The sequence below is a fragment of the Leopardus geoffroyi genome, chromosome E1, assembly GCF_018350155.1.
Source record: "Leopardus geoffroyi isolate Oge1 chromosome E1, O.geoffroyi_Oge1_pat1.0, whole genome shotgun sequence".
NCBI classification, from domain to species: domain Eukaryota; kingdom Metazoa; phylum Chordata; class Mammalia; order Carnivora; family Felidae; genus Leopardus; species Leopardus geoffroyi.
In genome coordinates, this window is record NC_059330.1 from 43,717,485 (window position 1) to 43,965,397 (window position 247,913).

At 40.7% G+C, this 247,913-nt stretch overlaps 2 protein-coding genes and 1 pseudogene across 2 annotated transcripts; 1 reads left to right on the forward strand and 2 right to left on the reverse strand.

Moving 5' to 3' along the window:
• Positions 1 to 34,259: 34,259 nt before the first annotated feature.
• Positions 34,260 to 167,003, reverse strand: EFCAB13 (EF-hand calcium binding domain 13). The gene is given in 30 exon segments (XM_045489278.1): positions 34,260 to 34,372; positions 35,753 to 35,825; positions 39,798 to 39,938; positions 43,384 to 43,452; positions 43,787 to 43,930; positions 50,317 to 50,388; positions 54,531 to 54,674; positions 58,077 to 58,148; positions 59,919 to 60,062; positions 64,180 to 64,230; positions 65,752 to 65,901; positions 69,615 to 69,686; positions 70,262 to 70,405; positions 73,438 to 73,509; positions 75,412 to 75,555; positions 93,749 to 93,823; positions 97,725 to 97,868; positions 103,513 to 103,584; positions 104,827 to 104,964; positions 106,986 to 107,480; positions 119,702 to 119,773; positions 126,368 to 126,511; positions 131,751 to 131,825; positions 140,304 to 140,447; positions 142,516 to 142,598; positions 143,388 to 143,518; positions 146,256 to 146,370; positions 155,247 to 155,407; positions 159,181 to 159,290; positions 166,894 to 167,003. Coding segments are annotated over 29 exon segments (3,372 nt in total). The 5' UTR covers positions 159,211 to 159,290; positions 166,894 to 167,003; the 3' UTR covers positions 34,260 to 34,371.
• Positions 91,202 to 91,328, forward strand: LOC123604788 (annotated as a pseudogene).
• A 6,102-nt stretch (positions 167,004 to 173,105) lies between the features above and the next one.
• Positions 173,106 to 228,612, reverse strand: ITGB3 (integrin subunit beta 3). Its single transcript, XM_045489281.1, has 15 exons — positions 228,421 to 228,612; positions 210,792 to 210,877; positions 203,075 to 203,270; positions 201,720 to 201,972; positions 199,992 to 200,154; positions 199,198 to 199,359; positions 196,536 to 196,631; positions 196,022 to 196,111; positions 195,188 to 195,322; positions 193,301 to 193,730; positions 187,090 to 187,312; positions 185,826 to 185,926; positions 183,603 to 183,722; positions 177,560 to 177,726; positions 173,106 to 176,230 (listed from the first exon to the last, which is right to left on the reverse strand). The coding sequence occupies exons 1-15, from the start codon at positions 228,485 to 228,487 to the stop codon at positions 176,165 to 176,167; spliced, it is 2,355 nt and encodes a 784-aa protein (XP_045345237.1). The 5' UTR covers positions 228,488 to 228,612; the 3' UTR covers positions 173,106 to 176,164.
• Between the last annotated feature and the right edge of the window lie 19,301 nt (positions 228,613 to 247,913).

Below are 247,913 nucleotides of genomic sequence, written 5' to 3' on the forward strand. Positions count from 1 at the left end.
AAATAAACAAACAAAGAGAAAAAAAAAGAGTGAGAGAAACTAAGGAACAGACTCTGAAGTACAGAGAACACACCGATGGTTACCAGGAGGCAGATGGGTGGGTGGGTTGGGGGATGAGTGAAGTAGGTAATGAGGATTGAAGAGTACACTTAGCTGATAAGCACTGAGTAATGTATAGAGCTGTTGAATAATGTATAGCTGTCACTAGAATGTACACCTGAAACTAATATAACACCTTATGCTAAATATACTTGAATTTAAAAAACAAATAAAATTTTTTTTAAAAATTCAGTATGTAGAACACAGACATCCAAGCAAACAGGCAACAGACATGAAAGGAGCTTTATAGTAGAGGTATCCAAATAACCAGTAAACATGAATGCTCAACATCATTAATCATTAGGGAAATCCAAAAATAACAGTGGGATACCACAGCATGCTCACCAGAATGGCTACAATGGAGAAGAGAGATAATACCAAGCATTAGCAAGGATGTAAAGCAATTGTTGATGTGTCAAATGGTACAACTGCTTTAGAAAATGGATTGACAATATCTAATCAAGTACACACAATCCCATCTTACAACAAAGAAATTTCATTTCTAGGTGGATGGCCTAGAATTGTGCACATATGTTCACCAAAAGGCATATACAAGAATATTCATAGCAATATGTTCTTCATAACTGCTCCAAACTAGAAATGTCCTGTGATGGTAGACTGGATACATATCTTGTGGTATACTGATGCAGTGGAATATCGCACGGCAATTCAGGTACAACGAGCTAGTCAGAAATCATTTTACCTACTACCGCACATTCTCTAAAGATCTCCTTGGCTATAATTTGACTGTACAATATGCAGCAATGAAAACTAACAAACTGCCGCTACATGCAACAATGTGGACAAATCTCAGAGAATAAGATGTAATACAATGTTACATGAAAGAAGTCAGACATCATGGAACACAGATCAGATGACTGCATTTATACAAATTTCAAAAGCGGGTGAAACTAATCTGTGGTCCTAGAATACAGGATACAGTTACCTCCAGAGAGTCCAGAGGACATGACTGTGAAGTGGTATAGTGGATCTTCTGTATTATTGATAATGTATTTCTTCATCCAGGTGATAGATAAATATGTATGTTCACTTTGTAATAATTCTTAAGCTGGACACATTATACAATGTAGTAATTATGTGTTTCATACTTCAGTAAAATCTTCATCACAGGAAAAAATATAATTTAGTGTAGACTTGGGATCTCATATTTATAGTAATTTCTCACTGACCTGTAATAACTTGTACTGAATCTATCAATGTTTTTAGATCAGTCTTCCCTTTAGCTAAAAAATAAGACATAATGGAGATACAAAGCAGGTTCTTTAAAAAATTATAAAATAAGAAACCAGAAATAAGCTAAATTTCATTATTCCACATCACCATTTGGGCTCACTTGAATTGCTTAATTCTTAGTTTTATGACATTGATTCTATTTTACTTTTTTTATTTTTTTTAATGTTTTAATTTTTCTTTGAGACAGAGAGAGACAGAGTATGAGCAGGGGAGGGGCAAAGAGAGAGGGAGACACAGAATCCAAAGCAGGCTCCAGGTTCTGAGCTGTCAGCACAGAGCCTGACGCAAGGCTCGAACTCACAGACTGTGAGATCATGACCTGAGCTGAAGTCGGACGCTTAACCGACTGAGCCACCCAGGTGCCCCAAGACATTGATTCTATTTTAGTAAGCTGGCCTTTGACCCTTGAACCATAAAGTCTGGCCCATGGAAAAATATGCTTTTACTCAGCTATTTTAGTCCTTATAAACAGGATAGAAAATACCATCCATGCAAGTTAATTCTGTAAAGGCCCTCAATTCTGGTAATGCTATGACTCTTAAGTATGAGTCTCTAGTGAAGAAAAGTCTATTTTCGTCTCTGGTTTATTGCTAATATACTCTGATTCTCCCTGTTGCTCAGAATTGCTGCAAATGATTAAAATGTACTAGAAGTAAGTATTAGTGGCCTGACCAAAGGCAGTTTTTGTTTTCCTTAGGAATCATTCACTTTTTTGCTCATTTACTCTATCATCTCTCACTCAATATTTATAGGGTGCTTACTTATAGGCCAGACACTCTGCTAGGTACTAGATACAGAATAACCTTTTCTATTCTAAGGTCACATTAAAGTGACAAGACAGGCAAATAAGCATACATTTACACAATGTGGCAATTATAATGAGAAATGTATGCAGTTATTGTGGAAACACAGAGAAGAGACATCTAATGGAGCCTGGGTATTTAAAGAACTTACTAGAAAAAGTGCCCTCGACTCTAATAAGCAATGGTGAGGAGTAGGTCAAACAAAGGGGAAGGGGAAACTCTCTGAATAGCGGGGAAAGTATAAACAAAACAAAGATGCGACAAAAAGCATGATATATGTATGCTTGGAATAAAAGTTCAATGTTAGTGAGGGTAAAATACTAGATTGGACAGATAAGGCCAACCTAGATAATGAAAGAACTTGTTTGCCATAAAAAGGACTTGAGACATTCCCAAGTACCTAACTGAAAGCCATTAAAGGATTTTAAATTGGTGCAGAATGTCATCTGATTCGCATCTTATATGGATCACTCTAATGTCTAATATTTTGTGAAAGCCGTTGTAGTAGCTGAAGTCAGGAATGAAAGGACCTAAAATAGGGCAGTGGTAGCAGGGAGTGAGAGAAACTGATGGATTTACATATGGGATTTTTTCCAATGGTTTATTATGAAAATTTGTAAACATATAGCAAAGTTGAAGGAACTGTGCAATAAACACCCATATGCCCACCATCTGATTCTACTATTTAACATTTTACTATACTTGGCTTGTCACATATCCATCCATCTACCCATCTGTGTGCAGTAATTTTTAAATTTAGGTTTATATAAAGGTAAAACTTACAAAATTAGGTGACAGATAATCCAGATAGTGGTTGACAGGAATTGGGGGAATCAAAAATGAATTCCATATATCTAGCTTAGGTGAATAGATGGATAGGGAGAGCACAAATGAGACTGAGAATACAGGACTAGGAGACTGGACAGGAAAATACTGAATTCAGTTCTAAATTCTAAATTCAGTTCAGTTGAGAAAAAGAAGCGTCCCATGGAATATCCAAGTAGAAATGTCTAGCAGGCATTTGGATACACCAGTCTGAAGCTGTATAGAAACACAGATTTACAGTCATAAACATGTAGATGATAGGTTGAACAAAAGACAGTGATGAGATTACCCAGGTAGAGTATGCAAAATGAAAATCAAAAAATGAGAAGATCCAGGTTAGGAGGAAAAAAACACAGAAGCCAAAGGAGAATAATTTCAAGAAGGTGAGAATTACCACCAATACAAAAGACAGTAGAAAGCTCCAATAAAAAGTGAATAATGTCTAATGCAACTAGCAAATGGCAGGTTACTGGTGCCCAGAGAGAACTTTCAGTAGTATTATGGGGCTGTGTCAGAAGAGAGGAATGATGGGGAATGTGGGAAGGGTACACAGTGGGCTTGCATTTATTTCCTTTCCCATCGTTTAACTGTGCTTCCTCAACATTCCCAGATGTGAAAGATGGTCTTGGAATCAATCTAGTCAAGTGCTTGGGGCTCTATATACATTCAGAAAATGGAAGACAGGATTAGTTCTTGTTCTAGAACTACATTTTTCCCTAAGATTTTACATCACAAAATTAATCTGGTTTCAGAATAACTCTTACAAAGACCCTCGAGACCAAATTTTCCTGAAAGACTTTTTATATCTAAAATGAGTCACCATAAAGTGGAAGTTTTCTTTTCATCTCTCCAGAATCTTCTTTGGTGAGTTCAAAGCCCATGTTCCCTAGTATCTTGTCCAGGTCTCTGACAGCTACTGTCTCTCCTCAGGGAAAGAGAAAAAAATATGAAAATTCCTACTAATGCTGAAATGTTCCATATATTTTACCCATTCATTATAGACTTGGCAGAAATATGCAAGATCCATGGAACATGTTTCAGTTTAAGGCAGGGCTTCAATACGGTTAGAATTAAGCTCACTTCTCTTAAACCTTTTTGGAAAAATAACCATATACACCATAAACTTCTAAAGGAACAGAATTACTTTCCAGTGTATAATTTTTATGATAGAAACAGGCAGGGGGCGCCTGGGTGGCTCCGTCAGTTAAGTGTCCGACTTCAGCTCAGGTCATGATCTCACAGTTCCTGGGTTCAAGCCCCACATCTAATTCTGTGCTGACGGCTCAGAGCCTGGAGCCTGCTTCAGATTCTGTCTGTCTGTATCTCTCTCTCTCTCTCTCTTTCTCTCTCTCTCTCTCTCTGCCTCTCCCCCACTCCTGCTCTGTCTCTGTCTCTCAAAAGAAAATAAGTATTAAACATTTTTAAGAAAAATAAATAGGCAGTTCCAGTGAAATGAGAAAATCACCATGGTTGGAGTAAGAACACAAGGGTTGAATATTGTTCTCTACTATTTATTATCTACTGGAACTTAGGTAAATAACCTAACTTTGAGTCCTAGTTTTCTGTTGTATGAAACAAAGATGAGACTATCTCGCAGAGCTTCTGTGAAGATAAAATAACACTTATGAAAAGACCTAGAACTCTGTCAGGTATGTAGCAGACGTTTGATACGTGTTGTTTTAATTTTTTTTTTTTTTTTACGTTTATTTATTTTTTAGAGACAGAGTGAGACAGAGCAAAGCAGGGGAGGGGCAGAGAGCAAAGGAGACACAGAATCTGAAGCAGGCAAGCATTCAGCACAGAGCCCAACGTGGGGCTCGAACCCACGAACAGGGAGATCATGACCTGAGCTGAAGTCGGTCACCTAACCAACTGAGCCACCCAGGCGCCCCGCGTGATACATTTTAATAACTACATCTAAGCCAAAGTAGCATTGGCTTCCTTTTTTTTTTTTTTTTTTTTTTAGCTCTAACTAGATTCATTGCCTGTGCTAACCAAAATCACAGAATAATTACATTCTTATTCTGCATTTCACAATTAACCTGCAGTAATAAATTCTGTCTCTTGTCTTGGAAAATTTGTTAAAATTCATAACAATAAGATCAATATAAAAGCCCCAAAGAAAACAACCTACCAAGATAAAATAATTTCAATTATATTGAATCCATATGTTGGAGAGTATCAGGATTCTTTATCACACGATTAGGAAATAAGACAATAAGTGATACATTGCGAATGGTTTGTTGATTCATCATCAATCTCACCTTGGAAAGGTAAGATTTCACAATGATACAGCTTCCTGTTAGCTAAAGACAAGGCAAAATTCAAATCACAGAGAAAGAGAAGTGGAATTCATGAAACTGCTTAAGTTTCATAAAGAAGCACTTTTCTGATTTGGCTTATACATCTGGAATACCTATCTCCATGATAATATAAAAGCTAGGTCAAAATCTTTTCCCCTTGAAGCAGCTGTGAGTGACATCCTACCATGTTGAAACATGTGGAACAAGTATGACATTGTAAATGTACTCATGTATTTTTCTTCTTCATATTCCTTTTCTTCCATAAAATTTTTCCTATTCAGCCATAGAATTTATATAACTCAGAGGAAAGAGGGTTTTTTTCAAATTTTCAAAAGCTACTTTTTATAAAGCAAACCTGAAAATCTAACATTTCGTTTTACTGTGAACCAGAGGGTTGAAAGGGAAAAAAATTGACACAAGGAAGCTCCCTTTCCTCCTTCTTCCCATATCCTGTTTGGTAAGAAGAGGAGGGGAAAAGTCTGTTAACTACCTGAAGGGAGTGGGTGAGGGGAGGAGAAACAGGTGATGGTGGAGAAACAGTTTCACATCTGAAAGTGGTATCACACTGTATGTTAACTAACTGGAATTTAAACAAAAACTTAAAAAATAGAGTTAACCTAGTTTCTTCCGGTTTAAAATAAAAAGTTCCTTTTTGGTTGACCTAGTTTATTTTGGGAAATTCTCAGTTTTTCAAACCTTTCTGCACTTCCGCTCTGAGAGGCCTCCTCGTAGTATCAGGGAAAGCTTGGGGGTCCTGCTGCCTGTAAAGGAGGGCGGCCAGACCTTGGGTTGCCCTCTGGATTCTCGATAGCCTCTTCAACAAAATCCACATTTCATGAGTCCTGACAGCCCTGACATCTCCTGAGAAACTTGTGGTCTGTGTCGTTGTTGTTTTGTTTTTTAGCAAGGTCAAGGTTCTTTGGTCCTTCCTTCACTAACTTGGTTGGCTAAGCCCTAGCATTCACTGGTGATGAGGTCCTCTGTGTCTCAGTCAAGTATTCTATTAGTCCCCAGGCCATACTGTCTACTCCATAGCCTCTGGAGGGATCACCTCTCCCTTTGACTTGGTGTCCCATGGCAGACCCACTGACCTCCATCTCTGAGAAACCTTCTACATTGCTTACTGGGAGTACGTGGGAAAACTGGATATCCTTCATACCACACAAAGCCAAAGGGGGCAAAGCGGTGGCCTGTTTCCAGCCTTCCCTCTGCCTAAGAACACCATACCGCAATATCTATTCTGGTGAAAATGGCATCTTGTCTGGACACTCAGGGAGGTGGTGACATCCCAGAGTTCCAAATAGGAAGCACGACAAAAGGTCTCCTTGGTTTTTTCTATACCCTCACTCCCATCCCATCAACACATCTAGAGTTTTTCTTCTATCTTACCTCCTATCAGGGTTTGATTAGAAAGAGGGGTTGAGGGTAGAGATGACAGGGATGTGCAGCAGGCAGCAAGAACACTTAAACCTTTTTTTGAGAGAGAGAGAGAGATCTTTATCTCTATTTCTCCCCCCAGTTGCACTTTCTTAAACCATAGATTCATAAATACAGAGAACAAACTGTTGGTTGCCTGAGGAAAGGGGAGTGGGGGGGGGTTGCATGAAATAGGTGAACAGAGTCACAAAGATGAAAAGTACAGCATAGGGAATATAATCAGTAATATCATAATAACGTTGTATGATGACAGATGGTAACGACATTTACCATGGTGAGCAGTTAGTTAAGTAGATAATTATTGAACCGCTACATTGCACACCTGAAACTAGTATAACATTGTATGTCAACTATACTTCAATAATTTAAAAAATATTGCTAAGAATACTCTTGCAAAAATATGTTTTAAAAGCATTACTATCTCAGGTGCGCCTGGGTGGCTCAGTTGGTTAAGTGTCTGACTTCAGCTAAGGTCATGATCTCATGGTTCATGGGTTTGAGCCCTGCATCGGGCTCTGTGCTAACAGCTCAGAGCTTGGATCCTGCTTCTGATTCTGTGTCTCCCCATCTCTCTGCCCCTCCCCCCACCCTTCGCAAATCAATAAAACATTTAAAAAAGTTTAAAGCATTGCTCTCTCAGTTTTATATCAACTTCTTACCTGTAACAGCTTCAGCTTTATTCATTAGTTTATTAGGTTCAACTGTTCCATCAGCTGTAAAATGAGATACAAATTACAGAGATCATAATGAGATTCAATCACATGAAATTCTTAACTGTGAAACAGAGCATAAGAAATCAACAATTTCCCATGATTTTTACAACTGTATTTCTCTCCCCCCCACCCCCACCCATGCCTTCATATTCTTTTCTGTGCTCCACCCCACCAGGTACCTAACCCCACACACCAGTATTTCCATTCAGAATGCTTTTATTACCTGCCCTGGTCTATAAAGTCCACATTAGGACTACTTCACCTCTATTCCCACTTCTCTGCAAACTAGGGGGTCTGGGACATGAGCAGTCATCTCCCCTGTATGATTCTATTTTTACAGACTGATTCATTTAGTCCTGTTTCCTTCACATCCAGTTCCCTGTCGATGTCAGTTAGGCCCTTCCACTTTCATGCTCCCCTTGCCTGTGGAACCCTGTCTGGTCCTAGCTGTGGTTCCCATTGCTCGCTCATCACCCTCCTTGGTCAACCTTGTGACTGTCTCAGGTATGATCATATCACCAAAAGGGGGGAGGCAAGATAAGGGCTTTTTATCACATTTTGATTTTTTTTTAACATTTATTCATTTTTGAGAGACAGAGAGACAGAGCGTGAGAGGGGGAGGGGCAGAGAGAGAGGGAGACACAGAATCCGAAGCAGGCTCCAGGCTCTGAGCTGTCAGCACAGAGCCCGAAGCGGGGCTCAAACTCACCGACCGCCAGGTCATGAACTGAGCTGAAGTCGGACACTAAACCAGCTGAGCCACGCAGGTGCCCTCACATTTTGTAATCATATAAAAATAGTAGATAAATTGCTTAATGGTTAGGTTGTTCCACAACTTTCAACATTTTGATATTTTTTCATCAGATTTGCAAGTTAAAGGATTTGTCAGTGTTTCTTTAAATAACAGTAATGCACATTACCCTATGCATAAAATGTTCTTAGATTTATAAAGTTGAAACTCCTGCCTTTTAATATTGTAAAAAACACAAACAAACTTGTATCTTGTAAATTTTTTCCTGCATTGAGCTATTTAATAGCAGTGTAATACAGCTGTATTTATTCTATGGAAATCCTTTTCTTCAGAAGCTGATTCTTCATCATGTCTTGATTCTGTTTTCAAAGTGCAGAATAGCATTTTAAAAGGAGAAAGGAGGAAAAATTGGAAAAAAAGTTTAAAGAACAGAATGTTGTGTGCCAGGCCTTTCTTGGTGGATTGGACTGGGTATACATGGTAACGGTGGCAGTTTAGGATGCTACCCCGCTCCTAAAGTTCGAGCCCTTCGTCGGGCTCGGTGCTGACAGCTCAGAGCCTGGAGCCTGCTTTGGATTCTGTGTCTCCCTCTCTTTCTGCTCCTTCCCCGCTCATGCTCTGTCTCTCTCTCTCTCTCTGTCTCTCAAAAATAGAAAACATTAAAAAATTTTTTTAAATAATAAAAAGAATATTGTGGGATCTTAATGATGCTTTTTGAATCAGTGATACAGAGGAAAGGTTGCCAAAGTATTCCTAGAAACGTAAGTTTGGGTCTAAAGTACTAACATAGCAAATACATTTCCATCTTTCTTCCACACCTCCCAAATGGAACTTTTGGAAACCATAAAATTTATTCTCAAGGAGGAGAGCCTAAAGCATAACACTTAAGGTAACTTTTCTTTATTTTTATCATTTTCTATGGTTCTTTCTATAAGAATTTTATATCTAAGAAGTTTACATTAATAAAAAGACTTCTCACAACATAGAACCATGTGAACGATGTCTATGTATATGTCCCCTTCAACTGACGGGTGCTTCAGAATCTTACAAAATTCTTTACCTGACATCTCCATCTTCATGTTTCCTAGAAAAGTGTCTAAGTTGCTGTCATCAACCTTACTTCCTAGGAGAAAAATAGAAGCGGTAAAAGCTATGAGAATGGGAAATGCTAATAATTTTCAATTTCAGAAAAATACTTCCTATTATCTTCACATCGCTATACTCCATTTCAGTGTGAAAAGAAGAGTCTTTTGACATGTATTCAGATGCACACTTTCAGTTATTCCATCAGAAATAGAAACATGTTCTTTTGATCATTTTAAAGAGAATATGGCTATAAGCACAGGAACATAACCCAGAATATGGCTATAAGCACAGGAACATTTAACCCATATGATATTAGACAAGAAGTGTTACTGGCTGATGTTGAGGGAACAGTTAGGAGCCAATATGTAAAATGTGGTAGGGGCACCTGGGTGGCTCAGTCGGTTGAGCGTCCGACTTCGGCTCAGGTCATGATCTCACGGTCTGTAAGTTCGAGCCCTGTGTTGGGCTCTGTGCTGACAGCTCAGAGCCTGGAGCCCGCTTCGGATTCTGTGTCTCCCTGTCTCTCTGACCCTCCCCCGTTCATGCTCTGTCTCTCTCTGTCTCAAAAAAATAAATAAGCATTAAAAAAATGTGGTAAATAAAGAGTCATGTAGCCATAGAATGGGGAATCAATTTTCAGCTTGTACTCAGAGGAAAAAGTGATTTCTCTTCCAAAATGATACATTCGGTATTCTCTGCCAGCCAATTCATCAGGAAGATATAACAATCATAAATGCAGATGAGCCAAATTAGAGAGTCTAAAAAGTATATAACAGAACTGACAAAATTTCATGGAGAAATAGAAAATACAACAATCATAATTAGAAATGTGAGCATCAAAAACACATGAGAAAAAGGTAGTAAATAACAAACAAGGCCAACATGGTTAATAGTGCTTAAATATCAAGTTTAGATCTGAAACTTTTTGGAAGCTAAGGCATAAAGGGGAACTCAGGTTACTACCTACACAAAGAAGCACACTGGTCTTTGGAAGAGAGATTTTTTTTTCTGATATTAAATTTCAAGGAGTGCCTGGGTGTCTCAGTCAGTTAAGCATCCAGCTCTTGATTTCAGCTCAGATCAGGATCTCATGGTCAATTGTGGGATGGAGAGCCACATCAGGCTTCACGATGGAGCCTACTTAAGATTCTTTCTCCCTCTCCCTCAGCCCCTCCCCTGCTGGTGAGCACACCTGCCCTGTCTCTCTCTAAAAAATCAATCAATCAATCAATCAATCAATCAATCGTCTAAATTTCAAGACACTTTTCATCACTAAATAATCTAATGGGCAACATCTTCAGAAGATACAGTGACACTCTTGATATGGCTATTTTTAACACCAGTTCCCAAGAGCAGCTGATATATACTATTAGGAAGTTGTCTCAAAAAAGGCATTTCTAGGGATGCCTGGGTGGCTCAATCAATTAAGCATCCGACTCCTGATCTCAGCTCAGGTCTGGATCCTAGGCATTTCTTTTTAAAAAAAAAATTTTTTTTTTCAACGTTTATTTATTTTTGGGACAGAGAGAGACAGAGCATGAATGGGGGAGGGGCAGAGAGAGAGGGAGACACAGAATCAGAAACAGGCTCCAGGCTCTGAGCCATCAGCCCAGAGCCCGACGCGGGGCTCGAACTCACGGACCGCGAGATCGTGACCTGGCTGAAGTCGGACGCTTAACCGACTGCGCCACCCAGGTGCCCCATGGATCCTAGGCATTTCTACAAAACATCTCTTCATAAATATTTTTTTGCTTATCAAAGCTACATATATGTGCTTATCCAAAAGTAGGTGGAAATGGCCAAAGAAGTAAACCTTGAATTTCTGCAACCATAGAGGGCACTTAAAAATGGACAATAAGAAGTGGTTTGAATGTGTGTATAATTTTGGCTTGGTGTCAGAGATATTCTTCTCACTTAAATGTGCAAAATGTGAATCATTCCTTCCTTTTCAGCACCATCGTGGCAAGAAAGGGCAGCCTATCAGAGAATTCAGAGGCCTAAGGTTACAGAAATACTATGCAAACCAAAAGAAGAAAAGGGTCCTTAACATTCTAATTGACAAACATTGTGCTAAAATTAAACTTTGAATTAGTGTATAAAGAGAAACTAGGGGCAAAAACATGGAGCCCATACAAAGAAATAACCGAAGAAAACAACGTTGAAATAACAAAAGAAAAAAAACAAACCTGAAGAAAAATTCTCCTAACAGTAACGAAGATTTTCACTCATTTCTTAAAGAATTATTATTGTAAATCAATATCAGGAACCCACTATTTATCATATTAATATGTCTCACACAATTACACTTGAGTTAAAGTAGAGTAACTTCCAAACAGTGTAATTCTAAGTGCTGGTTTAGTCATTTTAATTAATGTGATTTTTTTTCTTCACAAGGTCCTTAGTGGAAAGATAACTGCAGTCAAGACTCTGGTCTCAGACTAGGCAGAAGAGGTAACTAGAACTCTCTAAAGGGCATGTTCTCATGTGCTACATACACATTTGACATGTGTGGAGTAAAGATACTAGAAAATTATGCCAGTGGTAAATCAGTTTAAGACCATCTCAAAATCTAGCTAGGGTTTTCCCAAGAGATCTATAACCTACATATCATTAGCTATCTCCATTCAACTGAAAATTCTTACTTTCAGGTAGAAATGAAAATCCTGAATTGACTAAATTGCCAATGAACCCTTCTAAATTCACTTTCCCATCTTCTGAAAGAAAAAATGCATGTCAGAGAACAAGGAATATGAACAGAGATTAGCAACTATAATTGCTATACTGAAAAACGTTTGATATTCTATATATTCCATCAAAAAGACTCATGCGTATCATTCAGACACATACCCTCCTACTGTATAGATCCTCCTCTGTATGATGCTACTTAAAATAAGTAGAACCCAAGTGGGTAGTTGGTAGAAAAGAGCTCGGATAATCCATGAAGTGGATAAACCCTTTAAGGATTCTTGAAAAGTTCAAACACATGCATGTCAGCTAAGATAAAGGATACCTAGAAATGCTAAATACCCACCCGTGATAGCCACATTCTTCAGGGATCTTTGAATCGCATCTTGGGGTAATGGAACTCCTATATTTTTCATCATGGAGTCTAGATCATCGGGAGTGACCTCATTTTTCCTAATGGCGGCCAAAGTTTTCAAGGGGCCTTCTTTTTCTATATACAAAAAAATATGCAATATACGAAGTTAAAAAATATGCAATATTCAGTGGGTCCTGAGTGACAATAATTACTACTAGTAGTACTACTACTGCTACTTCTACCACTTATTAAGTATTCAGCTTAGTGCTTGCTAAGTACTATGCTAAGTGCTTTATACACACCATCCCATTTTATCATTTAAAAAAATTTTTAGAATGTTTATTTACTTTTGAGAGAGACAGAGACAGAGTGAGAGTGGGGGAGGGGCTGAGAAAGAAGGAGACGCAGAATCTAAAGCAGGCTCCAGGCCCTGAGCTGTCAGCACAGAGCCCTAGGCGGGGCTTGAACCCACAGACCGCGAGATCATGACCTGAGCTGAAGTCGGATGCTTAACTGACTGAGCCACCCAGGCACCCCTCCACCATCCCATTTTAATACAAAGATTCTGTGAGGTTGTTACCAATATTTCCCTTATTTAACAGATAAGGAAACCTAGCCTTAGAGAGGCTAGTCTGTCTAAGCATACACAGTTATTAAATGTAAAGCCAAGTGTGAAGTGCAGGCTATCTGATTTCATAGAATGTTTAGGCGCTAGGCTGAACAGGGCATTTAAATATTTAATTTGAGATTGAGGAATGATTACATATAAAGGAATCTCAGGACATCCGCTTATACTCATCTCTGGCATATCAGAGGCTGGGAATTCCATTAAAGCTAGGATAACTAAGCATAAAAGTAATTCTAGCAATTCTCTTGCCAAAAATTAGATAACCAGCCATAGTTTGATGTGACTATTCTTAATTTTTTTCATTCAGTGGATACTTGGATATATCCAACACATACATACAAAAAGTCCCCCAAATAATGGAAGGATTAGCACTGCTATCAATACCAAAAAAAGGTAACATTCATTTCTGAAAGTATCATGGTTCAATTGTTCAAGTAAGAAAACAAATTTTAAATGTATTATGATAAACACTATCACAACATAAACATTAATCCTGTAAGAGATTTGCTTATAAACCACATACCAAGGAGAGTTTTATAGATCCCATTCAGAAAACCAGAGATTAAGGACAAAATATTTTGTCAGTTGAAAAAACATACCATTTTGGTCACATCCTAAACACCTACACTCTAGGGAATAATTTCATTTTTGTAGCTACCTAAATTAGGCCTTCTGAATTTTGTTCAGTTTCAATCTTGGGAATTAAAATTTAGAGGAAATTAAGCCATTTCAATTATTCTCAAGAACAAAGGCTCCAAGGAGACCCAGAAGTTCCACAGATATCACAGATATCTCACAGTTGGAGATGTCAATTAAATGAACACATTAAAACCAAATTATATTCAATGCCTCATGGCTAAGGCAGTGGAATAATGAGATGAATACCTCTTACAAAATATGGAGGAAGCTTGTATGTTTCAACATATTCCCACATGTTTCAATAGTTAATCTTCTCATGATAAGATCCCATTTTTATGAACATATAATAGGATAAAAAAAGAAAAGGTAACATTGATTTTTTTTTTTTTAGTATAGCTGACACACAATGTTACATTAGTTCCAGGTATACAATTTAGTAATTTGACAAGTTTATACGTTATGCTCTGTTCACCACAAGTGTAACCACCATCTGTCCCGTTACATCACTATTACAATATCATTGACTGTATTCTTTATGCTGTGCCTTTTATTCCTGTGACTTATTCATTTCATAACTGGAGGACTGTATCTCCCTCTCACCTTCACCCTTTTTGTCCAACCCTCAAGACCCTCCCTTCTGGCAACCATGAAGTTGTTCTCTGTATTTATAGGTCTGATTCTGCTATTTGCTTATTTATTTATTTGTTGTTTGTTTGGCTTTGTTTGTTTGTTTGTTTATTTATTTATTTATAATTCTTCTTCGTATTTTTAAGTGATCTCTACACCCAATTTGGGTCTTGAACTTAAAAGCTTGAGATCAAGAGTCACATGCTCTACCAACTAAGCCAGCTAGGTGCCCTGTTTGGCTTTTTTAGATTCCACTTATAATTTGAATCATATGGCATTCATCTTTCTCTGTCTGATTTATTCCACTTAGCATAATACCCTCTAGGTCCATCTATGTTGTCTCAAATGGCATGATCTCATCCTTTTTATGGTTTCCTTATTCATTCAGCTATTAACACTTAGTTAATCCCTTTTGAGTGATGGAAAAATACTATAAGTTCATAAAATTTAAGTCAAGAAAAGGTCAGGACTAGGATCCCTTACTGATTCATCATCCAAAGTACATTTGTCACATACATGATGTGCTTCAGCATTAGAAAACTGCACAAATGCATATAATCAAAACTAAAGGATTCCACTCAAAATTTTTATTGTTAAAAAATTCTCACTTACTTTGAACTTTTGTAAAATATGGCATTTTCATTAACTGAGTCAGGAAATCTTTTAAGTTCACTTTCCCCTCGTCTGAAAATGAAACATCAAGAAATGAATGGTCTTTCACCCAAAGATACAAATGGATGAGGTCAAAAGATATGCATGCTTACCAAATCTTCAGAACCAAGTTAGTCCTGTTTTCTAACTCTGATTCTGCTAAACACACCTCAGACTATAAAAAGGAACATGATTATGATAACTCTTGCAGTCTTTTTTGTTGTAGAGCCAATGAGTGTTTTATGAACTTTACATATATTTTAACCACTTGGGACCATTGTTTTTTGGTATGTTTCCTCTCTGGTATGACATTCTCTGAATTTTTCAGCATTACAAGTCCTACTACCACTATCTATGTTACGAGGGAAGAAGATATTCCCTACAAGTACCATAAACCAAACCCCAACCGAAATACCTAATGGAGACTATATATATACTTATAAGCAAAGATATATTAGTAAAGGAAGTGTGCATCTTTTGTTTTTTATTAGCCATGTATTTGGAACTGAAGAAGAAGAAAAGTACCCCTTTGCTTTGCATGTAAGTTAAACCTCCCACTGGCAGGATTCCAAAAACACCACTGTAGCCCTTTGAGGACTGTGGGGAAACCAAACTGGTAAGTGTGTGTCACCACACTAAGGCTTGGCCCTGCATTTCAGGGGCTTGAGAGAGCTGCACACCTCCTGTCCAATAAAAACGTATGATTCAAACCTCAGGAGGCAAAGCGATGGGATGAAGACAGGAAGATTATACATCCCTAGGATAATTCAATATGAGAATAATCCAAAGCAAATTCTCACCCAAGCCTAATAGGGAAAATCTAATGTTGTTGAACTCATTGCATTTGATTCCTAATCAATCAGCCCTGTGGGTTTATGAGTGAAAGTAAACACAAGTGTGATATGTAATAAATGACTCAGAAAAGAAATACTTACTATCAAGAGAAATGGATGTAAGCATCTCCTGCAATTCTTCCCCTGACAAATAAATCCCCAAGCCTTTCAGTATAGGTTTTATATCATCAACAACAACTTTTTCATTGGTGACTTTGTTTAACGCCTTTGCAAGTTCATTAACCTCTATCAGGAGAAAATACTTTCAGTTTAGATGCAAATTCTAAACAATTAGCTTAAACTATGATTCAAAAAACTAATATAGATACCTAGCATTTTTTAAGCATTCACCTTAAATACTCTCTTGAGGTACATACACATCTAACTCTCATTGTATACCTACAAAATAGATCACTTATAGGGCAAACTCATAGTAGAAATTAAGCCTTGATATCTGTCTCCTTCTGTCCATCTATCTTTGCCTCTCAAGTTTCTTACATCCTTTCTGTATGTGTCCAGGGATCTCTCTGCTGCCCCTAGTCACTGCCACCTCAAATCTGCCTCTTTCCCGTCCCTTTATTAAATTTAATTTGTCTTATACTGATTCTCTTGTACTTAGAGCTGAGAACCTTGGTATACACAAGTAACAGCTAATTAATCTGCTGATAGAATTGTTATTGTTTTTAATATATGAAATTTATTGTCAAACTGGTTGGCATACAACACCCAGTGCTCATCCCAAAAGATGCCCTCTTCAATACCCATCACCCACCCTCCCCTCCCTCCCACCCCCCATCAACCTAGAATTCTTATTTTTTTAATAATTGGAAACCAATGTTAACAGAAGAGAGAGCTTTGCTTCCCCCTCCGTGTCAGTTTCCTTCTTATTTAATAACAATACTTTAATAGTGGCCTAAGATAGGTAATACAAAAGAATGTCTTAATGATAGTAATTCCTGATGCTGTGAAAGATCCTAGAGAGCTTTTTTTTTAGAGGTTAACTATCCTTCCTATCACTTTAAGTAGTTACGTATTCTGTCTAGGAAAAACCCGTATTTATTCTCTAATAGTATATAATCAATCTGAATTTAGCACTTTGGAATATGGATTTATAACTTCTGACTGTGATGACTGTACTTCCTAGGTACAAAATGTGCTGACACTGCCTTTGTATTCAGGTAAAACTTTTCTGCCTAGAAATAGACACCTAAAAATATGATAGCTATAAGGTAGTTAGTAATTCCATTATGTATTTGGGGAAAGACAAACTCAGCCATATTATAATTTGCAATGTTATAAAGTAGGTATTTTATCATTCAGATTTTGTGCATTCCCAAATCTATCCCACATCTTTCTACTTTATTCCTCACAGACATCTAAGTCATTCTCACATGTTTTCTTTGGGCAGGCTAGTCTCCTCATCTAGAATATACATCTAAATTCTCTCCCCAGTCCAGCAACCAGTTCAAGGTCCATCTGCTCCTTTAGGCTTCCCCAGATTAACATAATTCATTCTGATATACCATGATATATAATAATGACATAATATCAGTATATATAAGATGTATTCTTCTCATTATACTTAAATTCTTGTAGCTTTTATGGCTGGTGCCACATGATCTAGTATACAATCTTCTAAACGTCTTTTTTCTTTAATCTCACCATAACCTCCCTTGTGAGCACAAGATCCTTGTGCTATAATACTTCTACGATCTCTACCATGCATACCAAATAGACTCACTAATTGTTACTTGATTATTCACTAATGTATTTTCTCCTCTGCTCCCTTAATGTTTCCATTCCTCTATCTTATTGTCATGCCTACCTACTATTCTACTTCCCTCCATTCTGTATTACTGAGCTTCTCAAATGAGTAATTTAGTATTTCTTGCCCCTATTTCATCACCCAATCTCTATTTTAAGCCCCCATAGCTCTCTTGGAATGATACTACTTCACATTTGACCACTTTTTATAACTTATGGGGTACTTCTATATTAGTTCTTGTGACAGCCACAAAAAAATCTTATGAAATATATAGGACATGTACTATTATCTATAGTTCAGCACATATATCTGTATTTTATATTTAGATGAAGTGATTTGTCCAAGATCATGAGGAAGAAAACATTAGACTACAGGTCAAACATGCTGATGCAGAGCACAATGCTTCTGCTATTACAAAGAACAGCAAATAACCTCTCAACCTCCTTCTTTGTCAGATCTAATACTCTTAGCCTTCACTGTCCTCTGTACAATTTGGGTAGCTGACTACCTGCCCTCACGTCTTAATTAGCCTCCTTCCTTCCAATTACAGAATTAGTACACGCCATGCCACGTGCTTAATGATTTACATTTTAACGGTGTTTGGTCTTAATACTCTTTAATATCAAGTTTCATTTCATTTAGCAATGTATTTTCAACATTTTCCCTTGTCAGCATATTATTCTAGGGGTATTATTTTTAAATGACCACATAGTATTCCACTGCATCCTATCTTTCTAAACCAAAATTCAGTGGAATCCTGATAATGAACCCTCTTAGAATTTTCTTTCAGAAGAATTGGCCCAATTTACACAAATACGTAGGTAGTGAAAAAAAAAAGCCATTCATTTCACCACATCCTTTCCAACTCCTATTTCCTCCTTATTCTCTTCTTATTCTTCTGGAAGAACTGTAAGATCATGCTGTCAATCATTTCCTCCAATACCTTCCCACAAAAACATCTCTTCAGGAATTATATTACATTTATCAATTAAAGAGAAGTGACTTATGTATGATATGCGACATCTATCCATAAAATGGTAAAATCTTTCTCATTTTACCTTAAGGGGATTAGCATTAACTCAAAGATTGATAAAACAATCAAAGTAATGAAATTGACTAAACAGATTAAGAATCTAGGCTAGAAGGTCTTGGTCATTGCTTTTTCTTCTCTATATTATCTCTGAGATTTATTTCTCCTGATTGTTATCCAGCTGTTACCTCCATGAGGCAATTACATGGCCAAATTACATCTCCAGCTTTTCTCATGTGCCTATTTCTCTGGATAGTCTCTGAGGTACCATCATTGCTACTAACTTGAAATAAATATACTTTCAACTAGATTCATTCCTTCATTAACCTAAGTTGGAACCTATGGTTCTGTTTTCATTTGTTTCTCTCTAAACCCAGACACCACAGTTTTTTCCCCTTTTAGCATATCTCTTTCATTCATTTTTCCTTACTAGTCCGTACTGAGGACCCTATTCAGGTCCTCACCTCCCCAGGCCTGTATTATTTCCAAATTTTTCTAAATACTATTAAATACCACTCTTTCCCTCTCTCAATCCAATCTCCACACTGCAACGGGAGTGACTAAATTGATCATATCACTCTGTTGTTTAAAATCATTTCATTGGGGGCATCTGGGTGGCTCAGTCAGTTAAGCCTCTGACTTCGGTTCAGGTTATAATCTCATGGTCCGCAAGTTCGAGCCCCACATTGGTCTCTGTACTGACAGCTCAGAGCCTGGAGCCTGTTCAGATTGTGCCTGCCTCTCTCTCTGCCCCTCCCCTGCTCACTCTCTCTCTCTCAAAAATAAACATTAAAACAAAAATAAAATAAAAACACTTCATTGGTTTCCATTATATTTTGAATTCGATTCAAATTCCTTACCTTTATTTTCATTAAAGAATCTGAATGATCTGGTCCATGACCATCACTCTAACATCATCTTTTGCCAGTCTCTCCTTTTTTCACTAGACTTCAGCCAGAAAGGCCTTTCAGTTTCTTAAACATATGTGTTATTTCCTACCCTAGAACCATTCACAGCTTCTTCCTCTTGTCTGAAAGACGCTTCTGCCAACTCTTCCAGTAGCTGATTCCTTCTAATCCTGTAGGTTTCAGCCTAAATGTCACATGTCAGAACATGCTTCCCTGGCCATCCTATTTAAATTAAGTCACTGCACCTTAACGCTCTACCTCCTCCTTGTACATTTCCTCCTTAACATTTAGCACAATTTGTAGTTATTTGTTTGCTCATCTGTCTTTCTTCAGTGAATTCTCTGGGGTCAGAGACCAGTATTTACCTGTCTTGGTTACCAACATAGTGTCACTCATTTGCTGACTGAATGGATTAAATAAACGATCTTCCTGCTTCTAGTGGCTCCTTAGTCCAATCCACTGTTAAATCAATCTTTAGAGACAGCTTAGTACCTGACACTCTCTTGCCCAAAGACTATATTGAGACCTGTTTTGAGCAAAACATTTAATATCTTCTCCAATGTAGACCTACCAACTATCTCTCATTCCTTATCTTTCAAATCCTACTTACACCTCTGATCTTTTCTTCCCTTTTAAATCTCTAGGTGTCAGTGTTTTCTGGCTTTCCCTCTACCTATCAAGCAAGATGCTACCCTTCCTTCACAGTTCCTCCATTTTTTTCATAGGAATCTAATCTTCACCTAAACTCTTAAAATAATATGCATCACTAATTTGCCCTTACAGAATACTAGTTATATTTTTATGTCAATGACCTATCTTTTCATCTAGATTTTAAGATTTCTCACGGCCTACTTTATGCCTATTTTTGTGTTCAATATATGTGTGCTGATCACGATAATATTAATCGGTAAGTTATAGCATTAAAGGAATTTTGAAACTGAACCATTAAACTATAATACAGTAAAAGAAATATCTGCACATGGAGTCCAACACTTGCTGTGGGGTCTTAGGTAAGGTACAATTTCCTCGAACTTCACTTTTCTCTTTCTTTATTGTAAGATTTCTACTTAACAGGATAGTCATAAAGAATAGTTAAAAAATAAATTATGTGAGGGGCGTCTGGGTGGCTCAGTCAGTTAAGCGTCCAACTTCGGCTCAGGTTATGATCTCAGGACAATTTGTGAATTTGTGATTTCGAGCTCTGCATCAGGCTCTGTGCTGATAGCTCAGAGCCTGGAGACTGCTTTGGATTCTGTGTCCCTCTCTCTGTCCCTCCTCTGCTCATAGTCTCTGTCCCTCTCAAAATAAATAAATATTTTTTAAAAAAGAATAATTATAAAAAAATAAATTATGTGAAAGTGCTTGGTAAAACATCAAACACTATGCAAAAATATTATTTGCCAACCATTAATGATATTATTTGAAACCAAAGAAAATAAAGTATACCTTTAGAGACTATGAAATAAAATTACGTACTTTTGACCCTAAGATACTTTTAATACTGAAAATAAGAGTTAAAGAAGAGTTTTGGTAAGTTCATAAAACATTAGGCAATTAGCTCATTTTTAAAGTGAGTTAGATATTTTCAAAATTATACTCAAAAGTTAGATAATTCACACAGGGCACCCATCATGTGACGCTGCAAAATGTTTCTTGGTACCACAATTGAAAAGACAAAGATTCAAGTTGGAAGGATCACTGATCCCAATAAGTTAAATATATGAATTTCCATCAGGGGTGCCTGGGTGGCACAGTCAGTTGAGCGTCTGACTTTGGTTCAGGTCATGATCTCACCGTTCGTGAGTTCAAGACCCATGTCGGGCTCTGTGCTGCCAGCTCAGAGCCTGGAGCCTGCTTCGGATTCTGTGTCTCCCTATCTCTCACTGCCCCTCCCCTGCTCATACTCTGCCTCTCTCTCTCTTTCCAAAATAAATAAACAAAAAAATTTTTAAAGAATAAAAATAAATTAAAAAAATAAATTTCCATCAGAATGAGAATTCACATGTTCTCTATGCAACTATAAAAAGGAATGAGAAAGGCCTTTATATTATGATATGAACAAATATCCAAAATATATTACTGTATTAAAAAATCAAGAATACAGAACAATGTACATATCATGCTCTCACGTAAAAAGTGAGGGAGGGATATGTATATATATATATATATATATATATATATATATATATGTATATATATATATATATATATTCATACATATATATACATACATATATTCATATTTTCTCGAATGATCTAAGTACTTCCTGTCTCAAAAATAAATAAAACATTAACAAAAAATTAAAAAAAAAAAAAAGAAACTAGTTACTTATTAGTTAGTTACTGGGGAAAAGGAATAGGAACTGAATAGACCAGGCAAGAAGGAGATTTTCATTGTGTATCTTTAAATACTTTTTTATTTATTTTTACTTAAAAAATTTTTTTTAATGTTTTATTTTTATTTTTGAGACAGAGAGAGACAGAGCATGAGCAGGGGAGGGGTAGAGAGGGAGACACAGAATCCAAAGCAGGCTCCAGGCTCTGAGCTGTCAGCACAGAGCCTGATGCTGGGCTTGAACCCATGAACTATGAGATCATGACCTGAGCCGAAGTTGGACGCTTAACCGACTGAGCCACCCAGGCGCCCCAATACTTTTTTATTTATGATCTGTGTGAATGTATTACCTAATCAAAAACCTTAAATTTATTAAAACATTTTTAGGCTCACGTATTTTTGGCAACCTTGTTAGAAGACATATTATTTGCTTCAATTACAAACTTATAATGTTTCAAACTAGACTTACATGAACACAGGAAGCTCACCTTCATCTGAATACCCAAAATACTGAATGTATACCATTCATTTAATCTTGTAGCATATTAGTTATATGTTGATGTAAGTAGTCCATCACTTTTCAACAACTAGCTAAAAATTTCCTATATTCTGTGTTCAAAACTTCCTAATTATTCTCACCTCTAAAATCTCGAAAACGCTTAATGCTCTTCAGTGCTAAAAGGGCAGTCTTTAGAGAAGTATCTCCCTTTTCTGTGAAGACAAAAACAGAACAAAGAAAAATTAGTAGATTCAAGAAACATAAAGTACTTCCACAGTGAGCTAAATCGGTTCTCTTGCTGCCCCTTAAAGCATCTTATGGTTTTCTAGCTACGTAAACTTTTGTCCTAAATGCAATCTACAGTCTGCCTATTTAAATCCTATTCATGTCAAAACCAGCTCCTAAGTCTAGATTTCTAAAAAGCCTTCTGTTGAACCTAGATGATACCCTCTAACCACTACTCTTTCCCTTTCCTTTCTTTCCCAAACTATTTTCTGGAAAAAAAATGTTCTTATTCATCATAATCATATTGTCATTCACACATCAAACTGGTCTTATCTAGCTTCCACCCTCTCAAAACTGCTTTTACCAAGTTCACCCATTAACTATTTATTGCCAAGTCAATGAATACTTTTTTTTGGTCTTATTTAATACTTTCCTCTTTCATTCCCAAATTAATGAATACTTCTTAATTTGTTGGTCTTATCTAATACTTTCCTCCTTCAAACTCTTTTTTCTCTTTGTTTTGTTGCTATAGCTTTCTTTTGGTTTCTCTCCTACCATTCGTTCTAGTTACTTCCTGTTACGTCCTTTATAAACTATTCTTTCTCCACCATTACTTAAATGTTAGCATTTCAATGTCCTTGGCCCTCTTCTTGTTGCACTCTATAAACCATTCCTGAATTCTCTTGTAACTACAAACTGTATGTTGCTGACTCTCAAGTTTCTATTTCTAGGCTAGACCATTGTCTACTGCACATTTTCAACTCCGTGTCCACTCCATGCCCTCAAACACAATATTTCCTTTTTGTGTGATATATTGAATGTGGTTCAATGAATTCAATGTGTGATATATTGAATGTGATTCAATGAATTCAGTGAATTCAAATGAACTGATGATTTTATTTCCATGCAAATAACAACTCTTTGGGACAGATCAGATACATTTTTTTACTTCCATATTGCCAAATTTTAATTTGATCGGTTCTATATTTATCCCCCTGTGGCAGCTGGACCATTGACAGTAGACAGAAACTTTCCTCATTCCAGTCTATCAAGGAAAATCTGCAGTTAAAAACTTTGATCAGCAGGCATTCAGAGAATGGTAGGTGGCAAATAAAGATCTTAGTTGATTATTCTAATTGCATTTTGTTTTACCTTCATAACTTAAGGAGCTGTAAGAAAAGAGAGGACAACTTTCTGTGTGTGTGTGTGTTTTTTTTTTAATATAATTTATTGTCAAGTTAGCTGACATTCAATGTATACAGTGTACTCTTGGCTTCAGGAGTAGAATCCATGATTCATCGCTTACATACAACAACATACAGTGCTCATCCCAATAAGTGCGCTCCTCAATGCCCATCACCCACTTTCCCCTGATCCCCACCCCCCCATAAATCCTTAGTTTGTTCTGTGTATTTAAGAGTCTCTTATGGCTTGCTTCCCTCTCTGTTTGAAACTATTTTTTCCCTTTCCCTTCCCCTATGATCTCCTGTTAAGCTTCTCAAATTCCACATATGAGTGTACACATATATCTCTCTTTCCTTGACTGACTTATTCCACTTAGCATAATACCCTCCAGTTCCATCCACGTTGTTGCAAATGGCCAGATTTCATTCGTTTTCTTACCGAGTAGTATTCCACTGTATATATAAACCACATCTTCTTTATCCATTCATCAGTTGATGGACATTTGGGCTATTTCCATAATTTGGTTATTGTTGATAGTGCTGCTATAAACATTGGGGTACATTTGCCCCTATGAATCAGCACTCCTGTATCCTTTGGATAAATTCCTAGTAGTGCTATTGCTGGGTCGTAGGGTATTCTGCTTTTAATTTTTTGAGGAACCTCCACACTGTTTTCCAGAGAGGCTGCACCAGTTTGCACTCCCACCAAAAGTGCAAGAGGGCTCCCATTTCTCCACATCCTCACCCACATCTGTTGTTTCCTGAGTTGTTAATTTTAGCCACTCTGACCTGTGTGAGGTGGTATCTCAGTGTGGTTTTGATTTATATTTCCCTGATGATGAGTGATGTTGAGCATCTTTTCATGTGTCTTTTGGCCATCTGGATGTCTTCTTTGGAAAAGTGTCTGTTTGTGTCTTCTGCCTGTTTCTTCACAGGATTATTTGTTTTTCATGTGTTGAGTTTGGTAACTTCTTTATAGATTTTGGATACTAGCCCCTTATCCGATATGTCATTTGCAAATGTCTTCTCCCATTCCATCAGTTGCCTTTCAGTTTTGTTGATTGTTTCCTTTGCTGTACAGAAGCTTTTTATTTTGATGAGGTCCCAATAGTTCATTTTTGCTTTTATTTCCCTTGCTTTTGGAACTCTCATCACTGTTATTTAACAGAGTGTTGGAAGTCCTAGCTTAAGCAATCAGACAGCAAACGAAATAAAAGGCACCCACATTGGCTAAGAAGAAGTCAAACTTTGGCTTTTTGCAGGTGACATGATACACTACATGGAAAACCCAAAAAACTCCACCAAAAAGCTGCTAGAACGGATACATGAATTCAGTAAAGTCACAGGATATAAAATCAATGTACAGAAATTGGTTGCATTTCTATACACCAATAATGAAACAATAGAAAGAGAAAACAAGATATCAATCCCATTTACAATTGCACCAAGAACCATAAAATACCTAGTAATAAACCTAACCAAAGATGTAAAAGATCTATATGCTGAAAACTATAGAAAACTTGTGAAAGAACTTGAAGAAGACACAAAGAAGTGGAAAAACATTCCACGCTCATGGATTGGAAAAACAAATATTGTTAAAATGTCGATATTACCCAAAGCAATCTACACATTCAAGGCAATCCCAATCAAAATTGCACCAGCATTCTTCTCAGAGCTGGGGCAAACAATGTTTCAATTTGTAGGGAACCACACAAGACCCCAAATAGCCAAAGTAATGTTGAACAGGAAAACCAAAGCAGGAGGCATCACAATCCCAGACTTCAGGCTCTACTACAAAGCTGCAATCATCAAGACAGTATGGTATTGGCACAAAAACAGACACATAGACCAATGGAATAGAATATAGAACCTAGAATTGGGCCCCCAAATGTATGGCCAACTAATCTCTGATGAAGCAGGAAAGAGTATCCAATGGAAAAAAGACAGTCTCTTTAGCAAATGGTGCTGGGAGAACTGGACAGTAACATGCAGAAGAATGAAACTGGACCACTCTCTCACACCATACACAAAAATAAACTCAAAGCGGGTGAAAGACCTAAATGTGAGCCAGGAAACCATCAAAACCATAGAGGAGAAAACAGGCAACAACCTGTTTAACCTCAGCTGCAGCAACTTCTTTCTTGACATGGCTCTGAACTTTCTGTGGTTTTGACAGTTGTATTTACATCCTTCTTTAATGAACACTGTACGAAGTTTTCACAGACTCTAAGTATGAATCTAGTTTGAAGTGTCTAGTGTCAATTTGCACAATGGAAATTGTGAGAAAAAAGAACTAGGATAATTGGATGCGCTAGATATATAAAAGTATTGACTAATGCTATTACAAATTATTTGTATCATATTCTCTTATTTATTTTCACCACTTTCTTTACTGGTGTATTACTTTATATTGAAGACAGAAGAGGTAAACACAAAATTTAAATAAAAGAATGAAAAATTAAGATGAGGCAAAATTAGGTCTAAAACAAGCAATAACTGGATTAATTTGCATCTTCTTTTTAAAACAAAATCATTTTATTATAAATCAACCCCCCCCCCAAATCTCAGTTTAAACTGTTATTTTGGGTTTTATAACATATATCTGAAAGGAATTAATTTTCACATATAAATTGGTTAAAAGAATGAGAATTTCTGGGAAATCAGTTTTAATGTAAACCAATGACTATTTGTCTAACAATTCCTTACTTTTTAAACAATTGAAAACAAGAAACTTGAAGATTCATCTAGGGGGAAAACTTTAAAAATGACCACCTACCCAGTGGTAGTGTAGTTCCTATTAATTTTTTTATGTTTTTATTTTATTTCTGAGAGAGAGAGAGAGAGAGGGAGAGAGGAAGGGGCAGAGAGATAGGGAGACACAGAATCTGAAGCAGGCTCCAGGCTCTGAGCTGTCAGCACAGAGCCCGAGTCGGGGCTCGAACTCAAGAATGGTGAGATCATGGTCTGAGCTGAAGTCTGATGCTGAGCCTCCCAGGCACCCCTCCTGTTAAATTTTTTAAAGCAATATGTATATATTGTATATTCAGAAATATGCAAGTACTTATATTTTTCCTGTTAGCTGGAAGAACCTGCAAAATAAATGAGATACTATGATGTAGGTCGAAGTAAGAAGTGGAAACCCAAACAAAAACATATGTTTCTCATTTGATCTTTCCACCTACCTCACATTGTATTATGGCTTTAAATATTTAACCTGTTCTCCCCACAGAATACTTTAAGTTTGCTTACAGTTTAAGTATTCATTTTTCATCAGTAACCAAATGCTCAAAATGTATCCTCTCCTCATAATTTTCATGGAAATTTCTCCAAAATAATATCACTTTTCTCAAACAGTTATAAAGCAAAATTGTCTCAATGATGCTAAACATGGCATGTTATTGAAATGTAAAAGGCTTCCACATCTAACTGAATGAATTAAGAAAAGCTTCAAGGAGGTTACATTTTTACTGACTTGGCGGCATATTTGAAGGTTGACAGAAAGACTCATAAGGAAAATGTATATAAGTGAGTATGATGCATTCTGGAAACTATAAGTAGTTTTTTTAATTTTGGATTTAGTTTAAAATATTCTATTTGTGTCTATTAAGTGTCTTGAAACCTTACAAAAATGTGTCAGAAAGTTTGTGGGCAAAGGTTAACCTTAACAGGTCCAGTAACGGGAACTAGATTTAAAAAGGCCTTGTGCATTTTGTGAAGGAATTTAGATTTATCTATTCTCATTTCAATCTCTTCCCTCCATCATGCCCTTCATCAAACACAATATATCCTAAGCTGAATTCATCTTTGCACTAAAGCCTCCTCCTATATTCCCCAGCTTATTAAAATGCATCACTTGGGTGCCTGGGTGACTCAGTCGGTTAAGTGACCGACTCTTGATCTTGGCTCAAGTCATGATCTGATGGTTCATAAGTTTGAGCCCCACATCAGCTCTGCGCTGAGAGGATGGAGCCTGCTTGGGATTCTCTCTTTCCTTCTCTTTCTGCCCCTAGCCAGCTCACGCTCTTTCTCTCAAAAATAAATCAATACACTTAAAAAAAAAAAAAGACATCACCATGAAATGTCTCCCAAACCAGAAGTCGGTTTATCATTCTCAATTCCTCTCTCTTTTCCTTCCCTAACTTAACCAAACAATGAAGAAGTTCTGCCTCCTAGAACTCATATCTGTTCCCTTCTTCCCATCCCTGGAGCCAATGCCTTAAATCAACACTCATTACTTTTAACCTGAATTCTTGCATGCCTTCTAAAATGTCTCCTTGCTTCCAATCTTGCCCCCCTCTGCTCTTTCTTAACACTGCTATCATAATGCCCATTACAAAGTGCAAAATTAGTCATGTCACTTTTCAAATTTGACTTCTTCAATGACTCCCTAGAGCCTTCAAGATAACATTCAAACTCTGTTGCTCAGAGAACAACAAAGATAAAAACAAAACCCTTCCGGATCTGCTCTTGACTATATGGCCACTTCATTTCTTTCTTTTCCCACTCCTTCCACCACTATGCACCATCAAGTTGATAGTCAAACATCAAACTGAACTGTAAAGCTTGTTAAACACACACACACACACACACACACACACACGCACGCACACACGCACGCACACATACACCTTGGCCATGATTCAGATATTCTGGGTTTTTAACAAATTCCTAGGTAGTTCTGATGTAAATCAGTCTGAGATCCAATGCTGTAAGTCCTACTGGACTACTTAGAGTTCCTTGGCTTCTCCATGAGCTTTGTTCTTCTGTACTTTGTACATACTGAACATTCCTTCCTAACTCCTTTCAGCCCCTTTCCCTGCACCCGCAATTCTTGGCTAGTTCCTATTCATATTTCAAAACTCAACTCCAACACCATCTCCTCCAAACAGCCTCTCTGACTACCCTATCCAACCCTGTGTGGGTTAGGTACCTATTGTATACGATCCCATAACACTCTGTTTACCTCTGTCGTGGTATTTAACAATTGGAATTCGCGTTGTCATCTCGACAGACTGTAAGCTCTTTTATCTTTATATACTTAGTGTCTAGCAAGCAACAGTGCTTAATAAACTTTCATTGAATGAATGAAATAGCTCACCTCTGAACTCTCATACAACTCAGTATCATCACTTGTGGAGGAAAAAACGCAGTCCTCCTCCTGTGTTTCTTCTTTACTCTCACTCTACTGCCACACTTACAGCACTCTGACACCAGATATGTGGGGGGTTTTCTCCCACCAAGCAATTCTCTGCAACACCAACTGAGTGTCATACAATTTAACGCAATTCTGACACTATCTACCTGGAGATGGCATCAGGTCTCACAAGTTAAGGGTTCAGTCCCATGAGACTGTTCCCCCTCCACTGCAGATGCCAACCACAAGTAGTAGGTCCCCAGGTTACCTACAACTTCTGTCCAACTTGGCTATAAATTGGAGGTTCCCATGACTTTCTCTCCCTTGGACTCAATTATTTCCTAAAATAGTTCACAGAACTTAGGGAAACACTTAACATTTATCAGTTTATTAAAGGATATGATAAAATATACAAATGAACAGTCAGATGAAGAGATACATAGGGTCTGGGGGGTCTGGGAGCATCCCAAGCATGGCAGCTCTGTCCCTGTGGAGTTGGGTCAGTTACCTTTCTGGTATGTAGATGTGTTCACCAACCTGGAAACTCCTCAAACCCCATACTATTGGGATTTTATGGAGACCTCCTCACATAGGCATAATCAATGATTCACTCCATTTCCAGACCCTCTCCCTTTTCTGAAGAATGGGGGTGGGGGACAGAGCTGAAAATTCCAAAGTTCCAATCATGGCTTATCCTTATGGTGACCAGGCCCCACCTAGAAACCAGAAGCCTTCCCAGAATCACCTATTAGAACAAAAGATACCCCTAGAGTTCTCATCACTCAGGGATTTGCCAGTGTTTTAGGAGCTCCGTGCCAGGAATGGGGTTGAAGGCCAAATATATATTTCTTATTATAAATCACAACACATCACATCACTATGTCCCTGGCTATTATTCAAGTACTGCCATATACCATTGTAAATTCACTAAACTTTTATCTCTTATATTGTTATATACCCTTTTGTTGTTTACAGCTTGCCTCACCAACTAGACTGAAAGCTTCCTATGAATATTTTATATTTACTCGATTATCTAACACATTACATGACCCCTTACATATAAGAGACACTCAGGATCAGGTCTGTCCCTAGCCATGCAGGCCAGGCACTGCCTAACACTGAAGGGTGCTGTTTACAAGCACCCATAAGTTGTGCTGTACAGCAGCTCCAGTCAATATGATTAATGAAACAATGCTTAAACCCATTTAATAATGGAATAAAGAAAATACTTTTAGGAACTGAATTTAAATGAATAAAAGAACCACATAATAATTGGCAAAATTGGAAAATTATACATTGTTTTCTCTGAAACCTCCTAGGATTCAATCAATCTTCTCCCACAAATGTCTCCTGCAGAGGGGAGAAAGTCCTCCCTCGGTCTCTTCCTGGCTCAGAGAAGTTTCCCTTCAGCACAGCTTTCACAGAGAATGACCTTGCCTTCCCTGAAGATGCTAAAAACATACACACAAATACACTCTGATGGAATCAACACAGGATACTTCACGGGTCGTAAAAAATCTTATTAATCTTATTCAAAGATTTTTCTGTCAAGATAAATCTGTGATCTCAGTAGACACGCTCTCTTAGAGTACTTTTTCCATTAGGATAATAAAGACAAAAATTACTGGGGAGTGATGAATGGAGGATAGGGAAGGGGAATGGAAAATTTGCTATCACTTTATTTGGAAAGTCAACGTAGTTATATATACCATCAACATCAAGCGTTTTCACTAACATCTGGTGTTCTTCAGGCTTTACAGAAACATTGAGGTCATCAAAAGCATCTTTCAAGTCACCAGTCTGAATTCTGTTGCAATTCATCAAGTTGACAGTTTGGAGGGCGGTACATAAATCTGAAAACACAGGGGGATTCTATAGGTCATATATTTCAATTAATATTATCATTATGATTCCAAAATTAATAAGCCAAACATCCCTTTATTCCAAGCATATTTCCCTGAGATGTTCAGTTATTTTTGTCTCAAACTAAAAAAACTACGATGACTCAGTTTTGTTTTTGTTTTTTAACTTAACTGCCTTACCAATGAGTTACACAAATCATCATACACTCAAGGTATCAGCTTCTCAAAAGTTAAAATAGGCCATTGCATCTTTTAGGGAAATGTTTCATTGTATATCCATGAGACAGAATTTGGGGCTTACCTCTGTCTATATGAAATAGCCCAAATTTCAGAGTATAAAAATATTAGTCCTGAATTTTCTTCTGCTTATTTTGCTACTGCTTTCATTTTTTGCATATTCTTCATAACTTTCACTCTATTATTAGAAGTCCGCCAAGGAGTGTGGGAGTATTAAGGTGCCCCATTCCCAGCTCTTATCTAAAACCTCTAGGGATTTTCCCTTCTAAATGGGGTCCTTAGGATTAGAGCCACGCCTCTGTCTGCCTTTTCAATGACTCACACAAATCATGGTACACTCAAGGTCACTGTTTGGATTATAATCTCTAGTTTATCTAAGAGAATATTTAAAAGGAGGCAAAGTACTGGTACTCAAAAGAATTGCAGGAAAGAGTTGTACTATTTAGTAAGACATTATTAGATAAGACATTTTCCAACAAATCCTAATTCATGAGTGCCTTATTTCTCCAATAAATCCCAGCAGGCTTTTTGTAGAAATTACAAACTGATTCTAAAATCCACATGGCAGTGTAAAAGTCCTAGAATAGTCAAAACAACTTTTTTTTTTACATTTTTTTAATGTTTATTTTTGAGAGAGAGAGCGCGCGCGCGCGAGAGAGCAAGCGAGCAAGCAGGGGAGGGGCAGGGAGAGAGGGAGACACAGAATCCGAAGCAGGCTCCAGGCTCTGAGCTGTCAGCACAGAGCCTGACATGGGGCTCAAACCCACGAACCATGAGATCATGACCTGAGCTGAAGTCGGACGTTCAACTGACTGAGCCACCCAGGTGCCCCAGTCAAAACAACTTTTTAAAAGTGGAACAAAGTTAGAGGGCCAATACTACCTGAATGGTTTCAATGTTTATTGCAAAGCAACAGGAGTCAGACAATGTGGTTTGTGTAAAAACTGACAAAGATTAATAGAACAGAAGAGAGAATCCAGGAAATAAATATATATGTATATTTATATGATTTGTTACAAAACTACATAGGAATTTCAGTATAGAAAGTATAGAGAAAATACAATCTTTTCAACAGTGGTGCTGGAACAAATGAAGGTCCATATGCAAAAACAAAACAAAACAAAAAGGAACTCTGATCCATACTTTATTCCACATATAAAGATTAACTCAAAATAGATCACAGAGCTAAAATACAAAACCAGAGGTGCCAGGGTGGCTCAGTCAGTTAAGCAGCCGACTTCAGCTCAGGTCATGATCTCCCGGTGAGTTTGAGCCCCGCCTCAGGCTCTGTGCTGATAGCTCAGAGCCTGGAGTCTTGCTCTGGATTCTGTCGCCCTCTCTCTCTGCCCCTCCCCCACTTGTGCTTTGTCTCTCTCTCTCTCTCTCTCTCTCATTCAAAAATAAAAATATTAAAAAAAAATACTTTTTAATGCAAAACCAAAGTCCATAAAACTTTTAGAAGAAAACATAATAAAACATTTGTAACCTTGGGTGAGGCAAAGATTTCATACATGTGACACCAAAAGCACAATATATAAAAGAAAAAAAAAAACTAATTGACTTCATCAAAATTAAAACTAATGCTCTTCTAAAGACACTTAAGAAAATGGAGACACTCAGAGAAAAATGTGCTCAGTAGAAGACTCGGAGAAAATATTTACTAAGTACATAAAGGAAGTGTATCCAGAATACAAACAGAAATACAAAAAAACCCATCCAACTTAATTTTTTTTTATTTTTTTTTAACGTTTATTTATTTTTGAGACAGAGAGAGACAGAGCATGAACGGGGGAGGGTCAGAGAGAGAAAGGGAGACACAGAATCTGAAACACGCTCCAGGTTCTGAGCTGTCAGCACAGAGCCCGACTCGGGGCTTGAACTCACGAACTGCGAGATCATGACCTGAGCCGAAGTCGGCAGCTTAACCGACTGAGCCACCCAGGCACCCCAAAACCCATCCAACTTTAAAAACGGGCAAAAGATCTGCACAGACACTTTATAAAGAAGATACACAGATGACAAATAAGCACAGGTGAAGATGCTCAACATCATTAATCAGTGAGGAAACACAAAACCACAATGAGATACTACTACACACTTATTAGAATGATTAAAATTAAAAAGACTGACTACACCAAGCACTCCCAAGGATATGGAGGAATTGGACCTCTTCATACACTACTGGTGGAAATGTAAAATGGTGTGGCCACTCTGGAAACCAGTTGGCAGTTTCTTAAAAAGTTAAATATACACCTACCATGTGAACCAGCCAATCTTTGGTAACTACTCAAGAGAAAGGAAAGCATATATTCATACAATGAATTGTACACAACTGTTCATAACAGCTTTATTTATAAGAGCCCCAAACTGGAAATAGCCTAACGAGCCTCACCAGGTAAGTAGATAAACTTCAGTGTATCAGTAAAATGGAGTGCTATGCCAGTAATAAATAAGAATGAACTGCTGATACATGCTACGTGGATGAATCTCAAAATAATTATGCTGAATGAAAGCATCTAGCAAAAAAGAATATACCCATTTTATAAAAGTCTGGTAAATGCCAATGGATCTATACTGGCAAAAAGCAGATCAGTGGTTGCCTACGGATGAGGAAGAGGATGGGAAAAAGGCAGGAGAGATTACAAAGGAGCATGAGGCAGTTTTGCGGGCCAGGGATGTGTTCATTACCTTGATTGTGATGACAGTTTTATAGGTGTGTGCATATGTCAAACTGTGTACTTTCAATTATAAAAATATACAGCTTTTGAATATCATTTATAGCTCACAATACTGTTTAATAATAACAAAAGGCAATGGGAAATATGACCCACCTTCAAATTCAGGAGCTGGCTTATTTGTGTTCAAAGCCTCCAAAATTTGTTTGAGACTTACTTCACTATTTTCTAAAAAGTAAAGTATAAGGATTATAAAATGGCAAGGTGTCAATGTTAATAATCATCATTAAAATAACCATGACAGGGAATGGTGTGTGTGTGTGGGGGGGGGGGGGAGGGACAAATTTTGTTAATGTCTGAAAATTAGCCAGATAAAAACTAATCAATTTAAAATAATTTTACCACGAATCTATTCCCTTAAAACAAGAAAAAATTCTAACCGTATTATTTGTCTTAATTAAATATTGATGTATACATTTTACAAATGTGATGCCAGACAGAGGGTGACTCTTAAAAATATTTCCAAGAGTAAAAAAATATTAATTTTAATTTGTTCTCAGTATGCCTACATTCTCATTATGTTTCTAAGACCTAGTTTATCTAAAACATACATATATAAAACATATCCCAAGCACACAGTAAAACTAGGACTTCAACAGAGATTGTTCTTTTAAAAAGGACTCACCATCAATAGATGCTTGACCCAGAATTTCCTGGAACGTCTTGTTGCTTAATGGAATTCTAGCCTTCCGGAGTTGGGACCTCAGCTCATTTATAGGCATCTTATCATTTCTGATCTTATCAAGAGTTGTAATCTCTTTAAATAAATCTGTAGGCATGTCAAGAATAGAGAACTGATGAGGAAGTTGAGGCAAAGCCCTTTTTTAGACTTAACACCCTAACCTGCACAGAGTAGATGCATTACAAAAGGAATTCTGAGTTAGAGGGCTTTCAAAACATGTCAGTGGGCTTTGTTTTCAGAAGTCACTTAAACAATAAGCAAAATTTAACATACCCCTAGCCAGCTAAAAGTTGAGTTTCTGCAACATTTTTGTAGAAGTTTGCTTTTATTTATTAACTATTTCTCCTCAAAAGTTTTTCTACTACATGCTCCAGTCTTTCATAGACTGTAAAGCATTTCAAGAACAGCTTGATAATAAATAGCTCTTAGAATGAAGTCAAATATCAAAAATAGAACCCAGCTAGTTGGCAAAAGGAAAACTGAAAAATATAAATCTGTTATGCACTGAAAAACAGTCACACCCTATCCTAGGCATTAGAAAGCCTCTCTTTCAGGGCGCCTGGGTGGCGCAGTCGGTTAAGCGCCCGACTTCAGCCAGGTCACGATCTTGCGGTCCGTGAGTTCAAGCCCCGCGTCAGGCTCTGGGCTGATGGCTCAGGGCCTCGAGCCTGTTTCCGATTCTGTGTCTCCCTCTCTCTCTGCCCTTCCCCCATTCATGCTCTGTCTCTCTCTGTCCCAAAAATAAAAATAAAACGTTGAAAAAAAAAATTAAAAAAAAAAAAGAAAGCCTCTCTTTCTTGCTAGCCTACCTACTAGTATTACATGCAGTAAATCCTTTTTTTTTTTTTTGTACTTTTTTTTTAACATTTCACTATAGGTGAGAAAAAGAAGCATATGGAAATTATTGGAGGTGAGAGAAAATTGTATTAGATTCACCAGGGGAGAAAATGTGTACCTTATACTGGAGCATATACTGAGACAAACTATTTTGCTTTAAGAAAGCATATTCTAGGGGCACCTGGGTGGCGCAGTCGGTTAAGCGTCCGACTTCAGCCAGGTCACGATCTCACGGTCCGTGAGTTCGAGCCCCACGTCAGGCTCTGGGCTGATGGCTCAGAGCCTGGAGCCTGTTTCCGGTTCTGTGTCTCCCTCTCTCTCTGCCCCTCCCCCGTTCATGCTCTGTCTCTCTCTGTCCAAAAATAAATAAACGTTGAAAAAAAATTATAAAAAAAAAAAAAAAGCATATTCTAGGAATGTAATTCTAAATAATTCATTACAGTCAAAGCACAGATATCTTATTCCTTAAATATGATAAGGAATAAGAAAACAGATTATAACATCTTGATACAGCAAAGAAAACTTAAGGAATTAAAAATACAGGGGAAAACAAACTATATTTTAGAAAAAGAATACCATTGAATGATCTTAGAAATTTACTTTTAATTTTCATTCTTTTACTATACTTACTAATTGAATGGTGTTGATGGTTTAGGTGAATTAGTGAAAACATCAATTACATCTTTTAAGATCTTTTTACTTTCTGCAAAGTTAAGAAATAAAATGGAATTTAAATAGATTTTAAGCTCATTAAAGCAGGGATCTGGTATTGTTTCAATTTCATTCAGCTTTCAAACATCTGTGACCATAATGCATGGTAAGAAATACACTTAGATCATGAGCATGTGCGTGTGCACACACACACACACACACATACACACACACAAACAGGGAATGCAAGGAAACACAATCTGGGAATTGCAAGGTACAGTTAGGATTCAGACCTCCTCATCCCCTGCCCCGAGGCAGGTCATAAGACACTCATGTGAGAGATGCCCTTGCTATACCCAGAGGGAGGGTGCATCCTTATCTCTGAAGACTGAGGGTTGGAGGGACACCAAGAGGAATCTGAACGAACAGACCTTACTAAGTTTCCGCTGGTTTACCACCCTCAGCTCATATCATTTTGTCCTATCACAGTTTTCTACCACTTTCCACACTTCATCAAAGCTAACACCAAAACATTCAGGTTTAACAACTCCTTATGAATATTCCCCTTTCATGTAAAATTTATATTAAATTTGAATGCTTTTCTCTTGTTGATCTGTCTTTTGTTACAGAGCTCCAGCTGGGAACCTAGAAGGGTAGAAGGAAAAGATTGTTTTCCCACTCCTACAGAAGCCTGCTTCAGGGATCATAGGCTGGTAGCCCACAGACTGAATATAGCTGAGATTCAGTCATGTTCATTGTCCTAGGGAGTGGTGGGGTTTTCTTTCCATTTGAATTTAACTATCTTCATCTAGGACACATCCTCTCAAGTTACCTTACAGTCCACACCCCTTCCTTTTGTCTTATAACCAACTCATTTTATTAATTTTGCATTACGTGCCTGGCTACTGCAGGCATTTGAGTTAGCGGACTCTGCAGAGCCTGATTCAAAAGTTACCCTTCTCTATTGAAGTCTATTGTAATTTATCTAAATAGCAAATATTGGAGCTATGGCACTATACCTCTTGAAGTGGCAGGATAATTTGACCCATCTTTCCTACTCGAAGCAGTTAGCTTGGCCTTAAATATTTCCTCACTCCTGAGATTTTTGTAGACTGAGAGTTTTTGTAGGGACTGTGTTTGCAAAAACCTAGAGTCACTGAAGAAAATATGCCAAATGCCTAAATAGAGAGGAAGAGTTTGTCTGGAGACAGAGACAGAAGGAAAGAGAGGGACAGGGAGGGGTTGAGAGACTAGAGGTTTGATGGGAAAGAGTAAGAATTACCCTGTGGGAGCTTCCCTTTACACAGATGCAGGATTACCACAGGCTCCAACAATAAAGCGTCAGTAGAAACACAATGCAAGGAAGTTTTAAAAGCTCTTCCTCTGTCTCCCACATTATGGTGTGACTTTGGAATGGGAGAGGGTGCCAGTAATCAACCACCCTGCCCCCGGGGTCTGATTTAATTTAATTGAAAGAAAAAAATGATTTCTATTTCTGGTATTTAGTAGCTAGATATCTAGATCAGCCCTCCTACTAAAAACAACTAAAAATTCTAAATAAAATTATTGCTATAAAAAAAATCTTGGGGCGCCTGGGTGGCTCAGTTTGTTAAGCGTCTGACTCCGGCTCAGGTCATGATCTCACAGTCCGTGAGTTCGAGCCCCGCGTCGGGCTCTGTGCCGACAGCTTGGAGCCTGGAGCCTGTTTCAGATTCTGTGTCTCCCTCTCTCTTTCTGACCCTCCCCGACTCATGCTCTGTCTCTCTCTGTCTCAAAAATAAATAAACGTTAAAAAAAAATTTTTTTTTTAAATCTTGAATTCATCAATGTGCTGCCAAGAAAGTAAGAAATTCCCAGACCAAACAACTGACGAAAGGCTGTAATCCAGAAACACAGCGACTGTTTTTACCCAAAGAGTGTTTGCCAAAGACAAAACAAAAACAAAACAAAATTGGATGAATTTTAGTTTGTAGTTTCAAAGGCTCAGACAAAGCCTAAGTTCCTCCCAAAGTGGAGGGGAACGTGGGGTGGTTATCCTCAATTTACAAAAATGTTTCTCTAGATTTCAAGACCCAGAAAAAAATATCAAGAATAAGAAAAAGTTCCTCCTTTATAGATAATTTGACTTTTCTCTCTAGCTACCTTTAAGATTTTCCTTTCTGTTTGGTATGTCACAGTTTCATCATGATAACCCTACGTATGGATTTCCTTTCATCCTATGTGGGATTCACTGGAATTCTTGTATTGGTAGGTTTAGGTCTTTCTCATTCTGGAAAATTCTCAGCTATAGTTCTCCAAATATTTTCTCTGCAACCACTCTGTCTCTTCTCTCCTGTGTGGATATATATCACATCTTTTCATTCTTTCTTTTTCTAGCTTTACTGAGATGTAACATTATATTAGTTGTAACTAATATATAACCTAATCAGATACACATATATATTTCAAACTGATTGCCATAATAAGTAGACCTCTTCATTCTGCCTTCCTTTTAGCTGCTTCTTCTTCTTTTTTTTAATGTTTATTTATTTGGGGGAGAGAGAGAGTAGGAGATGTGCAGAGAGGGAGACAGAGGATCTGAAGAGGGCTCCATGCTTCCAGCAGTGAGCCCAATGCAGGGCTCTAACTCACAAACCACAAGATCATGACCTGAGCAGAAATCTGATGCTCAATCAACTGAGCCACCCCAGCGCCCCTAACCTCTTTCCTATATTCCAACTCTGTCTTTCTATGCTGCATTCTGTATAATTTCTTCAAACTCCTTTGCATTTCATATTTCTCTCTTCACCCATGTTTAATCTGCTAATATTGTTGTCTGCTAACTAATTTTAATTATTATATTTTTAATTTCTTTATGTCCTGTTTCCTTCTTTTCAAATTTTAGTTTCCCTTACATGTTTTCAAATTTATCTTTTTTTAAGAAGAGTACAGAAAGAGTGAAATTAAAAGAATAGAAAATACATATATATCCAAAAATATACTGTATTGCATATTTGCAGGTTGCTCAGAGAGTAAATCTTAAAATTTCTCAACATAAGAAAAAAACCCTTTTTTTTAACTATGCATGGCGACGTGTTAACTAGATCTATCGTTGTGATCATTTCATTCTATATGTGAAATATATATACAAAATGTCACAAAATCAATGGTAGAGAAGAAAATGATACAGATGAAAACATAAATTGAGGAAACAATAAACACACATGATAGAGAGGATCAGAAAGCCAGGAATTAGTTAAGAGTTATTAAAATTGACAAACCACTAGCATAAATGACCTAAAAAGAAAAAAGATGGGGCGCCTGGGTGGCTCAGTCGTCAAGCATCTGACTTCGGCTCAGGTCATAATCTCGTGGTCCATGAGTATGAGCCCCGCGTCAGGCTCTGTGCTGACACCTTAGAGCCTGGAGCCTGCTTCAGACTCTGTGTTCCCTCTCTCTGACCCTCCTCCACTCTCTCTCCCTCAAAAATAAATAAAAACATTTTTAAAAATCTTTAAAAAAGAAGTATCTGATTTTATTTATTTTTTAAAATGTTTGAAAACATCTTTTTAAACATTTTTTAATGGTTATTTATTTATGTTTGAGAGGGAGAGAGAGAGGGAGAGAACAGGGGAAGGGCAGAGAGCAAAGAGAGAGAGAATCCCAGGCAGGCTCTGTCTGTCAGTGCAGAGCACTGTGAGATTGTGATCTCAAACCGTGAGATCATGACCTGAGCCAAAATCAAGAGTTGGACGCTTAACTGACTGAGCTACCCAGGCGCCCCAAGAAGTATCCGATTTTAAAACCTGGATAAAAACAGTACTTGTTTCTACTAGTCTTCTCCAAATAAAGAAGAGTATCCACACACTTTCCAAAAGGGTTACAACAATTCTCAGTAACCAATTTATAAACATAGCGGTCCCATAACAATCTTCCTAAACCTATGGTATTAGTATTCTTAAAAAAAAAAAAAAAAAAAAAAAATGAGCCAGCATGAACACGTAAAGTCTAAACAGGAAAACTGAGAGGTAACTCAAGAACTCACCATCTGTTTCAGAGTTCAGTAACACCTCAGGTTTTTCTTCATTTAAAGGTTTCTCCAGGCCCTCCAACGCAGATAAAAGGTCTTTAACTTCAACTTTCCTATCAAAGACACTATTAACAACATTACATGCATCTTCTATTCCTAAACAGAGACATGACAAAATACAAAGATATCTAGTTGGTCAGTCTATCCAGAGAAGCACATAACAACTTGATTTGGGTGAAATGTATTCATTTTCTAGAATACCCAGTCTTGAGAGATTTTGCCTCTCTGAAATATTCTCCAAACTGAAAGCTCAACAACATTTATAGGTTTACAATGCTTATATCAGAAAACAAGACACACTGAAATAGTTTACCTTACTAGTTCAACGCAGGAAGCTAAACAAAACAACAAAATACCAAAATTATCTCTAAGAAAATAGTGCCATGATGGGGAAACAAAAGGGGACACTTGGGTGGCTCAGTCAGTTAAGTGTCTGACTTTGGCTCAGGTCTTGATCTCACGGTTTGTGAGCTCGAGCCCCACATCAGGCTCTGTGCTGTCAGTGCAGAGCCAGCTTCAGATCTTCTGGCACTCTCTCTCTCTGCCCCTTCCCTACTCATGTTCGCTCACTCTCTCTCTCTCAAAAATAAATAAACAAACATTAAAAAAAGGCAGCCCTTTCTGTCTTTATCTAAACATTTGGAAAGAATGACAGTGTTGTTGATGACATGCCAATAATTTGTTGCTTTACTAACTTAAGTGTTATTCATTTATATCTTTTAATCTCCCTTGTATCCAAGTTACAACTGTCTTCTTTGTTATGTCCTCCCTATTTTTTCCCCTTCATCATACTTCCTAAAGAGTTCTTTATTAGTCTTTTGAAAGAACCAACTTTTGATTATATGGATAAGTGCGTGTTCGTGTGTGTGTGTGTGCACGTGCGTGCGTGTGTGTGTGTGTGTGTGTGTTCTATTTCACTAACTTCAACTTTCCACTTTGTTAGCTCCTGACTAGCACTTTTTAGGGGGATTGTACTGCTCTTTTGTTGTTTATGCTGCTGGTTAGCTCTGTAAGCTGAACGTTTAAGATACATTGTTCTGGAGGCGCCTGGGTGCCTCAGTCGGTTAAGCGTCCCACTCTTCATTTTGGCCCAGGTCATGATCATGTCAGCTGCGCTGACAGCAAGGAGCCTGCTTGGGATTCTGTCTCTCCTTCTCTCTGCTCTCCAACCCCCCCCCCCCATACGCACTCTCTCTGAAAATAAATAAACTTAAAAAAAGATAAATTATTTTTGATATTTCTTGTTTTCTAATAAAAGCATTTAATGCTATAAAATATCCTGTAAGATTGTTTTAGTCACACTCTACACGATTTGATACATAGTGCTTTCACTGTCATCATTTCTAAAATCTTTCAGGTTTCTTTTATTCTTCAACCAAGGAATTACTTACAAGGCAATTTGTTTTCCATCTTAAAAGCAACACTTTTCCTTTCTTTCACAAATAATTTTAATGTCACAACATCATGGTCAGACTATGTGGTCTGAATGACTTCTGATTTTTAGAATTCACTGAAATTTTTATTTGTGGCTTAAATACATCATCTATTTTTGTGGATATTCCATAAGTATTTGAAAAGAATGTGTATGTTTTTAGGATACAGAGTACTCTAATCTGTTTCTGAAGTCAACTTTGTTAATATTGTCACTTCAATCTCAATCTCTTTCTCAATTTCTTTCAATCTGTCTATTTAAATCTCATCTTTCTATTTAGAATTCAGTGTTTACCTGGAAATAGATATAAATATGGTTGTGTTTTATGGGCATTAGTAGAAATCCAACTTATATAAAGCATTCTTTGTTATACACTTACTCCATTTTTTCCTTTCTTCATGGAACCGTATTATTACTGAGGTCTCTCTCTGGTGCAAATGTAAATCTAGTTTACTGTTATGACGTGTATGTATGGACCATATTTTATTCAACCATTTCCCCAATCATGGACTCATAGATTGTTTTCATTTCTTTCCTCCCATAATGTTGCAGGGAGCATCCCTGTACATGTCTCTACAAGAAACTTCTCTGGGCTATTTATCTGAGAATAGAATTATTGGATCATAAGAAATATGCATACTGAATTTGACAAGGACTGCTAGATTGCAATCTGGAATGCTGTACCATTTTACCTACTCACTAGCAATTTGTGAGTATTGCCAACTCTCTTCATACACATATTTAGCTATGTGGGTTTCTCCTCCTGTATACTCCTGTATACTAAGTCTTATATCCTTACTTATTTTTCCAATTGATTTCTTTCTTTCTACTGTTGATTTGCAGAATTTCCTTATATTTGAGATATTAATTTTTTGTTAGTTATCTTGTAATTATCTTCTTCCAGTCTGTTACATGTTTTAGAGTCCTTCATTTACCAGAAATCCTTAATTTTGATGTAATCAAATCCTTTTTTACCCCATGGTTGTGCTTTTGGGGAGTAACATCTTTAAGAAGGCATCCATAACCACAAGGCACAATAGTTTTCTTACATTTTCTTCCATCAGCTTTATAGTTTAATCTTTGAGATCCATTTTAACATTCATTTGATTCTTTGAAGGTTATTTTTGTATATGGTATGACATAGGGATTCTACTTCATTTTCTCTGCATTGTAAGACAATTTTCTCAAATCAGAAGCTAAATAATACATCTTTTCCCCCACTAACTGATGATGTCATTTCTATCACATTCCGAGTTCCCATTAATAGAAGTCTCTACTGGGTTCTATATTGTGATGCACTGGTCTATTTTCACAGGTCTATATTAAAACAGCATTATGCTATGTACTAACATGTGACAAAGCAAGATCTTTATCTTTTTTTTCCCAAAAGGGTCTTAGCTATTCATAGATCTATAATCTTCTATAATGAATATAGAATTAATTTGTCAAGGTTCCCACCAAACTTATCCTGAGATAGTGAGTGGAACTGCATTCCAAGTACAGATTATTTAGAGAGAATCCACTTATTTCAATACTTCTTTTAAAACCCCAGTTTTAGGACCAGAATTCTCAATCTCAATGTCTGTGGTCCAAGGCTGTTTTAGTGTCCCCATGATAGAACTGTGCTGAAATTTCAAAACAAACCGAAAAAAGTTAAGCATTTAGCCAATGTTTTTCACAAGGAGATAGAGAGCAAATGTAAAAAAAAAATATATATGAAGAAATAAACAAGAAAGATAAGAATACAGAGGAGAAAAGTCATTAGATGTGATTTAAAAAATCAAACTTGATTACTTTGATTATAAGATGGATAACCCCATCAGCATTAGTAAGGACAAAAGAAAGAATATAGCAATAAAACACATGACAAGGAAGAAAGAGAGACAACAGAAATTTTTTTTAAATAATTCAAGAATATTACAGTATGAAAAATATGTATCTATGTGTGAAAACCTAGAGTTTACAACATCAACTGAGTTTAAATGAGAAAATGCATAAAAGGGGGGTTTGGTAGAGTATATATAAAGTCTATATACACACATACCTATACATACACAAACCCCCAAAAATGAAGTTCCTGTTCATATGCATTTTGAATTTCATACTTACTGTGGCACTCGATAAATTCATCACTGTTGTTCAATTCTCTGATGAAATCCTTAAAACTCACCACTTCATCTTTTTTTAAAAAAGAAAAAAAAGAAAGAATTTAGATATTATTGTAAAAAGGACCATTCGATGTTATAACACCAGAGCTATAAACACAAAAATAATGGAGAGGACTGGTAATCCTATTGTGACACATGTGATATGCAGAATAGACCTAAAATAAAGCTGTCAGAGATGCACTTTGAACATCAATTCCTCTGATAAAAACCCATAAATTGATAGACAAGAAACAATTTTTAATTTCTCTTTTAAAAGATATATGGCAGTATATTTCCTTTGGCATTTAGAGTGAAACTTCTGAAATACGCAAAATTTGTTATTTTAAATTGAAATAATTACTCACCGTTAGGATTAGTGTTATCCAAAGTCTCCTTTATTTTATCATCTGTTAGATAGATTCCAATGGCATTTAAATTTTGCTGAAGTACAGGAATGTCTTTAAGTTCATTTTTGTAAATGTTGATGTTGTAAAATTGATTTTTATTTCCTGGGAAGAGATAATCACCTTCAGTTAGAAAGGAATTTTCATGTTTCTCCTTTATATTTTAATTTTTTTAATGTTTATTTATTTTTGACAGAGAGAGAGAGAGAAAGAGCATGAGCTGGGGAGGGGCAGAGACAGAGGGAGACACAGAATCTGAAGCAGGCTCCAGGCTCTGAGCTGTCAGCACAGAGCTTGACACGGGGCTCAAACTTACAGACCGCAAGATCATGACCTGAGTTGAAGTCAGACGCTCAACCGACTGAGCCACCCAGGCACCCATCTCCTTTGTATTTAAAAAAAAAGTGGGGAAAAAAATCTCACAAGATATAAAATTATACTTAAGAGAAAAGGCAGTATTTGTATTTATTTATGTACCTAAAATAATTTAAAATAGGTGACAATAGGTACACATAAATGTATAAATATAAGTAAGGAAACTGGGGGAAAGAAACAGAAGAGCAGCAAAAATAAGACAAAAGAGAGCAACAGACAAAGTACATTTCATAAGGTCATATACATTAAATTTTGCAACAATATCAAATGTGTATGCATCTAACAAGAGCCTTCCAAATATAGCAAAAACTTGCAGAATTAAAGGGAGGAATGCATGAACCCATAATCAGAACTGCAGATTTGAAAATCTTGCACTTAGTAATTAATAGAACAACTAGAATAAACATCAGTAAGAATTAAGGGCGCCTGGGTGGCTCAGTCAGTTAAGTGTCTGACTTTGGCTTAGGTCACGATCTCACAGTTCATGAGTTAGAGCCCTGTGTTGGGCTCTGTGCTGACAGCTCAGAGCCTAGAGCCTGGAGCCTGCTTTGGATTCTGTTTCCCTCTCTCTCTGCCCTTCCCCTGCTCGTACTCTCTCTCTCTCTCTCTCTCCCTCTCTCTCTCAAAAATAAATATTAAAACAAAAAAAATTTTAATGTTTAAAAAAAAATCAGAAATTAGAATATCCAACAAAACTAGCAAACATTCTAACCTAATGATATTTATAGAACACTACCCAACAACTACAGAATATACATTCTTTCAAGTGCACATGGAATATTCACCTAGGTAGACCACATGCTAGTCTTTAAACCAAATCTTAATGAATTTAAAAAGAATTTAAATTGTACGAAATAAATTCTCTGACCAAGGTGTATTAAATTAGAAATCAGTAACAAGATCCCTAGCACATGTCCAAATATTTGGAAATTAAATAATATAGTTAATTTTTTTAATGTTTATTTATTTTTGAGAGACAGAGAGAGGCAGAGCGTGGGTGGGAGAGGGGCAGACAGAGAGGGAGACACAGAATCCGAAGCAGGCTCCAGGCTCTGAGCCGTCAGCACAGAGCCCGACACGAGGCTCCAACCCAGGAACCATGAGATCATGACCTGAGCCGAAGTCAGACACTTAACCAACTGAGCCACCCAGGTGCCCCTAAATAGTACATTTCTAAATAACTCATGTTTCAAATGAGATATCACAAGGTAAATTAGAAAATATTTTAAATAAATTTATATATTGTGATAATCAAATCACAACATATAAAATTTTGTGAGATGCTGTGAAAGTGCTCAGAGGGAAATTTGTAGTTTTAAATGCTGGAAAGGTATAAAATCAGTAGTACAAAAAGTAGTGGTATGAAATTCTTTTTTCTTAATGTTTATTTTTGAAAGAGAGAGAGAGCATGAGCATGAGTAGGGGAGGGGCAGAGAGAGATGGAGACACAGAATCCAAGGCAGACTCCAGGCTGGCACGGGGCTTGAACTCACGAGCTGTGAGATCATGACCTGAGCCAAAGTCGGACGCCTAACCGACTAAGTCATGCAGGCACCCCTGAAACTCCTTTTTAAAAAATTCTTTTTTATAGTTGTATAATACTCTACTGTACATAGAAACTAAAGTTTATTCAACTAACCTCCAATGTTTACACATTAAGTATTTTCTTTATTTTGCCATCTCAAATAATTCTGTAATGAATAATCTTATGTATCTATATTTTCACATTGTTGGAGGGTATCTTCAGGGAAAATTCCTAGAAGCAGGATTGCTGGGTCCAAAGGTAAAGGCATATGTAGTTCTGTTAGACATTGCCAAATTCCCTCCATTAGAATGGTAGCATGTTAAATGCCCACCAGCTATAGGTAAACGTCTTTTTCTCTACAACCTAACAGAGTATGCTGTGAAGGTTTTCAATTTTTGCCAATCAAATGGGTGAGAAATTGTATCTCCATTTTAATTTGCATATTTCTTATTATGAGTAAAATCAAACATCTCTTAATATGTTCATAAGCCATTTAAGATCTTTTTTATGATTTATATATCCATGACTTTTGCCCATTTTTCTATTTTTCTTCTGTGATATACATTATAGTTTCTACCATATTGTTATTTGTTCTTTGACTTTACCTATGATATTGTATTAATAGATAAAATTGTTTTTTTTTTAATTTTTTCCAAGATGGATGTCAGAGAGCTTACTGCCTATGTTTTTTCCTAGATTTTTTTTAAACGTTAAAAAAAATTTTTTTAACATTTTTCATTTGTTTTTGCGAGACAGAGAGAGAGAGACAGAGAGAGAGAGAGAGAGAGAGAGAGAGAGAGCATGAGCCGGGGAGGGGAGGAGAGAGAGGGAGACACAGAATCCGAAGCAGGCTCCAGGCTCCGAGCTGTCAGCACAGAGCGCGATGCCCACAGACCGCGAGATCATGAACCTGAGCCAAGCCAGACACTTACCTGAGTCACCCAGGCACCCCTCTTCCAGGAGTTTTATGGTTTCAGGTCTTACAAGTGCAAGTATTTAATCATAGACTAAGATAGGAATCCAGTTTCATTCTTTTGCATGTGGTTGTCTAGTTTTCCCAACACCACTTATTGAAGAGTCTGTCCTTTCCCCACTGTATATTCTTGCCTCGTTTGTCATAAATGAATTGACCGTATATGCAAGGGTTTATTTCTGAGCTCTCTGTTCTGTTCCACTGATGTCTGTTTTTATGCCAATACCATAGAGTTTTGATTACTATACTTTTGTAATAAAGTTTGGAATCAGAAAGTATGATGGCTCCAGCTTTGCTCTTTCTCAAGATTGCTTTGGCTATCAGGGTTTTCTATGGCTCCACACAAATTTTAGGATTGTTTGTTCTAGGTGTGAAAAATGCCATTGGAATTTTGATAGGGATTGCATTGAGCCCGTATATCGCTTTGGGTAGTATGGACATTTTAACATTATTAATTCTTTGACTCCAAAAGCATGGAATATCTTTCCATTCATTTGCATCATCTTCAATTTCTTTCTTCAATGTCTTATAGTTTTCAGTGTACAGGTCTTTCACCTCCTTGGTTAAATTTATTCTTAGGTATTTTATTATTTTCAATGCAATTGTAATGGGATAGTTTTCTTAATTTCTTTCTGATAGTTTATTAGCAAATAGAAATGCAACTGGTTTTTCTATTTGATTTCATATTGTGCAACTTTACTGAATTTGTTTATTAGTTCTAACAGTTTTTTTTAATAGGGCCTTTAGGGTTTTCTACATATAATATTGTGTTATCTGCAAATAGTAACAGTTTTACTTCTTTCTTTCCAATTTGGATGACTTTTGTTTCCTTTTCTTGCCTAATTGTTCTCAGTAGGACTTCCAATACTATGAATACAAGTTGAGTAAAAATAGTGAGAAAAATTACGGCATAGGGAATATAGTCAATAACACTGTAATAACATTTTATTGTGACAGATGATAACTACACTTATCATGGTGAGAAGTGAGCAATACATAGAATTATTGAATCACTATGTTGTATGCCTGAAACTAATATAACATTTTATGTAAACTATATTTTAGTAAACAAAACAAAACAAAAAAACTGGCAAGAATAGGCATCCTTGTCTTGTTCCTGATCTTAGAAGAAAAGCTTTCAGTTTTTCCCCATTGAGCATATATGTGGCCTTTCGTATATGGCCTTCATTAAGCTGAGGTATGTTCCTTCTATACACACTTTGTTGAGAGGTTTTTTTTAATCAGAAATGGATGTTATCTATCATAAATTGATGTTAGGCAGTTTCTATCAATTTAAACATATATCCCAGCAATCCCATTTCTAGGTATTCAACTAGGAGAAATGAAAATATATGTCCACAGAAATACCTGTACATAAATATTTATAGAAGCTTCACTCATAATCACCAAAACCCAGGAAACTTCAATAGTTTATCAATTGGTAAATATACAAACATTACATTCATGTAATGGAATAATACTCATCAATAAAAATAAACACACTGCATGCAAAAAGTTGATGAATGTAAAGTATAATATGCTATGTGAAAGAAGCCAGACTCAAATGAGCTTCGTATGTTATGATTCCATTTACATGACATCCTAGAAAAGGCAAAACTTTAGAGTCAAAGAATAGATCAGGGGTCACCAGGAATGAGGGTTAGCGAAATGGATGGACTACAAAAGGACACAAAGAAACTTCTGTGGTGATACAGTCTATATGCTGTTTAGTAATGGTTACATGACATTATTTTTAAGAATTCAAAAAACGATATACCTAAAAAAAGGTGAATTTTACTACATGCAAGTTATACTGCAATAAATATAAATTTGCTCCTCAAAAATATAGTCAAGAGAGTAGGTGAGAATACATAAAAACAGAAAAGATAGGTATAAAATCCACTTTGCTAGGTTGGTCAAAAGTTCTAAAGTTGTCTTCTTTTCATTTTTCAAATTTTTATTTATTTATTTTTTTCAACGTTTATTTATTTTTTGGACAGAGAGAGACAGAGCATGAACGGGGGAGGGGCAGAGAGAGAGGGAGACACAGAATCGGAAACAGGCTCCAGGCTCTGAGCCATCAGCCCAGAGCCCGACGCGGGGCCCGAACTCACAGACTGCGAGATCGTGACCTGGCTGAAGTCGGACGCTCAACCGACTGCGCCACACAGGCGCCCCTCAAATTTTTTTTTAAATTCTAGTTAGTTAACATATAGTGTACTATTGGTTTCAGTAGAATTTAGTGATTCATCACTTACATATGACACCCAGTGTTCAACGTAACAAATGCCCTCCTTAATACCCATCATCCTTTTAGCCCATCCCCCGCCCATCTCCCTCCATCAACCCTCAGTTTTTTCACTATAGTTATGACTCTTTATATGGTTTGCTTCTCTCTTTCCCCCACCTTCCCCTATGTTCATCCGTTTTGTTTCTTAAATTCCACATGTGTGAAATCATATGGTATTTGTCTTTCTCTGCCTGACTTATCTCGCTTAGCATAATCCAGTCTGGTTCCATCCACATTGTTGCAAATGGCAAGATTTCATTCTTTTGATGGCTGAGTAATATTCCATTACATATACATATACATACACCATAACTTCTTTATTCATTATCAGTCCATGGACATTTGGGTTTTTTCCATAATTTGGCAATTGTTGACAATGCTGCTATAAACATCAGGGTGCATGTGGCCCTTCAAATTAGTATTTGTGTACCTTTTGTGTAAATACCTAGTAGTGAAATTGCTGGGTCATAGGGTAGTTCTATTTTTAACTTTTTGAGGAAACTCCATATTGTCTTCCACAGTGGCTGCACCAATTTGCATTCTAAAAATTATTTTCTCATCGTTTATAATATTCTAATAAATTCAGGTCAGATATACCTAGTGAATAATCTCAGAGAACAGTATATAATCTAATATTTTTTCTAGCACTATCAAAGTAAAACTACCCATAACTTTGAGTTTGGGGTAAACTTAGCAGTCTTTGCCATATAATTCAAACACAAGTTATATAAACTAATACTGTATTGTTTTATCTTTAAAAAAATTTAATGTTTGTTTATTTTTGAGAAAGAGAGAGACAGGGAAACCAAGTGCAAGTGGGGGAGGAGCAGTGAGGGAGGGAGATACAGAATCCGAAGCAGGCTCCAGGCTCTGAGCTGTCAGCACAGACCCTGATGGGGGGCTCCAACTCACAGACCACAAGATCATGACCTGAGCCGAAGTCTGACGCTTAAACAACTGAGCCACCAAGGTGCCCCTATATTGTTTTATCTTTATATTGTTTCTTACTTACCTGTACTTTATCTAATCCTGTGTGTTTTTTAAAAGATTTTGTTTGTTTGTTTGTTTACTATTTTAGGGAGAGAGAGAGAGCACAAGCTGGGGAGAAGGATGAAGGGAGAGAGGAAATCTTAAGCAGGCTTCATACTCAGCGCGAATGGATGCAGGTTGAGCCCATGACCCTGGAATCATGACCTGAGCTGAAGTCAAGAGCCAGTTGCTCAACCAACTGAGTGACGCAGATGCCCCAATCCTGTGTTGTTTTAACATGAAAACCACTGCCTGTCCTTCCACACGGAGCCAGTAGATACATATTAAGTGGAACTCACCTGAGGCTTTAGGCATGTTCAATGTATCACAGAACTTAATAAAAAATTCTTGAAAGGTAATCTTGCCATTTTCTGTAATGCAAAGTAAAATGTAGCTGAAGGAATTACTGCTTCTGAATTAATCTGTCAGCAGTTAATAGTCAAGTTATAACAAAGGTGAAAAGCCCCGGGGGTCAGCCTGTACTGTTCCTTCTTCCTTAACTTCTGCATACATATGATTATCAATTTCTATTCAATTATTTCCAAATACTTCTTAAATATATCACTATATTAGTTAATGCCTATGCTATTACAATAGCATTGCTAAAAATCTATCGCATCAGTCTCATTTCTCTCCATTTATTTTAAACAATGCAGCAAGAGAGGTCTTTCTCTTTAAAAACAAATCTGATTACTCCTCAGAATAAAACCCTTCAGTAGCTCCTACTTGTCCAAAAACTACAAAAGCAAAACAAAACAAACACATGGTGGGCAGGCAAAGAGGCTATAGGCCAATATTCCTTACAAATGTGTTAACATCTAAGTGAAATTCTAGAAAATAGGGTTTAGCAGTATAAGCAGAAACTAAAGTTCTAGATACCTTTAGGACATGCATTTTCACTGAGGGTGATAGGCTTTCAGGAAGGAAAACGGGTTCTTGGAGGGGAAAAAATCTTAGCCATTACAATGGTTTGTGGCCACAGTACATAAACAAATATTTATTTTTGGCATTAAATATTCATAGCGTGTGGGATGGTGAAAAAGACAAAAATGTCTAAAAAGTCTCCTTAGGGGAGTGATATTTTTTTTAAAGGTTAAGAAACACTACTTTTGGGGCGCCTGGGTGGCGCAGTCGGTTAAGCGTCCGACTTCAGCCAGGTCACGATCTCGCGGTCTGTGAGTTCGAGCCCCGCGTCGGGCTCTGGGCTGATGGCTCAGAGCCTGGAGCCTGTTTCCAATTCTGTGTCTCCCTCTCTCTCTGCCCCTCCCCCGTTCATGCTCTGTCTCTCTCTGTCCCAAAAATAAATAAACGTTGAAAAAAAAAATTAAAAAAAATAAAATAATAAAAAAAAGAAACACTACTTTTAGGATAATGGTAACCATCTAAATTTACTCTGGAGAAATCTAAGAAAAAGGCTTAGAAATCCATAGGACCAAAGATGGCATCTTGATGTGGAACTCAGTGCATAGGATTCGGCGGTGAAGGAAAAGAAAGAAGCAGTTAAAGATGAAGTCCCTACCAAACAGTATCAAAATGTCAGAAGGCTCACTACCCCCACCTCCCACCCTCTGCCCCAAAGGTGCCATTAAAGTAAACGGACTTCATTTACTTCAGTAGAAACTGAAGACAGAGCTCCAAACTGAATGTGCCACCCAACACCCTCAACTCTTTCAACAAATCAGGATAGAAATGGATAAAGGAAGATTTGAGATGGGAGCCAACAACTCAGAAAATAGATTGTATAGAAAGACCAAGTCAACTCCAAAATAAAGACTCAAGTAAAGTAAAGGTACACAAGGTAGAATGGATATGACGAACTATAGTAAGGGACATAAAGGATAGACATGAAAAGAACCAAAAGGAAAAAAAAAAAAAAAAAAGGAGAGGGAGAGAGAAAAGGAAGAAAAAAAAACAAACCAATGCAAAAAAAAAAAAAAAAAAAAAAAGTAGAAAAGTTTACAGCAGAAGTGACAGAGCCCAGAAATAAACCCCACATATGCTCAACTAATATTTGACAAGGCAGCCAAGAACATTCAATGGAGAAAGGATGGTCTCTTCAACAAATGGGGTTGGGAAACTGAATAACCACTTGGGATACTCCCCCAAATTACCTCAAAATAAATTAAAGATTTAATTGTAAGATCTGATACTGTAAAGAAAACATAAGGAAACAGCTTTCAGACATTGGTCTTGGCAATGATTTTTTGGACATAACACCAAAAGCACAAACAACAAAAGCAGAAATCAACAAGTAGAACTAGATCCAATGGAAGATTTTTCTTTTTTTTAATGTTTATTTATTTGTGAGAGAGAAAGACACAGAGCATGAGAAGGGGAGGGGCAGAGAGAGAGGGAGACACAGAAACTGAAGCAAGCTCCAAGCTGTCAGCACAGAGCCTGACATGGTGCTTGAACTCAAGAATCATGAGATCGAGACCTGAAGTCGAATGCTTAACTGGCTGTAGTCGGACGCTTAACCAACTGAGCCACCCAGGCACCCCAGAACTACATTCAACTTAAAAACTTTTGTACAGCAAAAGAAACAATCGGCAAAATGAAAAGGCAACCTACAGAATGAGAAAAAATATTTGCAAACCATGTATCTGATAAAGGATTATTATCCAAAATATATAACAAAGAATTCACACAGCTCAATAACAAACAAGCAAATGAACTATTTTAAAAAGGGCAGAGTAATAGAATAGGCATTTTCCCAAAGAAGACATCCAAATGACCAATAGGTGCATGAAAAGGTGGTCAACATCACTAACCATCAGGGAAATGCAAATCTTAACCACAATGAGATATTGCTCAAACCTGTTAGAATGGCTATCATCAAGAAGACCGGAGATAAGGATTTGTGATGATGTGGAGAAAGGGAACCCTCATACACTGTTGGTGGCAATGTAAGTTGGTGCAGCCACTATGGACAATAGTATAGAGATTCCCCTCAAAATTAAAAATAGAACTACAATATGAACCATCAATTCCCCTTATAAGTGTATATTCAAAGGAAACGAAAACAGGATCTTGAAGACATACTCCTGTGTCTATTGCAGCATTATTCACAATAGCTAAAATATGGAAACAATCTAAGTGCTCATCAACAGATGAATAAACAGAGGTAGTGTGAAAATATACAACAGAATATTTTTCAGCCATGAGAAAGAGAGAAATCCTGTCATTTGCAACAAGATGGTAGGATCTTGAAGTCCTTATGCTTAGAGGAGATAAGCCAAAGACAAATGTTGTATATATCACTAATATGTGGAATCTAAAAAAGCCGATCTCATAGAAAGAGAGTAGAATGGTGGTTACCAAGGACTTAGGGGGTGGAGTGAACTGGGGAGATACTGTTAAAAAGTACAAATTTGCAGTTAAAATGAATAAATTCTGGAAATCTAATGCTGTGCTGATCTAATACTGTATTACATAATTGAAAGTTGCTAAGAGACTAGATCTTAAATGTTCTCACCACAAAAAAAGAAATTGTGATAATTACGTGATGTGATAGAGGTGTTAGATAACATTACAGTGATAATTATATTGCAATATATAAATGTATCAAATCAACACATTGGACACCCTAAACTTACATAATGTTATTATATGCCCATTATATCTCAATTTTACAAAAAGGAAAAGAAAAACTCTGTGGAGGTGGAGTGGGGGAAAAAAAAGCTCTAAGTCACTAATATTGAGGATGAAAATGAAGGTATCATTACAGATGAAGCAGAAATCAAAAAAGATAAAAAGCAGATGTCAAGGACAACTTTATCCAATACATTTGAAAAGTCAGATAAAATGGACAAATTCCTATAAAGACACAGCCTGCCAAAATTGACAGGAAAATAGAATATTTTCTTGGTAATACCATACAATTTAAGAAATTAAATCAATAATACAGAATTTTTCCATAAATAAAACTCTAGGCCCATGAGGCTTCACCTGTGAGTTCTGCTTAACATTTGAGGAAGAAAAAATCTCTTACAGAGAATAGGAAAGTAAAGAATATTCCCCAACTCTTTTGAAAACATAGCAAAAATGATATTCAACAATACCAGTCATTAAAATAACGAAGTTATTTTGTACACTTATAAACATCTGCTTCCCTGAGCCAATGCCACAGGCAACACCCCCTGAGGTATTCCTGGATATCAGCATAGTTTACCTTCCAAAGGGTTAACACGTGGCGAAGGGCCTCACGGACTCTGTTGTACTCTGTGCATGGCATTCTGATTGAATACTGCCCGTGCCAGTCAGTTCACAAAGTGACCTCATCTCCCAAGTACCACCACCCACAGGGATAAAGTAGGCCCAGACTCACCCATCTGTTCAGTTTCACAGAGCTGAGGCTTGGCACACTATGGTGGCACTGGTGCTCACCAGTCATCTCACTGCAGCCCCCCCCCCACCCCAGGGTGCCCTCCATTGCTGTATACCCCATCCATACATCTCCCATCCCCACTGGTAGATGATGGCCTTTACAACTAGATGCATTCAGACTACTAACCATGTTCAGGTCCATGTCTTAATACTTCATCAAGTAAAACATTAGCTGCATGAAAGTCATTGTTCATCAATAATGCCTCGAGGTCAGAGACATCAATTAGATCATTCTGGAGAATTTGAACAGTAACGAAGAGTAGCTGTGTAACTGAGAAAAAAAAAAAAAGAGCAAAAACATGCTTCAACAGCAGAAATAAGAGTACATTGTTCACTTTCACTTAATGGGCTTGAGTTATATAAAAGATTTTTACATGAAATTACTAGTAGTTTTAAAAACCATTGTGTATTATAACAGCTCGCAGTTACTGAACACTAAGTGCTGGAGACTCTTCTGAGTACTTCTACTTTACCTATTTAAGTCTATTATTACCTATAATAATTCCAAGATAGGCATTATTATCCCCAGTTTTCAGATGAAGGAATTGAGGTTAGTGAGACTTAAAAAAAAATTTTTTAATGTTTATTTATTTTTGAGAGAGAGAGACAGACAGACAGACAGACAGACCCATGAGCAGGGAAGGGTCAGAGAGAGACAAAGATGCAGAATCTGAAGCAGGCTCCGGGTTCTGAGCTGTCAGCACAGACTCCAACGTGGGGCTCAAACTCACTAACCGCGAAATCATGACCTGAGCTGAAGTTGGGCGCTTAACCAACTGAGCCACCCAGGCGCCCCGAGGTTTGTGAGATTAAGTGATTTACTAAAGAATATACTGGTATTAAGTGGCAGGGCCAGGATTCAAATCCAGACATGATATTTCCAAAGCCCATGCTCTTAACTACTGTGCCTTTCAAATAGACATATATAACTGGTCAGCCATTATGCCTACAGCTACATAATACTTCATATGTGGACCCTGAAATAATTGTGAAGCATTACAAAGAAGTTTACATCAAAACTTTATTGCCTTATTTCACTTAAAGTTATGTTACAGAGACAAAATAAGAAGAAGAAGAAGGTGCTGTTTCTGTAAGTCGTGCTGTTTATATTTATCTTATAGCCCTACAAATCTTGACAGCCTTGGTCACTTTCCAATGCCTTAAAACAGTTGTGGTTGTTGATGCTGTTTAATTTAGTCCACATTTTACTAGTTGTTCTCAGCAGGAGGGTTGGTTTCACATAAGCTACTCCATCATAGTCAGAAGTAGAACCAGGTAACTCAAGCTTTATAGGTAAATTTGATGCCCTGTTCTGGTTGAAAATTACTGTTTAGGTTATTACTTTACTACAAAGCTATAGTGATTAAGACCATGTGGCATAAGAATAAATAAAAATCAATGGAATGGAACTGGGAGTCTAGAAATAAATCCATACATTTCTGATCAATTGATTTTTTACAAGGATGGCAAAACCATTTATTTAAGGGGGAAAAGAATGATCTTGTCAACAATGATGCTGGGGTAACTGGCTATCTGCATGCAAAAGAATTAGAGTGGACTCCCATCTCACACCACATACAAACATTAACTCAAAATGAATCAAAGATTGAAATTAAAAGGCTAAAACTATAAAATTCTTAGAAGAAAACATTAGTATAAATCTTAATGATCTTGGATTATGTTTAGACATGATATCAAAAGAAGTGACAAAAGAAAATATAAACTGGATTTCACCCAATTTAAAAACGTTTGTGCTTCAAAGGACACCACTAGGAAAGAGAAAAGACCCATAAAATTGGAGAAAAGATTTGCAAATCATCTATCTGATAAAGCTATAGTATCCAGGATATAAGAACCCTAACAACTTGACAAATAACCCAATTTTAAAATAAGCAAAGGATACATATCTCTAAATGGCCAGTAAACACATGTAAAGATGTTCAAAGTTATTAGCCATCAGGGAAATGCAAAACAAAACCACTTGTGAGATACTTGTGAGACTAGGCTAGAATAAAAAAAAAACAGACAATGTAACAAGTACTGACAAGGATTTAAAGAAATGTACAATGCTGTTGGGAATGTAAAATGGGGCAGCTGCTTCGGAAAACGTTCCAGCAGCTCCTCAAGTTGAATGTAAAGTTACCACGTGACCCAGCAGTTCCATTCCTAGGTAGGTACCTGAGAGAAATGTAAATGTACGTCCACACAAAAACCTGTACTCAAAAAAATGTACACATGTTCATAGCAGCATTATTCTTAGTGGCCAAAAAAGGGAAACAACCCAAATGTCTATGAACTGATAAATGGCCAAAGAAAATGTGGTATAACCACAGAATATTATTCTACCACGAAAAGGAATAAAGTACTCATTTATGTTATAATACAGGTGAACCTTAAAAACAGTATGCTGGGGCGCCTGGGTGGCTCAGTCAGTTGAGCGGCCAACTTCAGCTCAGGTCATGATCTCATGGTTTCGTGGGTTCGAGCCCCACATCGTGCTGACAGCTCAGAGCCTGGAGCCTGCTTCGGATTCTGTGTCTCCCTCTCTCTCTGTCCCTCCCCTGCTCTCTCTCTCTCTCAAAAATAAACATTAAAAATTAAAAAAAAAAAAACAGTATGCCAAATGAAAGAAGCCAGACACAAAAAGCCACATATTATATGATTCTAGTTATATGATGTTCAAAAATCAACACAGATAGAAAGCAGACTAGTGGTTGTCAGTGGCTGGGGACAGTGGGGAAATAAGTGACGTGATGAAAATGTCTCTGAATTAGAGTGTGATGGTTGCACAACTTTGTGAATATACCAAAAACCACTGAATTGAACACCTTAAAAGGATGAGATTTTATGGTATGTGATTTATATCTCAGTAAAAATGTACATTTGATAAATAATGCCATTGATTATAAAGGTGTTCTAATTTTAGAGATATTCAAACGTGAAGAAAAAAAGACATTTGTTTCCCCAACGCATTTAGAAATACATTGTTGGCAGGGGTGTCTGCATTTGTGGAGAGTTCTTCGGTAGGTGTTCTCTGTAGACATGGGGGTTTAGGGAAAGATGCTGGTGTTGAAATGGTTTCCCTAATTTCAAGGAGCACGAGAGGAACTTTGGGGACAAAGACCAAGCAATTGTCTTTATGCAGCAGGGGCAAAATGATGTGGTTAGGCCACAGAAATGACATGGTAGTAAGAATGATACAGGGATTAATGGCCCAAGCATTTAAAGAAACTAGATAGATGAAGCTAAGATTTCTATAAGTGAAATCAATGGCCAGTCCATTTGGGTAAACCTGAAAACTCCAAAGGCCTGACTTGAGACAGCACAGAGGGTAGTGGTCCCTCACCCAATTTCCACACCTGATTTAATTCATAGATCCAGAACTCCTTGAGTGAAGAAAAATTTATCTCCTCTTGAGGAAGGACTTTATATTAACAGCAAAGGTATTTACTGTGTATCTTCTTCAACCCTGTTTTATTTCTTTTCCCTCCTTTATAACTTTGCCCCATTTTCACTTGTTTTTTTTTTTATATCGCATAAGCTGCTTGAAATCCTTTTTGAAACTATAGACACTACAAATTAAACACTTGAAATCCATTTAGTGATTTTTTTTAATGTGATTTCATTATCTTTATTTTACAGTCACTTCTTTAAACTGGAAGTATTCACTTACCTATGGACTCTTTGAAAGGTGGACTTCCTTTAATTCTTTCAAAGAAATCTTTTAAATTCACCTCATTATCATCTGGAAATATCAAAATCAAGCATATTGTCATTAAAACCCTGATACTCAGTCAGTACACAAAATAAAGGCTCTGATTAACAATACCTAAAATCTCATTCTACCTTATTTTCTCTCTCAAATGGCTGAAACTATTTCAATGTAATTTTTCATACTTTCAGGAACCACACCCATTGATCAGTTAATGATATTAATAGTTCACCTTTTTTGACTTCTTACTCAAAAGTAAGAACTTAAAATAACTTTGAGTTCCTTATGTATACTAAGTATCCTTTTATGATGCTTCACATTTATTAACTAAAATATGCACAAGAATTCTATAACATGCTTGATATGCCTATCCTTAAAAGATGAAAGCAAAGAGAAATTAAATAACTTGTCTAGGTCACAAGAGCCAGAAAGTGCTCGAGGCTGTATTTGAACTAAGGCAGTCTAAGGCCAGAGGTGACAATGTTAACTGTTGGGACACACACACACACGCACACACAGGAAATAAAATGCAGTAATGTAACCACAGCAGAAAATATAGGGCTATACCTACAATGAATAGACTTTAACTTATAACAAAATGGCAAGCTGGGTAGCACAGGAATGATTACAAATTCCTAAAGATGCTGTATGAAATACTTTATTCTATAAATGCATTATACAAGTTGTATGAAAAGGAAATAATAAAACGTTAAGTGGGCACAGAGATCCAGAGGGGGAAAACCAAGTGAATACTAAGCCTACAGCTATTTGGGGATACATATTAGATCCAAAAGCAGCAAGGTGCTTGATTTAAATGTTCATGCATATTCATAAAAGAAAACTTGGGTCTTGCTACACGGAGAGTTTGAATTTAGATACCAAATGAAACTGGGATGCTTAAAGAATTTCAATCCAGTGAAAGGGAGATTAAAATATTATATTCACTGGCCCATGTAAACACCAAGGTGACCTAAATCTTCCCAATTTTGAGAGGCAGTGGGTAAAAAAGATCACCTGTGAAAAATCTCCTGCATCTCATGTGGGCTTAGGGTCTAAATTTATACCACTCTCATGATATGAAAAACCCCAGGTCAAAACATAAAAATTGATTGAGGTCAATAATAATCTATGGCAAAAGCAATAACCAAACAATGCTGGGGAGGTACTCTTAAACCCTAAGACATGCTCATGGGATTCCCATAGAAAAAACAAGATGGTTAAGATAAACCCCAAATAAAAAGCCACCTAAAACTGGTAAAACTCACCAGCTTCGAGAAGTATTCCCACGCGATTTGACACTTAAGAATGGATGTAAATAGGAAAGGAGATCAAGTACACAATACATGAAGTCAAAGATGGAAAACAAAGATAAATATGTGACCGCTTGGAAACAATGATCGAGACTAAATAATTATTCTTCTGAGATGTAATGAAACTTTGGGTATTTCCTTTGGTTAAAAAAGCAGAATGGGACAAGCAAAAGAAAAGGTGAAAGTGGGTCTCCTCTGAAGAAAGACTGCAGATCAAAATGAAGCTGCTGATGTCATGTCTTCATTACATAATGGTATTTTCCCACCCATGCTTACAAGAAATGAATGCTAACTATCTAAATAAGCATATGTAGAGTATGAACAGATATATATGGTCACTAAATAAATTAGCAGACTATTTTGGCTTTAATTTATATCAACCTAAGCCTCATCGTGACTGCCTTTAGCATTTTACCTCCATATAAAACACTCTAAAACGGGTTCCTATAAACAGGGAAAAATGAGCAGAATCTCAAGCCAAAAAAATGCTCACCACTGATGTCACAATATTTAAGGGCTTCACTGACGTCCTCCTCAGCTAAATTAACATTCAAACTTTTCAGGGCATGCTCCAAGTTACGTATGCCAATCTTGCCATTATCAACACTTGTCAAGATATAAGCAGCTTCTTTAAATGCTACAAAGATAAATAAATGTATATAAGATACTATTATTTTAAAAAATGCAAAATAGTTTGTCCAGAGTCCACTATAGGTGAACTCTCAATTTAAGTATATATATTTAACTAAAATCTCTGCAGGAAAAAAGCAAAGTATTTTCTACTTTTTTTTTTTTTTTTTCAACGTTTATTTATTTTTGGGACAGAGAGAGACAGAGCATGAACGGGGGAGGGGCAGAGAGAGAGGGAGACACAGAATCGGAAACAGGCTCCAGGCTCTATGCCATCAGCCCAGAGCCCGACGCGGGGCTCGAACTCATGGACCGCGAGATCGTGACCTGGCTGAAGTCGGACGCTTAACCGACTGCGCCACCCAGGCGCCCCAGTATTTTCTACTTGTAACTGACAACCTATTTATTTCAAGCAGCATTTAAAAAAATTAAGGGCGCCTAGGTGGCTCAGTCACTTAGTCATCCAACTTCAGCTCAGGTCATGATCTCATGGTTCCTGGGTTTAAGCCCCACATTGGGCTCTGGGCTGAAAACTCAGAGCCTAGAGCCTGCTTCAGATTCTGTGTCTCTCTCTCTGCCCCTCTTCCACTTGTTCTCTCTCTCTCTCTCTCTCTCTCTTAAAACTAAACATTTAAGAAAAGAAAAAATTAAACCAAAAAATTATATGCAGAATATGATGGGTTATCTGAATCCATTCATCCATTAAATACTGAATAAGCTGTGACCCTTTCTTAAATAATAGTAACGTCCTTTACATGTAGATCTAAAGACTTCTATCAACTGATGAAATAAACAAAAAAAAAAATTGCTAAAATTTGAGATTAAAGCTCTTGATCTCCAGGGCCACTACCAGTCTATATTGTGCTTTTGTGTGAATTGAAAAAAGGCACCCCTCTCTATGTATCAATTACAAAGAGGCATACCTTCCTCTAGGTAGCTGCAATCTAGCATTGGTGGTCCCAGCCTGGACAGCACAGTGGAATGCAGAATGCATTTCAGTCTCTACTTGTACCCTCTCAACCAGGCATCTTTGTGCAAGCACAACCCATACAACCAAATGTAGTCCTGTTGATACCACACCAATTTAAAATATAAAACGTGATCATTACTGGGAGTTTCAATTTCTTGTCAATACCATTTCTCACCCCATTTCTCTCTCAACCCCAAAATGAAGTTGTCGTGTATGTTTCCATAGTCCGAAAATCGTCGCATTATACTAACAGATGTAAACCTTCAGTTGGAAAGAATACCATAATACCATTTTAGACCTATATTCATTTTTACTAACATTTATTTTATAGCTACGAAGACCGACAATGAAAATTTCAGCCCTCTCAAAGAGTTTCCTTTAAATTCCTTGAAGACAGGGACTGAATTTGTCATGTCTGTAAATAAAATTATAATACATTATATAGTTGGTACTATGAGAAAAATGTGTGCCAGATATGAGCACCGAGCACTCAGATATAAAGCACTGAGACAGTTCACCTAACCTATAACTCTGAAAAGTATTATGGGTTGAGGAGTGATGTTTGAGCTGAGTTTGGGGGAAAAATGTGAATTTGTTTGACAGAAAATATACAGAAAGGAAACAGCACATGCAAATATATGGAACCAAAAGCACATGGAAGATATGGAACCAATTTAAATTATAATAAGTAATATGGCTACAGAATAAATACAAATGCAGAAGTGATGAGAGATGAGGCTAATGAGATAAGAAGACAGATTTATTGTCATTCTTTAATTCCACAAATATTCACAATTATATAAGTCAATAATATAAAAGATTTGAAACAATGCCTAGCACAGTAAATACCATATAATATTAGCTATTAAATTAGCTATTAATAAGGGGCTTCTGAAAGCCAAAATTGTGCTAGGATCTGGAGAAACAATGCTAGGACTTGTAGCAAAATGGAAACATGGTTCTTGGCCCAATGACGCTTCCAGGCACGTAAGAAAAGAATCATTAACCAAATAATCAAAAATATGACTAGAAAACAACCAGATTTTAACATGGGCAGAAGACCTAAATAGACGTTTTTCTGAAGAAGACATACAGATGGCCAACAGACACACGAAAAGATATTCATCACCAATCTCAGGGAAATGCAAATCAAAATAACAATGAGATATCACCTTACACATGTCAGAATGACTAAAATCAAAAACATAAGAAGTAACAAGTGCTGGCGAGGACGTGGAGAAAAAGAAGCCCTTCTGCAATGTTGGTGGAATGTAAATTGGTACAGCTGATGTGGAAACAGTATGGAGGTTCCTCAAAAAGTAAAAACAGAGGGGCGCCTGGGTGGCGCAGTCGGTTAAGCGTCCGACTTCAGCCAGGTCACGATCTTGCGGTCCGTGAGTTCGAGCCCCGCATCAGGCTCTGGGTTGATGGCTCAGAGCCTGGAGCCTGTTTCCGATTCTGTGTCTCCCTCTCTCTCTGACCCTCCCCTGTTCATGCTCTGTCTCTCTCTGTCCCAAAAATAAATAAACATTGAAAAAAAAAATTTAAAAAAAAATAAAAAAAATAAAAAAAAAAAAAAAAGTAAAAACAGAAATACTATTTGACCCAATAATTCCACTACTGGGTATTTACCCAAAGAGAACAAAAACACTAATTCAAAAAGGTATATGTGCCCCTATATGTTTATTGCAGCATTATTTACAATAGCCATGATATGGAAGTATCTCAACTATCTATCAATAGGTGAATGAATAAAGATGTGGTATATTATGGAATTTGACAAAACCATGGAAAAGAATGAGATTTTTTTTTTTGCCATTTGCAACAACATGGATGGACCTAGAGAGTATTATACTAAGTGAAATATGTCAGACTGAGAAAGACAAACACCATATGATTGCACTCATATGTGGAATCTAAAAAACAAATAAAAAAAAGAAAAGCAAAATCAGACCTATAAATACAGGAACAAACTGATGGTGGCCAGAGAGAAGGGGGGATAATGGGTAAAATGGGTAAAGGGGAGTAGGAGATACAGGTTTCCAGGAATGTAATGACTATGTCATGGGAATAAAAGGCACAGGAAAGGGAATATAGTCAGTGATATTGTAATATTGTTGTATGGTGACAAATAGCTATGTTTGTGGTGAGCATAGCAAAATGTATAGAGAATCACTACACCTGAAACGAATATAACATTGTGTGTTCACTGTACTCAAATAAAATTTAATGAGAAATTATATTATTTTGGTCTTAATGAATTAAGATAATTCAAAGTTCTCTAATATTTTTGCTACTTTTTTTCCTAAGTAAGCTCTACACCCAACATGGGGCTTGAACTCATGACCCTGAGGTTAAGAGTTGCATGTTCTACCAACTGAACCAGTCAGGTGCTCCTACTTTTGTCACTTTATAAGCTAAAATATAGAGCATTTCTAGTGTCATTTAAAAAAATATTAATGGGTATTTATAGTATGAAGTAAATGCTATGAAAAAGACATAGTTTAATGAAAGCTTATAATAAAAGAAGCTGACCTCGACTAGCAGATAATGACAGGCTCCCTAGAGGAAATTGACATTCATTCAATTTTTTTTTTAATGTCTATTTTTGAGACAGAGAAAGAGACACAGAATCTGAAGCAGGCTCCATGCTCTGAGCTGTCAGCGCAAAGCTCAGCACAGGGCTCAAACTCACAGACTACGACATCATGACCTGAGCCAAAGTGAGACACTTAACCAACTGAGTCACCCAGGCACCCCATCACTCATTTGAAAGATGAGTAAACATTAACTAGGCAAAGAGTGTCAGGGAAAACTATTCCAGGGAACAAAATACGCAAAAGCTTTGTAGTTGGATTTCGAAGGAAATGAAAGAAAGCCAATGTACTTGAAAATGCAGAAAGCAAGGGTAATGGTACAAAATTATACCAGAGAGCTAGGACATGCAGGATTTTGATCTTTAACAACAATGGAAAATGTTTAAAGAGTTGAAAATAGGGGGACATCACACAATCAGATTACTTTTTTGAAAAAAAAAATTACTCTGGTTGGAGTGGGAAGAATGGACTAGGAATCCATTGTCACCTGGCAATGATCCTAAAAAATAACTCTTTCATAGGGAATGCTTTCTTGTATACATATATAAAATCCTTACCATCTGCTGTTGGTAGTTTCAGATTTGAAGACAAAGCCTCTTTCCTAAAGTCTGCAAATTTAAATAGAGAGATTATGCCATAAGGAACAGCATCCTGATTTTACCCAGTTTGGAAGAAAACCAATGGATAAATTACATACTTCATTTCTCAATAACATTTAGCATTGACCATTCCCTTCTTCTCAAAATCCTCCACTAGCTTCCAGAATAACGTTCTCTACTCATCTTCCTCTTACTTCTTAGACTCCATGGATTCGTCAAGCTCCACCAAGCTTCTTAAATGTGGCTGAGATTCTAATGTTACAAATGCTTCCTTTATCCCTAAGAGAACAGCTTAATCCCCAGGCTCATATATTCAATAACATGTTTAATTATTAGTCTGAATTGTCCTTCTTTAGTCCTACCTGCCTATCTATCTATCTAATTCTGGAGCTTTTCCTAAGGACAAGGTGCAGTTATACCCTTCATCCTATACATTTTCTACAAAAATGCAAATTGATACAGAGATGTATTTGAGGGACAAGTGATAGAAACAAAATATGTCCATTTGCATAGATGGACCACACTACAGTTAGAGAGCAGTTTAGAATAACTCACAACTAGTACAGGTATTACCTTGAAGCAAAAGGGGGTTAGAATCAAGATACATTATATTTACATTAATTTTTAAAATGTGATCTAAGCAGGATTAAAAAAAATATAGCTAACCTATTAAAAAGTACTTTCAAAATAGTAGGTTTGGCAATTTTACAAGATAACTCTAAAACAGAATTTCTCAACTGAGCAAAATTACATTTGGGGCCAGCTAATTATGTGGGGGAGTGCTGTCCTATACATTATAGGGTGGTTAGTAGCATCCCTCACCTCTACTCACCAGATCCCAGCATTCCTCCCCCATCAGTTTTGACAATCTAAACTGTCTTTGCATATTGCCAGTTTTTCCCTGAGACACAGATCTGATCTCATTTTTTAGCTGAAGTTAAATTTAAAGGCAGGAGATGGCTTTCCAAGTATTGATAAAATCCATCTGGGTATATCCCAGATAAGAATATGGATGGATCAGGTAAATTCTTTGTAAATAGAGCAAATAGCCAGATCAACACTTACACAGAATGTTATATAGACCAACGGTTTAATTGTTCAACAATAACTTGTATTTTTCAAAGAGCCGTTCACCTAAAAGAAAAAGAAAGCTAGACAACTATTAGGACCTCTCTAAAATTCATAAAAGGAAAGGGATTAACTTTGAAATGAAATTACTCTAGAAAGAAACATTTTAAAGCCATATGACAATATATATAAATACTTTCAGACCAAGTTTACAATGCAGTCCAAGAGATCATCTAGGAATTTGATATTGTAATAACTAAATCTCCGTGAATATAGAATATAAGATATATACCTAAATCTGATCTGTAGTAAATTGCATTTCAATACATTTACAGTAGTATTTAGGAACTAAGTATTAAGATTTAATTAATTAAGTATTTGGTAAAATATTTTAAACCCTTGGATAAAATTTTAGAAGAAATTTTTATTACAAGTTGCTGGTTATCTGCTCAATCAACTCACCGTCGAGCAAGGAATCATCCAGCACTTCTTGAAAACTATTATCAGTGAAATAAATTCTATTGGTGTTTCCAAGTACATCTGCATAGTTGTCCTTGCCAGACTGATCACTTTCTTCCATACATTCCAATGTACCAATGATGTCATTCAATGCTACAAACACAGAGAATATACATGCAACATGTAATTCAGTCCATGGATCTAAATTTTTGGAACATAACAGTAAAACTGATGGATTCTTGCAGTTTTGCACTGTCCAAAATGGCAGCCACTACCCACATGTGGCCATTTAAAAAGGTAGAGCAATCCATTCTCCACTATAGTTTTCTATAGTCCCTTATCTTTATTCTTAAGATTATTTTGTTAAAACTCCGGGTTCTGCGTGGGCTATTCCTTTATGAACAAAAAAGTATGCCAAAGTTTCTCTATTAACGAGCTCACCATTTCATAAAAAATCCCCTCCATTCGTCACAACTGCTCCCAAACTCCAATCCTTCCCTTTCTACTTTCTTTCCCTACACCCCTTGCTCCTGTCAGCTCACTTTACCCAATTTAGAGAATCAGCAAAGCCCATTATGTTTAGCATGATAATATCAAACATCTGAACTAGGAAATCCATGACTGACCACCCCCCCCCTTAATTAAAACAAACAAAAACCTCTTCACATTTCTAAAGTACATGTCTAAAAAAATAATCTTTCAGAATTCATTAAGAGAAATATATGATAAATGACTTTAAAATTAGCTAATTTATGTGAAAGTATAATTTAATATATTATGTTGTTCCATGAGTTAGTCATTAGTCATTGGTAAGAAGTTTCAAAAATAGGCCATGTGAGGAATGATTGAAGGGAAATCTGAGTCCAAAGAAAAGATGATTCAACGTAAAAGAAAGAAAAGAGCTCTCCTCCCATCCCTGGAGGGCTACTGACAGGGGGAAGAGTCCAAATGTTAAGTTTGGGAATGGAATTATAAGGCAGGATTTCCATCAAATATGTGGAACAATTGACTAGTTCTACAGCTGTCCAAAAATTATGGAATGGGCTGCTTCAAAAAGTCATAAGGATTTCCAAGACAAACAGTAGGATGAGTGTACATTACGATTAGCCTGTCCCTGAAACCCACTAATGTGGTTTTTTTTAATTTTTTTTTTAATGTTTATTTCTGAGACAGAGAGAGACAGAGCATGAGTGGGGGAGGGGCAGAGAGAGAGGGAGACCCAGAATCTGAAGCAGGCTCCAGGATCTGAGCTGTCAGCACAGAGCCCGACGCAGGGCTCGAACTCACAGACCGCGAGATCATGACCTGAGCCAAAGTCGGACACTCAACCAACTGAGCCACCCAGGCGCGCCTAATGTGGTTTTTAAATAAACGTGTAAAAATCGAAAAAACTCCGTATCTAATTAACACAGAAACTATCAAATCCTCTACTATAGACCTCATTCTCTGACCACAGTAAACTAAAAATAAACAACAAAGAGAGGACAATAATGAAATTCAAATTCAAATTTAAAAATTTTAAATTCATTTAAAATTTTTCAAATAATTGCTTTAAAATTTAAGGTTTTTCTCTTAAGCAACTCTTACATCAAGGAGAAAATCTAAATACAACTGAATATACTTAGAAAAAAACAAGAATAAAGACTTTGATAAACCAAAGTCTTACTGAAAATTGATAGTCTTAAACATTTATTTCTCAGTAAGAAGAAAAAAGTAAGTTCATAATTTAAACAACTTAGAAAAACTATAAAATGGACAAAAGGGAACAATAGAAAGGACATCCTAAAGATAAAAGCAGAATTTTTTTTACTATAAATAGAAACACTAAAGATAAATCTAAGATGTAGAGCTTTAAAAACAGAGATAATTAAAAGATCTGCTAGGAAATCTAGAAAAAGATATATAAATACACACACACACACAAATATATATACAGATTTAAGAATGAGAAAATAACCAGATACAAAAAAATCAAAAGAATTATCACTGCATAGGATTGTACGAATATTCCCAAAAAACACTTGAATAAAATAAATTTCCTAGGAGAATAAAAATTACCAAAACTGACAAAATAAAACAGAGGATGGCAATAAGCAGGCCACCAAAATCAGTCAAAGATGAATAATAAACTTGGGGCGCCTGGGTGGCGCAGTCGGTTAGGCGTCCGACTTCAGCCAGGTCACGATCTCGCGGTCCGGGAGTTCGAGCCCCGCGTCAGGCTCTGGGCTGATGGCTCGGAGCCTGGAGCCTGTTTCCGATTCTGTGTCTCCCTCTCTCTCTGCCCCTCCCCCGTTCATGCTCTGTCTCTCTCTGTCCCAAAAATAAATAAACGTTGAAAAAAAAAAAAAAAATTTTAAAGATGAATAATAAACTAGAAAAAAAATAGCAATAGACAAGACAGAACATTAATGTCCCTTATATATAAAGAGCTATTTATAAATTCATATGAAAAAGGCAATCTAATTAAAATAAAAGCAAAGCATATTCAACAATCATATGAAAAATGTTTTACCTCACTAGTCATTAAAGACATGCATATTAAAACAATAGAATTCTTTTACCAGCAGAATTTTCAATAAATAATATCCATTACTGATAAAAGTGTGAATTTTTACAAACTTTTTGGAGGATAATTAAGCAGTAGCTGTTAACATCTCACAACTGCATATATTTCAGTCTAGCAGTGTGACTTCTGAGGATTTTATCCCCCAGGAGAACTTTATGCACATACATACCTACAACAATGCTCATCAAAATGTTTCAGTGGTGAAAAATTGGCAAATTTTCAGATTTTTAATTGGCAAATATCATCAAAAGTGTTGTGGATAAAATGACAGTACATCCCCCAAATGGAATATTATGCAATCTTTAAAAAGAATGAGGTTGTTTATGATACAATGGAACATGGAACAATATCTAAGATACACTGTTAATTTCTTTTTTTTTTTTTTTTTTTTTTAATTTTTTTTTCAACGTTTATTTATTTTTGGGACAGAGAGAGACGGAGCATGAACGGGGGAGGGGCAGAGAGAGAGGGAGACACAGAATCGGAAACAGGCTCCAGGCTCTGAGCCATCAGCCCAGGGCCCGACGCGGGGCTCGAACTCACGGACCGCGAGATCGTGACCTGGCTGAAGTCGGACGCTTAACCGACTGCGCCACCCAGGCGCCGCACTGTTAATTTCTTTAAAACTGCAAGTCATGGAATATTATGGACGTGGTAATTTTATTTTAATTAATTAATTTATTTATTTAGAGAACAAGCAGGGGCAGAGAGAGGAGGAAACAGAGGATCTGAAGTGGGCTCTGTGCTGACAGCAGAGAGCCCAATGTGGGGCTTGAACTCACAAACCATGAGATCATAACCTGAGCCAAAATCAGACACTTAACCAACTGAGCCACCCAAGTGCGCCTAATTTTTAAATAATATCAGAATACACAAATATTCATAGATTCAAATAAAAAAGGCTAAAGGGATATTTACCACACTTTAACAGGGATATTTCCAGAAGGTGACATTACATGAGCCTTGCACTTTATATCTCTTACATTTCTGGTCACTAAATTTTTTTATAGCAGTTTCAAAATTGCCATTATTATATAATAAAGTGTCCTTACTTTAGCTATTGGAAAAGATCATAACCTTGTGATTTTCCCAATCTTTTCCATTCAAATACAAATTCTTAAGTGAAAAACAAATGTAATCAAGTTTGCCATAACTGGAAGAGTTCAAATGTAGATGAAACAAACATTTGGCACAAATACTACAAAGAAGATCTGAGCACCAAATATACTGTTTGGCTACGTGACCTCTGAATGAGTCCTGTGTTGTTTGCCATTCAACAGTTTTACCATAAAGTTCTTACCAACAAAAGTGGAAAATTTCTGAGTGTCCTTCAAACCCTTCATACAGTCTTTAACATTCACCATGTTGTCATCTGTAAGAAAGAGAGAGAGGGGAAACAGACAAGAATCCCTGGGAAATGTAATATTAAAAAGCTCATATGAAAATCAAAACCAGCATACAATTTCTTTACTTTACATACAAGATACTTGGGATTCATTTTCACCCACTGTGCCTTGCAATTAACCTTACAAGATTGTAGATATACTAATTCTGATTCTACCTGTAAGGCAACTAACCTACTAAGAAAGTTGTAAGTCCAATAACTTTACTTGGTACAAACCAACAAAGCTAGGTATTCTATTCACAGAGCTGGAATTTCCAAACTATGTGTTAGTCACTAAATCAAGATCTATCTAAAAAGAGTGGATACCAACGGGCCCACTCCCCCACAAAATTTCTACCTGCTTGCTAAGAGTATTCTCATTAACTGTAAAAAAGGACTGTAAAAGAAAGTCTCCTCTTTAAGGACATTTACAGCAATACAAGCAAATACCTATAGATATTAGCTCAAAGGAGCTCCATTCGCTTGAACAAAAACCTTGCACACTTTCTTCAGTTACTCCTACCCAAAACAAAAAAAATGGATAATAATATTTAAATGCTTACCAGAAACAAGATCTGACTGAAGAATTTTCTCTACCTCTTCTTCAGGTGACTTAATCCCAATATTTCCTAGGAAGCTCTCCAAGTTCTTCCCAGATATCATGTCACCTTCAAGCCCATTAAGAGCTAAGACAATGTCTTGTAACTCTAGAAACAGAAAAAAGTGATTCGGTAATTGAACTAACCTCTGACTTAAAAAACAACAGTAGCCATCATTCAAGACTTTTGTCAGTGGTAGTCCATGATTTATGATCACCTCTTGAATAAGAAATCTCAGTGAAGAATCCAGCCCTCAGGAAATTCTAAGTCCAGCAAAACAATATGCTTGGTCTGCCACGTTTCTTTGGTGCTAATATAAAATTGGCACAATCAAAATGGTTGCTATGGCTGAATTTTTCACTGCAATGACACAAAGTAGTTATTTTAAACTAGAGCTCTAATGGTAGCAAACAAAATTAACTCATCCTGGTGGAAGTGAAATAGATTTCAGAATCATGAGAAATGTAAAATAGTAAACACAAGTATCACAAAGATTCACTCACCTTTTCTTTTCAATTCTACCAAGATCCAGTTGTACTCTGGCATCTGGAATTTTGCTTTATTTCCAGCCCTTTCAAAGGAGGCAGTGTTAAGTACATTCAAATCCTGGCTCCAGGATTTGTGACCTGAAACTATCTGACCTTGAGCAAATTATTACTATTGAAACCCTCTATCAAATTCAGTAGTCTTATATCTAAAATAATTTAATAATACTATCTACCTCACACAGTTAATATGGAGATTAAATATATGATGTATGAAAAACACTTAAGACAACATTAGGTATATAGAAACACTAAGTGCCATATTAATAGCAATAAAGTCACTATTATTATTATTATTATTATTATTATTATTATTATTAAGCCATCAGGAATAGCTGCAAACAGTAATCACAGCTTCTTAGTACCTTCGATCCCGCTTCACTTTCTGTCCCCCTAACATCTCAGCGAGGCAACTGCAAATGGCAGTCACCTAAAAACCTGTATCAGCTCTGCTTGTTTTACCTAAAGCTTGGTTTCCTTTAAAATATGGTTTCTTTGCACAGACACCTTAAGAGGAGTCTGCTCATCCTCCCATGCTCCACATAGGACGAGGAAGCAGAGAAACACTCCTAAGATTCTGCCGTCTGGCTATTTTAGTTCCACCTTCAATCAAACCTATCCCTCCCCTGAGATTCAGGCCTGTCTTTGACCTACACTACCCTCCGGACACCATCATCTACTGACTTTCTGATCACTCTTTCACCTTCTTGGAGGATCTTTGGTCACCCTGCTCATAATCCTCCCTCAGCCCCATTTCCCATTATCATCTGATGACAATAAGAATGACCTTGACCTCTCAACTCCAAAAACTTTCACTTCCTTTCCAAAGTCATCCAAATCAATGGCTATCCTTAATCCTCATCAATACCTAGAACTGCCTGCCCAACCTCTAAAATCTTCAACTACAAGATCAGACACTGACCATAATCCCTTAAAACTGTGTGTATACTGAAGGAAAGCATAGAACTTGATCCACAATATGCCTATTTTCTCAGCCCCTCCAAGTTTGTCAACAAATAGTCCAGGCACAGTGAACTAACCTTATCAGTCAGTAATGAAGGGAACATTCTGCGCATATGACAGTCAACCTTGCAAGCAGACTTTTCTAAAGAGAGCAGTTTCAGGCCTGCTATGTTAACACTTTTCTTCCAGGGTGGCCCTTCCTAACTCTTCCCTGTAATTATTGGCCTTTTCTTGCACTGGCTGACAGATTCCAGTGTCAACCCCCAATCATTATGACCAGCTCCCAGATTCAGGTACCTAAACTACACCTTTCTCCTTTTTCACTGTTCTCCTTTCTCAATGGTTTAGTTTCCATTTTTTTTCCTTCCTCCACATAAAAAGTTACCTGTCCTAAATACCAGTCTTTCTGAACTCTGTTTTCTGATTTCCAAATTAACTACCATTTACCAAGTATATAGTATGTGTCTAATAATTAGATTATGTGCTTTATATGTGTTTTTGCAGTTGATCCTGACAACTCTAGGAGAAACGTGATTTTATTAGCTTCCTTGTTTAAAAGATGAGGAAACGAGAATGACCTACAGAGACTACCCAGCTGGTAAGTCAAAAACGCACAAACCACCATGTATCAAACTCCATAGCCCATGTGCTTTTCTACCTGTATGCATTGTTTCCTATAGCACAGCCAATCTATTTCACTATAATATATTGATGCTAATTATGTTATGTGACCCAGGTAACATATTTATATGTCAACAGGGAATTATTAAGTACTTTTCTTAACCTAAAAGAGAAGCAATGATGTTAAAATTTTTATACGAGGGCAGAGTGGTTATTAAAAATCTGAAAAGTATCTATCTACTTCTTTACACCCAGAAATGACTCTGCTTCCATTTTCCTAAACATATACCTATGTTGTTATTCTTCTCCTGACAGTCCTCATTGACCAAATAGTCATTTGAATGTTATTCAAATAAATTACCAGTGATAATTAAGTTTTAAACTTATTTTCCCAATAGAAAAATACACAAACTCCATGAGTATGATCTCCATTGGTTTTAGGTCTATGATTTTAACTTTTAAGCAAAAATGGAAGTCAAGTGGTAGGAAATACCCATGGTACCAAAATGCACATGGTCACTCTTATATGTTAACAAAATCCAAAGAAAGGAACATGAGGAATGTCTACTAAAGGAAGAGGTAGAAGATTTCTGAGAAATTCTATAATCTATAAGCCTTTACATAGGGGTAGAGTCCTAAGTCTGAGGCTAAAAATGGTACAGAAAATTTTCATATCTGAAAAATTGTAAAGCTAGTATCTGACTTTACATAAAGTCCAGAACAAAACATACACACACACACACACACACACACACACACACACACAAATAACAACAACAAAAAAAGGGATTTAAAATAGGTTTACACAGGCCCCATTCCAGAAAAAGGCTTTTTTCTTTCATCATGTATGCTGCCAACTTTTAATCAAAATCAAGTTTTGCCTGCCTTAAAACAGATCAATGCCAACATGGTAAGCAGAAATTAACAGAACTAGAAATTCTAAAAAACAAAACACAAAGACATCCATTCAATAAAAGTAAATGTAACAGTCACAAATAATTTACTAGTTACCTTTTAACCTGGAGGCATCACGAATACCCTTTACCACTTGTCCAAATTCTTCTATTTGTACTTCATCATCTTCTGCAAGAAAAACATTTTTTTAAGTTTATTTATTTATTGGGGGGGGGGAGGGGAAGAGAGAGAGAGGGAGAGAGAGAATCCCAAGCAGGCTCCATCCTGTCAGCACAGAGCCAGACAAGGGGCTCGAGTCCACGACTGTGAGATCATGACCTGAGCTGAAATCAAGAGTTGGACACTTAACTGATTGAGCCATTCAGGCACACCGCCCGCCCCCCCACCTTTTTCCTTTTTTAACATACACCATGGTCAAAAAGAGGATCCTAGGTCAGGAATGCTTACGTTCTTTCTCATGTTTCTAAAGCTCTGTTGAAATACTTAAGCAGTTCACTTGGTCATTTCCCCCACTTTATTCAGAGAAACTCAACTTTTATGATTTATATATTGAGGGACTCTGTAAGATTTCATTTAGAAGAAAAGGATTCTACTGCTTTACCAGCACTAAATATAAATACAAAACCAAAAATGACAAGGTTCAAAACTTTGCAAACCACTGCATTAAAATAAGAATTAAATCACGTTGTACTGAAGGTCCAATGTTAAAAGAAGAAATGGTATGACAAATGGGGTAGTAAAATAGTTTTTACTATTATACGTATATTTAGATTTAGATGGTAGAATAACCTATAGTTTACACACTGTGTTTTTTGGTTTATAAGTATACAATAATGAACAGGATACTGTATATGGTTTTTTTTTTACAATAAGTAATTTTATAGATAGCAGAGTTATTTTTATAGCTCATAAAATGATACCTTATTGGTCTGATTAAAATAAATGCCCTATAATGCTTCCTCTGGTGCATGTTGCCTTCAACTTCCACTTACTCTATCAAGAGAAACTGAAGCTTCTCAGTAAAAGAGAGGGAAAAAAATCGCTATTATCAGGTAGTATATTTTCATCAACCCTCTTCATCTCAAATATGTTAATAAACAAAACAACCAACACACTTAAAGTTCAAAATTACCAGTCTCACTTAAACAGGAGCTTAATGAAGAAAAAGGGGTAAGTAATCCTCACAGGGAAAGACAGTTCTTTGACAAAGACCATAGACAGCATGCTCTTGTTACTAGGCTAGTTTTGCATAAACATTTCACATAAAAGAGTATAATAGTACATTTGTAACTTCAAGGTATGAAAAGTACGAAGGAGTGGAAATGTTCACCTGTGGTTGTGTACTACCTGTCTCCTACATGCAGAACATCAGCAGCAAATGATAGTCTTATTTGAAAAACTGTAGAGGCGCCTGGGTGGCTCAGTTGGTTAAGCGTCCGACTTCAGCTCAGGTCATGATCTCATGGTTCATGAGTTTGAGGCCTGCAACGGGCTCCGTGCTGACAGCCCAGACCCTGGAACCTGCTTCTGATTCTGTGTCTCCCTCTCTCTCTGCCCCTCCCCCCGCTCCTGCTCTGTCTCTCTCTGTCTCTCTCTCTCTCAGAAATAAATGCTAAAAAAAATTTTTTTAAGAAAAATTATAGTCCACGGTCTTTGTTTTATTTTGTAAACTCATTTTGGTTTTGTTTGAATCTTTTTTTACTTGCTCACTTAGTAGTGAAGTCTATTTTACAGTATGGATATCTGAAGTCATGTTAATAAAAAAACGGGAATAGATCTCTTAACATTTCCTAACAGTCCCCTCTGTGTTCACGGGGATATGCCATTTTCCAGTTGCATGTTACACAACTTGAAGGTAATCAATGCATAATTGATCAATTTAGAGTAACAATAAATTAGATATTAACATTTTTTTTCTGTTGGACAACCAAACAATCTGAGGTTTCTTTATATTTTCTAAGTGTATATATTGGCATATCAACCAAGTACAAGATACAAGGAAAAAAAAATTGACAAAAGGCAGACCGACAGTCTTATATATCTTTTAATTGTAATATTTGGAATACTTACCATCCACTGTTGTTAATTTCAGTGCAGCTAGGAATTCATTTTTTTTCAAGTTACTATTCAAGTTAGACAGAGTGGTCCACAGGTGAGAAATATTCATCTTCCCTTTGCTGAGATTATGGAGGTTTTCAATAGCATCAGGCAATACTGAAAGGTAGATCACACACAAGTTTTACAACACCCTTGTCCAAGAAGTTAGTACAGTTAAACTATTACCTGGAACAGCCAGGAACTAAGGTTTTTATGGCGAAGAAGAATAACAAATATGTTATAAATGATTGCCAATTTTCAAATATTAAAACACAATAAAATATTTAACGCCAAAATTAGTGTTTCTTTGAGGATTCTGAAATATTTCAAGAACTTATAGTGACCCACTGCTGAATAACCAATATAAAGAGTCATTTTCATTGACTTATAGATTTACAGAAGTCTGAATTCATAAACAACTCCAACTGATTAAACCATGAATTAAACCATGAAACCAAAATAGCTTTTGCTCTACATCTCCCCCGAACATTGTTCCCTGGATCTTACTTTCTCTTCAATCTACTACTGCAGCCCATGGAAAGAAATTTTGTGGGGTTTTTTGTTTTGTTTTTGTTTTGTTTTTAATTCCAATGGAAAACCTTTGGAAGGTTTAAGGGGCAGGGAGTGAAATTATCTCATTACCAATGTGTAAAAAGATCACTCTACTACTGTATAGAGAATAGACTCTCTGGAAGATCAAGCAGTTAGGAAGCTAGTTCAGAGAAAAAGATGACAGTGGCTTCAGCAAGGGTAACAGTGATGAGAACAAGAAGTGGACAAACATAGGATGTGTTTGGACAATAAAACTGAAAGTATTTTTAAAATTTTTTTTAAATTTGTTTAAGATTTTATTTTTAAGCAATCTCTACACCTGATTGTGGGGCTCAAACTTACAACCCAGAGATTAAAAGTCACTCGCTGTATCAACTGCACCAGCCAGGTGCCCCAAAACTGAGAGTATTTAGTGATGAATTGAATGAGAAGCTGGGGCCATGAAGAACTCCTAGGTTTAGAACTTAGCAGCTGGGTGGACAGTGGTGTCGAAAACTGAGGTAAGAGAGCCTAGGGAAAGAATAAGATCGTTGAACAGGAAGAATTCTTTTTTATACATATTAAGTATGAGATACATGGGGAGTCAAAAGAACAGCAATATTATTTAAAGCAATAAGATGATTCGGGAAGAGGCTTAGAGAATGGGACTCAGAATGGATCCTGGGATCATGCTAATATAAAAGCCAGCCAGAAAAGAAGGAGCCAGCAAACAAGACCAAAAAAGAGCTAGGTCTACAATGGAATATTATTCAGTTATGAGAAAGAAGGAAATCCTGACATTAGGGACAAAAGAGTGACAAGCACTATGCTTGGTAAGATAAATCTGAGAAAGACAAATACTATAAGGTCTCACATCTGAAAAAGCAGAAGTCAGAAACAGAGTAGAATGGTGGTTACGAGGAAATTAGGAAGAGGCTGGTCAAGGGTACTAATTTACAATTAGAAGATGAATAAGTTCTGGGCATCTAAGGCACAGCATTGTGATTATAGTTAGCAATACTATATTATATACTTGAATGTTGCTAAGAGAATAAATCTTGGTGTTCTCACCACAAAAAAAGAAATGATCATTATGTGATGTGATGATGCTGTTAGTTAACACTATGGTGGTAATCGTATTGCAATATATAAGTGTATCAAATCAACACTTTGTACACCTTAAATTCACACAATGTTATATGCCAATTATATCTCAATTTTAAAGAAAAAAAAGGAAGAGCCAATAAGGTGGGAAAAAAATGAGATGACGGTGTCACAGAAAACATAAGGAGAAGAATTTTGAAGAATAAACATATTAAATTAAAAATAATGGTTGAATCATTATGCTGCACACCTGAAACTAATGTAATACTGTATGTTAATTATACTTGAGTTAAAAAAAACTACTAGAGGTAAACAAGATGAAAACAGAAAATTGGCAAATGGAGTTAACAAAGTGAGATTTAACTTTTGTAAAAAGCTAAGGTGGAATGTCAAGGTCAAAAACCTGAATGAGTGGGTTTTTTTAAGTTTATTTTATTTCTATTTTGAGAGAGACAGAGAGAATGAGAGCAGGGAAGGGACAGAGAGACAGTGGGAGAGAGAGAATCCCAAGCAGGCTCCATGCTGTCAGTCAGCACAGAGCCCAACATAGGGCTTGCACCCACGAAACTGTGAGACCATGACCCGAGCCAAAATCGAGAGTTGGATGCTCAACCAACGGAGCCACCAAGGCACCCCATGAATGTGTGTTTTTATTTTTTATTTTTGAATGTTTATTTTTGAGAGAGAGAGAGAGAGAGAGAGACAGAGCATGAGCTGGAGAGGGACAGAGAGAGAGGGAGACACAGAATCTGAAGCAGGTTCCAGGCTCTGAGCTGTCAGCACAGAGCCTGACACAGGGTTCAAACAGCTCAAACAGCACAGAGCCTGACACAGGGTTCATGAACAGCATGATCATGACCTGAGGCAAAGTCGAACGCTTAGCCGACTGAGCCACCCAGGTGCCCCCTATAAAGAGAGAACTGGCAATATAGAATGATGATAGCCAGATTCCCCTTCAATTTCCAATGCAAAACACACTCTATACTGAGTTAAAATATCAATAAAAATAATATTTGGTGATGAATTGAATCAGGGAAGTGGAAGTGGTGGAGCTAGGGCCATAAGGAAAAAAAAAGACCAAGAATGACTCCTAACTTTTCAGCCTAAACAACTGAATGCTAAGCTCAATAGAAAGGGAAATCACCAGATGCCAGAAGTGAGGAAGAATTATTGTGTGTGTGTGCCTGAGCTGACGCCATGGCAGTCAGATGGTATAATGCATAAGTAGAGAACATAAGCTCTGAGTTGCTTTTTTTTTTTTAATTAATTCATTTATTTTGAGTGAGAGAGAGAGAGAGAGAGCATGCGGAAGGGGCAGAGAGAGGGAATCCCAAGCAGGCTTCTCACCGTTGCATGGAGCCTGATGCAGGGCTTGAGCTCACAAACTGTGAAATCATGACCTGAGCTGAGATCAACAGTCAGATGCTTAACTGACTGAGCCACCCAGGCGCCCCATGAGTTGCCTTTTTTTTTTTTTTTTTGAGAGAGAGAGACAGAGTGTGTGCATATGGGAGAGGGGCAGAGAGAGAGAGAGAGACAGAATGCTTTTTTTTTTTTAAATATAACTTATTGTCAAGTTAGCTAACATACAGTGTGCTCTTGGCTTTAAGAGTAGATTCCCATGATTCATCGCTTACATACAACACCCAGTACTCATCCCAACAAGTACCCTCCTCAATGCCCATCACCCATTTACCCCTCCCCCACAGACTCCCCATCAATCCTCAGTCTGTTCTCTGTATTCAGGAGTCTCTTATGGTTTGCCTTCCTCCCTCTTTGTTTGAAACTATTTTTTCCTCTTCCCTTCCCTCATGGTCTTCAGTTAAGTTTCTCAAATTCTACATATGAGTGAAAACATGATATCTCTCTTGCTCTGACTTATTTCACTTAACATAATACCCTCCAGTTCCATCCATGTTGTTGCAAATGGCAAGATTTCATTCTTTCTCATTGCCGGTAGTATTCTGGTGTGTGTGTGTGTGTGTGTGTGTGTGTGTGTGTGTGTGTGTGTGTATCACATCTTTTTTATCCATTCATCAGTGGATGGACATTGGCTCTTTCCATAATGTGGCTATTGTTGATAGTGCTATTATAAACATTGGGGTACATGTGCCCCTATGAATCAGCACTCCTGTATCCTTTGGATAAATTCCTAGTAGTGCTATTGCTGGGTTGTAAGGTAATTCTATTTTTAATTTCTTGAGGAACCTCTACACTGTTTTCCAGAGAGGCTGCACCAGTTTGCACTCCCACCAAAAGTGCAAGAGGGCTCCCATTTCTCCACATCCTCACCCACATCTGTTGTTTCCTGAGTTGTTAATTTTAGCCACTCTGACCTGTGTGAGGTGGTATCTCAGTGTGGTTTTGATTTGTATTTCCCTAATGATGAGCAATGTTGAGCATCTTTTCATGTGTCTGCTGGCCATCTGGATGTCTTCTTTGGAAAAGTGTCTGCTCATGTCATCTGTCCATTTCTTCACTGGTTTGTTTGTCGGGTGTTGAGCTTGGTAAGTTCTTTATAGATTTTGGATACTAACCCTTTATCTGATATGTCATTTGTAAATATCTTCTTCCATTCAATCAGTTGCCTTTTAGTTTTGTTGATTGTTTCCTTTGCTGTGCAGAAACTTTTTATCTTGATGAGGTCCCAATAGTTCATTTTTGCTTTTATCTCCCTTGCCTTCAGAGATGTATCAAGTAAGAAGTTGCTGTGGCTGAGGTCAAAGAGGTTGTTGACTGTTTTCCCCTCTAGGGTTTTGATGGTTTCCTGTCTCACATTTAGGCCCTTCGTCCACTTTGAGTTTATTTTTGTGTATGGTGTGAGAGAGTGGTCCAGTTTCATTCTTCTGCATGTTACTGTACAGTTCTTCCAGCACCATTTGCTAAAGAGACTTTCTTTTTCTCCTTGGATACTCTTCCCTGCTTCATCAAAGATTAGTTGGCCATACATTTGTGGGTCCAATTCTGGGTTCTGTATTCTATTCCACTGGTCTATGTGCCTATTTTTGTGCCAATACCATACTGTCTTGATGATTACAGCTTTGTAGTAGAGGCTGAAGTCTGGGATTGTGATGCTTCCTACTTTGGTTTTCCTGTTCAACATTATTTTGGCTATTTGGGGTCTTGTGTGGTTCCCTACAAATTGAAAGATTGTTTGTTCTAGCTCTGAGAAGAATGCTGGTGCAATTTTGAGTGGGATTACACTGAATGTGTAGATTGCTTTGGGTACTATCCACATTTTAACAATATTTTTTCTTCCAATCCATGAGCCTGGAATGCCTTTCCATTTCTTTGTGTCTTCTTCAATTTCTTTCATAAGTTTTCTACAGTTTTCAGCATACAGATCTTTTACCTCTTTGGTTAAACTTATTCCTAGGTATTTTATGGTTCTTGATACAATTGTAAATGGGATCGATTCTTTGATTTCTCTTACTATTGCTTCATTCTTGGTGTATAGAAATGCAACCAATTTCCGTACATTGGTTTTATATCCTGCGACTTTGCTGAATTCATGTATCAGTTCTAGAAGTTTTTTGGTGGAGTCTTTTGAGTTTTCCATGTAGAGTATCATGTCATCTGCAAAAAATGAAAGTTTGACTCTTTGCCAATTTGGATGCCTTTTATTTCCTTTTGTTGTCTGATTGCTGAGGCTAGGACTTCCAACACTATATTAAACAACAGTGGTGAGAGTAGACATCCCTGTTGTATTCCTGATCTCAGGGGGTAAACTCTCAGTTTTTCCCCATTGAGGATGATATTAGCTTGGACTTTTCATATGTAGATTTGATGATGTTAAGATATGTTCCTTCTATCCCAACTTTCTGGAGGGTTTTTACTAATGATGCTGTATTTTGTCAGATGCTTTTTCTGCATCTATTGACAGGATCATATTGTTCTTATCCTTTCTTCTATTGATGCGATATACCACATTGATTGATTTGCAAATACTGAACCAGTCCTGCAGCCCAGGAATGAATCCCACTTGATCATGGTTAATAATTCTTTTAATATACTGTTGAATTCAATTTGCTAGTATCTTGTTGAGAATTTCTGCATCCATGTTCATCGGGGATATTGGCCTGTAATTCTCCTTTTTAGTGGGGTCTCTGTCTGGTTTGGGAATCAAGGTAATGCTGGCTACATAGAATTAGTCCAGAAGCCTTCCTTCCATTTCTATTGTTTGGAACAGCTTGAGAAGAATAGATACTAACTCTGCTTTAAATGTCTGGTAAGAGTCCCTTGGGTAGCCATCTGGCGCATTTGTTGGGACTCATTTGTTGGGATATTTTTGATAACTGATTCAATTTCTTCACTGGTTGTGGGTCTCTTCAAATTTTCTATTTCTTCCAGTTTGAGTTTTGGTAGTGTGTGGGTGTCTAGGAATTTGTCCAATTTCTTACAGATTGTCCAGTTTGTTGGCATATAATTTTTCACAGTATTCTCTAATAACTGTTTGTATTTCTGTGGTGTTGGTTGTGATCTCTCCTCTTTCATCTGTGATTTTGTCTATTTGGGTTCTCTTTTCTTTTTGAGAAGTCTGGCTAGGGTTTTATCAATTTTGTTTATTGTTTCCAAAAACCACCTCTTAGATTAATTGATCTGTTCTACTGTGTTTTTTGTTTTTGGGGGTTTTTTTGGATTCCATATTGTTTAGTTCTGCTCTAATCTTTATTATTTCTCTTCTTCTGCTGGCTTTGGGGTTTCTTTGCTGCTCTGCTTCTAGTTCCTTTAGGTGTGAGGGTAGATTCTGTATTTGGGATTTTTCTTGTTTCTTGAGATAGGCCTGGATTGCAGTGTATTTTCCTCTTAGGACTGCCTTTGCTGCATCCCAAAGGGTTGGGAATGTTATATTTTCATTTTCATTTGCTTCCATATATTTTTAAATTTCTTCTTTAACTGCCTAATTGAACCACTGATTCTTTAGTAGGATGTTCTTTAACCTCCATGCATTAGGAGGCTTTCTAAATTTTGTCTTGTGGTTGATTTCAAGTTTCATAGCATTGTGCTCTGAAAATATGCATGGTATGATCTCAATCCTTTTATATTTATTTAGGGCTGCTTTGTGACCCAGTATGTGATCTATTTTGGAGAATGTTCCATGTGCACTCGAAAAGAATGTGTATTCTGCTGCTTTTGGATAAAAAGTTCTGAATATATTTGTCAAGTCCATCTGGTCCAGTGTATCATTCAAGACCGTTGTTTCTTTATTAATTTTCTACCTAGGTCATCTCTCTATTACTGTAAGTGGAGTATTAAAGTCATCTACAGGGAAGATGGCGGTGTAGGAGGACGCTGGGCTCACCGTGTCCTGCTGATCACTTAGATTCCACCCACACCTGCCTAAATAACCCAGAAAACCGCCAGGAGACTAGCAGCCAAGCACAGACGAGAGGCCCACGGAAGAGGGTAGGAAGGGCGGAGAGGCGGTGCATGCTACGGACTGGCAGGAGGGAGTCAGGGCAGAGGGGAAGCCCGCCGGGCAAGCAGAGCCCCCTAGTCTGGCTTGCAAAAGCGGAGGGGCTGGACGGAGTGTGTTCGGACAGCAAGCGGGACTTAACATGTGGAAGGTTATAAGTTAACAGCTCTGCTCAGAGAGCGGGAAGGCTGGAGGACAACAGGAGGGAGAGTTGTTGAGCCCCGGACGACAAAGCTCAAATTGGTGGGGAACAAAGGCGCTCACCAGCGCCATCTCCCTCGCCCATCACCCAGCCAAAATCCCAAAGGGAACCGGTTCCTGCCAGGGAACTTGCTTGCACCGCCCAAACATCCAACGTTGTGCTTCTGTGGATCCATCCCACTGGCGGCGGGTCTGACTCCCTCCCGCTGCCACAGGGCCCCTCCCGAAGCTGATCACGGAAGGATAAGTGAGCTGAGACTGCCCCTCCCGTCCCTGTGCACCTTGCCGATCTACCACAGCTAATACGCCAGATCCCCAGCACCATAAGCCTGGCAGTGTGCAAGTAGCCCAGATGGGCCACGCCACACCACCCCACAGTGAATCCCACCCCTGAGAGAGGGGAAGAGAAGGTACACACCAGTCTGACTGTGGCCCCAGCGGTGGGTTGGGGGCAGACATCAGGTCTGACTGCAGCCCCATCCACCAACGCAAGTTATTAAAGACAGCACATGAGAAGTGCCCCACAGTTCTGCACCACTCCAGGGACTATCCAAAATGACCAAAAGGAAGAATTCCCCTCAAAAGAATCTCCAGGAAATAACAACAGCTAATGAACTGATCAAAAAGGACTTAAACAATATAACAGAAAGTAAATATAGAATAATACTCATAAAATTAATCGTTGGGCTTGAAAACAGTAGAGAGGACAGCAGAGAATCTCTTGCTACAGAGATCAAGGGACTAAGGAACAGCCAGGAGGAGCTAAAAAATGCTATAAATGAGCTGCAAAATAAAACAACCACGGCTCGGATTGAAGAGGCAAGGAGAGAAGAATAGGTGAACTAGAAGATAAAATTATGGAAAAAGAGGAAGCTGAGAAAAAGATAAAAAAAAATCCAGGAGTATGAGGGGAAAATTAGAGAACTAAGTGATGCACTAAAGAGAAATAATCTATGCATAATTGGTATTCCAGAGGAGGAAGAGAGAGGGAAAGGTGCTGAAGGTGTACTTGAAGAAATCATAGCTGAGAACTTCCCTGATCTGGGGAAGGAAAAAGGCATTGAAATCCAAGAGGCACAGAGAACTCCCTTCAGACGTAACTTGAATCGATCTTCTGCAAGACATATCATAGTGAAACTGGCAAAATACAAGGATAAAGAGAAAATTCTGAAAGCAGCAAGGGGTAAACATGCCCTCACATATAAAGGGAGACCTATAAGACTCGTGACTGATCTCTCTTTTGAAACTTGGCAGGCCAGAAAGAATTGACACGAGATCTTCAGTGTGCTAAACAGAAAAAATATGCAGCCGAGAATCCTTTATCCAGCAAGTCTGTCATTTAGAATAGAAGGAGAGATAAAGGTCTTCCCAAACAAACAAAAACTGAAGGAATTTGTCACCACTAAACCAGCCCTACAAGAGATCTTAAGGGGGATCCTGTGAGACAAAGTACCAGAGACATCGCTACAAACATGAAACCTACAGACATCACAATGACTCTAAACCCATATCTTTCTATAATAACACTGAATGTAAATGGATTAAATGCGCCAACCAAAAGACATAGGGTATCAGAATGGATAAAAAAGCAAGACCCATCTATTTGCTGTCTACAAGAGACTCATTTTAGACCTGAGGACACCTTCAGATTGAGAGTGAGTGGATGGAGAACTATTTATCATGCCACTGGAAGTCAAAAGAAAGCTGGAATAGCCATACTTATATCAGACAAACTAAACTTTAAATTAAAGGCTGTAACAAGAGATGAAGAAGGGCATGATATAATAATTACAGGGTCTATCCATCAGGAAGAGCTAACAATTATAAATGTCTATGCGCCGAATACCGGAGCCCCCAAATATATAAAACAATTACTCATAAACATAAGCAACCTTATTGATAAGAATGTGGTAATTGCAGGGGACTTTAACACCCCACTTACAGAAATGGATAGATCATCTAGACACACGATCAATAAAGAAACAAGGGCCCTGAATGAGACATTGGATCAGATGGACTTGACAGATATATATAGAACTCTGCATCCCAAAGCAACAGAATATACTTTCTTCTCGAGTGCACATGGAACATTCTCCAAGATAGATCATATATTGGGTCACAAAACAGCCCTTCATAGGTATATAAGAATTGAAATCATACCATGCATACTTTCAGACCACAATGCTATGAAGCTTGAAATCAACCACAGGAAAAAGTCTGGAAAACCTCCAAAAGCATGGAGGTTAAAGAACACCCTACTAACGAATGAGTGGGTCAACCAGGCAATTAGAGAAGAAATTAAAAAATATATGGAAACAAACGAAAATGAAAATACAACAATCCAAAGCTTTGGGATGCAGCGAAGGCAGTCCTGAGAGGAAAATACATTGCAATCCAGGCCTATCTCAAGAAACAAGAAAAATCCCAAACACAAAATCTAACAGCACACCTAAAGAAAATAGAAGCATAACAGCAAAGGCAACCTAAACCCAGCAGAAGAAGAGAAATAATAAAGATCAAAGCAGAAATAAACAATATAGAATCTAAAAAACTATAGAGCAGATCAATGAAACCAAGAGTTGGTTTTTTGAAAAAATAAACAAAATTGACAAACCTCTAGCCAGGCTTCTCAAAAAGAAAAGGGAGATGACCCAAATAGATAAAATCATGAATGAAAATGGGATTATTACAACCAATCCCTCAGAGATACAAACAATTATCAGGGAATACTATGAAAAATTATATGCCAACAAACTGGACAACCTGGAAGAAATGGACAAATTCCTAAACACCCACACACTTCCAAAACTCAATCAGGAGGAAATAGAAAGCTTGAACAGACCCATAACCAGCGACGACATTGAATCGGTTATCAAAAATCTCCCAACAAATAAGAGTCCAGGACCAGATGGCTTCCCAGGGGAGTTCTGCCAGACGTTTAAAGCAGAGATAATACCTATCTTTCTCAAGCTATTCCAAGAAATAGAAGGGGAAGGAAAACGTCCAGACTCATTCTATGAAGCCAGTATTACTTTGATTCCTAAACCAGACACAGACTCAGTAATAAAAGAGAACTATACGCCAATATCCCTGATGAATATGGATGCAAAAATTCTCAATAAGATACTAGCAAATCGAATTCAACAGCTTCTAAAAAGAATTATTCACCATGATCAAGTGGGATTCATTCCTGGGATGCAGGGCTGGTTCAACATTCGCAAATCAATCAATGTGATACATCACATTAATAAAAGAAAAGATAAGAACCATATGATCCTGTCAATTGGTGCAGAAAAGGCATTTGACAAAATTCAGCATCCTTTCCTAATAAAAACCCTCGAGAAAGTCGGGATAGAAGGAACATACTTAAACATCATAAAAGCCATTTATGAAAAGCCCACAGCTAATATCATCCTCAATGGGGAAAAACTGAGAGCTTTTTCCCTGAGATCAGGAACACGACAGGGATGTCCACTCTCACTGCTGTTGTTTAACACAGTGTTGGAAGTTCTAGCATCAGCAATCAGACAACAAAAGGAAATCAAAGGCATCAAAATTGGCAAAGATGAAGTAAAGCTTTTACTTTTTGCAGAAGACATGTTATTATACGTGGAAAATCCAACAGACTCCACCAAAAGTCTGCTAAAACTGATACATGATTTCAGCAAAGTTTCAGGATACAAAATCAATGTACAGAAATCAGTCGCATTCAACAGTTGCATTCATCAGTTGACAAATAAAGAAACTGATCCCATTCACAATTGCACCAAGAAGCATAAAATACCTAGGGATAAATCTAACCAAAGATGTAAAAGATCTGTATGCTGAAAACTATAGAAAGCTTATGAAGGAAATTGAAGAAGATATAAAGAAATGGAAAAACATTCTGTGCTCATGGATTGGAAGAATAAATATTGTCAAAATGTCAATACTACCCAGAGCTATCTACACATTCAATGCAATCCCAATCAAAATTCCACCAGCAAACTTCTCGAAGCTAGAACAAGCAATCCTAAAATTCATATGGAACCACAAAAGGCCCAAATAGCCAAAGTAATCTTGAAGAAGAAGACCAAAGCAGGAGGCGTCACAATCCCAGACTTTAGCCTCTATTACAAAGCTATAATCATCAAGACAGCATGGTATTGGCACAAAAACAGACACATAGACCAATGGAATAGAATAGAAACCCCAGAACTAGACCCACAAACGTATGGCCAACTCATCTTTGACAAAGCAGGAAAGAACATCCAATGGAAAAAAAGACAGTCTCTTTAACAAATGGTGCTGGGAGAACTGGACAGCAACATGCAGAAGGTTGAAACTAGACCACTTTCTCACACCATTCACAAAAATAAACTCAAAATGGATAAAGGACCTGAATGTGAGACAGGAAACCATCAAAACCCTAGAGGAGAAAGCAGGAAAAGACCTCTCTGACCTCAGTCGTAGCAATCTCCTACTTGACACATCCCCAAAGGCAAGGGAATTAAAAGCAAAAATGAACTACTGGGACCTTATGAAGACAAAAAGCTTCTGCACAGCAAAGGAAACAACCAACAAAACTAAAAGGCAACCAACAGAATGGGAAAATATATTTGCAAATGACATATCGGACAAAGGACTAGTATCCAAAATCTATAAAGAACTCACCAAACTCCACACCCGAAAAACAAATAACCCAGTGAAGAAATGGGCAGAAAACATGAATAGACACTTCTCTAAAGAAGACATCCGGATGGCCAACAGGCATATGAAAAGATGCTCAACATCGCTCCTCATCAGGGAAATACAAATCAAAACCACACTCAGATATCACCTCACACCAGTCAGAGTGGCTAAAATGAACAAATCATGACACTGTAGATGCTGGAGAGGATGTGGAGAAACGGGAACCCTCTTGCACTGTTGGTGGGAATGCAAATTGGTGCAGCCGCTCTGGAAAGCAGTGTGGAGGTTCCTCAGAAAATTAAAAATAGACCTACCCTATGACCCAGCCATAGCACTGCTAGGAATTTACCCAAGGGATACAGGAGTGCTGATGCATAGGGGCACTTGTACCCCAATGTTTATAGCAGCACTCTCAACAATAGCCAAATTATGAAAAGAGCCTAAATGTCCATCAACTGATGAATGGATAAAGAAATTGTGGTTTATATACATAATGGAATACTACGTGACAATGAGAAAGAATGAAATATGGCCCTTTGTAGCAACATGGATGGAACTGGAGAGTGTGATGCTAAGTGAAATAAGCCATACAGAGAAAGACAGATACCATATGGTTTTACTCTTACGTGGATCCTAAGAAACTTAACAGAAACCCATGGGGGAGGGGAAGGAGAAAAAAAAAAAAGAGGTTAGAGTGGGAGAGAGCCAAAGCATAAGAGACTCTTAAAAACTGAGACCAAACTGAGGGTTGATGGGGGGTGGGAAGGAGGGGAAGGTGGGTGGTGGGTATTGAGGAGGGCACCTTTTGGGATAAGCACTGGGTGTTGTATGGAAACCAATTTGACAATAAATTTCATATATTGAAAAAAAAATAAAGTCATCTACAATTACCATATTATTATCAGTAAGATTGCTTATTTTTGTGATTAATTTATAAATTTGGGTTTCCAAGTTGGGGGCATAAACATTTACGATTGTTATCTCTTCTTGACGGATAGGCCCCTTAATTATGACAATAATGCCCTTCTTCATCATTTGCTACCGTCTTTACTTTAAAATCTAGTTTGTCTGATATAAGTATGGCTATTCCAGCTTTCTTTTGACTTCCAGTATCATGATATATGGTTCTCCATCCCCTCACTTCCAATTTTCAGGTGTCCTCAGGTCTAAAATGAGTCTCTTGTAGACAGCATATAGATGGAACTTGGTTTTTTATCCATTTTGATACCCCATGCCTTTTGATTGGGGCATTTAGCCCATTTACATTCAGAGTTATGACTGAAAGATATGGACTTAGTGTCACTGTGTTATCTGTAGGTTTCATGATTGTGGCAATGTCTCTGGTCCTTTGTAGTCTTACAGCATTCCACTCACAGAGTGCCTGCAGGGTTGGTTTAGTGGTCATGAATTCCTTCAGTTTTTGTTTGTCTGGAAAAGCCTTGATCTCTCCTTTCATTCTGAATGACAGCCTTGATGGATAAAGGATTCCTGGCTGCATATTTTTCCTATCCAGCACATTGAATATTTCCAGCTACTCCCTTCTGGCCTGCCAAGTTTCAGTGGATAGGTCTGCTACTACCCTTATGTGTCTGCCCTTGTAGGTTAAGGCCTGTTTGTCCCTAGCTGCTTTCAGAATTCTCTCTTTATCTTTGTATTTTGCCAATTTCACTATGATATGCCTTGGGGCTGACCTGTTTCTGTTAATTCTGAAGGGAGTTCTCTGTGCCTCCTGGACTTGGATGTCTGCTTCCTTCCCCAGATTAGGGAAGCTCTCAACTATAATTTGGTCAAATAAACCTTCTGCCCCTTTCTCTTTCTTCTCCTTCTGGAACTCCTATGATACAGATATTATTATATCTCATTGAATCACTTAGGTCTCTAATTCTCCCCTCATAGTCTAATATTTTCTTCTCTCTCTCTTTTTCAGCTTCATCATTTTCCATAATGTTATCTTCTATTTCACTTATTCTTCCCTCTGCTCCTTCATCCTTGCTGTCTAGTTTATTTTGCATCTCATTTACTGCATTTAATTCATCATGACTATCTCTTGTGTCCTTGATCTCTGCAGCAATAGATTCTCTGCTGTCTTCTATAGTTTTTTCAAGCCCAGCTCTTAGTCTTATGACGATTATTCCAAATTCTTGTTTAGATATATTGTTTATATCTGTTTTGAGCAATTTTTCTGGCTGTCATTTCTTCCTAGAATTTTTGAGAATTCTTCTGTCTAGTCATTTTGTCTAGTTTTCTGTCTTTTATGTGTTTTAATAGTTTGTTATGTGTCCTGCCCCTGTGAGTACTACTATGTTAAAAAGGGGTCATATACTATCCAGGGCCTGACCCTTCAGGAGGTGTTTTTGGAGTGTGTCGCATGCTCTCTGTTGTTGTGACTCTGGTTGCTTTATACCCCTACTCACACTGGTGGTTTGGACCTTCCACCAGGCGTGCTTTGATTTGTTCATTGAAGTAACCCTGGAAAAAATTAAAAAGGGAAAGGGGTGGAAGAAGCCTTATCCCATAGAAAGAGGGAAATGACAGAGGCAGGGAAAGAGAAAAAAAAATTGAGCAGGCAAAGAATCAGAGAAACTATACGGCTTAATCTAGAGAGAGAGAGAAAAATAAAGGAGGAGGAGATACAGAAGAGGTGTAAAATGCATAGATTAAAAATGCCTGCTTAAACAAATTAACAACCAGAATAGAGAAGGGAAGCAAGAAGAAGAAGGAGAAAAGACAAGAAAAGAAAATATGTATTACCAAAAATCAAATCAGAAAATGAAAAACTGCCAGACCGTTGTCCGAAGGTGCCCTGGAGCCAGTGGTTGTGCTGGTCTGGAGGAGGGACCCTCTGGTTGGGTAAGGGTCAATTCTCCCTCCAGCAGATATGCAGTTGCCAGGCATGGTGAGGCAGGGTTTGGTGTAAGCAGTCCAACCTCCACTGGGGGCCTGCTGTCCTGTTCCCTGAAGCCCCACCACGCTGGTGATTGGAGGAAAATGGCATCATCGCAGTTTCTCCTCCCTAGACCAAACCACGCTGTTCAGGCAGCCCTCACAGCACAGCACAGGCACAATCTGGTCAGTTTGTCCCGCTCCACAGTCTCCTGCACCTCCCAGGCACTCAGCTGGGATTCAAACCCCAACGTCTTAAAGGATCTCACTCCACACACCCGGTTCTGGGGTGGCACCACTCTGCCAAGCTGACAAAGGGCCTCTCAAGATAGAATCTTAAGCAGGATCCATGCCCAGCACAGAGCCTGATGTGGGGCTCCATCTCACAATGCTGCGGTCATGACCTGAACTAAAATCAAGAGTCGGACACTCAACTGACTGAACCAACCAGGCACCACTCTACCCGAGTTCTAATCTTAATTCTACCACATACTAGCTACGTGACTTCTTTAACCTCTGTGCTGTGGTTTTCCCATCCATAAAATAAAAATAATAGAGTTGATGTGAGAATTAAATGAGTTAATAAATAAAAATTATTTAGAACAGTACTGGCACATAGTAAACCCTCAATAAATGTGAGTAATATAAGTATTATTGTTATTACTTGGTACAGACAAGTCTAGAATTATAATTGAGATGCCTAGTTAACAGCAGGGACTGGGTGGCTCAGTCAGTCAAGCGTCGACTTCAACTCAGGTCACGATCTCTCAGTTTGTGAGTTCGAGTCCCCCATTGGGCTCTGTGCTGACAGCTCAGAACCTGGAGCCTGTTTCAGATTCTGTGTCTCCTTCTCTCTCTGCCTATCCGCTGCTCGCACTTTGTCTCTTGTTCTCTCAAAAATAAACAAACATTAAAAAAAAATTTTAATACAAAACAAACAAAAAAAAGACAGGGCCCAGCTTTGCACAGTGGCAGTATCATAGCCAATGAGGTTTATCCGAGGCGCGATTATTGCTAATTGAAAACTTTTCCCAAAAAAGACAGGGCCCTGGAAAATCTTTCCATCTGAAAATTATTAATAAAAACACTTCAGTCACCTTTTTAGGAATTCAAGAAGAAAGCCTGGGGGCGCCTGGGTGGTGCAGTCGGTTAAGCGTCCGACTTCAGCCAGGTCACGATCTTGCGTTCCGTGAGTTCAAGCCCCGCGTCGGGCTCTGGGCTGATGGCTCAGAGCCTGGAGCCTGTTTCTGATTCTGTGTCTACCTCTCTCTCTGCCCCTCCCCCGTTCATGCTCTGTCTCTCTTTGTCCCAAAAATAAATAAACATTGAAAAAAAAAATTAAAAAAAAAAAAAAAAAAAAGAAGAAAGCCTGTTCTCTGCCAGAGGTATGGATAGAAGGAATAAAATCTCCAATGATAACCTAAATCCCAAGGCCATCATGTGTGAGTGTCAGGTTCCAAATCAATTTATACAATACATAAATCTCAAAGAATTAATATAAAACTGTCACCAGCTAATATCTTTATGGAAAAAAATTAAATTGGATCCCAATTTCACTCTAAACATAAAAATCAATTTCAGGTGAATTAAAGACTTAACTATGAAAAAGAAAAACTTAAAAACTTTTAGGAGAAAATACTGGGAAATATCTTAACGTCCTCAAAATAGTGACAGGCTTCTATTTTCCTTTTAAAGGCTAAGTTATCTGCTAAATGTGAGAAGGGCTAAGGTTGGAGTAGGAATGGAAGTGTGAGAGAATGGAGATTGTTAATTAGTTATTTCAGAGAGTAAAAGAATAAACTAACTGGGAGAGGGCGGGAATCACATAATTCCTAGGTAGTGCTGAGGGCCACCAGACACTGATGGTCAAGATTTCAAAGTGTTCAATCTGCTGAGCTATATAATTTTCTCTAGAAATGATGTCAGCCACGAGGAGAAGCCAGGGTTGGGAGTTTTGTCAGACAGGTGCAACCAAAGGGCAATTTAGGGTACTGAAGACTTTAGGGTATTCGAGGTACACAGACCAGAGATTTTCAAGTGGATAAGGAAGAAAAGTGAAAACAGGGAGACTGGTGGGTAAGGATGAAGTTGAGGGATAAATGGATGGAAGGTCCCAATGAGGCATACAGAACCAACAAGCTGTCTGGTGAAGAAATGAGCAGCCAGAGGAAGAAAAAAGGAAAGCAGTGAATATAAATGTGCAATATTTAACAACAAGAAAGGAAATTTAACTATAGATACGAGTAAGATAATATACTATACAACTCTGTGCTAATAAAACTTTTTAACTCAGAGTGCCTGGGTGGATCAGTTGGTTAAGCATCCTACTTCAGCTTGGGTCATGACCTCGCTGTTTGTGAGTTCGAGCCCCACGTCGGGCTCTGTGCTGACAGCTCAGAGCCTAGAGTCTGCTTAGATCCTGTGTTTCTGTCTCTTTCTGCCCCTCCCCGGCTCGTGCTCTATCTCTCTCTGTCTCTCAAAAATAATAAAAATGTTTAAAAACAAAAACAAAAACTTTTTATTTCCATGAAACTAAAATTCCTAGGATAAATGAAGTGACTAACAATGCAAATAATCTCTTCATCCAATTAATCTATTATGTTCCACCTTGTATAGAAAGCAAATTAAATTGATTTCTAGTGTAAGGTAAAATAACTGTTACTTAAAATGCACTATTACCCAATAGCTAAGCACAAAATAACAAAATGCTACTTTTAGCTTCAATTTTTAAACTAACTTCACTCCATTTAAAATATACATATAGGACCTTATATTTCTTTACAGTGAGCTTCTGAGTGGCCAAGACTGTCTTTCTCATCTTAACAGCTCATCAGCTTAACAGAAAGCATATATAACAATGGCTCAGTAAATATTACTGAATAAATTGGAAGATGGAAAAAAATATATAAACAAATGAAAGAGGAAATTCTGCATATTAGTACTCAGCACTAGTCACTAGATGGCATCACTTCCCCAAATTGGGAAGACATTTTACATCTTCCAAAAAGGAATTTTATATACACGGTTCTAGCTCTTTATAGTAAGTGTGAGGATAAAGAGTAAGCTCGTAAAAACTTTCAATTCATTTGCACGTGGAAGTGCTCGAGATTTAGAAATCATTAACAGAGAAGATTGAAACCAAACATCAGCAGTAAGCCAGGCATCTGTTTGGCTGATGACCTACAGGATGACTACCTCTTTTAGTCTACTACACTCTTCTAAAGTTTGTCACACCAGTTGGTCCACTAAAAGCACAATATATGTTGGGGTGGGTGGCTCAGTTGGGTAAGTGTGTCCAACTCTTGAGTTCAGCTCAGGTCACGATCTCATGGTTTGTGAGATCGAGCTGTGCACTGGGCTCTGTACTGACAGTGTGGAGTCTTCTTGGGATTCTCTCTCTCTCCCTTTCTCTCTCTCTGCCCTGTCCCTGCTCTTTCTCTGTCTCTCAAAATAAATAAATAAACTTGAAAAAGTAAATAAAAGCACAAAATGTGATGTTCTTACATAATTTTTCAGAGAAGCGTTCTGTATTGGTCATCATTGTATCAATGAAATCTTTAAAATTCACTTTTTTCGTTTCTAAGGAGAAAAGAATATTTTCTTCAATATCTTCAAATGTTAATTATGACAACTATTGAATTATGTAAAATAAATTATAGGGAGATAACATGATTATAGCCATCAGCTAATACCACTAAAAATATATGGTTCTAAGAGGAAAAAGCAATTCAACACACAAGGAGAAAGTAAAACTGAAAAATGCCAGGAAAGTTAATCAAAATCCTTCTAGTTACAAGCGCACAACATTTTTAATTTTAACTTAATTATCTTGTCTTGGCCTGACAACAACTCAAAGATATGTAGGTAAAGAATTAGTGTATTATTTTATACATTTTAAAAAATACTTAGACATGATATCATGATTTTTTTCCCCAGGTCACAAAAGGAAATACGAGATCAGAGATTAGAAGTGAGTTTTCTTGACCTCTGGTTTCTCCCACCTCAGGCTACCATTCACATTGTTATCTTTATTCCAGTGTACTTTTGAAACTATTAAACATTTTAATAGTCATTCTATACTTAGAAAATGTCTTTCCATGATTATATATAATATCCCAATATTAGAATGGATAAAGATTTCTAAGAATTTTCTAAGGCCGCATATAAAGGTTTTATATAAATAGGATGAGCTTTTGGTAACACTACTCCTTTGTTTATCCCACTAAAAACATCAAATTCCAATTCTAATCTATAAAAGATAAGGCACAGCCTATTGCCTATTTCCAAGATAAAGAATCTTTGAGAAGTTTACTTTAAGGAGCACCAAATTATTTGTATTTGTATTCTTTTTTTTTTTTTTTTTTTAATTTTTTTTTTCAACGTTTATTTATTTTTGGGACAGAGAGAGACAGAGCATGAACGGGGGAGGGGCACAGAGAGAGGGAGACACAGAATCGGAAACAGGCTCCAGGCTCTGAGCCATCAGCCCAGAGCCCGACGCGGGGCTCGAACTCACGGACCGCGAGATCATGACCTGGCTGAAGTCGGACGCTTAACCGACTGCGCCACCCAGGCGCCCCTGTATTTGTATTCTTAACCAAAGAATATTTGTATTCTTAACCAAATATTTAAAGACTTGAAAAAAATGAGACTTTGAAAATTCTAGGGGAATGTTAGAGTTAATGAAGATTTACATTCACTAACAGGAACATATAACTTTCTAAAGCAATAGATTCCCTATTTTTGATAATGTCTATTTGATACACAAATGTTTTAGCTGAACCACTGAACCCACCTCCCATTTGAAGAACATTATTGTTTTAAGGACAAAATTACTTTTTATTTTTATTATTTTTTTAATATAGTTTATTGTCAGATTGGTTTCCATACAACACCCGGTACTCATCCCAACAAGTGCCCTCCTCAATGCCCATCAGCCACTTTCCCCTCTCCCCCACCCCCATCAACCCTCAGTTTGTTCTCAGTATTTAAGAGTCCCTTATGGTTTGCCTCACTCCCTCTCTGTAACATTTTTCCCCCTTCCTCTCCCTCACAGTTGAAGAACATTATTAACACCACTGCATCTGCTTCTGTGCTTCCCCCATTCTATTCTACTGCTTCTTTACAGAGAGAACATTGCTGAATTTTTTAAAATTAACCAAGGTCTTGCTTTTTTACATATAATTTTACACAGGATAAACAAAATATTCTTTAATTTTGTTTTACAGCTCTATAAAAATTATCACACTATAGCAATCTAGACTTGCTTTTTTCATTCAATATTATATTTCCAAGAACCATCCATATAGTATATTGCTATAGTTCATTTTCACTAATGTACACATTATCAGTATTTCATCATGCATCAGTGGTAAATACCACAATTTATTTATACATCCTATCACCGATCATGTTGTTTCTTTTTGTTCATTCTTTCCTTCTTTCCTTCCTTCCTTCCTTCCTTCCTTCCTTCCTTCCTTCCTTCCTTCCTTCCTTCCTTTTTCTATTAAGATCAGAGCTGCTATGAGCATTTTTAACATGTCTCCTTGCACATCAGTGCAGAGATTTTCTGGGACGTATCACTAAAAAATGGATTTTCTAAGCCATGAAGTATGAAAACCTTACAGAATACTACATAATGTTTTTCAAAGTTCTTTTACCACTTTTGCCTTATTTACCAACAATTAAATTAACAGACCTTAATTTTTGCCAATTTGGTCAGCATCAAAAGGTATTTCATTGTGACCTAAATTTTGCATTTCCCTGATTACTATGATGTATAAAAAGACTTCATATGATTATTAGCCACTTATGTTTCTTCATCTGGCAATGGCTGTTCTTGTAATTTGGCCATTTTTCTCTTGGGTTGTTAATTTATAGGGGTTTCCTATTTATTCTCCACAATGATCTTTCACTGTTATGAGTGTTACAAATAATCTTTACTCTGGAATGCCTGGGTGGCCCAGTCGATTAAGCATCCAACTTTGGCCCAGGTCATGATCTCACAATTCATGAGTTCAAGCCCCGCTTAGGGCTCTGTGCTGACAGCTGGGAGCCTGGAGCCTGCTTCAGATTCTGTCTCCCTCTCTCTCTGCTCCTCCCCCACTCATACTCTGCACCTCTCTCTCAAAAATAAATAAACATTAAAAAAATTTTTTTTAAATAATAGTCTTTGCTCCATTTGTGGCTTGTATTTTCATTGTTTGTATTACCTTTTAATAAAGAGAAGTTCTTATTTTTAATGCAGTCAAATGTATAAATCTTTTCTGGTTAGTGATTTTGTATCTTAAAAATAATTCCTTGTAACTCTAAGTCAGAAAATTTTTCTTCTTTCTCTAAAGAGAATTTTAGTGTTCGTATCTGGAAAGCATTACTGAATATGATACATAGGTAGGGATCCAATTCTATTTTTTACATTTGAATAATTAATTATTCCAGCACCATTTACTAACTGGTGCTTCCCCTCCCCCCCAGCAATCTGCCACCTCATTATATATGTTTCCTTATATGTGTGTAGATATATTTGGAAGTTACTTATCCTGTCCTATCAATTTCTCTATCCCTGTGCCATTTTCACACTGTTTTACTTACTGTAACTTTATAATGAGTCTTAATATCCAGGGTAGCAAGATCCCTCCAACACCACTCATACACCCTATCCACTTTTTTCTTCCTCAAGAGTGTTTTAGCTACTCTTGATCTTTGTTTATGCATACAAATATTAGAATTAATTCATCAAAAAGTCAGGGTTTTATTAGAATTGCTTTAGATAAGTAAATTAATTATGAGAATTGGCAGACTTGGGGGTCTCTGAGTCCATTAATATGGGATATATTCCAATTTATTTAGGTATTCTATAATGTCTTTTAACAAAGTCTTATCATTTTCTCACGTAAGGCACATAACTTACATTTGTTCTATTCCTTTTTTGCTTTTCATTATGGAAAAATTTTAATACACGCAAAAGAAGAAATATATTGTAATAAAAGTTCACATACTCTTCCTGTACTCTTCACATACTCTTCATGGCCATTCTTATTTCATCTATAGCCCCACACACTTGTCTATCTCACAACCACCTTTTCTCTTTAGAAAAGATGCTGCTAAGTTATAAGGGTATCGATACTCAAAACTAGTACCTTCCTTATGAATTATAGGCTTTGGCATAATAAAGCGTCGTTTGTCCCATTTAACGACTTTTGTCCTGACCTCTTCCTTGTCAGAAAGCAAAACCACAAACTCTACTTTCTTTTTGTTTGTACTTTTGCCTATAGGAAAAAAGTGTCTGGAAAGACTGTTAATACTGGATATTTCTGGATCATGCGATTTTGTGTGTTTTGTTGTACTTTTGAGTATTTTTCTGTATTGACTTCATTTTAATGGACTTTTTTCTAATCAAAAAAATAAAGTCATTATTCTGAGGGAAAAAAAATAGCAAAGTGACCATCTTTTCACATGTGTCAACCCAGTTTTCACTTACTGTCAGCTTCAGTCAACTCTGTGATCTTCTCAAATTCTGGCTTAGAAAGGTAAACTCCAAAATGCTGAAGACAAGTAGTCATATCCTCATAATTAATATTTTCATCTTTAATTTTATCAATGGCTTTAATGACATCAGTCAACACTGAAAATAAAGCAGTATGCTAATGAGTATTAAATATAAGTCAAAAAGAAAACACCAATAGTAAGATGAATTTTAGTTCTAACACTAAATAAACAAGCATAGAAAATAACTTCAGAAATGTTATATATGAAAAGAATTACCAGAATCTTTAATACTTAAAACCAACAAAGTATAAAATGAGAGCCAAAAATATATTCTACTTTCCTATTGTCTCTGTATCAAAGGAAGTGCCAATTTAATTGCAATTTAAGTGCACAGGAACAAAAATATTATACAATTTCCCCATTTAATTTTCTAACAATTTAAACTTTCTTAGTAGTCTGTTTCTCGGTAGCAGATACAGAAATAAGTAGAAAACTTTCAATCCTGAATAATGAATTGGGGTAAGGTTTTGTAGCAATACATGGTTCAGTCCCTGGTTAATCTTAGTTTATCTTCTGTATACATAAATATTATCACTTGGAAATAACTATCCCACATGTCTTTTTATGGTACTTTAGAATATATGCTTCACAAATTTGGGCAGTATTCCCTCCATTAAATTTAAACAAATTTTTACTGCAATGAAAGCTTTAATGTTTATTTCTGAGAGAGAGAGAAAGGCACAGCATGAGTCGGGGAGGGGCAGAGAGAGAGGGAGACACAGAATCTGAAGCAGGCTCCAGGCTGTCAACACAGAGCCAGACATGGGGCTCAAACTCAGGAACGGCGAGATCATGACCTGAGCCAAAGTGGACCCTCAATCAACTGAGCCACCCAGGTGCCCATGCAATAAAATTTTCTTAAAATAACTTACAAACACATAGAATTATTAAGGGGGTCGACAGGTATGCATGCGGGTGTGTTTTTGTGTCAATTTTGGAACAAACTAAACTCAAATAGATTTTCTCTAATAGAAGATTAGGATAGGTAAAGTGAGGAAGCTGGGCAGTGGAGGGCATTAAAGCCATTATCAGGAGTTAATCGACTTTAGGCAGTCACTGGACGTCATTATGGATTACTAAACAAAGAAATGATCAAAGTGATGTCTGAATTAGATGATTCTTAAAATGATTCTTAAAAAGGTAATTTTTATGTATAAATATGTAGAACAAGATATATGATACTATCTTGTGAAAGGAATTTTTAGATGAAAAAAATTCTCACTTAAAAGTAAATAGCTAATGGGGCACCTGGGTGGCTCAGTTGGTTGGGCACCTGACATCAGCTCAGGTCATGATCTCATGACTCATGGGTTTAAGCTCTGTGTTGAGCACTGTGCTGACAGCTCAGAGCCTAAAACCTTCAGATTCTGTCTCCGTCTCTCTCTGCCCCTCTCCCACTCTCGTTCTCTCTCTCTCTCTCAAATATAAATAAACATTAAAAATTTTTTTTAAAAAAGTAAACAGCTTGTGAGTGATGTCAGTAAGATGGTTAAGTAGGACGCCCTGGACCCTTCTTCTCCCCACAAACACACTGATTCAGCAGAAATTAAAAAATAAATTCCTTTTGTGAGAAATTAGAAACTAACTGACAGGCTCTTGTATCCCAGGAGAATGCAAAACAAGACGTACTGAAGCTGGTACAGACATTTGGGACACCCTTCCACAAGTGCTGCCTCCAATGCAGCACCATATGACCCAAAAAAGACTCTAGCTCCCAGCTTCACCCAAGGGGAAGAAGAGTTTGGTCCACATATCCAGAAATTCAGCTTTTCCAAAATGCCTCCCCAGAAGATTGGCTTCTGTTTTGCCAGGCTTGGAGCTCTGATGGGTCTAGCACAGTCTAGTAATTTGGGGTAGAATAAAGCGATGGCTTGGGCTGGTAGAAGGCAGTGATCCTCCCCTTTGTTCAGCACAGGATTAGATTAAAATTCCCAGCTCTTAGTTTCCTCCTGGAGAGGTAAAGAGTTTATCCAGCACGTCAACTTTTTCAGGGCGTCCCAAAGAACCATCAGCTATCTTGTCAGTCCTAGAGCCTGGGGAAGGAAAAAGGTGGTAGAGGCCTAGGGCCTATCAGGCTGGGCCGATGGGTGGGGGTCTTCTCCTGTATAGGGACAGTATGTGAGGACTGGGAGAGCTCCCTGCTTTTTCTCTTGCACAAACACCAACACAGAAAGTCCAAATGGAAATTTAATGACTAAAAAATATGATGACTGAAATTAAAAGTTCAGTGGATGGACTCAACAGCTGAAAGGAGGAGAGAAAGGTAAGAATCAATGAATTGAAAGCAACTGAAGTCATCCAATGAACAACACTGAGAAAATAAACTGAAGAAAAAATGAACAGTTCCAGAGACCTGTAGGAATATAAAAATGATCTAACATTTGTGTCCATCAGAGTCCCAGAAGAAGAGAAAGAGACTTAAAAAGGCACTCAAAGAAATAATGCCTGCACACTTCCCAAATTTTTATCAAGAGACATTAACTTACAGATCCAAGACAAAAGTGGATCTCAAACAGGATAAATCCAAAGAAATCCATGTCAAGATCCATCATAATTAAACTTCTGAAAACTAAAGACAAGGGAACATTTTGAAAGCAGCCTAAGAAAAACACTATAGGGAAAGAAAACCAATTTGAATGACAGGATTTCCAGCAGAAACCATGGAAGCCAGAAATAAGTGACACAATATTTTTCAAGTGCTGAAAGTAAAGAACTATCAACGTAAAATCCCATATTCAGAAAAACTATTTTTCAGGAATGAAGAGGAAATCAAGATGTTCTCAGATGAGAGGAAACTAAAAGAATTTGTTGTCAGTAGACCTAAGAATGGATAAAGGAAGTTCTTAAACAGAAAATAAAGGATAAAACAAAAAAAACTATGGAATATCAAGAAGGAAAAAAAGAAAATGGTAAGTCAAAATATGAGTAAATATAGTAGGCTTTCCTTCTCTTGAATTTTTTAATCAAGTCTGATGGTTGAAGTAAAAATAATACCACCTGATGTGGTTTTAAATATATGTAAGGAAATATTTAAGGTAATTATATCATAAAGGAGGGAGGGATGTATATGGAGATAAGTCTTCTGTATTTCACTTGAACTGGCAAAATGATGACACCAATAGGGTGTGATAAGTTATGTATACATACCTGAAGCAACAACTTTAAAAGGTATACAAAGAGATATACTCTGAAACACTATAGATAAATCAAAATGGAATTCTAAATGTGGGCAAAAGATTTGAATATATATTTCACCAAAGATATATGAACAGCTAGTAAGCATGTGCAAATAAACTTGACATTATTAGTCATTAGGGAAATGCAAAATTAAAACCATAATGAAATTCCACTACACAATTATTATAATGATTATAAACAAAAAGATAATACCTAAATGTGGAGGATAGGAAGAAACCAGAATCCTTACACATTGCTGGTGAGAATGAAAATGGTAGAGCCACTTTGGAAAACAGTTTGGTAATTTCTTTAAAAGTAAAACATATATTTACCATACACACTAGCAATTATTCTCCTAGGAATCTACCCAAAAGAAATGGAAACATGTCCACAGAAAGACTGCAATGCAAATGTTAATTTCAACATTATGCATACCAGTCCCAAACTGCAAATAAGCAAATGTCATAAATTGGTGAACCATCAACAAAATGGAATATACCTATAAAATGTAATATGGACTTATTTAACCATACAAAGGAACAAACCACTGATACATACAACAACATGAATTAGCCTCAAAAAAAGTGAAGTCAGGCACAAAAGACCACATGTTTTATGATTTCATTTATATTAAATGTTAAAAAAAAAAGGCAACTTTATGGAAACAGAAAGCAGATCAGTGGTTGCCTGGGAATGGAGGTAGAGATTAACGGTAAATGGGCACAAGAGAATTTTAGGAGTGAAGGAAATGTTACAGACCTGGATTGTGTCCACTTCTGATTATATATCCCAAAGAATTGAAAGCAGGGGCTCAAAGAGGTATTTGCATACCCACATTCACAGCAGCACTAGTCACAATTGCCAAGAGGTAGAAGTAACACAGGTGTCTATTAATGGATGAATGGACAAACAGAATGTGGCATATACATGCAATGTGATACTAGCACGAAAAGGAAAGAAAAATCTGACACATGCTACAGCATGGATGAATCCTGAGGGCATTATGATAGGTGAAATAAGCCATTCATTCATAAAGACAAATACTATATGATTCCACTCAAGTATCTGGAGTAGGCAAATTCACAGAAACAGAAAGTAGAATGATGGTTGTCAGAAGCTGGAGAGGCACAGATGGGTAGTTGTTGTTCACTGGGTATAGAGTTTCAGTTTTGCAAGATGAAAAAGTTCTAGAGATTCGTTGTACAACCGTGTGAATATACTTAACCCTAATGTTATTGAACTGTACAGTTACAAATGGTTAAGATGGCAAATTTTATGTTACGTGTTAAATACCACCATTAAAAATAAATTTTAGGGGCACCTGGCTGGCTCAGTCCAAAGAGCATGAGACAATTGATCTTGGGGTTGTGAGTCTGAGCCCCATGTGGGGTGTAGAGATTATTTAAATAAATAAAACGTTAAAATAAAATGAATTTTAAAAACAGTATAATGGGGGAAATGGGAGGGAGGAGTCGGCTACAACCAAGACACTACTTCACAAAACAGCAATGAAACGGTGACTGAGTTCGTGAATGAATGATTACAAGGTAAAGCACTCAAGAAATTTGCTAATAGTGTCTTTAAGAACACCACTTAAGCAATTCATCATAAGTGACAAATTATAATGCAGCAAATTATAAGTTTATTTATTTTGAGAGAGAGAGAGCACACAGGGTAGGGGAGGAGAGAGAAAGAGAGAATCCCAAGCAGGCCCTGTGTTGTCCACAAGAAGTCCAACACAGGGCTTGAACTCACAAACTGTGAGATCATGACCGGAGCCGAAACCAAGAGTCGGACACTTAACTGACTGAGCCACCTAGGCACCACAATAATGTAGTTTTTAACATGAGACTTCATGTAAGTATAAGAGAAAAATCTCTTCCTTTGGATTAATTTTTCTCTATCTGAGAAATCCTTTGGGAAGACACAAAAAGCTTATCTTTCCTTTTTAGCATATGAATAAACAAAAGGAAATAAAAACACCAAGGCTTAGTATCTTTCATTTCTCATGTTAATCTTGCTGAAAAATATTTAATTATTTGCATAAAAACCCAAAATCATTGCAAGCAAAAATTTTTAACAAAACTGATTGTGGTGTTGATTGTATGACTCTATACATTTCATGAAAATTAGTGCATGAGTGAGTTTTATGTATGTAAATTATAGCTTAATACAATTTTTTCAGAAATGTTCTAAAACAAGGAAAACAAAACCAGTATTTCATTCAAACAAGTTCCTTATAAAAAAATTAAAAATCAAATCATCCACCAATTGCTAAAAATGGGGCTAATCACCTATTGCAATTCCTCATTACCTTACTATACATTTATGTAGTACTTTACAGTTTTTAAAATCCATCTAACAATTCTGTGAGGGAAGCAAGTTAGCTATCACTACCCTAATACATCAAGTTTTCATGGCTTGCCTGAGAATTTCAGAACTAATAAGTATCTACCCAAAAAGCAAACTCAGTTCAGTTGAACCTCTTTTCAACCTAACCACTTCTTTCCTCCAAATCATTTTAAAATAAATTTCCTACCTACTATCACATTCAGGAAGACTTTGCTCCTTGGAGAGAGCGCTCATAAAGTCATCTAACTTCAACATTCCATTTCCTGTAAAATAAAGACTTTAGATCATGCATTCTTTATATTTTTGCATAAAAGGTAAATTCATAGTTTCATACAACTATGAAAAAAATTACTTCTTCACTTCATCATAATTCTATTTCTCCTTTCATATCCTGTCTCCCTAGATGAGTCTCTGAATTAGGTCAGTTCATTTCATTTTGATAATTACTCAATAATTTTTAAATACCTATTATAAAGTGCAATGGACTGAGCTAGGTCCTCAATTTTTGATAGATATAGGAAAAAGGAAAGGTGACCATATAGATGGACCATGAGAAACTTAAGGAGTCTATTTCATACCTTCCTGAAAACCCAGTCAAATGCTATCCATTAAGACACCTTGACAATACTGACCAATCCTGACAGACCCAAGTGTCCCCATTACTATCAGCTGATCCAATTAACTACCTATTTTTAGATATACACCTCCACAGTGATCCTACCAATCCTGATAAGCAACATGAAAGGGCTCAATAATTTTAGTAGCACCTACACCTTAGATTTTTTTTTTTTAATCTTGTTTCCCATTTGCCTTAGCTAAGAAATTTTGCTCAGGTTCTAAGAATTCATTTCTAACATATTCCCAAGTCAGTCTTTCCCCAAAATGTTGCCTCTGCCCTCTCCTCAGCTGAACTTCTGTTGTGGATGGTTCTTACTTAATGATAAAACAACTTCTCCAATACAAAAGCTCTTCCTGGAAACTTAAAATCTGCCTTGAACTTAGGCTGGTGACTGGGATATGCTATTTAACATCTAGATGCTAATCATCTGCCTTGATTGGTTAAGTATCATTAGCCCTAAATTCCTAGTTGTAGCGCTTCCTTACCATTTTGGAATCTCCAGTTATTTCTTCTTGGATGCTTAGGCTATTTGCTCAGAGATTTTTGTACCCCTTGGATTTTGTGCTCTTATTGCCTGAACCTCCCTACAACTGGGCCAGCCTTTCCAGTACCTGTCCCATACGGGAAGGCATAGCTAGGGATAGTGATAGAGTGTTACATAACAATTCTGAGATATAAAAGGCCTAGTCCCTCCAAACCAATCCATTAGGGCAGATTTTCCAGGAATTTTTTTTTTCCCACTTTCCATTTTTATATCTGTTCTTTTAGAATCTTCTTTAGCATGGCCCATTCTGTTTCATTCCTAGTTGAGAACTTACTCCATCATTTAATACTATCCCATAAAAGTATCTAATTTTTTCAAAAAGTTTGGTATTATCAGTCTCACCATTTTGAGTAGTCTTTGCCACAATCTCCTTGAACTCTTTGTCTGATAAAGTAAGTCCTATTGAAGGCAAAATGGATTCAAGTTCTTCTGCAGCAATGTAATTTTCTTGGAGTTTATTGATAGCTTCACAGATGTTTTCTAAATATACAAAATGTAGAAGACTATTCAGCCACAGAATTTATGTGTCTTAAGCAATAATTAGCACCCAAAGTCTTTAGCAATTAGAAAACAAGTTTTATCTAATTATTATTACCTCATATGACTGCTTTTTTCTTCATATTTCTGTTGTATCTTACATTATACCTAAATATTTCCCATATAGCTCAAACAGAAAACAATCTTGAAGTTCTATAAATGTTTATAAACTACTTGTTTGGAGGAACAGCCTGTTCTAGTGACCCAGCCAATGCTGCTTGGTTCTGATTAAAATATAATGAACAAGTTCAAGAGATCACAACAACAAAGTGTTTAGTTTAAATTCCAGGATTCCAAGCAAACAATGAGAGTTCTTCCCCTTCCCATCATTTTAGGCTACCATGTTTTCAGTTCACAATCTTCAAAATCATAAAATCTTCGCAGTAGATACACATGGCCATCGTGAGTCCCCTAATATCATGCACTGAGATAGGCATAGTATCACTTCTCTGTAATTCCCACCAAAAATGCATAACCTGAATTTACGAAGAAATATAAGGAAAACCCAAAATGAGGGACATTTTACAAATTAACTAGTCAATACTCTTCGAAAGTGTCATGGTCATGAAACTATCCTAGATCAGAGGAGACTAAGGGATACATGACAACTGAATGTAATGTGTGATCCTAGATGAGACCTTGAACCAGGAAAAATACATTTATGGACCAATTGAAAAAAATTGAATAAGATCTTCAGAATATAAATAATATTGTATCAGTGTCAATTTCCTGATTTAGTTCACTGTACTGTGATTATACAAGATCTTAATACCTGGGAAAACGAGATGAAGAGTATATAGAAATGTCTTTCCCTTTGTGTAATTCTTATGATTTAAAAATTATCATGAAAAGTTAAAAATGTTTTTAAAATGTATATCAAATGACAGTCACATTTCAGAAATGTTCAATTACCATCAATTTATCTTGAGAAGTTATACCAGATAAACTATTTCACACTTCTCTTTACAAAGAATATTAAGTACGGCAAAGGTTGGCGACACCAGCAAGATAGATAAGCACTTTCTTCCACAGGCTTCTTCTACCCATGGGCTAAATGCCTACTACTCCACTGTTCCTTTAACAAGTGTTTTAATCTTACTGGAATATAAAGAACTCAGAATTAGGAATGAGGCACAGAGTAATAGTAGTGTATCAGTAAAGGAATCAGAAAGAACATTGTTGTGCCTCCTTAAAAGAGCACATTTTCTGTTCAACTGAGTTGTTTAAAATATGTATTACTGTGTAAGAACCACTAGTATTTCACTAAGCACTCATTTTAACAATTACCTTCAATATTAAATGCAATAAAAAGATAAGTTTCTTTCAAGAAAATAAACAACTTAAGTAACTTCAGCCAAGGACTATAGGAAGGAGTATTTAATTAAGTTCCACACACAGGACTTCTGTGATAGAGGTACCACGGAAGGAGGAAACTATATATTGGTTGGAAAACCTTGCTCATCTTGGAGAAAGACCATAAAGCCCTGGGGACCCAAACTGTAAAATAGTAGTTATTTTATCTTTCTTCATATTCCCATGTCCAAAAGAGATGATATCTGAAGCATTATCATATCATATTGGATATGGATATCATATATTTAAATTATGGAACCCGAACAAAAATTTCACATAGACTCCTTACATATTTAAAAATTATAAAACAAGCATTTCCAAAAGAAAACAGGCCCTCTATTTCTAGGGAACTTGAGTGAGTTGAATTAATCTCTGAATAAACTTCTTGGTCAAAGTTAGGCATCTGAAAAAGGGAACACAACCATCTGAAAAGGCACAACTTAAAACCACAGTGTTATATACACTGGTCTATATACCAGAAGTGGTGATTACTCAATAGTATTGACAAATGAAATGCAAACAACTGTCTAATCAATGGTTAATTCAGCTTGTTTCTGTGATGACTCAAGAACTCAAGGACCTATATTTTGACTTACATATATGATACTGACCCAGAGCATTCACTGCAATCTTTTCTTTCGACGAAACCTGTTTTAGGAGGCTGGAATGCCTTATCACAGCTGGCTTCTGAAGTTTGGGGATACTAAAATGATCACTTTTATCGAGAGACTTTTTGAGGCTTGTGATGCTCTTCAAGCTATGTGACGTAGACTTTGAGTCATGAATTTCAATCTTCTCTGAACTTTTCTTAAAGTTTATGCCATCCTTTGAATATGGTTCCCAGAATCCTATATCACTGCTATCAACCCCATTTAGGAATTTTTTTATTTGCAAAGGATTTTTTGATCTTTTAAATTCAAGGTAATCATTATCCTCCATAATTTTATGATATTGGAGGTGTTTTCTATTTAACTTTGGGAATAATGATGGTTCACGTAGTCTGGAAGAGAAACTGCTTTTCATCCTATACTGTGGATAACATTCTGATATATTTGATAACTTTCTGTTTGAAGTAGATTCATCCTAGGCTGATGATTCCATAACTGCTAAGCAAGAGAAACATATTTAATTATTATATTTACCTGTACCATTTGTAATAGTTTTTAAAAAGTAACAACTAAGTCCTCATGAAAACTATTCAAGAAATTATCAATTGCTTAAATAAACAAAGTTTAAAAAGTTAAATAAGGTTAATATGTTGAAAAACTAACAGAGCTGATAACTAAGACTGAAATATTAACTAGGTTAAATATAATCTTCTGGTTTAATATATTTAAATTCTTTTATCCAAAGCTATTTGAAGTTACACCAAATCAAAAGTGATAGCCTACTGAAGTTTGTAGTTCTCATTCCCCACTCTGCCAATTTTGAAAGATTATAGGCTAAATATGCCAATACAGCTACAAATCCCTTAGTTATGAGCATACTGAAGTATAAGGAAGTTGGAGTGGGGAAATTTTTATTTATAAAATCAGAATACAGGGGCACCTGGGTGGCTCAGTTCGTTGGGCATCCCACTTCGGCTCGGGTCATGATCTCACTGCTCATGGGTTTGAGCCCCACATTGGGCTCTGTGCTGACATCTCAGAGCCTGGAGCCTGCTTCAGATTCTGTCTCCCTCACTCTCTGCCCCTCCCCCACTCATGTTCTGTCTCCCTCTCTCTCAAAAATAAACATTTAAAAAATTGTTTTTAATTTAACATCAGAATACAAATATTTACTCTCCTAAAGATTCTCAGTACTTGTGGGAAAAAATAGTTTGTATATAAAATAACCTCTTCAGAAAAATATTAATACAATGTCCCACTGGGGCTTCCTTTATAAAATTCATCTGATGGCTCAGAATAGTACCTTACATTTGAATAACACATTTTAAAGTATTTCAAATGTTATAATACTTGATTTTATAATAGACTATTATTCTCCTCTTAGAAGTTTAAAACATGTTTGATCATTGAAGGCAAAACTTATAAAACATTGTCTGAAGTTTTCAGTGTGTATAGTGGTAATACATAATAAAATTACAGCTTAACGGAGGGAGGGTAAAAAGATCTATATAATGGTAAAACTTCTATATTCCACTTGAAGTGGTAAAATATTTATTTTAGTATACTAGAGAAGGTTAAGTATGTATACTATAATCCTTAAAACAACCACTGGAAAAATACAGAGATATAGTGAAAATACATACAGAATAAATTCACATACTAAAAAAATGCTCCCCAAAAAAGAAGGGATAAAATGGTTGAAAAACAGAGGAAAAAATAGAAAACAAATAATAATATGGTATACCTGGTCTGAATGTATAAGTAATTACATTACATATGATTTAAACACTCCAATTAAAATACAGGAATTATACAAATAAATACAAAAAACATCACCCAACTCTGTGTGGTTTACAAAATACTTCAAAACTGGTGATATAAGAAGGTTAAAAGTAAAAGGATGGAAAATACTTACCATCTAAGCACTAATCAAAAGAAAACTGGAGTTATATTAGAATCAGAAAAAGTAAACTTGAGAGAAAAGAAAATTACCAGTGATCACATACATATTGCATAATGATAAAAGAATCAGCTCACCAAGAAGATATAACTATTCTAAATGTGAATTCACCTAGCAACAGAGCTTCAAAATGCATGAACCAAAACCTGACAAAACTGAAAGGAGAAATAGACAAATCTACAATTATATTTGGAGACAATGTTCCTTTCTCTATAACAGAACTAGTAAAAAATCAGCAAAGATACAGAAGAATGAATAACATGAATTATTATGCATGGGAGTGGGTATGTGATTATTAGTAATATCTATGTCAGAAAAGAAAAATTAATGAAAAAACTTCTACATCAAAGACAAAATTAGAATTCAAAATAAACTTTGAAACATTCAGGTAATAATAGCAAATTGAACAGCCTTCAAACACTCCATTTAAACTAAGGAATTTTGGGGATGCCTGGCTGGCCCAGTCAGTTAGGTGTCCAACTTCAGCTCAGGCCATGATCTTGCGGTTTGTGAGTTGGAGCCCCACATCAGGCTCTGTACTAACAGCTTGAAGCCTGGAGCCTGCTTTGGATTCTGTGTCTTCCCCTCTCTCTGCCCTCCCCGGCTCGCTCTCTCTCTCTCTCTCTCTCTCTCTCTCAAAAATAAACTAAAAGAATTTTTAAAACATCACAAATCCATAATAACAAAAAGAAGAGGAAAAGAAACTACTACAATTAAATTTTGGAATCTGGAAAGCTGATGAACTTAGTAGACCTGAAAAGGCTGAACCATAAGGCAGAATGGGGAAAGCCAAGAAGCAACCCAACTCATAACACAAAAACTCCAAAAGCTCATAAATTAGTAGCATTTAGGTACCTCTAAAAGTGAGGGTAAGAGTGAAGCTAAAAAGAAAGAACTGGTTAAAATCCCTTTAAGTAGTAATTTGATACCTAGGGTCTCTTCACACGGCCAGATATTCACTTTTATCCACTGGGCACAGCCAGTTATTGATCTTCTCCTACTCCAGCAGGAAAGTGACAATTCATCAGAAAGGGTTAAACACAAGGTCTCTGGATTATGGAATACTAAACACAATAGAGGGTAGGAGTATTACCTGCAAAACTCGGAGGGAGGCTTAAACTGAATAATGGGAACTTCAGTCTTTCGTCTTATTTAACACCTGTAATTCTATGAAGCAAGGCTATACCTCCGGGAAGGATATTCAAAGTTTCTTTGAACACTCTGACCACCTCAAAAGGAAATATACCCTAAAGACAGTCATATTAAAGGTTTTCCAGAGAGACCGGAGGGAAGATGGCGGCGTAGGAGGACCCTGGGCTCACCGCGCGTCCTGCTGATCACTTAGATTCCACCTACACCTGCCTAAATAACCCAGAAAACTGCCAGAGGATTAGCAGAACGGAGTCGCCGGAGCCAAGCGCAGACGAGAGGCCCACGGAAGAGGGTAGGAAGGGCGGCGAGGCGGTGCGCGCTCCACGGACTGGCGGGAGGGAGCTGGGGCGGAGGGGCAGCTCGCCGGCCAAGCAGAGCCCCGGAGGCTGGCTTGCAAAAGCGGAGGGGCCTGACGGACTGTGTTCCGACAGCAAGCGCGACTTAGCGTCTGGGAGGTCATAAGTTAACGGCTCTGCTTGGAAAGCGGGAAGGCTGGAGGACAAAGGGAGGGAGAGCTGCTGAGCCCCCGGACGACAGAGCTCAGCTTGGTGGGGAACAAAGGCGCTCGCCAGCGCCATCTCCCCCGCCCATCCCCCAGCCAAAATCCCAGAAAGAACCAGTTCCTGCCAGGGAACTTCCTCGCTCCGCACAAACACCCAACTCTGTGCTTCTGCGGAGCCAAACTGCCAGCAGCGGATCTGACTCCCTCCCGCTGCCACAGGGCCCCTCCTGAAGTGGATCACCTAAGGAGAAGCGAGCTAAGCCTGCCCCTCCTGCCCCTGTGCACCTTGCCTACCCACCCCAGCTAATACGCCAGATCCCCAGCATCACAAGCCTGGCAGTGTGCAAGTAGCCCAGACCGGCCACACCACCCCAAGTGAATCCCGCCCCTAGGAGAGGGGAAGAGAAGGCACACACCGGTCTGACTGTGGCCCCAGCGGTGGGCCGGGGGCAGACATCAGGTCTGACTGCGACTCCGCCCACCAACTCCAGTTATACACCACAGCACAGGGGAAGTGCCCTGCAGGTCCTCACCACTCCAGGGACTATCCAAAATGACCAAGCGGAAGAATTCCCCTCAGAAGAATCTCCAGGAAATAACAACAGCTAATGAGCTGATCAAAAAGGATTTAAATAATGTAACAGAAAGTGAATTTAGAATAATAGTCATAAAATTAATCGCCGGGCTTGAAAACAGTATAGAGGACAGCAGACAATCTCTTGCTACAGAGATCAAGGGACTAAGGAACAGTCACGAGGAGCTGAAAAACGCTTTAAATGAAATGCAAAACAAAATGGAAACCACCACGGCTCGGATTGAAGAGGCAGAGGAGAGAATAGGTGAACTAGAAGATAAAGTTATGGAAAAAGAGGAAGCTGAGAAAAAGAGAGATAAAAAAATCCAGGAGTATGAGGGGAAAATTAGAGAACTAAGTGATACACTAAAAAGAAATAATATACGCATAATTGCTATCCCAGAGGAGGAAGAGAGGGAAAGGTGCTGAAGGGGTACTTGAAGAAATAATAGCTGAGAACTTCCCTGAACTGGGGAAAGAAAAAGGCATTGAAATCCAAGAGGCACAGAGAACTCCCTTCAGACGTAACTTGAATCGATCTTCTGCACGACATATCATAGTGAAACTGGCAAAATACAAGGATAAAGAGAAAATTCTGAAAGCAGCAAGGGGTAAACGTGCCCTCACATATAAAGGGAGACCTATAAGACTCGTGACGGATCTCTCTTTTGAAACTTGGCAGGCCAGAAAGAATTGGCACGAGATTTTCAGTGTGCTAGACAGAAAAAATATGCAGCCGAGAATCCTTTATCCAGCAAGTCTGTCATTTAGAATAGAAGGAGAGATAAAGGTCTTCCCAAACAAACAAAAACTGAAGGAATTTGTCACCACTAAACCAGCCCTACAAGAGATCCTAAGGGGGACCCTGTGAGACAAAGTACCAGAGACATCACTACAAGCATAAAACATACAGACATCACAATGACTCTAAACCCGTATCTTTCTATAATAACACTGAATGTAAATGGATTAAATGCACCAACCAAAAGACATAGGGTATCAGAATGGATAAAAAAACAAGACCCATCTATTTGCTGTCTACAAGAGACTCATTTTAGACCTGAGGACACCTTTAGATTGAGAGTGAGGGGATGGAGAACTATTTATCATGCTACTGGAAGCCAAAAGAAAGCTGGAGTAGCCATACTTATATCAGACAAACTAGACTTTAAATTAAAGGCTGTAACAAGAGATGAAGAAGGACATTATATAATAGTTACAGGGTCTATCCATCAGGAAGAGCTAACAATTATAAATGTCTATGCGCCGAATACCGGAGCCCCCAAATATATAAAACAATTACTCATAAACATAAGCAACCTTATTGATAAGAATGTGGTAATTGCAGGGGACTTTAACACCCCACTTACAGAAATGGATAGATCATCTAGACACACGATCAATAAAGAAACAAGGGCCCTGAATGAGACATTGGATCAGATGGACTTGACAGATATATATAGAACTCTGCATCCCAAAGCAACAGAATATACTTTCTTCTCGAGTGCACATGGAACATTCTCCAAGATAGATCATATATTGGGTCACAAAACAGCCCTTCATAAGTTTACCAGAATTGAAATTATACCATGCATACTTTCAGACCACAATGCTATGAAGCTTGAAATCAACCACAGAAAAAAGTCTGGAAAACCTCCAAAAGCATGGAGGTTAAAGAACACCCTACTAACGAATGAGTGGGTCAACCAGGCAATTAGAGAAGAAATTAAAAAATATATGGAAACAAACGAAAATGAAAATACAACAATCCAAACGCTTTGGGACGCAGCGAAGGCAGTCCTGAGAGGAAAATACATTGCAATCCAGGCCTATCTCAAGAAACAAGAAAAATCCCAAATACAAAATCTAACAGCACACCTAAAGGAAATGGAAGCAGAACAGCAAAGGCAGCCTAAACCCAGCAGAAGAAGAGAAATAATAAAGATCAGAGCAGAAATAAACAATATAGAGTCTAAAAAAACTGTAGAGCAGATCAACGAAACCAAGAGTTGGTTTTTTGAAAAAATAAACAAAATTGACAAACCTCTAGCCAGGCTTCTCAAAAAGAAAAGGGAGATGACCCAAATAGATAAAATCATGAATGAAAATGGAATTATTACAACCAATCCCTCAGAGATACAAACAATTATCAGGGAATACTATGAAAAATTATATGCCAACAAATTGGACAACCTGGAAGAAATGGACAAATTCCTGAACACCCACACTCTTCCAAAACTCAATCAGGAGGAAATAGAAAGCTTGAACAGACCCATCACCAGCGAAGAAATTGAATTGGTTATCAAAAATCTCCCAACAAATAAGAGTCCAGGACCAGACAGCTTCCCAGGGGAGTTCTACCAGACGTTTAAAGCAGAGATAATACCTATCCTTCTCAAGCTATTCCAAGAAATAGAAAGGGAAGGAAAACTTCCAGACTCATTCTATGAAGCCAGTATTACTTTGATTCCTAAACCAGACAAAGACCCAGTAAAAAAAGAGAACTACCGGCCAATATCCCTGATGAATATGGATGCAAAAATTCTCAATAAGATACTAGCAAATCAAATTCAACGGCATATAAAAAGAATTATCCACCATGATCAAGTGGGATTCATTCCTGGGATGCAGGGCTGGTTCAACATTCGCAAATCAATCAACGTGATACATCACATTAACAAAAAGAAAGAGAAGAACCATATGATCCTGTCAATCGATGCAGAAAAGGCCTTTGACAAAATCCAGCACCCTTTCTTAATAAAAACCCTTGAGAGAGTCGGGATAGAAGGAACATACTTAAAGATCATAAAAGCCATTTATGAAAAGCCCACAGCTAACATCATCCTCAATGGGGAAAAACTGAGAGCTTTTTCCCTGAGATCAGGAACACGACAGGGATGCCCACTCTCACCGTTGTTGTTTAACATAGTGCTGGAAGTTCTAGCATCAGCAATCAGACAACAAAAGGAAATCAAAGGCATCAAAATTGGCAAAGATGAAGTCAAGCTTTCGCTTTTTGCAGATGACATGATATTATACATGGAAAATCCGATAGACTCCACCAAAAGTCTGCTAGAATTGATACATGAATTCAGCAAAGTTGCAGGATACAAAATCAATGTACAGAAATCAGTTGCATTCTTATACACTAACAATGAAGCAACAGAAAGACAAATAAAGAAACTGATCCCATTCACAATTGCACCAAGAAGCATAAAATACCTAGGAATAAATCTAACCAAAGATATAAAGGATCTGTATGCTGAAAACTATAGAAAGCTTATGAAGGTAATTGAAGAAGATTTAAAGAAATGGAAAGACATTCCCTGCTCATGGATTGGAAAAATAAATATTGTCAAAATGTCAATACTACCCAAAGCTATCTACACATTCAATGCAATCCCAATCAAAATTGCACCAGCATTCTTCTCGAAACTAGAACAAGCAATCCTAAAATTCATATGGAACCACAAAAGGCCCCGAATTGCCAAAGGAATTTTGAAGAAGAAGACCAAAGCAGGAGGCATCACAATCCCAGACTTTAGCCTCTACTACAAAGCTGTCATCATCAAGACAGCATGGTATTGGCACAAAAACAGACACATAGACCAATGGAATAGAATAGAAACCCCAGAACTAGACCCACAAACATATGGCCAACTCATCTTCGACAAAGCAGGAAAGAACATCCAATGGAAAAAAGACAGCCTCTTTAACAAATGGTGCTGGGAGAACTGGACAGCAACATGCAGAAGGTTGAAACTAGACCACTTTCTCACACCATTCACAAAAATAAACTCAAAATGGATAAAGGACCTGAATGTGAGACAGGAAACCATCAAAACCTTAGAGGAGAAAGCAGGAAAAGACCTCTCTGACCTCAGCCGTAGCAATCTCTTACTCGACACATCCCCAAAGGCAAGGGAATTAAAAGCAAAAGTGAATTACTGGGACCTTATGAAGATAAAAAGCTTCTGCACAGCAAAGGAAACAACCAACAAAACTAAAAGGCAACCAACAGAATGGGAAAAGATATTTGCAAATGACATATCGGACAAAGGGCTAGTATCCAAAATCTATAAAGAGCTCACCAAACTCCACACCCGAAAAACAAATAACCCAGTGAAGAAATGGGCAGAAAACATGAATAGACACTTCTCTAAAGAAGACATCCGGATGGCCAACAGGCACATGAAAAGATGTTCAGCGTCGCTCCTTATCAGGGAAATACAAATCAAAACCACACTCAGGTATCACCTCACGCCAGTCAGAGTGGCCAAAATGAACAAATCAGGAGACTATAGATGCTGGAGAGGATGTGGAGAAACGGGAACCCTCTTGCACTGTTGGTGGGAATGCAAATTGGTGCAGCCGCTCTGGAAAGCAGTGTGGAGGTTCCTCAGAAAATTAAAAATAGACCTACCCTATGACCCAGCAATAGCACTGCTAGGAATTTATCCAAGGGATACAGGAGTACTGATGCATAGGGGCACTTGTACCCCAATGTTCATAGCAGCACTCTCAACAATAGCCAAATTATGGAAAGAGCCTAAATGTCCATCAACTGATGAATGGATAAAGACATTGTGGTTTATATACACAATGGAATACTACGTGGCAATGAGAAAAAATGAAATATGGCCTTTTGTAGCAACGTGGATGGAACTGGAGAGTATGATGCTAAGTGAAATAAGCCATACAGAGAAAGACAGATACCAAATGGTTTCACTCTTATGTGGAGCCTGAGAAACTTAACAGGAACCCATGGGGGAGGGGGAGGAAAAAAGAAAAAAAAAAAAACAAAAAAAAAAAACCAAGAGGTTAGAGTGGGAGAGAGCCAAAGCATAAGAGACTGTTAAAAACTGAGAACAAACTGAGGGTTGATGGGGGGTGGGAGGGAGGAGAGGGTGGGTAATGGGTATTGAGGAGGGCACCTTTTGGGATGAGCACTGGGTGTTGTATGGAAACCAATTTGACAATAAATTTCATATATTAAAAAATAAATAAATAAATAAAGGTTTTCCAGGCAAATAGCCCAGCCAGACCACCCGATAGCAGGGTTTCTCAATCTCAGCAGTACTGGCATTTTGAGACAGATACTTCTTTATTGAGAGAGCTGTCCTGTGTATTGTAGGATACTCAGAAGCATCCCTGGCCTCTCATCACTTGATGCCAGTAACACAGATTGTGATGACCAAAAATGTCTCCAAATGTTTCCAAATGTTCCTGGGGGAAGGGGAAGTTCGGGGTGGGGGGTGGGGGAAATCTCCAAATCATCTCTGGTTAAGAATCACTATCCTACAGCTCATAATCAGCTAGTTTTGCCCTCAGTCTCAGAGCTTCCAAATAGCTTTTGAGTTCACCATTCTCAAATATGAGTAGACAACCAAAGATCACCAGACATTTGAGGAACACTCCTAAAATGAAAAACGAACAGAAAAAAATACCTTGGAGGAGACAGAATATGAATGAAAAAGGAAATCTCGAAAGCATTGCAACAGAAGTTCTTAGTTGCAACAGAAGATATTGTTTGTGGAACAATAGAAATGCCCATGAAATAAGAGGAGGAGGGGCGCCTGGGTGGCGCAGTCGGTTAAGCATCCGACTTCATCCAGGTCACGATCTCGCGGTCCGTGAGTTCGAGCCCCGCGTCAGGCTCTGGGCTGATGGCTCAGAGCCTGGAGCCTGTTTCCGATTCTGTGTCTCCCTCTCTCTCTCTGCCCCTCCCCCGTTCATGCTCTGTCTCTCTCTGTCCCAAAAATAAATAAACGTTGAAAAAAGAAATAAGAGGAGGATATTATAATAAAATAACAGAGGGGAAAGAAATTATTGGAAATTTAAAAGTACAAATGAAAAATTAAATAGAAGCATTGGAAGATAAATTTAAGGAACTCTCTCAGAAAACATAACAAAGAGTGGCACCTGGGTGGCTCAGTCAGTTAAGCATCCGACTCTTGATTTCAGCCCAGGTCGTGATCTCACGGTTCGTGAGATTGAGCCCTATGTTGGGTTCTGCGCTGGGTGTGGAGCCTACTTAAGATTCCCTCTCCCTCTCCCTTTGCCCCTCTCCCACTCCCACTCATGTAATAAATAAATATAAATAAATAAATAATAAATAAATAAAGCATAACAAAGAGATAAAAGAAAAAGGTTAAAAAAAAAAAAGGAATCATCCCATTATGTCACATATCCAAATATCAAGAGTTCCACAGAGACAGAAAAAATAGAGGAAACGAAATCAACAAATTATTTTAATTTCCAGAATCAAAGGATGCTGTATTCAGCACAATCATTACAAAGAAACTTCTTTCAAGGAGACTTTCAGAAGACTAGAAAATATCCTATATGCTTGAAAAAAAAAAAAAATCAGTGTCAAAGTCAAGAGTCAGAAAATTTTGCACTTCAATGGCAATACTGAAAACTAGAAAACAGGGGTGCCTGGGTGGCGCAGTCGGTTAAGCGTCCGACTTCAGCCAGGTCACAATCTCGCGGTCCGCGAGTTCGAGCCCCGCGTCAGGCTCTGGGCTGATGGCTCAGAGCCTGGAGCCTGTTTCCGATTCTGTGTCTCCCTCTTTCTCTGCCCCTCCCCCGTTCATGCTCTGTCTCTCTCTGTCCCAAAAATAAATAAACGTTGAAACAAAAAAAAATTAAAAAAAAAAAAACTAGAAAACATAGAAAATTATTTACAATCTAGAATTCTGTACCCAACTATCAATAAAATACAAAGACAGAATCTGTCATAGGAGGAGAGAAGTGAAAAGTCTCCAGCATGTTAATGAAGAAAGATCTCAAGATGACAGTTGCACACAAAATGTAGAGGGCAACAAATTCATACTGAAGAACATCAAAATACTCTAAAGAAGATTTCTTCAAGAAGACAAAACTACTAGAATACCTTGTGCAGACAAACTTACGAAGAGGATATTTAGACAGTTGGCAGAGTTTAAGCTTCAATCAGTAATATATATACTTTTTTTTAAACCAAGCAAATAAGTAAGACAACTCAAAGAGGGAAAAATTGTACAGAAAGAGAAAGTAGCCACAAGATACTTACATGTGGCTCAGCAGTGAATAGTGTGTACATAAATATATTAACATAAATACAGAATTAAAACTTACTCAATTACCCTATGACTATATTAGGAAGATGGATAGGTATGGGAAGTGGATGTGGTGGGGACAGGGAAAATGAAACAGAGCTAAATCCTTATTTTTCATATTAGGGAGTTTACTAGGTCTACCCAAAATTTAAAAAAATCAACAAGAAGCAATACAAACATGTTATTTACAGTCATGAAGACAAATATCAGGTAATCAGCTAAAATGTTTGCCTCTGGAGAAACTGAGGAAAGGATCAGGCAAGAGGCTGCTCTCTTTGTAGCAAGTTTATTAGAACTATATAATTCTTTTTTTTAATCTTTTTTAATCTTTATTTATTTTTGAGAGAGGCAGAGACAGACTGTGAGCAGGGGAGGAAGAGAGAGAGAGGGAGACACAGAATTCGAAGCAGCTGAGGATCTCACGAACCGTGAGATCACGACCTGAGCTGAAGTCAGACGCTCAACCAACTGAGCCAAATTGAGCTTAAAATTATACACATAGATAATCTCGACCAAAGGATGTCCGGACAGAGAAAGAAAAGGGAGTGACACCATGTGCAATAGGAAGAGATTTTTAAAAACGTATTTAATGAAGAAAAACAAAACTAATCATGAATGATACTGAATAATATACTAAAAACAATTTTTAAAAAATGTTTTAATGTTTATTTATTTTTGAGAGAGACAAAGCACAAGCGGGGGAGGGTCAGAGAGAGAAAGGGAGACACAGAATCTGCCTCAGCCTCCAGGCTCTGAGCAGTCAGCACAGAGCCTGATGAGGGGCTCGAGCTCACGGACCATGAGATCATGACCTGAGCCAAATTTGGACATTTAACTGACTGAGCCACTCAGGCACCCCTATATTAAAAATTTTTAACTGTCAATGTCAGGATGTCAGAATGACCCACAAGTTGCAAATTACGTTTTTTTTCTTAGTGTTATTATTTTGTTTTAAAGTTGACTTCATGTTGCAAAATATTAAGGGAAAGATAAAAGAAAATTATGGTAGTTACATAATCAATACTGATTAGGTATGTTTAGGATTTAAACTTTTATCTAAAGAGTTAGAGTAATGGGGGGGGGGTGCACACGGGTGGCTCAGTCGGTTAAGCGTCCAACTTCAGCTCAGGTCGTGATCTTGCAGTGTACGAGTTCGAGCCCCGCGTTGGGCTCTGTGCTGACAGCTCAGAGCCTGGAGCCTGTTTTGGATTCTGTGTCTCCCTCTCTCTTTCTGCCCCTCCCCCGCTCACGCTCTGTCTCTCTTGCTCTCAAAAAATAAATAAAACATTAAAAAAAATTTTTTAAAGAGTTAGAGTCATGGGGTCAGAGAAGGCTTTCAGAGTCCATATGATAAAACCTACAAATTAGGATTTAATTTAAAGGCAATTTATTTATAAATAATACTTGCTGTAGCAACGAGAGCTCACTTACAAAAATCTTCATACTGGTGCTGTAGTTCATCCAAAATAAATAGAATATCTCTAATATCCACCATGCGGTTACCTGTAATAGAAAGAGTAAGTTCAAGTACTGTTATTTCTTTTTTGAACACAAATCTAGTTTCCATCCCATTCTAATACAAAAACAACACAGAGATGTGTGAAAGTAGGAACAGAGGTTGTGAATAATATCTAGAATTGTTAATAGCTCAGTACACACTGAAACATAAAAGACCATTATTTTCTTTTTCCCTTAAAAGAGTTTCCCATCAAAAGAAATTAGTCACATTTTAAGATCCACAGCTAGGTAATCAGGTTAATATTTCATTCATTTAATAAATAGTGTTTTGAGAATTTCCTATAGGTAGAATTTCAAGTTTTAGCTCTTTTGTCTTTCTCACTGGATTGGGAGCTCTTCAAGAGTACAGGACGTCATTTGTTTCCCCAATGCCTAGCAAATTATATACTTCCTAGCACTTAAAAACTAATTTTTTGAGGGGCACCTGAGTGGCTCAGTCAGTTGAGTGTTTGACTCTTGATTTGGGCTCAGGTCATGATCTCAGAGTTCATGGGTTCGAGCCCCACATTGGGCTCTGCGCTGCCAGTGCAGAGCCTGCTTGGGATTCTCTCTTTCCCTCTCTCTCTGCCTCTCTCCCACTTGCACTATCTCTCTCTCAAAATAAATAAATAAACTTTAAAAAAATTATTTTTTAAAAATTATTTTTGATAAAACAGGGAGGGGGACAAAACATAAGAGACTTGTAAATATGGAGAACAAATTGAGGGTTACTGGAGGGGTTGTGGGAGAGAGGGTGGGCTAAATGGGTAAGGGGCACTAAGGAATCTACTCTGGAAGTCATTGTTGCACTATATACTAACTAATTTGGACGTAAATTTAAAAAAATAAAAAATAAAATTAAAAAAATATTTTTGAATGACTAAATATACTAAAGACTGTAAAGAATCATGCAATGTCTACATTGTGGATAGCAGTAAACCATTTACTTAGCGTCTTACACATGTACAGCACTCCCATAATTATAACTTCCTACCATTCCTGCCCTTGCCTCTGTCTAAAACCATTTTCCTTCTTGGACAGTGTATGACAGAGAATGGGGTCAGAGACAGTGACCTCAAATAATGTTGTTCCAATTGGACACCCAATAGTTCTTGCCTCCAAATGTCTGACTTCGCTTGACATCCAAGGTGAGAAAGACCAGGTGTTGACTTACCTACTTATAAAAATACTAGGTTTGTTCTTCAGCCTATGCCTAAAAAATCAACTATTCAGTTATAAGCATAAGCAAAGACCCTGAAAAGAAGATGCCAGTTTTTAATGTGCCTTTTGAGTCCAAGAATTTTTATATACACTATGGTTTTGGTGTTGGGTAAGATTGATTCATTCTGCTTCTTTGAAAATTGGTAAGCTATGTCAGGTCCAGGACTTTAAATCACTGCAAAGCAAGTAAGTATTTGACCCAACCAAAGAAGTGCTAGACCAATTGATGTTAAGTTGTCTTCTGATTAGAACTGCTTCTTACATTCTGGGTTTTTTTTTTTATTATTTTTAATGTTTATTTATTTTTGAGAGAGACAGAGACAGAATGCAAGTGGGTTGGGGCAGAGAGAGAGGGAGACACAGAATCTGAAGCAGGTTCCAGGCTCTGAGCTGTCAGCACAGAACCTGACGTGGGGCTTGAACTCATGAGCCACGAGATCATGACCTGAGCCGAAGTTGGACGCTTAACTGACTGAGCCACCCAGGCGCCACTCTTACATTCTGTTTTTTTATTTTCTTGGTATTTATTCTCATTCTGTTCTTGACTGTGGTTCTAACACCCCAGTGAACTTCTGGAACTTCTGTAGAGTCCATATCCCAAGTTCTTAGATCAAAGCATAAGTCCTAAAATAATTCAAGGCTTCAGCCCTCAAACTCCTGAATTTGATCAGTGAAAAGTATTCTGTTGGATCATCCATAAATTAATCCAATGGAGAAGGCTGTATTGTTTATATCTGGTCTCTACTTAAAGAACTCCCCTTTCTGGAAAGAGGTCCAACATTGACCAGTGAGCATGCAGTAGCCAACCGTTTATAGATTTACTAGCTCTCGCTCAAATTTATTCCTTCTTCTATGCAATGACAAATACTTCTCACACACCTCTAAGACAAATACTATCCATTTATATAGTCTCTGGTGGCCAAATAAGCATTACAGAATCTGAAATTACTATTTTGACCCCTACCTAGCTTATCAAAACCTCAATGAATAATTCCTGGTTGAGACTGAGACAATCAGTATAGTTACAGGTAGCATTTACTTCGTAAGAGAAGTTCAAAACAGCTTCCCACTCTTACATTTGTCCTTCTGGAGGAAGCTCATATTGGAACTTTCCTTTCCATTCAACCTGGAAAATGTAACTATCTAATGTGAAAAAAAAGTATCCTAATCATCAAAGTCATATTCAAGGCAACATTACTTTGAAGGTGTAAAATGACTATTAACACATTTCCGTAATCTCCACAATAGCTCCACAATATCAAAGACCTTCTCATCAAAAATCGTGCTAGTTACTACTTTTCACCCAGTTCAATTACTAGATCGGTAAATACCACGAAAGAAAAAACTACTGCACCAATATCCTATCTCAGAAACCAAACTACCAGAACTGTCACACAGTGATTTTCCATATTCCTCTTGCCAGATCTTAATGAAGCAAATGCTTGTTAGACTTCCTTGCAAATTCCAGCGGCATTCCTCTTCATCATGCATACTCATGAAGATATTCTCCATGTTACCAGTATTGCTCCAAAAAAACCAAACCAAATACAAAAACAAGATGTTAAAACAGTACCTATACCAGGGTGCTACGACTTCTACTAGCGGGATAACTGACTTATATCACTCCTTACTTCAAAATTCTGTTACAGAAGAATCCATATCTCCTACCGGGGTAACCCAAAACTTTTGGCATTCTGAGGGTGTCCTTTCCTTTAATGTTTAAGTAAAATAGCCCCGACCCCACACCATACATTATATGAACAACAATCAATACTCCCTCCAAAATTTGAAAATTCCTGAGTGTTTTATACTCTGGTGGTTGATTTTCGTTTTGTTTTCTATTCCCGTGGACTCCTGATCTCTCTCACATTATCACATCCTATAGGTGCTATCTTTTCTCCACCCCAAGCCTACCTAACACAGAACCTACAGACCTTTTTCCTTTAAATCCACCCACCACATGACTAACACAAGGCTATTGTATATAACCAACTCTTACTAGATAACTTGAAATTAATGAGAGTAAGGGATTTCTTTATAGCACAGCAAGCACTACATAGTATTGTCCTAGAGTTCTACAGCCACTCTCTATTGATTGCTAGACCCCCATCCACTCTTAGGTTCCCTCAGTGTTCCTCTTCCAGTTGCCGATTAGCCACTGTTGTATTCTAAGTTCCTATTGTTTTCTTATATAGAGTACTTTACCTTACCTTTTTGCTCAAACTAGGTATCTCCCAATAGGCTTTAGCTCTCATAATCAAACATACCTGTTAAAATGATTTTCCTAGTCAAAAGACAAGGACCTCCCCTATGAGGAATTTTACCTTAAGTCACAACCAGGTTATTAAAAATGACAAAATGAGGGGCGCCTGGGTGGCGCAGTCGGTTAAGCGTCCGACTTCAGCCAGGTCACGATCTCGCGGTCCGGGAGTTCGAGCCCCGCGTCGGGCTCTGGGCTGATGGCTCAGAGCCTGGAGCCTGTTTCCGATTCTGTGTCTCCCTCTCTCTGCCCCTCCCCCGTTCATGCTCTGTCTCTCTCTGTCCCAAAAATAAATAAACGTTGAAAAAAAAAAATGACAAAATGAAAAAATCTTATTCTCTCTGGTTGGAGGAGATGGAGTAAAGGGTGAGACTTATTAATTCATTCAACATATATTTGTTGAGCAGTTAATATGTGCCATAAGCACTGTATGGAGTACTGAGGATACAATATTGAGCAAAAGTACACATGATATCTGCTTTCTTGGTATTTAGTCTTATTTGAGATACAGATCTTCACAAAACAATAAGAAATAGGGGTACCTGGGTAGTTCAGTCGGTTGGGCGTCTGATTTTGGCTCATGTCGTGATCTCGTAGTTTGTGAGTTCGAGCCCCGCATTGGGTTCTGTGCTGACAGCTCAGAGCCTGGACCCTGCTTCAGATTCTGTGTCTTCCTCTCTCTCCCTGCCTCTCCCTCACTCACACTCTATTTCTCTATCTCTCTCAAAAATAAACATAGAAAAACTTTTTTAAAAATATAAGAAATAAAAGTTGCAACTGTGATTAGTGCTGTGAGAGTGTATGAGAACTTGACCTAGTCAGAAAAGTCATGGAAGCATCCTTAAAGAATAGAGTTGAGTTTAGATCCAAAGTATAAGTAGTAATTCACTAGGAGGGGAAGAATGCTCCAGGAAAAGAAAAGAATATATGTAAAGGCTATGGCAGGAGGAAGCCTGGTATATACCTGAAACTCTAAGAAGGCACAGTAAGCAAAGCAGAATGTGGTCTGAGATGAAGCTGGAAATCTAAGGTAAAGGCCAGACATTGCAAGTCCTTGTATGTGACCTTAAAGGGCTCTTCATCCCAAGAAGTATTATTAGAGTTTATGCAAGGAGGTAACATGATCAGATGTGTGGGTTTTTTTAATTTTTTTATTATGTTTATTTATTTTTGAGAGGGAGGAGGGGCAGAGAGAGAGGGAGACAGAATCCGAAGCAGGCTCCAGGCTCCGACCTGTCAACACAGAGCCCAACATGGGGCTTGAAACCACAAGCCTGAGATCATAACTTGAGCCAAAGTCGGACACTTAACTGACTGAGCCACCCAGGCACCCCACAGATGTGTGTTTTGAAAAGATCATTCTGGCCATAGTGTTAAGGGGGATAAGACTGGGTGTGGGTGGGGGCACCTGGGTGGCTCAGTCAGTTGAGCGTCTGACTTCGGCTCAGGTCATGATCTTACAGCTCATGAGTTCGAGCCCCCCGTTGGGCTCTGTGCTGACAGCTCAGAGCCTGAAGCCTGCTTTGGATTCTCCCTCTCTCTCTGCCCCTAACCCACTCGCATTCTGTCTCTGTCCCTCTCAAAAATAACAAACATTAAAAAAAAAAAAAAAAAAAAAAAGACTGGATGTGGGTGGACTTGTTAGGATGAACAGTGATGGTCCTAAGGAAAAATTATGGTAACTTGGACTAAGGTAATGGTGGAAAATAGAGAGATTTAAGAGATATCTAGAAGTTTAAAATAATAGTAATTCACAACGGTTGCATGAGGAGAACAGAGAAAACAGAGTTGCCAAGGATAATTCCCAGGTTTCTGCTTCCTATTTCTTGAGACTATTCTAGTGCCAATAGGTTCTATTTAATTCCTACAACAATCTATGAAATCAGCATCATTTTTCAGTTTAGCTCCCCAAGTACAAAGCCTGGAAATCCAGACCAGAATTCCATAAGCCAAAAAAAAAAAAGCCACAGTGGTTTCATATGTAATTTCTGTTGCTTCTGGTAGAGCATGCCCTAAAGGCTATTTAATAATATGACTTGAGATTAAGCTTTAAAATCCCTATTTTATGGGCATCTTTATGCTCCAGAACATCCCTCCACTTATGTCTATCAACCCAGAACTCACCATAAATGACTACCTACTAAAATCCATGCAGCCTGGTTCTATCTTCACACCACATTCCAGCCACCAAAGACCCCCTAAAAGCCACCACTGACAAATGACAAAAACCTGTGGAAGCCCATGGAAAAGGATGCCATGTCTGATAATGTTCCTGCCATATTTACACAAACTGTTCCCTCAGTCTAAAATGTCTTTCTCATTTTTCATTACCACCTTCAACCAACTAACCCCTATTGATCCTTCAAGATTTAGCTCAGACATCACATTCTCTGATGATCTTTCCCTGGTGTTTCCAGTATACATTTGCAGCCTAACTACATTCTATAACAGTATTTGCTATACAACATTATAATTTTCATTTTATTTGACTCTTTCCACACTAGAATGTGAACTCCTTTGGAAAAAGAAATGTGTTCTATTCATCTCTGTATCACCTTGCATAGTTCCAAGCACAGTAGATATTAAATGACTGACTCATTAAATACATGGATAATCAATGAATCAATCATTTATCAATCCATTATTATCAGACACCCCCTGGTGACATATAAACATATAATACAAAACATCTGCTAAATATATCCATAATGTTTTTTTAAAAATCTACATTTTGCAAAGAGTAACTGAATAGCATGAGAAGATTGTGTAATCAAAGCTATCTAATAAAGTTTAAAACTCAAGAAATTTAGGTCTCCTAGTTTGTGAAGCCAATGCCCTTGACATTAAAGAAACCATCTCTCCACAAACAAGAAATGGAAGAGAGGTAAGTTTGAAAAGAAAATAAATACATTTTTCTCTTAGATTTTTATCAAACATACCAAAATCTAATAATTTGAGAAATTTCTCATTTAATTTTTCTAGTCTATCTCTTACCACAGACACCAGTAAGCAATGTTGATAGGTGGCAAGAGGTAAGAATCAAGAAGGAGAGATAAAGGATGAATCAGCACACTGATATCCAAGAAAGATATATTTACATAGTAATTCAAATAACTCACTGTCTATACTAGCATGTTTTATCACTTCCTGAAAAGTTTCAGGAATTACAGGAATATCCATGCTATCCAAAACAGCAGCCAGTTCATCAGTCGCAACTCGACCACTTTTTATTCTACAGAAAATCTTCAAGGCATTCTGGAATGCTGCAAAAATATAATAAACAAAGAAGCTATTTTATCATGAGAATCAACAGCTTTTCTTGGAGGGGCTGATTTTGTGTCAATAGCCTACCAGGGTACAATAACTTTACATAGGCATAGGGTTTTCTAAAAATTTACCTGCAAGTAGGCATTTGCCCAATTCTGACCACATTCCTAATATAAAATGTAATTTTTGCTATTATCACTACTGATATAATATTAGCAATGATAGGTGGTATTTATTGAATGCTATTTATATGCCAAACATTGTGCTAAAAGCTATAGGCATTGTGCTAAAAAGCTCTGGATTATCTCATTATACTATATTCACCGTTTAGTTAAGCCTTGTAACTAAAATAATTTCATATCTATCAGTGGTATAATCTATAATAGCAAGGCAGCTTAATCCAAAATTTGAGGGCATCATTAATTGCTTTAAAATGTAATTTAGAAAAAATAGCGTAAAAGAAAGAACAGAGTAGATGCAAAATTTCTCTTTAGATTTTTTTTATATTACAAAGACTTTAGTAATGGTTTAACCACTATTTAAAGGTCTTCTATTTCTCCACAGAAACTTCATTTTCTTATGCTAACAGTCCTTAACATCAAAAATGAATTGGAAAGATTTGTAACAATATGGACAGAACTAGAGTGTACTGTGTAAGTGAAATAAGTCAGAAGAAGACAAATATGTTTTCACTCATATATGGAATTTAAAAAACACAACAGGTGAACATAGGGGAAGGGAAGGAAAAATAAGATAAAAACAATAAGAGACTCTTAAATACAGAGAACAAACTGAGGGTTGCTGGAGGGGAGGTGGATGGGGGATGGGCTAAATGGGTGAGGGATGTTAAGGAGGGCACTTGTTGGGATGAGCACTGGGTGTTATACGTAAGTGATGAATCAGTGGGTTCTACTCCTGAAACCAACACTATACTGTATGTTAACTAACTTGACTTTAAATAAATTTTTAAAAATGAATTGGAAAGAACACAGTTAAATGAAAATATTCATATTAATGAGAGAATTTTCCCTAAACAGATGTCTTCCTTAAAATCTAAACAGATTGATACCTGTGTCCTAATGCTAAATTTAAGTGATCCTCCAACTACCGCACCCCTTAATTTGATAAGGAAACACAATTCCCATAATCAACTTCAGAGAGCGAATCACTTTTTGTCAGACTACATTTTCTCGGAATTCAGTATATAACAAGCCTAGTGATCCACAAGTTCTTAGATTTGCACAGTCATGGAGGAAGAACTGGGCATTATTCACTCATCCAACCAACCAGTTGTTATTGACCAGGCGAGCAAAAGTAGCGGAGGAAGGACCTCTGAGAATCCTCTCCTCCATAAAAGCTGTGAGAACACGGACGCAAACTGTCAGAATCAACTTTTTTCAAAACTCTGGCTATAAATCAAAGGCTTAGAGTAATCCAAAGAGTGTTTTCTTTCAGAAAAACGGCTGAACCTCAGTAATAGTGAGTTTTGTGGCATTTTAGCTTGCCATTATTCCCATCTTACCTTCCCAGCTTCCCAGGAGCCTTGAAAACTAAGAGCCTACCCTCATGATGAAAAACAGCAGCCTGACAGCCAATGGAGAAGAATGAGTTTGGAACTTCTTCAAAGCCCCATTCTCTAAGAACTGTCATTATTAGACCTGTCTTGTGGCTCCCTGGAAGACCCTACTTGCCAAGCTGCCTTATTTGACCGGACTCAAAGCTTGCCCAAGGCAAAGAGTCTTTTCCCTGGAAGTACTCCTCAAACACAATCAGAGGCAATTAGTTAACATTATAACTGTCTGAAGTGGTGGGTAATAGTTGGAGCAAGCACTGGATGTTACATGTAAATGATGAAGCACTAAATTCCATCCTAAACCCAGTATTATACTATATACTAACTAATTAGAGTTTAAGTAAAAACTTGAGACAAATGAACAAAAACCAGTCAGATTCAGGAGCCCTGCTCTTAAATGCTATTGCTGCTCTTCCAATGACATACTAATATTTTTTAAGATTAAAAAAAAAATTTTTTTTTTGGAGAGAGAGAAAGAGCAGGGGAGAGGGGCAGAGGGAGAGAGGGAGGGAGGGAGGGAGAGGGAGAGGGAGAGAGAGAGAGAGAGAGAGAGAGAGAGAGAGAATCCCAAGCAGGCTCCATGCTCAATGTGGAGCTTGACTTGGGGCTTGATCCCACAACCCTGGGATTGTGACCTGAGCCGAAATCAAGAGTTAGATACTCCACTGACTAAGCCACCCAGGGGCCCCAACACAATGATTTTTAAAAATCAAATAAACCCACAACTGTACAAAGAAGAAAGATAAAAGCAACACAAATTTCCCATCCAGGGCATGCAAAAAATGATGCATTTTGATTAATATCCTACTTGGATACCTTTCTATGTCTCTTTACATTCATCAACGATTGTGAACATTTCACTCAATTAAAACAGTACATATAGTATACTGCCTTTTCACTAAAAATATGCCATGGACCTATTTACAAGTCAATAAATGTAGATTCATGCCATTAAAAAAAAAAATAATTGGGGCAAATAATAGGCTAGCAAACAAGCTTAAGAGGAAAATCTGGGAAATGAGACGTCTGTAGAGGCCTTTGAAAAGTTCCAACATATTCCTGAGCATCTAGATGGCCACACACATAAACAGGTCTGTACCCAGGAAAACCAGAGTAGGTTCTGAACGCTCAGGTCTGGCTTACGTTGAGGATATACACACGCAGGAAGTGAAGGCTAAGGAAGAGTTGAAAACTATCTGTCTGAGTGTTGAAGGCATGCCCCAATGCACACACAGGGTCCCTCTGGTTCTCCTCTACCTAATAATTGGCAACTAATTTTGCCTTAAAAGGCACTTAAGGACACAAGCATACATATATAAACTATAATGTGAAAATAAATATGTATAAAATATAAGAAAAGATATTCATTGTGAAAGTGTCTATAATAGGAAGATAATTAGAATCAATAAAGGATTAGTTAAATAAATTATAGTATATCTACATTTTTCAGACACCATGCAGCTATTAAAAAATAAAAGGATCGAGCACCTCGGTGGCTCAGTTGGTTAAGCATCCGACCCCTTATTTTGGCTCAGGTCATGACCTCATGGATTCTAAGATCAAGCCCCACATCAGGCTCTGCACTGACAGCATGGAGCCTGCTTGGGATTCTGTCTCCCTTACTTTCTGCCCTTCCCTCACTTGCTCTGTATCTCTCTCTCAAAATAAATAAAAATAAACTTAAAAACAATTTTTTTTAAGTAAAAGGCTGACCTACACTTACTGGCATGGGGAAAACTTTCCAAGACATATTATTCAGTTAAAAAAAAAAAATCGTGCTAGACAACAAAGTACATAGCATGATCCCTTTCTCTTAAAGTATAAGATGATCATATTTTTCCCTTTTATTTTCTTAGGGTCTCTTGATTTCTAACTGTATGCTTGATCTTTTCACTTGCCTCTATAAGACCCAGGTACTCTAGTTCTCTTCTGCCTAGTAACTGATAACTCATTTTCTCTTACAAAATATGTAAATACTTATATACATTCATAAATGCATATAATAAAAGATGCTAAAGTCAACATTAACTTTAATATAGGAAGGATTAAAGAGGGTATTTTACATTTATATACTATTATATTGCTTGCATATTTTACTAAAAATAGTGTATTTGAGAATTAGGCATACTGTTTTAAGAGGAAGAAAAGAAATTTGGCACTTCCTGGTTGGTCTCAGAACATTTGACCATAAATAAAAAATAAGGTCAAAATAGAAAACCAGAACTTGAAAAACAAAGGAATACATGATAGCTCAACTGGGGCTCGACAAGCAGGCAGTACTTAGGTACCCAAACACACTTACAAATCTATAGTCAAGAAAAAGCTATAAGCTGAAAACCAAGTAGACAAAGAGGAAACCCAGTGTTATAGGAGTTAATCAAAATGCCAAGTAGGAAGAAATTCAAAGAGGGAAAGCAAGCCAAGCATCACATCTATATTGCTAATTGATGCATACGGTAATGTATTAAATAACATTCACTACATTAATGAATAAACATTAAAGAGTTTTTCTTGCCTCTTGCTTCTTATCCAGGTATATGAAGATTATCACATTCATATATCCTTGATTCCAAGAAAATACAGGCTGGTTGACAGAAATATATAATCCCAAGGACAGATTATAGGAATTTGATCTTGCCTAATGGCAAAACCAAGGAACTGGTTTTTGTTTTGATTTGTTTTAACCCAAAGAACTGTTAAAATTAGGTCACAAACCCTAGAGATCTCAGAATATTGGAAGCACTGTTTCCATCAGTAACATGAATATTTCTTCCAATCACTTTCTTTGCTATTTATAGGAGTGTAAACTAAAAGTTGTTAGGAGATCCATCAGTGTCTGAAATTTTTAGGGAGAAATACAAGCAGATTCCAAAGAGAGCAAAGAAAGTACTATTCACATTGGAGAAGAAAACAGATATGAGATTTCAAAGGGAAAAAAAGAAAAAAACACATGAACAAAGAAAGGCCTGGAAACAAGAATGAAATTGGCATGTATAGACATTTGTGTCTATAACTGGAGCATGGGGTTCTTGCCTGGAAAAGATTCTACCAAGAGGAAAGTGGCAAGAAAAATTATAAGGGGGTGAAGATGTCAAGCATAAGGGTTTGGACCACATTCATTTCATCACAGGAAAAGCATCTAAATTTTTGAGCAGGAGAATGATATGACAAAAATCATGTGTTAAGAAAATCTAGCAGTTGCATGCAGGAAAAAGTGGAGATTATGGATAGAAAATTAGGATACTGTGGACAGGTTTTTAGTGCCTTTTATGAAATAACTCGTGTCTAATTTTTCTCAACCTAGGCTACAGGGGAAAAAACTATGTAAGAGATCTGAAAAAAACATAAATTCATATAACCATCCCACCCTAAAATCAGTGACAATCAAAATCATTCTGGGGCGCCTGGGTGGTGCAGTCGGTTAAGCGTCCGACTTCAGCCAGGTCACGATCTCGCGGTCCGTGAGTTCGAGCCCCGCGTCAGGCTCTGGGCTGATGGCTCAGAGCCTGGAGCCTGTTTCCGATTCTGTGTCTCCCTCTCTCTCTGCCCCTACCCCGTTCATGCTCTGTTTCTCTCTGTCCCAAAAATAAATAAAAAACGTTGAAAAAAAAATTAAAAAAAAAATCATTCTTTTCTGCAATTTTGAAGAATCGTTTTTTTACCTGGATCCTGGGAGACAAAATAACAAACATCATTCACAGTCTTAAGGAAATCTGAAAAATCCAGCATTCCATTAACTATAATAATGGTTCAGAAACAGAAGGAAAAAAACTGCATTAGCAAACTCATTAAGAACATAAGATAAAAATGCAAACTAAAAATGTGAATAGAATTAACTGATAGTCTAGAGGAGCATTAACATTAAATATAGAATGTAAAAAGAAAACCTATCATAAAAACGTAATTACACATTTTAAATATGTAGTAAATAGTGCCCAGCAATAATCAAAATGATATAGACTAGAATTTAAGATACTGCAATATTCTTTACTCAAAGCTCTAGTTTTTATACTTGTCATTAGGTGCAAAAAAATCATGCAACTTGTCAATTTTACATATATAATGGTTTTACCTGAAAAGAATAGGACTGATTTCATTGTGTTCTAGCTAAGACCCTCTATACCAGTGGTTTTAGGGGAGATTACAGATCCAGATGAGACTCTAATGAAAGCTTTGCCTCAAATCATTCCATCTCCTTCTCTCCTCTCCTCCTTTCCTCTCTCTCTCTCTGTCTCTCTCTCTCATTACACACACACACACACACAAAATGCATTAAACAAATGCACAAAATATTGCACAATATTAAAATCTTCACCCAAAAAATCATCTCATTTATCATGCAAAAAGTAATGCCTATTTATTAAAAGAAAAAGAAATCTAAATGTACAAATGAAAATTTCAGTAAGAAATTATTGCTTGGTTTGAATGAGAAGTTGAAATTATGGAGCTTTTTTTTCTGCATGATAATGCACAGGTCATCTCTGATGAGCAACTAGAGCTGAAAATCCAGATTTCCAAAGTGTGACAAAACACAGAATCAGGATTCTTCTGTCTCATTTTCTAGACAAGCATAGATCTGCGTCAAGGAACATCTGAATTTTTCAAGATTCTTCAAGTTAAATAACTCTAACGTCATTTTCCTCTTCATATAGTAAATGAGGCCAATTTTGAAAGGGTTTATCTGTGTTTGGAAGTAACTTATTATAAATTTACATTTTAAATTAATGTAATCTGAACAAAATAACTTATAAAAGAACATTTCAGTGCTTCTGGTGGTCTGCAGGCTTCTACTGTCAGAGAATTGACAAGGCTTAATTGTTCTCATTTCTAAACCACAGAAACACTTTCTGGATTGGAAAATTTGTCAAGTTGTCTACCTCAAAATTTCTTTTTCAGTGTAATAACTTGAGAGTGGTTTCTCCTTTCCTTCAAAGAAACAATGAAACATCTGTGCAAATTTCAATCAATTATTTTGTTTTCTGACTTCTATGTGACTTAGGTTTAAACAAAAACCTTATAGATAAAACATCAAGAGCACAATCCATACAAGAAATAGTTGTAGACTAGACTTCTTCAGAGGTATGAACTTAAGTTGAAAGATATTCTTCAAAAATTGGGGTGCCTGGGTGGCTCAGCTGGTTAAATTCCGACTCTTTTGATTTTGGCTCAGGTCATGATCTCACAGTTGGTGAGTTCAAGCCCCGCATAGGGCTCTGTGCTGACAGGGCAGAGCCTGCTTGGGATTCTCTCTTTCCTCTCTGTTCCTCCCTTGCCTGTGCTCTCTCTCACATATCCAGTAAAGGACTCGTATTCAGAATATATACATTCAAAATGCAATAGTAGGAACACAAACACATTTTCAATGGGCATAAGATATACAGGTAGCAAAAAAGCACATGAAGATATATTCAAAATCATTTGATCATTCAGGAAATGCAAATTAAAACCACAATGAGAAAACACCATACATCTATTAGAATGACAATTTTTAAAGGCTCACCAATTCCAGGACTGACAAGGACGAGGAGCATCTGAAACTGTCATAAATTGTTCATAACAATGTAAAATAATTCAGCTGCTTTGCAAGCACAGTTTAGCAGTTTCTAAAAAATTCAAATATACCTACCATATGACCCAGTTATCCTACCATCAGGTATTTACCCAAGATAAATGAAAGTATATGCCTACACAAAGACACATAAATGAATGTTTACACCAGCTTTATTTGTAATAGCCAAAAACTAGAAACAATCCAAACATCATCAATTAATGAATGGATGAACAAATCATGGTACATCCATAAGAGAGAATGCTGCTTAGCAATAAAAAGAAATAAACCTGATATGTACCAAAGCATAGATGAATCTCAGTATAATTACGCTGAGTGAAAGAAATCAAACTAACAAAATGAGTACTTACTGCATGATATCATTTATATAAAGTTCTAGAAAATACAAACAATCTGTATTGACAGAAGCAGGTTAGTGTTTGCTTGGGAAGTAGTGAGGGGGGGTTGTGGAAAGAGAATGGGGGCTTACAAAGAGGTATAATGGGATTGAGTTTTCACAAGTATATACATATGTAGAAATTTTCAAATTGTATACTTTAAATATGTCAAGTATATACCTCAATAAAACTATAAAATATGCACATAATTTAAAATCCATTGGAATAGCCAATTCCAAAAACAGTACAGAGGTTTTGTCTAAAAATTAAAAACAGAACTATCATATCATCCAGCAAGCTCACTTTTGGATATATACCCAAAGGAAACAAAAGCACTATCTCAAAGAGCTATGTGCACTTCAAACATTGCAGCATTATGCCCAATAGCCAAGAAATGGAAACAGCCTAAATGCTCACCAACAGATGAATAAAGAAAATGTAACCTCTATGTATATGACATATTCTGGAGGGTGGAGGGAATGGGCAGATGTTTGTCAAAGGATACAAACGTTAGGTATATGATGAACAAGTTCTGGGAATCTGATGTACAGCATGGTGACTATAGTTAATAATACTATATTGTATCTTTGAAATTTGCTGAGAGAGTATATCCTAAGAGAGTAGTGTTCTCATCACACACAAAAAAGGTAACTATGTGAGGTGATGGAGATGTTATTTACTTGATAGCTGGTAATCAGTTCACAATGTATATGTATATCAAATCATTATGTTGTACACTTTAAATATATGCAATTTATATTTGTCAATTACATCTCAATAAAGCTGGACAAGATAACATGACTTGACATAAACCATGTTCCTATAGGTATATGCATATCCTATGACCCAGCTTCTTCATTTCTAGAAATCTATCCTATAAAAATATTTACACAAATGTGCAAGAATTGATGAACAAGGATGCTCTTTATAGCATTATTTGTAATAGCAAAAATTTTAGAGGTAACTTTACCATTAATCAATATGAGACCAATTAAAATGTATATAACAAATATCCAGGAAGAATACCCACCACATTATTAACAGTGTGTACTATGAAGAATTGTAGTGAAAGATTGAGGTGAAGAGATAATTTTCATTTTGTAATTTGTAAACTTCTTTAAGCTAAAAATACTAACTTAAAACAAAAAAAACCTTTATATTCAGTTATTAAACTTTTTCTCGTATTTGCAATTTTTACCAAGATATTCAATATAGGTCTACACGTTTTTCAATGTAAAAATTAAGGAATAAAAATTTAAACTAACATATGTTATCTAAAATTGTTTGTATGGACACTAATAATGAAGCAGCAGAAAGAGAAATTAAGAAAACAATCCCATGTACAATGGCACCAAAAATAATAAAATACCAAGAATAAACTTAAGCAAGGAGGTGAAAGATCTGTACTCAGAAAACTATAAAACATTGATAAAAGAATTTGAAGATAACACAAACAAATGGAAAGACATTCCGGGCTCACGAATTAGAAGAATATTGTTAAAATATCCATACTACCCAAAGCAATCTACAAATGTAATGCAATCCCTATCAAAATACCAACAGCATTTCACAGAACTAGAACTAACAATCCTAAAATTTGTATGGAAACAGAAATGACTCCAAATAGCCAAAACAACCTTCAAAAATAAAAAGAAAGCGGGAGGTATCATAATTCCAGATTTCAAGTTATATTACAAAGCAGTAGTAATCAAAACAGTGTGGTACTGGCACAAAAATAGACACATAGATCAATGGAACAGAATAGAAAACACAGAAGTAAACATACAGTTAAATGGCCAATTAATCTTCAACAAAGGAGACAAGAATATGCTTTTAGAAAAGAGAGTCCCTTCGACAAACGGTGTTGGGAAAACTGCAGCAACATGCAACAGAATGAAACTGGACCACTTTCTTACACTATACACAAAAGTTCAAAATGGACTAAGAACTTAAATGTTAGACCTAAAACCATAAAAATCCTAACAGAGAGCAGAGGCAGTAATTTCTCTGACATCAGCCATAGCAACATCTTTTTAGATACATCTCCTGAGGCAAGGGAAACAAAAATAAAAATAAACTACTGGGATTACCACAGAATAAAAAGCTTTGGTACAGCAAAGGAAACAACCAATAAAACTAAACAATAACCTACTGAATGGGATAAGATGTTTGCAAATGACATACCCAATAAAGGGTTAGTATCCAAAATACATAAAGAACTTATATAATTCAACACCAGAAAAACAAATAATCCATTTTAAATGGGCAGAAGACAGGAACAGACATTTCTTCAAAGAAGACCTACATATGGCCAACAGACACATGAAAAGGTGTTCAACATCACTCATCATCAGGGAAATGCAAATCAAAACCACAATGAGATATCACCTCACAAAATGGCTAAATTTAAAAACACAAGGAAAAACAAGTGTTGGCAATGATGTAGGAAAAAAAAGGAACCCTTGTGCATTGTTGGTGGGAATGCAAACTGGTGTAGCCACTGTGGAATACAGTATGGAGATTCCTCAAAAAATTAAAACTACCATATGATCCAGTAATTGCACCTCTGGGAATTTACCCAAAGAATAAACATTAATTCATGGGTATATAGGCATCCCTAGGTTTATTGCAGCATTATTTAAAATAGCCAAATTATGGGACCAGTCCAAATGTCCATCGATAGATGAATGAAGATGTGATATATATATATATATATATGTATATATATACACACACACACACACACACACACATACAATGGAATATTATTCAGCCATAAAAAGAATTAAATCTTGCCATTTGCAAAAACATGGATGGAGCTAGGGAGTATAATGCTGAGTGAAATAAGCCAGTCAAAGAAACACAAATACCATATGATTTTACTCACATGTAGAATTTATGAAACAAAACAAATGAACAAAGTGGTGGGGGGCGGGGGTGGGGAACAGGACAAACCAACAAACATACTCTTAACTATAGAGAACAAACTGGGGGTTACCAGAGGGAAAGTGGATGAGGGGATGGATGAAATAGGTGAAGGGATGAAAAGTATACTTATCTTGATGAGCACTGCGTAATATAGGCAATTGCTGAATCACTATATTGTACACCTGAAACTAATACAACACTGTATGCTAACTAACTGGAATTAAAATAAAATAAAAACAAATAAAATAAAATAGGTTGTATGGCTTTGGAGTAGACTTTTATCTTTCTGTCCCTCAGTTTCCCCAACTGTAAATCCAGGTAATTGGAAGAAACTACATCTGAAGTCTTGAAATCTAAAGTTCTAAAGATTTATTGCTTTGAATTTCTAATAACAGTATTACTTAAAAGCCTTAAAATGTTCACATCCTTTGACCTAGCAATTTCAATTTTAGTAACCTATCTTTTGTCTGATGAGATAAAGAGAAAAAACCCTGCTTACAACAGCAAAAATGTTAGAAATAACATATTTATTTAGATTATTTGTTATATAGCTTATTTTTCAAAGCAATTTGTTTTTGTGCTTTGATCTGTTCCACAGAATAATTCACAGCTGCCAAAAGCCAAGCTCTCCAACCAGCCTGATGGCAGGGCCCGGGTGATGGATGGATCGGGACTGCATGGTGGCCCACCGACAGTGAAGCTTCTTGTACTCCTGCTTTTATGTAATTTGGCCTTAGCATTGGTCAGGGCAGCCCCCCTACCAATGAAAGTACCTGGGGATTTGTCGGTTTGGGAATTGCCCATGACAGGCCCCCTGGGAAAAGGACCACGGGGGAAAGAAATAAGATTCCACAGGGAAATTATGCGGGCCTACATCCAGCCCTTGCCACCCCCTGTAAAGACTCCTCTACCTAAAGGAAGGATAGCCCCATATATTTCCCAGCCAGGGAGGGGGACAAATGGATTTGAAATCCCCACCCTGGCAACAAAGGAATGTATCTATGGATACAAATTACTCCAACCTCTAGGCCCACTTGGCCCCCAGGAGGCATTCCAGATGATAACTGGACCTGGTGGGTTAAGGTACAGAATGGTTCATTAGTTCCTAGGTAACATTGTCTCCCTGGGAGCACATAAGGCATGGGTTCCCAGGGCCCTCTTGGCTCCCTCCCGGCACCCCAGACCAAAGCGAATAACTTTTGTTCCTTATACGCAAATGGTTCAAAGAAACAATTAAGAAGTCATGTCCCTGTAAATGTTCCACTTGAGGTGTTGAGAGATAGATGACCTTTCATGAAAATAGCAAAGCAAACGCTTTATTGACTATAAATAAACGTAGATACATAATGAAAATAATATGAAGAAATTAATCAATTTCTTATAACGTTACAAGAAAATAACCATGTTATCCCTTAATGGGTGATTACACAAAGGAACATTTTTAGAATTAGGTAAAGCCAAGAAACATAGATGACGCACACTACAAGGAAATTGCTAACAAATATAATGCCACGTTTGCCGCAATAAAGCGGCCAGTCTAACGCACTGTTGTCGTCCGTGTCCATTTGTTATTTTCGCCGACGCCATGCATCCTTCGGGAACCCCTGGACCTGCTGGGGCTGGACCCCGGCACAATGCCATTTAAAAAGGCAGTGTTGGGGTGCCTGGGTGGCTCAGTCGGTTAAGCGTCCAACCTCGGTTCAAGTCATGATCTTGCGGTTTGTGAGTTCGAGCCCCACGCCGGGCTCTGTGCTGACAGCTCAGAGCCTGGAGCCTGCTTCTGCTTCTGTGTCTCCCACTCTCTCTGCCCCTCCCCCACTCATGCTCTGTCTCTCTCTCAAAAATGAATAAATGTTAAAAAAAAATTAAATATTTAAAAAGGCAGTGTGGATCTATATTTATTTACATGGAAGGTTGCCTAACATATAAAGTTAATAGAAAAAGGTAACAAAATTGTATGCATGTGAGTCAACATATATATTTTCTAATTATGTGTTTATGCATATGTATATACCACAGTTACACGCACACACGCACACACATGCTTAGAAAAATCCTAGAAAAATATATGTAAAAATACCAAAGTTCAGCTCTGGGTAGTGGGATTACACATAAGTTTTATTTTCTCCTTTCTATTCTCCTATGCTTTCAGAGAATAAAGTTATTTCCACTTTGAATAATTATTTTAATAATAAATCTCCAAAAAATTATATGTCAAGAGAATTAACATATGGACAAATAAACATGTCAGAAAAAATAGAGTTGCTTTTTAGTCTTTCTAAAAGTTAGATTTATATTTATTATTTTATTTTTATACCCTCTGAAAGTTGTGTACAGTAGGCACTCAAAAAATGTTGGGGTGACTCGGATAGATAGACGAATGACACTATTGCAACTTGTCAATTCCTGTTAGGTTGCTAAGTAACATTCTATTGGTGGTCCATTTGACTCCTAGTATTCTCCATCTACAAATTTTTTATAATAACCAATCCACATCTTTCATTTGAGTAGCTTGATGCTTTTAACCTCAGAGTATTACTGTGCCATTGTGTGTATTAAGTTTATTTTATTTCTGACCAGTCCTTCAACTTATCTATACCATTTTTATTCTAAACTTATCTCTCCTCCTTAATAAGCTTGGAATGGTCTGTAAATGTAATCAGTTCTCTATTATTTACTTCTTTGATTAAAGTATTGGACACTGACAACAAAAGAACAATTACTTTTAGAGATGTTTTAAAATAAAATTATTAGGATTTTGATTTGTATTTTTTTGACTACTGAGAATGGAAAATATTTTTATATGATTATTGGCTACATATATTTTCTTTTATGTGATATTCTTATCCGTGTGTCTTACTCACTTTTCCATTCCATTGTTTGTTACTAATTTGTACGAGTTCTTTACACATTCTGAAAACTAATCCTTTGTCACTTCTGTGAATTGCAAATATTTCCAAGTTCATAACTTGTCTTTTTACTTTAAAGTGTCTTTTGATAAATAAAAGTTCTTAATTTTAACATAGTTAAATATATTAATCTGGTCTTTTATACTCAAACACTTTGCCTTAAGAAATCTTCCCTATCGTATGCAAGTAGCAAAAATTAAAAGTCTAAAAATATCAAATGTTGATGAAAGTATGTCATAATCCAATCTGGTAATCAATTAATCCAATTATACTGGAGGCCCAATTTTTTAATATTATCGTAAATGTGCAAAAAGCGTTTTTAGATCATATTATAAAGCTTAGCTTTCCTATGATTTGTAATTAATCTGACCAACATATAACTTACATCCATGTTTGCAAACCTTAAACTAATAATGAAAACACAAAACTTACCATCAATATCAACAGTCTTTAGTGCCTTTTGCATTTCCGAATCACTTATAAAAATCTTCAAGGTGTGATGGATCATTGGCAGATCATTCACATAAATTTTACCACTTTGTATTTTACTAAAAATTTTACAGGCCTTCTGAAGTGCTAAATACACACGACAAAACAGTTAATTAATTCAAATGAATAATTATCGTCATCCCCGCTACACTCTCTCCCAATGAAAAAACAAAAATGACCAGTAAAGAAAGAAAGAGGAGCAAGTCTTTGTGTTCTAATTCTTTGCTTTAAAATCAATCTCATGATTTCTTTAGGTATATCTAGAGTAAATGACCTCCAAGTCTACAAGTTTCCTAAATAACTCTCAGAAACTGAGAAAAGTCATGCAAAGCTCACATAGCAAAGGCAGTCACAATTTTCCCTGGGAATGTTTAAATCCTTCTTCCATGCTCCCATATCACTTGGTACATATCTCAGACAAAGCTATTGGTATTGTGATTGCTTGCATGTCAATATCCCTCACTCAACTATCAGGCTCTAGGGGGCACGATTTTTCATTCTTCAAGTGCCAGTGCCTACTTCAGAACAGATCCTCAAAAAATGTCTGTTGAATTAAACTGAATTTAGTTCAGTGGGTACTACCCTTAGTTTTCAGAAAAAGAGGTGCTAGATGACAGTGCTAAATACCAGAGAAAGACTAACATATTGATAACAATGTTTTTTTTAATGTTTATTTATTCTTGAGAGAGAGAGAAAAACAGAGTGCAAGCTGAGGAGGGGCAGAAAGAGAGCGGGAGACACAGAATCTGAAGCAGGCTCCAGGCTCTGAGCTGTCAGTACAACCTATGTGAGGCTCAAACCCATGAACTGCAAAATCATGACCTGGGCCGAAGTTGGACGCTTAACCGACTGAGCCACCCAGGCGCCCCACGATGGCTTTAATAACAGGAGTTTTAGTAGAGTATTAGGGGTGGAAACCAGGTTTCAGTGAAATGGGAAGTAAATAAATAATTAAGGAAACCAACTCTTTCAAGAAGCTTCTTCGAAAAACATAGAGTATAATATTGACACAGTCCCTGAGGAAGCAGAAGAAAATTCAATGAAAGAAAATTAAGAGTGAAGGGATTAGTGACATGAAAGGGAATCTTCTCCAATGAGCAAATAGGGAAGGCTATGGATGTTGTTTATAATCCTAACAGTTCTCCTCATGAGGAAAACTTTTTTTCCTTTTTTTCTGTATCTATATGAGATGATGGATATTAATTAAACTTACTGTGGTAATCATCTCACAATATATGTAAGTCAAGTCATTATGCTATACACCTTAAACTTAGTGCTACATCTTAATTATATCCCAATAAAACTGGAGGATAAAAGATGTCTGGGGCACCTGGGTGAGTCAGTTGATTAAGCATCCGACTGCAGCTCAGGTGATAATCTCATGGTTCGTGAGTTCAAGCCCCACATTGGGCTGTGTGCTGACAGCTCAGAGCCTGGAGCCTGCTTACGATTCTGTGTCTCCCTCTCTCTGCCCCTCCCCTGCTCACGTTCTGTCTGTCTCTCTCTCTCTCTCAAACATAAATAAACATTAAAAATTTAAAGAAAAAGAAAAGATGCCTAACATAGGGGCACCTGGCTGGCTCAGTTAGTAGAACACGCAACTTCTGATCTCAGGGTTGTGAGTTTAAGGCCCACGTTGAGCACAGAGATTACTTATGAAAAAAAAATAAAAAGATGCCTAATATGATGATCAGAAAGGAAAAATATGCTAAATGACTCCATAAATATAAAGAAGAGGCCCAAGATACGGGAGAGTTCAGTGTCAAGAAGCGAAGGGGGAAAAAAAAGAAGTGAAGGGTACTATGTACCAAGAACTAAATCCTAGTAAAATCAGTGAGTCTAGTGCTTACTAATATATTCATTGGATGTAATAGTCAGACTTTTTTCCCGAAATATTTTAACTAAAATAAGCACATATGTCACATTTTGCCTATCAATATAACAGAAGATATTTCTAAAAAAAGATATTTATGAATACTTATTTTACCTAGTTTGCTTATGCTTACTCACAGACTACAGCATTTGTCACATCATGTAATATTAGTTGATATCATATGCCATTAGGAGTAAAGAAAGCGACACTAATCACTGAAACAATTTCTAAAATGTACACAATCAGGTAATTTATTCAAGAAGTTCTAGAATCTATTATTACTGCTTAACTCTTGTGAGTGTAAGTGTCCTTGAGGTACTTCATTATATGATGTCTTGCAGAGGGTAGAAAGCATTTCCCTTTTCCTGTCAAAGAAACAGCCACGTTAGAAAGCAGCACAAAAATGAAACAAAACAAAACACCACACACACAAAATATTTATGCCATTTTTCCATTAAAATATTAGCAAGCCTATCAACAGTTTGAGATTCTCCCGTCTCTTACTCCATAAAAACCTTTATTAAAAGACCATCCAAGTGATAGTGAATTATATACTCTTCATCCCAGAATTCCCACCTTGCTTCTTTTAGACATCTCTCTATGGAGCAGAATTTACCCTGGTCAGTAAGTAGTGCCCATGATTCACTATCCTTTGGCTGTCGTCCAATTTTTGCTACTCTTAATTCAAGTCACAGCAAATTTTATAGAAAGTTATTATAGTAAGGAAAAACAAGAGTATCTTTAAATAGCAAAGAATCCCAGATGCCACAACCTGTCAGTAAAAATTTTTTGAAAAGATGATTTATCTAATCCCCTAACACGTAAATAACTCAAATCATAGAATGTTAGTGTTAGAAGAAATCTCAAGGGTCCGTCTAGTACAAGATTCTTGTACAGACGTGGAGACTGAGGCCCAGAGATATAAAGTGAATTGTACAAGAGCCTAAGCTAGCAAATGAGGTCAATTAGGACTCAACGTTAAGTTTCTGAATTCCACATACAGTGATCTTAGCTCTACGCCACCCTCCCTAGAGCATAGTCTTAGTTTGCACAAACTATTTTGCATACTTTATGTGGAAATGATAGATGATTCTGAAAAGAAAAACCCAAATCTTAATGCAACATTTAAGGGAAAAAAACAATGATTTAAATACCGAATAACTGAGGAAGATGTACAAAGGGATGATAAAGTCTTGTGAACACTGTACTGATTCGGAAGCTTGAGTGAAGACCTTTCTTTCTTAGTCATCTTCTCCTTCAACAGCTTCACTGAGGAAGAGGCAATCTAGAGCCAAATGCAGGAATGTTGGTGCCTGAGATCACACTGGTAAACCAGCATTACTGGAAAATAAACCTCTTAAAAAGATAGCTAATCATATCTGGGTTCCTCACTGATGTAAAATTGCTTTTTGTAATGGAATTAGAGTTTACATACACTAAAATTTTAAATAAACTATAGAATTTTTTTTGCAGAGTCATGTTTTTCTAAGATGCAACTAAATCATCTAATTAATGTCGTGCCAATTTAAAATAGTGGATTTCACAAAGCAGGGCAAATCTATGGTATAGTGAAGAGAAGACCACCAGATTCTAGGCTACATATATGCGCTTTGACTATATGAGCAAAATAATGTGGAGAATCAGCACAGTTATTCAAATAACACAGGTACTTATGCTTTAAATCATCCTCATGATTGAGAAAATTATCCACTTAACATGTATGCATAAGCATGATTCAAAAGTGGCAAGTAGCTGGGTAGACAGAAAAGCATCACTTTAGAAAATGAGGACTGTAATAATAGGTGTCTTCAATTTTACGTGGAGTCTAGAACCTTGTTTACATGGAGTCTAGGCCCCTTTTGAAGCACAGAAGTATGCAGAGTAAAATCTGTCTTTGTCTCAGCTCCAGGCTGGAAAAAAAGAGAGAGAGAGAGAAGAAAGAGTACTCCTCTGGATTAGTTATAGTGATAGATCTACCCACACATGAGTACAGAACTCAAATCTACACTAAATATGTGGGGTAGGAGAATAGAAACCAAAAAAGTCATTTAAAGTTGTCCCATGTTCATCACATCTCTGAAGTGCAGTGCAGAAGAGAATTCAAATTCTCTTGGAGGAGAATACTCTAGATCCGGACTCACGTGAGATTCCCACAGATTTAGATCAACAATATATGAGAAAATAAACAAAAAGTACAAAGTACCCAAGGACATAAGTTAATGAGTAAGAAGCAGACAAAGCAATAAACAGAAGATTTAGATCCCCCAGGGACTTTATTATATTTATCAGGTATCAGTCTTGAAACAACTAAAGAATATGACCAAAAAACATGACATAAGGCAGATTATAAGAAGAACCAAATGGGGGTGCCAGGGTGGCTCAGTCAGTTGAGCGTCTGACTTCGGCTCAGGTCATGATCTGGCGGTTTGTGAGTTCAAGCCCCGCGTCAGGCTCTGTGCTCAAAGCTCAGAGCCTGGAGCCTGCTTCAGATTCTGTGTCTCCCTCTCTCTCTGCCTCTCCCCTGCTCATGCTCTGTCTCTGTCTCTCAAAAATAAATAAATGTTAAAAAAAAGTCTTTTTAAAAAGAAGAACCAGGGGCTCCTGGGTGGCTCGGTCGGTTGAGCGTCCGACTTCAGCTCAGGTCATGATCTCACGGTCCATGAGTTCCAGCCCCGCACCGGGCCCTGTGCTGACAGCTCAGAGCCTTGATCCTGTTTCAGATTCTGTGCCTCCCTCTCTCTCTGACCCTCCCCTGTTCATGCTCTGTCTTGCTCTGTCTCAAAAATAAATAAACGTTAAAAAAAATTTTTTTTTTAATTAAAAAAAAAGAAGAACCAAATAAAGTTTCTAGAGGTAAAAAATATAGGCACTGAAATTAAATTCTCAATAGACAGTTTAAACTAGAGATTAGATTCAGCTGGAGAGGGGCGCCTGGGTGGCTCAGTCTGTTGAGCGTCCGACTTCGGCTCAGGTCATGATCTCACGTTAGTGATCTCGAGGCCTGTGTCGGGCTCTGTGCTGACAGCTCAGGGCCTGGAGCCTGCTTCGGATTCTGTCCTCCCTCTCTCTCTGCTCCTCCCCTGTTCACATTCTGTCTCTCTCTCAAAAATAAATAAAGATTAAAAAAATTTAAAAAAAAAAAAAAAAAGATTCAGCTGGAGAAAGATAAACTAGAAAGCAGATGGGAGAAATTACCCAGATGAGATAGACAGTATATCTAAGTACATCATATAGTGAATGAAGCAGGCTGAATGGTGGCCCCAAAAAGATATGTCCATATCCTAATCCTTGGAACCTGTATATGTGACTTTATTTGGATAAAAGGTCTGTGGAGAGGGAACAAAGTTAAGGATCTCAAGATGAGATATACAATGAAGTGTTTATAAAAATGGAAGGAGACTTGAGATATAAACACAGGGGAGAAGACCATATATAGAGCAAGATGGGGGCCAAGATTAAAGTTATGCTGCCACAGCCAAGGAATGCTCAGGGTCACTGTTACAACAGCAGAAGTGTTAACAGAGAGCATAGTAATAAAAATAAAGATCTAATGCAGAAGGAAGGGGAAAATGTCATATTCTTCTGAATGGGTTCCTTGTTACATTTTTTGTAAAAAAAAAAAAAAGAAGAAGGAGGAGGAGGAGGAAGAAGAAAAAGAAGAAAAAGAGGAGGAACAAGGGAAGGAAGAGAAAGAAGAAGAAATATTTAAGATTGTGACATTTCAGGGGTACCTAGGTGGCTCAGTAGGTTAAGTGCATGAATTTCAGTTAAGGTCATGATCTCATGGTCATGAGATCAAGTCCATGTCAGGCTCCATGCTGGGTGTGGAACCTGCTTAGGATTCTCTCTCTCCCTTTTCCTCTGCCCCTCTGCCCCTTTCCCCTGCTCGCACTCTCTCTCTTCTCTCAAACAAAAAATGATTTTGATTGATGTGACATTTCAATACTTGGACTAAAATGTGATGGAATGTTTGAAAGCTAAAAACACCGCTCAAAAGTAAAATATTTTCAGATCATATGTACCTCAGTTCTTTCAGTATGCAACTGTACTTGTAAACTTTTCTTTCTTCTGAACTTTTTCTCTCCTGAAAAATCAAAGGATTTCTCTTCTCCACAGAGGAATATTGATGTTTCATACCTAAATTGCACAGAAAATTGGAATAATTCCTGAGTTGCTTTTTTTCTTACTTTTTCTTTTTTTCATCTTTTATCTATAGAAAATTTCAAGCATATACAAAAGTAGACAGATTAATGTGATGATTGGGGCGACTGGGTGGCTCAGTCGGTTAAGTGTCTGACTTTGGTTCAGATCATGATCTCATGGTTCATGGGTTGGAGCCCCGCATTGGGCTCTGTGCTGACAGTTCAGGGTCTGGAGCCTGCTTCAGATTCTGTGTCTCCCTCTCTCTCTGTCCCTCCCCCACTCATGCTCTGTCTCTGTCTCTCAAACATAAATAGATGTTAAAAAGAATAATGTGGCAATCTTCCCATGTACGCATCACCCAGCTTCAATAATAGGCAATCCTATTTCAGCTATATCCCTACTCCTGTTTCTCATTATTTTGAAGCAAATTCCAACATCATATTATTTCATGAGTGAAAATTTTAATATTAATTTCTACAAGGTGTTTTTTCTTTTATTTTTGAAAAAAATTTTTTTAATGTTTATTTTTGAGAGAGGCAGAGCACAAGCAGAGGAGGGGCAGAGAGAGAGAGAGAGAGAAAGAGAGACAGAATCCGAAGCAGGCCCCAGGCTCCCAACGCAGGGCTCGAACTCACAAACTGCGAGATCATGACCTGAGCAGAAGTCAGATGCTTAACTGACTAAGCCACCCAGGTGCCCCAAGGTGTTTTTTCTTTTAAAAAAACACATTTAAACCACAATTATGACACCCTAAAAGTTAACAATAATTTCTTAGTATCATCAAACATGGTCAGTGTTCAAATTTCCAATTGTTTCATAAATGTCAAAATTTATTAACACTCTGCATCAGGATTCAGTAAGGTCACCATTACAGTTTGTTGATTGATGTGTCTTTTAGATCTCTTTTTTATCTATAGGCTCTTTTTCCATGTCTTTTATCATCCTCATTATCACTATTGCCAGGCAATTTGTCCTATAGATTTTCCACAGTCTGGATTTTGCTAATTATATCACCATGGTTGTAGAATTTTAAAGACTTGATCAGATTAACTTCAACAGATTAAGTGTTGAACCACTAAATTGTACACCTAAAACTAATATTATACTATATGTTAACTGGAATTCAAATTAAAACTTAAAAAAGACAGCCAGGTGATTTTAACGTGTAGATAAATTTGATAGTCACTATGCAAACCACAGGCTTGTTCCTATTCAGAACTCCCATCAATTGGTCTATAACTCAGCATTTTATAAGAAATACCTTACTCTTCCTTATAAAGGAACTAAAAGCAAAACTAAAAGCTCTTTAGCAGAAGTGGCTCCTTCTTTTTAGAGTAACCTGCTATACAAGGGCTACTTAAGTAATACAAAGGACAATGAATGGATTGAATCTATAACATCTTCAGATGAATTTGGCCCCAAGCAAAATTGTGATGTAGAGGTAATTTTTATCATGCACCTACCTCACTGCCCTTCCTTAGCAGGTACCTTGCCCTTTTGACTCTCTATCCCTTTAAGTCCAATCCCATGAATTCCTGCCCTGAGAGTGCCATTACCTTGCTCTTAGCCCCCCTGAATCTGCCCTATTATTAGTCTCCTCTGCAGTCCTCCACTCACAGAGGGAATGACTTTAACTCTTTTGATTACGACCCAGAGTATAAAATACATTTCTATTGAGATGTAGTACACATATACAAAGAGAGAGAACTGAAGTAATTTCACAAAGTAATACTTATTATGTGAAAAACACTCTAGTGTCTTCAATACTATTCGAATTTCTTTTTAAACAAAATACCAGTTAGTGACCTCCTAAGTTGATTTTATAACACACAAGTGAGTCATAATCTAGAATCTACTGCTACTTTATATCACCCATCCTCTCCCCATATATCTCCATTGAGATCTTCATATTTCTGGAACAATTATGATTTCCACATTACTACATGATTTTTCAAATCCTTTATTATTTTTCTAAAGTATAAGTGTGTTTATGTTATGAGCTGCCTCAAACATTTTACAGAATTGGGATGACTTACTATAAATAATGAATAAGTGAAAATATTTGTTCTGTACCCTATTCTTCTAGGGCATTGTGTCTCCCAGGCAACCTAGTTTATACAGTGCTAATGAAAGAATGTAAAGGAACACTTCCACCATCTCCCATTCCTTCCTAGGTGACAAGTTTTATTGCGATGTTCTAGAAATAATTATTTTGCCTTTTGTCACTGAACATAAAGGAATAGCGGGATTCTCCATGAGATTATCACCAGATTTGTCAGCAGGAACCTTGCAGGCCAGAAGGCAGTGGTATGGTATATTTAAAATCCTGGGGGCAAAAAAATACCAAAAACAAAAACCTGCCAACCAAGAGTACTCTACCCCCCAAAGCTGTCCTACAGAACCGAAAGACAGATAGTTTCCCAGACCAAAAAAAAAAAAAAAAAAAAAAAAGGCTAAAGGAGTTCATCACACTAGATAGACTGACCTTATAAGAAATGTTAAAGTGGGGGTGCCGGGGTGGCTCAGTCGGTTGAACATCCACCTTCAGCTCAGGTCATGATCGCATAGCTCGTGAGTTCGAGCCCCACATCAGGTTCTGTGCTCAAAGCTCAGAGCCTGGAGCCTGTTTTAGATTCTGTGTTTCCCTCTCTCTCTGCCCTTCCCTTGCTCACACTGTCTCTCTCTCTCTCTCTCTCAAAAATAATAAATAAACATTAAAAAAGAAAAAAGAAATGTTAAAGGGAGTTCTTCAAGCTAAAATGAAAGGATGCTAATTAGTAACATGAAAACAAATGAAAGTGTAAATCTCACTGGTAGAGGTAAACATATAGTTAAATTCAGAATACTGACATCTTGTAATGGTGGAAGGTAAATCACATATAACTCTCACATAAAGGTTAAAAGATAAATGTATTAAAACAACTATAACAACAATAATCTGTTAATGGATACACAAATATAAAAAGACGTAAGTGGTGACATCAAAAACAAAATGAGAGTGAGGTGTAAAAATGCTGAACTTTTGTATACATTTGAAGTTAAGTTGTTACCAGTTTAAAATAGGCTTATAAGATGTTTTATATAAGCCTTATGGTAACCACAAAGCAAAAACCTACAGTAAATATACAAAAGATAAAAAGAAAGGAATCAAAGTATATCACTAGAAGGGCACCTGGCTGGCTCAGTCAGTGGAACATGTGACTCTTGATCTCGAGGTTGTAAGTTTGAGCCCCACATTGGTTGTAACGATTACTTAAAAGTTAAAAAATGTAATTTTAAGTATATCACTAGGGAAAATCATCAAATCACAAAGGGAGAAAGAGGAAGAAAGGAACAAAGAAAACAAGCAACCAAGCCAGAAAACAAGCAACAAAATGGCAATAGTAAGTCCATACCTATCAATAATCACCTTCAATGTAAATGGACTAAATTCTCCAATCAAAAGACAGAGTGGCTGAATAGATTAAAAGAAAAAAAAAAAAAAAGACCCAAATATCTGCTGCCTCCTAGAGACTCCCTGCAGCTTTAAAGACACTTACAGACTGAAAGTGAAGGGATGGAAAAAGATATTCCATGAAAATGGAAACCAAAAGAGGGCAAATCTAGCTATATTCATATTAGACAAAATAAATTTCAATAAATATTTTTTGTTTTTTGTTTTTTGTTTTTTAAATTTTTTTAATGTTTGTTTATTTTTGAGAGAGAGAGAGACACAGAGAGTGAGCGGGGGAGGGGCAGAGACAGAGGGAGACACTGAATCCAAAGCAGGCTCCAGGCTCTGAGCTGTCAGCACAGAGAGCAACACGGGGCTCAAACCCATGAACCATGGGATCACGGCCTGAGCGAACGTCAGTCACTTAACCAACTGAGCCACCCAGGCACCCCTCAATACGTGTTTTTTTTTAATGTTTATTTTTGAGAGAGAGAGAGAGAGAGAGAGAGCATGATTAAGGGAGGGGCAGAGAGAGAGAGGGAGACACAGAATCTGAATCTGAGCTGTCAGCACAGAACCCCATGTGGAGCTCCAATTCACGAACCGTGAGATCATGACCTGAGCTGTAGTCGGACGCTCAACCGACTGAGCCACTCATGTGCCCCTCAATGTATGTTTTTAAGCCAAAAATTATAACAAGAGACAAACAAGAATCATTACATAATGATAAAGGGGTGAATTAATCAAGAGGATATAGCAATTGCAGTGTTTATGTATCCAATATTAGAGCATCTAAACATATAAAACAAATACTAACAGATCTGACAGGAGAAATAGACAGCAATGCAGCAATAGTAAGGGACACTTAAATACCCCACTTTCAACAGTAGATAGACTAACTAGAGAAAAATGAAGGAGAACATTGAACTTCAACTATACTGGAAACCAAATGGACCTAACAGACATATAGAGAGCATTCTATCCAACAGCAGCAGCATATACATTCTCTCAAGCACACATGCAACAGTCTCCAGGACAGATAATTTGTTAGGCCACAAAACACGTCTTTAAAATCTTAAGAAGACTGAAATCATATCAAACATCTTCTGTGACCACAAAGATATAAAACAAGAAATCAATTACAAGAAAAAAACCTGAAAAAAATCACATATGTAGCGATTAAACAATATGTTCCTGAACAACCAATTGGTCAAAGAGAAAATCAAAAGGGAAATAAAAAATACCTGGAGACAAAGTAAATGAAAACACAATATCCCAAAACTGACGGGATGCAGCAAAAGCTGTTCTAAGAAAAATGTTTATAGAGATAAACACCTACATAAAGAAAAAAGAGGGGCACCTGGGTGGCTCAGTTGGTTGAGAGTCCGATCGGCTCAGGTCATGATCTCACATGACAGCTGATAGCACAGAGCCTGGAGCCTGCTTTGGATTCTGTGTCTCCCTCTCTCTCTGCCCCTCCCCCACTCACACTCTGTCTCTGTGTCTCAAAAATGAATAAACGTTAAAAAATAAAACTTAAAAAAAAGAAAAAAGAAAGATCTCCAATAAACAACTTAATTTTATACCTCAAGGAACTGGAAGGAAAAAAGGAACTAAGCCCAAAGTTAATAGAAGGAAGGAAATAACAAAGCTCAGAAATATAGACTAAAAAGACAATAGAAAAGATAAAAGAAGCTAAGAGTTGGTCTTTTGAAAAAATAACCAAAACTGACAAATCTTACTAGACTAAGAAAAAAAGAAAAGTCTCAAAATCAGAAATAAAGAGGAGACATTCAACTGATAACAGAAATACTAAAGCTCATAAGAAATTACTATGAACAATTATATGCCAACAAATTAGATAACCTAAAAGAAATTTATAAATTTCTAGAAACATACAAGACTGAATCATGAAGACATAGAAAATGTGAGCAGACCAATTATTAGTAAGGAGATTGAATCAGTAATCAAAGACCTCCCAACAAAGTCCAAGATGGCTTCACTGGTGATTTCTACTAAACATTTAAGAATTAACACCAATCCTTCTCAAACTCTTCCCAAAAACTGAACAGGAGGGAACGCTTCCAAACTCGTTTTATGAGGCCAACATTACAGGTAACAAAACCAGACAAGGACACTACAAGAAAAGAAATCTGCCGTCCAATATCCCTGATAAACATAGATGCAAAAATTCTCAACACAATATTTCAATAGTACATTATATTAGTACAATATTAGTACAATACAATATTAATACTAATTAGTACAATACAATACTAATATTGTACAGTATTAGTACAATATACTAATATTTCAATTGTACATTAAGAGGATCATAGACCATGATCTAGTGGGATTTATTTCTGGAATTCAAGGACGGTTCAACATAGGCAAAACAGTAAATGTGATACCCCACATGTGATACCCCAAATGTGATAGGGAAAAACCCATTCTTCTTCTGTGTTTCTCCTTTACTCCTGCACGACTACCACACTCACAACACTTCTGATACCAGATGTGTGAGGTATTCTTCCCCACCACCAAGCAATTTCTGCCACACCAACTGGGTGTGGCACCAACTGGGTCCTACAATTTACCTCATTTCTAACACTATCTACTTGGATATACTGTCAGATTCCACAGGTTAAGGGATCTGTCCCACAAGGCTGCTCCCCCCCCCATTTATGCCAATCACAACTCCAGATTGTGACCTGTGCTTCGGACTCATCACCTATAAATGAGAGGCTCCCAAAAGACCCTCCTTGGATTTGATTAATTTGCTAGAAGAGCTCACAGAACTTAGAAAAATAGTTACATATGTTTACCAGTTTACTTTTTTAAATATGATAAAAGATACAGGTGAATAGCCAGGTGAAGGGATACATAGGGCAATGTCTGGCAGGATCTTAGCACAGGAGCTTCTGTCCCCAAGGATTTGGGCGGACATCAGCCTCCTGGTATGTGGATGTGTTTACCAACCTGGAAGATCTCTGAATAGGCCTATACTATTGAGATTTTTATGGAGGCTTATTCATGTAGGTAGGATCAATTATTAATTCCATTTCCAGTCCCCTTCCCCTCTCTGGAGAACTTCTAGGTTGGTGAACACATCCACAGACTAGGAGGGTGACACACCCCAACCCCATGGGGACAGAAGCTCCTGTGCTTGGGACCCTCCCAAACCTCACCCAATGAATATCTTCATGTGACTATTCTTCTGTATACTCAGTCATGTCCTTTAATAAACTGCTGAACATAAATGTTTCCCTGAGTTCTGTGAGATGCTCTAGCAATTAATTAAACCTGAGTAGGGGTCATGGGAACCTCTGATTTGTACCCAAGTCAAACAGATTACAAAATCAATAGACAAAAATCAGTTGTATGTCTATACACTAACAAGAAACTATCAGAAAGATAAATTAAGAAAACAATCCCATTTACAATAGCATCAAAAAACAAAATACTTAGAAACATTTAACCAAGGAGGTGAAAGATGAGTACACTGAAAACCATAAAACATTAATGAAAAACACTGAAGAAGACACAAATAAATGGCAGGATGTTTTGTGTTTGTGGACTGGAAGAATTAATATTTTTTAAATGTCTTATACTACCCAAAGTGATTTATATATTAAATGCAATTCCTGGGGCACCTGGGTGGCGCAGTCGGTTAAGCGTCCGACTTCAGCCAGGTCACGATCTCACGGTCCGTGAGTTCGAGCCCCGCGTCGGGCTCTGGGCTGATGGCTCAGAGCCTGGAGCCTGCTTCCCATTCTGTGTCTCCCTCTCTCTCTGCCCCTGCCCCGTTCATGCTCTGTCTCTCTCTGTCCCAAAAAAAATAAATAAACGTTGGAAAAAAAAATTCATAAATGCAATTCCTGTCCAAATTCCACTGGCATTTTTTGCACAGAAGTAGAATAAATAATCCTAAAATTTGTATAGAATCACAAGAGACCTCAAAGAGCTAAAGCAATTTTGAAAAGGAAATAGTAACATTTGTAGAACATAGTAAGCTCTTCGACATTGGACAATAATGTTTTGGATTTGACACAAAAAGCAAAGGCAACAAAAGCAAAATTAACAAGCGGGACTACATCAAACTAAAAAGTTTCTGGACAGCAAAGGAAACCATCAGCAAAATGAAAAGGGAATCTATACAATGGGAGAAAATATTTGCAAACCATATATCTGATGAGTTAATATTAAAATATACAAGGAATTCATACAACTCAATAACATAAATAATCCAATTTTAAAAGGACTTAAATAGACATTTTTCCAAAAAAAGACATACAAATGGCCGACAGGTACATGAAATGGCTCACAATCGCTCATCATCAGGGAAATGCAAATCAAAACCATAATGACGTATCATCTCACACCTGTTAGAATAGCTGTTTTCAAGGAGACAAGAAACAAGTATTGGCAAGAATGTGGAGGAAAGGAAACACTTGTGCACTTCTGGTGGGCATGTAAATTGGTGCAGCCGCTATGGAAAACAATGTGGAGTTTCCTCAAAAAATTAAAAATATAACTACAATATGATACTGCAATTCCATTTCTGGCTATATATCTGAAGGCAATGATAACACTCTCAAAGAGATATCTGCACTCCTATATTCATCACAGCATTATTCACAACAGCCAAGGTATGGAAACAATATAAATGTCAATCAACAGATAAATGGCTAAAGATGTGTCATCACACACACACACACACACAGGAATACTACCCAGCCATGCAACATGGATGGACCTTGAGGGCATCATGTGAAGTAAAATAGGTCAGACATAGAAAGGCAAATACTGGATGATCTTATATATATGTGGACTCTAAAAAAGCCAAATTCATAGAAACAGAGAGTAGAAGGGTGGTTTCTGGGGATGGAGGTGGGGGAAATAAGAAAAGGGAGAGGCTGGTAAAGGGTAGAAACTTTCAGTTAAAAGATAAATAAGGTCTGTGGGCCTAATGCATAACATTATGGCTATAGTTGATAACACTATATTGCACAATGGAAATTTGCTGAGAGTGTAAAACCTAAGTGTTCTCACCAACATAGTTAAGTAAATAGGGTAAATATGTGAAATGAGTAAAAGGTGGTAATCATTTCACAATGTAAACATATATTAAATCTTCACATTGTAGACTTAAATACATTATTTTGTCAAAAAAGACAAACTTGCAGGCATATGGATAATTGCTCTGCTATAACTAGAAGCCCATGGTGGCTTAGAGGCTTCCACATAGCTGTGAGAGAAATGAGAAAAAAAATGAAAAGAACGGCTACCTAGGAGTTAAAACTATACCAAAAGAAAGGCCACAAATATGCATGATCCTCCACATTTAGCACCTTATGAGAACATAGGAGCTATATTTTTGGTTCTCTCAAGCTTGCAGCAGTATAATTCAATTAAGTGAGTTCAGAGTTTAACTTACCTTTTTTTGTGCTCTAGCCTCAAACCCCTAATTTCATGTGAAATTGTCTTCTGTGTCATTTGAGAAAACTTGATGTCTTTCTTGTTGTCAATATGTCTCGATGGCAAGTTGGTTGCAAGAGAATTACAGCCTTCATCTGATAAATCGCTATTTTCTTCTGCCTGGGGAGTAACCAAGAGCCACAGTCAACCATGTTCTCTTTGCACAAGTAAGTTCAGTATGACCTTCCAGGTCAAATAATTCATTGTAGATAAATATTTTCTCTAAAGTGATGCTACCAGACAGAATTTTGTTGAAAAGGATTTCATTATCAGCGCATTAGTTCAGATTAGGTACATGTTCTAAATGTCACCAACTATCCTTAGTGCATTATGCAGCTATAAAATGCCCAGCATTCGTGAACATACCTAACAGTTGTGGAATCTAGTTCTTAAGGCATCTTTAAACTTACTTCATTAAATTAAAAACTCTTCTCCATGAACATAAGGGAAGGGAAGTGAAAATAATATAAAAACAGGGAGGGGGACAAAACATAAGAGACTCTTAAATATGGAGAACAAATAAAGGGTTACTGGAGAGGTTGTGGGAGGGGAGATGGGCTCAATGGGTAAGGGGCATTAAGGAATCTCCTCCTGAAATCACTATCGCACTATATGCTAACTAACTTGGATGAAAATTAAAAATATATAAACTAAAATTTTAAAAAATAATTAAAAAGAAATAAAAACTCTTCTCTACATCCACTATCAAGAGGATGAGAAGACAAGCCACAGACTGAGAGTAAATACTTAGGAAAGACATATCTGATAATGGGCTGTACTCAAAGTATTGTTATTCTGTATATTCAAAAATATATACAAAGAACACTTAACAATAAGAAAAAGCACAACCCAACTTAAAAGTGGGCAAAAGATCTTAACAGACATCTTACCAAAGAAGACGTGCAGGTGGCAAACAAGCAAAGGAAAAGATCATTTGCTCAACATCATGTCAATAGGAAAGTGTAAATTAAAACATCAAGATACCACTACACATCTGTTAAAATGGCCAAATCCAAACTACTGACAAAACCAAATGCTGGCAAGGATGTGGAGCAAGAGGAACTCTTATTCATTGCTGGTGGGAATGCAAAATGGTACAACCACTTTGAAAGACAGTACTAAACATACTTATACCATATTTGGCAGCAATTACACCTTATTGGTATTTACCAAAGGAGTCGAAAACATATATCCACACAAAAACCTGCACACAGATGCTTAAAACAGCTTTATTCAGAATTGCCAAAACTTGGGGAAAAAAACAGTGCCCTTCAGCAGATGAATGGCAGTAGATTCAGTACATGAACTGTGGCACATCTAGAAAATGGAATACTATCTGGCACTAAAAAGAAAGGAACTATCAAACCATGAAAAGACATGGAGGAAACTTAAATACATATTGCTAAGTAAAATAAGCCCATCTGCAAAGGCTACATACTATATGATTCCAACTATACGACATTCTGAATAGGTTAAACTATGAAGACTACAGAGACCAGCGGTAGTCAGTGGAGGAGGGGGAAAACAAATAAGCAGAGCACAGAAGATATGTAGGGCAGTGAAACTATTCTATATACTATAATAATGGCTACATGTCACTATACATTTGTCCAAACTCACAGAATGCACAATGCTGAATCAACCCCAATGTAAAGTATGGACTTTGGGTGATAAAGATATGTCCGTGTAGGTTTATTGATTGTAACAAATGCACCACGGTGGTGTAGGGTGTTGATAGTGGAGGAGGCTGCACATGTATAGAGGCAGGGAGTATATGGGAACTCCCCACTCAACTTTGCTGTGAATCTAAAACTGCTCTAAAAAATAAAAGTCTATCGAGAAAAAAAATAAAGCAGCTATATTGCTTCTAAACAGACACCTCCCCCTCCAAAAAAGGAACTAGAGCCTAGGAGCAATGAACATGTTTAGAAAAAGAGGAACGAAGTGAGAAATATACTCTTTTGAAATGCGGCTGTTTGCAGGTCATCTGGGTAGCTCAGTGGGTTAAGCATCCAGCTCTTGGTTTCAGCTTAGGACATGATCTCACAATTCACGAATTCGAGCCCTGCATCGGGCTCCTTGCTGACAGTGCAGAGCCTGCTTGGGATTCTCTCTCTCTTTCTCTCTCTCTGCCCCTCCACTGTTCATCCTCACTTTCTCTCTCTCTCTCTCTCAAAAATAAATAAACTTAAAAAAAAAAACATGGCTGCTTGCTTAAAACAACTGGACTGCATCTAGCTGATCAAAGGTATGTTAGTTTTTAACCCCTGAACAAATTACAAAGGCAATGTATAAAGCAGATCACTAAGGGAGTTTAGAGAATCTCTATTTCTACACAAAATGTAAATTAAGGGAACTATTTCAGTGACTTTTAGGGTCTGCATACATTCATCTTACAACAGAGGCACACCTTTAACAACCTGCTTCAAAAAGGCAATCTGATTTGCTGCCCTAATATTTATTAGGAATGATGAAAAGTTTCCTAGAGATGTTGAGAAAAATGACTCAAAACAGAAACCAGGAAAATAAAAGGAGGAAGACCTAAAAAGACAGAGAGGCACAAAAACCTGTTATCAAAGACCAGATGAACAGAAGCAGTCAAATAGTGAGCAGAAACTTTGATGATACAGAAAAGGAAGAAAATAATCTCTGAAATTCTGTGTTTAAAGGTGAACCGTCTGTGAAGTATAAACTACACAGCCTAAGGAAGACAAACTGGTATGATATATTAATACTGTTAATTATTTTAACTTTTAAGAATCAGCTCTTCCAAATCAGCTCATGAGGATACAATCAACTAAGTATTAGGTATAAAAAAGTGGAACAGGTTAGTAGACATATCACACATCTTGGTACTTAGCAAGAAGCCTTGAAATTGTATTTTTTTTTTTTTTTGTGGGGGTGGGGGGGCACCTGAGTGGTTCAGTTGGTTAAACATCTGACTTTTGTTTTTAATTTTTTTAATGTTTATTTATTTTTGAGAGAAAAAGAGACACAGATGAGTGGGAGAGAGTGTTTACCTATGACAAGGCCAAATATCTTCAAAATTCCTTTTCTTTGCTCTACGAAATGATTAGCTAAACTGTTTTAACCCCACTGATTAATTAGAACAAAAGGATTATTAGCCAAACTGTGGTTAAGCTTTCCTCCTTCCTCCAGGCCCCTAAAATATTCTCTGATCTGTTTATCTCGTCATGCCACTCTTTCATCCCACTTCCCCAAATCCAGTTCCTAGCCTTGTTGACTCCTCTCCATGAAAGAAAAGCCATTTTTGCCTAGCCCTTGAGCTCCTTGAAGATCTTATGGTCACAGCCTTCCCTCTCCTATTTCAATAAATAGTCCCTTTCCTCCCTTGGAATAATCCTTTCGAATAAAGTCTCTCCTTACTAAGTCCGGGTTTATTTTTTGTTTGACACAATACTGGCCAATGGATAAGAACATCCCTGAATCACAGGGAAGAAGGCTAGAGAAACTTGGTATCTTTTAGATTACCTTCTGGTTAGACTCCCACATCATTAATTATGTTACCTACAACCGTTTATGTAGGTTTAAATCCTTTATTCTCCTAAAAAATTATCCCAGTCCCCTACCCCGCAAAATACTCTCAACATACACCACAGACCTCTTGATATTGCTGGGATGAAAGTTCATTATATGCCCACTAAAAGAACTCAGAACTCACCTTAGTTATTAAAAGATCCTATAACTATATTGCTCTATGAATCTGCTTACTGATTATGGGTGTGAGATAAACATAAACTAATTTTTTAATGTAAACTATTTTTAAAGAAGAAGAAGAAGAAGAAGAAGAAGAAGAAGAAGAAGAAGAAGAAGCAGCAGCAGCAGCAGCAGCAGCAGCAGCAGCCTTTAGAAACTATTTTTGAAAAAAATACCTGGCAGAATAAAGGTACTTTACTTTCCATTTTTCAGTTTAGAGGTAAATTCGGCCCTTGAGGACTCAAAGGTCTTGATGAACAAGTATGAATGAGCACAAAAGGATTTCCTGCCAAAAAAAAAAAAAAAGATAAGAAAAAAATCATATGCCTGCTTAAGAGACTTAATTACATTTACCTACCTGGTTATCCCTGTAATGTAACACAGTATAATACCAAACAGATATTCCCCAAGCCATATATGTGTACAAAAACTAGAAAAAGCAGTTAGTAGATTGTAATTCACAGGAGATCACACCGTCCCTTAATTTTACCTTTTGTGGTATAAGAAGTAGAGAAATCCAAAACAAATGACATAAAAGGCAGAGAAATCCAGTTATATTTATTTATTCAAATAAACCCAGAGAAACAGAACTACTAACATTGCAGCAATTCCCAATGTTATTAAATGCTTACTACATACTAGACATTATGATGAACACTTTAACATAAATTATTTCATTTATTCCTTACAGATACTTTTTAAGGAATTATCGTTATCTTTATTTTACAGATGAGGAAAATAAAGACTCAGATCAAGTTGTCCAAGATGAAACCGCCAACAAATAGCGGAGTCAGAATTTGAAGTCAGACAGCCTAACTCAAGAGCCGTGGTCTTCAGCACCCTATAACATCGCCTCTCAAAAAAATACTATTGTAAACAAAAGATGCCTCAGCCTGTTTTAAATCAAAGACTTCCACATCACATACCAACCAATTTTCATAATTCCTCGCATTTTCACAGGTTTTTTTTACTTCTATCTGAGTTACAGTGGATGTGCTATTTATTACATTGCTAGTTATATTACATTGTTACAATTATCAGGGTCATTTTCATACCATGAAGTTTAACTGCAAGTATTAATATTCTTAACAGAGATAGTACTTTAAAATCACTTACTTCTGAAATGTTATGCTAATTACTGCTGAATGTGGTATGTCCAACATTCCTGGAATTCAAACCATGTTAAAAATCCAATGAAACCATGTGACAAGTAGCCATCTCAGAAGACATTAGGTGTCTATGCAGATTTCCCCAGCAACCCACTCGATGTTACCTCTTCGAGGTCTTCTCTAATGAGCTCAATCTTTACTTAGAAACTATTTGGTATAGTATGGTCTCCACCATTGTAACTGTCTTCACCACTCAACTGGCATTAATCATTTGCCTTATATTTTTATTTGCCACATATACATCTCCTATATCAACTATAACCTAAATTTCATGGGTGGACTGAAAGGAATGGATTGGTATCTTATCATTCTTTGAATTATTTCTCACAATAACAAGCACAATGCTATATGTATAAAAGGAAGGAAAGAAAGAAGGAGGGGGGAAGAGAGGGAGGAGGGAAGAAGGAAAGGAAAGGAAAGGAAAGGAAAGGAAAGGAAAGGAAAGGAAAGGAAAGGAAAGGAAAGGAAAGGAAAGGAAAAGAGAGAAGGCATGTCTTCCTTATGGAGATTACTCACCAACAGCTTCTTAAGTTATCAAAGTACCTAATTAAGCACAGTAAGCTTTATTTAAATAAACCATGAAAGGAAGACTTGTTTCATAATTTTTTGACCTATCAAAAAGTTGACTGGTTTTAATCCGCTGGATGAATCAAATACTACATAACCCTCTCCAAGCTAAGAGAAAAAATAGTACAGAAAGTCCCTTCCCCATAAATCTGACAAAAGATGTCTCAAGTCTTTCAATCCTATGATACATATATGAACTTGCAAGGACAAACCAAGAGAAATGAAGTTGTATTTCTCTTGTCCAATCTATCCGTTTGTCTCTCCATCCATGAATTCAACACATATATACTGCATGCTTACGATGTACTAGGCTCTCCTCCAGGCTGAAAACAGAGACAACAGGGATACAGCAGTGAAAAAACAGGAAAAAATAAATCCTGTTTATTTATCTGGCTCCTCATGGAGCTTACATCCTAGTCAAGGAGTATGTTATCTGTGATAAGTACTAAAGGGGAAAAAAAATGTAAAGTAGGGGGAAAAAGTGAAGTACGGTGTTAGGGAAGAGAAGCAGGGAACAGATAGGGTAGCCAAGAAAGACCTTACTGAGAGGGAGACTTGTGCATACAGATCTGAAGGAATGAAAGTAGGAAGCCAATGAATATCTTAGGGGACAGCATTTCAGCCAAAGAAAAGCAAGTACATAGGCTCAGAAGTAAGAAGGAGCTTCATTGTTCAAGGAACAATGGGAAAGCCCATAAAGCTGAAGCAGAAAAAGCAAAGTGAAAGAAGTGGGGATCAGAGGGGTCAAGGAAGGGGGGCAGAAATAGAGGGCCCTTAAATCATTGTAAAAACTCTGGCTTGTGCTCTGAGATGGGAAGCCATGAGACCGTTTTGAGAAGGGAGATGACATGATGTAAAGTCCTTTCTGAAAGGATCACTCTAGTCGTCACAAAGAGGATAACCAGGTGGGGCTAGATTCCTAAAAGCCAAGTGGAAAAAAGTACTCCAAAAGAAGAATGAGTAATTGCCTGGGTGGCTCAGTTGGCTAAGGGTCTGACTCTTGATTTCAGCTCAGGTTATGATCTCAAGGTTCATGAGGTCCAGCCCCTCATCAGGCTCTGCACTGACAGTGCACAGCCTGCTTGGGATTCTCTCTTTCCCTCTCTCTCTGCCCCTACCCTGCTCGCTCTCTCTGTCTCTCAAAATAAATTTCAAAAAAAAAGAAGAATGAGTAATCAGCTGTGACAAATGCTGCCAACAGGTGAAGTGAGAGGAGTACTGAATGGCTGATTAGGTTTTCCAACATGGAGGACACCAACGACCCTAAGAGGAGCCATTTGGGTAGTATGGTAAGGAAATAATGTCCTTGGAGTGAGTTCAAGAGAGAACGGAGGAGAGAAAACAGAGACAAACAGAAGAGAGGACTCTTTCAAAGAGTATGCTTTAAAGGGGAAAAGAAATGAGGTAGTAGTAGCTGAGGGGCAAAGGGGTTACGAGGGTTGAAGATGGGGGAAAATAAAGGCATGTTCATACGCTGATAAGAATAATCTAGTAGAGAAGCAAAAATTGATCACACTGGAGGGGAGAATTACTGAAACAATATTCTCAAGTAGGATAAAGGAGATGAGATTTAGGGCACAAGGGCAGGGTCTGTCCTTAGCTGAGAATATACTTATAATAATAGGAGACATGACAGAGTAATTGGGCTTAATTACATGAAGACCAAGTAAGTAGATGTGGTTGTAGAGGCTTGTGAAAATCATCTGATTGCTGTGAGTTTTCTTTTATTATTTAATATCTATATTATATATATAAACTTTTATTTTAAGATGGAAATCATCTGATTGCTGAGTTCTCTTTTATTATTTGATATATAGATAAGCTTTTATTATTTCATATATATATATATATATATATATATATATATATATATATATGCTTTTAAGTAGGCTCCACACCCAATGTGGGGCTTGAAACCACAACCCTGAGATCAAGACTCATATGCTTTACTGACTGAGCCAGCCAGCTGCTCTCGATTGCTTTAGTTTTCTTAGTGAAACAGGAAGCAGCATAATCAACTGAGAACAAGGATGTGAGAGAAGATGCTAGAGGTTTGAGGATAGAGGTATTGTTATTTAACAGTCATCTAGGAAAATGGAAGAATTAATAGCCCAGGGGTACCTGATAAAGTTGCTGGGCAGCCTCAAGGGTCCCTTGAGGAAAGGACAGTGAATTTAAAGTGAAACCAGGAAGCATGGTTGTGGTTTTTTTCTCTAGCTGTGTTCAATGCAGAGATCTAGATTTAATCTAAGATTATAATTTAGCCAAGAAAGTAAAATGAACTGAAAATGTGATAAGGAAACTGGGGGGGAAATGAAAGGGAATGGTTTTAATTATTGACCATGTAACAAACGGAGTAGGTGGGTGGGAAATAAGTATGAGAGATGGTGAGTGACATCTAAAAAAAAAAAAAAAAGGTAGACTGAAGATCCTGGTGGGGTCCAAGAATTATTAGAGTCAGAGTGAGCCTGAAAGACAGGAATGTGATGGTTAGAGAATGGCACACACAGTATTCCCCCACCTTATGCATGGAGACCTGTTCACAGACCCCCAATGGAAGCCTCAAACTACAGAGTACCAAACCCAGTATATATTGTTTTTACCTAAACACAAATACCTACAATAAAGTTTAATTTCCAAATAAGGCACAGTAAGAAATTAGCAATAATTAATAAATTAATTGAGAATTAATTTTTCATACTGAGAATACGAAAAAGGGAACAAGTGACTGAGGAAAGGTTAAATAATTGTAGGAAGACAGGAACTGAGAGATCAGAGTACTGGAAGGATCATCTACATAAATGCTAAAGTCACAAGAATCATGACAGGAGTACAGTTAGAGCAGCAGAAAGCCAGGAGCTGAAATTTAACTAAAGCAACAAGGAGTGGTAGTGGGTGGTATAATCTGATAATGCGAGATGCAAAACTGAGCAATTTGAAAATGGAACGAAGAAATGTCTGGAAGCACCTATGAGAATCAAGAAGGGGTCATCTACTCACCCTCTAGTCCCGGTAGTACTAGGAGAGCGCGAGAGAAAACCACCACCACCAGCCACATTCCCAGATACACAGTCTTTTCTCATTTTCCCTTACATCTTGGTGGTCACTATCTGATTCATCAAAAACTCCCCAAAAGAAGGAAATTCAAAACCGTCTGATACATCACAAGTATTTTTTAAAGTATCATGACTGATTCAGTCCCCATGTAGATCAAGCTATCATATTATTATTAAAGGGTTTTCCATTCCTTGGCAGAGTATAGAATTTTCAAAATTTTATAATTTAATACATACATTAAAATTAGGGGAGGAAGACATACAGATGGCCAACAGACACATGAAAAGATGCTCAACATCACTCATCATCAGGGAAATACAGATCAAAAGCACAATGAGATATCACATCACACCTGTCAGAATGGCTAAATTCAAAAACACAAGAAACAAATGTTAGTGAGGATACAGAGAAAAAGGAATCCTTGTGCACTGTTGGTGGGAATGCAAGTTGGTGCAGCCACTATGGAAAACAGTATGGAGGTTCCCTAAAAAGTTAAAAATAGAATTACTATATGATCCAGTATCAGACGATTGGATATTTACCGAAAGAATACAAAAACACTAATTCAAAAAGATATATGGGGGTACCTGGGCGGCTCAGTCAGTTAAGCAACCAATTTGGTTCAGGTCATGGTCTTGTGGTTTGTGGGTTCAAGCTCCACATTGATTGGTCTCTGTACTGACAGCTCAGGCCCTGGAGCCTGCTTCAGATTCTGTGTCTCCCTTTCTCTCTGCCCCTCCCCTGCTTGCGCTCAGTCTCTCTCTCTCAATAATAAACATTAAATTTTTTTTAAAACTATATGCACCCCTATGTTTACTGCAGCATTATCTACAATAGCCAAATTTTGGAAGCAGCTCAAGTGTTAGAAGCCCATCTATCCATTGATAGATGGATGGATAAAGAGGTGGTATACATACACACACACACACACACACACACACACACACACACACACACACACTGTAATATTACTTAGCCATAAAAAAGAATGAATAATCTTGCCATTTGCAACAGCACGGATGGAGCGAGACAGTATAATGCTAAGTGAAATGTGTCAGAAAAGACAAATACCACAAGATTTCACTCATATGTTAAGAAACAAAGGGAAAAAAAAGGGACAAACCGAGAAACACTCTTAACTATAGAAAATAAACTAATGGTTACAAGAGGGGAGGTGGGTGGAGAATGGGTCAAATAGTTGAAGGGATTAAGAGTACACTTATCATGATGAGCACTAAGTAATGTATACAATTGCTGAATATTGTACACCTAAAACTAACACTTTATGTTAACTATATTGAAATTCAAATAAACAAACTTTAAAAACCGTAAATGAAGTTGGGGAGGAGTGCTTATTGTTACATGAAATCATAGAATCCACAACAGAGCTAGGATGATTTCAGAAATCTTTCTGGTCAGGGGTGCCTGAGTGGTTCAGTGGGTTAAGCTTCTGACTTCGGCTCAGCTCATGATCTTACAGTCGGGGGGTGGGGTTCGAGCCCCACATCGGGCTCTGTGCTGACAATTCAGAGTCTGGGGCTGCTACAGATTCTGTGTCCTCCTCTCTCTCTGCCCCTGCCCCACTTGTACTCTCTCTCTCTCTCAAAAATAAACAAATATTTAAAAAAAAAAAGAAATCTTTCTGGTCTAATACCTTAATTATATATATCGGTATATATATATAATATATATATTTATATATTTTTATATATTTTATATATATATATTTTATTTTATAAATAAATATATAAATAAAATATATAAATAAATATATAAATAAATATATAAATAAATATATAAATAAATATATAAATAAAATATATAAATAAATATATAAATAAAATATAATTTTAATTTAATTTAATTTAAATAATAAATAAAATAAATAATTTAATTTAATATATAAATAAAATATAATTTAATTAATATATATTTATATATATAATAATTATATATATAATATATTATATATAATATATATAATTATATATAATTATATATATCGGTACACAGAAAGATTGTGATTTGCTCACACAACGTACACAAAATAGTAGCAAAATTCAGGTCCCTGACTCCCAAATCCAGGGATACTTTCACTAAATTTACACTGCTGCTTAGTAAACCCAGAGGCACAGCTAGGCAGAAATATGGAGAATCTAACTTTATTTTGCTTTTAGTGCTCTGATGTTTGCATTGCGCTTTCACAGCTGCACTTCTCACTTGCTGAGTTACCACCACCTCCACATCTGCTTCCCTCCCATCACCCAAGGGTGACAGCCTTCTGCAAAGTACTTTCCACTCTTTCCATTTGGGTTCCCTTCCAAGCCGCCCCCTCACTTCCTCCCTCACTTCCCCTGCAGCGATGACCGCAAACGTCCGTTAACAGCAACTGCAGACACCTCTTCACTGCCCCTGTTGCCCTTAACGTTCACACACGACCGGCACCACCCCCAACTGCCACCTTTAACCATACTGACTGAACTTCCACTTCATGGAAGAACCTGTGCTGTGGAACATTCCAACAGGCCCTGCTCGTTTAGCCTTCTGGCGAAGAAAGTGAGTAGACCTGTGAACACGTTAAACTACTCACCAGATGAAAACAAGCGCTCTACTAGAGGTTTGAGGGTTTGCTCAAGAAGCAGGGAAGCTTCCCAGCCACCATGACCTCCACCCTTCTAGAACCACCACCATTTCTGAGGCACCATCGGATCCAGCCGCGTCTGCCCCTTTAGTGCCCGGCCCGCCCAGTCACATCGCTGCCCCTTCTGGAACCTTCGTCCATCTCCGTAATTGTTCTACTTTGTCCCTCACACCGGGTGGCACGCTCCTCGGCAAGTCTTGCCTCTCCACCTGTGTCCCCTAGGCGGGGGGGGGGGGGGGGGGGGGGGGGGGGGGGGGGGGGGGGGGTCCCACCGTGAACCACCTCGGGCTCCCAAGGGTGTCCCCTTCCTCCCGCCTCACGGGCCGAGGCCCTAGCCCCATGGGATCCGAAGGTCCTAGCTGCAGGCCGCTCAGCCCCCGCCCCCGCGTGGCCCGGCGCTCTCGCTGCGCCGCCTTCCCAGGCTCCCACGCGACGAAGCCCCGCCCCCAGGTCACCTGACCGAGGCCGACGCTCCGCCCACTGAGCGGCCCGCGCTGCAAGAGTGCGGGACCCAGGGCACCGCCACCGCCACCGCCTCCGTCACCGCGCAGGGGCTCCGGAGCAGCGGGGAGCGGCTGAGCTCGCCGCCGCCTCCGCGCCGACTGGACAGCGCTGCGGCCCCGCGGCTCCACCCCACGTCACAAGGGCCTGTGACCTCACCTGGCCCCGCTCGGCGGCCCAGACGCGAGCTCCTCCCCGCGCGCTGTCCTCCCGGCGCCTGGATTTCGCCGTCCGTCCCGCACTCCCTACCCTTCCTGCAGCTCTCTTCGTTCCCTGGTGCAGTGTCCCGCCCCAGTCTGACATCTTTTCAGGATTATCCTGTATCCATCCTTTGAATACTTCCCGCCCTGCCTTCGAAAACATTCCATCCTTCTTGGTTTCTACCGCTCTGTACCGGAAAACAGCGCAGAGCTCTTTGTCCCGACGCTTGGCTGAAATCGGTTCCAGGCTGCCCTTCAGAGGACTAACGCTTACTTTGGGAAGAGATGCTTTGTGTTTCTTCGAAGATCAATTTCTTGTGTGTGTGCATGCTGCAGATGAAATGTTACTGGTAAAAGACACAAAGCGATTTTTCACGGCTTGCCCCAAATATTATGTCGCTAAAACGTTGTACGAATCCAAGACATGAAATTAATCATTTTTAAGGTTTTTGCTACACTAGAGTCGTAAATGTTCTGTCAAGCGGAGAGCGTTTTGCAAATATTTTCCCCCTAAAGCTCATGATTTGAGGTATAAGGGAAAATTTTCAAAAAGGTAAAATTCACATTGATTGAGCCAGCCTGAGCTCTCCGTTAACATTGTGGTGAGCAGCGTGGGCTTTAGAGCTGGATCTATGCAAATTCAATTATTGAGTCAATTATCCTAATTATTTACTGTATGCAGTGGGGCAAACTAAGCTCTCTAAGCCTCAGTTTTCTCATTCGTTCAGAATTGTGATAATTCAAAAATTTTATGCAGTGCTCAAAAAATGTTAAAACATTTAATTACTTCAGAGATACTTGTGCCCATTTATATCTCAAATCCTGTTGTGTAGGCATTCTTTAGTATTTTTAGTATTCTTTGGTATTTTAACATGTATGTGTTTTATCTCCCTCAACAGTAAGTAATGAGTGCTGAGACCATGTCTTTTATTTTTGTAAACACCCCCCCTCCATTCCCTACTTCCCCACCTACCCACACACACTGTTTACAGTCCACCTCTGTTAATGAGCTGAGCCCATTTTCCATCTATTCATAAGGCATCAACTTCTAACATGTAAGGATCATAATGGTTTCAGTCTGTCTGATCACCAGATTGTGGACTTCACAATCTTGAGCACTTGTAGTTTGTTAGTACTGAGTCTACTGATGAGTTAGTTACTGTATTAGTCAGTTTCAGAGACGCTCACCAAATAGCACCAAGAGTATAGTAGTTAGGATTAGATTCTTTCAGCTAACAGAAAATCCCTAAATAACAGTGGCCTGAGCAAGATAGAAATTTATTTCTCACATTCGAGAGGTTCAGAGATGGTCACTCAAGGGTGAATATTGCTAACCATAGTTGCAAGGACACAGTCTTCTATTTTACTGCTCCACTGACATTTATTCCAGTGGTGGCTTAAGGGAGATATCACAGGCAAAAGACTCTCAAAAGATTTAAGGTTATGCTTCTTGAATCCTCTCATTCAAATAATATGGCTTCTAAGAAGCTTAAGGCTTTTGTCCTTCTGCAGAAGCCCGAGGTAGCAAAAGATTTAGCTCAAAGATATTTATGGGTAGGGCTTTTATTTTATGGGACTGAAACCCAATCAAGATTTGCAGGAGATTCATAATTTTTTTTAAAGAGTATTGTAATTGTCAGAAACACTGCCAGCTTGGGCTGAAGGAGTCAGAGCATGAAAAGGAAAGAGGTCTTTGGACCCTCCAGCTCTATAAGCAGGAAGCAGGCTGAGAAAACTATTTCCATATAAATACACGCTACCTTTAATGCAATAAAGATGGCTTAAAGGGTAAAACCAAAAGCCTAGAAGATAGAATGAAAATCCATGGAGAATTATTCCCAGGCCTTTCATATGGAACTGCCAGCCTATATACCCAAGTGACTTTCAGAACTGCTATGGACTGGGGGCTTCTGCAAACCTGTTTTCTGCCCCTTGAAACTGGAATGTCTCCCTATCTGTCCTGCCATTTTAATTGGTTGTTGCAGGAAGAGAGTTTATAGCTTTTTCCTGTAGTTCACAGGACTTCAGATTAAGAGGCACTATACTCAAGTAGCCAAATGTAAGGAACTATATCCAAGAAGACTCCTCTGCCCCAGGACCTATTTAGAGGACAAGACTCTGGACTTTGAGTGAATGCTATAATGAGATAAGACGGGGGTCCTTGGGAAGGGGGAGCACTTGTTGCAAGCGAGGGAACTATGAATAAGTAGTGACCAGAGGGTGGACTGTGGCAGTTTTGAACTATGTCCACAAGTTCTTTGGTGTATTAGTTTCTTGTTACTGTAACAACTTACCACAAACTTCAACAACAATGTATTACATTTCTGGAGGTCAGAAGTTCAAAACTGGCCTTACAAAGGCTGCATTTCTGGAGGCTCTAAAGGAAAATCTACTCCTTACCTTTTCCCGCTTCTAGAGGCTTCTGCATCCCTTGACTCGTGGCAACCTCACACTGACCTGTTTCCATCATTACATTTCCTATTCTCACTCTGACCCCCTTATGATTGTGTTAAGGCTATCCACATAATCCATGAAATTTCCCTGTTTCTGCCCTTAATTACATCAGCAAAATTCTTTATTCCATGCCAGGTAACATATTCACTGGTTCTGGGGATTAGAACATGGGTGCCTTTGGGAGAGGGGGATGGGCAGGGGCAACAATTTTATCTACCACGGCGCTCATACCTTCAAGAAGTGGCATCTAGGTTCATGAGTTCTAGCCCTGCGTCGGGCTCTGTGCTGACAGCTCAGAGCCTGGAGCCTGCTTCAGATTCTGTGTCTCCCTCTCTCTCTTTCTGCCCCTTCCCCACTCATACTCTGTCTCTGTCTCTCTCTCTCAAAGCGTAAACATTTAAAACAATTTTTATTTATTTATTTTTTTTCCAACGTTTATTTATTTTTTTGGGACAGAGAGAGACAGAGCATGAACGGGGGAGGGGCAGAGAGAGAGGGAGACACAGAATCGGAAGCAGGCTCCAGGCTCTGAGCCATCAGCCCAGAGCCCGACGCGGGGCTCGAACTCACGGACCGCGAGATCGTGACCTGGCTGAAGTCGGACGCTTAACCGACTGCGCCACCCAGGCGCCCCTAAAACAATTTTTAAAAAAAAAGTGGCATCTGATCCACGCTTCTTGAATATGGACTAGTTGTAGCGGGCTACTTAACAACGAATAGAGTATGGTGGAAATGCTGACGTGACACATACAAAACTACGTCACAAGAGATATTGCAGCTTCCTCCTGGCTCTCTCTTGGCTTCTGCACTTAGGGGAGAAGCCAGCTGACATGCCGCAAAAACTGCAAGATCGCATTTGTGGTTTTAAACTGCTAAATCGTGGGGTAATTTATTATGCAGCAATAGATAACTACCACAATCCCTCAGGTCCCATCCTGATCCGTGAGGTCTGCTTAAGTTCTAGCTATTATCTCTACAGTGGGCCTACCTGAAGAAGGAAGGGGAGAGGAGAGGCATGCTCCCTTCTTAAGTGGCTCGCAATGGAAGTGGTATGCACCTCTTCCATTCACATCTGGCTACAAGATGGACAGGGCAGCCTAGCTGCACAGAAGCTTGGAGACATAGTATCTATTCCAGGCAGCCATGTGTCCAACTGGAAATTAGGAGTTCTGACTTTACGTGAGAAGAGGAAAACACATATGGGGGCACAATTAGCAACCTCTGTCACAATGGGGGATTATAAGGGTCAGGAGAAGCAAAGTTGAGCATAGATCCATTAACATTTTTCCTAACCAATCTCTTCATTGGCCACCGAATGATATTTACACACCCAGCACTCTGATCTCTCCAAAGAAATCATGCCAATTGTATGAGTCACAGGAAAACCCAACTAATAGAAAAAAAAAAAAAACCCACAATGAATTGCGAAAATTTTTTTTCTTACAAAGCTGTTTTCAGGGACACTGATAAAGAACAATGTACTGTGGAGATTTTGCCTGAAGGCTGTTAAATCTAAATGTTGCTTTCTAAATGCTTCTATTCTGTGAGCATTCTCCCGTGTATTGTCAGAAAATACACAGCTGACGGAAAATGTCTTCTCTGTGCAAAAGTTTAGAGAAACAGCACTATGGCAGCAATCGCAAGGAACACAATCATGTTAACTGACCTATAATTTTCTTTTCACATGCTAACTATTCTTGGATAGTCTCATTAAGTGGATTTTTAAAAAAATTTTTTAAGTTTATTTTTGTGAAAGAGACAGAGCAAGTGGGGGAGGGGCAGAGAGAGAGGGAGAGAGAGAGAGAATCCCAAGCAGGCTCTGCACCATCAGCACAGAGCCCAATGTGGGGCTCAAAGTCACAAACCGTGAGATCATGACCTAAGCCAAAAAACCAAGAGTCGGACACTTAACCGACTGGGCCATCCAGGTGCCCCTTAAAATTTAACAATATAGATAACCCCAATCACAAGCATTTAAAACTGCCTGTGTGCTTTAGTCAAACTACAAAATATCAGAAATAGATATTTCAAGAAATATGTTACAAAACCAAATAGAAATTATTTTTCAACAAGCATTAAATGGTTTTCTTGCACAGCATATGTTAGTTTCCTTACATCAGTGTGAAAAATGAATGCACTGTAATTCCAAGACAACTTGCTTGTAATTGATCCCAGTGGTCATTACATGGCTGTTACTATAGAGTTCAGACTACACAGGCCAAGAGTTAGGGGATTACAAATATGATTTGATATATAGCTTTTCATTTCATTTTCACATAAAGTCCTCCATTTTACCCAGATATTTATTCATCAGTTACCATGAAGTAAATAAAACACAGTGTACCTACAAAATTTCACCATAAAAGGTCTCAGTGTGTGTTCACATAATCCTTTTATCACATCAGCACTGTAATGTTTTTTAAAAATGCACGCTATTTAAGGAATGTAAGACCCAAAGGCAAAGATGATGAGTGTGCTGTAAAGTACTTCAACCCCACACTGTCAATGCTCAATACATTTTAAATAGCAAAAAGTGAAGTTGCAAATTCTAGAGTCTTACCCTATAAAGTGATAATGCTAATAATTTCGATATTCATCCCATCTCCTGTGAATAAAAGGTTTTCTTAGATGCCTGCCAAGTATCCTGTTAGTTGGGTTTCTTTCCCTGTGATTTTGATCTAGTACTTCTTTTAGTTTTTCATGAGAATTTGTGGCTATGAGGGAACCAGAAGCCTCTGATCACTTAATTTGGAAAATGGATCAAAAGTGGATTTTCATTTTGTGTGGGTAGATATTTGGTTCTCTTAATATACCCGCCAAGCTATATTCATAATCTTTTAGTAACTGAGATGACTTAACTGCAAACTTAGTAAGCCAGAAGGACAGGTAAGTGACTTCTTAAGTCAATGGTTCTCAAACTTGAGTAAGCAGCAGAATCACAGGGAAGGCTTGCTGAAACAGAACACTGGGCCCGGCCCCATCTCCGATTTTCTGAGTTAGTAGCCCTGGGGCGTGGCCTGTGCATTTTTATTCCTAACAACTTCCCAGGTGATATGGAGGCTGCTGGTCCTCAAACCACATCTTGAGACCCAATTCCTAAAATAAAAGTTGGGCATTTTTCCCCCTAAAGCTGGGCATTTAAGTGATCCTGTCAATAATCTGCCATCAAGCCTTTATTGTACTGATTTATGCCTCCTGCAAACAAAACCTAGGCTAAACTGACAGTCTGTTCTATTGAGATTGCACAAGTTCCTAAAAAATCCCCAATTAAAAGACAAAAAACTCCAACTCTTAGAACAGCAATAACCTAGTCAGTTTGAAAACATTATGAAAGTCTAAAGAAATGCTCTGGGTTCTGGAGTAAACTTCAGTCCCCGTGGTGGTCATCATTTGGTTACATTTGGAAACAGGCTTGTTCTAAAATAATCATTTTTGAGGCGATGACATTTACTCTTTTCACCCAAAGAAAACAGAAATAACAACACAGGAAGAACTGGGCAGCCTTAGGTCAATTCTTTTTGGAAAGCACATTTAATTTACTGTTGCACAATTCAAACAGAGGGGGTGGTTAGGAAGTCAGGAAGGCACTTAAGTCATTTCAACCAGGAATACCTAACAAAGAGAAGGATCTTGAAATCATGGATGGTCTAGGAATATCTGAGAGAGAAAGATGGGATTCGTTATGTGACAACTTGTCAGGAGCATCCCAAGCTTCCCATTACTATCCACACACCCTGAGACTGAACATAAATTCTCTCCAGATGAGCTGAGTACAAATAAATAACTTCTTTGGGCTGTGCTGATACCAAAATACTATTTAGATGTTCACCCTACGTGATGCCCAAACTGACTGCCATTTGCTGTCTCGCGAACACAGCTACAGGTTCTCCCCGCATACAAAGAGTATTGGTCTTTTTTTTTTTTTAATCTTCATTTATTTTTGAGAGAGCGTGAACAGAGGAGGAACAGAGAGAGAGGGAGACACAGAATCCAAAGCAGGCTCCAGGCTCTGAGCTGTCAGCACAGAGACTGATGTGGGGCTGGAACTCACGAAATGCGAGTTCATGACCCCAGCCAAAGTCAAACACCTAACTGAACCACCCGGCGCCTTTTTAAAGCCTAGGAGTCTCCTTCCAGAAGCTCAGAGAAGAGTCCTACTGATTTTTTCATCCTTTAAATATATGTTCTTCCTCCTTTGATATAGTGTCTTCATATAAACCATCTTATCTAAAGAAAAGGTCCAACTACTGCTTTAATGGACTCTTGTCTCAGTAGCCAAAGGGTATAGTTAGGTTCTAAACTTCTTGGATTCATTATCAACCCTCCCCTCCCCCATTTACCCCTCTACTGTCCTACCATCCCTTTCAGTAAAGAGTAATCCATGGGTGAGACAAGGCTCAGTCATTTGCCCTACTCCTAATTCCAAGGCTTATTCTCAGTGTTAACACACGAATACAGAATACACATTTCAGCTACTTCTTAATGGATTCCTCTCCCTTATATGTGGATGCAAACGTGTGCAAAGTGAGCTAAGGAATAATAAACTAAGTGGAGCTTGAGTGCTACATTAGGAAATGTGACTGCTAACAAACATTGGAGAAGGGGCTCTAAGAGAGGACAGAATGAGGCTTTTTCATTGAGAAAGGTGATGTGGAATGACATTTGCTCTTGCAAAAGCTGGTCTCTCAGATCTCCCAACTTAACAACAACAAAAAAGTAGTATCAACATCTCACGGAATCTTGACCGTATGTCTGATGCCACAGTAAGTCCCAGCATCTCAGATTATCAGTATTGAAAGACACCTTCCAGACTGGCTGGTCCAAACTATCATTTTTCAAACTAGAAAACTGAGCCCTGAAGGGAAGGAAGAGAGGCTTGCCTTAATTAAGGGTAAAGCTTCCTCAGCTGCAACAATGTGGCCAGGACTTACATTTTCTGATCGTCAGACCACTGTCTATAGCTCTTTCCTTTTTCTTGATGAATGGGGGGTGAGGGTGGTTGTTAATGTTTAGACCAATGTGAACACCAAGGAAGCAACTGCTAGGAGAAAAGAACCACTTGTACCCCTCCTGCTCAGAAATGGCCCAGCATGCCCGTGGGGCCATCCCCACAGGCTCCCAGGATGAGAGAGCCCCTACAGATCCAGCAAATGGGCAGCAACTCCCTATGAATGATGCCAAGTAGGAGGGTCTGTATCCATCCCAAGTCTATGTGGGGTTGTTTGTTTGTTTGTTTTTAAATATGCTCCTTCCTCCTCAAATAAAACTACAAAATATAATGCAAATGTGTTTCTGGACATGTTCCTTTAGATTAAGCAAGCCTCATCATGGTTTCAGGTGACCCAATGAGAAAAATAAAATAAAACTGCACTTGTGGCCTCTCAGATTAAAGACTGAGTTAAAATGAGGTTGCCCAGCCCATAGGAGAATAGGCCACACACGCTGATACAACTGGCCCATCATTCTAAATGTGGCACATATGCCCAGCAGACTCAGAGACCCATGGGAATGATTCCTTCACAAGACAGCCAAGAGGTAGATAAGTGCAATCAGCCCCATGGATGGATGTAGCACACAGAAGCACCAGATTGGGTGTAGGGGGGGGGGGGTGTCTTGGACAAGGGGCAGAGGGCCTGAAGGGTGGGGCCAGATCTCTGGCTCTCATCACAGCACTCTCCCTGGGAGGAAAAGCGTCCGGTCATGAAAGAAATTCCCAGTATGTAGCATATGTCTACAGCAGTGAGAGTGTGGACGTAGAAGGTAAAGAGGTGATGCTGGTCTAAGGGTAACACGCGTCCTCCAATCAAACTTCTAGGGTGGGGTGCCAAGGAGACAAATCTGAAGGGTGATGATTATGAACTGGGGGACTCTGGCACATTCATCCAGGCCATGCATGACCCCTGAGTGGCCTTCCCATCCTCACTCCCAACAGAATTGCTGGCAAGGGCTCCCCTTGTGAGAGAACCATACTGGATTGAGGGGATAGCAAAAGACATAGGCAACTCCGATGGCTCCGCTTGCTTCTGATTTCTCCTTCAGCCTGAGGGAAGGCAAAGGAGATCAAAGTCCAGATGACACAACAAGGCTGCAGAGCCCAGCATTTGCTATCAGAGCTGCTGAGCGTCGGACCCAAGAACCGTAAACTCAAGGCAGAGTCAAGGCCCCTTCCTCTGGAATGAGAGGCTCAGCCCTGCCCTTCTCTTCGGGAGAAATGGCCGGAAAAGGAAAGCTGGCTTCTCACTGAGGTAATGAACAGTACCTGCTCAGCTACGTGGGTCACCCTAAGGTTAAGCAGGAAGGATCCCTGAAGGAGGCATTCTGCGGACAAAGGCTGAGGAGCTCCACGTGTCTGGACACACCTCAAGTTTTAAATTACACACTCCCCCACATGCAGCACACTCACGCGTACACACGCACAGAGACCCACACCTCCACATACTGACATTCTTGTAACCCACCCCACTCCCAGCCCCCGATCCTGCCCCACAGATTTCGTTCCTGTAAACATGACAGCAGAGGTGTCCACAATTCTGGGACAGCCTGACAGTGAACTGAGGATGACTGCTTGTCATTAAGTGCCCCGGTAGGTGATGTTGGTGAAGGTGGATGTGGCCTCTTTATACAGTGGGTTGTTGGCCTGCGGAGAGAACAGAAATGTGTCTTACGGTGAATTCCTCAATTCTTCCCTGCCCTCAACGATTACATTTCGCCTGAAGAGTTTACCCAAGACACCTTTCTCCGGGCTACACCATCCATGAATCGCTTAATGCTCATTGTAACCCCATATTCGCTCCTGAGATGGGAGTGGGTAGGAAATAAGAGGAGAGAGAAAGTGGAATGCCATTGTGCTGCTGTTTCGAAGGGGTTGAATTCAACCCATTACTTTTTGGTGATCCCCAAACACCTCAGTACCACTTGTAGCCAGTATCTATTTCCTGCTTCTCTCCTGAACTCTCTCTTTTGCCCTTCTCCAATTTTTTTTTCTTTTGTTGTGACTATGCTGGGGGATGCGGGCAGAGACGAGAAATGTAGCAGGTGGTAGCTGAAACAGAGAGGATAGCTTTCACTCAAAATAATTTTAATTTGTTCTCATCTCATCCTTCCAAGCACTACCCACTGTCATGTTAGCAGGAAAAAATAAGACCCTCACTGGGTTGCCCAAATTATTTTCTAACAAAAAGTGATAAATCCCATAAGATCTGGCTGTCTTTAGGAGTCCCATTTCAAGAAATACAACACATTCTCATGTGCCGTGGAGATTCCAGATTTCTACACTGTACAAACAGAAACATCTCAAGTTTCTTGGGACCCTTGAGTACCAAGGCCTGAGGTGACCATCAAATGAGAACAAACTTTCAGCCTCCCGCTAGACATTCGTGGAGTCAAACAGCCATTTTGGAAGGTCCAGAAAAAAAAGTCAGAATGTGGAAGATGAGCCAAAGGAGAACAGAGCAAAATTAAGTATATAGAAAGTTCTCAATAGATGCTTGATTGAATGCAATCAGAATAAACTGCAGAGGGGATATGTTTTAAGAGGCTGGCTCAAAGAGTAATTTCTATCATAACTTGATTCCCTCCCACAATTGGGCAAGCCGTTGAACCTCTCTGTGCTCAGTTTTCTTATCTACAAACTGGCAATAATAACGTTCCCCCCCCCCCATCATTTGTCCTGTCTTCCTCAATTAGAGAATATGTTTCCTTTTGATTATGTCAGTGTCCAGAGCAGAGCTGAGCCCTACCTGTACTCAGTCAGTTCTCACCGATGGGACCTATGGTCACTGTGTGGCAGGGAGAGACTCAGGTGGTTTTCAGGAATAAAGACAACAGGACCATCTCCCAATTTCCACAACAGAGACTAACTGGGAAATTATGGTGCTGGCTGAACCTGGCTCCCCTAAGTACCTACTATTTCCAGTTGAGGCTCTCAAACCAATGACTTAAGAAAATGCCCAGCCCCGACTCTTACTGTGTCCCATTTTGCTCTGGCTCGCTCTTCCTCAAATTTAGCAAACTCCTTCCGGTCATGGATGGTGATGAGGAGCTTCCAGATGAGCAGAGTAGCAAGGCCGATGAGCAAAATGGCCCCCATCACTGAGAGTAGGACCACCAGGATGTCAGGACCCTTGGGACACTCTGTCAGGAGAGAGCACAGAGCAGGGATGTTGTAAAGGCAACTTGACCAAGTAAGAAATTACTAGAAATCTCTCTGAGGGAAACAGGGCTTACAAAATAAATCAAAATTTTTAAAAGGGGGGGGGGGAGCACCAATATTTAAGACAGCAATAATCTGTCCTGAGTAGTTCAAATTAGAGGTCATAAGCAGGTCACCCCTGGTAGAATCTAACCTACTCAAGTGTTTATTAAAAAGTTGATTCTATGTTAACTCTACTGGATTTAAAACAAAAGCTTGATTAAATTTTTATTTTGTTGGCAGCATTAAATAATCAGGAGATTATCCCCCTAAAACTTCAGAGTCTTCTTCTTCCCTTTAAAAACATGAATAAATAGAGGCGCCTGGGTGGCTCAGTCGGTTGAGCGTCTGACTTCGGCTCAGGTCATGATCTCACAGTTCGTGGGTTCAAGCCCCGCATCAGGCTCTGTGCTGACTGCTTGCTCAGAGCCTGGAGCCTGCTTCAGATTCTGTGTCTCCTTCTCTCTCTGCCCCTCCCCTGCTCATGCTTTGTCTCACTCTGTTTCTCAAAAATAAATAAAAGTAAAAAAAAATTTTTTTTAAACATAAATCAAAAGGTCTGGAAACACTGCACCCACAGGGCAGCCCTGGTTAGACGTGAGTAGCTGCTGTCCCCTTTAGATGGGACACATTTTCTAGTTTGCCAGACTTGTCACCACCCTCTTTTCTCCACTAAACAGAGGCAACATGTAACTTGTCATGGAGGCTGTGCTACTGTGGGCTCTGGAGCTAGACCGCCAGGGTTCGAATCCTGGCTGACAACTTACTTTGCTATGTGACCTTTGATAAACTATTTAACCTTTCTGGGTGTCTGTTTCCTATCTCTCCATGTTTAAAATGGAGAAAGTAATAGCACTGAATTCCAAAACTTATGAAGAATAGTTAAGTTAAATATATACTTTTAAAAATTGTTTTTAACGTTTATTTATTTTTGAGAGAGACAGAGACAGAGCATGTATGGGGGAGGGGCAGAGAGAGAGGGAGACACAGAATCTGAAGCAGGCTCCGGACTCTGAGCTGTCAGCACAGAGCCCAACGTGGGGCTCGATCTCACGAACTGTGAGATCATGACCTGAGCTGAAGTCAAACACCCACTGCGCCACCCAGGCACCCCAACTTATTTATTTTTTTAATGATTATTTACTTTTTAGAGAGAGAGAGAGAGAGAGAGAGCGCATTAGTGGGGGAGGAGCAGAGAGAGAGGGAGACACAGAATCTGAAGCAGGATCCAGGCTCTGAGCTGTCAGCACAGAGCCCAATAGGGGCTTGAACCCACGAACTGCAAGATCGTGAGCTGAGCTCAAGTAGGACGTCTAACCAGCTGAGCCACCCAGGCATTGGGCTCCATGCTGATCATGAAGCCTGCTTGGGATTCTCTCTCCCTCTCTCTCTCTGCCCCTCTCCCCAACTCGTGCACACTCTCTCTCTCTCTCCCACAAAATAAATATTTAAAAAAAAAGAAACCTGTAAAAATAAATAAGTTAAATATATTTAAAGAACTCAGAACTCTGCCTAGCACAGACTCAGTGCTCAATAACTATCAGCTACTGTTATTACTCGTGTTCTTGTTACACCTGACTGTTTTCACTAATTTATTTACCTAGCTCCTTAGGCATTTGTATTTGTTTCTCTGGTTTGGATATGTACATCTCTGAGGGCTGGGAACCTAATGACCTTGTTAGCACACTTAGAGACCAGGAAGCCTGCCAACCCAGACAATATTTTGGGTTCCTTCCCAAAATATTTCGTCATCTTTAATCCTAACCCTATTGAAAGCCGACTTCCTGTTCAACCCTAGTCAACAACCAACACAGACAGAGGTGCATCACCCCTCTGAAGACCAAGCGGACTGTGCTCTGCAGAGCTCTGCTTCCCATAAACCACAGGTGTCTGATGGGTGACCTCACTCCAGTAACTTCTCAGGTGTTATGTAATTAGGTGTTTGGATATACGGGTATTGATGGGTCTGGAGAGGTGGTCATGCCCACTTTCCACACTGTCTCCCACCTTCTTCTCTAAACATACACCCTATGCTCACCACACATGACCCAAAAACAACCACCGATGCAGACCTAAGCTGGCTATTTCCCAAGCTACCAAATTATAACCTGTCTATAATTAAAGGAGCATCTGGAGAGAGGCTGTGAGGTTCCAGTGTCTGAGTTCCCAGGAGTGAAGGGCACCAGCTCTTCCGGGAACAACAATTATGAATTCTTGGGAAGAGAGGGCTGACCCTCAAACCTCAGAGTGAAATCTCTTCAATTCTGCATGTCAGTATGGGCGGGACAGGTAGAATGTCAAGAGGTCTTCAGGCAAAAACATCTATTAAGCATTTGTCCTGAAAGGAATAGATGGCAGGATTCCTGGAAGAAGATGACGAGATCAGCTGGTCTCTAGAGAGATATCTCAGCCACGGTGATGGGGACCCATCGTGGCGACACAAGGTCAGGAAAGACTGGGCAGGGCTAGCAGGTTTGGCAAAAGCACAGGAAATCCAGTTAAACTTGAATTTCAGATAAACAATAATTTTTCAGCCTAAGTAGGTACTAAATGTTGAATGGGACATATTGTATTCGACGAGGCAACTCTATCTGGGAGTGATAAGGACCCAGCTCAGCCGAGCCCACTCCACATAGTAGGCTGAACACCACCCAGTCAAGGCCAAGCCCTTTGGCAGTGCTGTCTCTACTGCCTTGCAGTGGCCCAGCCCTTCAGGGAGACCATCCGCAAAGGCATGAGTTGGGGAAGAGAATGAGAATAATCCCCTCCTGTGCTCTGGGACCTCAGATGACACATTGTGCACAAAGCCAGAACCCCTGAAAATAGTTGGGGGCGGTAGGTGAGAAGAGAGGTCAAATTCAGAATTTCAGGGCAACAAAATAGGGAATATGGGTCTGGGGTCCCATCTCCTCATGTGGAGGATGGGATCTACATCAGAAAAGCTACTCCACCTCCCACCCTGGGGGGTTATTTGTACCAGCTCAGGTTATCACCATCTTTCTGCCCCATAATTCCAGGTAGTGGATTCCAGTCTAAGAATATCAAGCCAAAAGATTTTGGTGTTACAGCAGAAGCACCTGCAAGGATGGTTATAGCAGAGATGAAGTAACATTAAACCCCAAAGCAAGAACGTAGTGCCCTTCAGAAATGAGAAAGCACAAAGGTGCAAATAGGGTGGGTGTGGAAAAATCCATGAAATGTGTTAACACAGGTGGGCGGGAAAGTGTGAGGGGTCATAGCCAAATAATCCACATGTGCTCCCCCACAGATACATACCCAGACTCTGCCCTCTCCCCTTCCCATGTCAGCTTTCCCTTGAGTCGCTAAATAAAATTAAGGTCATACCCTTTCCTTTACCTTCCTTCTCCCTTCTGAAGGGTGAGAGCCCTGGGAAAGGCAGGTGAACAATATCACGGTAGGGGGCGCCATGCTCTCTGGTACCCATGCAGCCAGCAACACCCTGGCTGACCTGGGTGTAGTAGAGCTTCTTTCCACTGTCACCCGCTTCCTTCTCCAAGCAGCCAAAGTTCTCCGAGCAGGAGAGCAAGCCTGCCTGTCAACTCGAATAATCAGTCGTAGTAACTCATTCAAAACCCGTTTACCGGGGCGCCTGGGTGGCGCAGTCGGTTAAGAGTCCGACTTCAGCCAGGTCACGATCTCGCGGTCTGGGAGTTCGAGCCCCGCGTCAGGCTCTGGGCTGATGGCTCAGAGCCTGGAGCCTGTTTCCGATTCTGTGTCTCCCTCTCTCTCTGCCCCTCCCCCGTTCATGCTCTGTCTCTCTCTGTCCCAAAAATAAATAAACGTTGAAAAAAAAAAAAAACCCCGTTTACTAAGTATCTTTTCTGTAGATGACTGAGCCAAGTATGGAGATATAACAATAGATAAGACAGATGGTTCCTGTGTTCGTGGAGCACGTGATCTACTGAGGGAGATGGGTGATTAAAGAAGCAAGTTAATGGTGGGATGAAGACCCATCTAAGGGAAACACAGCTGCTCTGGGACTCAAACAGGAGCACCCAACCGAATCAGAAGAAAGGATGATGGAGGAGGTCTGAGAAGGCTCACTAGGGGAAGTGATGTGTCCAAAGCAGAAGCACTCAAATATTGGGGCGTCTCACAACTGCCAGGAGCACTGTTCAAGAACACAGAGGCTGGGGACACCTGGGTGGCTCAGTCGGTTAAGTGTCCGACTTTGGCTCAGCTCATGATCTCACAGTTCATGGGTTCCAGCCCTGCGTTGGGCTCAGAGCCTGGAGCCTGCTTCGGATTCTGTGTCTCCCTCTCCCTCTGCCCCTCCCATCTTTCTCTCGACTCGTGCTCCATCTTTCTCTCAAAAAATGAATAAACATTTAAAAATGTAATAAAAAATCAAATAAAAAGAACATAGAGGCTCATGGAAGCAGCATGGGGCTCAGGACTCTCGATTTTTTAACAAGGGGAACATAGAAAAGTTTGAGGCCCACTTTCCTAAAGCAGGGGCCAGCAAGCTATTGTCTGGGAGCCAAATGTGGCTTGCCACCTGTCTTTCTAAATATACTTATGCTTGTGCATTAAATATAGACTATGGCTGCCTTCCTGTTACAATGGCAGAGTAGTCATGGCAGAGACCACAAGGCCCACAAAGCCTAAAATATTTATTTTGAGACAGAGAAAGCACGAGTGGGTGAGGGGCAGAGAGAGAGAGAGAGAGAGAGAGAGAGAGAATCCCAAGCAGGCTCCACACTGTCAGTGCGGAGCACAATGTGGGGCTCAAACCGATGAACCGTGAGATCATGACCTGAGCTGAAATCAAGAGTCAGACACCTAACCAACTGAGCCACCCAGGTGCCGCCAAAGCCTAAAATATTTAACCCCTGGCCCTGAACAGAAAGTGTTTGCTGGACCCTGGTCTGAAGGAGGATTTGAAGAAATTTCTACAGCTGTAGGAATCAACTGACGAGCAACCAACTGACTTAGTCTCTGCCTTCAGACAGTGTTCCTTCACTCATAGAAGCTCCTGTCTACCCCCCGCCTTGGCACAGCCCTTGTCCCTCAGCAGTATCACTATCAATTTACATGTCCCTCTCCCCCTGGCCTGTGAGTGCCACATCTGCTTTATTTATTGTTATATTCCCAGCACCTAGTCTACCGCCTGATATACAATGAGTACTCGAAAATATTTTCTAGTGATTCATAGCTTCGTCTGTTGTGTAAGAGAAAGGAAGGAGACGGGGGTGGTAAGGGGAAGCGAGCTAATCTACTACATTGGATGGCGACAAACCTGTGGTTGGTCTGTGTATGACGGATGAGCTCCTCCTGCTTCCAGAAGGCTGTGAGAGCAAGCACTATCTTTTCAGTGCTCAGAACACCTTGGTTGGTGCCTCAAAGCCAGTACTGTGTCTCATGGTGACCCTGGTAAGGTCAACACCTCAAAGCATCAGGCCTTCCTCTGAAGCAGCAAACAGGTTGCCCTTGGCAACCACCTGACCTTAAGTAGAGCGGATGCTGAAGAGTCCCAGACTTTAAATTCCTCACTTCTTAATACCGTCACCTCAAAAAAATGCCAGGATGTATTTTGTCCCTTCGTGGGATCCATATCTACCTTCTTCCTTTCCTTACCCACCTTCTTTTTCTGTCTCCTCAATTAGCAAGTCACTTTCTCACTAAGATTGGTATTTAAATATCTCCACACCCAGATGACAGGCCCTAACTTACCACTTGTAAGGTAGTCTTAACTTGGCTGTTCTGTGTAAGAGGCGTAATGGGTGGAAATTGCTGCCTAACGTGGCTCTCCCTCTCCCTATAGGTGCAGCGTCAGGGGCCCTGGTGGTTCACGCACCTGGCTCCTCTACCACATAGAGAACGGACTTTCCACTGGAGTCTTCATAGTACTGGAATCTGACAACACAGTCATCTTCATTCTTGTACGTGCAGTTCACTGCATCCTTGCCAGTATCCTCTGAGGAAGGGGAAAATATGGGAGAGTGAAAAACAAGGCAATTCCTGGAAGACAGGGCCATCCCCAAACCCCAGTCACGGGACTTCTGAGAAAGTATGCAACAGGAAACCCTATGCCTGACATTAGGCAAGATGCCTAGATTTGAGATAGCTGTTGTGCCTGGCAATTGCCTCTAGATGACCCTCGCTGCTGAATTTTGTCCCTCCTAGACCCTTTTTGGTTCATATTCCTTCCCTTGGAAGGGACATGACAGAACACATGACACAGTGTGATTCAAAGCCTGGCTCTACCACCTGTCAGCTGCGTAATATTGGGGAAGTTACTTGACCTCACTGGCTCTTTCTTCATCTATGAAAGGAAAAGGATAACCCACCTCACAACACTGGTAGAGAACTAAATGACGTCAAGTGAACAGTACCTAATACAGAAGGGTGTTCCCTTCCCTCTCTTTCCTTTCCCTCCTGGCTCAACTATTCTCAATAGTTTGTTGGCAAAGCCCTTACATTTCTTCCGTTTCTGCGTCTGATCCAGTGTTCCTCTCCAGAGCCAGCCTCTCTTCTCTGACTCCCATCACTTTTTTGTAGGCTTCACCCCTTCTAATTCTGAAGCCTCTTATTCTGACAGGGAAACTATAGGTGCCCCTCTATCATTTGCACCACGTCCTATAGTGATGCAACCAGACAGGTAAAACTGACACACAATGACGTTAAGCAAATGCACCAAGGTCAACACAAGTACGTGATGGAACAGAACTAAAACAGGAGTCTCAGAGCACACCAGGCTTGAACTCAATAAGCCTCCCGAAAACCAGTGGTATAAGAGTACAGTGGAAAGAGTAAGGATTTCCAGATTCAGTTCTAAGCTTAACTTTTTCGGGCAAGTTATGTAGCTTTCCTGAGATTCAGTTTCCTCATCTGCAAAATGAAGATAACAACAGTACCACAGTTCTACTCTACTAGGTGGCTGAGAAAAAGACAAGATCATGTGTATGAAAAGAGACTTGCCTAACTTTTATAAGTTACACAATTCCATACAAACAAGCATTTATCTTTATGATTATTATGGCACGGGGGTAGGGGGTAAGAGAAATACGTTCAACTAACCTGAGATTCCCCTCTGGTCTAGGTAATAAAAACATCTCACATCTCTCTCAGCAGTCTCGCCCACCTGAGCTAATCACAGCATACCGATTCTCCTCAGGAGGAAAAGCCGTCTCTTCAAACTCAATCCCCAAATCATGCCCCTCACCACCCCCCCACCAGCCCCACTTCTGATATTAGCCAAAGGATCCAGAGAGCTGACCCTTTTCTGTAACACCCCCAGCCAGAAGCTGACTGACTGGCTGTGTCTCACTGTGGCTCTCACTGAAAACATGTTTCCTGCCTTCGTGAGAGACAGCTATCTCAGGAGAGATTGCCATCTCCCTAGACCAACCAATGCCTAGCTGACCCAGATAACCACATCAGATGTGCTGACAGCAACAAAGATTATCCCCTTTTCGGTCAAGGTGAAATTCAAACTAGAATGACTGCAGGCAAGAGTTTTGCTCACCACTGTATTTTTATCTGTCTTATTCTAGGAAGGGCTCCAGAGAGCCAAAAAAGGCTACAGCATTATGATTTTAGCTAAAATCCATAAGGGTGAAGGTTTCCCTCCAAACCAGCAGAGCAGTATGCCTGGGCATTGCTTAACACTCTCAGTTAAGTAAACTCAGTAAATGGTTACTAGCCTCCCAAACTGACGTCACCTAGCCTAGGTTTCTTCATCCATAAAATGGGATGCATTGTCTTCCTTTCCCTGGGGAGGTCAAGTTAGGGTTGATTTCTACATACTTTAAAAGTTGTCTGTAGGGTCTTGCTGAGTCTGTGGGTGCCGGGAAGCAGCAGAATGGGGAGGGACTGTGGAACAAATTAGCAGAGGGCACAAGAGGACTCAGGGAAGCTGGCCTTTATTAAGTGCCTCGTGTGCATCAGGTCTGTACAACATGCCTTTGAGGCAGGGATTACTCTTCCATTTTACTGATGAGACATAGACACGTTCTGGGATCAACTGAAAACTTCAGCAGCCGCATATGTGCGCGATTCTAAGACATGCTGAACTTACTGAGCTCCTTCACAGACTCAATCTCATCACGACAGTAACGGCTGCAGGTATTTTCTTTACGTAGGTCTCCCCGGTCAAATTTCTTACACTCCACACACTCCCTAAAAAAGAGACGACACAGAGATTAAGACAAGGGAGGAGAGGGACGCCTGGGTGGCCCAGTCAGTTAAGCATCCGACTTCGGCTCAGGTCATGATCTCGCCGTCTTCGAGTTCGAGCCCCGCGAGTTTGAGCCCCGAGGCAGGCTCTGTGCTGACAGCTCAGAGTCTGGAGTCTGTTTGAGATTCTATGTGTCCCTCTCTCTGCCCCTCCCCCAGTTGCACTCTGTCTCCCTCTCTCTCTCAAAAATAAATAAACAAAAAAGACGAGAGAGGAGCAAACCTACGTGTGTGTCAGTCCAGCTCTGACCTCCACACACCAGAAAGCTGCCCCACCTCGGAAAACAAACACCAAAACAAAAACCCCTGTAAGACAATTCTGGGGGACCCAGAGGGTTGGGTCTGGAGTTCAGGGGTGGGAGTTCCTCCTCACCCAGAGGCAGGGCCTGGCAGGCAGAAGGCCCCAGTCCCCTCATTAAACTTCTTCATGTCCCATCCGAGAGTGTGACAGGAGGTGAGGCGTATGCCACTTCCAGGAGCCTTAAAGGCAGAACCGGTCATGTAATCTGGGGACCCAGCACAAAAGAAGATGTCAGGCCCCTTGTTCAAAAATCCCTAAGCATTACAAGATAGTGCCAGCAGAGCAGTAAACCAAGCTTGGGGCCCTTCTAAGCACAGGGCTCTGTACAAATGCACAGGTCGCATGCCTATGAGCCCAGCCCTGCTTAAAGTGGCAAGAGAAATGGCAGGAGCTTCTCCTGACCCCAGATGAATGGAGTTTGTACTAGTGAACATCTCCTGTTTCACAGAACCCTTCATAACTCCAGCCCAACTCTCCCACAGGATCGGAACATGAGAACGTTCCCCAGAAGTTCCCTGGTTTAGCCTTCCTCCCAACTCAGGGATTCAGGATGCCATCCCAGGAGAGGGGTTTCTCCAACTGGAGTCCAGCGGGTGCTACTTTGGCCCCTGCATGGTCGGCTCTACCTCCATCTTTGCCCAAACTTTTCCGTGGGAAGAGGAAAGCTAGCCTCTTAGCTGCAGCGGACGCCTCCTCCTGAAGCTTTGGTGAGTAAGAACCTGGAGGGTTGGGGATTCTAGCCTGGGGGGCCCCCTCCCTCCTTCTAGCACCCCACTGGCTCCAACTCACTTCTCTGCCCACTCACTTCTTAAAGGTGCAGGCGTCAGGGCAGGTGGGGCACTTCTCACAGGTGTCCCCATAGGAGCCGGGCTGGATGCACACACAGCTGCCGCACTCACACTTGCCCCGGCCGCTGCACAGCAGCCCGTTGCTGGACATGCAGGTGTCGGTGCGCGTGGTGCAGTTGCAGTAGAAGCCGGTCCAGTCGGAGTCACACAGACAGTCCCCACAGCTGCACTGGCCGTGACCTGAAAGCACACAGCCCGAGGGGGCGGGCAGCAGGTGAGGGGCCCCAACCCGCGGCTCAGCCTGCTCTCCAGCTTTACCCTCATCCACCCTCCTCCCACGGCCACTCATTAACACCCCACGGAAGCGTCACCACCTTCTATCTTTCTAGCCTCATGCTGCTAGCTCTGCCTTGACGCCCATTCGTCCTGTGATAGCTACCAAACTCCCACTTACCTTTCAAAGCTCAACTCAAAAGTTCCTTCCTCTCCACAACTTTTTCTGACCTCCCCAGAGCAAATTAACTGTCTACTACATGTTCTCTCAGCACTTATGTATACCTCTATTTTAACCCTCATGACCAGCCCATTTGCTTGCCTATCTGTTTCTCTTTCTAGATTTTGAGCTCCACAGTGAGAGAGAACATATCAATTTGTCCGTCGGTAGGGATTAGTGTAACGTCTGAAATACAGTAGGCATGCAATTAATGTTTCTTTATCCATTTATGCAACAAATATTTATTGAGCTTACACTGGGCACTGGAGATTCGGCAGTGAATGAGACAGGAAAGGTCCCTATTACCACGGAGCTTATGTCCTAGTTAAGTTCCTGGGTAGGGTGCCTGGTGGCTCAGTTGGTTAAGCATCTGACTCTTGATTTCAGCTCAGGTCATGATCTCACGGTTTGGTTAGTGAGGTCAAGCCCTGCGTCAGGCTCTGGGCTGACAGCCTGGAGCCTGCTTGGGATTCTCTCTCTCCCTCTCTCTCTCTCACACACATAAAATAAGTAAATAAACATTAAAAAAGAAAAAAAAATCCTGGGAACCACACACACATTCACCAGCATGTGCCCTGTGTTGTATTATCACAGTACTGCAGAGAGCCATCAGCCCTAGTAGGAAAGACCTACTCACTTTACTGCATGAATGTAAGAATGGGAAAGAGAGATTGGGGTGGGGGGTAGGTTGGTTAAATGCAGGTGTTAACTCTCAGTGCTACATCCCCCTAATCACTTAACAAGGCTTGAAAACTTGACTCTCCCAAACTCAGAAGAAAAGGTGACTCATTCTCAAGGATTCCGAATCGGGAAGAAGTGGATGAATAATAAAAATCTGACTGTTAATCAGAGGAAAGGCAGGGAGCCAAGGGGAAGTAACCTCAACGGGTCTGAAAATCATGTCACTGTGTGAGCGGATGGGCCCCAAGATGGTGGAGGAGAGCAAGGTGCATAGGCTCAAACAGACACTAGCTGGCATCTTCTGCTCCCCAGGGACCCCAGTGGGTCTGACTAGCGGCCCTTGGTCAATGAGTCTCTCTGCCAGTGATCCTAGCACCATCCTCTAGTAATAGACTTGAATTATACTTGAATTATACTTGAATACACTGGTATTCAAGACTCAGATACACTTTCGCTGCCTTGGAAAGAGATGTCTGCTTCTTTCTGGATGGTAAACATAAGGTCAGTTGCCCCAGCTCAAATATCTGGAGAGTAGAGCCCTCTCCGCCCTGACGCAAAGGGAATGGTCTTGTGTAACCTTTGTCCACCAGTCATTGGCCAAGGTCTGAGGGCAAGACAGCTCCTGTCAGCTGAAGATAATTCCAAGGAAGGGGCAGCTGTGAGCCATTATCAGCAGCCCTAACAGCAGCTGGAGGGGCCCCACAGTGTCTACTACAAGCAGCTTTCAGTGATGGCTCCCGAACAGGGAAAAGCAGACGCCACAGAGGTCTGGCAGCACCCGGAGGCCTCCGCCTCCTCAAAAACCCTTGTCCCATAGTGTTTCCTTTGTGAGGCCAAACAAAGTAACCTTTGAGAAGATGGTCTGCCAGGCCAGCCACCGAGTGAGGCTGGAAGTAGAGTGGCGGGCCGGAGCCGGCAGGCCGAGCCCGAGCCCTGGCAGGGTCAGCCCTCAGAAGGAAGCTACAGTGTGGTAATGTCACAGGACTGGCATCCCTCCAGCAAAAGGGTGGCTGAGCCTGGGTTCACAGCAAAGTCAGAGGAGGAGGGTGAGAAATGAAGAGAGAGTGTAAGAAAGAGGAGGGAAATAGAAAAGAAGGCAGCAGGGGAAGGGTGGAGATGAGGGAGGGGGAGGGGTAAGGAAGGAGCAAGTATTTTAGGTCAGAGGGAATGACCTCTCCCTATAGAGCGTGACCCCCAGGCTGATGCTCAGCCCCACTCCTCTCTGCCTTATGAGCCGACCCTTTGTCTGACATCCTACTTCCTCCATGAAGCCACCCAGGCCTCCTCTGTCCACACTGAGTCTCTCTCCAGGAGACTCCTATAACATTCCCCAGGGACAACTCACTTCTTTTCTTTTTGTAATTTTTTTAAAAATGTTTTATTTATTTTTGAGAGACAGAGAGACAGAGTGAGAGTGGGTGGAGGGGCAGAGAGAGGGGAAGACACAGAATCGGAAGCAGGCTCCAGGCTCTGAGCTGTCAACACAGAGCCCAACGCAGGGCTCAAACTCACAAACCATGAGATCATGACCTGAGCCGAAGTTGGACGCTTAACCAACTGAGCCACCGAGGCACCCCAAGGACACCTCACTTCTAAGATCTGGCACATTCTGCCTCATGTTGTGAATTATCCTCAGGTAAGTTAACTAAGGGCAAAACTGTCTTATTCATGTCTCCCTATCCCACAACACTACAGCACAGAACCTGGCTCAGGGGTGTCTGATCAATCTATGCTCATGGATGTGGTGGGCGGAAGAGTCCCTCAGGGAGAAGGATGCACTCCCTGATGTTTCCGACCGAGGTGCTGATAACAGATGACCACAAAAGACCATGCCTCCAGCGGGGAGGGGGAAGGCCAGAGGCTGGGGAAATGGCTAAGTCATAGCATGCCCCCCTCGTGAGCCACTGCTTGCAGCAAAGAACAGACCAGGCCAGCAGCCCAGGGAAGAGACAATGGTGAACTGGTCTACAAACTGAGTGGTCAGGAATCACGCATGCCCCCTGTTCATCCGTGTGGACTGAGTGCCTGGCACAGAACAGGTGCTCAATAAGTGTGTGTCCCTGAGCATCCATCACTGGGGAGTGTGACGGCGGCACCATAGGATCCAGACCTGCAACCAGTAGGCACACAACACCCGGGCTGGCAGTGGGGGAGGGAGGCCTCTGAGCGGCTGCCTGGGGTTCCCTCGTGAACTGGGTGTGGAGCGCATTGCTGACGAGCTATGCTTGCACCAGTGAGAGGCAGGAAGCAGGCTGCTGAACCGACGGCTTTGTTTCGCAGCATCGGTGGGGACAGCAGCTGAAGGAAACACACTCTGCCCGCGGTCCCTCCCACCCAGCCTCATACCAGACCAGGAACCATGAGGCTTGGAGGAGGAGTGGCCCTCCCTCTGTCCCTGGTGCCCCCAAGGGGCTATCTGTAGGCCTCACGTAGGACGACCCTCTTCCCCTCACCCCCAGCCTACTCCCCGTGGTCTCCCACATCAAACTTACCATTCCTTTTGGTACTCTGAATATGATGTACTATTCACTAGTAAAATGAGATGAAATTCCTCCCTCACCCTCTAATTCAAACTGCTGTGGGGGGGTCCATGCCTGATCTCTTTCTCCCCTAATCTCCCTGCTACCATTTTTTTCCAATCTCTGTCAAATTTTGCTGACATGAATAAAGGAAACAATGTTGTAGATAATAAAAACAAGTCTTTTTTATGTGACTTGGGCATGCTTTAGAATGACATAGATTTATGGAGCACCTGGGTGGCTCGGTCAGTTAAGCCTCCGACTTCAGCTCAGGTCATGATCTTATGGTGAGTTCGAGCCCCATGTCGGGCTCTGTGCTGACAGCTTAGAACCTGGAGCGCACTTCGGATTCTGTGTCTCCCTCTCTCTCTCTCTCTCTCTCTCTCTCTCTCTCTCTCTGCCCCTCCCTCACTCATGCTCTCTTTCTCCCTCTCTCTGTCTCTCAAGAATAAATAAACATTAAAAAAAATTTTAATTTTTTTAGAATCAAATTGTTTTTTTAACATTTCTTATTGAGAGACAGAGACAGAGCATGAGCACAGGAGGAGCAAAGAGAGAGGGAGACACAGAATCTGAAGCAGGCTCCAGGCTCTGAGCAGTCAGCACAGAGCCAGACGCGGGGCTGAAACTCACAAACCGCAAGATCATGACCCGAGCTGAAGTAGGATGTTTAACCAACTGAGCCACCCAGGTGCCCCTTTTTAATTTTTTTTTAAAAGAATGACATAGATTTACCTTTCTAATCAAGCTTTCATATATATATATATATATATATATATATATATATATATATATATATATATATAATGTTTATTTATTTGAGAGAGAGAGCGAGCTCAAGCAGGAGAGGGGCAGAGAGAGAGGGAGAGAGAATCCCAAGCAAGCTCCACAGTGTCACCGAGAACCCCATCGTGGGGTTTAAACTCACAAACCCTGAGATTGTGACCTGAGCTGAAATCAAGAGTCAGTTAACCATCTGAACCACACTGGCAGCCCTTTCTAATCAAGCTTTCTTAAAGACAGATGTTAAAGTGAACATCTGGTTGGATTAGTTCGGCTCCTTTAAGCCCCATTGCAAAGGAAGCCAATCTGCGCCATAGATTTGATCACCAAAGAAGCCAATTATAATCTGTGTTAATTCACCACACAACACACCCATAAACCAATCCTAAACAACTGGCAAATGTCTTTGATCTCTCTGTCACAAGAGAAATCAAGCCTCAGAGACCATAATCCAGCGAAAACCTATCCCCAGTGCCCCAGGAACTACTCAGGCTGCCTAGTTGCCTCTGTGAGCATTGTCAGCACATACAGACGACATTCACATTAGTTCCACTTGGTCTAGCTGGGGAAGTAGCCTAGGCACAGTCTTTAGGGCAAGGGAAGACCAGGTTGAGATTTTCAGTGGGCCTCAAGACTTTACTGAATTTTGTAATGAGAAGGACAAAAACTCGGTATCCTGCAGGTAGAAGGAGCCAAAATCGTAACCCCCAGTTTGCAGGCTGGGCCTCTCAACGGCAATCCTTTCCCATGTCTGTGCTGTCCAGCATGCCAGCCACGAGCCACGTGGAGCCCCTGAGCAACAGAGGAAATGAATTTTTCATTTTTCATTTATTTTTTTAATTTTTTAAGTTCATTTATTTTGAGAGAGAGGAAAAAAAAAAAAAAAAAAAACCTCCAATGGGGGAAGGGCAGAGAGAGAGAGAATCCCAAGCGGGCTCTATGCAGTCAACGCCCTGGCAGTTGGGTGACTGAGCCACCCAAGCGCCCCTCATTTTCCATTTAACTTAAATTTATTTAAATTTTATTTAAGTTATAATTCAATGTGACTAATTTACAAATAAATAGCCACACGGGGCTACTATATCTGACAGCACAGATCTAGAATCCAAAACGTTATAGTGCCAATAGCGATAACAAAATAGTGCCAGCATGTAAAAAGAGCTTATGATTTTCCACTCATTGTTCCGAGTGTATTGGCTGTTAAACGTGCTCCATTGCCTTGCGTTTTTACTATTTTCCAAGTCTTGTCATGAAAAGACAAATTCATGTAAAATAATTACTACCAACTTTACTTCGTATTCTGATACCATGCAGTTTCCGAATCTGTAACTACTAAAAATCTAATTACCAGCAGCCAGGGATTTTTTTTTTTTTTTTTAACCTAAAAAGGGAGTTGTTCCGCATCCTTGAAATGATCAAGAGCCAGTGATTTAAAGTATTAGCAGAATGGCAGGTGGAAGAAAAGAAAATAACGGTCTTCACCTTCAAGCTCCCCCACTCGTTCCCATGCTCCAGGAGAGCAGAGGCTCACTTCCGCTGTGTACCCCAGGAGCAAGGACGCGGGGAGCAGAGCGGAATTACAGAGAACCTCCTTCCTGTCTTCTGCCGTTGGAGTGGAAGGACCATCCACTCGGTTCTGCCTGCTGGGCCTTCCTGTGCCCACCTAAGCCCCGGCCCAAGTTTCCAGAGGCTGTGGATGTGCGAGCGAGCGTGCGCGGGTACAGGGGCGGGAGGGTGTGCAGTTTCACTCACCTGAGCACATCTCCCCCTTATAGCGGACGCAGGAGAAGTCATCACACTCGCAGTACTTGCCCGTGATCTTGCCAAAGTCACTGCTGTGGCAGACACACTGGCCACACAGGCACTCGCCCCGCTGGCTGCAGGCGGGCTGGCCCTCCCGGGGGCTGCACTCTTCCTGCTGCGAGGGGCGGTAGTCCTCTTCGGAGCACTCGCACTGGGACCCCAGCCACCCGGGCCCGCAGCGGCACACCCCACACTCAAAGGTCCCGTTGCCATTGTTGCAGCGGCGGCTGTAAGGCTCAGCATGGGCCTGGCACGCACAGTCACAGTCGAAGGTGACCTGAACGGTGAGGCTGTCTTTGAAGCCTACAGGCTTGATGGTGAAGGACTTCTCCCTCTCCTGCGGGCAGCCTCGCACCTTGGCCTCAATGCTGAAGCTCACCTGGGTGGAAAGGAAGACCGCATTCAAACACAGGCGCACCCTGTTATCACTCCAGCCCTGGAGGGAAAGAAGTCCCGCCCTGCCCCGCCCTGCCCTGCCCGGGGAATATCCAAACTGGGTGTCTCATCCCCCAGCAACCTGGAGTTCCTCAGCCTCCAAATGACCAAGGTCTGCAAAGCAAAAAGAAAAGCCTGGGGACAGTTGTCCAGTTATATCTGGTTGGGTGCACAGACATAATTTACAGTCAGGAGAGAGGTTGGGTTTTTGTTTTTTTTTTTAATATATATTTATTTTTTGGGAGACTGCAAGTGGGGGAAGGGCAGAGAGAAGGACAGAGGATCTGAAGCAGGCTCTGCGCTGACAGACTGACAGCAGTGAGCCTGAGGTGGGGCTCGAACTCACGAACTACAAGATTGTGACCTGAGCTGAAGTTGGATGCTCAACCAACTGAGCCACCCAGGTGCCCCTGGATGTGTGTGTGTGTGTGTGTGTGCGTGTGTGTGTGTGTGTGTGTGTGTTTTAATTCCATCTGTGAAATAAGCCAGCTCAAGCAGAACAGAACCTGTGATCTTATAAAAATTCTTCTCTGGCCAACGAAGCGAGCTGGACTGATTATACACAAGGTCAGTCAGCCAGACACACAAAGCACTATATGGCACCACACGATGCCACACAGTGACCAAAGGCTCAGGATCTACTGTTTAATTTCCATATAGTACGTCATCACTTGTGCAGTCAAACACCTTTCCGGCCAATATTTCTTAGACAGGATATGTGCACATGTTCTAGAATATAGATAGGTGTACGGACAGATGGATGGACCTAGATATAGAGATGATAGAGATACAGATGATACCGGTGATAGAGATATAGCTATCCCCCTTTCTGCTTCCCTCCCTCTTCACCAACCCCTCCCCCCATCGGCAGAAGCAGAAGAGAACCAGTAAGGAAAGAAAGCCATAGAGGCCACAGAGGGACCTGAGGGGCAAAATGAACATTTGCGTTCTGGAAGTCTATGACAGTGGGTATTTGGTATTTTTGCCTGTTCCATTTGCTGTTGAATCTCCAGCAGCGAATGATGCCTGGCACAAAGTTGGCGCTCAGCAACTACCTGTAGATGTGACTGCCATTTCACATTGTAGAGGAAAGACAGGTATTACCGTAGGGGAGGCTGGAGACTGGGCCAAAGGTAAGAAATATTTTCATTTGCAATCAACTGTGCGTAAACAAATAGAGGTAAGCTAAATGCAAGTGTTTTAAAAATCTCCGTGTAGCGGAGAAGTTTAGACAACAGGAGTCTCAGAGGAAAAGGTTGGCAGCTCCATTATATCCAACTTGTAATGACCTTCGGGAAGAAGGTGCAGGGGAGGAACGGAAGGGGTGCCCACAGACACTCAGGGGCACAGGCCAGGGTCAGAGCTGAAGCTTCAGCCCCTGCCCAGCCCAGCCCACCTCACCGTGTCTCCAATCTTGAGTCCGACACAAGACTTGAGGCCAGGGATGACCTCGTTGTTGAGACAGGTGGCGTTGAAGGATAGAGACAGCTCCTCGGGGAGGTCCCGCACTTCCAGCTCTACTTTAGAGCGGATTTTCTGAGCAGAAAGGGGGCAAAAGAAGGTTAAGGAGATGAGCCGAGAGGAAGTAGATAGGAACCAATTCCACCCCAAGTAAAATATCAGGTGGCCATGGACTCACCGCGGCAGTGCTCGGTGCTGGGGTTTGCTTAGAAGCTGCCAGAGGAGAGCATCCTTAGGAGCCTATTTCTTACAATATTTCCTGCCCAAGGCCTGCTCCTCTCTCTCTCTGTCCCCCCTGGTGTCTAGTTGAATCTGGGTAAAATCTAAACCAGCCACACCCTCCTGCAAGCCTCAGAGACATGCAAAAAGGGAGGGCTAGCACTGGTCACCTTGGATAGTAGCTTTTTTTACCTAATTTTTAACCAACCTCATCTTCCCCTTGGCTCAGCCTCCTCTTCTCTCTATTGGTGGAGCCCTATCCCTCACCCTGTCCTTCCTCATCACCATCCCCAACCTCTTTCCTTTCTACCTTCTCTAAGCTCTTCCACCCACTGCTCCTGACACTCCCTGGCATTTCTTTCTGAGCCATTTCCCTCTCAGAAGGCTGCATTCCTCCCAGTGCTGGCCATCAGCCAGCCTCTAGAAGAATAAGAGGAAGGCAGTGAAGGCTGCATAGTGGCCTCACATACAGGACTCCAAAGTCTGCGTTCCCTCCTGGGGAATGCCAAGTGAGGTGGATTCTTAGCAGACCCAACCCCAGTGCGAGACACTTACCCCATAAGCATCAACAATGAGCTGAAGGACGTTGCTGGAATTGGCAGACAGAACCCCCACTGTCGTCCCTGGGATGAGCTCGCTATAGTTCTAGAAGGTAAGACAGAGAGATGTGCAAGGCTGACTAAATGAAGAGGGTGATCTCAAAAGCCCTCCCCAAATCAGAATGAGGGTCTTGAAACGAAGATTGAGGGAAGGATGGGATATTTTACTTGTCACTTCCAGGAACAAATCTAGCAGTTTTGCGGCCCTGAGAAAAATATAAAGAACTTCTCACACCCCTCTCCCCCAATAAATTACTCCCCTCCAGCACCACAAACACCGACACACCCATCCCGTGAGGTTCAAGGTTGGAGGAGAGAGACCATAAAAAGGAACCATTTGCCCCTGGGAATAGGCTGGAGGAGGGGCTTTCCTGGTTGGGAAGCATGGCCCGTGCTAGTGTGCCTGGGTTCCCAGAGACAGCTCCACCCAATACAGACCCCACTCCCGAAATCCCTGAAGGCACAGTCACCTGATAGAGACTGACTACATTTTCCGTTACAGCAAAGATCAAATTGATGTTTTTCTGGGATAGCTTCTCGGTCATCAGCCCCAGAGAGGGATAATCCTATAAAATGGGAGGATGTGGAAGTCAGTTAAGAATTCACGTGAATTCTACACCTTAGAACTTGGCTGATTTGGGCTGTGGCCCAGACGGTGGTGGTGCTTAAACCTTTTCACGCCATGATCAATGTGAGGCAATGGACTAAGTGGCAACACAAACCCAGTTGTGAACTCCAGGGACAGATGAAGAGGCAAAGGCTGGTCAAAGCCAAGCATCTCAGGGCACCTGGCTGGCTCAGTTGGTTGAGTGTCTGACTCTTGATTTTGGCTTAGGTCATGATCTCACAGTTCATGAGACTGATCCCCGCGTCAGGCTCTGCACTGACAGCGTGGAGCCTACTTGGAATTCTTGCTCCCTCCCTCCCTCTCTGCCCCTCCCTGCACACTGCGTGTGCTCTCTCTTTCTCTCAAAATAAATAAATAAACATTAAAGAGAACCCAGGTGGCTCAGTTGGTTGACGGGGTCATGATCTCACGGTTTGTGAGTTCAAGGCCCTCATCAGGCTTGCTGCTGTCTGCACAGAGCCCACTTCTGATCCTCTGTCTCCGTCTTTCTGCCCCTACCCCACACATGCACACGCACGTGCGCTCTCTCTCTCTCTCTCTCTCTCTCTCTCTCAAAAATAAATAAAACATTTAAAATAAATAAGCATAGGGGTGCCTGGGTGGCTCAGTCGGTTGAGTGTCCGACTTTGGCTCAGGTCATGATCTCACAGTCCATGAGTTTGAGCCCCGCGTCGGGCTCTGTGCTGACAGCTCAGAGCCTGGAGCCTGCTTCCGATTCTGTCTCTCTCTCTCTCTGCTCCTCCCCCGCTCACACTGTCTCTCTCTCCTTCAAAAATAAATAAACATTAAAAAAAAATTTTTTTAATAAAATAAATAAGCATAGAAAGAAAGAAAGGAAGAAAGGAAACCAAGCATCTTTCTCCCTACTGGACTTTGATGCATTCATACCAGTTAGTTGTCAGGCCTCATTTTTTCCCCCCACTAATTCGCTTAACAAACATTTATTGAATGATACACATATTACAGTCTCTGCTGCCAAGGAGCTCAGAGTCTAGTGCCGAAGCCAGGTACATACGACACAAAGCGAAGTGCAGAGAGGGACATCGCAAGGGAATGTTGGGGCTCCGAGGAGAGAGGGGCGGGTGACGAGCAGGAAGGAAGGAGGGAGCTGCAAGGCAGAACTCTGAGTCTCCCTACCCACTGCTCTCCATCCAGCATGTGTCAAGCCCCATTTTGAAGCTTCTTCTTGTTTTGCAACTACTGACAAACGCCTCAGCCTGGCGTGCGTAATCCTCCCCAACGTGGTCTCAGCCTTCTGGTCCACACGGCATACACCTCTCTCCCTCTTCCACTGACCACTGAGCTGGCCCCCCACCCTCCCCGCCATGGACTGGCCTTCTTTCTGGTAACCCTCCTCCTTCCTTAGGACCCAGCTCAGGTCCCACCTTCTCTGGGAGTCCTTCCTTGACTATCCCAGCTCATGATGAGCTTTCCCCCTTTGAATACCTAAAGCCCTTATTGAGCGTGCTAACCCACTGCACACTAATCAATCATGCATCTTGTATTATTGGTAGCACGTCTCCTCAACTAAACCAAAAAGGGTAGGACCTTACGTAGTCCCTTTATCCCCCTCAGCCCCTGGTAAGGTGCCTTGCATACATTAGGTGTCAGTGATTACTGACTCACCCAGTGCCCGGTCCTGCCCACTTGGACATGGCTGACACCAAAGAACCCAAGCCACAATGGGGATGCTGGTGAACTGCGAACATGTCCCTGGGATCCTAGACCTTGCAGAGAACTCATGAGATCATCCAACTTGGGGGCGAGGGTGTGGGGGGGGTGGGGAACTCCCGCCTTTACACAGGTGTACTGTTAAGCCACCTAGACAAGGAGGGGCTATACTGTCTTTAAGAGACGTAGAGTTCACACCTCCCCCCAGATGCCCAGGTATCAGTATTCTGAGGGTCTTACATTTCTTCCTGGCTTACAGCCACTTAACTCCTCTCCTGTTAGTTGACCTACTAAGGCCATAGAAAACAACTTAGAAGAAGTCGTCTTCTGTATCAGCTACATCATCCTTTCACCTTCTTCCTTTTTGTCCCTTTAACCTTTCCTCACAGGAACAGATCGCTATTCTTCAGATGATCTTTGTCTCTTTTTCCTCTGTCTTCTTCTAATAATCACAAGTGAGTGCGGTATTCCAAGAAGAGGCTAATCTGTGCACAGTAGACAGGAAGGCCCGCTTCCCAGCTGGACCTGCAAAAGTCCTTTGGGTCCATTCTGGATGCCATGCTGCTGCCGCTGCTGTTGCTTCTGCTGCTGGAGGCAGGGGAGGTGGTGGCGACAACGCCACAGCCAGGACCACTTATAATGGCTGTGCAGGCCGTACCGGGAGTGAGGGTGTCCAGTTGGTATGGGGGGCAGTGGGACGACAGGCTGAAACAAGCCTTGCACCCTGCCCAGGGGAAGTGCCGCCATTTCCACATTCACACAAAGACTCTGTCTGGGTTAGGGCAGCCTTGGCCAGAGTGAATTGGGACCATAGGTGGTACCAAGAATCTCACCATGGTAGTGGAGGCAGAGTAATGGTTGTCACTGCCAACGTGGCACTGCCCATCATTGGGCTGGACGATGCCTGCCAGCCTTCCATCCAGAGCAATATGGGTCTTGGCATCAGTGGTAAACACCAGCAAGTGGGAGGCATCATTCCTCCAGCCAATCTTCTCCTGTTAAAAAAAAAAAAAAAAGCAAAAGAGAGAAAGCAACTTCAGCCACATCATTGGTAGAAAACAAAGATCCAAGGACTTCCACGCGTGAAGGGCTGAACAAGTCGTCTCGAAGAGGGGCCTCAGTCCCAGTCCTCAGAACACAAGCCAGAGCTTTTCCAAGTTGAAGGTTTCTGTCTCTTAGGAAAAGAGTCTCAGCTGATTAGTTCAGGCAGCTGAAAGACACCTACTTCAACTCTAAATATAACTTTTCCAGTGATAATCACATGGCCCATCTAGAAAGCCACCGGCAAGTATGAGCTGGGCTGGGCTAGAGAAATCCCAACTGAACACCTGCCCGCTTTGCTAAGGTTCAGCTAATCCAGCCTTGACTCTGACACCCTTCGAGAAAAGGTGGGAAGATGCTCTTCCCAGAAAACATCTGGGATCACTGAGGTTCAGAAAAACGTCTGCTCTGGCCAGGGAACGATCCAAACAAAGGCTGCATAACAGGAGAAATGCACTGCTCATACTATACAAAATTCTTTGTTCCTCTCTCTTATTTCACACAGAAACCCCCACAGTTGGACCACCTTCTTCCCCATTTTAATCTACACCAACCACACCCGCCACTCCCTGCTGTCCAAACTCACATCACAGACTGTAGCCTGCATGATGGCATCAAAGCCACCCTCTGGGGCATCTCGGTTCCGTGACACACTCTGCTTCTTCACTTCCTCATTGAAGCGGGTCACCTGGTCAGTTAGTGTCAGCACATGTTTGTAGCCAAACATAGGCAAGCAGGTGTTCTTCATACTGGAGGGAGGGAGATAATTGAAGCAGAAACCCTAACTGGAAAAGGCTGCATGAGGAGTAAGAGGGAGAAAGGGGGAGACAAGCATGGGGAGCACAAGGCCCAGGCCGATTCCATACAACCGCCGCTACCCAGACTGTTCAGACTCCAAACCCCTCTAATGACCCAAGTCATCATGGTGGCTTTGCCTCCAGCTGGCCTCCAAGATAAGATAGTAAGCTGTGGAACGAGTCTGCCTGGGTTCAAGTCCCAGCTCCTCCACTTACTCGCCATGAGACTGTCATATGATAGGTCAAAATGAGAGGGTCAAAATGATAGGTCATATCTCCTAAGAGTTATTGTGAGGCTTCCATGAGTTGACTCATGGAAAGCGCTTATATCAGAGTGAGGCTCCAGTTGTTACCATCACCTTGGACTTAACACCTCTCCAAGGTAACACTGACACAACAATAAAGCAAAAGCTCATCAACAACTTCACATCCGTGAACCACCAACAAATTGATAGATCTGCAGCAGACTAAACCAACCAACAGTTTAACTGATGGCTGACATCTTTACTGGGGAACTTAACAACCCAGACAGAAAGTCAAAAGGGTACCTCGTATAACTCTGAAAACGAAAAGGTAAATTCATCCACTGTCTGGCTCAGTAACCATCCTTTGAAATGAGTACACTCCATGGATGTTCAGAGTCTTTACCAATTAAATAAGCCATTCAGTTATAAGCCAAAGTGTCAACAGAAACACACATATCAATTTTCAGACTATTAGAGAGTTCAGTAAATATCATTTCCACTCTTTTTATATTCCTCCAGGACTTAATCCCCCTTGCATTTTAACTCTGTAGTACTCATAACCTTGATGATGAGGAGACAATGGAATCAATCCTTCTGAAATTATAATTCCTCTATTTATTCATCCATAAATTTCTCTCTACTTTTTATCTCCTTTCCCTCTGGTTTTCTCTTGTCTCCTACTTCTTTGTAACAAGACCAAGAAGCTGATGAGTTTTCTTTCTGGAAATTCTCCACCCTTTCTTTTTTCTTTTTTTTTTTTTTTTTTCTTTTTTTTAATGTTTATTTTATTTTTGAGAGAGAGAGACAGAGAGACAGAGTGCAAGCCAGGGAGGGGCAGAGAGAGAGGGAGACACAGAATCTGTAGCAGGTTCCAGGCCCTGAGCTATCAGCACAGAGCCCAATGCAGGACTCGAACCCACAAACTGTGAGATCATGACCTGAGCCAAAGTCGGACACTCAACCGACTGAGCCGCCCAGGCGCCCCAATTCTCCACCCTTTCTAAATGCCCATCTGTCTAATCCTCTTCCCAAGAGTCACAAAGATTTTGGCAGTAACTACACTCCAAACAGCCTTGGATTCTACTGCCACAATGCTCCAGATCAACAGGCCAGCTCACTTGCCAGACAGGAAGACCAAGGTAGAAAAGAGACAGGATTTGGCCAGACAGCAGCCAACGAATCTACCCCAGAGCTAGAAACAGGCAACAGGACTTGCACCTGCCTGAGACAAAGGCAAGTGATGCTGCCCTGGCTTCTCGAAGAGGGACTTACTCATAGCAGGGGTTTTTGAGGGCCTCTGGAGGGGAGATGTACATGTATGGTGACACAGGCTTGTCCACAAAAGCCCCAAAGCCAATCCGCAAGTTACTGGTGAGCTTGCGCATCTGGGAAGCCAGCTTGGTGCCCAGGTTCTGGATGCTCCACAGATCATCCTTCATGGAGTAAGACAGGTCCATCAAGTAGTAGATGTCCACAGGGTAATCCTCCACCTGCCGGACTCGGATGGAGAAAATCTTCGAATCATCTGGAAGGCAAGAGGGATGTTTGTTTTTCTCCTTTTCCCCCTCCAAGACTTAATAAGTGGATTGGACACAGTTGGGATTGAGTAACTTCTTGATCAAACCAGACTGGAAAGTCCTGGTCCTTTCTCTTCTCCCCCTAATTCTATTCCTCTTACAATTCTTGATCCTCTTATTTTATTTATTTATTTATTTAGAGAATGAGCAGGGGAGGGGCAGAGGGAGAGAGAAAGAGAGAGCGAGCGAGCCAGAGAGAGAGACCCAAGCAGGCTCCATGTTTCATGCTGAGCCAGACACGGGGCTTGATCCCACAACCGTGAGATCATGAGCTGTGCCAAAATCAAGAGTGGGATCCTTAATCAACTGAGCCACCCAGGCACCCCAATCCTCTTATTTTAACCTCTTTTTTTTTCCACCTAAAATTCTCCACCCTTTCTAAATGCCCATCTGTCTAACCCTCTAGGTCCCAAGGGTCACAGAGGTTCTGGCAGTCACAACACTTTCAACCCTGTAAAAGGCACGAACTATGTCCCACCCTCCTCCTAACCCCCTAGCACCTAACACATGCCTTGCATGAAGAGGGTACTTGGTAAAATTCTTCTTGATGTAATTGGAGAGTCTAAATCAATGCTTCAAAAAGCCTGTCTCAGCCTAATCCTTGTCCCCCGAAAGTCTCCTGCCCCTATTTTATCTGCCACCATGCCTTTGCCCTAATCTTACCTGGAAAGGGGGCTTACAATTACAGATTACTTTCTCATTTTGCATCTCAACGGAGCCTCAACACAAAGCTATAAGTTAGGTAAAACAAGCATTGGGAAAAGAAGAAATAAACATTTTTTCCAGTTCCTACTATCTTAGAAGAGTTAAGTAACTTGCGCAAGGTCAGATAGCTAATATACAGGGCAGTCGAGATTCAAACTCAGATCTTTCTGATTTGAAGTCCCAATACCTTTCATTTTCTTCTGTTCTCCTGCCCATACCGCCCCCAACATCCTTCTCTTCCCACCCCATTTCCATCGTGAGCTACATCCCCAAGGTTCAGGCCTCCACCTTGTACCCTGTGCCCATCTGTCCGGGATCTCTCCCCAGAAAGAGCCCCATCCCTACCTGGCCGGAGCCGGAGCGCAATCCTCTGGGGGCTGACTTGAGTAATCTGGGAGCTGTCTCCAGAGCCCTTGTCGCTGAGGGGCCTGGCCTCTAAGATGCGGGCCTCACTGACGGGGAACTCGATGGACTCCAACGCACAGTTATCCTTCAGCAGATTCTCTTTCAGGTTACAGCGGGGCGAGCCCAGAGGGAGGGCCTGTAAGACAAGAGCCCAAGGTGAGGCCCTGTGGTCAGAGCCATGTGGCTCTCTGCGTCCTGCAGGCTTTGCCAACTCCCAACAGCCTAGAGTTTACCCAGCACTCCGGAGCTAAACCAGCATAAATGAACTCAGGTGGTCCCTCCTAAGATAGCCCATTGTACAGAAGAGGGAAATTGAGGCACTGGAAATGCTGGGTGAGCGCCTGTTCGTGGATTGGTAGCTAGGAAGAGGGCCAGTACAGTAGGATGCCTGTTAGACAAGCAGTTTTCAAACAGAAATGCAACCCACACATGAGTCCCAGAAATCAATGTAGAGGATCTCAACCATCAATTTATTAAATAAAGTACAGAGCACAGGAGTAGACTAGCAGAGACTCTTCAGCACTGCCTCTTACTAGCTGGCTCCAAGGACAAGTCACGGAAGCTCTCCATGGCTCGATTCCTCAGCTGTCATGTGAAGATAATAATAGCCCCCCACACAGGGATGTTATGCAGGACTAAATAAGACAATGCACATGAAACACAGAGTATAGTGCCTGCCTGAGGATAAGTGCTCAATAAAAGGTAGCTATTGTTATGAGATGCTCTATAAATAGTTCCTGGATAAGTCGGTTATAAATAAACTCCACAAGCTGGGGCAAATCCCATGATGCCAGGCACTGACCAGAGCCTCCCCTATCACTTTAAGCTTCCTCCCTTACCCTGGACGCAGGGCATTGAGCGCCCTTCCAAAAACCCTGGCGTATATCCCACGGCTCTCGGAAGCTCTGTGTGTGTCTACACTGGAGTACTGAGTGGGGGGCATGCTGCACTGGAAAGAAATCAGGAAACAGGCTCAATCCTAGGTCTACCACTAACGAGCACGTGACCTCAGTAAGTCATTTCACGCCTTTTAGCCTCAGTTTCCTCACCTGTGGGGCGAGGGGGTCAGGTGACATGGTGTTTTCAGTTCCTTCCTGCCCTGACGTCCAGCACATTTAGCCAGCACTGTGTGGGCACAGATCCAGGAGGGCTCCTTGCCAGGTTGGGAGAACTGGCCGGAAAGCCGGAAAGCCCTTCCCTGGACATATTTCACAATATTTAGGCCTTCAGGCCCTCAATCCTCACCCCCATCCCTACCCACTCCCTCTCACAACCATTTCCAGAAGTCAGCTGAACAGCCCGCACCAATATCCCAGAAAAACTGGTGTTAACATTTACTGAGAACTCACCGCATATCCCGCACAGCGACACGCGCTTTATGTGGACACAGCTCTGGTTACAGTTCCCTCGTGCTGGAACTGTTGTTATTTTATAAGTGAAAAACCTGAGGCCCGGAGGCTTCACAAATGAGGAACCCGATCTTGCAGGAAAGACATCTAAGGCTTGGAGAAGTTAAGTAACTTGCCCAAAGTTACAGAGCTAAGAATGGCAGAAGAGAGGTCTAACTAGATTATCTGACTGTAATTATCCTCTTAAAGTGATAGTTTGTATTAAATTCTGTATAGAGTGAGGAACAAGGCAGAGAAACAGGAGTGTGGAAGCGACGGTCCTGGGAAGAGTCACACATGAGAATGCCCGGGTAGGGAACAGAATGCAGGATGGGGATGTGGCTGGTGTGGGAAGGATAGATAATGTTCTGCCTCCTTAGCCCCTGCAGGTGACTAGTAGCCATATTGCCAAGGGAGGGATGTGGCCACAAGGAACCATCCATACTCAAAAAATCAGGACTCTGTAGCCTAAAACTCCTCCTGATGCTTGAAGTCTCTCTCCCTCTCATGCCCAGCCCTTGCCTGATAGACTGAAAGTCTTCCCCATGTGGAGGGAAACATGAAACCAATAGTGCTATAGACTGAATGCCTGTATCCCCCCCAGAACTCACATGTTAAACCCTAACCCCCAAGGTATTAGGAGGTTGGGCCTTGAGAGGTGATTAGGTCTTGAGGTGGAGCCCTCATGATGGGAGTAGTGCCCTTAAAAAAAGGCCCCATGGGGCACGTGGGTGGCTCTGTCAGTTAAGCATCTGACTTCGGCTCAGGTCATGATCTCACGGTTCATGAGTTCGAGCCCCGTGTCGGGCTCTGTGCTGACAGCTCAGAGCCTAGAGCCTGCTTCAGATTCTGTGTCTCCCTCTCTCTGTGCCCCACACACACTCTCTCTCTCTCTCAAAAATAAATAAAACATTAAAAAAAAATTTTTTTTTAAGAAAAAGGGTCCCAGAGAGCTCCCTGGCCCCTTCTGCCATGTCATAGCAAAAAGACAGCCACTATGACACAAAATTTGCTGGTACCTTGATCTTGGACTTCTCAGCCTCCAGAATTATGGGAAATAAATGTTTGTTCTCAAGCCATCCAGCCTGTGGTATTTTAAGTTTATTTATTTATTTTGAGAGAGAAAGAAAGAGTTAGCATGGGGGGGAGGAGCAGAGAGAGAGAGAGAGAGAGAGAGAACCCTGATGCAGGGCTCGATCTCACAAACCGTGAGATCATGACCTGAGCCAAAACCAAGGGACGCTTAACCAACTGAGCCACCCAGGCCCCCCTATGGTACTTTTGTTATAGCTGCCTGAATAGACTAAGAGAAATGGAATGAGGACCATCCTGGCCCAGGCAAAAAGTGGAAAAAGCTTCTGGAAGTTGGCAGCTTCCTTCTTTCCCTCTCAGCTTCATGAGTATGAGGTGATTAAATGACATCAGCAGTGGGAAACAGTGCAAAGGACTTAACCTTGGCCCAAAAGATTCCAACGGGGACATCACAGATCCTCCAAATCTCTGGGATAGATGAAAATGTCCTCTCCGCTCCCAGCCGTGGCCAAGGACAGATGGCGGAGTGAACTTATGGGCACTTGGAGTTTTTGTGCCCAATCTTCTCTGGCTGCCCCTGCACATCTCTCCCAACCCCTCTCCCCCAGGAAACATCCTCCTGCTCACAGTGCTCCCTACCTTATCTCTGAGCCCAGCTACCCACAAAGCCCCAGGGAGAAAACCTTCCAAAAAAGGCAATGACTGGAGAGACCAAGATGCACGGAGGAGCTGGCCCTTTCCAGTACTAAGACATTTGCCAAAGGAGAGAGCAAAGGGGAGACCAGGGAACTGAAGGAGAGCAGCAAGGCCTTCGTGGGTCTTTAAGCTGCACCCTTGAAGGCGGGGTTTCTTGACTGCCCATTTCCCAGTATGACAGTGCTCATTACGAGAAGGTTTGAAGTACTAAGCCCTGCTGATAGTCCTTATGGTTTGTTATGAATTTCCTTAGAAATAGAAACACTGACAAACAAAAACTGTCTCCCTCCCTCCTTCTGTGGTCACTGACATCAGAGGTCAGGAACATAACAGGCGGGCCCTTCAGCCACGCTCTCCCAGAGAGCCTCCTGTCCCAGGAGGATACCAAGGTGGTGACCTCAACCCACTTGGGCAACATTCCCTTCCTTAATAACCCAGATTAGGAAGGTAGAAGGAATGTCTCTAGGTTACTCAAAGAAAAAAACTGAAAGGAGGGAGGATGAAGGTTAAAGTTCCAGTTCCTGGTGAAACCGGATGTGACACAAAAAGGGCAGAAATAACCAAGACCCAGGGGAAGATCCTGAGCACAGGGGTGGGAGGTTCCAGCCCACATGCTGTGTGAGCTGAATCCCCTCCCTCTCCTGGGAGACTGATGCATGCTATTAGTCCTATTCTTCATTCATCCTGATTTGGAAACTGGGAAAGTACAGCATGAATAACTCTCATTATCCTACCTCTCTCACAGGCTTGGTCAGGGGATAAAATAAGACGGTGAGCACGAAATGCTTTCAAAATATGAAAAATCTCAATAGAAGTCAAATATACTCAAATTCTTTTGATATGATATAAACCAACAAATGCAAATAGAAGGTGACTGTTTGGGGGGCACCTGGGCGGCTCAGTTGGCTAGGCATCAAACCCTTGGCTTTGGCTCAGATCATGATCTCACAGTTTCATGAGTTCAAGCCCCACATCAGGCTCTGCGTTGGCAGAGCGGAGCTTGCTTGGGATTTTCTCACTCCCTACCCCTCCCCTACGCACAATGTCTCTCTCGCTCTCTTTCCCTCCCTCAAATAAAGTTAAAAAAAAAAAAAAAAGAGGGTGACTCTTTTCTACCAAATGCCTCCAACCCAAATAAATTAACATTGTTTTCTTGATTGACATCCAGTGAGGACAAGAAATCGCTTGACCATACAGTGACAAAAGTGTGGAAGGGACAGAAAGAAGGAGAGGAAAAGAAAAGCACTTTAGCTTATGGTTATTGGTATCCATACCCCATTGTTTATGGGAAGGGGAACACTTTCAATATTATACCTTTATTTTTACAACAACACACTTAGCAAAACTCTCAAGATGAACATTTACCCTCCAGATTAAAAGAAAAATAGAAAGAAAAAGCAGCAGAGAAGTGAGAACAAAATTATAATGCGACTGAAAAAGAATTCAATAGTAGCCTCAAACCTTTCCCCGACAGATGCAGAGAAGAAAATAAGTCACCTCTACTGGAGTCTTCTACTTAGCTAAACCCAAACCCATTCCTCTTCTTTCATCCTCGGTTGTCAGGCTGAGTGTCAGCTGGTCCACCTTCTGATGCAAACTCAGGACTACAGAAGAATTTCTAGTACCTCCCCTCTACTTAGAGTTGCCAAATGTAGCAAATATTTGGGACATACTTACATTAAAAATTATTTGTTATTTAATTCTAATTTTACTGGGTGTCTTGAATTTTAGCTGGCTGCCTTAACTCCCCCTCCACCGACCATGACCCCAGTGATCAGCCCCTTTGATCAGGAGTATTTGCCAAACTTGCTACTATAAGAACCCATGCTGGTGCAAAAGGTCTGGGATCCATCCGGGGAACCTTTATATTTAAAACGCACCCCTGGTGGTTCTTACAACGAGGCAAGTTTGGAAGGTTCTAGATTCCAACATGGCGCCATGGAGGCCGAGACCATGACTTGAATCTCTGGGGGAGCTTGGCCTCTTTGTTACATTCACATCCCAGAGACAGTACACCGCCCCCACGCGTATCAGTATCCAATCCTCCAGGAACACACCCTGTGCAGATGGACCCAAAACTGCACTCATCCACTTTGGCTATGTTTTCCTATTACCCGGCCAAACACTTGCGATACACACCCAGAGCTGCTGTCCTCTAGGACCAAGGGAAAGCTGAGCCCAACCAGTTGTTTTTCCAGGCACTGCCAACCCTGCCTGCAATGGCTAAGGTAAGGGAGGCAGAGGCAGAGGGCCCTCTAGGGTCAATTATTCAACAAGTCACATACAAAATGGCCCAGATGGTTCACTTCTGGGTTTTTAAGCCAACAGCCAAGACACTTTCAGGAGTTAAACTTGGCCTGTGTAGGGGAAGCCCTCAGGCAAAAAAAAAAACAAAAACAAAAACAAAAACAAAAAACAACCACCACCAGCAGTCGTGTTCAGGTTACAGGCTGGGATTCCCACCCCCCACTCCTCCCTGGCTGACACACTTTGCCTCATACTGGGCTCCTCTGCTATCTCTCCTCCCCTCCTCCCCCTTTCTCAGAGATAGTTGTAGTCATTCTCTAACCCCTTGGCCTCCCCCACTTTCCTGTTTATATTCCATTCTCTCAGAGAATATCTTATTGGACCTTCTACTTCTACTCATTAGTTTTCTTTGGTCCTTGATACACTCATTTCCTCTCTGACTCACCCCATCCCCCCCACCACCACCACCACCATTCCTAGGCAGGTCCTACCTTACGCTTTGATCCTACCCTCACCTTCCCGCTCCCCCCATCCTCCCCTGGTCTGCCCCAGGAGACAAAATTCACCACGGTCATCCATAAATATTCTGCACTTGCATTTCCAAAATCTGGTCACATGACCTATGGGCTTTGTCTGGTTCGGCCTCAATATACCTCAGCTACAGGGCATGTCCTTATGCAGAGCAAAAGAGGTGACGGACACTCCAAGAATATGTTTTCTTTTTCCCCAGATGCCTCTTGGCCACAGTTGCCTGCATTTTCTCTCACTTTGGGTTGAAAAGGAGGGAAAGGGGATGGGAGCATCCTTTGAGCGACACTAGGGCTTCTCCCCTGGCTACCCATCTGCTCCAGCCAGCTTCAGGCCATCCAATCCAAGAAGGAGGCATCCGCCCCATCCAGCTCTCCCTTCTTCTGGGATGCAGTTGCAGAATTCCAACTTCCTTACAAGAGCGGCTGAGTGATATTATGATGGCAACCAAGGGAAGGAGGATATGGCAAAGGACAAGGGAGGAGGCCCCATCACACTGGAGCAGCCAGCTCAGCCCAGAGGGGTGGAGAACCTATGGGGGTGGGGGGAGGGGGGATGGATTCACCCGCCCCCTCCCCACCTCTCCCTCCCAGCCCCAGGGAATGTTACATTTGCTAAATGAAGTCAATGTGGCCCAGATGTTGGGCAGCTGCCTCTGGAAGCAGTTCCTGTGCTGAACTGTACAGAGGCAAAGTAGTGTGTTGGGCTGGCCCCCACAGCTCTGGCAGTCCTCCTGTCTAAGGATAAACACAGCCTCCCAGCTCCCACTCTCTCTCCCCACACCCCCACACCAGCCTGCCAGGGAGGTTGCCTTTTTAGGAAACTCAGCAGATCAGGAAGAGAAGCAAAGGGACGAGGAGGCTGGGTTAGAGCAGTCAGAAAACTGCAGAGGGCAGAGAGGTGCTGTGGTGACAGAGAGGGCGCCTCAGGTAGTGGGGAAGCAGCCAGGCCACGAGTTCAGGTAAACACCTGCCGGGGGCCAGGCCAATGACTCAGTCTCAGTCTGTAATCACTGGAATCCCTCCAGCCACACTCACCCCCCAGCTCTCACCAGCTCCAAATTCCCGTCCCAGCCACAAACATAGCCATTCTCTCAGACACACTCATTCCCTAGGGCCCCAGACACAACAAACCCTCTGCCTAGACACAGCTAACCCTTTCCTGTCACCCTTGTATCCTCACCAAATGGGCCCAGCGCCTTCCCTCATTGACACCTAAGCGAGGGAAGGAAGGAGGAAAATAAGAGAGAGAGGAGCAGGTAAAGCCGCGGGGGTCCAGACATCACAGAGGAAAAGGGAAGAGAAAAGATCTTCTGACTGAACGTCCCCCACCGCTGTCACGTTAAGTGTAAGATTCTTCTTTTACCGGTCTTTTAAAAACTCTAGGATGTTTGTCTGCCAGCATCCCCTCTATACCAATAACCCTCTGCTGCCTCTCTTTTTGATACCCTGCTTTCCCGGGGTGTTCCACCCCAACAAAAAAGCAATCAAAGTGTGGCAAAGGGAGACAATGGCTACAGTGACGCCAGGAGCCTAACCACATTGGCTCGTGCGGGGGGCCACACCGCAGTCTGGACGGCGTTCCCGGCAACAACCCCATGACAGCTCATGTTGACATCTACCAATGTGAAGGCTTCCTTCCAGTTCTGCTCAGAAGGGACATGGGGCTTGTGTATTTAGCAGGGAGGAGATAACCCTATGGGTCCATTCCTGCACAAAAGCAGCGAAGCCTGCATTAAGAAGGAAGGTCAGATGTCCTCTCCTTACCTCATCTGAGCACCAGGCACACGCAGGACTCACGGCCAGACACTCCTGGCAGGAGTGGATGCCTCGTGTGGTACAGATGTTGGACACTGCAAAGGAGACAAAGGCGTTAGCAACCGACTTGGCCTGACAGGGTAACTGGCCTGCCCCATCCTTCCCAACTTCCCCAGATGCTCAAAGGTATAGCTCTCAGATGCACACAGCAGGTCTGACCATACCATAGACATTCACCAAACACAGGCTGTTTGGTAAGGAGGAAAGAGAACGAGAAAGGTCAGGAGAAACTCATCGCCACCCTCACTGATGAGGCCCCAGTGATGACAAGCTTTGGAGCAAGATGGACCCACAGTATCAGATCATAACAGATGGAAAGGCTTTCATTAACAACTGGTTTGACACCCACATTGTGCACAGGAAAATCTGAGGCCCAGAGCAATGCAGTGTGCCCTCTCTCCAATTATTCGTGTGACAGATTCACAGCCACTACGTGGGGACCCCAGGCCCTGATGCACTAACATTAACACACAGCCTAAATATGGTGGAGGGCAGTGGTGGGGGTCACTGCCAGGCAGTGTTCCACTGGCCTTCCAGGACAAAGCAAATCTTCTGAAGCCCTCTCAAGACTCCCAATACATACCTCAAGGTGTCAGGGTGTAGAATGGTCCAGGGAGAATGCCAGAAATGTCAGAAAAGGCTGAGTGAGATAAGCTGGAAGAGCAGGGATTGGAGTTGGAAGGCCTGTATTTGAATTATTTTTTAATTTTTAAGTTTTCATATTCAGGGGCACCTGGGTGGCTCAGTCGGCTGAGCATCTGACTTCAGCTCAGGTCGTGATCTCCCACTCCGTGGGTTCGAGCCCTGCATCAGGCTCTGTGCTGACAGCTCAGAGCCTGGAGCCTGCTTTGGATTCTGTGTCTCCCTCTCTCTCCACCCCTCCCACGCTTGTGCTCTGTCTCTCTCACTCTCCTTCTAAATAAATAAATAAATAAATAAATAAATAAATAAATAAACAAACAAACATATAAAAAAAGTTTTTACGTATTTATCTTGAAAGAGAGAGAGAGACAGACAGCAGGGGAGGGGCAAAGAGAAAGAGAGAGAGAGAATCCCAAGCAGGGAGCGCCCGATGTCAGAGCTGTCAGAGCAGAGCCCGATGTGGGGCTTGAACCCATGAACCACGAGATCATGACCTGAGCAACCCAGGCACCCCTGAGCAACCCAGGCACCCCTGTATTTGAATTCTGAATGCTCCTTTTACTTAACCAACTGAGCAACCCAGGCACCCCTGTATTTGAATTCTGAATGCTCCTTTTACTAGCTGTACCAGGACTAACTGAGCTGCTCAGTTAATCTTTATGAAATGGTAACACCCACCTCACAGGATTTGTGCAAAGAATTCAGGGAGGTGAAGGAGAAGCACTCAGCACGTGACAAAAGGCCATTCGAATGTGAACAGTTTTCACATTGTCATGGGACAGAGAAAAGCATGGGGTGTGGGGTGGGAGGGGGAAGAGCAGAGGCCACCACAGAGACCGAAATAACCCAGAGAAGCCTAGCCAGGAAGCAAACCCCAGGCATTGGCTTGGGTGGAAGCTCTCATCCTCCCTGCTTCCCCTAGTTCAGCCTTTCTGGGCTCAGCCAGGTAAACCTCCTCCCTTCCACAGTGGTCCCCAGGAAGGCTTTTTCCAATGTAAGGAACATACTGAGGAAGATACATTCCTCTCCATGACCCAGGTCCTTCATCCAATTTCCTAAAGTAGTCCCTTTGCTCCCAGCTGGTAAGACCAGCAAATCTATTTTTAGGGAAATCAGCCTGATCAAAAAAAGATTGTTTTCCCAGTGCCCCCAAAACTTCCTATCAAGCTGAATGTCTCAAGTCTATTTTATTATAATGTGTCTGAACTCCCTTCCAACACCTAGACAAAACATACCCAGAAAATGTGTATACACACACACACACACACACACACACACACACACACACACAGAATATTGTCAAGAAAAATTATCCATTGTTATCTGTTGTATCCAGTGTTGACAAGTAGACCCACCATACTTAGGGATTATCTGATTTTCTAGGAGTGCATACCTTTGTTTGACTTCTATTGATTAGGACATTTTAGAACTCTATAAAAGTAGAGGTTAACTTGTAGAAAACCAGTAACAATAGAAATGATTCTTGGGGTGCCCGGGTAGCTCAGTCGGTTAAGTCTCTGACTCCTGATTTCAGCTCAGGTCATGATCTCATGGTTTGTGAGTTCAAGCCCCGCACGGGGCACTGCGCTGACAGCATGGAGCCTGCTTGGGATTCTGTCTCCTTCTCTTTCTGCCCCTCCCCTGCTTGCTCTCTGTATCTTTCCCAAAATAAATAAAAATAAACAAACAAAAAGAAATGATTCTTGATAATAACAGTGTATATGATTCTTATCCAACAGCAATGCAAATGATTTCTGTCTGGTTTTATTGCCTTTAACCAATTTTGAAAATATTAGGTAATTGATTTCAGCGTTCCTTTCAACTACCAACTATAAATCTCCCTTCCCTGAATTTTCTAAAGATTGTTTTAAACTATTTTTAATTAATCTCTTACGCAACAGAGTTGGGTAAGATTCTTCAAACCCAACATGGGGTTTGAACTTACAACCCTGAGATCAAGAGTCGCATGTCCTATGCCCTGAGCCAGCCAGGCGCCCCTCCCTTCCCTGAATTTTCTTTTGAATTAACCTGACTCCCTCATTAATTAAGCTGAATAAAATCTTTGACACACGTTCGTGTTACACTTGTATGGTAACGTACTTTTACCTCTTTAAAAAATTACGTTTTACCGATATCCATCTCAGGGCCTCACCAGGGGGCGGAGGGAGCTAACAGAAGAGGGAAGCATGCAATCAGAAGACTGTGGTCCTCGTTGAGTCACCACTGCTAACATGGCCTTGGGAGAGTATGCATCTCCTCTTAGCCTGTTTCTTCACTCGTAACTCCTAACGTTACAATTGTTCATCTATCTATCTTAACAACACTGCCACCCAATAGATTTTAATAAGCCTCTTGAGGCTTGCCCCGTCCAGCCCCATTCAGTCCCGTCCAGCCCTGTCCAGCCCTGTCCAGCCCTGTCCAGCCCCAACCAGCCCCGTCCAGCCCCGAGCCTTGCTCACAGGAGATGCTCCATAGATATACAGTGGAGCAAATTGAAAGGCACTGGCCTGGATCAGTTATATTTTGTGTTTTTAACCAACCGAGCTCACGTCTCCAAATTATGCATTGAGTTCCATTATAAAACATGCAAATGCATTGAAACAGTGCCTGTGACAATTTAAACTTCCTCTGTTCTCCTAAAAACACCAGCATCACATGTGGAATCCTGGAAGCCCCAGACTTCCTCAGAGCTCGAGTCTAACTTTCAAAGGCTTTTCCCAAATCCACAGTTCCCCAAGTGGGGTGCCACTACCAGCCCATGAGGAACCTCTGGGCCCCAGGCTCTGACTTGACTGACACTCTCACTGAGCGAGCGCGAAGACCGTGTCATGGGAATCACAGCAGTGGCTCCCGGCCTGGCCCTGAGCTACCAAGGCCACCTCTGAGTTGGGGCAGCCCCCAGCCACGCATTGTCTATAATGGAAGGAAGGTAGCCAGGAGCTGCTGGCCTCAGAAGACCTCACAGTTCAGAATCCACGAGGCAACCAGGAGGCCTCCCCTTGCAAGGACTGCCTGGCCATGTCTCAGCTCACGGTGGCTCTTTCCCTGGCCAGATGTGAGCACACACACCCCGCCCCCCCACCTTTACTGCCTTACTGGAAGCATAGCTCAAAATGTTTTAGGTCTCTGTCTCCCTTCTCGAAGTTTCCATGGGAATCAGCATCTGGGGGTAACTCCAGACATAAATGCCATCGATTTTCACTGGGGTTGGGGGGAAGAGGCAGGGGGAGACCTCGGGAAGAGTGAGACTAGAGAAGAGGACCATGGGAGGTGTGGGCACCTCCAATTATTTTTGAAAACTCTCCCCAGGCTATCCATTTTTCCACCCATTCACTCTCAAATTAGCATGTATTTGCCTAGGAGCCCTCGACTCGACTCGTAGCCACAATAGAAAGCCTTGCCAGATGGGAAATAAATAACAGCAGGCCCCCTCCCGGTGAATGGGCAGCCCAAGACCCCAGAGGATGAGACAAGCCGCTGGGATATGTTCTTTAGGAAGTCATGCCCGGGGAGTCATGAGAGCCCGTTCCCCTTTCCTCGCTTAGTGAATCATAGGTTGATTTCATGAGAACCAGTGATTCCCCCCACAATACCCCCCACCAAGACCTACCACCAAAGGCAGGTTCCCCGGATCGCAGTGGCTAAAAGTGACTGACTCATCAGAAGTCTCTGCGCCTGGGCCACGCTGATTCAATGAGCTTCAGCTCTGAGACCACCCCTCCCTCCTGAACATGTGGAAGGAGTTTGGGCCTGTTTCCAGCCATTCATAAGGCCTGTGTTCTTGCTCAGCCTCAAGGGCCCAGACTCAGCCCTGCCAGAGAAGTGGCAATCTTCATCGGAACTTTGTCGCTGAAAACAATCAGCAACCCCACCACCCATTTCCTCTGATGGTTTAGCCAGAGCAAGCAAACAGGGCCCTGGTCCTCACAGTGTGGCTGTAAGGATTAAATGAAACAAGTCCCTGTCAAACTCTGAGCACAAAGGGCTGGCACACAGGAAGCATTCCCTAAAGGCTGCTGCTGCTGCTACAGTGGCTGTCGTTTTTGTCCTTGCTGTTTTCATCCTGAGTCCCAAGCTGTTTGAGGCAGGTGAATGTTTTACTTTCTTCTTACTTTTTCCCTGAAGCCACTCTTCTACACGACACTAGACACACTGCTGAGCATGCCCTGAACAGGGGGGTGGTGGGAGCACAGAGCCAGAAAGCATCAGACTACAGTAAAACGATCAGTTGTCAGATCTAACTTCTAAATGGAGTCAGGAATATTAGTGTTCGAAAATCCAGTCCAGGAGGGATGGCCAAGAGGAGAAGGCCAAGTAGAAAACAGAGAGAGGGGCGCCTGGGTGGCTCAGCCGGTGAAGCGTCCAACTCTTGATTTCAGCTCAGGTCATGATCTTACCGTTCGTGAGATCGAGCCCCACGTCATGTTCTGTGCTGGTGGCTTGGAGCCTGCTTGGGATTCAATCTCTCTCTCTCTCTCTCTCTCTCTCTCTCTCTCAAAGTAAATAAATAAACATTAAAAAAGAAAGAAAGAAAATATAGACAAGACCGCCAAGAAGTTTGCCTGAAAAGCAGTGGAAGGAAAGGCTGTGGTTTGGCACGTCAGCCCAATTCACAAAACCAGAAGAGAGACAAAGGATGGGGAAAATGGGGGAAAAAAGAGGAACCAGGAAGGGAGTTGGAACAAGTGGAAGTCATAATGCGTCAATGAGAGCTATTTTGAGGACATACTGTCCAATGAGCCAGGATGCCAGAATGCAGGAACGGGCCACCCTAGTGAAGCCAGGGTGCTTCAGGAAAGGGCTAAGTCAAAAGGAGAGGTGTTTAGTGGGAAGGGAGGGTGATCCACACTGTGTACACTACGGACTGTCTTACTATCTGCCAGAAAGGAGGTCTGGCCTGGCTCTCCAGCCCTGCCACTGACCTTTGACTAGTCACTTCCCAATTAGGTCCACGGGGACACCGGCTGACTTGGCGGGGCCTGATCTTCCATTGCAGTCACCTGGCTGAGTGAGTCATCCAAGAACAAAACATCTCATGCTAACTGCCATATGGATCCACAAGTTTCTCTAGAGCTTTCTTAGAGCAATCTGCTAAGAAAGTTTATTTTATTTTTGTTCCTTCATTACATGTAGCAGCAGCTCAGTAATCTAAGGAAGGGGAAGGGGAAAGGAAAAGTGAAGTTCAAGGTAACACACACCTCTGAGCATAAAGCTCCAGGAAGCATCACCCAAAATGGCAGGAAATCCAAATTTCCACGTTTCACCGTATCTAAGACTATGGATGTAGGATGTACCATAATTTCAGAGATTTAAAAAAGTGCATCACAGTTCGTTAAATATGGCATGTGACATCAGAAGGCATTTGTATATAATTTGCCTCTACCAATATTAAAATGTGTTATGGGTTGAATTCTGTGCCTCCAGAAAAATATGCTGACATCCTAACCCCCAGTGCCTACCACTGTGACCTTATTTGGAAACAAGATCTTTGCAGATATAATCAAGATAAGGTCCTTAAGGGAGGCCTAACCCAGCCTGACTGATGTCCTTGCAGGGGGAAGACACCATGTGAAGACAAACATACAGAGAAAATGCCATGTGATGACAGAGGCAGAGATCGGAGTGATCCAACTGGAAGGGAAGGAATGCCAGAGTACCAGCCACCAGGAGACAGGAAGCAGCAGGGAAGGATTCTATCCAGAGTCTCTGAGAAAGCAGGGCCCTGCTGATACCTTGCCTCCAGTTTTCTAGCCTCCAGGGAGACTAGAATAAAGTTCATTGCGTTAAGCCCCACAGTTGTAGCACCCCTAAGAAGATAATACAAAAAGGTTTTGCATTTCTATAGCATAGATGACACGATTTTGAGAAACACTGCCCTTAAATACTTTACGTGATTGAGAAAAAGAAAAAGCCATTCTGGAATGAAAATTTTGCTATGGTTAATCCATCTATAGATAATAGGAACATGGCCACTTCAGCTTTATACTTTTATACTAATATACATCAGTGGTGTTGGTGTTCATTCATTCATTTACTCAACAACTATTCATGAAGCACCTACCTGTGCCTGGCGCTCTCCTAGGCACTGGAGACATATTGTGGAACGAAACAAGCCCCCTAGTCTTGTGGAGCTCAAATTTTAGTGCAAAAACAAAAACAAAAACTTACAACAAAAATGGACAATTTCAACTAGTGGCAAATGCTTTTAAAAAAAAAAAAAAGGAGGGGCGCCTGGGTGGCTTGGTCGGTTAAGCGTCCGACTTCAGCTCAGGTCATGATCTCACGGTCCGTGAGTTCGAGCCCCGCGTCGGGCTCTGTGCTGACAGCTCAGAGCCTGGAGCCTGTTCCAGATTCTGTGTCTCCCTCTCTCTCTGCCCCTCCCCTGTTCATGCTCTGTCTCTCTCTGTCTCAAAAATAAATAAACGTTAAAAAAAAAAATAAAAAAAAAAAGGAGAATAAAAGAATAACATCAATGAGGGGAAGAAGTCTCTTCTAAAGAACATGGTCAAGAAAGACTTCTCTGGACCTGAACAGACATTTTTCCAGAGACCTACAGATGGCCAACAGACACATGAAAAGATGCTCAACATCACTCATTATCAAGGAAATGCAAATCAAAACTACAATAAGATATCACCTCACACCTGTCAGAATGGCTAAAATCAAAAAGACAAGAAATAACACGTGTTGATGAGGATGTGGAGAAAAAGGAACCCACATGCACTGTTGGTAGGAATGTAAGTTGGTGCAGCCACTATGGAAAACAGTAGGGAGGTTCCTCAAAAATTAAGAACAGAAACATCATATGATCCAATAATTCCACTACTGGGTATTTACCCAAAGAAAACAAAAACACTAATTCAAAAAGATACATGCACCCCTATGTTTACTGAAGCATTATCTACAATACCTAACTTTGGAAGCAACTTAAGTGTCCATCAATAGATAAGTGGATAAAGAAGATGTAATACACACACACACACACACACACACACACACACACACACACTAGAATATTGCACAGCCATAAAAAAGGATGAGATCTTGCCATTGGTGATAACATGGATGGACCCAGAGGGTATTATGCTAAGTGAAATAAGTCAGACTGAGAAAGACAAATACTATATGATTCACTCATATGTGGAATCTTGAAAACAAATTAATGAACGAACAAAAAGCAGAATCAGACCTATAAATACAGAGAACAATATCTGCCAGAGGGAAAAGGGGTAAGTGGATGGGCAAAATGGGTGAAGGGGACTGGGAAATATAGGCTTCCAGCTTTGAGATGAGTAAGTCATAGAAATAGGGAATACAGTCTATGGTATTACAATGGCATCACATGGGGACAATTGGCGGCTACACTCGTGAATGTAGCATAATGTACAGAGATGTTGAATCACTACGTTGCACACCTGAAATTAATGTAACATGTATGTCAACTGTACTCAAATAAAAAAACAATTAAGAAAAGGGGGAAAAAAGAGAAAAAGAAAGGCCTCTCTGAGTTGACATTTCAAAATGATACGAGTGGGTCATGAGAAGATCTAGGGGACAAGCATTCCAGAAAGAATCCACAAGTGCGAGATGGACTTCAGCCTGTTAAAGAAATAGCAGGAAGAGAGAGGGAGGAAAGAGGCAGAGAAGTGGCTGGAGAAGCAGTCAGGGACCAAAACGCTAGAAAGCTACAACCATGGTAAGGAGTATGGCTTTCATTCTCCATATGATGGAAAGCCACTAGAGGAATTTGAGCAAACGTGAGTAGAGAAAAGGTCCTCCTGGCCACTGAAAGGAAGGCAGACCTAAGGGGAACAAGATGAAAAGAAACCAGTTAGGAAGCTATTACAATAATTCAGGCAACAGACGGCAGGGATTTGGATTGGGATAGTAATGGTGTTAACAGTGTGGTCAGACCCTAGACCTGTTCCAAGGACTTACTGCCGGATGACACGTGGGGCACGGTAGAAAGACAGGTTTGCTCCCTAGCAAGTGGACCTGCTTGGACAAAGTTTGAATGTTTTTACCACCGGCCATACCCTTTCACTGACTCTTCAGCCAGTAGGCCCTGCCCTTGTAAATAAAGCCAGATCATGCCTGGTTTGCATCTCCAACTGGGTTAATGAGGTAGCCGTGTGCAGAGCACTGCAGAAGGCTCGGACCGAGTCCTACCTTCTGTATGGTTGTCATATAACATTAACACCCAGTCCCTGAGCAACACCATAGGGCAGCCGTGGTAAAATCAATGATCATTATTATTGCGTAACAGTGAACGTGGTGGGGAAAACAAGCAGAACTATAGGCAGGGGATCTCAGGTCCAAAGCCACTTCTTTGCCATTCTGCCGGCTAGGTAGCCTCCAGCAGGACCATTCGTCTCCCTGGGGCTCTGACAACAGTGACTTGTATTCTCTACTCAAGGACTCGTAATTGCTCATTGGTATTTAAAGGGCCTAATGCAGCCACGTGGGACAAACACGGGAGACCCCAAATGGCTGCTTCCTTTCCCCATGCTCCCAAATATGGACATAGTACTTATCTCAGGCGTTGTTAGGATTAAATGAGATAATTTATGTGGAAGAACCACCTGTGGTGGATGCTCAGTAAATGTTGGCCTCCTTCCTCCTCACCTTCCCTCTAACTGCTTCCTGCGTTAGGAATGCCATCCCCACCGCTGCCCCAGCCCTGCCCCAGGGTCAGACTCACAGGACCCTCTGCCTCTAAAAGGATATGCTGAAGAAATCACTGGCCAGGAGACAAGAGCCCCCAGGGCTAGAGCCTACCAATGCCACTAAACGAGCTGTATGACCTTGGGAGGGTCCCTTCAACGCTCAGGGTCTCCCTTTCTCCTTTTCTGTAAAGCAAACAGTGTTGGGTTAGAAGATCTTCAAGGTTCCGCCAGTCCTGGACGTCTATATTCCAGCCAGAAATGATACGAGTGGGTCATCACGAGTGACTCCCAGTCTAGGAGGCCTAGCCTCCCTGGGCCCAAGACCACTCACACAATGCACAAACGCCCATTTCTTCTTAACAGCTTGATAGACACTTGATTCAAATGCTGCATCTCAAGCTCTGGAAAATGTTATCAGCACAGGCCCCACCTCCCAAGTGACACACTCAGCACAGAGAAGAAGCGAGCTGGTACCAAGCTCTGTTTGAGGCCCAGCCCAGCGGTGCCCTGTTGGTGACCTCCTTGGCATGCAGCTGTCCAGTTCTGCTACTCCTCCTCCTCCTCCAGCTCACGTCTGGTGGGTACGGACAGCAGTCCCCACCCCCACCCCTCCCCACCCCGTCTTGGTAGGAAGGCAAATTACTCCCACCGTTTTGGAAAACAACTCAGCAAAACCTATTACAATTTAGATGTAAAACATTCATGTCCTTTGACCCAGCAGCTTCGGTTCAAGAAATTGAACCTGTAGAAACACTTGAACAAAGGTGCAGACAATGAACAAGGAGACTCTCTGCCGCTTTATTTGTAGTAGCAAATACACGGGAATGATCCCAAAGTCCGCCAGCAGGGAATCCATTAAGTAAATTCTGCTACATCCATATAACAGTATGCCTTCTGGCAAGAACTATATCTCTTAGGGTAAATAATGGAAAGATATAAACTGACATAAAACACGCTTAGAGGAGCGCCTGGGTGGCTCAGTCGGTTAAGCGTCTTGACTTTGGCTCATGTCATGATCTCATAGTTCACGAGTTCGAGCGCCGGGTCGGTCTCTGTGCCCACAGCTCAGAGCCTGGAGCCTGCTTCGGATTCTACGCCTCCCTCTCTCTCTGCCCCTGCACAGCTTGTACTGTCTCTCTCTCAAAACAGTTTTTAAAAATTTTTAAAAAGAAATAACAATAAGAATAAATAACTGCATATGGTGACACACATGGGGGAAAAAAGCTGGAGTAACTATTAACAGCGGGTATCTTGAAGGACAAGACTACAAAGGACTTGGTACTTTGCATTATCCTACTTCTGCACTGCTTCAACTTTTTTTTTTTTTTTTTTTACAACAAGTGGAATTACTTTTATAAGCTAAAAAAAAAAAAAATTAAAGCTAATTCTGAATGTCCTCAGTCCTGTCTCATTTTCTACACTGGCATTCACCTACATGTAGGCTCCCCAGAGCACGCCAGGCTTCCTACAAGCCGGGACATCTGCAGCATCAGCACCCGTTAGCCTCTTTGAATCTGAAATCCAGCGGGAACTCAGGAATAGACTTTGGCCCACTCCCTTCAGGAACCGCCCAGGAGAGAGCAGGGTATGGTCTGTTCTCAATATGTAGCAGTCCCAGATCGGAGACACCACGTTCCCCTCATCTCGGAGAGGTGGTCACACCCGCCCCCACCCCCCCAACGCAGCTCCAGCAAAGGTTTAACCTGAAGGAGCTTATCTCGTGTAGTGGCTAAAGCAAGGGTTTGAAACCACGGGTGGATCTCACAGGCCCGGGGTTTCTCGACCCAGGAATCCCATTTAGCACAGAGATTTAGGTTAACTACGGGGACTTCTTAAAGTGGCTACTGAATGTGCCTTTTGCCAAACCTCTGGAGCTCTCTCCTGGTGCGAAATTTTTCAAGCCTGTTTTTAACTGTAGACCTCCCTCTTCCCCGCCCCCCCCCCAAGAAATCTTTACATGGAGTTCCATGATATGAATTAGTTAAAGGAAAAGCTTCTCCAGTTGAAGGTGAGGAGGGGCAGGTGTGAACCAAAGTCTCTCCCTCCATCTCCTTCCATTTTGCAGCCCCTGAGACACCAAGAGCCTGACCAGGCTCAGGGGGAAGATGGCTTGTGCAAAGTCACCCAGCAAACGGATGAAAAAGCTTGCACAGCTGGGAATCGAATATAGGTTTCTCAGTTTCCGACCCGCAGATCTTTTCACACTGACTTTTTTTTTTCTATATGAAAGGAGGTGTTTTTTGTAAGTTTAAAAAAAGAAATAGCACAAGTTTAGGTAGAGGCATAGGGACACACATGAGAATTATTATATATACATGGAGGAAAATCTGAATCGAGCACACCACCTGGGGGCACTTGGGCGGCTCAGTCGGGTAAGCATCTGACTCTTGATTTCTGCTCAGGTCATGATCTCACACAGTTCATGAGTTCGAGCCCTGCATTGGGGCTGTGTGCTGACCCTGCAGAGCCTGTCTGAGATTCTCTCTCTCCCTCTCTCTCTCTCTCTCCCTCTCTCTGTCCCTCCCCCCAGTTGTGGTCGAGCACGCGTACTCTATCTCAATATAAATAAATAAACATTAAAAAAAATAGAACACACCATCTAATTAATATTGAACGTTATGGGAGAACAGAATTAAAGGGAAACTAGCCATTTTACTCTCCAGTGTTTGACTTTCTTAAAATGAGTGCATATCACCTCATTCTCTCCTTGAATGTCTGAATGTCTTCACCAATTGAGCTAAGAAATGCTGGGTGGGGGAGGTGGGGAAGGAGACTAGTCTTTTTGTGGGAATATGACTAAGAACCAGAAGGAAGACTTATTATTTTCAGATATGCTATCAAAAATTTTAATTAAACATTTTTCAAAAAATTTTTAATGTTTTTTAATTTATTTTTAAGAAAGAAAGACAAAGTGTGAATGGGGGAGGGGCAGAGAGAGAGAGGGAGACACAGAATCCGAAGCAGGCTCCAGGCTGTGAGCTGTCAGCACAGAGCCCAACGCAGGGCTCCAACCCACGAATCACAAGATCATGACCTGAGGTGAAGACCAACGCTTAACCAATTGAGCCACTCAGGTGCCCCCCACCCCCGCAAAAAATTTTAAAAGGTAGAATAGCTCCAGGTTTACTTAACAAGGATTGTGATGTACCATATTTGGCCACAAAATACGCATTCCTTTCCAGACTAATAATAAAAGTGCTGGTTGCTGCAAAGTCCTCTCCAATATCCTGAAGAGATCACTATTTAGCACTGGGGAAATCAAATGGGTTATACATGGCTCAAAGGCATTGATCCCGTTAGAAAATTAGAAATGGAAAGTTGCATCTGGGTTTCATTCACATGGTCCCCTGCTTTCTTTTCTTTTTTAATTTTTTTAATGTTTCTATTTATTTTTGAGACAGAGACAGAGTCCGAAGCAGTCTCCAGGCTCTGAGCTGTCAGCACAGAGCCTGATGCAGGGCTCGAACTCATGGACTGTGAGATCATGACCTGAGCTGAAGTCGGACGCTTAACAGACTGAGCCACCCAGGAGCCCCATCAGGGTAACCGCCTCAGCACCTGAGGAAGATGAAGTAGACCTAGATAACCCCTGGGCTTTCTGGGGTTATCCACAACATGGATGAATCTCAGATGTGTCACGCTATGTGAAAGAAGCCAGACTTAATGGGCTATGACTTCATTTATATGACGTTCCATTAAAGGTAGGACTGTAAGGACGGGAAACAGATCAGAGGTTGCCAGGAACTAAAGGTGGGGATAGGGTACTGATGACAAAGGAGTTCAAGGGAACCTTTTGGGATGATGGAAATATTCTGTATCTTGATTATGGTGATGAATACTTGATTAAACATGTGTCACAATTCAAAAAACCATATACCTAAAAAGGATGGATTTTATTGCATGTAAATTACCCTTCAGTAAACCTCACTTTAAAAAGAGTGTTCCTGGAGGGGCATGTGGGTGGCTCAGTCAGTTAAGTGTCTGACTCTTAATATTGGCTCAGGTTACGATCCCAAGGTTATGGGATGGAGCCCCCAGCCAAGCCCCACATTGGGCTCTGTGCTGAGTGTGGAGCTTGCTTAAGATTTTCTCTCTCTCTCTCTCTCTCTCTCTGCCCCTTCCCTACCTCCTGCCCCCCCCCCCCCGCTGCTTGTATGTGCACACTCTCTCTCTAAAAAATAAATAAACAAATAATAAAAAGAGTGTTCCCGGAGACACTATGTACATGGGGAAAAAAGGCAGATTTTACACATTTCTTTTGCTGGATAGTTTCACGTTGCAATAAACAGCAGCAGCTTACACAGGAAGAATAGACAGTATCATTCTCCCACTCCCACCTGCATTGGCACTCAGGATCCGAGTTCCTTCAAACACAATGATCTTCCCATCTAGGAACGGGCAGAGCTCAGGGGCAAGGAGGCGAGGCGATGGGGTGAAGTAGCAGGCCAGCTCTGTGGGCAGCAGAGGGGGCTGGCTCAGGCCAAGTGGTTTATCCCTGAAGCTGCTCAGTCACTCCCCCAGTTAATTATCTGTCTGCTGATTCATGAGTTGTGGTTCCTGTGGGCATGCTTCTTGGCTATTTCTGCCAACAGAGGCAGAAGGATTCGCAGGGCTGGGAGGGGATGATAACCAGAGATCCTGAGTGTGGTGGGGAGTTATAGAGGAAGAATTTCTATTAGGAAATTCCAGAGTCATATCCATTTTCCCCCTCCTCACTGTCGCCTCCTTACCCCATCTTATGCTGTCCCCAGGAGATCTCTACCACTCACACGGTTTTGAGGGAGGTAAAGGAGAAAGCTTCCCTCCTGAGTGTCTCCTCCCAGGAGAGAGGGGAAAAAAGCAGACAATCCACGGAGGGTCCCCTGAAAACAGAGGTCTAAGGCACCATAGTGCAGAGATCCAAATGCCCAAAGAATTCATGGTCTCAGCTGTATTCTAAAAATCTCCAGAATGCCCAGATGGAACACTGGAGGATCCTCTGTGAATCAGTGCAGGTATTCAAATACTGGGTTTCTTGCAATGAGGCACATCACCTCCAGATGCCTTTTGCTAGCCTTCCCTAGGTATTTATTTTGGCTGCCAGGGTGCCAGTCACTGGGCCTACAGCACTGAACAAAACAGACATGTCCTTCTCCTCACAGCACCTGAAATCTTGTGAATGTCTTTCACTTTCCTCTTTTCCCAGAGACAGAACTTAAGGTTTTCTAGTATATAAAGCAAATGATGGGCCTCTTTCCTCCTTGGTCTCTTCTGTGGCTTCTTGCTGGGTGAGAGTGGCTGAGATATGCCACACCACCAATGGCGGAATGTCACAAGGGTATGGGATAAGGGACTCCATCGGTCTCATTCTGGGAGCCTGGGTTGCATGCCTGCATGAAGCAGTAATAGCTCTTGTCTCCAACACATGGTAGGTAACATGGATAGGAATAATGGCAATAGTAAACGCCATTTGGGGTGCCTGAGTGGCTCAGTCGGTTGCATGTTTGACCCTTGATTCGGCTCAGGTCATAATCCCAGGGTCATGGGATCGAGCCCCACATCCAGCCCCGTGTAGGGCTCTGTGCTGATTCTCTCTCTCCCTCTGCCCGATCCCCTACTCACGTTCTCTCTCTCTAAAATAATAACTGATAATAATAATAAAATAGTAAATGCCATTTGTTGAATGCTTATTTTGTGCCTTTATCTCATTTAATTGGCATAATCATCGAAGTATTGTTTTCTCCACTTTACAGATGAGGAAACTGAGACTCCCAAGAGATGAAGTAACTTGCCCAAGGTCACACAGCCAATAAGAGGCAAAATCAAGAATTAAACACGCATCTGGCTGGTTTTAAACCATAGCTGTCCCTTTCCCCAGCCAACAAGCCTTCCTGCCATGTCTCTCCAGGCCCTGAAGTTTCCTGCAGAAGCTTCATCTGGAGAGTTTCCAGGATATAAACTCAGAAGGAGAAATTAGCACTTCAGCTCAGAACTAATCAACTTAGATGGTGACAACAAACAAAACTAGTTATCCCTCAGGTCTCAGGTTAGAATAAAGACTTAAACTCGGGAAGCCACAAAACCCAATACCTCTTGGGTGAAGCCAGAAAGATCATCTTTGCATGTAAATTCCAAATTTCAATTCTACCCTCAAACGACCTCACTTCTCCCCATACCAGACTCTCCTATTCTGGGACAGCCTCTCTGTGCCACCACCCAGCTCTTTCTGTGTGTCCCTTCAACACTGTGTGGACCAACAACCCTCTTCTGCTCTCATCCTAACCTCCTGCTTCCCCAGGAATCTGACAACACCTGCAACCCAGCAGCGGGGGATTCAACCCTGGGGTAGGGGATTTAAACATAATTGAAATTGCTTTTACCAGGAGTCTATTATTTTGGAGGTCTGACTCTAGAGAGCAAGCTCTTAAATACTTCTCCACCCTGGCTCTCAGAAGGAGTCTGGGGCTGGCTCAGCACAACCCATCACAACAGCTGGAATGATCCCAATCAACGACGAAGCTGTGAACAGATCTCCCAAAGGATATTTAATGCAAACTTAAGTATGTCAATGCGGTGGTATCCTATATGGATCATTACAACTCTGTAAACCAGATCTACAAAAAAGACCAGGAGGGAGGGGTGGCAGAAGAGACACCAAAATGACAGGTACACTCCTCATCTTCACTAATACTGGCACCCGCACCATGCTAGGCTCTACCTTATGTTACTTTATTTCCTTCTAAGACTATAAGAATGTAATGATTAGACTCAGAAATCATTCAGAAATTCAGAAAGCTGTAGACGTAAAAAGAAAATGTTTTAAGTTCACGGAAGCAGGCAGCCCCACTGCCCTCATCGACACCAGGCAGCATCTGAACCGCGGCTCTAACACCTCCCAGGACACAAGGCTGGAGATGCGTATTTCTGTCCTATGGTCACCAGGCTGCTCACTGTAGGCTGAAGACATCGGTTGACGTGTTTGAGCATCTATCGCATGGGAAGCTTCGGCAAAAACAGCTTAGTCCCCTATAAATGATCTGTAACTCCCCCGTCACATCATTCATATAGATTGTGGGGATGGTTTCCTGGGTGTACATTTATCTACAAACTCATCAAGTCATATACATTAAATATATACAGCTTTTTGTATGCCAATCATACATTAAAGTGTTTTTTTTTAATATTGTTGCCTTGTCCTGTATAATCTCTTATACACACACACACACACACACACACACACAAGATCTTGAAGGCAGTCATCAAAGTATTTCTGAAGAGCTATCTTTGATATGGACTTATCTCTTTTAAATACCTTCTGCAGGATTTAAATTGTCTTATAAGGAGTACTACTGGTTTCATTAAGAGTACATATATGTACACATGGGTGTCCTCTGCAGAGGAACGCCCTAGCGGACCAGGAGCCAGAGTTCTCCCTGGCAAGGTCACTAGGGCTCCGGAAGGACCACGGGCAGCATCCCTAGACTGTAATCTCTGCCCCTCCACCCGCTCCCCAGGTCCAATGAGGCCGAATCGAATGCTAACCGCCTTGGCATGGTGTGTGCAACAGCGGGAGAGACAAAGCCAGGGATCGAAGCCAGTAACAGGGACCCGTGGTGTGGCTCCTCGCATATACTGGAGGGCGATCCCGGAAGCGGAGGCACTGCTGTAACCCAGGACCCAGGAGGAGGGTGGGAGCCAGAGCCCTCACCCTCCTCCGAACCGCTCCTGCCGGGAGCCACCAAGGAAAAAGAAGAAAAGAAAAGAAAAGAAAACTTGGGAGAAAGTGTAACCCAAGGAGAGAGAGGAATGTGCAGGAGCGGGCACACCCGCGCGCGCACACACTCTCATCCGAGCAGCTACAACCACATCCCTCGACAGCGCGCGGGAACAGCCCCGGGAAGCCGCAGCTCGCCGCGCCCACCCGAGCCAGCCGGCCTCCGCACGCCCCAGACCACCTGCGATGCGCGCCGCCCCGAAGGTGCGCCCGCCACCCCCCGCGCGCGCGCGCGCGCGCGCCGAGGCTGCCGGGGGCAGGCGCCCGACTCCCCTAAGGGCTCCGGCGTCCAGGAGGACCGGCCCCTAGGTGGCCTCTGAGCCCTGCTACCGCGGGGTCGGGAAGCTCCCCATCTGCGGGCTCCGGCGGCCCAGCCTGGCCCCGCGCACTCGGAGCGCAGACGCGTGGGGGCGGCCCGCGGGTTTCCCGGCTCCGAGTCCGCAGACTCCGCGGCGGCAGGATGCGCGGCGCGGATCTCCGGGGAGCCGCGTCCCCGCAGCGCGGGAGCCTCACCCACCTCCGACACCGACGCCCGCCAGCGCCCCCAGCACCAGCACGGCGGCCCAGAGCGGCCGCGCTCTCATCTCGTCCGCCGCCGCCGCCGCCGCGCCCGCCCCACAGCGAGTAGCGGCGCCCGCGGCCACTTTTCCCGCAGCGGGAGGGGAGGGGAGGGAGCGGACGCGGTGGGTGGGACAAACGGGGCGGGCCGCCGACTCGCGCTTCCTCCCCTCCGGCGCTTTTCTGGACCCTGCGCCGGCAAGGGGGTGGTGGGAAACCTCGGCTCCTCTTCCCCCGCCTGGCCGGGACCCGCCTCGAGAGGCGAGGCTGGGACCGGAGCGGGGTCGTGGGCACGTTCTCCGCAGACATCCTGGTCCCGGGGTCGGCGTCCGGATCCCGGGTATGCTTAGAAAAGCCAGGAGCCTGTGGCCCGTCTCTTGACCCAGTCTCACCTCCTGAGGGCTTTCTCTTTCACCTGAACTCCTGGGCACTTTCCCTCTGTACCTTGAGTTTCATTCATGCACACTTTAATTTGTTTATTTGACAACCTTTTGAATGCTTACTCTATGCCAAGCACCGGTCTAGTCCTTCGTTATTCACTATTTTTCCCCCTTTGGGTTACTTTGGTTTTCCAGAAAGCCTCTTGACAAGACCGCATCTCAAGCTTGTGTAAGCAATGATGTCCATAAAGGGCCTCTCTCTACAAATACTTGGCTTGCGTATGGAAAGTGATCAACGTTTCAGGACAGGGCCAATACACTTCCTCCAAACGCAAACTCACAGGCTTTGCAGCTTTATCGTATTTTCCTCCAAGGTTTCCTTCCCACTCTCTGCCTGCCCCCACCTTCCCCCGCCAATCCCTCCCCTGGGTCTCTGGGTCTTTCCCAAGACCAGAAACCAGCCGGCTCAGAGGGGCAAAACGCCGTGGATGTGAGCAGCAGACCGCCAGGGGCTGGGGCTGGTGCTCCTGACGCAGTGGGTAGCTCTAATGACATAAAAACCAAACCTGATGCATCAAAGAGGATATGGAAGTCTCTCCAGCTCCTGGGCTCCCCTAAGGGCTTTCAACCTGCCCCTGGGCTTCCCTAAGCCCTCTCTTGTGACACGCAAGATACCTGAAACCTGGCCCTGACTCAGCTTTCCAGCCTCATCTCCCTCCCTAGCCCAGGAAGTTAACTTGGCATTCTCAGACACTCCATGGCTTTCCATCTGACTGACCTTCCTAAATCTTCCACCTGGAAAATTACACTTCTCTTTCAAAATATCCCCGATGTAATCTCTTCCAGGTAGGTTTGTCTGGGCCCGTTCCTCCAGCCCCACCCTCTGCAGAGGTGGGCACTTCCTCCTCAGACCTCCTAAACATTAGGACACGGCAAAAGAGCAGCACCCATCAGCAGAAATGTCACTAGCAAGTTGAAGGGGACAGAGGAGGAGCCAGCCCACAAAGGGTAGCTGGGCTTCCTGACCCGGGGTTTGAGATACCAGCTGCACATGCCTCTCTCAGCTGGGGAAGAGTCTCTAAACCATGTTCACAGTGCTGTCCTTGCCCTGGCACAAAATCCAGATCACACGGCCTGGTCACATGTCTGCCCACATATTTACTTATTTGCTCAATTCCCACAATTATAACCAATCTCCCAATCACCCAGGTGTCTCCTCAGCCTAGCTCTGTTGGCACCAGAGGTTCAACAAACCTGCTGTCCCACTCCCCAGTCCCTTCAGCCTGAAAAACTTCCTTTAACAAACCTTGCAGTGAGGGTCTCCTGGCAACAAATATGCTCAATATTCATTTGTTTCCTGCTCATTTGCAATATTTCTTAGATCTAGATTTCTATGTTGACAGCGGTAGGGGAGGTGGTTTTCTTGTACTTTAAAGATGTTGTTCCACTGTTTTCTGGCCTCCACTGTTTCTTATGAGCAGTCAGCCACCCCTAACATTGTGGTTCCCCTGTCTTTTCCCTCTGGTTTTGGTTTTTGTTTATTTGTTTTGAAATCATTTACAGAAAAATTACAAAATACTAAAGACTTCTCTCCAATCCTTCACTCGGTTTCCTCTAATGTCCACATCTTATTACCAAGTCATAATTATCAGACGCAGGAAATTAACATAGACACAATAGTATTAACGAATCGAGATACAATATTTGGATTTTGCCAATCTTCCCACTAAGGTCCTTTTTCCAGTCCAGGATCCAACGTGACATCTTCTCAGCCTATTTCTTTCTTCACCTTGACACTTTTGTGTCAATTGTTAGGCCAGTTATTTTACAGTATGTTTCCCGTTTGGGTTGGTCTGATGTTTTCTCATGATTGTATTGAGGGGTTCTAGACAGAATACCACAGTAATGATGTACTCGTGGACACGTCATATCAGGTGGTACCTGACGACAGTATGTCTTGTTACTTACAATGTTAACCTCGGTCATTGGTTAACCTCGGTCAATGTTAACCACAATGTTAACCTCGGTCACATGGTTCAGGTGGTGTGTGCCAGACTTCTTCACCATAAAGTTACTGCTTTCCTTTTTGTAATTAATAAATGTTTTATGGAAAGACACTTCAATTCTATACAAATATGTTTTTCTTCATACTTTCCATAATTTTAGCACCTGTTAATGGTTCTTGACTGCTATCAGTCCCATGGTGTTTGATTAAGAGTGATTTCTACTTCCTTTTTTTCCTTTCACTGCTAGCAATTGGAGTTCCACAATAAGGAAGAGTTGCCCCTTTTCTCTTATTTTAAAATTTCAATTATTGGGACGCCTGGGTGCCTCAGTCAGTCAAACGACCAACTTCGGCTCAGGTCATGATCTCACAGTTTGTGAGTTCGAGCTCCGCATTGGGCTTTGTGCTGACAGCTCAGAGCCTGAAGCCTGCTTTGGATTCTGTGTCTCCGTCTCTCTCTGCCCCTCTCCCACTCATGCTCTCTCTCTCTCAAAAATAAAGAAACGTTAAAAACATTTTAATAAATAAAATAAAATTTCAGTTATTTACTTATATCAGTATGAATTAGTGGATATTTATTTTATTCCACAAGTCATAATGCAGGGCCATCATTATTTTGTTGCTCGAACTGTCTCAGGATGGTCTCTAGTTGCTTTTAAGTTTTCTCTTTATCTTTGCTTTTTTTACCAGCTTGACTATAAGGCGAATAGGTGTTGTTTTCTTGGTATTTATCCTGCTTGGGGCTGATGAGTCTTTTGAATATGTAAGTGGCTTATTTTTCACCAAATATAGGAACTTTCTTAAAAATATTTTTTTTATTTTGAGAGAGAGAGAGACACAGAGCGTGTGCATGGGGGAGAAGGGCGGAGGGAGAGGGAGAGAGAATCCTAACCAGGCTCCACTCTGTCAGCGCAGAGCCCGATGCAGGGCTCAATCTCACCAACCATGAGGTCATGACCTGAGCCAAAATCGAGAGTCTGATGCTTAACCAACTGAGCCACCCAGGCACTCCAATCACCAAATATAGGAACTTTTAAGCTATTATTTCTTCAAATATTTTTTCTGCTCATTCTCTCTCTCCTTACCTTCTGAAATTCCAATTACACATATTTTAGATGTCATCTAAATACTTATAATTATTTATGTAAGTATTTAGATATTATCCCACAGACCACTGAGGCACTATTCTTTTTTTTAATCCCTTTTTTCTTTTTGTTTTTCAGATTAGACTATTGATCTCTCTTTAAGTCTCTCAATTCTATATTTTGCAGTCTCTAATATGCCGCTAAGCCTATCCAGGGAATTTTTCAGACATTGTGTTTTTAAGTTCGAATACTTTCCCTTCACTTCTCTTTTATAGTTTCAGTTTCTCTGCTGAGATTCACCATATCTTCAGTTATCATATCTATGTTTCCTTTTATGTCCTTAAGCATGTTTATAATCCTTTAAAAATGCCTGTCTGCTCATTCTGACTCCTCTCAGGGACTGTTTTACTTGATTGCTTTTTTTAAAAACTGTGGGTCCCAATTTCCTGCTTCTTCAAATATATAGTAATATTAGACTGCATACTACACATTGTAGATGATTCATTTTAGAGTTTATGTGATCTTCCCTCTAAGAGCATTGAGTGTCGTCCTATTAGGCATTTAAATTACTGGCAAATAATCTTGATGCAGTCAAGCTTGGTTTTATTCGTTTACAAGACTAGTCTTTTATATATATTTTTTATTTTTAGTCGTTTTTATTTTTGACTATAGAACACGGTCCTTATTCCTAAAGCATGTAGACCTCCTGTATCATCTAGGGACCCAAGTTGTTCAGTGAGGTCTCTGCACTCCGACTGAGCTGAAACTCCAACATCTCTAGGCGATGTGCAACTTCTGTTCAGCTCCCATCTGCCTTCTGCTAAGACTTCCAGAACCTCACCATGTACATGTGCTGCTTCTCCCTCATCCAAAGACCTCGGGGGACACCCATGCAGACTTCTGGGGGCGCCTCTCCAGTCAGCAACTTCCACTCTAAGAACCTTCCCCACAGATGACAGCCCCCTCAGCAGCCTCCAGCTCTAAGCTGTGCTCTTGGGTGAGACCGCCATGCCCTTCTTAGGTTCACTTCCTCGCCATGCCATCCAGACAGTCCCCCCCCAAGCAGAAAGTGGGGCAGCCATAGGCCTCACCGCACGTGTTTCCCTTCCCTCAATGGTTTTAGTTCGGCGTCCAAAGCAGCTCCTCAAACATTTTGTCTAAATGTATTGTTTAACATGGGAGAGAGAGCCCCATACCACTTTGTCAGAGTCAGAAGCAGAAGTTCTGTGATTATGAGTTTTTTCACGCTCACCTCTCCACCCCTGCTGAACAATGAGCTCCTGGAGAGCGGGAACTGTAGTTTGTTATCTTTACATTGCCCAGTAGGACCTCAGCATGTAAAAGAATCTCTTCTATTTTTTTTTCTTACTTTCTTAGCAACTAATTTTAACTACTAATTACTTCCTACAAATTTCTTAACTAATTTTCATAAAATATTGGGGCGCCTGGGGGGCTCAGTCGGTTAGGCGCCCGACTTCGGCTCAGGTCATGATCTTGTGATCCATGAGTTCCAGCCCCACGTCGAGCTCTGTGTTGACAGCTCAGAACCTGGAGCCTGTTTCGGATTCTGTGCCCCGGCCCCCCCCCCCCCCCCCCCGCCTTCTCTCTCCACCCCTCCCCTGCTCGTGCTCTGTCTCTTAAAAATAAACAAATGCTAGGGGCACCTGGGTGGCACAGTCGGTTAAGCGTCCGACTTCAGCCAGGTCACGATCTCTCACTCCGTGAGTTCGAGCCCCGCGTCGGGCTCTGGGCTGATGGCTCAGAGCCTGGAGCCTGTTTCCGATTCTGTGTCTCCCTCTCTTTCTGCCCCTCCCCCGTTCATGCTCTGTCTCTCTCTGTCCCAAAAATAAATAAACGTTGAAAAAAAATTTTTTTAAATAAATAAATAAATAAACAAATGCTAAAATTTTTAATTAAATAAATAAATAATGAAATAAAATATTAATTGAGCAACCATGGTGGACACAGAGCGTCCATTCTGTGGTCTTCTTGAGAGTCTGTGGATGGAGGGGAGGGGTGTTGAAGGCATGACATGTAGATCTTCTCCAAGACTTTGCCCCTTTAAGAGGCAAAAATCATGTTATCTGGCCCCTTGCCTGACCATAGCTGAGCCAAACTAGGGGTCCTTTACCTGTTCTCTCACCAGTTATCTGCCCCACTGGGGAAGCCCCACCCCTGTTCAGATCTTCATTGGAGGAACCAGGTTTTGGCCATTTCCTAGACCTCTTGCCTTAAAAGTCATACTAGTTACGTGATCTTGAAAAAGTCCAAATCTTCTCTATAGTCATTTCCTGTATCTGTAAAAAAATAACCCATCTGGTCCCTGCCCTTTTCCTCACCACCAATCCCACTCTAACTCTAACCCCCGCCCTTCAACACACACACATCGTTATGAGGTTCTATGAGACCATGGATATGAAAGCCCTTTGGACTCTGAAAAGCACAGAGGAATATGTAATTATTATTGTTACTATTTGTGGAAAGACTGTAGATCTCTCAATGCAAATCCATTCCTGTAGTTAAGGAGACTAAGTGTGGAGTCGCATATTGGCTCAGAATCTTCTCCTCCTACACATTTGGCAGAGGTCCTTCTGTCCATTGAGAAAAGGCTGACCTAGCTGTTCCTTTTGCTTGAAGGAAAATGGGCTTTTTAGAGTCCACAATGACTAAAACTGGTATAGCTTGGAATGTCTAGACTCCGGGGAGCTCTCTGAGAAAGTACTCCTAGATTTTATCAGGATAGTTGGGGAGAGAGGAGCTCAGCCTTGGCATTTTACATTCATTCACTAGCACATATCAAGTACCTGCTATGTTCCAGGTCCTTCTCAAGATACAGTAGCAAAGAACACCAGGGCCCCGCCCTCCTGGGGCTTGGGCCCAGTTGGGCCCAAGACAATCAACTTCTATCTTGGGGTGCATCCTCTCATGAACCAGAACTATCTCTGCTGAGAAAAAAAAAAGTGAGAGCCAAGGACTTTGCATCCCAGCTCAGCATACAAGGTACCACCTGGCCAAGACTCAAGGATTCAGGCTCTATGCCCATAGAAGGCATCGCGTAACTGCTTACACTCCATCTGAAACCAATTCAGGCCCTTTCCCCAACCAACCCTGAAGCCAGGGTAACACCATGTTCTGATAACAGAGCTGCTGCTTGGCTTCTGGCACCCAATTCCTGTTTTGTGTCTTTCTAAATCCCCAGTCATTGAGTCTCTGCTCCAGTGAATACAAGCTTGCAGCTGGGCTCCAGACACATGTCTTAGCCCTTTCAGGCTCTCCTTACTCCCCCTCTTAAGAGAGAGTAATGTCAGGATTGAACTCACCATAGTCCGGTGGCCAGGATTCAAAAACTAGCTCTGCCATTTGTTAGTAACCTGGGGCAAGTTACTTAACTTCACTCGGCCTCAGTTTCCTCATCTGCAAGATGGGAGTTAGATGGGAAAAAAATTAACGTCAGACAGTTAGCACAGTCACTGGCATGTAGTAAGTAGTCAATAAATGTGAGTTAGCTTTTCCACCTTAGGATCAACTCATCTCTGCTGGATTCCTAGTCAAAATCCCCAGATTCTGCCTACAAGTCAAGACACCCATCTGCTTCTTCATTGCTCCTATCGCTAGACCCCTGGGCAATGTTGGCCCAGTTAAGGTGGGAGGACATTATAGGCTATGGGTGAGGCTGTTGCTGGTCAAACTGAGCATCCTCTGACAGCTCCTAGGTCAGATTCCCTGCCCCTGTACCAATCCATGGGTGATCTTTGGCACATATATAATAGTACATTGCATATATACCCTCCTCTTTTTATATACCTCCTTCTTTACAAATATTGATCATCTTCCTTAATCCTCATAATAACCGCATAATAACTTTTAACAGAGGCAGAAAGTAAGGCTTGGAGGCATAAAGAGGCAATTAGTAGCAGTAGTAGTCAAGGCACCCGGGTGGAAGGTAGTAAAGCTAGAACGAAGAACAGGTTGATCTGGGGCGCCTGGGTGGCTCAGTCGGTTGAGCATCTGACTTTGGCTCAGGTCATGATCTCACAGTTTGTGAGTTTGAGCCCTGCACTGGGCTCTGTGCTGACAGCTCAGAGCCTGGAGCCTGCTTTGAATCCTGTGTCTCTCTCTCTCTTTCTGCCCCTCTCCCACTCATGCTCTGTCCTCTCTCTCTCTCTCTCTCTCTCTCAAAAATAAATGAACATTACAAAAAAAAAAAAAAAAAAACCGGTTGACCTGATTCTACAACCCATTGTCTCCCACACATTAAGTGTGGGTACAGGATGGCAGACACCCCCAAATGTTTTAGGTGGGCATTGCCATGTTAATGGGAGAAATTCCTATTGGAATACAACATTCTCGCGCTGCCCATTTCTGAGATAAAATTGGGAAGTCTACAAAGAAACAGTTACCCGTAGGGTCCCTGCAGTCCAGGTCAAGCCCAGGAAGTCTACACGAGGGAATTATGGCCCATGGAGGCACCCAAGGCCTTTTTCCACCAGAAAAGCCTTCTCCCTACCCTCCCACCCCCTAGGACTGCTCTATTTCCAGGTCCTGACCACTTCCTGCCTTGACTATTACAAGAAGTTCTCAGCCATGCCCGGCTGACTTCTGAGATACGGCAGCCACACCGGAATAAACCTGGGCAGTAGACCAAGGTCTGGGCCTAACAGAGGGCCCCTGGGATTCAGCTTTTCCCTGAAAGAATGACAAAGAGTGGGATGACGGTGAGCTGGGAGTGTGATCAGCAGTATGGCTCACTTCCCCATGGCTCTGGCGGTTTCCAACCCAGTAAGACCTGCGGTCCTGGGCCCCAATCTGGAAGCCACGAGGCCTGAGGAACTGAGGAAGGTGTGGAAGGGGAGAGTCATGCCTTCTTCACCCTCACCAGGACCCCTGGCAGGAGAACACCTCCACTTCTCTGGCCCCCCTCCCCCCACTCTCCTCTCCACCCCTCTTGCTCCATTCTCCTCCCCTCAGGGGCTCACACTTGTGACCACCCCAAGGGCCTTATTCCCCATCCCTCGCTAGTTTCTCCCAACCACCTTTCATCTGTCCTCCTGATCCTGTTTCTTTGGTCCTTCCCTAGGGGCTTGCACCCTCACCCCCAACCCTTAAATGCTCAGCGGAACTTGTACGTGATCAAATCTTCAACTGAAACCATCCTACTTTAATGAATGCCCTGTTCTTTCTGGAGCTTTCCTTTGCCCGGATCACAAAATGTGATGTTTCCTCTTGCCTCAGAACTGTTACTGGGCAATCCACTGAATAAGGCAAGAGGACAGAGTGGTAACAACTTCATAGCCAACAGTTATTAAGGGTTTATTTTGTTGTTGTTTTTCAATGCTTATTTATTTTTGAGACAGAGAGAGACAGAGCACGAGCAGGGGTGGAGCAGAGAGAGAGGGAGACCTAGAATCCAAAGGAGGTTCCAGGCTCCAAGCTGTCAGCACAGAGCCCGACGTGGCGCTCGAACCCACGAATCGTGAGATCATGACCTGAGCCGAAGTCGGACGCTTAACCAGCTGAGCCACCCAGGCGCCCCAATTGAGGGCTTACTATGTCACAGCCACTGTGCTAAATGCTTCATACATGTTACCTTGTAAAATCCTCGCAGAACCCCTCAACGAGATGAGTATTGTTTTTATCCCCATTTCTCAGATGAGGACAATAAAGTACAGAAAGGAACAGTCCACTCGCCCAAGCTCATTCATTGATAAACCATAGTCCTCAGCTCCAAACCCTGGCATTCCAACTCCCAAGCCCAAACATTCAATTAACAAGCTACACCCAGGACCCTTCAATGCCTACGCCCGCCAAAAGTGGTTGATAATGGACATTTGGGACACTCTGGCGGGGACCATGGGTGCCCTTTGAGGCAAGGGGACAGAACTTTCAAAGTCCCTCAAAAACTAATTGGAGCGTGGCAACACATGGAGGACAAGAACATGATAAACTCGCCGAAGATTCAAGAAATGAGCTATGCGGGCTCTAAGCCATAAGTCCCAGCCCTATCTGTCTGCAGCAATTTTTAATTGTATTTCTTATCGAGATAGAAAAAAAAAGGCAAATAAATGCTGGAGTGATTGTGTATCAGGACTACTCCTAACAAGTCCAAACCTGCAGGAAAAAAGAAATTTAGTAACCTATCCACCCAAGCGGCAGGTCTTATCACACCAGTGACTCACTGCCTCTCCGACTCTGCCCTGGAATACTCTCTTCCTGTCCCATCTCCCCCACCCAGCAACCCTCAAATTCAGCTCAACCAGACGCCTCAGATGCTACAAAGAAAGGGACAGGGTCACCGGGGAGGCGTCCCCTCCTCTCACTTTCTCAACTGGAGCCCGGAGTAGCATTCCCCGGTTCCTTTGAGGTCTGCTCCCTGGGAAGGGTCTCTGGTCACTTCCTTACTCCAAATCACCTTGGTATTTTGGAGTTTGTAGCCGTGGTTTGTTTGTTTGTTTGTTTGTTTGTTTGTTTGTTTTAACCTGCTGGCAGGTTTGTATATGCAAAACTGTGGGGTGAAGGACTCAGGGGTGGGGAAGGGGGATCCAAGGAAGGCAAGGGGACTATAGCTAGAAACTCAACCCAGGCTTAGGCAGTAAATGGATGCGGGTCTGATTCCTGAAGTTTCTGCTCGCTCTCTAAGTGCTCTTGTGATACTTAGTCTCTATCAGCCTCAGTTTCCTCATTTGTAGAATGGGGATAATCATGCCTGCCCCAGGAAGAGTACTGGAAAGAAGAAATGGGGCACCTGGGTGGCTCAGTCGGTTAAGCGTCTGACTCTTGATTTTGGCTCAGGTCAGGAGCTCATGGTTTGCGAGATCGAGCCCTGCATCAGGGTCTGTGCAGACAGCACAGAGCCTCCTTGGGATTCTCTCTCTCTCTGTCTCTCTCTCTTTCTCTCTCTCTCTCTGTCTGACAGCTCACAGCCTGGAGCCTGCTTCAGATTCTGTGTCTCTGTCTCTCTCTGCCCCTCCTCCACGTGCACTCTGTCTCTCTCTCTCTCTCAAAAATAATTAGACTTTTAAAAAAATTTTTAATTAAAAAAAAAAAACAGTAAATGAACATTGCATGGAAAGCACAGAAGAGCATTAGCACAGGATAGGTATGCAGTAAAGGCAATTGTATTCTAATGAACATTATTTCTTCTCCATTTGTTTGCAAGGCATTTTTATTATTTTGGTATATTTATTACTTTTATCATTATTTTATTATTCCCAAAAGAATAGTAGCTCTTGAGTGCACTTGCCATGGTGAGCACTGGGTGATATATGGAATTGTTGAATCAGTATCTTGTACACCTGAAACCAATATAACACCATATGATAACTACACTGGAATTAATTTTTTTTTTTTAAAGAAGAATTGTTCTTCCATTTTCCTTCTTTTGCTGGAGTTGTTCCCTCTTCCTAGAATATTCTTCTCCCCTATAGAACTAATAGTTACTGAATCCTTCAAACAGTGACAGACAGTGTTTTAAGTGTTTTACATGTATTCATTCACTAATCCATCTCCTAATAACCAAATAAGGTCAGTACTACTGTTATCTCCATTTTGTAGTTTGGGAAATTGAGGCTCAGAGAGGTTGAGAAACTTGCTGGAGGTCACACTGCTCCTGAGCATAGACCCATTGTGACCCTGAGACTATACTCTTTTTTTTTTAATGTTTATTCATTTTTGAGAGGGAGAGCATGAGCAGGGGAGGGGCAGAGAGAGAGGGAGACAGAGGATCCGAAGCGGGCTCTGCGCTGACAGCCACACGCCCGATCCGGGGCTCAAACTCACAAACCATGAGATCATGACCTGAGCTGAAGTCGGACATTCAACCGACTGAGCCACCCAAGTGCTTGGGATCTACTCCCTTGAGATTCTACGCTTAACCCACTGCTCTACCGCTTCTGTGGGTGTGGATCAAAACCACCCCCTCCCCCCCCCCCCCCCCCCCCCCCCCCGCCTCTACTCTTTCAATGCCAGCTCCTCCCCCTCCAACGAGCTTTCTGTGATCTCCTAACTGGAAATAAGCCTGCTTCTCCCTCTCAAGCTCCCCCCCCCCCCACTTCTTTGCGAGTATCAGTCTTACAAGCCTTTGCCTTCTGCTTGATGTTTTCGTGTTCGTGCACAAAACACGTCTTAGCTTACCCATCAGTCTCGATATTCCTTGAGGGCAAGGACCAGATTCTATTCAATTTCCTAAACAACAAAGGCCTGGCACCATGCCAGCTTTTTCAGTACAAGAGACTAGACCCTGGCAAACTGTCACAAAGACGAAATTCTAAGGCAAACGAAAAGTTGCAGTACCAGCAGTAAAACGCATGAAGTCGGTGTGGAACTCTTCACATTCCAACTGGTAACCGCGCTGTCAACGCTGGATGTTTGGCCCTGGCTTCTCCATAGCATGTAGGGCACAGAGGAGCTGAGTTCAGAGAGTGAGCGTGGGTTGGGATGGAATGGGAGAAGGGGTGGTAGGGCCCAAGGGGCTACCTTTAAATCTCCTTTGAAGCCTGAGGGTCAGGAAGCTGAGGGAGCCCTGAGACCAGCCCAGCCAGATGTGCGGTTCCCGGTCCTCAAGGGCTGGGACCAAAGTCTCACGTGCCACAGAGAAAACTGAGACGCAGACGACCCCAAGCCCCTATCTCCACACTGACTGTGGCCCTTAGTTGCCAGAGGCACCAGGTAAGATTCATATAAACACAGAATGACTAAGTTCTTGTAGAAATTGCACATGCTGTCTTGGGGATGACCAAAAATTTATGAGATGGGATTCATCTCCATTTGACAATGGACTCTGTCTAAGAAAAATGAAACTGGTAGGAGAGTAGGCATGAGAATACTGACCACCAAGAAGACTCACATCCACAGGGAACCCACTGCCTGGAAGCCCAGAGGAGGCCATCGAATGTGATAAGGGAAGAGAAGTGACGGTAGAAATTCAACGAGCTCCAGCTGGGAGGGGGGCAGTGGTGCACACCCACGTGGGTCCAGCTTGGTAGGAACATTTAGTCAGCTCAAAGGGGGGCCACAGAGGAAGTGGAATTGCCTCTTTAAACCTAAGCGTGACTCAGGGATGTCTGGGAGAGAGGCAGAAGTGAAGAGAGTCCTTCGAGAAGGGGGTGAGCTATCTTAGAGGTCATGGTAGCCTGGAAGGAACTCTGGCCACACCAGATGCAATGTCAAAACATTGAGGGAAAAGATAAACAGAATCCCACAAAGACTCTGAAACAATGGTTCTTAACCTTTTCTGGGTCTCTGACCCCTTTGAAAATATGATGAAAAGTATAAATCTTCTTGGAAAAAGAGCATGAATGTGCCCACAAGGGCCTTCTATGGTTAAATCTCTGTTCCTAGCACCAGCGGAATGGATGGTATTCAAAAGCAAATCGCAAACAACTAAATAAGGAAAAAGGTGGGGAAGGAGCTCCAAAGAGGCTGATGGAGCTGAGGAAAGAGGTTCTGAGGGTTCTTATCCGTAAAGGTGGAAGGAGGGGCAGCTGAGGGCTGATTGTGAACATAAACTTGGGGCATGGGGCTGTGAGGAACAAGGCCAAGAATGCATAAGTCCTAAATGAGGAAATTTTTTTAATGTTAGAATCAATAAGAATATCATGTGCATATGTTCAGAGCAAGAAGAACAGGAAGAGTACAGTCCTTTGTGCTGGCAGTTTTGACCTCAATTACACCTTTTCTGTCCAGAGGATTAATTTCCAGACTCTAAAGTGTGCAAGTAGGGCGCCTGGGTGGCTCAGTCAGTTAAGCGTCCGACTTCGGCTCAGGTCATGATCTCGCCGTTTGTGAGTTCAAGCCTTGTGTTGGGCTCTGTGCTGACAGCTCGGAGCCTGGAGCCTGCCTTCGGATTCTGTGTCTCCCTCTCTCTACCCCTCCCCCACTCATGTCTGTCTCTCTCAAAAATAAACATTAAGAAAAAATTAAGTGTGCAGGTACACTGCTAAGAGAGAACTGAGCCCCAGATAGAACAAGTTAGAAAGCAACTGGCCACGTTAAATGGATTCAAGGATTTGGGCCTGGAACAAGCACCTGCTGGTAGGCCCTCAGCTGAGGAAAGAAGAAATGCCAACTTCTGTCGTGCGGAATGTTCTTACATCTTTTCTGGGTTACTTTGGAAGACAAATCCAGGACCATTTGATAGGAATCTCAGAAGTGTAAATATCAGACTCTTACTAAGAAGAATATCAGAGTTCTCTCAAATGGAATGGGTTACCTTGAGAGGTGGCGAGTCCCACATCACGGTAAGTATTCAAGTGAACCATGGGTAGTCATGTTACAAAGCTCTGATGGAAGAGTTTGAACTAGAGGTCTCTTCCCAGCCTGGAAGTCTATAATTCTGTGGTTCTACAAGGTTAGGGGAGAAAAGAAAGTACTTTCCCAGTTTACCTTTAGACTGTTTTTATATGTCTTCTCTACCTCTGAATTGGTGCACATCACTGCAGAGTGTGGTCCCTGCTCACCCCTCTATCTCTCTTCCATTCTGCTTGCCTCTCGTCCCATTCTCCCGTTCTTTTTCTCCCTGTCCTTTCATTCTTCCCTATTTCTTTTTACCAAGTCCTAAAAGACAGAGACTGGTTCTAGTTGGTGGAGATCCAAGCTTGCCACACCTCTTCTGTGAAACCCTCCCTGACTACATCTCCTCTGAGCTCCCACTGCTCTGTGGGATCCCAAGCCTCTCCTTTGATACATAGACTTATACTGCCTGGTGTCCTTTCTTCTATTTTGTCTGTTAACGTAGTTTAACTATTCACATGCAGGTCGTTTGTCCTCCAAGAGAGCTTAAACTCAAAACTTTGTTTTGTTTTGTTTTGTTTTGTTTTGTTTTATTAATCTCCCAAAGCACCTACTACGGTGCACTCCATAGTTCTTCTGAGTGAATGCTTTCTACCACTGAAAGTTCTAGAACCACAATGGCAATGAAAAGAGAGCAAATGGACCAAAACTGAATAGCAAGAAGTTTGTCGAGTTCTAAATGGTCAGTATCAGAAAGCTGCAAGGGATTAACGATGAGCTCATCATCCTCCTCATTTTGCAACCTGTGGGACTGAAGACGAGCACGGATGCGACTTAGGAGCCGACTGGACGTGTCCAGGATAGTGTCCTCCCTTTGACCCCTCTTTGCAAAATTTTGTGGGGTTACTGAAGCAAGCTGGCTAATAGTTGTGAGTCTTTGCAAGTGAATTAAACCACCATTTTCCTGAAGGCATAGTGATGGACCGAGTGACTTCTTAGGGTTCCTTCCAGCCCAGCCTGAGAATTCCTCTTCCTCCGCTTCTCGGGTCCAGCTGTGCGATCACACCTGGGCGCCCAGCGGAAGCATGCCGCTGCAATTCTGCCATCTAGCGGTGTGAGGAGGATATTGCACCACCGGCAGCCTCCACCAACACACCTTCCACCTGAAAGCCCTGGTAACCAAGGACGTTTTACAGAAAGCCACCCAGGCACGTGATGTCACTACGCGAAATGCTGCTCTCAGGTGATTACACTCCACTGGAAGTCTCCAGGGTCTCCTCTAGCTCTGATATCTTGGGTTCCAACTTGACAGCTGTGTTAAGGAGACTAAATTGTGGCCATCGATAATTAGCACAGACCTCTGGCAGCGGGGAAAGCTGGGGGTGCGGGGCGGGGGGGCAGCCTGACTTGGGTCTTGAAGAGTGGGAATCATTTGAGCAGAAAGAAGAGCACGCATCAGGAGGGAGGAATGAGATGGATCAAGAGGACGTGGAGGCGAGGAGGGAGACGAGGAGGAGGAGGGAGACGAGGAGGAGGAGGAGGGAGACGAGGAGGAGGAGGAGGGAGGCAAGGAGGAGGAGGAGTAAGACGGAGAAGAGGAGGAGGGAGACGGGGAGGAGGAGGAGGGAGACGAGGAGGAGGAGGAAGGGGGGGAGGAGGAGGAAGCAGAATGGGGGAGCTAACTGAGGGGAAAGAGGTCAGCTGGCCACAGCAAGTGGTGTCCCTAGGAGCATAGGGCCAAATAAAGGAAGAAACTGATAGAAAAGTTTGGGAGTGACCAGTAGCTTTTAGGGAGGTTTTGGAAGTCCTAATTGAGGAAGCAACTTGATGAAAATGGCGTTCTGGGAATATTAATATTATACCATGCTACAGCCTTCGACTGGAGCAGGGAAATTAAGAGACTAAAGAATAGAGCTTGTCATTCTCTGTCATGTCTTAAAAATCTTAACAGGGATAAGGACTCTTATCTCGCAGGCTGCTATGAGAAAAAGTGAAGTGCTTAGCACAGCGCCCAGCACATAGTAGGTGTTCGCTAAGTTGATAATGCTCTTTATCGTCATCTCTCTGAAATTTGCCTGTGGCCTCAGCAGACCCCATTCCGTAATCACCTTGGCCCTAGTGACTGTCTTCCCCATTTTGTCTCCAGGGGGCAGGACAGGCTCTGGGCTTAGGAGCCAGGACGCACACAATGACCTTTGGAAAGGCGGTGGGGAAGGGGCAGAGCAGGGGAGAGTGTAAGCAGGAACCTTCCCTAAATCTCCTCCCTGTGTCCTGCTTTGGTTCATCCCCTCTGATGGTGGGAACTTTCAGTGAAGCTGCCCATCCTCTCTGAGCTGGAGCAGGAAGCTTCCTCTGCAGCATCTGTCCGCAGGGCTCGGGGTGGTGAGGAAGCTACACCAGGGTCTGTGTTTACTGTCCCAGGCGCTGGGAGACGGGAAGTCTGGCCTGTGGGCACATCCAGTCGCCTTCATCCTTCCACAAAAGCAGCTGTTCCCGGGGCGCCTGGGTGGCGCAGTCGGTTAAGCGTCCGACTTCAGCCAGGTCACGATCTCGCGGTCCGTGAGTTCGAGCCCCGCGTCAGGCTCTGGGCTGATGGCTCAGAGCCTGGAGCCTGTTTCCGATTCTGTGTCTCCCTCTCTCTCTGCCCCTCCCCCGTTCATGCTCTGTCTCTCTCTGTCCCAAAAATAAATAAACGTTGAAAAAAAAAAAATTAAAAAAAAAAAAAAAAAAAAGCAGCTGTTCCGTGTGCCATCACTGGCCGTCACCCCACGGGGACGATGGCATTGCTAGCCCCAGGCCGGAGCCCTCCTCCCATCTGCACAGGATCTGGGATGGCCCTTCCCCCAACCTTCATTGGACCTCCTTGAAGGGCCACCCTCTTAGGTCAACAGTCGGCCCCCCCTTCAGGGTGGCGGAAGGGACCACAGTGGGCTCAGTCCTATTCCTATAGAGTGTATGGTCTGCTACGGAACTGAATTATGTTCCCAAATTCGGTTCCCAAATTGAATTCCCCAAATTCATATGTTGAAGCCCCAGCTTGCTACTCCCAATGTAAAGGTATTTGAAGGTGGGGCCTTTGATAACCGTGTTTGGGCAAAGTCATGATTGTAGAGCCCTCATATGGGGTTAGCCTCTGCCTCTCTTCTTCTCTCCCTCTCCTTCTCTCCCCACTTTTTCTCCTTTCTAGGGATATGACAGGAAGACAGGAAGAGAGTCCTCACCAACCCAAGCAGACTGGGCACCCTGATCTCAGACTTCCAGCCCCCAGAACTGTGAGACATAAATGCCTGTTGTTTAAGCCCCCCTGGTCTGTGGTATTTTGTCACAGCAGCCCGAGCAGATGAAGACATGGCCCGGGTCATGGTTTGAAATCCTGGAAGTCAGTCGAAAGAAAAACTTGGAAATAGGTCACCTTTCACCCACACCTCTTCCCTGGTGGGGCAAGTGCTGACTGGCGCCTCAGGCCGGAGGGAGGCTGGGGAGGGAAGGGGTGACTAAGAGGACAGGGGTTTCTTCTGTCTTCGCGTGAACAAGCCCACCACCACAGAGGTCGTGCTGGTGCCCGAGGAGGCTCACCGAGTAGGAAATGCTTCCGGAGCTCCTCCCCCAGTAGAAGCGGTAGCTGAGCCAGAACAGCCATGTTAGACCATGAAGAGAGGTCACACACGGCGGGGCCATAAGGTACAAGGAGCCTGGGTCTGGAGTGCTTTGTGCAGAATGGCTGCCATCCCAGCCCTGGATGGCCAGTCTCTGGACCTCGACGGGAGGGAAAGATGCACTTTTGTTTCTTTTAAGCCACTTTTGGTCTTCGTGACTCACAGCCAAATACAAGCATAACTGCTACTGTGTTCCAAAAATGTTGGCTGTTCTCTGTCACGTGATTACAACCATTTAATGTCTGTCTTCCCGTTAGACTGTAGGCTCCATGAGGGCAGGGACCATGGCTGGACAGTGAATCCCCAAGGCCCAAGCCAGTGCCATCCACACAGCAGGCACCCAGTAAGTGTCTATCGAAGGAGTTGGTAAAATCCCTGTTCGAGACCTTCTTTCTCCCTGGGGCTGAGCACCAGCCTTGGGGCATCTTTAAGGTCTCACTTCAAGCCCATCTCCCAAGGAAAATCTTCCCTGTCACACCTCACTTCTTTCTGGTTCCTCTTCTTACGGGCCTCTTGGAACTTACACCATAAGTTACAAGGATGAAGCCATCCTGCTGCTGTTACGCCACCGGGCAGTCATTTCCTGGTTAGTCCCTGGATGCTTCTGTCATTGCTGAACTGGACCATATGCTACTCTTTGGCAGGGAAAACACTTTCAGTTTTGTAATCATTGGGAGCCTTAGCCCCAGTTCCTCAGAAATGCATATAGTGAACAATAAACACTTCATGAAGAAAAGAAAGGAGGAAATCTGATGAGGCCCCAACGTGGAGGAAGAATGTCAGATTTCAAGTTGGGGAGGGTGATTTTCAAAAAGGAGAAATAAATAAGGTCAAAAAAAGAGCAGTCAGAATGGGAGGGAGTAAATAAGAGTGAAAGACTCCCGAGAGCCTAACTTGAAAAAAAATTTCAAAGGCAGGTTGGTATTGAAAATGGGGAAAAGATAGGATTCTGGGAAAGTGGGCTCGACTACTATTAGCTGTGACCTTGGATAAGTCACTTCACTTCAATTGATCCATTTCTTTTATTTTTACAATTAGGTCTGGCTCAATCAGTGGTCTTCTGGTTGTGCTCCAAGGAGCCCAATTAGAGACTCCAAGAAGCTGGAATCCAGCCCACTGTCTCAGCCGGAGAGCTCGGTTCCCATCAGCTTCATGATTGGCTTCCCCATAGAATAGAAGTTAGTTCGAGCAAAAGGCTTTGGAGCTAAAACAGTTTAAAAACCACTGGAGTCAACGACCCCTCTCACAACTACATAAAGATCTCTGGTTTTATGATTCAACCAGTTTACTCCCAAAGCAGAAGCCCTCTTCAAAGAAGAAGGCCTATACATGGGCCTTGGTCTCCTCTTCCTGGCCAGACTATAAATTCTGAGAAGGGCAAATTTGGGCTTGCGGTTCTCTGCTTCCCACAACAATCTTCCCATTTGGGCTCATGGAATCTCAACAATGGCTGGATTTATAGATGTTCCACAAAGTTCTGTGGCTGGATGCCCCAGCAGGGCAGCAGAAAGGCTGTGAGAGGAGAATCTGATCCACCCTGGAGAGTTCTCAGAGATATAGGGACACCCATACAGGGGTAAGGGGGTCCCTGAGCTCCCATATCAGTGTTTCTGCTCTTGGGTGTGTGTCTTTAACTTCATCTCATCCTCCATTTCCTTCCCTAGCCTGGTTTTCTCATCTCTCTCCTCTTGCCACTTGCCCTCCACTGCTCCCCTGCCCTCCCAGGCTGAAGTCTGTGCTCCCTCTGACCCTGACACTTTCCAGGGCCCTGAGCTGGAGTCCTGCGTATGGAGCCCAAGGTTTGAGCAGCGAAGTCAGGGAGATGTCCAGGACACGCAGGGCTGAATCAGGTACCAGGGGCTTTGTACTCAGCGGAAGAGGCACCTACAGGGGCCCACGTCAAGAAACAAGGACCATACACAAAATGTGGTACATACCTGCAAGGGAATACCATTCATCATTAAAAAACAGGGGAATTCTGACATAGGCAACATCGCAGATGAACCTTGAGGACACTATGCTAAGTGAAACAAGCCAGATGCAAAAAGACAAATACTGTATGACTCCACTTACGTGAGGTATCTAATGTGGTCAAATTC

Coding starts and splice junctions, on each gene's coding strand:
- ITGB3 (XM_045489281.1), bottom strand. CDS start 228,487: ATGAGAGCGCGGCCGCTCTGGGCCGCCGTGCTGGTGCTGGGGGCGCTG. Junction 187,313..193,300: donor TAAGGGGGAGATGTGCTCAG/GTGAGTGAAACT, acceptor GTGTGCTTTCAG/GTCACGGCCAGTGCAGCTGT. Junction 183,723..185,825: donor TGAGTCTGTGAAGGAGCTCA/GTAAGTTCAGCA, acceptor CCCCTTCCTCAG/AGGATACTGGCAAGGATGCA.